Below are 288,358 nucleotides of genomic sequence, written 5' to 3' on the forward strand. Positions count from 1 at the left end.
AAAGTGTGGCAAGCTCACGGTTCCCTCGAGTTAGGGATCCACCAGAACTGAGAGCTGAGCGCTCCAAGTGCTTCCTGCACAGAACCTCGACAGACCCTTACTGACCCACTCTGTAGCCGGGAAAACTGAGACGCGGGGTTTTCTCAATGGCCGGCTGGAGTGCGCGCCCGCGGTCCCACCGCTGGTGACGGCCAAGGCTCTGCTAGAATCCCCCAGAACTTTCCCTGGAGAAAGCTACGAGGGCCACTGGCAAAGAAAAACACGGACACGCGGGCTTGCAACCCAGACCTCCAAAGAGGGACTGGGCCTCTACATGGTTTCGTGTTTCTCAAATGTCTCCATTTGGAGGGGGTCCAGGGTGGGCGTAAGACCTGTCAGCCCCGTCCGCACCTGCGGGGCTGTCTTCTCAGCAGCAGAGGGCGCGCCTGGACACAGTGCCAGGTGACCCCTCTTGACCCAAGGCCCACCAAAGGGGCACGGCCCCCTCTCTGGGGGGATCTCTGCAAAACCTTCCAGCAATCACTTGCACTCGGCGCTGCCCTGGAGCGCGGGGCCGGCACGGGGTCCCGGGCGCGAGAAGCCGTCAGGGTTCCAGGGGCGTCCCAGGCCCGGCAGCCCCCTTACTTGGCATAGTACACCCAGCCGTCCTTGGTGGTTCTCTCCTCCCAGCCCGGGGGCAGCTCGTCCTCGCTGTCCGTGTCGTCCAGGCCCGCGTAGCGCAGAGCTGCCATGGCCGACACAGAGAGGGCAGGTGCTCGCTGGCCTGAACGCCCGCCGCCCGGTCTCCTCCTCACCCAGGAACTCTCCCGCTCCAACCGAGCGCCGCGCGCGTCGGGAGCCCGGCCGCACGCGCCTGCGCCCTGCGCCGCCCGGCACAGCGCCCCGACTCCGCGCCTGCGATCCGCTCTCCGGGCTTTGGCGGCTGCCGGCCGCAAAGGGGCGGAGCCTGGAGGGGCCGGCCGAGAGAGCACGCAGAGAAGGTGGCGGCGCAGCGCGGCTGGAAGGAAAAGCCGGAGACACGACGTGCGCGAGGGGGCGGAGCGGAGCTGCTTCGCCCTCCTGTCAGCGGAGAAGGGGCGTGCGCATCCAGGCAAGGGCCAGGACTCCGCCCGTTGCTGGGCGACCCGTAATCACTTCCGCGTTGTTCTGTCCAATCCTGGGGGAGCCCGGGCAATTATGCATTCTGGGAAATGTAGTCCAAGCCCAACAGGACTAGAAACCCTAAACTGTCTTCCACAGACCCACCTGTCTGTGACGTGACAGCACTCTGCAAGGGCAGACAACCGCCCCAGGAGACACAGCAAAACATACAGAGGTATGTAGTTAGACATATATAAGAAGTTGCTTCCCAGGCCTGTGTTAGGGGAGCTCTACCTGTAACTATGGCTTCTCTGGCCTAAGTTTCAGTCAGAACGTCCTGTAGGAACCGAGTGGGTTGCTATCGTTCTTTCAGCCCTCAAGCGGATTATTGCGCTGGGATTCCCACTCGGCACGCTCTGAGAGACAGACCAGCTTTCCTCAGCTTGCCCAAAGGAAGCCGAGCTAATGAAGCACTCTTGCCTTCTGACAGGCCCGCCGGCCCTTGGTCCCATGCCGGGCCTCTCCTCAGAGCTGCTGGCGGGGCGGCCCTGCGCGCTCCCCTCGGCGGCCCTGCACGCTCTTACTCCACAGCCCACCTGGAAGGAGCGGGCCGCGCGTCCCCAGCGCCCGAGGCCTCGTTGCTGGCCTCCCTCAGCTGCTGCCTCGGCTGCCCTGGCGCCAGCTTCATTCCCATGCGGAGCCGGAGAATTCCCTGTAACCCTGGGCCTGCTGTGATTGTCCGTTACCCGTGCATTGCAGAGCCTTGGACAGGCAGCTCTGGCTTCTGGCACCGAAGGCTGGTGGCGTTGCCTTCTGCCACGCAGAGGTACCGCTGAGAACCACTGGGCGCCACTGACTGTGGTCAGGGAAGCCAAGAGAGGGCTGCTGAGAAGCGCCCGTGTGTCCAGGAGAGTCCCACGGGCCCATCCGGGCACTGCGGGCAGCCAGGAGGCCCTGGTGGCTGAGGTCTGCACCTTGGTCTGGGTGCACCTGCCTTCCAGAGTTTTATCCCATGTGCAGATCAAACAACAAATGGCAGAAACTGGCAGATCTGGGCACCAAGAGCAGTCCCGAGTGGGTGCCACGATCTCATTATTCACCCTCTTCCCACATCTTAGTTGCTAGGCTGTTCCAGATGACGAAAATGACATTAGAAGCAGCAGGAGCTTTCTGGGGGTTGCTTGCCAAAGTGCAGTTTACAGCCTTTTGGCTTCACTGAATCTCACACTTGAGTTTGTTTGATGATGAAGACAGGGGTTTGTTGAAGAGCTGGAGAGCAGGAGCAGAGCGCCAGAGGGAACTGGCACGTGCTCAGGTCGTGTCCGGAGGCGCCAAGGGCGGCTCTCCCATTGCTCCCCCTCCACCAACAGGAGCTGCTGTGTTCGCTGTTTCCCCTTCCAGCTCCCACTGTGCCCTCGGGACCCCTGCCCCTGCCCCTTAGCTTGCTCAGGACTTTAACTTGGCTCTTGTAAGGATCTTTCGGTCGGCAAATCCTGTCCACCTCATTCGGAAAATTGGAGTGGGTTTGAAGAGACATAAGGTTGAGAAGAAGGCAATGTCCGTCCGATGAAAGCCTCAAAAGTGGTTTGTTCAATAAATCAGCAGAATCCGTTGATGTTAGGTGAGGACATTTAAAAACCCACTCTGAGTATGTGTTTCTACAACTGCACACCAGATGGCCCCGTGTGCCCACGGTGCTCATCGCCAAAGCCCAGCTCTCAGCAAGGATTCCGGGCCGGACCTTCAGGTCCTTTTCGGTTACTTACACTCACTGACAGCCTCTGGGTACCAGATGAATCAGTTTTGAGCAAATGCACTTTGACATTTCTCAAAAGAACTGTTTGCAATGGACGCAAGTTCAGTGGAACATTCCTGAAACCACATTTCTTCTCTTACCATAAAGATATCTATTGCCCTTCCCTGCCACCCTCGCACCCACAAACACCCCAAGAATTCTATGAACTCCACCTTGAATCGGAGGGAGCTGAGCCTGGTGTGTTTGTGCAGAACTCAATATGCTAAGGAAGTCTGCAGACATTTCTGGCACTTCTGCTAGGCTTCTCACTGTGAGGTTACACCAGGAAAAATATTGAGCAGGATTGATAGGACAAATCCTATTAATGTGACCTCATGAATGTGCTTGTATTTTACTTCACACACACACGCACACGCGCACACACGCACACACTGGGAGGGGGAACTTAAGCTGTGCTTCAGAGGAGGGAAACTCCCCACATGGGACCAGATTGGCTGGTACCCAAGTCATTAGAGTGTGAGGGTGCTAAGTTCAAGCCCAGCCCTATTGGCAGACAATAAAAGGGAGATAGGCTTGGTGTTTTAGGGTTTCCTGTCATTTTTTTCCCCTTGGGAATGCAGTGGGTGTCACCTACATGCTGTGTGACAGTAGCCAAGTTCCTGAACCTCCCTTCATTGCATCACCTGAAATATAAAAGTAAGAGATGCTTACTTCAAAGCGGTGCTGTCCACAGATGTCAGGGTAGAATCAGGAAAATAAACTAAAATTTTGATGTGTAGAATTTACTAGAGGGAATTCATCACATGGGGTGTGGAAGAGCTGAGGAGACACTTGCTGGCTGTTGATGCAAGCAGGGGACAGGGAGAGCAGGGAAGCCGTTTGCACAGCTCAAGGCCCCTCATTTCCTATTCCAGTAACCTCAGGAGAGGGACAAGAGTGACTGAGACTCACCCCGGGTCAGGCTGTCTTGGCCTGGTGAAAGGTTTGCTCTTGAGACTCAAAGCCATGACCGCTGGGGAATGACACAATCAAATGTACAATTTTTTAAAAAGGTTTGCTGTTTTGAAAGGCTGAGTGACAGGCCCTGCCCACTCCCTGCATTGATCCCACCCCTTTACTCAGCAAAATGTTCTAGAAATCCTCCTTCCCAAAGAAGTAGGTCCTGGCACATTAGCCCAGCGGCTAAAGTTCTCCCCTCACACACACCGGGATCCCATATGGAGCCAGTTCTAACCCCAGGGGCCCCACTTCCCACCCAGCTCCCTGCTTGTAGCCTGGGAAAGCAGTGGAAGATGGCCCAAAGCCTTGGGATCCTGTACCCGGGTGGGGGACCCAGAAGAGACTCCTGGCTCCTGACTCCTGGCTTTGAATTAGCTCAACTCCGGCCATTGCAGCTGCTTGGGGAGTGAATCAATGAACAGAAGATCTTCCTCTCTGTCTCTCTTCCTCTCTATGTGTCTGACTTTCCAATAAAAATAATAATATAAATCTTAAAAAGAAGAAGAAGTGGGCCAGTTGCAAGGGAGTTGTGGCTGAGTGCACCTCGCAAGCTTCTCTTGATGCTTGTCTTTTGACAAGTACCTGGGGCAGGACTGCATTTGCCAGCTCATTTGAACTTCCATTGATGTGTTCATTTGGTTGTTAAACAACCACCGAAAGTTGAGAGCCAAAGCCAACCTGCACTTTCAACAGGTGAAAGGGGCAGGTGCTGGTAACAGTGACAAAGCTGTAACCAGCCCAAGGCCTGCCAGGCCGAGTGAAAATGGCCAAGTGGGGAGAGCAACCCATTTTAGGAAGACAATGGAAGAAGTGATCTCCTTATTGTGCTTTGAAGTGCCAGTATCCCGTATGGGCAGTGGTTCAAGTCCTGGGAGCTTCATTTCTGAACCAGCTGGCTGCTTTTGGCCTGGGACAGTGGAGAAGGCTAGCCCACGGCCTTGGGACCCCGGAGCACCGGAAGAAGCTCCTTCTGTGTCTGTGACTCTACTGATGCGATAAAAATAAATAAATCATTTTTTTTAAATGCTAAAATAGGAAAGTGAAAGGCTGACACTCTGGGAACATGGGCATAATGCGCTTTTTCAAAAGCCCTTGCTAAAGCCCCTCGGGTGTTTATTCTGTGCGAGTCACTTCTCTGAGAACTTTCCTCCTTCCCAGCTTTACAAGGACCTGTTTACCTAGGAGCGTGCATTTCTATTGCTTTTCTTTTTAACAGGAAATGGAGTCACAGAAGGAATTAGGCATTTGCCCAGGGTTCCCCAAAGCTGGTGTTTGCACCTGTGTCTTAAACAGCAGAGCAGCCTTTTCTACCTTCAACATTCACTCTACCTGTCATCACCCCAGCTGCTCGTCCGCAGACCCAGCGCTCCATGTCTCAGTGTTGTCAGTACAAAGGGAACGAGGCTGACCTTACTGTAAATGAAGCTAGCACATGAGACACATACAATGTAAATCATAAAAGCTGGACTTTCGTTTCACCAGTAAGCCAAAACTGATTAAGCAGAAAATGCTCAAATCTGATTCAAGAGGTGGGCAGGATAATGGACTGCAAATGTTTCCTTCAGTGTGTCTGGCTGTGAGTGTCTAGGCTTGCACCGAAGGGGGCCTGAAGGCGCTCCGATTGTTTTGGTTGAGCTGTCGGTAGAGTGGGAGAACCCTGGCCGGGGAGATCGGTTCATCTCCATGCAGCCACCAGCATCATTAAACACCAGTCAGCTAGGTGCCAGGACTGCCAAAGATTGACTTCCAGTGTCTTCCACAGCCCTCTCCTGCTGCCACTGCTATTTCTGCTATTACTTCATGAACCTAGAAGCCTGTCCTTTCTTAATTTCTGTACCCTACGTCATAAGGTCCAGCTTTTACATATCCAGCTTGTTCCAGATACTCTTCATGTTCCACTTCCTGTCAAGTTGCAAGCCTTATTCTCTGCAGTATTAATGCAACAGGGAAGTGCTACATTTGAGGACATGAGTTCTTGGTCTGGTCTTGTAGTTACTGTCTATCATTGGCCAGAAGTTTTTGCAGACCAACGCAAGTGCCCACCCCTTGTTCCCGAGTTCCTGAATGTGTCGTTCCATAGCATGAGGGTTTTAGGGTGGTGGGTGGAATAAAGCTTGCTCATGAGCAGACCTCAAGAAAAGGAGAGTGAGCTGGGTTATTTCAAGGGGGCCAGGAAAAGCACAGGAGTCTTTACCATGAAAGCCAAAGGCAGAGGCGGAGGTCAGTGTGATATGACATGAGAAGGACTTGACCCACCACTCGGAAGACAAAGAGGGGAGGTCTTGAGCCCAACAACGTATGTAACCACTAGCAGGCAGAAATGGCGACACGGGATGCTCTGCTGGAGCCTCCAGAAAGGCACACATGTCCCCTAACTCCTTGTCAGCCTCAGACTCTTGACGGACACATTGTAAGACCATGGGTTTCGTCTAACCCACCCAGTTTGTAATTTATCACAGCAGTGAGATGAAGTGAATATACATATCTACAAGAGGTGGGACTTTAAGGATAGGTGTGTGGCACAGTGAGTTAAGTTGTTGCTGGGGCTGCTGGCATCCCAGAATGCTGGTGCAAGTCCCAGCTGTTCTGCTTCCAGTCTAGCTTCCTGCTAATGCATCCGGAAGGCAGCAGCTGATGGCTTGATTATTTGGACCAGGATGAAGCTCCTAGCTCCTGGCTTTAGCCTAGTCTTCACTGTTGTGGATATTTGAGGAACAAACCGAGGGAAGTAAGATTCTTCTGTCTCTCTCCGTCCTCTGTGTCTCCTTCTCTCTCCCTTTCACTCTGCCTTGCAAATACAGAAGTATTTTCTTTACAAAGTGATGGGATTTTATTGCTTAAAAAACCCTTTTGTATCATTACACAAATATTAATGAAAATTCTTCAGTACCAACGAGTCTGCAGCCAGTTTTCCCATTCCATGGTTCAACAAGGCAAATAATAACAAATTATTGTTATCACTGTTACCAGAGCCACTGTGTGCTCTTTGATCCTCAGGGGTTCTATCTAATGGACTAATAACAGCTCCTGTTGAGTGAGAAGAACTGGGCTGCAAGCATTGTGCCAAACACTTACCAGGATTTATGTAAATCTGTGGACCGTGATAGGAGGAAGATACAGTTCTTATCCTGTCCCTATTCTGCAGTTGTGCCTGACAGAGGTAAAACTTGCCTCTGAGTCACAGACATGCCACCACTGCCCCAGCTTTGCACCACAGCATCTTACACATCCCAGGCTCCAAAAGACACAGTGTGTGTGTGTGTGTGTGTGTGTGTGTGTGTGTATGTGCATGCGCGCACTGTAAATGGTAAAATACTGTTCCCAAATGAAGGGTCCTTCCTGCTCTTTGCTGATGTACCAAGCCTAGAGGAACCCTCAGAAGAGTGAGGCGTGAAAGGAGCTTGACAAAGGAGACACCTTCTGCTACCTTCGGTGCGGAAACCCTGTCTTTATACCCCAGCTAAAGATGACAGAAGGGCTTTTGGCCTCTCTTAGGCTGATGTGAACATCAAGACTAAAGAAAGTAAAGTTGGATGGCTGTGATGTTTTTTCACAGCTGGTCCTGGAGCCAGGGTTCCCCCTGAGTGCTTGGCACAGTGTTAGATGTTTCAAACGCCAAAGCTAATGGAATTCCAACCACAACATTGATTTAATAAATGCCAGTTTGTTAGACTCTGTTTCCTCTTAGAGACAGATATCAAAATGGTTTAGTAAGCCCAGAAAGCATGTATGATAGCAGAATTGTATCTTGGGACAAAGGCATGCGATTGTAATAATCTAGAAGCAGAATCAAGTGTGCACTTCCAACCAGGGGGATGAATGTGACACTCAAAGTCCGTGCAGCTTTCCTGGACTCTGAGATGAGAGCCACACCCCAAGGGAAGCCAAGAAAACTAGAAAGAACTTGAGCGACCCCCAAGCCATCTCTGTACTCCTCAAGTTCATATTTACAAAAGATCAGACATCTCAGGTGTTTAAATGACTCTGAAGTTGAGCTCTCTGCCACTTGAGCCAAACCTAGCCCAGGAAGTTACAGCGTACACGCTTCTTCCTATTTTCAGATGCTGGGATGTTCTTGCTGTACATCCTTATGTATGCATTTACCAAAATGAAATGCAAACTACTGCTTTGAAACTTTAATACAGAGAAAATCGAGGTTTGGAGTTTTGTGGGGGGATTGTTTTGTTTTTACCTGATTTTTACTCTATGAAGTGTGTGCTGCCATCCTGGTCCTCAGAGAGCTAAGTTGAGACCCAGAGAGGTTAAGTAACTTCCCAGAGACCACACAGTGCACAGAGAACTTGCCTTTGCAATCAGTTCCCATGGTGGTGTTAGACTTCCTCTCCCAGGGTGGCCCCAGCCTTCTAGGAATGCAGAACCTGCTGAGCGAGGCAGACCCTAGGTGCCAGCTTTACCTGGGCGCCAGCTTCCCTGCCCGGGAGCCACAGCTCCACTGCTGTGCTTAGTCTCGTCCCAGAGACATTTGTACACCTGCTGCCGCACAGCCTCTTCCACTAAAGTAGGTGGATTTTAATGAAATTCACATGGTATATTGGGACGCGCTTAATCCAGCTAACACTTGGCAGACCTAGAGGAAGAGGGCAGCTCTTTCCTGACACACACACACACACACACACACATACAGATTGCCTTGGCACAGAATTCAAAAGGCTGTCTGGATTACCAAGGCGTGTGTAGCACATACTCAGTTTTTCAGATGATTGGTTTGAGGCATTTTCTCCTAAAGGCATCAGCAGGCATTTTTCCAGGAGACAAAGTTAACCCCACCGGTAGAGAACACAGCTCTGTGGTGGATTGTCAGGCAGAAAATGTGGCACATTTTGCAAAGGATATTTGTATCTTTAGGAAATAAAGACTGTTCGTAAAAAATAATCATTTTTGTGTTTTAAGATTTGTTTTCTTTTTATTTGAAAGATGAAGTTACAGAGAGGAGAAGGGAGGGGACGGAGAGAGAGAGAGAGAGAGAATTCTTTTTTCTGGTTCACTCCCCAAATGGCTGTAACTGCTGGAGCTAAGCTGATCCGAAGCCAAGAGCCAGGAGCCTCCTCCAATCTCCCACTGGGGTGTAGGGGCCAAGGACTGGAGCCATCCTCCACTGCCTTCCCAGGCGAGAAGGAAGCTGTATCAGAAATGGAGCAACTGGAAATCAAACCATCATCCATATGGGATGCCAGTGCAGCAGGTGGAGGCTTAGCTTACTGTGTCACTACGCCAGCCCACAGAGTCTTCTGTTGGCAAATGTAGCAACTGTCAGGTACATCCGAGATAACGTCTGCACTGGTGAATAAGGTAAGGCTAATTCAGACCCACGGGAACACCGATGGGCGGCTGAGTTGAGTTTTCCTGCTAAGGGCAGCTTTGAATTCCTCTGACAATGCTGTACACTGCCCGGAGACTTGCTGCACACGGAGTCTGAGGTCAGTCCAGGCAATCTAGTCCCTTTACTGATTCGCCGGTGACCAGGCCTGCGATCCAGTTCTGGTTAGCGAAATGTTGGAAAAGTCTTCTGGGAGCTTCTGGAAAGAAAGACGCTTTGGGAAAGGAGAGTTTCCATTCTACTTGGAACTCTTATGTAAACCGGTGCTGCAGAAATAAGAAAGGCATTCTGGGAATGGGATGGGGACATCGCAGATATACTAATCAATAGTCAGCACAAATCAGCGGAAGCCATAATCATTGGCATTAGTGCTGTGGCGTAGCATGCTAATCTTCCATCTGTCAGTGTCAGTGTCCCATATGGGTGCTGGTTCAGAAGTACCTGAATGTGCCGCATGCCATTCCAGGTGCTGAGATTTCCCGGCAAACAATGTCAGTGGAGACTTACCATTGTTCAGTGCCAGAGATGGATCTGAGCCAAGCAGGCGTGATGTGGATTTGAAAGGCAGACAGCACACCACTAGCAGCACGGTGCGACCTGTGCCGTGAAGGAAGCACACATTTTGGCAGTGAGGGCTTGGTTGAGCCTTGGCAGGTCAGCAGGACGCTGAAGGGACGCAGGAATGAGTGAGTGATGGCTTTATTCCTGCCGACATTTCCACTTACCTCTTCCAGAACTTTACTTCACCTTTATCTGGTTGCTGAGAATCACAGGGTAATTGTGTTCCTGCTGCAGCCGCTGTAGTGCAGAACTCGGTCTGCTTCCCTGAAACGGCAGGTCATTGCCCAGAATTGCTTGTTCGGAGGGTGACTCACCACTTTGATGGCTGCTTGCTGCAGACACGCACAACACGCACCCAACACATAGAATGTTACAGAAAGGAAAAATATGGAATTGTTTTGATTGATTTAAAAAATGCTTCACAAAGGGCTTTTGCTTCTATTTCCCTACAACCTGTGCCATTTCAATGGAACACTTTTGGGGGGCCAGGTGCCCTGAGTGTTATGTAGTGGAAATGGCCACTTTCCCGTTCTGTTGTCCCAGGAGGTACTCTGGACCTAACAGTAGGCAGTGCTCCAGTATTAGCCTACCTGGCTACATCTCTGAACTGCCAGTTAACAGCATGGTGGCTGTGGCAATGCAACCTTGCAATGCCTAATCTCACCACCTATAGGATACTACCTGCTGCCCAGGGTAATGGAGGTTGCAAATGCCGGGCACTCTGAAGTTTTCTAGGGGTGAGTTCCCTTGTACCTCTCCAACTGCTCCTCCTGGCTTCTGCTCTCCCTGGGGCAATCAGGGCAACCAGTGGCCACGATGGCTCCCTAAACCAGTCTTATCAAAGGATGTAGGTCAGACTGAGCTGCCTTTGTTCCACAGCTGGCTGCTCCTCTGAGAGCCTGAGCCCAAGTAGTTGGGGTGAAAAAATGCTTGGCCCCAAGGAGACCATGGGGAATTGGAGTGCCTTCGGAGGCTGAGAACTCTGAGGTCACCCACCCCATGTGGATCTGCCACATGGGATGGAAGAAGTCCAAATCCTTCCTTGTAGGATCCAAGGTCATCAGAACAACAGCCAGGAGCCCTGAGCAGTCCGCAGAAACAGAAGAACAGTAAACTTCCTTCAGGACTAGGGAGGGGAGCTTTCTCTGGTCCTCGCTTGGTTCCAACTTTGGGTCCCCACCCTCTCTGGCAATGACCATCAAGATCACTCCTGAAACCATCAAAACAAACAAACAAACAAACAAACAAAAATCTAGAATAGATTGACAGAGAACAACAAGGAAAGCTTAGAATCAGATAGGAAACGGTCAGCTTGGATTCACTTAGACCTTACTAGATGGGACACAAAGATTAGTTACTCCTCACTAGGGTATTGAAGATTTCTCTGCACACCCCTCCTAAAACTGTTCTGCACCTGAACTGTTGACATATGTCTTGTTAGAGTTATAAGCCAGTCTAGACTACCCAAAAAACAGCCAGGTTCAGCAAAATTATGCTTCAACACTATAAACTGCTAAATACTAAAATGAAAATAGACATGAGACAGCTGGATAGTAATCTATAGCCATTTTAAGGTATATAGAACCCAGTTGTATATAAACTAAAATTGAAATGTCAATGAAGAAGTCACAGGATGTGGTTAAGAACTTGCATTTTTTTTAACGTATCGGTTACTCAATACCATGTCAATTAATTCTATAATGTTGTAAATTGTTCTTGATGTTATGTTGGGGCTTTTAATTGATCGGGATGATACTCTGCCGGCTCTACCTTCAGACCAGAGATGGTCTCCCCAAGAAGCCGCTGAATTTAACTGGACAATAAGATGCTGGACTCTATGCTTGGTAGATGCTTGCAATGAAAGAATCTCAACTGAACTTGAACTGTGGTAATGCAACAAGGTGGAAGAATCCACCATGGGGGGAGGGTTTAGGGAGGAGTGGGGGGAATCCCAGTGCCTATAAAACTGTGTCGCATAATGCAATGTAATTAATAAATAAAATAAAATAAAATGCTTGGCCAAAAGGCCCTGCCCATGACTACCCATTTCTGGGAAGGCCGTAGGATTCTGCTGGCCTCCAAGAAGCCCAGTGCCTCTAGTTTTAATGACAACCTACAGTATCAAATCATGAGATTTTTCTCATTCTTTTTTCTTGATTAAACTCCTTTTGAAAATCTCTCTTTTGGCTCTTTAGCTGAAACTAGCAAAGGGCTGCAGTTGTCCAGTACTGCTATCGCATTTGCATATGACTTCACATTATACCATGTGAGCAGGAGGAGGGGCCCAGACCTGAGGCAGTTTATCTCTCTGGGCCTTCTGCTCCCATTGGATGAATTTGCACTGTGTTCTAGATTCATTTTGATTTTCTTCTTGCAAGATTTCAACAGCTTGAAGTTTCCTCCTTGATAGTTTTTTTTCCCGCAAAATGCCTTTTCCTTTTTCCAAGTCACTGATTTGTTACATTCTTTTTGAACACTCAAGCCCTGATACCTACAATGCATGATATAGTTACCTATGATCCAAAGGATCCCATGCCGGGCACATAGTCTTTGCACTGGCATTTAATATCCAAGTCCCCAGAGTCACCATACTACGTTCAGGAGACAGGAGTCATGAGAGGAAAGTATCTATCAATTGTTCAACTGCTAACCTGTTTCCTACTGAGAGGACTTTCTGGTTTATTTCCAACCATCATCATTTTGTTTTGTTTGATAGCCAACATCTATCAGTATAACGCAAATATAATCAGGATCCATTGTTTACAAGGCAGAATTACAAATCTTCTCCAAAGTGTAGGCTTTTGTAAAATCAAAGCAGGTGCTTTAGAAAACTGTTTCAGTGACAAGCAAAGGAATTCACAGGAGCAATCCAGTAAATCACTTGAGCCAGGAAAAGAATGATCACGGTCTTTGAAAGACTGTTTCCCTTCGCTTACAACCCCTTCCCTATCACCACAGCTCTCCGGGAATAAAATGTGTCTGCCTGCGACAAGCAGCATGAACGCTTCTGCTTTAACAAAAGTAAAAGGGAATTTGCAGGTGTGAATAAATTAAGGGTCCTGTGATGGGGGGATTTTCCTGGGTTTCCCAAGGTAATGACAAAGGCTCCATCAATACCCAGGGATGGGGAAGAGTCCTTTGGAGATGCTTAGAAGCATCAATGTGGGACCCTGTGCCGTGGCCTAGCAGCTAAAGCCCTTGCCTTGAACGCACCAGGATCCCATACGGACGCCTGTTCTAATCCCGGCAACCCTGCTTCCCATCCAGCTCCCTGCTTGTGGCCTGGAACCCCGCACCCGGTGGGACACCTGGAAGAGGCACCTGCATGGGAGACAAGCAGGGAGCTGGAAGGGAGTCATATGGGATCCTGGCGCTTGCAAGGCGAGAACTCCAGCCACTAGGCCATTGCACTTGGGCTCTGGGCTGCATCTTTTAAAGGCTGCACGCCACCTCCCAGTACAGCTTCAGTGGAGACCAAGGCTCCAACACAAAAACCCTTAGAGAACAAATTACATCCAAAACCAGAGAAAGTTGGAGATCACATAACTGCTTCTTCGATTTGATTGTAACTAGAGTTGTTAATTAGTAATAATAAATTGACATGGCATAGGTTGCAAATTGAAACACTAATCCAGTCGAGGCAGCAAAGTAAGTGAAGCCAGCTCGTGGGAGTGGCTACAGGTCAAACACAGGGGTGACGAACAGATAATGTTCAGACTCCCATTGGGAAGAAAACAGGGGTTGTGGGTTTTGTAGAGAACCGGGAGCTGATATTCTGCTTTGGAGCTCCTGTTTCTCCGTTCTGGCTAGCCGTCAGGAAAGGGGCCAGTATCAGACCTTCCAGGAATTTCCATGCTCCAAATTGGCTAGAACATACAGTTAAAGAGAACCAAGCTGTTTTCCCAATGAGGCTGAGATCAGGAAGGGACAAGCAGACATTGAAGTACCAGTCCCCCAGGCAATCTGATTTACTCCCTGGGAGAAGCATCAGTGATTCCTACCCAGCACAATTGTGCAATTCCTTTCTAGTCAATAACGGAGAAGGAATAAAAGCAGAGAAGCCAATTGCATGTCCCTCCTCTAAAGGTTCTAATATAAGTGATCTGGACTACGATTCACTGGTATTTTTAGACAGCAGTGTTCTAAATTGAAGCAGTATGTGTGTGTGTATTATATATATAATATATATATATCTCACAAATCAAATACACAGCTTTTTGAGCTGTCCTAAAGCGAACACCTCAGCACAATTATGACTCAGGTTAAAAAGCAACAACAATAAACAGCATGCCAGAAGCCCTGCATGGGGCATCTACAGTTTTTCAAAGCTCTCCAAGCAATGATAAACTTCAACTGGGATTGAGATCTACGACTTCAGGGGCTGGAAGACAAAGCCCAGAATGATGCCTAGAAAATGAAGGTTCAGCAAGGGTTCAGGGAGTGAATGAGTAGATGGTTATAAATGCCCATAAAATAATAACGCAGCTTGTTGGGTAACGATCAACCACTTCTGTGTTTCTAGACTGTACATGGATTATTTTAATGCTTGTTTTCACAGTATGAAAATGGAGCAGAGTGCTGCTCTTGCCCCTATTGTATCAAATATTGCGTCTCTGGCAATTTTTAAAAATCATTTGTGGGTGTATAGCCTACCAGTTAGCAATGAGTGATGAATCAACTCGGGAATCATTCGACACCTTCTCTGGAGGAAAATCAACCTTTAGTGAGAGCACCAGATTGAATGTGAGATGTGAGGACACAGTCCTTCAATCAGATTGGTCAGCGGACTTTTCCATGACATGAGCAAACCCTGGAGAGTTGTTGCATCCCCCACAGAGCTTGGAAGACTCACAGGGCTGGACACTCCACAGAAGGCCTCACCCTGGGCTCTGGAATAGGCCCTGGGAACTTTGATCTCATACATTTCTGGGCCATCCTCTTCCCTTTGGACTATGTCATCTCCTGTGATTCCTACAGAGCTTGTGGAATTGCGAAAACGAAGCTTTGAAAGGGAGTCTTTTCAGCTAGAGTGAGTGGACCCAAGTAATTTGTTTTTACATCACATGGGTTTTGGCTCTCATTTTATCCTTTTTGCAAATGACTGATGTGCACACCATCTGCCAGTGTGGATTGTTCGAATTATTGCCTAATGTGGGTAAGAGAATCAACCAGAGAGGATAATGGATCCTTCAGTTTTATTTAAGATGACCAATGTTTCACCCAAATTTGAGCATTTCCGGTTTGGTACCAAAGCATGTTCTTGCATTAGCACATATTGATTGGAGAAGTCACAGCCTCCCACACTCCCTATGCTGATGACCCACCTGCCTAGATGTCATTGTGCAGTTAGGTGGAAAGGTTACCTCGGAGTGTGATGGCCACTGGGTCAGAGGTGGTGGTGTGACTACTGGGGACTCTTAGGGGTCAGAGGTGGCGGTGGGACTACTGGGGACTCTCAAGAGTCTGCTTTCCACTCCTGCTACTGATTGAACTCAAGAAAAAGAAACATTAAAGGACGGGAAAATGGCTCTTAACTGATTGTGCGCGTATATGTGGTCTGAGAGCAGGATCCAAGCCTTCCTTCATGGACTTTGTAACAACCCCCACAGAAGTTGAAATTATTAGTTAAAAAAAAAAAGTTTCTCAGTGGGTGTTGGGTACAGGGGTTAAGATCCTGCTTGGCAACTGCATCCGGAATAGGAATTCCCTGGCCTCTGAGGTTCTGGCTCCTTTCCTGTGCAGCTTTCTTTGAAGATGCCCCCTGGTGGGCAGTAGGTGATGCTGCAAGTTATTGGGTCTCTGCCACCTGTTTGGGAGACCTCGGTTGAATGCCAGGCGCGTCCTCTCTCTCTGTGTTTATGTGTATGTTATGTGACACTCCTTCTCTCTCTCCCTTTCAAATACATGGAGAACATAGAAAATCAAGATAAACTTTAAAAGTTGTAAGCCACTGTATCTTTTTCGTTTTGTCTTGGTTTTGCCCAAACGTGGTCCTGGGTTGACATTGTGTCAGGGCACTAATGTGACATGTCCAAGGCGAGAAGTCCTGAGCGTTCACAGGACTGTGAGTTCCCAGGCTATTGCATCATAGCCTGGTGCCCAAAACTCTGTTTATCTGAAAATTGGGTGTTGTGCTAAGAACTTTTTTCTTGAATTAAAATAGCTGTTTGTGTTTTAATCTGCCCTGAAGACATTTATATATTATACCAGATTACGTGAAAGCTTCATGGGGTATACAACACCAAAAAACCATGTCTGTGTTTAGGAGGCCTACAGTTTCTTTAAGGCTTAAATCAAAGGAAGGGGAAGTAAGCATTTATTGAACATTTTAATTGACTTTTTTAATAAAAAATGGGGCCAGTGTTGTGGCATTGTAAAGTAAGTCTCTACCTGCAGTGTCAATATCTCAAATGGATGTTGGGATGTTGGTTCATGTCCCAGTCCAGCTCTCTGCTTATGGCTTGGGAAAGCAGTAGAGGATCGCTTAAGACCTTGGGACCATGCACCTACTTAGGAGACCTGACAGAAGCTCCTGGCTCCTGGTTTTGGCCTGCCCCAGCTCCAGTCCCATTCATTGCAGCCATTTGGAGAAAGACCAGGAAATGGAATAGCTCTTTGTCTCTCTCTGTCTCTTCTTCTCTTTGTAGATATTCCTCTCAAATAAAAATAAATGAATTTTTTAAAGATTTTTTTTTTCCAAAAGATTTGTTTATTTTTATCTGAAAGGCTGGTTTTACAAAGAGACAGAAGAGAAGAGATAGAGAGAAGGGTTGCCATCTGCTGGGTCACTCCTCAAAATGATCGCAACAGAGCTGAGCTGAGCCGAAGCCAGGAGACAGAAGCAGAGACAGCCATCCCCGTCCTTGGCTGGTTCACTCACAGAATGCCTGGTGGGGTGGTCCAGGCCAGAGCCAGCAGCTGGGCCACAGTCTGCATTTCCTGTCTGGGTCGCAGGATCCAAGTCCTCGCTGCCTCCCCAGGGGTGTGCAGCAGCAGGAAACGGAAATTGAAAGTAGATCCCTGACTCAAATGCAGAAATGCTGATACAGGGGGCCGGCCTTGGAGGCAGTTCCTTTACTGTCATCCCAAAAGCCCAACCACATCGAGAGAGTCTGAAGAATTCAGCCTTGGTCACATGGAAAGTCAGGGTGAAGTGTATTTGAAAATTTCACACCCGTGCCTGTTGTCACTGGGGCTCATCCTATAAGGCATTCATGGTCAATGATGAAGGAAAACGCTGGAAATTGTTGTCACATGTGGGAGAGAGGACTGTTCCTGTCTCACGGATGGATATATCCAAGGTGGATGGGGGCCAAGACAATGAAGTGGAAGCAGAGACACTGGCCCTTCCCCACATGCCGTTCCCTCACCTTGGAAGGGAAGGCTAGCTCTTCCTCACAAGGTGGACTTGTTAGAGTTGAGAAGCCTGGGGCAGAGGCAGAGTTTGATTCTGAAGACGCAATTGGGGGACTGTTAAAGCCACCCCGATCATCTCGGAACCCTCTTTCCCATTTCTGTCTCCTCTGCATCTCCTTATGGGAGCGCCTGAGAATAAAACATTCATTCTGCACAAGGTTCTGCCTAGCACGCTTTCCTGTCCTGGCACTCCAGAAGAAAGAGTGTGTGGCGGGGGAAGGGCTCAGAAAAGGTAGCCTCAACACTAAGTTTCAGGGCAGAAGGCAAGGCTAACGCAAGATCTATAGTGCTGAGCACTGTGCTAGATACCAGGTATACTTCTCCCTCCATTTAACTTTCAATAACAGTCCTGTGAGGATGGCAAAGATACGCCCAATTTTTAGATGCGCATACTAAGTGGTGTTCCAGTTAGGAAATTTGCCTAATTTCATGTGAAGACACTGTGAGCTCTGGTCGCCTAATTCCCGCTTTCCTCCTCTGCCTCAGGTGGTCTTCCAGTGTTTTCCATGGCAAGGGAGTGTAAAGGACTTTGGATCTGAGAACCTAGTCTTCAAGGACCTGGCTCTTCTTCACCCCCAACTTGGAGAATTCAGCAGATGGCCAAAGTAAAGGATGGAGCAGGAGAGCCTCTTCCTAGTTGAGAAAAGGAGCACACAGCAGGATGACGCTAGCCCAGAAGGTAAACAAAACCAAACAAACCAGCTGGTACCCTCTGCTTACATCTGTACTTCTACTAAGAAGCCTGCAGATCCTGTTGTAATCAGTACTCGTAGTAACCTAGAGAGGTAGGTACTGTGGTAGTTCCTGCCTAGAGAGGAGACGAGCCTTGGAGAAGTCAGCTTGCCCAGCTTGTCTTAGAAAAGTTTCCTCGTTAGCAGGTAAGTACAGGATGCTGGCTCTGTCTGAGCTTGGAGCTTTAATGACTTTTCTGCATTGCACCGGATGCTGACAGTGAGTCTTCTCTGTCTCTAAGAACTCAACAACTGCTAAGCCATGGGGACCCTTTATTTATGGGGAGCCAGGACTAGTGAATTGTATTGTCTAATGACAAAGCTGTTTTATTTAGAGAGCTGCCTGCCAACCTGAGATAACCTCTCTCTTCATTTTGTGGCTGTTATTTATTCGTTTAGAGGCTGCTGTTAATTAATTGTTCAGCCTTTGGCTATCGTAAAACTAATCTGGTTTGAAAAAAAAACCCGGTACTTTCTTAATACAGGTGATTGCTAACAAATATAAAAAACTCCTAATCAAACCAAGCTGGACATGCTTGAATAAATGCCCCAAGTTTATAGGGTTCAGAGTGTCCACAGTAGCTTTGTAGAGACACTTAGGTCTCCAGCACAGTCTTGGTTATTGCTAACATGTCAAGGTCAACTTGACTATCTCCTTGCACGTTTCCCCTATTTGGCAAAATAAAAAAATTAGTGGTTTTATTTTGGTTTTGATATTTTTCATTACTGCTACTATACAGAACTCATTCCATTTGTGACACACACATACACACACACCCCAAACATTTTCAGTAAAGCAAGATTTTTGAAAGACAAAATAACGTGCAATACATAAAGCAGTAGAAGCCTTCCACAGAGAACAGGGAAAGGGAGGGGCTGAAAGATGCACTTTGCATCTGAAAGGCAATTTCCTACTTCTGACTTTGGAGATCTTGGAGGGGATGCCTGTGCAAAAGGACCCTTTCTCTTCCGTGCGGATTTCTGGATTTAGGAGATGAGTCCTTTGGATTTTTAAAGTTTTCTCCCCACATCATCTTTACTTGAATCTTATGGCTGAGCTCTAATTGTTTTGTGGTTTTGTGTGGCCGATGTAACTCGGTGGAAAATATCTGAAATTACCAGAAGGACAAAATGAGTAAGTATGAAGTTGGTTTTTTTTTTTTTTTTTTTTTTGCTTCTGGTCAGTATGCCTAACGAAATGTGTCCATGTGAAAATTGTTTATTTTTCCTCTGATGTTCTGAGAATGAATGTGCATAGTCCTAGATAACCCACTTCTTGAAGTATAACTTGGGAATAGTTCCCTGGGAAAGGGATCCAGTGAGAAGGGTTTTTAAGGCTTGATCTCTACTGCACATGACTTCTGCAAACTTCCATTCTTAGAATTGTGGAGGGTGTACCATAGTGGTTAAAAATGTCCTTGTTTTTCCTTAAAGTAGACTGAAGCTTAAGGAATAGAAATCCTGGTTACTGAAGTACTCAGCTCTCAAATGAGTCACTGGATTTAACTGTGGATGTGTCTGACAAATACTCAAATGTTGAAATATGTTTGGTCCATTAATATCCACTTATACAAGTAAACATTTTTTAAAATACAGAAGTAATGTATCTTCATTAGAGAAAGTGTGTCAGGAAAACCAAACCAAAAAACCCAGAATTTACCAGTAAAATCTTATTATCTAGAATCAACAGCTATTAATGACTTACTACATTTCCTTTAAATCATGGTGTTAGTTAAGAGTTAGTTAAGATCTAAACTAGTGCTTGATATTTTGTCGACTTAATAAATAGTTGCGCTGTGCGGCCGGAAAATTTGTGCATTCCATTTGACCAGAGTTTGCTTTCCTCTTGATTATGGCTGGGAAAGTGTTCATTTGCTTTGCAAGTTACTCCTGCCTGGGACTAGCTTTCCTCTGATTGTCTAGACTCTTGTTTTTGGAGAGGTTTGTCTCAAGACTTAGCAACATAAATGGCATAGTTTGTATTAATAACACAGTAAGTTAATTAGTGAATATTGCCCAAGGTTTGGCCCCTGCACTGGCATGGAAACATAGCTGGAAGGTCTGTCGCAATTTCTAGAAGACACCCCAGGTGTATCAGACCTGGGGAGCTGGTGACCTCAAGCAGGCGGGAGTGGCCTCAGGATGTGCTCAAAGGCTGAGAGAGGTCCCTTCCTACAGCATCCCTCGGTACTGGGCTCGGTGGCTGCTATAACGTGGCTATGGGCCAGGACTGCACAGTAGATTAGTGAGGCCTGCTGTGGGTGAAGCTGGGGAGACTGGAGGATACTATAGTTTGAATGTTTGTCCCCTCCAAATATCACACAGAAACATACTTTCCATCCTGACAGTCTTGAAAGGTGGGGCTTCTAACCTGGGCAGTGGGGTTAGCATGCCACTCTAAAAGGTTGAGTCCAGCCCCTTCACTCACCCTTGCTGCACACTCTTTTACCTCTTGCCTAAGGGATGATCTTTCTAGATGCCTTGAACCTTCCAGCTCCAGAGCTGTGACTGTTCATTTGTTTCTTGTACATCGCCCCAGCCGGGACGCTCTCTTACGACAGCACAGATCAGACCAGGAGGCACAGGGGCCATGTATCTGCGATTCCTGATGTGATCCCTCAGTGCATTGACTTGGTTCTTGACCACCTGCACAGTTGAGAGTCTAAGCAATTGTGATGAAACTAACAGCTTTTTAAAAGAATAATGTTGATAGTTTTGGGCAGCAATCTTTGAAAAATGTTCTGTGGGATGTTATATCGTAAAGTCTCATCCATGTACTTGATTGAGCGGTGGCCTGGGTAACACAGGATTAGATGGAGAAACGTGAAAACCACTTCTGTGAAATCCAGGGACTACAACAGGACTCCAAAGGAGTGTGGGAAAATAGAGTTAAAACATAAGCTGATTCTGGTACAAAATTTAAGAAATCCATGCATAGTTTTTTCTTTTCACGATAGGCTTTTTCCCATGAGGTTTTGAGGACACCTTGTGTGGTTCTGCAAGTTTTCACTCTCTGTAAATCTCTGCACAAAACACTATTTTGTCTTGCAATGTTTTCACTATTCATCAGCAAGAATGTGTCCCAGGATAAGGCATCAGCTTTGGGCTTTCATGGATAAAGTTTTGAGCAGTTTTGTGATTCTCATTTAAAAATTTTTTTTGGTGATTCTCATTAAAAAAATAAACTTTTTGGGCATGCAAAGAGCTGGAGGTAAGTAATACATCTATTTGAGAGAAAACAGAAAAGTCACTTTTGAAGCTTTAGGTTCCTTGATAAGATTATTTACTGAAAGTATTTGACTCATTTGTTGATTTAGTAATATTAGTCTCTGAACCTAAGATACAGAGAATATACTTTTTACTGTACTTTTGAAAAGAGGAAATACTTGATTTTTCTTCACTCATGAATGCTTGAATTCATTTATTCAGTCAATAATTTCTCATGGAGTCCCTGCGAAATGTCAAACATTCCTGTGGACATAAAATAATAAGCAAAACCAAATTCTCCAATTCCTAGCCTCTGGGACAACACAGATAAATACAGAATTGCATCTGTGAAAAAAAGTGCTCAGACGAGAGTGGCAGTTCACCAGAGGTCAGTCAGACACAGCAGTCCGGCATGGCCGCTCTGCCCCGGTGGTGAGTGTGTGAGTGTGCCGTCTGCAGCCACATCAGACACTTCTCGCGACGATGAAGAGGGGCCGCGGAATTGCACACGTGTCAATCCTGAGTTGAAGGAGCTGCAAAGCAATGCTGAGAATTGGCCACATTCAGAATTCTTAGTTCGTAGTTAGTAAAAACAAAAACACAAAACACCTTGCGGTGTATTTAATCCGTACCAGGTCCCAGTCACTTGGAGTCCAGCGCTCCCCGACCTGCTGTCCTAGGAGATCGGAGACAAGGTTGCCCGAAGCAAGTTTTCACTCACTAACTGATCCCTGGAGAGTGAACAAGATTTACTGAAATGGAGAAGACTTTTTCAGCACAGATAAAAATGTGCTGTTGTAGGAGGCAGATTTATGCCTACAAAGGTTGAAAATGACTCTAGAGTCCCCAGATGAAGGGAAGAGCGAGAGGAAGGGCAAGACCCTCTGGCCTTTGCAGGTCACGTTAGGGTTTGGTTTTCTAAGTTCCTTGGAAAGCCGCTGAAAGGTCTGAGGCGGAATGGGAGATGTGAGCACGTCTGTCCATTGTTAGACAAACGTCGGAAGCGCTGTAAAGGCACAGGGGAACACATATCCTCCGGAAAGTGTGTAGAATCTGAGAGAATGAGGAAAAGCTCGCCAGACATGCAAAATTCATCATTGCTGAATAAAAATAGTTGTACACACAGTAAGGTAAAGTATGGCCAGAATGTGGCTGGTGTGAATTCATGCTACATCTAGGTCCTCATGCATAGCTTGGATGACAAATCAGAGGTAGAAATTTTAAATGCAGGCGGTGGTAAAAAGCCTCAGATTTCCGAAGCAAGGCCAGTCCGGCTGGATGAGGATGGCCACATATAATTTTGTCTCCAGACTAGGAAACTTTCAGAGGGGAGAAAGTTTGTTAAAAATTCCAGAACAATTCTCAGTCCCCGGCAGTCCTCAGGGCCAATTGGAACGTAACATAAGGCTGTTCTATTTGGTGGATGAAATATATTGGGCAACTGGAAAAGCTGGCTTTTAATAAAACACAATTTGCATATACCATTTCCCTAGATAGTTAAAAATGCATGTCCCACTTCTATAGAAAACTATCACATATGCCAAGAGCCTGCCTTTGAAATTGTGCAGAATAGTTCCAATTCGTACCATTGAAAGGAGTTAAATTGACTCCAGTTTTTGAAGGTATGGACTCTGTGTTTCCATTTTTTTTAATAACAGGCTTCTCCTTGTCTGTTACTCTCAGCTTCTTATGTCTTTGAATCCACTTTCTCCTTCCATTGGATTGCAGATCTTTCCGGTCCCACCTTTCTTCATAGCTGTGTTAATCAGAATTGTTTTGATAACGAGGGGCAGAAACCCAGCCGTGGGAGGCAGGAGGCCGCTTGCCAGCCGAGCGCGCCACCTCTCGGACACCTGGTAGAACTGCACTTGCAGGTCTCCTCATTGGAGATCATCAGTGGGTGTTGAGCTCTCTTCCCTGTGGTGTACAAGTTAATGGCATGCTGCGCAGGTGCCTTTCCACTCTGCCTTCCAGAGTGGGCACAACACAGAACAGTATTCTTTCTTCATGCACAATAGACTGGAAAGTGGATGAGTGAGATAAACCTTTGCCGCTGTCCGCCACTCAGGATTTGAGAATGTTTTCTGCATGGTAACCTAGCCCATTCTGACTGTTAGGCCATCTGAAGCTTGCATCACTTGGAGCAACTGCTGGCTAGCTCATGGAATCCACAGAAATAAAAATCTGGGTGTCAGGAGCCCTAGGGGATTGGAGTGATAGACTAGCAGTGTATGAACTAGCACCACCCACCTTTTCCCCTTTCTTTGTTTCTCGTTTGTCATTATACTGTCATTTGTTTTGGTTGCATCATCTAAGAGGAAGAATTCTACCAAGAGCCCTCAGTTCGCTTTGTCTTGTTTGTCGTGTTCCGTGGAAAGTGTCTCGGTGTTCAGATGCTAACACTGGAGATTCAGATGGGTTGTGCGTGGGCGCAGGTGCCTCCTGGAGCCAGCCACGGGGAAACACGGGTGTCCGCCCTGCTCACTCGAGTGTGTCCACACGCTGTGGACTACTGGTGTCCATTCAGTCTGCAGGTTTTTGAGGAAATTTGTCTAAATCAGTGCCTATTTTGTGGACTTCCTTTTAGGAAAAAAAAAACTAGATGGAAACAATGTGTAAATCCCCTTCACTCTGGCATGTAGCTAGGGCTACTAATATTATCTTAATAGGCCCTGTAGATTGTTCTCTCTTTCCGAGTTGGTCTCCCCTTGTGATCTGGCATAGTCCTTTACAGTTAGTGTAATCCAACAGATTAAGTAACTTATTTAGCTAACATTTGGCCATGCGATTTACTACAGGCTCCAAGGACTAAATTGTGTAGGTTTCATTGAGAGCACAAAAATCTTTTTCTTTTTAGATGAGAAATATCATTCAGCAATGCCAGTTAAGAGAAAGGAATTATGGAGCCTTGAAAGTTCTCGTTCAAATCACTAAATTGAATCTCTATAATTGGTATTTCATTGAATTGGCTTTTTTTTTTTACTTCAAGCCGCGCTTAATTATGTGGCTGGAAGCACTGGCAGTAGGCTAGGCAGTGCTATACTGTTGTTTTTCACACAGACGGACTGTAGATCCTACTAGAGCCTACCCGTGACTTTTGTGTTAAAGGGAAGCGACATTGCTGGAATCCATCAAAACCACAGCTGAAGATTTAGAGCTTTGCTGCCCACACTTGAGTCTGTGGCTGAAAATGTCCATGGCCACCTGGGGTTTCCTGGAAATGCACACCCTCTCCCCTCTGTCCAGACCTATGGGAGCTGCAGTGAGATCTCTAGGTGATTGGTGGGTTTGTAAACTGAAGAGGAGAATCTGCCTTCTGCTGAGGACTGAGGACTGATTGTAAGTGACACCTGTCTGCAGAAAGCCAGGCCAGCACCTTAAGGAGGACACTCATGTGAGAGTATTTCCATCCTCCTCCCAGGAACTCAGGAAGAAAGTGACTCTCCCCCAGGTTTCAGGATCCTCCTCCATAGAAGAGTCCAGCAACTTTCTTGGAGAAATAAAAAGTCTGAGTTCAAACTGCTTTACTCTTTCATGGTGAGTGCTCACTAGGCAAAGGAGCCCAAGTCTGGGTAAACAAGTCCATGGCTGAGTCATGAAGTCTAAGGAATAAAGTCCAAGTCATGAGTTTGACCCGGGGCAAGCCAGTTAACATCTCAATCTGACCATCTTAGTCTTGCTGACTTTGATAATCTTTCTTTGATCTTGTGGAATACTCTTAATTTTTTCCTCACTTACATACATTTCTCCAAATGAACTTCATAATCTGCATATTGGGAAGGAAGACCAGGTCTAACCTCATCTTTAGGGATGCAAACTGTGACTCCAGGCCTCTGAACCTTGTTTTTATTCAGCCCTTAACAAGGGAGGAGGGACAGACACCTGTCTCCATGAAGCAGTTAATGTCTACTCATTTCGGTCTCGTTCAAAGATGTACTTCTTTCTTTGAAAGGCAGAACCAGAGGAAGGAAGAGAGAGAGAGAGAGAGAGAGAGAGAGAGAGAGAGAGAGAGAGCGCCATCTCCAGATGGCTGCGACAATTGAGGCTGCATTGGTCCATAGCTAGGATCTGGGAGCTGCTTCTGGGTCTCCCACACCGGTGCAGGGAGCCAAGCACTCTGGCTGTCTTCTGCTGCTTTTCCAGGTACACTAGCGGGGACTCAGAAAGAAAGTGGAGCAGCAGGGACTCGAACCAACACCCATTTGGGATACTGGCTACTACAGGCTGCAGCTTAGTTTGATGTGCAGCAGTGCCAGCTCCTACTCACTTCGTTACTGTTATCTTTTTTCTTTAAAGATTTATTTTTTTCTTATTTGAAAAGCAGGGTTTTATTTACAGAGAAAGGAGACTGAAAGAAAGAGGTCTTCTAAACACTGGCTCACTCCTCAAATGGCCGCAGTGGTGAAGCTGAGCCGATCCAAAGCCAAGAACTTCCTTCTGGGTCTCCCACATGGGTGCAGAGGCCCAAGGACTCAGGCAGTCTTCGGCTGCTTTCCCAGGTCATATCCAGGGAGTTTGAGGGGATGAGGAGCAGCCAAGACACAAAATGACACCCCTATGGGATGCCAGTCACTTCAGCCTGAGGATTAGTAGGCTGTGCCACTGTGCCAGCCCCCTGTAGTTCTTATCTTTAAGAAGACTGATGATTACGCTGGAGTAGAAAGTTACTCGGTATCAACCAAGTACAAGTGCAGCTACAATGTTTTTACTTGTAAATGAAATTAATTTGTTTGTTTGAAAGAGAGAGAGAAGGAGAAAGAACATTGCCATTTACTGATGGGAGCCCGAGCTCTCAGACCATCTTCTGCTGCCTTCAAGGCATATTAGCCAAGAGCTGGGTTGGAAGTGGAGCCGCCAAGATTTGAATGTGAACTCTAGTAGAGGATGTTGACATCCCAGACAACACTTTAACTCACTGCACCACACCAGCTTCACATTTTCAAACAGGTGTCCCCTTGACTCTGAATCGCACCTCATTGTCCAAGGGGATCTCCCCCCGTCAAATCCTACAAGCATTCACAAAGATCAACATAACATTCACCATATAATCAGTATGCAAACACATCCGTCTTGATCGGGACCCAGATTTTATTACTGTACACTGAAAATAAATGTTAAAACTTAATTCCAAGCACGTGCAGTTAATGTTTGCAGAATAGGATATATTTCACAAAACACATTCAGGATTTAAAGGAAAAAATATATTTATTGAAAGAACACAATATATTTAAAATACTTCTAGAAAGCCTATTTTCTTTAGTTCTAAAAACTTTGTAATTTTGTCTTACGCAGTAAAGTTATTTTATTCAATCTAGTTAAATAGCTAATGGCAATAGGATTTGGCAGAATAAAAAATGCTTAGGTGTGTAATTCCAAAACAGTATGATTCACATCTATTTTTTTTTAATCTAATTTTTAACTTAAAAAAGATAGATTGTTGTGAAGAGACTTAAATATATGGTGATGGTTGGAAAGCACATATGCATAAAAAGAATGTTGAAAAGGAAAGTAATATATAATCTACAAGTATAATGTTCACACTCTCAATTTTGTATAGGGAGAGAGTAAGGGAAGTTAAACCAAAAGAAAACTAGGGTTTTTTTGTTTGTTTGTTTTCCTTTTCTTGTACTGTTGGCTGCCTGGGCTTTGCCGTGTAGTAACCCATTTGGATCAGAAGTTATAATGTTGGGTGTAGAACTTGGTCAAAAAATGCCTCCTTGTTATTTTCTGCTGGACCTTGATTGAGAACTTCCAAAGAAGTTGGGAGGATGGTTTTCAAGAACACAGAGTTCGATCAGCACCTCTTCAGACACCTTTGTTCTGACAGGCCAATGAGACACACATCTCATCTGGAGAAGATCAGGGAAAGCTGTGGACAGGCAGGTGTTGTTGCCCGGCGGGCGCAGGTGAGCCATCAGGTGGAAAGGCCTTTGGATGGTGTTGCACAGAGAATCTCTGATTTAAGAAGTTCTTACCAACCAGATATTTGCTGCACTTACAAAAGGAAATCTCTTAGGTATTCGTAAGTTTGCTTTTGGATTGATCATAGGTATAGCTGTTATGTCTTTGTAAAATAGTCTATGCAAATGAACGGGATGAGGAAAGTGAAAGGAGATTTGTTAGCATGTGCTGCAGAAGCCACTAAACAGTGTGCAAGGGATCATTATTTTCTGATCCTGTATGACCCAAAGAGGGCAAAATGACAATGCAATATGATGGGAAAATCAGCTGACTCTGTTATATGGCTACAGATGTTGACTTCTGGGTTGCAATTTTGGCAATTGATGATTACGTTGCTAACTTATTCTTGGGTCCCACAAGACCATCGATCATGACCAATCTTGCTTGGAAGATTCCCTTGACAAGAGTCTCTTAAGGGATGGTAAACTCACATATGTACCTCTTACTGCTGCGACAGACCTCGTCGCTCCATTTCCCTTGAGCTGACTGGGAGAAGAGGACACAGTTTTCCCGCTTACCACCATTAGGTTGTGCACGGTCCCAGTTGAGGAAGGAGACCGCGGCTCCATTGACATCAACAAACTTGCCATCTGTGACCATGTCGTTGATGCCCAGCCAGAAGTCGTTGACACCTGGCATGCTCTTTTTACCGTAGTCTCGGAGGGCGTTGGTTTCGTCAGAGTTCCTGGGGATAACCAGGGTCCCTCCTTTGGAAATACAGTCTTCATTGGCTTCATGGTAATGTTTCAAGCCTTCTGAAGCCAGGTAGCATTTCTTATAAAATTTCGTGCCTCGGAGGCAGACTGTGAGGATGAAAAAAAATGTGACACATTAAGATGCTATTGAAATGTAATAAGGGATGGACTTGGTCAATAGCAATAAATATCTGTGTAATGAATAATGCATGGTGATCGTTATGAATATTTATTGAAGAGTTTGCATTGACAGACATCGTGCAAACACTTCACCTGAATGAACACATAATAATCACAACCAGATCATGAAGGGATGCTTCATTACTCCCATTTTATAAGCTAAAAAATGTTTTTCCTCTGTCCCTCACTCTCTTTCTTTTTTATATTCTTAGTCTTGCAGCTGTGCGTTGATTGTTTTCTGATAATAGCACGTTAGCATGCCTAACTCTCAGATGGTGAGACAACTTAAGATTTTTTTTTAATAAAAATAAGTGTAACTTCAATAATCCGATCCATACTGTTTTTTGTTTGTTTGCTTGCTTTTTGGCTGTATCTCATGTATTTTGATGTTTTTTATTTCAGTTTTGTTTATTCCAAATAATTCCTTTTCTGTTGTCGAATTCATCACTCACTGGCTCATGGATTATACCATGGCATAATTTTTCCCAAGAGACTTTTGTGTTTCCTTTTTGTCACTCATGTGTTGGTTACTCAGTGGCACGTTTTTTCATGGTGCTGTAATTTGTTGTTGATGTTGTTGTGGCTGTTCTAACTCTTACCAGTTGACCTGGTTTTGTGGCTTCTCAATTATGCAAATGTATAGTGATGGAGTACTGGGGTCTATCATATACAGATGTGGGGAATAATGGAACATGCATCCCTGCGTTCAGATGAAAGATGGATTCCCAATGAAACTGGTGGACACGTGTGGACAATGGGATGCTGGACTGGCTGACATTGTCTGTACCAACAGTGTCAGGGTACACTTAAATAGGAGACTGACAGAATTATGATTCCTTATGAACGACTACACTATTGTAGTAAAATGGGGAAAATCTGTTGGGAGGTGGAAGTTTGTGGGGGAATCCCAGCCTATACGAAATTGTACCACATAATTCAAAATTCAAAATAAAAAAATAAAATGTATGTATTTAAGAGGCAAGCAAGGAGGAGAGCTACGACAGCTCGGACTGGGCAGGGTCAAAGCCAGGATCTGGGAACTGAATTCAGGTCTCCCATGTGAGTGACAGGGACCTAGCTGTTGGAGCATTCACCTGCCGCCCCCAGGGCCTGTATGGACAGAAAACTGGAGTCAGGAGTGGGCTTGGGAACTGAACTCAGGTATCCTGATGTGGGTACCTAATGACATGGCCAAATACTCTCCCTGCTATCCTTCTCCCTGGACAGGACATTGTGATTTACAACACGGTAGTATGTCAAAATATCACTTGCGTAACACGTATAGTCTACCCTAACCTCAGCTGAGGACCTGCACCCCATGATGTTTGTATATTCATGTTTGGCAATATGTGTAGCTCCAAACGTGCTGGATATTCTTGGGATTTTAGAACTGGATGATGACTATTTTTAAAATTAGGTGAAAAAAATCTCCACAAATCTGACTCTGTGGTGAGAGGTTTTCTTAGGCAGGTAAGTGAGTCCTAGTAATATTGTTTAGATTGGGAGACCCAGTCAGTCACAAAGGTAGCTCCAGGGGGACAGCCACAGGGCCAGGGCTTGGGCTCCTCAGAGAGGCTGGCTAGCTGTGCAAGTCTTGGATAAATCACATCGTTTTTCTGGGCTTCTGTCTCCTCATCTACAAGTGAGGACAGAAGTAACAGCACACGCTGTTGGGGCAGTCAGGATAAGTCGGATATGTTGGAGGATTAAGTATTATACTAATAAGATATTTATAGGTACGGGGTTAAGAAAACTTTTCTGCTTCTGTATGAGTATTGCATTTCCCTTTAATTTTCTCTGTCCCGGGACCTGATGGGAAGAGCATGTCACCTGTGTTAGAACGCAGCGTTGTTCATGATCAACATGACAACAGGTTGGCAATATACATCTGACCTTGGAGTTAGAGTTACCAGAGGCTATAACTTCCCTCAAGAACAGGCACTTCCGTCTTTACAGTTGGAGTTGCTGCAAGAGAGGCTGACTCTTGTGTTTCCAAACCTGAGTGAGGCAGCTCTCATCTCCTCAACTCTCGGAGAAAGCTCCCAGACCAGAGTCCAACGCCATATAAGCTGCAGGGAGCTCTTCTCTCATGGAAAAGGAGTATAGCGTGTAGCTGTGCCAACAGGCTGTGGCTCTAGCTGCTACTCTTCCACAAGCACCTGGTGCCACATGAGCCTAGTGCATCCAGCAAATGCTAGTGACTTTGGTCACCCAACAGTCCTCTCATTGCTAATTAGAGAATAACTTCTGACTGCTGTTTCAGATACATTCCAGAAATATCTATACGATATGAGGAAACTTCAAACATTGTGCCAAAAAAGTGACTAATACATTTTTTTGAAATATACATTTTCCATAAGCTTTTAATAAGATTCTCATGTATCTTGGATGGATCTCAAGATAGTTTTGCACCAAAATAATCTTAGCTTTTAATTCCATTTTCCATGAACTTTTCAAAGTGTCCTCATATAGAACAGGTGACAAAACTAGCTCATTTTACAAAATTGTCATCTTCCAGATATTGGGTCCTCCCCTTTTAGATTTGTGTCTTGTTTGCCAACATTTTTTCTTTCTTTCTTTTTAAAATGTCTTTATTTTTTAGTTTGTTTGTTTAGCACAATTGTGGTGGGGGGGTTGGTGAGAGCAAGCTTTCATGTACTAGTTAATTCTCCAAATGTCTGCAACAGCTGGGGCTGGACCACGCTGAAGACAGCAGCCTGGGCCTGCAGCAACCTCTCTCACATGAGTGGCAAGAACTGCAGTCCTTAGGCTGTCCTCTACTGCCATCCAGGTGCATCTACAGGAAGCTAGATCAGAAGTGAAGCAGCCAGGACTCAGACTGGCACTCAAATATGGGATGTGTGTGTCCCACATATGGGATGTAGGCACCCAAGCTGTTGCTTCATTCACTGCACCCTGACACCGGCCCTGGCAGTATTTCCTTCAAAAAGATGTCATCTAGACTTTTTCGTATGGCCTTGATGAATTAAGCCACTGGGACGACCAGCTCCCTCATCGTCTCCTTTGGGAAGACACTGTTGAAGTGGAGTCTTACCTGTCTGCAGGGCCTGCATTTCCTTCAGCGCATTGACTTCTCTCCAGAGCTTTTCAACTTGAGTTTTCAGGTCTCCATCTTTCTCTGTAAGAGTGGGGTTAGGGGTGAATTTTAGGATAGGCAAAATCAAGTGCATATGATTAATGTAAAGATAAAGGAAACAATAATAACTCTTTGGGATGCAGAATTGAAGGCAATGGTGGTTTTGATGGACCTGAATTGAATGTGCCTGAAAATATGTAAATAAATAAGGCATAAAAATAAGTTGGCCAAAGAAAATAAGGACTTGGTGAGAATCCTTCGGCCAGGGTGTCCTGCCTCCACAACGGGGTCCTGTCTGTCTTTGGGTCCCATGCTATGGCATGAGGCTCCCTGACTTCCTGGGGCCCAGGGTGTCCTGCCTCAACAACAGGGCCCCTGTCTGTCTTTGGGCCCCATGCTATGGTGTGAGGCTCCCTGACTTTCAGGGGCCCAGGGTGTCCTTCCTCGACAACAGGGCCCCTGTCTGTCTTTGGGCCCCATGCTATGGTGTGAGGCTCCCTGACTTTCAGGGGCCCAGGGTGTCCTTCCTCGACAACAGGGCCCCTGTCTGTCTTTGGGCCCCATGCTATGGTGTGAGGCTCCCTGACTTTCAGGGGCCCAGGGTGTCCTGCCTCGACAACAGGGCCCCTGTCTGTCTTTGGGCCCCATGCTATGGTGTGAGGCTCCCTGACTTTCAGGGGCACCTAGAGGAAGCTCTTTTCTCACTTCTTCTCATCCTTTGCCTAAGTGACATTTACCCTGCCTCTTTATTGAGTTTAGCTATCTCCTTTTCTGAGAAAACTGCCTGTTATCCTCTAAATTAGAATCCCTTCCGCCAGCCTCTGTCTGAAACTTGCTCAGCTTCCTTCGGATTTCTTCTTCCATTTACTCCCATTTGCCTGGCTGCCCTGACACTGCTGGTGATTCACACAACACTGGGTACCTGCTAGTGTGAGCTCAATACTTCTATGTTATTGTAATTTTCTCTTTAAAAATAGTGGTGAATTGAGGAAATTAAGATTCCCATCACAGAATGAGGACCCATTGTAGAATCCATTGTAAAATGAGGGTGAACTCAGTGAAAACTAGCAGACATGTGGCAAAACTTGGGCTTCAGTTTCTCTGGGGTCCCTGTACCTAGAGCACTCAAACACATGATGCATCAGGATTTGTAGCAGGATTAAGAGATAAAGCACTGAGATGGATGTTGTTGTGTAGAGAGTAAAGCTGCCTCCTAAGATATCTGATATTCCATGTGGGTGCCAGTTTGAGACCCATCTGCTCTGCTTCTGATCCAGCTCTATGCCAGTGTGCCTGGGGAAGCTGCAGGAAATGGCCCAGGTCATTAGACCCTGGAACCAATGTGGGAGATGCAGAAGGAGCTCCTGCTTTTCAAACAGTCTCAGCTCCAGCTGGGAAGGAACTGGCAGATGAAAAAATCTGTCCCTCCCTCTGTAGCTCTGCCTTTCACGTGAGTAAGCAAATCTTTAAAAGAGAAAGATTCGGATCATGTAAAAGCACACCTGTATTAGGAACTGGCCACTGATTTAATCCTGGAAGCCCTGAAGATCATTCCAGCTGTTCATGGCCAATCTTGGCTCTCAGTAAGTGGAAGACAATGAGCAACACGGGCACTCAGAAATGGATAGCTTCAAAGTTAGGGCTTACACTAAATCACCATGGCTCATTGATGTTAAAGGCATGGATTTCGACCGCACACCTATGCCTGCAGACTCTCTCTGTATTCCTTTGTCGTGGACGCCCCCATGGTCTCTGTTTCACAGAACAGGAGAAAGAGGCACAGAGAGCTCAGTGAACCTGTGAGAGTCCCCAGCTACAAACCTGAGGAGTTGGTATTCAGAGTCCCTGAATCCAGGCGTGTTCTTTCCATTTCTCCCAATCTGTTTTGACCTCTGTGGTCCCTTCAGACAGAGAAGGTACTTAAATCTTGTGAACTGTCCCCAGCTGCCTCTGTGGGGGTCTCCATATAGAGAATCTGTATTCTAGCCTAGCGTCCCCAGGACAGTCTGAAATCCAAATAAGTTAGTGCTCTGTTTCCTCAAGCCAGATATTTCCTACACTCAGGTTAGGAGAGTGCCCTCGGAGATCTCTGAGGTGACCTGCACCACTGCTCTTCCTAATGCTATGCATCAACACGCAAAGCACCCAGCAACTCAGCTCAGAATTAAAGAATCCCAGGGATGTGCTCATGGGGTAATCCAATCTAAAATAAACACAAGGGTTCATTTAGAGTACAAAAGCATCAGCTTGTGGGAGCCAAGCTTGCAAAGCTGCTGGAGACTTGCCCCCAAGTTGCACAGATGTCATCACCCTCCCCCTTAGGTCCTTGTTCTGTTTTATTTGTATTTTATTTGAGAGGGAGGGGGAGCAACTTCCATCCTTTGGCTCACTCTCCACAAGCTGGGCTAGACTGGGTTGGATTTGGGAACATGGCACTCATTCTAGGTCCCATGTGGGTAGCAGGGACCAATTACTTGAGCTAACACCTGCTGCCTCCCAGTGTGCACACTGGCAGGAAGCTCAGACTGGGAACTGGGATCCTGGACTCAAACCCAGACTCTTCAACAGGGGATACCTGCATCTTAACCACTAGGCTAAAAGCCTACCCACATTGAGTGGCCTCTACTGGGAGGCCACAAACATTGTAATTAGCCTCGAGGCAAATTAATTAGTACCAGGCTCCTGGGAGGGTCATTATGAAATCATTATCAAGGTGACTTGTCTTCAGCATTCTAAGTGATGTTTTTTGCCTACAATGAAGAAAAGTAATGCACAAAACAACTATTCAAACTGTAAAAGTTACTTTGTATTTATCGATGCAACATATAATTTGTTGAGACCTGTGAAGTGAGTGCCAGGGAAGTTTTGGTTTGGAGCTGAATTGCCCAATTGCCAATTGGAGTCCCTTAAAAGGCTCTTTTTTCATTTTATTGTTGTCAGGAGTATGTACAGTGTACAAATGCAAAATAAAATCCCCAAAAGGAACAACTAATAAAACCATGATATAATGTTGAGTTGTCACTTGCACTCAGAAAACAGTGCATGGATTAGTGTTGTCATCGGAAGAGGCCATTAGAAAGCATTATTAACCTGCAGTTTTCCTTCTAGGAATGTCATCTTATCCTAAAAGAGGCATCAGTCAATGTGTACAAAGCAGCACACTGAGGGCATTCCAAAAAGAAAAATATACTGGAAACTACAGAAAATTTTCTTAAAATATATTTAAGTCATTATCCAACCAAAGAATGAAATGTTACATAACTAGTAAAGAGTGAGAGAGAAGGTATTTGGCACAGAAGTCGGGGTGCAGCTTGGGATCCCTGCGTTCTGTATTGGAGTTCTGGGATTCATGTCCTGACTCTGCTCCCAATCCCAACTTCTTTATGATGCACACCCTGGAAGCGGCAAGCGGCAAGGGCTGGACCCCGGCCACCCATGTGGGAGGTGGGTGGACTTCCTGGCTCCCGACTTCAGCTTGGCTCAGCTCAGCTGTGGCGAGGCACTTGGGGAGTGAACCAGTGGGTGGAAGATTTCTGTCTCCACCTTCCAAGTAAATACAAATAAAACCAGTGAAAAAAAGATTCCAGTTGGAACCTAAGGGAAGCCAGGTCCTCCCTTGAGAAAAAGAAAAAATGAAAAATGTCTCACATGGACAGCTGGCCAGGATTTAATAATGAAATGTATTTATAGGCATTTTACCCAGCCAAATTCTTATTTTTGTTAAAAGCATGAGTTTTGCAGAGCCAATTCTATTTGCATTTATGAAAGTAAAAATGTTAATGGAGTATTAAAAATATCTGGGCATGTCTTCGTGTAGCAGTTATGTGCAGTTATGGTGAGAACCAGGAGTAAAGATGGCATTCACTTTTGAGTTCATAAACTTTAGGTTTATTTCAAGGCACTTAGAAATACTAAAAGGCCCAAAGATAGGGAAGAAACCTCTTGGCACACATAGATTTTCTTCTTTACTTCCCACAGAATCTGCTTTCTTGGGCCCTCATGACAAGAATCAGCAAAAATGGTTTTGGGGTAGATAATGTTTAAGATGTACACCCAGTGGGCTAAAGACAAAAACATGTGCAGTCATATGTGTATGTGGAGAGAGAACACGCACTCATGTGTCCATTCCCTTCCTTGTTTCCTTCTGTGTCCCAAGAAGAAATGTGGTCATAATGACATGCCACGCACATTTCCTCCTATCCCTGCCTCCAGCATCAGTATATACTTCATCCACCCATATTCATCTCCTCATGGTAGATACTGCCTTCATTAAAATAAGAAGGTATAGTATTCATAAGGAAAAGCAATGCTCTACCTAGGAAGCCTTGCCATCACACCTAAACTTCATAAATGCCCCATAGAAATCACCAGAACAATACACAAAAGAAGCTCTCCATTTTACCTACCCAACTTTGTACCACAGCAAATCAAGACTTGCACTTTGTTGGGGATTTTTCTATGTTTTCTTACTAGGGAAGTACATCTGATTCGGATATAATTCCATAATATTTGCCTTGAGGCATCTTGACATGAAAATCAGGCAGCACATGAAATCAGACAGAACCCTGTGTCTTGATACTTCTTTCATTTGCTTCAGTTACAGCAGATTGCAAATAAACCACCATCATCTTCATTCTTTGCACTGTATTTTAAAGCTCCCTAACCCAGTTGAAACTGTTCAGAACTTGGAATTGGCTTAGAGATTCAGTTTTGTTCCCAAATGCTTTCAAACACTATTGACATAGTTTTCACTTAAAGGAAGATTTAGTTTCTCTATTGCATAGCAGGTTCAAAATATATTCTTATAGGATCAATCCTTGACACATTTATAAAACTATGCCTGTCTTAGAAATAAATTCGAATAGAGATACTCAAAGGCTACGTTGAAATAGTGCATTCTGCTCCAACACCCATAATACCAGATGTCCACATACCCAGGTATACTCCTGGACAGTGTCTGCATCTTGAAGCCCATCTGGCAATGGATATACAACGTAAACCTTTTTTTTTAATATGCATATATTATGATATACCCTTCTGTGTTTAAAAAAAATTACAACACAAAAAACTCTTTCACCTGCTTCCTTTCAATATCAGACTGTCCCAGGGAAGTGGAAGGCCACCTACCCCCTGACATGCCACATGCATCTGGTGGCTGGTGCTGCTTCCAACCACAGTCTGCTGGGGGAGACTGGATGAGAACATAGCTCAGCCTCCCCCTTACCCCGGCCACCAACACTGAGTAAGCCGAGAGTTTGCCTCAGCTGAGAAGTCCCCTTACCTTTCACTCGGCGTTTGCTGTGCTTCCTGGCTTTCAGTCTGGACGTGTGGCTGCTGGTCTGGTCCAGGAGTAAGGTAATCACCAGGATGCAGATCACAAGTCCAATCTTTGCCATGGCTCTCGGACAAGCCTGCTAGCGCTCTAAAGCTGCAAGGGGCAAGTAGGTGGCACAGCCACATGTCACTCTGGAGTGCCCGGGCCAGCTTTATAAAAGTGAGCTGCGAAGGTTGGCTGGAGTCCTGCTGACGAAATGTTTGAATGGGCCCTGCTGGCCACAGCATAAGGCGGCTCCTTGTTCTCAACCCTCGTGTTGGGATTTTTATTTGTTTTTCTATTTCTTCAACATTTCCTAGTTGATCCGCCTTTTTGGAGTGCCCTTAGAATTAACTAAGGGTTTTTGCCTTCTTTTTTTTTTTTCATTTAAAGTCTGAGGAGCTTAGGGTCTCAAGTGCATTCAGGGGATGGATTGTTCAGTGGAATTTACAGACACCTAAAGTGGATATTCCATTCTAAAGTCTAAGGCCCCATTTATTCAGATTTTACGAACACACCAAGAATTATGATCTTGGGAAAACAACCTTACAGTGAAAGGAAAGTTAAGACAGTGAATTATTTCCATAATAATGAATATGTCAGGAATAGTAAGTTACTCCTGACATACTATGTTTCACTTCCAAGTAAATGATTAAACCAACCACAGTGGACCGAAAGATTCTGTATTATCGTTATTCAGACCTTAACTGTGCACTTGAAGGCTGAGTGCCAGAGACCAGGCAGGTTTTTGCATTGAAAGCTGTAGACTTTCATGCAGGTGAGCCCGGGGCCGGATGAGCTCACCCCAAGGCAAAGCATTAGTGGACCCCAGCTAGTTGCGGGATGAGCAGAGGTGAGATGGGGACCAGCAATTGCAGAGATGAGAAATCTGAAGGGCCACGCTTATTTCATTTTCATTTTTCTTTAATAAGTGAATCAAAGTCTGGGAGCCATTTTCCCCTTCTGAATCTTAATCAACAAAATTGTCTTTATTTTCTCTTTTGAAGATTTATTTATTTTTATTGGAAAGGCAGAGTTACAGCGAGAGGGGAGACAGAAATATTCGATCTGCTGATTCACTCCCCAACTAGCCGTAATGGCCAGAGCTGGACCTGTCTGATGCCAGGAGCTTGGAGCTTTTTCTGGATCTCCTACATAGGTAGGGGACTTGTGCCTTTTCAAAGACTTGGGACATCCTCTGCCAATTTCTGAGGCCAGTAGCAGGGAGCACATGAAGTGGAACAGCAGACATTTGAACAGGTGCCCATATGGGATGCTGACTCAGCAGGCAGAAGATTAATGTGCTATATACCATGGCACTGACCCCCAACAAAAGCACATTCTAATCCATCTTTATTTCCTCAGCTCATACCACTTTGTCATCTACCTGTGTATCAATATGAAGAGAGGGCTAGTGAGGTAGAAAACTGACGATATTGAGCAATGTGAATATGAAGTATAAGATAAAAGGTTTTACCTATTATTCTTACCCTTCTCTTATAAGGGCAGCTTGCACACAGGAATTTGAGAGCATTGTGCAAATTAATCGATTTCAGTTCGCATGCTAGTGTGCCTCATTTGTGTGGTGTTGGAACAGTTAGCTCAATGAGTCTTTTGTCTTTAACAGTGGGACTGGGAATGCTCGGTTTACAAAATTGCTGGGGAGATGACATAAAATAATGACTGATAAAGCACTTAGCGCAGTATGGACTACTTAATAAGGCTCCTAATATTAATAATAATAGTATATGCCATGCATGGTATGTCAAGTCATTTCGGTCTTTGTAGCAAGCCTGTGGAATAGGCATTCTCAGCTTCTTATAGGTGATTAAAAGTGAGCCTCAGGGCCCAGCATGGTGGCCTAGAGGCTAAAGTCCTCGCCTTGAAAATGCCAGGATGGGTGCTGGTTCTAATCCCTGCAGTCCTACTTCCCATCCAGCTCCCTGCTTAAGGCCTGGGAAAGCAGTAAAGGATGACCCACTGCCTTGGGACCCTGCACCCACATGGGAGACCTGGTGGAAGTTCCTGCTCCTGGCTTCGAATTGGCTCAGAACCAGCTGTTGTGGTCACTTGGGGAGTGAATCATCAGACGGAAGATCTTTCTATCTCTCCTCCTCTTTGTATACCTGACTTTCCAATAAAAATAAAAATAAATCCTTAAAAAAATTATGAATCTTTTTAAAAAAAAAGTGAGTCAGAAAAGTTAAGTGGTTTTATCTGGTGATGGCAAGATCTCAAGGGCCTTAGATATTTCAACCCAGTTTTTTTTTTTAAGATTCATTTTTATTGGAAAGGCGGATCAGATTTATGGGGAGAAGGAAAGACAGATCTTCTATCTGCTGGCTCATTCCCCAAACGACTGCAATGGCTGGAACTGAGCCGATTTGAAGTCAGGAGTCAGGAAATTCTTCCAGGTCTCTCATGCTAATGCAGGGTTTCAAGGCTTTGGGTCATCCCCTATTGCTTTTCCAGGCCACAAGCAGGGAGCTGCATGGGAAATGGAGTAGCCAGGGCACGAACAGGCACCTATATGGGATCCCAGTGCATGCAAGATGAGGATTTAGCCATTGAGCCTTCATGCTGGGCCCTCCAATCCAGTTTTGATTGACTCCAGAAGACCTGGGCTCTGAAAATGTGCTTTGGTTTAAGTAGGTAACAAAATCAATGCTTTCCAACTAATCTCATGATTGACACAGAATGTTCTTTACCACTTTAATGATATCAGGTAGAAAGCTAAGAGTTTTTCCTGGCTCTTTGATCTGTATTGTGCTCAAGCCAAGCTTACAAGGTCAAGGTGTCTTTTTTTTTTTTCAAAGTAAGTCTATATTCTTCTTATGCTCTTTCTACTTTATAGTAAAGTCGCTGGCACATTTTGACTTGTTTTACTGCAAGCCATATACTAAAGCCCATGTCGCCTTTTAAATTGATAGACTTGAGTTTTCACAGCACTTCTAAGTTTATAGAGAAATTGAGTAGGAAGTACAGAGAGTTCTCTTATATTCCCCTTTCCTTCCTGCCACCTCCTACTCTTTGCCCTGTAACTAACATCTTGAATTCATGTGGTATATTTATTACAGCCAATGAGCAAGAGTTGCTGTGTTGGTATCAATGTGAGTCTGCAGTTTGCAATGCTGTTCACTCGTGGTGGTGTCCATTTTGTGAGTCTGGCCTGTATCTACCATTACAGCAGCCTACAGAGCAGCTCCATGGATGCCTGTATTTATCTCCTATGACCTATTCAACAATTCGTCTCTTTGTCTCTGGCTGGGTGCTGCTCCTCCTCTAATCCTCCACACTCTCACTGGATGAGCCTATTTCTTCCCATGGCTTCAAGTTTTCTAGGGCTGCTACACTCACCTCCCTAGCTGGGGTCTCCTCCCTTCCCATGTGACACTTGGAGCTGGACATATCAGAGACAATGGCCAACAATTAAACTCTGGATTCTTACCCCACCGATGTCCAATGAATTGAAATACAAGTCCCATTTCTCTTGAATTGCCCACGTCACAACTCATGTTTCCATCATCTCAGGGACCCAGTTCAGAAACCTGTGAGTCATCTTTGAGTGCTTGCCCTCAGCAGCCCTTTCCACAACCTTGTCAGTAGCAAGGGCTGTAGTTTCTACCTCACATACAGGTCAACTGACCACCTTTCTTCTGTCTGGTTATCCCATCCCATGTCACCAAGAGCTCTTGTCCCATCCTATCTCACCTTCACTCTGTCCAAGACAAATCAATGTTCCTTGTATCAGCAGTGTGAGTTGCCTCTCTTCCCCTTAAAACCCTTCAAATTGCCTCATTGTGCTTAAAATGAAACTGAGACTTCTTACAGTTTATGAGGCCTATTTACCTGAGGAGACTGTACCTGGCTTTTCTTGGTGATTTTCTCTGGTCACTTACACTCTGTCTTTTTTTTTTTTTTTTTTTTTTTTGCTTTGTAGCCAAATCTCTGTTTCTGCCCCAACTGGGCCTATGCATGCTTTGTTCTGCCATTTTGCACCCATTCTCTCCCAAACTTGAACTTTATACGCGTATCATCTAGCATATAACTGACTCCTCCTTGTCCTTCAGGTCTGATTTGATACGGGCCCTCTACCTGTATAATCTAGGTTGATCCTACTATGCTATTTGCTATCCAAGTGCCTTGCTTTCTTATCACAACTTGATACTTATTTAAAACTTTGTTTTCTTAATCCATATATGTGCTGGATTGACAATCTATGGGCTTCGGAGGGTGGAGGCTGGGTCAGGCTAGCTGAAATCTGCATGTAGTTCTGGTACTTGGCACATAATATTTGCTCAACAAATATTTGCTAATGTGTAACAGGGAAGCTTTGATTTGCTTCCTTCCGTTTCTACCTTCTCCTGGAGGCTCAAGCAGTAAGACCAACCGAGGGAAGCAGTGACTCCAAGCTATGAGAGAGTGAAAGGACTCCTCGTTTGGTGCAGTGACACTTGGAGTCATGCTAAGAAACAGCACAGGGGACTCACTGACGGTTGTCTAGGTGATTGACTTCGAGGCTAGACAGGGACAGAAACTTACCCTTAACTGCAATCTACAGGAATTCCAAGGTCTGTAAATCCTCCTTCATGGAAGAACAACAGCAACAACAAAAAGTCCTCAAAACCAAGCAAACTAAATGGCTGCCACGCTTGTTGGGAGTGGCGGACAGTGTGGTTCTTTGTAGAGGCAGATATGGGAACATTATCAGTCCTCAAGGACTGCCGTGCTTGTCACAAGCATTGAAACACGGCTGTGGCCTGCTCCTGTTAAGTGAAACCCTTTCCTCAGTGAACAGCAAAAGCCTAGAGAGTAGCAGGGGGCTGAGCAAAACCTTATCAAGAACTACACGCTACCAAAGATGATGGCGTGGAGTGGTTCCTTCCCCACCTTGCCCCTGGGCCTGCAGCCTTTATTTTAGTTTCTTGGAGGCTAAACAATTCCTTTTCTGTGGAGCAGGATGATGTCACAAGCTTGTCTCCTGGGCTGGATCTGAGTTTCTGAAAGAGCTATTTAAGAAGAGGCGACGTGTTCATAGCCAGGGAATAGGAACTATAAAAATATTGCTTTTAGAAAAAAAAGTTTTGATGAGGATTTTAAAGCTGTCCCCAGGGTTTTCTTTTCTTTCCTAAATTGCTGTTTGCAGCACAAGTCCTGACCACCCTCTGTAACTGCTGTGTTTATTCCACTGTTGCTATTTTAAAGTTGCTCTAAGCTGTTTTCCAGAGTCTCGAATTCAACCAACAAATCCATCCGGCCTCATTGCTACTTGTCTATTAATATTCTAGGCTGAACACGTTTGTAGGCTTTGCTCAGAGGTTCAAGGACAAAATTTAGGGGAGGTGATAGGACTGAACTTGACTATAGCACAAGTGAGACCAACATGCTAGAAGGAAAGAACAACTTACTAGTTATAAGACAGTTGTCAGACTTCGTCATCTCTCTGAGCTTCAGTTCATCTGCCTTGGAGAGTGGTTGAGACAACTAAAGCTTATGTATGAAATGTGCAAGGAGCCATGTCTTGTTATAAATGTGGGCAAGAAATGCTTGGGCTGCCTTCAGTGCTATCATATAGATACAGGAGGCATTGCACCTGCAGGGGTTTCAGGTTCATGACTCCAGGCCCACCGAATGGGTCTCATTTGCACGCACACTAAGCATATATCCATCATACAACTTTAAAAACATGTAATTCTTTTATTCCTAACCCATATTTGACTTTGTATACGGACTTACCTTCTTCTCTTCTGGTTGCTAGCTCAGCGCTGTCCTATTGAAGTGCTCAGTGACCACATGTGACTGTCTAGTTAGTGACCTCTGTGTTGGTAGCATAGTTCCATGTCTAACAGAACAGCCGATGCTTAGCAGGGTTCTCACAGATGGTTCAACCACGAAGTTGAGATGAACAACTTGAATTCAGTTGATCTTGTTCCAGGCCCTGTGCAAGAACTGTTTAGGGTCCAGTAAGAAGACTGTTACCATGCAGCCTTGTAGGAGGGAGTAGAATGTCTACATTTCTCAACTTTCAGTGGTGGTCACACTTGGCTCTCTCACATCAGTGCTTGTCTGGAGGACATGTACCGATTAGGGAAGGGTCTTTATGGGCTTACTCAGGAGACTAACATAAACATTTCTGGTAAATCCAGGGCCAGGGGTTTAGAACAGTGGAATCTCAAGTAAAAGAAGATAGGTGGTCATGAAATTTTAGCTTAATCTTTGAATCCCTGATGCAATATGCCCAGAAAACTTCTGCTCTGAACACGCTATGGTGAAGAATTCACTACGCAGCAAGACAGCCAGATCTGTTCTAGAAAGTTCTGTCATACATAGAAAGCATTACTCTTTTCCCTTCCCCTCTTGTTATGACCAACGTTGTTTCTTGGCAGTATCTGAGGGAGGAGTGCAGTGCCCTGGTTAACTGACGAAGGTCCCCGGACAGTTTCATGCCTGAGTTGCCTCTTTGGCACCATGTCTGCCTCCGCTCCAGGTTCTTTGGGTTCTCACTGATGCATTACAGGAGCCTCTGCCTGGGTTGCAGTGGTCCCTCTTGGGTCTGGGCAGCTGCTTCTCTGAGCTCATTTCCACCATGTGATCTCATCTTGAGCCAGTTTCCGTCTCTTTTCAGGACCCAGGGTTTCTCTGGCTCCCTTCTGTCCTGCCTGCTTGTGGAGCCTCTCAGACATGATGATGAGGCCTCTGTATTCTTGGCCACAGGACAGCCAGACTCCTTACTTATTTCCATACTTTCTACAGCCACTTGCAGCAGTGGAAAGTACACAAATGATGTCACCTAGACCTGAAGTTGAATCACAGTCCTCTCCTTTGCCGGCCCTGGAACCTGAGCAGCCTCAGTAAGCTCTGTGGTTCCCGCACTCCTGTAAATTAGGGATCATAATGACTGTTCACCAGCAGTAAGATGAACGTGAGGCTCTGGGGCTGGTGCCATGGTGTAGTAGGCTAAGCCTCCACCCACATCACCAGCATCCCATATGGGTTCCGGCTCATGTCCCCATTGCTCCACCTCCAATCCAGCTTCCTGTTTATGGCCTGAGAAAGCAGCAGCGTATAGCTTTAGGTCTCGGCCCCTGCATCCACTCGGGAGACTGGGAAAAGCTCCTGGCTCCTGATTTCAGATCTGCCCAGCTCTGGCTGTGGCAATCATTTGGACAGTGAACCAGCACATGAAAGATCACTGTGTCTCTTCTTCTCTCGGTACCTCTGCCTTTCAAATAAAAATAAATCTTAAAATAAGATACTCTGAAAATAAACATCCATGTAGTGACTTCTACCCATCAGATATTTGATGTAGATTTACTTTAACAATTTCTGCATCATCACCACCACCATCATATCCAACTACGTACCAACTTCATTAGGAAATCTGATTGTTTCTAAGCACCCAACTTCCCCCCATATGATTGCATCTTCTGCCACCTTCTCTAGTCGCAAACTGTAGCAAACAGTCCTTTTTTTTTTTTTTTTTTAACAAGAAAGCAAACATTTGATCTGTTTTTTTCCTAGGTGTACTGACATTTCAAATTTATTGTGAGTTTGGCCTGACTGTGCTGCCAAGATTGTCCAAGAATACAAGCAAGTCAGTGTTCCCCTGCCTCCCCCCCAGAGCTAGGGCAGCCCACAGTGGAAAACTTGTCACAAGTTCTCTCTGCGGGCCTCCCAGGATTGCGCTTGTGGGAACAGCTTTCGACTTTCAGGTGACAACAACAGGGACCCTGTTCTTCCTCCAAACTCAGAGATGTACTGACTTGGCCTGTGCTTGGACCAGGGAGAGTACAAGTTATAGAGAATCATTGCAAAGGGTTGCCTTTCTCAGGGCTAACTGATTTTGTAACCATTTTGCTGGTAGAAAGTCAGTGCTGGAACTAAAGCTCGCTTGTGTCTTCTGTGAGTTGGTTCCTTTGGTTTAAATGGCATATACATGTATATAAGCTTTCTGTCCTTAAAAGTTAAACCAAGTGATGTGCTGCCAGGATCTTTGTTTCTCGTAAATAAAAGGACAAGGAACCGGGTAGGTGAATATTTTTGTAGCAGGAAGTATGCATGCAGCTTTTAAATGATCAGTAAAGAGGAAGGGTGGAGAAATAGCAGGTAAGGCTGTAGAAGAAGGTTAGTCTTGTACACTTAGGTGGCCTTAGGTTTTTGTGAGACTCTCAGATGGATTTGCGGAGCTGGTAATTGGAAATCAAGGTTGGACCTGCGAGTGAGGTAGAAAAACAGTTGCATAAGGGAAGCAATAAGCCATGAAGAGGCAATCAAAAATGTGTTCACGGTAGGAAACTCCAGTGATGGGGTGAAGGCAGGACACTTACATGGAGAAAAGAGGGGGGTGAGAGGCAAAGCTTTAGAAACCTGGATGTTTAAGGGGTGGGGAGAGAGTCAAAGGAAAGAATCAGTGGTCAGAAAAGCTGGAGAAAAACTTCCATTTCCTTTGTCAACTCAAGAACCATTGTTTGAAGCCGAGATACATACGTACATGTTAATAAAAAGAGGAGTGTTGCCGTTTGACCATCTAAAAAGCTGACTTGCACTTTCTGCCATTCCTTGGGGAGGCCAAGTCCCTCGGAGCAGTAAAGAGTGGTGCTAGCTGCTGGGAGCACTGCTCCCCTCGTTGGAGGCAGAAGCTTCGAGGGGTTTCAAACGAGAGCCAACAGTGCCTTCCTTTCAGGAAACCAGCAGCACGTCCATCCCTGCCGACGTCTGGCCAACAGCGAGCAAGTCAGTGTTTTCCTAGCGTCTCGCTTTCGTCCAGGACTCCTATCCAGCTTCTGTTGTCGCTGGTCAGCAGAGGAGCCATCCAGTGTGCTTTGGAGGCTGCCCTCTGCTCAAAGGTTTATTCCAGGGGGAAACAGACAGGAAGCACTCCCGGAGCCCAGCTGTTTGGGTGTGGAGACACAAGTCCAGGAGCCGGCTGACGTCCCCGAAAGACCCACGTCCAGCACGTCTGTCTGCTGCTTTTTGGAGTCCATTTGTGTGCGAGCAGGCTAGGCCACTTCCAAAATACATACTCGCAGATAGCTGGGATTGCACTGGAAAGATCCAGCGCTTACCTTGAGTGCCCTTCATGGGAGTTAAGGAGCAAACACAGTGTTGGACTTGAGCTGATCGAGTACAGTTGAGAAGGATTCAGTAAAAGGATTATTCCTCACAAAGGAAAGTAGAAAAGGGCTTTTTCTCTGAAGGACTGACAGATGGGATTCCCCCCCCCCCACTTCCTTTCATTTTGTAAAAAAAAAAAAATAAGTTGATTTAGAAGGTTAGGAGATTACAGATACATGTGGGGCTTGTTTTAGGGTGGAGTGGGTCAGAAGAGGAAAGGTGGTGGGGGAAATGTTCCTGCGTTACTTCCTGCTTTTCTTTCTGCACCCACAGAGAGAGAGTCCACATTGCCAGTCTCCATACAACCTTGGGAAAGGGACCCCAGGTCTTTGTCTCTAGTAAGGGAAAATGCGTCTTGGAAAAGGAATCATTTGATAGAGAGATGGGTGAAATTTAGAAAGAGCTGGGAGTGTGGCTGGCTTCCAGCTGTGGCCCTAACCCAGCTACTTCTCTTTATGTTTGGGACTTTTAAACCATCACTAAAATTCTGCTGGAAAAGATTATGGATCGACAAGAAAAATATCCCTGTCATATCTGAAAAGGAGCAAAAGGAATAGCCACCGGCTAGGGATAGGCTGGAATGGGAATAAGGCAATACTGAGGTTGTACCATCCCCCTCTTTGGTTATTTCCTCTGTTTGATTAAATTTCCTGCTACAACACATATATCGCTGTTTAAATATGAATGTAACTCTGATTGGGACATTAGTCTGGGTAGTGAATGCTGAGCAACGGCCGGCGTGTTGAGGACTTGGCTCCCAGAGCCTTGTGTCTAGGGTGGAAATGTCATCGTTCTGGTGTTCAGGAGGCAGGCATAGCGGTGGGCACGTGAGCTGGGAAGGGGGTCCTCACAAAGGGTTAGGTACAGAAACCCAACTTGGAAATGACTTCACTAATGATGAGTGGAGTTCCTTTCGCCTCCGTCAGACAGTCTTGTTTACCTCCTGGACCAACTTTACTGGATGGAAGACTAAGTGGGAAGTGAAGGTTAAGACCAGTTAGCAGTTTGGCCACTAGGTGGCAGGCAGTTCCCGCCAAGTCCAAGATCAGGTGCGCTCCTTCCCTGCTGAGCCCCGAAAATCCTCCTGGGCCAGGCCTTGCCACCCTCAGGGCAGGAAGAAGCCAACAATCTCCTCTAACGGGCTTAGATTTTTCCATTTATCTTCGAGTTTAGATATATAGGACTGAGACAAACTTTTTCATGCAACACTCAATGATATTGGTAAATATATTACATTTAGGATTTAGTTTTTAAAATGTATGGGCAGGGCCTGGTAGGGTAGCCTAGTGGTTAAGAAGTCCTCACCTTGTGCCAGGATCCCATATGGGCACCGACTCTAATCTGGCAGCTCCACTTCCCATCCAGCTCCCTGCTTGTGGCCTGGGAAAGCAGTCGAGGATGGCCCAAAGCCTTGGGACTCTGTGCCCGCGTGGGAGACCCAGAAGAAGCTTCTGGCTTTAGATTGGCTCAGCTCCGGCCATTGCGACCACTTGGGGAGTACATCAGCTGACAGAAGATCCTCCTCTCTGTCTTGTCTCCTCTTTGCAAATCTGACTTTCCAATAAAAATAAAGTCTTTAAAAAAATATATGGGCAATTTCAGGACAGAATTGGCAAGCTGCACCCTCACTCATTCAGCCTGCAACAGGAGCCTTCTCCATGGGAAGTGACACCACACTGCTCGGTGTTGCAACTTGTTTTTAACCCAAGGCAAACCTGGCTTTTGTTCCAATGACAGAATGCCCAGGGGCTGTGGTGTATGCCAGGTGCAGACTCCTGCCAGTTGCCAGGCCTCCAAGTCAGATCCTTGGAAATACTGCGGTCAGTAACTGTACTGACTGTGCAGAAGCTCCATGTCATTTTCAGACACAGTTCAAGCTTGAGGGCCATTCCCTCAGCTGTCCCAGCAACCTAGGTGGGGCTCTCAGGAGCTCTCAGAGGTCCAGAGGCCCAACCAGCCACCTTCAGCTTCACACATACACAGGCACACAAATACGTGTGCCTGCACACAAATGTGGATTATGATTGCATGTTCATGGTAAAAATCCACAGACTGTGAAAGTCAGTGACGTAGGAGGTAGAAATCCTCTGTCGTATTGTGAATCGGAAGGTGCTGCTATTAGAAATTGATGTTCTGATGCCTCCCAAACCCAATGTGTACTAAAATACTGCAGCTCCCTCCCCAGAGGTGCTGCATAAAGTTCATCCTCACCTAACAGGGGCCTCCCTCTTCCTGGAGAAGTGTGAGTCCATCCAAGTGTGGACCTGCAGCTGGGAGGCTTCCTGCTCTAAACCCCGAGGCAGCAGGGTAGGGCTCTAAACCCCAAGGTCACAGAGTAGGGCTCTAAACTCCGAGGTCACAGAGTAGGGCCCGAACCCCCCCCCCCAGGTTGCAGGGTAGGGCTCTAAACCCCGAGGTCACAGAGTAGGGCCCTAAACCCCGAGATTGCAGGGTAGGGCCCAAAACCCCTGAGGTCACAGAGTAGGGCTCTAAACCCTGAGGTTGCAGTGTAGGGCTCCTGGATTCATTTCAGGGCTTCTAAAGAGGTGAGTGAGATAGAATCCACACTGTAAGCCCAGTGCCCCAGTTGCCCCATCAGCATCTGCTATAGAGAGTTCAGAGTTCAAGAGTTTTGCAGCACAATTCTTTTGTTTTATAATGAAATTTCTAAGCTTTTGAAATATATACTTGTCATGATGGTCTTTTGAGATTTGCTCGTCTTAGTGATGTCGACATTGTCCGGTTGATGGTTGACAGTTGAGCTCCTTCTGTGGGCCACATGCTAAGCTTAGTGCTTGGTGTAGTACATGTTCACAATCAGCTCTCATGGCAGCCCTGCTGGCTGGCGGGTGTTACTATCTCCATCCTCCATGTGAAAGTAGTGTGGTTACAGGAGGGGATGATACTTCTGCCCAAGCACCCACGGATTGTAAATCAATGGTTACACCAACATTTACGAAATCTGTGCTGTTTGACTCGGGAGCCATGCTTTAAATGAAAGCAATACGTTAGCCATTCACTTGTCCCATTGCATGCCCATAAGAAATCACAGTTGGTATTTGCTGTTCTTCCTAACGGAGAGTTAACATTGCTTTGTTCGTTAGGAAGGATGTATCACTTCATTCTCTCAACACTATTGCAAAGTGGGGAATTCTTCCTATTTTTTCAGTTAAAGGAACTAATAGTTTTATGGGAGAAACCCAATTACAGGCAAAGAAATTTTCAGGATATACAGACATGGTTCTAAATTGATTCTTCCAGCCCTGCCCTTCATGGTTCCACTCCCTTAGGACTCATAACCTTGTGTAGTCTTCCTCTGAGTTAGAATGGAGCCTGTGATTTGCTTCAACCCAAAAAAACCATGCCAAAGGCACAGGGATTTTGTGGATACAATTAAAACCCCTGCCCCCAGGTGAGTGTATGTTAATAAGGAGATTCTTCTATGTGGCCTTTTCAAAGCAGGGCCCGGGGCCTCCACATAAGGAGAAATGTGCCGCTGTGTTGTGAAATGGCCTGCAGGCGCATGCTCGTGACAGAGATCCCTGAGCTCCAGAATGGCCAGTGGGCATGCTGCTGATGCCTTGCAGGGAGACCCCACACAAGGAACCCCACCATGCTGTGTCCAGATCCCTGACCCATGGAATTATGCAGTGTGTGCTGTTTGAAGTCTCTACATTTGTAGCAATCTCTTGTGCAGCAATAGAAGAGGAACACAGATCATTTTTGGCAATTACTGAAGATTCACATCACACAGCCATGTTTTAAGGCTCCAGACTGTACGCCCACAGATCCAGAGTTGAAGCTTATGCCCAACCATACCCCATACTTTATTTGGTACCTGGCACATAGCTGGGATATGCTTACAACATGAGTCCTGAATGGAGCCAGTATTTAAAATCAAGTCTGTGTGTCTCCAAGGAGTTAACACCTCCACAAGCTCTACCTTCTTCTCACCTAATGTCCTGTCTTGTGTTTACATCAGAGCTGTTTGTCTGTGATGCAGCCGTATGTTGCCTTCGATCTGAATCTTCCATTAGTCAGTAACTCTGAGAATATTTATTGCGTGTAGTTAGAGTCTCTCTCTCTCTCTCTCTCTCTCTCTCTCTCTTTTAGAGATTTATTTTATTTTTATCACAAGGTCAGATTTACAGAGAGGAGGAGAGACAGAGAGGAAGATCTTTCGTCCTCAACGGCCGGAGCTGCGCTGATCTGAAGCCAGGAACCAGGAACTTCCTCCAGATCTCCCATGCGGGTGCAGGGTCCTAAGGCTTTGGGCTGTCCTCGACTGCTTTCCCAGGTCATAAGCAGGGAGCTGAATGGGAAGTGGAGCTGCCAGGATTAGAACCGATGCCCATATGGGATCCTGGCACTTTCAAGGTGAGGACTTTAGCCACTAGGCCACGGTGCTGGGCCCAAGAGTCTCTTGCTGATTTGAAAACCAAACCAAACCAAACCAAAACAGGAAAAATGTGTAACCTTTGCCATGAAGTAAATTGGTTTTGTTTGAAAAAGAGGAAACAGTGCTCATTAAGCAGTTATGATGGGGGTAAGTTCAGTGATGCGGTGTGCGTGTGGACTGTGTGCTAAGCTGGAAGCCTTAACAAAGGGTGCTCTACCCCCTGAACCGCTGGATACCCTGACTGTAAACTGAGGAAATGAGGTTCATGTGTTTACACATCCACACAGAGCCAGTTCAAGGATGCTTGGTTCAGTGTTCCTGGGGATGGAGGTGAATTGCTTGGCAAAGATTCCAGGCCTTTGCTCTCTGAAAGCTTCCCTGTGACCCCCTGGGAGGAGTTTACATTCTCAGCTCCCATGAAAGTTATTACTGGAGGATTCTGGGTACACATCCTGGGGAATCCTGTTTTAGGGTTATCAGGTCCACTTATTTTCATTTCTTTATTATTTAAACTTTGTTATATTTTGAAATGAGAATATAATTCACTACCATCAAATTCATCTTTTTTAAATGAAAGGATTTATTCATTTGTTAATTTGAAAGAGAGCGGAAAGGAGAAGGAAGAGAGAAAGACTTATTATTTTTTTAAAAGTTATATTTTTAAAAGACATTTTATTTTTATTAGAAAGTCAGATTTACAGAGAGAAGGAGAGAGAGAAAAAGCTATTGCATCTGCTGGTTCACTCCTTAAGTGGCCACAATGGCCAGAGTTGAGCCGATCTGAAGCCAGGAGCCAGGAGTTTCTTCTGGGCCTTCCATATGGGTACAAAGTCCCAAGGCTTTGATTCATCCTCTACTGCTTCCCCAGGCCACAAGCAGGGAGCTAGATGGGAAGTAGAGCAGCTAGGACATGAACTGGTGCCCATATGGGATCTGCGCGCATGCAAGTTCAGGATTTAGCCACTAGGCTATTGCACTGGATCCAAGAGAGACTGACTTTTATCCACTGGTTCATCCTTCAAATGACCTTGAAGGCTGGGGCCTGCCCAGGCCAGTGGCCAGAAACTCCATGCTGGTTTCCCATACATATTGTAGGAATTCAAGCACTTGAGCCATCAACTACTGCTTTCTATGCACTTGAACTCCGTAGCACAACCTAGTATGAGATGATGGTGTGGCAAATGGCTGCTTAACCTGCTGTGTTGTAACACTTGGCCTAAGTTCACTATTTTAGCGTGAATAGATCTATGATTTTAATACAGTCAAAAAGCTATGCTACCATGATCACTATAGAATGTCCCAGAGTGAAACCCATGTTTATTTGATGGGCTTCTTCCATTCTCTAGGTATCCCCTGGTCTGTCTATATTTCTATAGATCTCTTTGTTCTGGGCATTCCATTTGAATGCAATTGAACATTGAATGGCTTTTGTGTTTTGTCTTTCAAGTAGCATCAAGTTTTCAGGGCTCATTGATTGGCCCAGTTGCTTTTAGACTGATGATTTAATTGAGTCCTATAGCCTAATAGCTAAGCCACAGATACTGAGAGCTTGGGTTCTGCTAGGAATAGAGTTTCCAAGTCTAGTGAATACAAGATAGAGACCCAATTAATAAGAATTTTAGATCAACAACAAATAAATGTTTTGGAATAAGCCTGTCCTGCACAATATTTGAGACATTCTTACACTAAAAAATCACTTGTTTGAAATTCAAATGTTAACTCTCATTATTACAGCTGATAACCTATCAACAAGGTTGCTCCTTCAAGCTTCTGTGGGGAAGCTTTGCCAAACTAAGTATGACAAACCCCACCAACAGTCACTATAGAAATGGCAGAGATTTGGAAAAGACTTCTCTGGGAATATGTTGGCTCTTTCCTAACCCCTTCCTTTGGATACTCCAAATATTAGCCATGGTTAGCATCCGGACACTGGAGCCTGGCTTCTGGTACCATGTAACTGGTTGCAGAACCAGACCAAGTTTCTTCTCTTAAGCACAGGTGTCTTCATCTACCAAATGAGACTATAATCCTAGGGAATGAGAGGATTAAACGCAATAATCCTTGCAGGTTGCTCAACCGATAAATAATGTCATTGGGCATCCCTAAGATCCTGGCAGCACAAGTGAAAATTCAGTGGGTGTGATTATGGGACCAGTAACGTGGAATTTTTGAGTTCCTGGAAGCATCCTGGGGCACCACGGGAGGGATTCTATCTTATTTTGGCGACTTCAGGTATTTGGCAGCTCAGAGTGGTGGGCAGATGGTTTCTCTTTCCATCTGAGTCTCCTGGTGTGGCGGGAAATAAAACTTGTGTCCTGATGATTCATTGCGGAAGTTGGGTCTTGCCAGCATTTAAATAGAAACAGCTGGCTGGAGAAAATATCGTCACCACCCAAGGAGCGAGACCTGATTCAAAACCGTTGGTCTTACAGACGAATGCTGGCTATTTAGTTTTATGCACTGGCACGTCTTCTTAGCCAGGAGACACATAGGAACGTCAGGTGCTGGGGTCTCCTACCTTTCCCTGCTTCCAGCTACTCAGCAGATCAAAGTTCTGCAAGCCCAAGAGCAGCTTTCCACCGAGCGTGGAACTCATCTCACGGGGCATGTGCGTTCAAGAGGGTTCATCGCCCTAGGGAGCGTGCCCGGCCTTCCCAACACTCCTTTCAGTCTCAGTTATGCTGTCAAGGAGGCACTTGTGACTTGGTGTTGGCGTGCTTTTTCAACTCTTTCTCAAGCTTGCTGATCTCTTTTTTATTAACAAGAAACTGACCTCAAACTCTGACGCTTCAACAGGCAACCATTCTTGAACTAGATTTAAGCACAAGTTTTGTTGCTGTTCTCTGGGTGATTTTTAAATTTTATTTTATTTTATATAAATATAATTTTATATTTACAATAATGACAATAACTCCTTTAGGCTCTATTCCCAGACGCTCCTCTTTCTTGTGCTTTCCTCCATTGGCTTTATAATTTTCTTCTCTCTCCACGGACAGAGCCGGTAGCCAGGAGCTTCTCCCAGGTCTCCTACATGGGTGCCAGGGGCCCAACAGCATGGCCACCTGTTACTGCTTTCCCAGAGCATTAGTAAGGAATAGGGCCAATAGTGGACCAGTCGAGACTCAAACCAATGCTCATTGGGATGTTGGCACCACAGGGGAATGCTTAACTTGTTCCACCACGGCACTGGCCTCAAAATATTATCTTGATTTAGATTCCACCAGTACTTCTCAAGAAAAGCACTTTGGTGGAAGTGGTTTATTTGGAAGGTGATCTCAGGAAGCATTTTTTAAAAAAGATTTATTTATTTTTACTTAAAAAGGCAGATACACAAAGAGAAGAAGAGACAGAAAGAATGATCTTCTCTCTGCTGGTTTACTCCCCAAATGGCCGCAACAGTTGGAGCTGAACCAGTCTGAAACCAGAAGCCAGGAGCTTCCTCAGGGTCTCCTGTGCAGGCATAGGGTCCCAAGGCTTTGGGCTGCTCTCCATTGTTTTCCCAGGCCACAAGCAGGGAGCTGAAGGGAAATGTAGCAGCTGGGATATGAACCAGCTCCCATATGGGATCCCAGCACATGAAAGGCAAGGAACCTAGGCACTAGGCTACCATTCCAGGCCCAGGAAGCAAGTTTAAATTGGGAGAATGGGATAAGGGGCAGGAAAACCACTAACAGTAACCATTGTGGGCAACTCAAGCTCAGTGCCACCAGGAGCTGTTGAGATAATATGTGCAAGTATGCCTCAAACTCATGACACCGTAGGACAGGAGTCAGGGCGTTGGCCTGCAGGCCCTGTCCCCTGTTGGCTGAGAATACCCTTGGTGGTGTTATTTCTCAACTCCATAGTGAAGTAATGATGATTGCTCTTATGTACTCATATCCTGTGGTACTGAGATAAACCCTCAAGCATAGGAGAAGAAATGCCAGTACCTGAGAAGGAAAAAATTAATGTGAAAAATTGAATGTAAATTAACTCATTAATACTCTTGATTTTATGTTAAGAAGACAAGATTCGTGATTGTCCAGGTCAAATACAATGTGCTAAAATTAAATTTGTTTCCCTTGTTAATGTGCTACTAGAAAAGTTACCTAGAAAAATGCCTGATACTAGATTTCTCTTGGAAAGAGTAGCTCTATCCTGTGAATTTCTGGGAGTATGGAAAAAGAATTTTCTTTCTGTTTCTAGCACCTGGAAAAGGCTTCTGTATACAGTATACACTCATTTGAAATGTGATGAACAAATACACTGAGAACTCAGATTTTTCTGGTCTCGATGAAAAAATGACCTGAAATTTGGCAGGACAGTGCCAATGAAGTGTTATGGCCCTGGTGGTGATGAGGAATCTTGTCCATCTCTTCTGAGCACAAAGTCTAATCTCTCAGCAAAGAGACCAATTAGCCCGAGATAAACGTAGGAGCGATGTGGTGGTGTGAGGTAAACGGATGGCTGGAGTAGGCAGTGGTGACCAGGGCCAGAGTGTAACCTGTAGAAACCTCAGGAGCCTTCCGCTCCAGCTTAAGGAGGAAAAGCAAGTTTTCTAGACAACTTACACTGGGGGCTTTGGGCCCCCCATTCCACATCCCTCCTCCCCAGAGACACTACATGCAGCAAATGGCTCCTTGTGGCTCTGATATGTCTGGTGCTTGGTTCACACAGGGGCAGGACAAGAGGGGGCAGGCAGTCAATGCCCTTGCTGTAGGAGTCTGCCTCACCCACGGTGCACAGGTACTGATGTGTGCACATGGCAGCTTCCCCGTCCTCCAAGCAGGATCCTTCCAGAACACCCTGACTACTTCAGTAGACACTTCAGTCTACTACAGACACAGCCTGCTCATCAGCACACGTGCAACTGGCTTCCTCCACCTCCTCTCCCTTTTCCACTTCATCTGTGCCACTTGGATCAGCTTCTCAGCCCTGCCGACATCCAAGTCCTGGTTTCAGTGTTGGTGCTGAAGGAACCAAAACAGGCAAGGAGTGTCACAGCTCTTGAAGTCTGACACCTCACAGCCCTTGAGCTCATTCCCCCTCCTCCCCTTGCACCCTACATTCTGTGTCCATCATCATCACCACACACCAAGGCTGCATGCCACAGCACTGCAAGTTGTCGCTTTTACTCCCTGGTCATGCAGACACGATCAGGTTAATGTTAAAAGCCCCCATCCCCTTCCTCACCTCAAACCTGGTACCAATTTCCCTTCATGTCTTTTGCCTACTTCTGGACACTTGTGGTTCAGTTATTCTGTTCTACCCTCTAGTCCTCAAATATGCCTTTGAAAATTTCTCAACTCCTTGCTCTTATTTTTTTTTAATTTTTTAAAAGATTTAATTAATTTACTTGAGAGGAAGAAAGAGATCTTTCATCCTCTGGATCATACCCCAAAAGGCCTCAGCTGGGATGGGTGGACACCGTGAGCCCGGAGCTTCTTCCAGGTCTCCCACAGGGCGCAGGGTCCCAAGGCCTTGGGCCATCCTTTGCTGCTTCACTAGGCCTTTGGCTGGGAGCTGGATTGGAAGAGGAACAGTCAGGACTCAAACTGGCACCCAAATGGGATGCCAGGGTCACCAGCGGAGGGTTAGCATGCTACACCACGGTGCCAGTCCCACCTACTTCCTCTATACAAGTGTTTCCTATAGCAAGAGCAGCTTTTGGAATGTTCACTTTGATCACTGTCCTTCCCTCATCCAAAGCGCTGACAAGAATTATTTCCTGCTGTGACTAGCCCTTCTTCCCATTCCCAGAGTTGTATGTGAAGCTGTGGATTTGAGTTTAGATTCCAGTTTTTGTTGCTGGCCTGTGTTTGAATGTACCAGAACACCCTTGTTAACCATGAGATTTTGCTAGTAGATACGGGAACATCCTTTAGTGCAGTGACCTCCTAAAAAATGTCAACGACACCGTGATGGGCTTCTTTACTTCGTAAATTCAGGTTTGGCTGTGCGGTGTCTTCCTAACCTGGGGCCCGGCTCCCATGCGTTAACTTCCTGCTGAGAAACAAGATAAAACACAGTGCAGCCTCTCCGAGCCAGAATTTTTCTCTCAGGAAATCCTTGCACTTGTAAATTTATGTTCCTGTATCTCTTTGATAACCTTGGGGACTTTACATCACGGAAATGAAAACCTTTGAGATGTGTGAGTTTTCGAATCAGCACTTCACAGAATGTTTGGATGGAGGGACAGGAAGAAGAAAAATTGCTGCCTGACACGCATATTAGTTGCTACAAAGCAAAACGAATTTACGAGAACAGCCTTGAAATTGGAGGGAAGCCCCTAAAGGGTTTCTAGCGCTAAAGGGATGATCACTTGAAAAGCATCCCACTTGATGGAAGGCAGCCTGCTGGCTGGGCTAGTTAGGAACATGGATGCCAATGGCTGAGGTCTGGCTTGACCTTGGCGCGTCCTGGCTCCATCGCCCACACCCTGTGTGAGCTTGGGTGAGTGTCTACGCTCCGCAGTGCGTCAGTCTTGTCACAGTATCTGTGTATAATGGTAAATTTTGCCTCCGGGAGCAGTTACAAGGGCAGGTGAGATAGTCCACATCTTTTTGCAGGATGAAGTAAGTGTGTGATATATTTTGGCCATTAAAATTATTTTTAATCATGATTATCTATTTTATCATCATCAATACATGATGTTTGAATAGTTCCTTTATCTAGTCAGTATGCTTTCTCTATTGAGGGAAACTGGATGTCTTTGAGCATTTCTTGAACTGACAAAAAACTGCACTGATAACACATGACATGTCGATTTGAAGCAGGGATACACGGGAATAGCTAAATCGAACCAGACACATACACCTTACCTCACGTATCCATCCCCCTGAAGCTGTTTTTGAAGGCTGGTGTATTTCAGCTTCGATTTTCCCCGTGGGATCTTTTGTGTCTCATGTAGAAATGTTTACCACGTTTTCATTTCCCTTTTTCAGTCCCCCATCCTTGGCAATTCTCACTCAGAGGTGCTGCTTGTCCAACAGGTATTCCTCGCACAGTGAATGATGCCAGACAAAGTTATGCTATGCTGAATACTTTATTATTTTTTGTAAACATAATTTGCTTTATAGGCACAATAGAACAAAAGCTCTAAAGCCACAAATACATTAGACAATGTTTCAGTTCACCCCAACAAAGCTGAAATGACAAGAAGCCTTCCCAGTCCTTTTAAGGCAAACTGAGACGTTCTTCGCACTTCCGTGAGGAAAGCCACCATGAGGCAGGAAAGAAGGTGCTTCCCGTGGGGGGACATGAAATGACCTGTTTCCACCTTGCTTCTCCCCGTCCCTCACCAAGGCAGACACTGACCCTGCAGACCAAACTCCAGCTTTCTCGTTCCACGTTGTGAGAGGGTCAGGGTTGGCTTGTCTGCTTACCCCCTGGCATGACGCCTGTCTGCTGAAGCAGACCAGGGAGAACGACTCCCCACGTTTACACTGTGCACCTCCCGGGCTTATGTTTTCACTCCCTGGAGGAGAGAATGCAAGGGTGATGGTGTCCCCCCCCTGCAGCCCAGCACCCTAGCAATGTCCCCGGATGTCTCTTTATGAAAAACTCTCCTTTGGCACAGATGTGGGAGAAACACAACCAATAATACAGCATTTGGCAAAGCTGCTGGGGAGGATAAACAGCCCTGCTCTCTCTGGGGGTCTGGCACTGGAATGGCAGGGGTCCTGGGGTAGAGGAGAGAGGGTGTTGTTGGTGGGTTTCAGTTCCGAGGCTGTCTCGTGCCTCCCCTCCCAGAGGGCAGCACCCTTTGCTGTTCTTGTATGTTACTTGGACATCACAATGAGGAGAAACTCCCTTTAGATAAATATTTGGCATAAATCAGTCATCATCACAAGCTTACAGAGGAGAAAGGAACATGATGAATGAGGTGCTGTTGGCTACAAAAGGGTCTGAGAACCAAACAGGTGATTGTTGAATACATTCATTCCCATCTCCCGGGGCAAGAGGTGGTGGCTTCACCCTAAAGCTTGTTGGAGGAGAAATTAGGCAATGCAGGAGCCCCCTCGCATCTTCTGGAATGCAGAGAGATCTGGGATACTCATTGCATGGGCTCATAGTGTCTCCAACTGTGTTTGTGAGTGGTGGAGGTAAGCTTGGAACGGCTTGCAAGGAGGGCAACAGGAGTCCCCTTTGTAGACACTTTAAGCCTGGCCAGATAGGGCAGGGCATTTCTTAACGGTCCAGGAGCTGGGCAATTGAACAAGAGTTTGCAGTCTAGTAACCTGGCCCCTGATTTCCAAGGTGCGGGGACCCTGGGTGGCTGCAGGTGGTAGTATCTATCAGAGGGAAGGACAAGCACGTTTGCACATTTGTCACTGGACAGCATCCCTTTATGTCACAAGAGTTTGTACGCTGTCGGAATACACTTTGGTAATAAAACTCACTGTTTTTTTCTTCCCAAGTCAGCGTTCAAGGGAGCTCTTTTGGTGGTGGTGGGGAAGGGGCATGTGTACTAAAGATGGGTTTTAGTGCCGGGGCTTGCGAGATAGCATAACTGGTGATACTGACGACAAGTGCACAGCGCAGGAGGACCTCAGGAGTGCCACGTAGTCCCACCTGGGGTGGGTTTTCTTAAAACATGAACATTCACCAGGGGGATTCTGCTCACGAGACATGGTTCCCAAGGAGAAATCTCTGTGGCTGGTCCTGAAACGCACTCCCTTCGGCCTATCTGCCACCCTGAACAACCCACGCCCTCCTCTCTGTGCTTGAAAGTGAAAGCCAGGGAAAGAATCAAGCACCACAGGGACAGGGGAGAAGGACTCCGACCTCTGATGGTGACATGAGGAAACCGCCTCACACAGAGAGCTGGGCACTGCCTGGACAGCTGCAGAACGTATGGAAACATCTCCTAGCCTAACCCTCTTCTGCTGGCCAAATTGGCAAGTGTGCCCATCAGAGGCACGAGTGGCCGACAGCTGAGAGCGTCACTGGCCTGAACAGCTCCAGGCCCTGGACGGAACTTCGTGACCACACCTTCCTACACACACTCCTCTTTGCCCTTCTCTGCCCCCGCAGACTTGTAAATGACTTTGCAAGACTGTTCTAGAACTGTCAAGAAGGACCTAAAGATGGGTGGCCTTGAGAAGAGGGGAGAAGAGAATGTAACACGCAGATTGAGGCAGGACGTAATACTGCATGGAATGGGGTTGGCACTTAATTTCAAAAACAACAGTGAACAACAGCTTTTTAGCTCAGCTGACTGCAGACAAACACGACACACACTGGACTAGAGCATCAATTCACCGAGCACGGAAGAGCTTTCTCAGCCAGGTCCTCTTCCTCCCCCAGCCTTTCTCGTTCTCCTGCCTGAGTCCCAGGCTACTGGATGAAGGGCGTCCGCTCCTTGTTCTCACTGTCGCCCTCGTGGTCTTCCTCCTCCTCCCCTGCCTCGCTGGTCTCTGTGCTGTCGTTGGCCATCTGTAATCCAACAGGACTCGTCAGAGCACCACCCACCCCGCCTGCACCTGCCCTGAGCACCTGACTTGGACAGTTGTCATTCCCAGAGGACAAAGGGCCTCAATGGACCCGCTTCAGTCCCCTTCGCTAGCACCTGCTGAGCAGGACAGGGAGCAGTGGAATCCTCTAGAAGCCGGGCCTTGTGCCGCCGGCTTCTTCCCGTTGGGTGCCAGCTCCAGGACTGCTCTGGGTTCATCCCGGATGTGGGATGCTCTTACATTGTGTGCTGATACGCTCACAGTTGTCCTCAACCTGGTACTTGTTCTCACTCTGGCTTTCCTTCAAGTCCATCAGATGGATCATGTTCCCTATTGCACAAAAGCTCCAAAGATCCATTCCTTACTGTCTTTTTGTTTTATTAGGTGCCAGGGATATGCTGGGGCAGGCCCTGAGGTGGTGGCAAAAGGGTTCTCTTAGGTGCCGTTCTGATGAAAATCCCTCCCTCCGCCCACCACAAGGACCCAGCAGGCTCCGTCCAGGAGTGTCTCAGGGGAGGAAGTCAGTGCCAGCTATTTTGCTCAAAAGCAGTAAGCTGCCAAGGACAGCTCCAGTGCCCATCTCTGTCCTCATGGTGCTGAAACAGACTTGGTCCCGTGTCTAAAGGCCGGATCTCGGGAGCAGAGGACACCCAGCACCCTGCCCCCTCTCCTCCCTAGCCTCATACTCTCATCTGCCCTCACGGAGTCCTGGCACCTAGTAGACCATATCCATATGGTTGCTGGCCACACAACACTGGAAAACACCCTCTTGTTAAACTGTCCTTCATCAAGTGGACCGGGTAGCCTGCCTCTGGCTAAACAAGCCGGAGAAAGGTTTGCAGTGACGCACACGTCAGTCTGAAGTAAGCAGGACATCTCTGCTCAGGAGTGCTGCAGCTGCAAGAGCCATGCACATGAGCTAAGAAAGCCGAGACTCTCCGTGTTAAGCCTTACCTAGGCCTTGGGTATCATTCTCACTGACCTAAGGGAACATCCCCACCTCCAAGTCACACGCAGGACGTCACAGCTGGATAGCAAAGTAACTTGTCCCTGCTAGAACCCGGGGTTCAGAGCTGGGCTGGGAACCCAGGCAGTGAGGCAGTCTTGCATGGACACCTCAGTGGAATCACAGGAGGCAGCCGGCATCATTCATGCGGCATACGTGCCACCATTCATGGCAGCACATGCATATGAGGCTGCCAGACGTCACCAGGAAATCCTCCCACCTGGGGCAGCCAAGTGCCAGCACCTGTAACAGGCAGGTCTAGTTCTGCTGTGCTCTGCTGAAGACACTGTCAGCAAGCATCTGCTGGTCCTCCTTGGCGCTGACCTCCAGGACTGACAGCCCCTGTCATCTGCAAAGTCCTTGGAGCCTGTCTCCTCCTGTCTCACCGGGGCCCTCGCTGACTGAAGGGGCTCCTGTGACTTCACTCACCAGTGGCGTCGGGGTCTTTTCCACATCCAGAATCAGCTTGCCGATGTTCCCTCGGTCATGGATCCGCTGCATGGCCTCCTTCACCTGCGAGACAAGGGCAGAAGCAACGGGCAGGCTGGTTAGGCCAGGTGACCAGCGGGAGGTGGGGGTAGCCTGAATGCACACCGTCACGTGTCCGCCAGAGGGCGCTGCGACCCAAGGCGAGAGTGGCTAAGCTGGTAGATTAGGTCCCGCAGGCGCCGCTCACACCCCTTGGTTCAGTGCCAGCCAGTGAGAGGCAGGGAGGGTGGCCGTCTGGGGTCCCGACGATCGCCTGCTGCGAGGTGGCAGGCCCTTGTCAGTCAGACTGAATTTCACCCAGAGTCAGGGACAGGGCTGCAGAGCCCGTGGTGAAAACAAGGACTCCCAGCAGATCTAGCCTATGTAATTTCTCCTAAAACCTCCATTTAAAAAATAACTTTTATTCATTTACCCGGTCTGCGAATATTCGATGTTGCTTCTAGGCTGGATGTCAGGATTTTTAAAAATCCATGAGGAAGGCACAATGCCCACCTTAGTGAGAGAACCCCAACCTGTGGCTGATGGGCAGCATTTGCCAAGGGCAACCTCACTGGAGAGAGTTAGAGCATGTTTCTGTTCTAACTGCCCTCCTGGGGGCTTCATTCCGAAGGCTTAGTTCTTCAGTGGTAGCAGAAACAGAAAAACCACACAGAAGATACACAATCTTAGTAGTCCTTGGAGCCATTCCTACTGGAGGGTCAGGCCACCAGTGTGTCTGTGTGTCTGCTCTGTGGAGATGCTATACAACTGTGCAAAGATGTAAAGCTGGAGACGGCCAGTCATACAGAGCACACAGCATGCTCACGCGCCTGCGGTCCTGCCGCATGAGAAAACTAAGCCATGCATGTTTCTAGCAACATCTCTCTAAAAGCATGGGTTTCCTGCCAGAATTAGGAAGGGAAACGGCCGTAGGATAAAACATCCTATAGGGGAAATGGATACCTTTAGACTCCAAGCACCCAAGTACCTTATTTGGGAACATGCCATAAACTCCAGTATTTGAAATAAATTAGATGCATCGGACATATTTTTATTTATTTCTTTATCTTACTGTAATCGGGCACTGGCTAGAACCCAGCTCTGCCTTGAAGATAGATAGCAATAGCAGCTGCCAGTGCTAGCACACAGCCCAGCCGGTCCCTTTTCTCTGTGCAGTGACAGTGGTGAGAAGGGTTTCTACCCTCCGACCTTACGGCTGCTACTGTGGTCATCCATGGCCGTGCATGTCCCCGGACCTGAATCGTTTACGTAAAAATGACACAGTACGCACAGATGTATGGCTTCAGCAAGTTCCTGGAACTCGTACATGTTCTTCCAAGTCCGCTTGTCTGTTTTCTATTTTGGAAGACCCCTCAATTTGTATCCAAACTGCCTACATCTTCCTGTAGGCTTTTAGTCATGTTCAGCTTACTTGTAACACCTTGCTAGGGCATAGCTCCTGTGTAAATGATTGCTGTATAGTACGGTGTAGGGAACCCCGACAAGCAAAACCGCTGCCATGCTCAGTGCAGATGCAAATCGTGTTTATGAACATTTAAAAATATTTATTTATTTCTATTAGAAAGACAGATATACAGAGAGGAGAAGAGACAGAGAGGAAGATCTTCCTTCTGATGGTTCACTCCCCAAGTGGCTGCAATAGCCAGAGCTGAGCCAATCTGAAGCCAGGAACTTCTTTCCAGGTCTCCCACACGGGTGCAGGATCCCAAGGCCCTGGGCCATCCTCAACTGCTTTCCCGGGTCACAAGCAGGGAGCTAGATGGGAAGCGGTGCCACTGGAATTAGAAGTGGCACCCATATGGGAACCCGGCGCATGCAAGTCGAGGACTTTAGCCACTAGGCTACCACGCTGGGCCCTGTGAACATTTTAATGGGCAGTTGTTTGAAAGTACGGATACAGGGCCCGCAGATGCAGAAGGCAGACTGAAAATCCTCCGTGCATGGCAGGTGGTGTCTGTGGTGGCTCTCAGTGGGTGCAGTCCCCTCTCCCTGGGTGGAGGCTACACCTAGGGACTTGGAACCACTCAAACACAGCTCAAGGGATGGACAGGCAGCCATCACTCCCAAGAGCAGGTTCTTAAAGATGGCAACCTTCATCTTCCTCTGACTTGTTTTGTGTCCTCCCTTGAAGGATGCAGGCAGTTGTGTGAGTTGCTCCATGGAGAGGCCACAGGGCTCGACTCTGAGGGCAGTCTCGAGCCAACCAGAAGTGACAGCATCAGCTTGGAAGCCTCGAGGCACGCAACTTGGTAACCACTGCAGACAAACTCTTTTAAAGCCATACCTTTTCATTTTCTCTAGAGATTTATCTTGAAAGATCAGAGTGACAGAGAAACAGAAAGAATCTTCATACTGCTGCTTCCAACTGGCCGCAACAGCCAGGCCAAAGCCAGAAGCCTGGAACTCCATTTGGGTCTCCCAGGGAGGTGACAAGGGGCCAAGCGCTTGGGCCATCACCTGCCACCTTTCCAGGAAGCTGTATTAGGAGTAAAGCAGCCTGGGATTTGTAAGCTACACATGGTGGAGCGAGCCAGTGGATAGAAGATCTTTCTGTTGCTCTGCCTTTCAAATAAATATATACAAATTAAAACAAAAACACACATGGGACTTCAGAGATGTGATCATCACACCCATGCCCCCCCCCACAAGAATGATAAATGTCTAAGAATGACTGACACTTATTACATGTTGAAATAACATTTTAAGCAGGACAGGCAGGAGACTGTAACAGGCCTGGCAACAGGAGAGTCAGGGCTGAGGAGCAAGATGGCCCCTGATGCTGGATATAGTCATTACGGTAAAACCAGACAAGTGCTGGGGACGGTGCTCCAAGGGACACCCCATTTCCAGCCTTCCAGAACCCCTGTCTCTGTGAATAGGACACAGTGAACAAAGATTCTTATGCTCCAATGCACTCTCAAGGTTAAAGACAGCATCCCAATTAAGAATTTATTGAAAAACGTTTCAGTTTGTATTACCGGGCTCTTTTTAATGCAGAATTCTTGACTTGCTTAGTTAGTCCCCATCAGTTAGAGCTGATATTGTGCCACTGATAGCTGCTCTAAGCAAAGTCTGTGGACTTCCAAGATCGCAGCACGACCTACAGGGACATTTTAACTGGTTCACAGCGTGTTAGTTGAGGAGCAGCAGTTAGAATATTGTTAATCTCCACCAGCTGAGAAACTAGGAAATTCTGGAAGACTCAGTCAGGCTGAGGGCTGCAATCTTGAGGGGTTCCAGTTATTCTCAGGGAGTGCTCCCTTCATCCATTCTCTGGCCCTCTCCGTTTATTTCCCTGTTAACTACACCAGCGGGGCCTCTTGTCCCCTGGCATTCAGCTGTGTGTCACTCCCGTGAGCTCCTGGCAGGAGGCCAGGGGCAGGAGGCCAGGGGCAGGAGGAGGGAGAGCTCAAGGGTTCCCTCTGTCATTCCTGTCTGAGGCTCAAGTCCTGCCCCTTCACCATGACAGTGCCTGTTCCTGCTGGCCGGTGCCCTCACCACCACCTCCGCCATTAGCGTCTGCACGTCTCAACATCCCTGCTGTTTCTGGAAACCTCCTAGCCAATGCTCCTCTTATTGGCATGTTTGCAAAGCCCTACCAAAGTGTGCTGCTTATTTCCTGGAGGAAATTGATACATACATACAAATGCATTTCATTCAGCAAACATATTGAGCCTATGTTTGGCATTGCAAGAAGATGATGAGAAAACAAAATAAGGAAAAGATCCCTATACTTCTGTCTCACGGAGACCCAGACTTCATGAAACAGGGACTCGACCACTTGGTAATCATTTCTGTGGTGCTGTGAGAATGTGGCTGGGGCTTTGATCTTGCTAAGAAGACCAAGGAGAGCGTCTCTGAAGAAATAGGTTGGGATGGAAGGGGTGAAGAGAACTGAGCCTCGTTGAAGGAGGGAGAGGTCATGCCAACCAGAGGGAGCGGAATCCAAAGGAGAAATTTAAAAAGGCCAGTGGCCTTGGGATCGAAGAGCAGAAGTGAATGTGGAGCAGGGTGCTGCGCAGGTGGGCTGGGGCCTCGCTGCTGCCGTCTGAGTCTGCGAGCTGTGGTCGCCCACACTGGCTCGTAGCAAGCAGGACACCCTTCAAACTCCTTCCTGCTCCTACGTGAGTGCTTGGCACGTACCTTGGGGTTTGCAATGCTCAGTCTTTGTTTGGGGTCTTGTTAAATGCTTCATAATATTCAATTTCCTTTTGAACAGTGTGAAAGGCACAAAGTCATTAGGATACAAATGATACCACTTAATAACTGTAGCACTTGGCTTGTGCCGTGAATAGCAATAAGCCTCACCACCTAAAATAGGAAAAAGTAAAGATAGATAATTCCACAGATCACTGTGCCTATTAGATGATAAATTAAAAGCTTTGAGAAAGAAGAAATGAGTAACACTTTAATTAAGATGTACATTGAACAAAGTCATCTGTGGAATATTACTCATTAACAACGTCCATCTTTGGGAAGGATCGATGATGACTTAAAATATAAAATTAGTGTTTAGCACATTTGGAGTAGGTGTCTGGCATAATGAAAAAGACAACATTTGAAATGCCAGCATTTAAGTACTGGGATACTTCAATTCCTGGTCCTTTTCCAATCCAGCTTACCACTGATGCAAATGCTTGGAAGGCAGTAGGTGATGGTTCAAGTAGCTCAGTACTCTAGTTGACAGTGGGAGAGTTTTATAGACAGAGACACTTTTAATGTTTATTTTTAGTTTGAAAAGCAGGGATATCTTCCATCTGCTACTCCACTTCCCAAATGCCCACAACCGCTTGGACTGGGACAGGCCAAGGCTGGGAGCCGAAGACATAGTTAGACACGCCGTGGGGCTCAAGCCACCACCTGCTGCTTCCCAGGATGCATCTTGGTAGGGAGCTATATTCCAGTATGGGATACGGGCACCACAAACACTGGTTTACCTAATGCATGACAATGCCTGCCCCTACAGCTTAGATCATTTGATTCTTAATCATTCAGTGAAATCATCCATTTAGAGAGTGAGGCTGTTTCTCCTTGGAAGATCCCAATTCCTTCGTAATGAGGTAGCTGCCTTATTTCCCAATGACATGGATCTTATTTATCCACAGATAAGCATGGCATCCCTTGATGCCTGAATGTTCGTCTGGAACTGGTCAAATAAATGTAAGAACATGTCGAAAAGGATTATAGCTGTAAGGAATGCTAACATACATCAAAGCCTTGAAAGTTCTTCCATGGGCAGTCATCACTGAAAGGGACAAAAACACATACCTTAAGACGTTGTGGGAAGTACAATTGAGAAGGCTTGCAGACCAAGGGCTGGTTTGCATGGATTTCAGGCATCTTGGTACTTAAGGGAATTAAGATACGTTGGTCATGTCATCCAGACAAACGCTAAGTTTAGAATGGCTAGCATGCAAAACTAAGGGTGTGCAACAGAGACTGAGCACGGTGGACGTGAGTGTGAGAAGCAATGAGAATGCCTCTGTAGAGAGCTGGCTCTCCCCTACTTTGACCAAAGAGGATCTCTGTTGGATCCTCCCACTCACAGAGGATGAATGGGAAGTGGTGAAGGCTCTCCAACTAAGAATGCAGTAGTAAAAGAGTCACACGCACCCGTGGGTGAGAGGAGAAGGTGAGAGTCTAACCTCAAACCCAGTAAATACAAAGGACAAAGCAGAGGTGGTGACTCCATGGGATGCTGGAGGAGGCTGCCCACTAGCATCCCAGCAGATGCTGCCACGATGCACCTGGCAGACATGCTCTCATTTCTTTGCATCAGCCCTATAAGTTAAGTGGGAGTCTGTCAGGCCGTCAATCAGGGGTACATACAAATATTCCGCCCCTCTTCTGCTGGCACCTCTGTTCTCTTAGAGGGGAGCTGGGAAGAGAATGAGGCTTAGGAACACCAAGAGAAGAGGAGTAGGAAGAGGACAGGCTTCAACCCCAGCTGGGTCCAACCACAGAGCGTGACGCACTGCTGGTAGGTGTGAGGTGAGATACAAATAGGAGAGAGTGACAAAGTGGGAGAGAGGAAGGAAGGCTCTGTGTGTGTGTGTGTGTGTGTGTGTGTGTGTGTGTGTGTGTGTGTAGCATGGCAGGGGCTTGCGAGGGAACTGTATAGAACGTTGTTTCCTCTGCACTTGTGTGTGCACCTGCCTCTCTTGTTCATGGGTCATGACACTCCATTCGGTCCTAAAGGGTCTCTGTATTTGGGTTCAGATAATTCCTTGCTGGGAGAGTGGCAGCATCCTTGGCTTCCGCCCACTGGCCAGTTGTGCATCCCAGCTGTAATGAACAGAAATGTTTCCAGGGATTGCCAACAAAATCCTTGCAGGCAAAATTGATCCCCATCGAGAAGGATGATTTTATGAGAATTGTTTTTTCCATCTCCCTCCCTCTTCTTGGCCAAGGGACTCTACAGGGCAGGCACCTGCCTCAGCTCAGTGCACATAACACCTCGGCTAGGGCCTTAACCCAGGAGGTTTGCTTCTGCTTTCTGCTCAATCCTGGGAGGAATGTGCAGGGCACAGCTCAGAGATGCTCAGCAACAGAAGTGCACAGTTTGGCCTCTGACTTCAAGAGAGTGAGGCTACCCTCCAGCACCTGCCATAGTAAGTGAGGACTGGGCAGAGGCAGAAGCTGAGAGCAGGGAGTTCCATCCAGGCCTCCTGCATGGGTGGCAGGATTCCAAATACTTGAGTTGTTACTCTTCCTCCTAGGAGCTGGACTCAGTCCAGGATCCAAATCCAGGACTGGAACTCAGGCTCTCTGACATGGAATGCAGGTGTCCTCACTGGTAGGCAAATGCCTGCCTCATATGTGCTGTTTTTAACATGTGACAGGTTGCTCTCATTCTAGACTATTATGTTGACAGTGGGGGTCATGGGAGAAACAAGAAAAGAACCCCCCTGTTTGGCTAAGATGCTCCTGAGAGAGCTGAACTGTATTTACCATTTTATATGCAACAGGGCACTGTTGGCATCTAGGAAAGCAGTGAGCCACAGTGCTTCATGGCAGGGCAAAAGTGAAGTCATCGCATCTCAGCACTGGTTCTGCCCAAGCATCCCATGACTTCAGTTCTGCTCGGTGCATGAAGCCACTTTCAGGATATTGTTTTCCTGTTAATTAAATCCACCCACCATCTCTCTGTGGCCCCTTAAGTGACCAAGCCGCTGAGCTGTATTTGCTGATGGCAGGAGGAGCTGATCTCTCTGGCACTCGGGTCACAGGACGTGCGTGACAAGTTGGAATCATCAGGTCAGCAGAGTCACCCAGAGCCTGGGGCATCTTGAGTCAGATCTCACTCGGATATGACTAGAAATCTCACAAGCAGTTGCATGCTGCGGTTGAGCAGCTGATCCTGTCTCATTAGAATAGCAGAATCTGATGTGAACCAACGGCCAGCACCCACATCCTTGACTTGAGAAATGCAAATCAGTGCTCCGCCAAGTGGAGCGCACATCTAGAAACACAAGCCACACTTGACTATAACTACAACCAAGTAAATAGTTATTTGCATATGAATGAGGGCCCAGATATAATGCCGTGAACAATTTATACCCAGTCCACAGCAAAGCCAAGCAGGCTTTATCTTAGAATAAACACAAGCACACACTAACATTGGGCAATTATTTTCACCTCTCAGGACTGATGTTCCAAAGTGCCATAGACTGGATGACTTACAGCAAAGTATTTTCTCTGCGACAGTTCTGGAGGCAAAAAGTCTGAAATGAAGATGTCAGCATGGCTGGTTCCTGCTGGAAACCCTTTGCTATGCCTCTCCTACTTTCTGTTGATTTCCAGCAGTCCTCATGGACCTCGACAGACACATCACTGCAGTCCCCACCTCCACCCCGATCTGGTGTCTCTGCCTCTAGTTTCCCTTGGTCATAGCAGACCAAGGGTCCTTTCTACTCCAACAGGAGCTCATCTTCACCTGTTTCTCTCTCTCTGTAATGTTGCAACACACCTTCTGAGCTTCAGGGAAGGATATAGCCTTAGGTGAAATATATGCAACTCAATAGATTTCAGTATAAAATAAAACTGATACAGAAAGCTACACATGGAAAGGCAGAAGGGTGGAGGGAAGTGTTTGCCATGGTTGAAGGAAGTGACAAGATCACCCTGTGAGATTACTTTCCCATTTCTTACTGAAATCATAAATGGAAGAGGTAACTGCATGGTCAGCGTGATCACATCTATACAACGCACACAACAAATAACAGGTTTTGTCAACCTAAAGAACCTGGCTCTCAGAGGGACCGGCAGGACCAGCTTACATTTGCTTCACTGTAACTTTTTGTGTTTTAAAAAGTATCTGCAGTGAGTAACAGTATTGAAAATGAACACAAAGAAAGTGCTAACCTCACTGCGATCGCAACCACAGGGAGGGGAGGCTGCAAGAGCCAGGACTGAGGGATGGCTTATGGGGCAGGGTGGTCTGCAGATGTCTAAATAACAAGACCAACAAGAAGCACCGTGCTACACAGAGGCCATAACAAACACTACCTCATCATAGCCAGCAGTCATACACATAAAGTCTAAGATCCCCCTCATGGGCGGCCCCACAGTCTTTCTTGTTTCCTTCTCTTAAGTCACCTTCTCCCCGACTCCCTCAATCATACAAGGACTTTGCCTGCAGAAAGATGCCCCCTGCTGCAGCCCACTGGAAGCCACCTCATTGCCCCCACAGGATTCTTCATCTGGCCTCCTACTGGGCACCCGGGGTTCTAGCTCTTCCATTTGCCAATCTGCCCAATTCTGCTGCCAGAATCTTGGTGATCGATAGACAAGGTCTTACATCTTGCATTTCCCAAATGTGGGGACTGTGCTGTGAATGCAGTGGTGGTGCTAACGACCAGCACTGAACGCTTCCATATAAGCTAGACTTTGTGCTCTCTGTCAAGTCTTTCCACTGAACAATCTGCTCTTCATTCTAACCCTGTAATGGATGAAGCTTATTGAATCTCATCTCATGTAAGGAGGGTTAAGGAGGCCAATGAACCTGTCTTCCACCACACACTTAGAAGGCAGCAGTGCTACGATTTCGACCTATACTGTTGGCAGAATATTTACAGATAAAATGTCGTTAGATCAACTTAACACATACCAGAATGGGGAAGGGAAGGCTGCATGTTAATCAGTGTAGGGTAACAGGTACATGGTGTGAAGGCAGAATTAGGGAGAATGGTGTCATGGTATTCTAATATTGCTGCTTTTGATTATACTTTGAATTTTCCAAGAAATGCGTCTACAATGTGAATTGGACCCTTTCTTCCTCAAATAACTATGACAATAGTTCCAGCACCCAAATGCTGAACTGTTTTACTATGTTGTCAGGACCTAGCATTTGTGTTTTCTGACATTTTTTAAGCCCAAGGCGTTTGGGTTTCTTAGAAGCTGGATGCTGAAGAGGTTCAGAGTGCTACTACAGTCTCCCAAGATGGGAGAAGGTATCCTTTCAACTGAATGGGCTATCTTTGCACCGGTGAAAACTCCTACCTCCTACAGGCCAGGCAGTATGCGTGGGTGCTCATGCGGAGGCCCTGCCCTGGAGACATCTGCCCTCCCACAGGGCAGGACAAGAGTGAGGAGAGGCTGCAGACAGAGGCATGAATGAAGAGGCGGTGGGCTCAGGGCAGGACAGGACTCAGCTTAGGAAAGTGACATTTGCATGCGGAGGCACTGGAGAGCTGTGGTCCCTTGTAGCTTGTAAAGGGTGTAGAGTGGTCTCTGCATGGACATAAGCAGAGTGGGGTCCCAGGCAAGTATCCCCAAGAGAAGGGCCTGCAGATGGGAAGTGGGTGAGAAGAAGCTGGGACCCAAAGTTGTTGACAAGGGGGAATGACTGGGTTGGAGGGGGGACAGTGAGGCATTGCTGTTGCATCCCACTTCGTCTTTAGGATATTTGGGACTCCTAATTCCCTAAGCAATTACAAGGATTTTCTCAAATGACCTATGTTTTGAGAGATTCTCCAGATTTGATTACCTTCATCCGCTCTAATTAGCAGTGGAAACAGATTGTCTCGCTAGCCTCAGAACCTTCATTATGTTCCCTCTGGCCCTGCCTGTGTGACGCTCAAGTCTCATTTTCTTTGTTCATTGGCTGAGGCCTGAGTGGATAGAGAAAGGGGCTCCCTTTGGCTTTCCTGCACCTTCTCTACTTGCCTGTTAGCTGAATTTTTCCCTCTAAGCAACAAGGAATATTTATTAGCCTTGAGGTTGTGCTGCCATGGCAACGGGACAGAAGCAGTCTCAGTGCATTAAGGAATAGAAGCAGCCAAGGGGGGCATCGTCTTCCGGTAACTTCCGTTCCTGCTTGGAAGCTGACCGGCTGGTGTGTTGTGGAAGGGGGTGAGCAGATTTCATTACGTTTGTTCCACACGGGGGCTCACTGAGGGTCAGACTGGGCTGGGGTTCACTGAGGGTCAGACTGGGCTCATCTCTGAGGTTGTCGGGAGGACTTTGGTGTGACAGCTGGATCTTCTGGAATCATGGGAAGGGGTAGGGATGGGAAGGTCCCTGTAGCACACAAGCAGCTTAGAAGAAATTGGGAAGTGGTAGCCACTTACCCACACTAAAGAAATCATGTCCACACCAAATAGCATAGGAAATTTTTACAGAGTCTTTAAAAGATCTTTTTAAAAACTTTTTTGAAAGGCAGAATTAGAGAAAGAACTACAGAGGTCTTTTTTGAGACTTGGCTGTGAGAACTGGCGGGCGTGTCAGGCTAAAGCCAGGGACCTAGGACTCAGTCCCAGTCTCCCACATGGGTGGGAGTGACTTGAGTACTCGAGGCATCACCAGGGTGTGCAGTAGCAGAAGGCCAGATTGGATATGGAGCAAAGAGTCCAGCCCAAGCATTTTTATATGGGATGTGGTGTCACAAGTGATAGCTTTAAAACAGTTCGAGGGTACGGCACAGTGGCATTTCAAGATAATCCTCTGCTTATGTCATCAGCATCCCACGTGGATGCCAGTTCATGTCCCAGCTGCTCCACTACTGATTCAACTCCCTGCTTTTAAGCAGCAGGAGCTTGCTCAAGTCCTCGGGTCTCTGCACCAACATGGGACCTGGAGGGAGCTCCTGGCTTCATATTGCCCGGTTTAAGATATCTGTAAGTGTTTAAGAGGAAAAGCAGCCCTCAAAAGTTTTACATTGAGCAGTTATGATTTCTAAAAGCCATCAAACTTCAAAACAAAAGCAAAAGCAAACACCTAAGTCTACAAGAAGAAAAGGTAAGACAACAAAATACAAAGATTATCAGAGATTGTTAGAGTGTTCTTCCTTTGAAGGGCTATATTTCTATTTTTAAGATCTCCTATATTTGGTGGGCCTGTGTTATAGTGTATTAGGTAAATCTGCTGCCTTGGATGGCGGCATCTCCTGCAGGTGCCAGTTCAAGTGCTGACTGTTCCACTTCTGACTTGGCTCCCATCAATGTCCTGGCTCCCTGTCACCCACGTGGAAGACCTCAGTGAAGCTCCTGGCTTTAACCTGGACATTCTGACTGATCTGACCATTTCTGGAATGAACTCTCCGCAGCTCTGACTTTCAAATAAATAAATCTTAATAAATAAATAAATATGAAATCTTATATATTTGCAAGGCAGAGAGAGAGAGACATCCTCCCATCTGCTGGTTCATTCCCCAGATATCTACAACACCCCAGAAGAGGCCAAATCCAGGAGCCAGGAACCCAAGCTAGGTCTCTCCAAATAGTGGTAAGGGCCCAAACACTTGAAACTATCCCTGCTGCCTCCCAGGGCACACATCAGCAAGAAGCTGGAAATTGGAGCACAGCTGGGGACACCCGCTCGGCTCTTTGCCCTATGTGTGGCACAGGCATCCCAGGCAAGTGTCTGATGGTTACATCAGGCCAAACACTTGTCCCCAGCCACACTGTCTGGCTTTTCAGTGTGCCAGAGCAGTTTTAAGCCTTGTGTAAACAGTAGAGGTAGGGATGTGGCATTTCCCTCCGTGGATTAGAGCTTCTGGATGGCCCTGAAATTGAACACTGTGAATGGTCCTTGGTGCAAGCCGGGTAGTCCGTAGGCACACCCATCAGGCAGGCCAGTGTACAACCTGAGTCTATAAGTAGCCCCCTCATTCTCTGTGACCTGGGATTCCACCCAGGCTTTAGAGAAATTCTTCCACAGTAAAGGGAAGCTCAGGAGAGTTGATTGCGTGTGTGTGTGTGTGTGTGTGTGTGTGTGTGTGTGTGTGGGTCTGTGTTGTGTGATGTGTGCATGGTGTACGTGTGATGTGTATATGTGGTGTTTGTGTGTGTGTGGTATGTGTGTATATATGTGTGTGTGGGTCTGATGTGTGTGGTGTGTGTAGGGTGTGCGTGTGTGTGTAGGGTGTGTGTGTGGGAGGCATTAGTTGGGACCTGCCTCTGTCCAGGGCCCATCTGCTGGCTGCCACCCGCCACTCTGTAGAAAGTCTCGGTACAAAGAAGCAGCACATCCTTTCAGCCACCAGCTGTACTGGAGAGGCTGAATGATAACCTTGGCGGAAATAGCTGGGCTCTGCCTCCCGGAAGTGACAGGGAGAGTAATGACGCTAATGATCGTGTTTATTGAGCTCTGAGAAGGAGCCAGCAGCGACCAGCTAATTGGTGTAAAGGCATCTTTTCCCTTAATCTTTGCAAGTTTTGTGCAGGTGCATACTTTGCAGATGAGGAAATCAAGGCTGCTAGAATTTAATCTGAACCTAAACTTAATATGATCAAGGTCAAACAGCTGAAAGAACCGGGAGTGCTAGCCTTTAAAGATGAGCTTCAGACCCTTAAACCACTCTCTGCCATGAGAACATTCAGTGTTTCCAAGAGGCCTGCGAAACTTTGCTCTGACTGGAGGGGGTGAGATGTAGCTAGGGTATCTCCAGCAGCGCCAGACGCTCCTTTTCAGAATGGCGAGAACTGCTCTAGGATCCCAGGAACATAAATGAACTTTCCAGGAGGTCTCAGCTCACTAGGTTCTGAGATCAGGGTTTCTATTGTTTTTGTAGGATTTGCAGTTGGATGATCCTTTGTTGTGGGGTGTCCCTGCACATCATGGGATGTTTGGCACCATCGTGGCCTCAATTCACTAGATGCCAGTAGTCCTCCAGCTGTGAGAGCCAAAAATGCTGCTGGACACTGCCAGCCATTCCCTGGCAGACAGAATTGCTCCCAGTCGACAGCTGTTACCTCTTAGGTTAAACAATCCAGTGGAGGCCGCACAGTCAGAGGGACCAGCGGGGCTGTGATAGGAACACATGATGGTCCCGAGACGAAAACTTGTCCAGGCATTCTCTGCACATTACTGACCCTGGGGCCTCTGGAAACTTCATCTTGCTAAGCTGCCAGTCATTAATTAGAGAAGGGCAGAGACAGGGATGTGATGCAAGGTTCTTGTTTATTTATGCAAAGGATTTCTTTGAAGATTTTACAACACTGCAGACACTTAGCACTCTGATGCATGGGGGCTGTGGCTATCTTCACTGTCCGCAGGGTGGAAGGGCAGGATTTTACTTAATTACTGAATGTGTGGAGAGTTGATTATAACATGTAAATATGACTTAGCTAAAGGCTCAGATAGAACCTGAAGTACTAAGTCAGTCACCTTTCTGTGAATAAGACTGGCTTCATCTCAGTCTCATGACAGCCCTGCAGTGATGGATGATAAAGAATAAAAAGGAGGAAGCGAACAGTGAGAGGCGAGAAAGTCGCCAAAGGACACACAGCTAAGTCACAAAGCTTGGCCAGGAACCTCGGTTTAATTTTTTCAGCCTGGAAAGCCTGGCTCAGTCGATGTAGACGTTTGAAATACAAGCTGGCTGACTTTAATGATTTCAGAGCAAGCTTTGTTGGCCCATCTCGTGTTGGTAGCCGCTGTTCAGAGGAGGGAGAGGCCACTGGGACCAGCTCTCAGGGGACCTTAAGTAGAGATAGGATTTTGACCCTGAAGTGGACTTTTCACTTTTGCAAATGACTTCACTGTCATGTTATTTCACTGGAAATATCACGAAGGGTCCGCCTGACATCCAGGTTAAGCTAAGACTGGCTGTCTCCTGAGCTGAGAACACTTTCTACAGTGGCTTTGCTGGAAATGATCGTCTTTGAAGAAGCTTGGCCAAGCAGCCAGCTGCACACAGCATCAATGCTGGATCCCAGACTTGGCCTACAGACCACATTCTTCTTCTTCCTCTGTGTAGGACTAAGAAAACCACTGACTCATCCCCATAACATGAACAGAAGTGTACTTCCTCCCCCACCTCCCCAGCCCCGCCTTTGAGCAAGGGAAGGACTGGACAGGGCAGAACAATGGACACTCCTGGAAAGAGATGACAACCACTGGTACCATCCCGAGAAGAGAGCCCTCTGCTTTATATGGAGAGAGTGGGACTAACCTATAATTCCCAGGGGTTGGGCCATTCCCTTCCCAGAATTTGAATTCAAGGCCTCTGTCTAGTATCTCAGTGCAGTAAGTGTAAATTCTTGGGTGACCTAGCTCAATAATTTCTGGGAGTACTGGAGATACTGCTTAGGAATGCCACAAATGACTTTCTCTCCACTGCCCATCCACCCTGCACCTTGACAGAGATTAAAAAAAAAAAAAAAAAGAAAACAGTATTTGTCAAATTTGGGCTGTGCTAAGACATGGGACTGATTGAGTTTAGTGGGAACAGTGTGGGCTTTGGAGCGCTTAGCGCCACCTTCTGACATGTAAGCAAGGGAATCTTCACAATACCATGCAAGTGCTCAGCCTCCGTTTTCTCATCTGTACACAGCACAGCAATGCCTAATTTACGGGTAAAAAGAGATGACAGGCCCTTTTCTCTTTACAACATGAGAGTAGGGTGCTCAAGGTCATGACCAAGGTGAAAGTGAACTTTAACAGCAGAGATGTCTGGACCTTTCCAGAGGATGAACATGAAACTTACAAAAAGACCTGCGGGACAAAAGGTCTTTGTTTCCCCTTTTCCCGTTGAGTGCTACATGGAAGAGTTTGGGTGCAGAAAGTGTTCATAGAGAGAGAAAAAAGGCAACACAGCTCAAGCTTCTAATGCTTCAAGAGATGTTTCAGGCCTCAGATAGTGAGAGGAGACCCGCTGCATTCCTTCAGCTGAGCGGTGGCATACCTGCAGAGGGGTGTGCCGAAGGCCTGGGAGGGGAGTGATGCCAGCTCGACAGTGGACTTACACCTAGAGTTAAGTCTCATCCTCATCACTTAATAACTGTACAGTCTCCTAAGGTCACTTAGCTGCAAAACTGTGGTGGCCAGGCTCAGCAAGTGTAATGTCTGGACTTGCATGAGCCTCACGTTATCCTAAAGAAGCGATGGCTGAATCTGGCGGTCAACCAGAGCTTCTGCTGGTTCATGAAAGCTAACTGTACATGCTTCTTTGCATTTCTGAGCTCAGTGATGCCAGCTTGGTAGCTTGACATTAGCCACGTTGGAAATCTTTACACTACGAAAACTGGCAATGGTCAAAGTGGCAGGTGCAGGTCAGCACATTGATGCCACTGCTTGAATCTAAGCATGTTTGCTAATGCAACCAAGCTGTCTCCAGGGCCTCCTGCCCCGACTGTGCCCACAAGCAGCAGCACCACCACTCCACCCCCACAAGAGAACAAGCCTCATCTTCTGAGGACTCCAACTGCAAGGACATCTGGCTCACCTAGCACCTTAGTAGAAGCATTGCATTAAGTAAAATACTAGTAACACATTTAAAAGAAAATCTAACACTGTCTTTCCAGGTGAAAAGGGCTATAATTCATCATAAACAGCTGAATATAACAAGTAAAATAAAAAGAAATGATTCTATTTCATTCCAGGTTGATATGTTTGCCTGCTGGCAGACTCCGGTCCTGGGCCCTGCTCCTTGTTTGTTCAAATGAGAGACGGTTAAGGCAGATTAACACCCCACTGAGATTTTACTACTCAGGAAGACTGGATCAGGAAGGCAAAGGAAATAACTTTCTCACCAGGTGATTCAATGTGAGGCTCTTCCATGTCCCAGCCTCTCCCCAGGGATCTCAGATGAGAGTGGAGCTGCCTTGGAAAACACATTAGGTGATGCTGGATGGTTTAGAGGTAAAAACTATTATTGCTGTGTTTTACTTATCATGGGTGTATGAACTAAACACAAGATACCGATGAGAGGTATGTTGGGATTGGCTTGGACTAGCAAGAATCAGTAGTCAGAATTAGAGTGAGCGAGAGATGGAGAGCTCTTCCACCCATTGGCTCACTCCCCACATGGCCACAGTGGGCATAAGTTGGCTAGCCTTAAACAATGGCCACAGTGGGCAGAACTGGGATCCAGGAGCCTCTTCCAAGTTTCCCATGTGGGTGCAGGGTCTCAAGGACTTGGGACATCCTGGCTACTTTCCCAAGCCATCAGCAGGGAGCTGGATTGCAAGTGGAGTAGCCGGGACTTGAACACGCATCTTATGGGATGCCAGCACTGCAGGCAGAGGATTGGCTTGTTCAGGCCCCATGCCCATTCTCTTTATCCTGCCTTGGAGAATTTGTGTGGAAACATTAAAGAAGCACTGAACAACTTTCTAAAGCCTAATGATCTCATTCTTATAATTGCATCTTAAAAAAGAGTGATAGTAACTGATGCTGAGCAATGTGCCGTAATTGATTATTGCATATAAAGTGGACTCGCGAGCCTTCCTTCCAGCCCACACTCTTTAATGAGCTATTTTAGCACTGGCCCTGCTAAATGTTTGAAATTTAAAATGCCCTGGAAACCCATCATTTTCTGGGGAGGGGAGTGTAATAACTATCAAGAGATAAAACCCAAACAAACCAAGATATAAGACAACAAATAGAATGCAGAAGCTTTTTATCCTTTGTATTTCCTCAAGGCATTATTCTAAACTTTTTTGTGAATTTTGGAGCAAAGGGTGTGGGGAGGAGGGTCCAGAATCTCAAATCCTTTGATCTTGACTGCACAGGAAATAAGAGAAGGACCAAATCCAGTTGATAGATGCAGGGTGAAGGGTACACTGTAGAATTGTATTCCGGTGTGACTGTCTTTTTAGCATATAAAAATGCCACCAGTGGTGTGATGGTAAATATGCAGCATCAAGATGTTGGAGGGAGGTCTGATGTATAGCAGTCATTAGCGGAACTACTTCCAAGCTTGCTGATTTCAGGCTACGAGATCACATTACTGATGCATAGCTGAAAAGAGATATGGGCCATTGGCTCTCAGGACCTGGTGTATATATTCCAGCGCCAGCACACAACTGAGTGTTGCTCAAACAAATCTCCTCCGTGAATCCAGGAATTGGCACATGCTCAGTCCTACAGAGAGGTACAGACAGGTGTTCCCTGCAAGGCACCACGCAGAGGCAGCGGCAAATGCCTGCTAGCAATGAAAGGTTACCCTGCTGCACACTGCAGGAGAATACAGGGGCAGGAAGCAGCCAGTGGGTGCAGGGCGTCCAGAGCTGGGGAAGAGATTCCTGAATGCACAAACCAGCCAACCCATGCCTCTCCTCCATCCTCACATTCAGTTTCCCTTCCAATTTCCTCGGATTTCCTTAGCATTGACCACTTTTAACATAAAATATAAAACAATTCACTTATTCTTCATATTTAATAATTTTCCCCACTCATGCACACCCCCCCAATAGAATGTAGGTTCTAGAACACAAAGAGGAATTTTTGGGGGGGGGGTGTTTTTGGATATAACCCCAAATGCCTAAAATGAGTCTGGCACACAGCTGGAATTCAGTAACTATCTGCTGAGTCAGGATCTGATAGGCAAGAGAGACAGAAACAGTTCTAACTGCAGTATAACCAGGGACACTGGGCCTTCTCCAGTAACTCTGATCCATCAGGGCAAGGTGGAACTCAGGCATCACCCATAGAAACACCCAGTCTCTAAACAGAGGATGTGAGCAACAGAAGACAGTGAAAGATAGACTCACCCTCAGCCTTTTAGGACCATCTTTTCTGGGCGATAGCGGTTGTTGAGTGTATATGCTAGGCTAACGGGTACAGGAGATATGGGTCAAGCTGTATCTTCTCCCTGGGTGAGTTCAGACCCATTTCAGTGAAAGGTGGTTTTTCTGGTTCTGCCACCAGCACCAAGTGGACTTGGTTGTTGAAATCGGTGACCATCTTACCTATGTAGAGGGATGTCTTTCATTTTTAGAAGTGTCCCTTTTCCCAATTCTCAAATCTCCAGTGGGTTGACATCTTATGTCAGAACTCTATGGTTCTGTCTCAAATAAGAGATCCTTTATAATGGTTTTTGAAAGTCTTTAATGTCCTCAACTCATGAGTTGCGCTGTTAGTTAAAGGCTCAGGTGGGATTTTCCCTTCATATAGCCCCGGGGATCCCACTTCCTTTTCAACAAGGTCCTTTTCTTGGTTTCAGAACTTGGGTCCTTCTCTTTGCTGCTGGCTTTTACATGAAGGTGGGTGGCAGGTGAAGTGTGAAAGAAAGGGCTTTCTGCATGGTAATCTGAGAAAGGTCAAGCTCCACTTACTAAAGTTAGTAGTCCTGGGCACATTATGAAGATACTGTACGTCGCTGCTTCATCAGCTTTAAATTGGACATACACTGAGAGTTTTGGTGAGAATATGGCTATGTAAGTACAAACATTCTATACTGAAATCTCAATATAGTGAGAGTATACAAGCATTAGAGCATAGGGCAGAATGATAAGACACCCAGGAATGTCCAATTTCCTATGGGTTTAGAAGCTCCCATTGTACCCACCAGTGCCCAACCAGTGCAGGAAGTTTCTAAGACAAATCACCGGTGCTATGATCTCTCTCCAGGAAAATATCATTACTTCTCGGAAGATGACAATCAAGAGGTGTCAGAAAGGGATAGAGGCAGGATGCTCTGGAGAATGAAGTGCATGGGCTTCAGGTATCCGCTGTGCAGACAGTGTCAGGTGGATTATCCATGATATCACACCACAATGCGCAGCAGCCCCGTGAGCACGTGTTATTACTCCAACTGGATCACTGACAAGACTGAGCATCAGAAGGCTCAGATGTTAGGTCTGCAGTCACCCAGGTACTTAATGTCACGAGTGGGCTTCATGTTCCAGGACTGGATTCTGAGCCAGGTTTCCACCAGCAATGACCCTCAGTAGAATCCAATGGATCGAGTCTCTCCCACATTTCTCACTTGCCCTTCTCCTCTTGGTTTTTCTTCTCTCTCCCTGCACCTTTCTAGGTATATGCGAGATTGGAGATAAGAGTAGGCTTTTCTTTTTTCCTAAACATGGGGGAGCAAAGACATTACTGTGCATACTCCCCCATGTGCACCCATGCGGGACCCAGGCACTTGCAAGGTGAAGATTTAGCCATCGAGCCATTGCGCCGGGCCAAGGGTCTCCTGCTTTTCTGAACGACGATCTTGAGGTTTCTCTTCATCCCCTCCACTTGTTTATACCTTCCACCAGTGAGTCTGACTGGTTGAATATCCGAGACAATCTGAATCTAACCGCTCTAAACCTCCCTTCTGACCACAGTTATCTGGGCAACCATCAGCTTTTACCTGAAAGACTTGAGCAGCTTGCTACTTACTCCCCCTGCTGCTGCTCTATTCCTCATCCCAGGAACAGTCCACCGGCACAGAGGAACATTAGATCAAACCGGGCCCCTCAAGCCATGTGAATTCATTGCTGCAAGAGCTCCTATGGCTTTCCTCACTCCACGACTGGAGAATTCCCCTGCTTCTCTGACCTCATCTACTGCTGCATTCCTTATATACTTCCTGATTCCAGCCATGGTTACCTCATTATTGCGTTTCCAAGGTACTCAGTCCACTTCCACCCCAGGACCTCGATACCTCCTCTTTCCCTGGCTCTCTTCACAATAGTGTCTCACTTCCTTCCACTTCCTGCCCACATACCACTTCTTCAAGCTTTCCTCATCTCTCTGTGCCTCAAATCCTTGAAATCACTGCATGGTCTTGTGTGGACTCTTAACTCTCAGGAGGCCTCTCCTAAGAGCTGTCTTAGTACTTCCTGTTGAACAAAGACCCTCTTTGTCATTTCCCTTTGGATTTCTGTGACTCCATGGAGACCAGCAGGAATGCAGGTTGGTAGGCAGAGGAGGGAGAAGGGGAACCTGGGTGTGCTGTGGCCAGCGTGAATGAGTGGCCACATCACAAAGATAGCACCACCGGTAGAAAACAGCGCTTGCTTGTTCGCGTCTCTGGATCCTCTGTTTCTACTGCACATTACAAAAGGCCTAGAACTGTCCCACTCTTTTCACAAGTCCGAGTACTGCGGAGACAGTGATATGTTTGTAAGGAAATTATTTTCCCAAGCTGTGTTTCCCTGGGCCCCTGGTGCTTTTTGAAATCCTATTAAATAAGGTACAAAGAGTTTTTACAGTCAACTCAGTGGGAAATACACATACCCCCTGGACAAGAAATCCTGCTGTTTCACTTGGTTTAACTTAGTGTTTCTTAAATTATTCTGTATTTCAAATACATAGAATTAATTTTTCTGCATTACTCTTCCTACTTCACAACAACAGAATGAGAATATGAACATTAGCCTGGACTAAGTGCTCAGGTTTGAATCAATGAATGAAAACCCAAAGAAATTAATGCAGGGTTACTCCCTAGTCAACTGGCTACCACAGACATGCCCCCAAAATGTTACAGTAAAGATACAGTTTCTTCACGTTAAGTACAGTGTTGTTTTTTTTTTCTTTTGAAATGTATCAAGTTTACAAAATTGCATGGATATAAATTATGGGCTTCCCCACCTGATATTTTGGACTTCAGTGTCTGGGTTTTAACCCTACCGGGTGCCAGAACTCACTTGAGGCCAGCACTGTTTCTTTTCTGTGTGGTTTTCATATCCCATTGGGCAGTGATAAAGTATTACTACACTTGTAGACTTCATAATTTCCTTCTGAAGTTTTACTCTAACAATCTGCATTTACATTACTAGATTTTCTCCCACTACAAAATCACTTTAAAAATTGATGGGACATGCTCTCCTGTATGGAATTTCTTTATAAAATAGGGTTACATCAAGTTTTACACATCAGCAAATATGGCATTTCACCCCAGAATCCTTCCTTCCCTTTTCCTACAATATCTTTGAACATCCCTTGGCCTCCTGCTCCATAGAGCACACAATGCAGAACCTAATCTAGGCTACCATCATTGGCTTCCCAGAGATAAAGTGTCTGATCTGGGGACAAGTTATTTCCTGTGTTTGGACCTCAGTTTCCTTATTTTGCAAAGAGTTTTTGAAACCGTTCAATCTCAGAATTGTTTACTTCTGACACTGTACCATCTGGTGTGGGCTGGTGCCCTTTTATAGGAAGCTGAACTCTGTCAGTCGCTGCTACCCCCTCAAGCAAAGACGAGTCATCAGAGGCAGTAATTCTGACATGAGAGGCAATCTGAAAAAGCACATTATTCTCTGGAGGAGAATATTGTGGAGTTGAAGCGCAGCTGCCCCACAGAAGGGCTGTGTGCCCTCCCTGGGCAACTGGCCACTAGCACCATGTGTGTGTTGGGTCTGACATCAAGAGCACCCTCTGGGGTGTTGAGATTTAAAAGGAGATTAAATTCAAAATTTGTATCATGAATATTCCATAAAAGATATTGGCAGCCATACATAAGGGATGTTGGGCCTTGGTCAAGCAGTCAGGAGACCAGCCCAACTTCACCCACTCTCTGGATTTGGAAGGAAACAAGGAAAGATTGTCATTTGCATGCTCCCTTGGGCACCTCTGCAATAGTGGGCAGGCCAACGGGAGATGTGAATTTTTTCGGGAACAAGAGAAGGGCTTTCTTAACAGTGGAGGGTTTTCTTTAAACGTTGGAGGATTAGGTTGGTCTAAATACTGAAGGGTGATCCTTGCTTTCTAGAGGGTTTTGGTGGGGGGAGGGTGCCAGGGAATTTACAATGAGAAGCAAGTGAAGCCAGAACCCTGAGACCCCTTTTCAATGCTGTTGTTGGGTTTGATTTTCAAAGTGTCATCTACAATCCATGAAAGAGCATCATTCAAAAGACATAAAGATGGGAGACAGGGCCAAGAGATAGAGTAGGCAGTGATGGCCAACGTGTGCTAAACACTGAAAGTAGTAATGGTGGGAAAACCTAATGGCTGCTATGGATGCTGTACACAGGCTGGGAGTTCACTTCCAGAATGATCAGGAATACACACAGGGGTGGGTGTTGGTGGGTCACCCCAGTAGGATAGGTAGAACAAGTGGAGTTGTTGGTGACTTATCAAAAGAAAGGTAAAACACTGGGGCTAGCAGGTGGTTCATTCATCATGGGTTCATTCATAGGCAGTGAATGTCGGTTGCAGGATCACTAGCAAACAGTGTGCCAGAAGCAGCGTCTATAGGCTGGATATGGAGGGTGACGTGAAGGGCAGTTTTGGAATCATTCTGTCAAGTTCAGACTTAACCAGCTGGGTCTTCTCAGGCGCTCAGCTTAACTGCTAAGTGCTTGCTGCACTCTAAAATGGAGATCAGTACAGCTCCTCCCTCATATCATCTTGTGATTAAGCACTTAGTAAGAGTAAGGTGGCTTTTGTTTCCTTCCCCGAGGCATCCCTGCCTCAGCAGGATCCTCATCAGCATCCCTCTCTGGTTTGAGAGATGCTGATTCTTTGAGGGAAATGGGACTCTTTTCTCCCACTTGAAATTTATTTTCATCTTTTAAATGTTCTGCGGCACACATCCATGATGTGCAGTAGCTGAGAATTGCTACAAAGAGTTTATGTATGAAGTATGAAAGGCTTGGGGGGAATTTAGCATGTCTTGAAAGTCCTGAAGGCGTAACACACCCACCAAGAGCTCACGTAACTCCTGTTTGTACCAATGTTGAGAAAAATGTGGCTGATCTTTATCTCACTAATGATCCCTGCCCAGAGAAAGAGCCTGCCATTACTCAGATGGCACTGAGTCAAGGAACTAATTATTGACGAAGAGGGAGGAGAATTTCTGGAAACAGAGATGTCACATTCCATCTATCTGCAGAAGGCGGAACACAAAACGCAAACAAAGAGCATTCAAACTGCGTCAGCATCGTGCAGGAGCAACCCAGAAGACATCAACTTATATTTAAAAAAAAAACCCAAACAAAAAAACCACCTCTTACCTTCCCACATGCCTCATCAATTGGAGACATTTTGCACCATCGTGTTTATAATTCACCTTGGTGACTTGGATGAAACACGTCATTGAAGAGGGGCTTGATGTCAAATCCGATTTCCTTGATCGTGATTGTTTCCTTTGAGACAAGGGGTCCTTTCCAGGTCACAGGTGGAGGGGGGTAGCCCACCAAGGGAGACAGCGAGAGGACTGAGGTTCAGCCCCGTCTCTGGGCTGACACTGAAGGCTTAGTTAGATCTCTGCGAGGGGAGCCAGTGGACGTGTGGAAGGGCTGGGGAAGACTGTGGGCTCAAACTTACCTTTTGTCTTGAAATATATTGTAGAAAATCTGGCCACATTTTACCTACTTACTAAATAAAGCATTTGTTCAGTTTCACGGTCAAGGTCATTCCAAGCAAAAAAGGGGGCAATGTGCCCACTAAAGAAAGATGATGCCTTGAGCTTTGCAGGTTGTTTTAAAGATTTCTGGAAAGGCACCCCTCTGTGACCCAGCAACAACTCCACAGCCCCACAGATCTTTTTTATTCTTTCTGTTGCCTTTACTCTCTCCTCCAGACTTGACGTCATCCGCGGGGCCCATAAAAAAAAAAGCAAAATTGATTTTAGCAAGGGGAACTGTGAAAAATGGTTCTGGGCCAGTCCCATCTCCTGCCGAGTTCATTTATTAACCGAAGCAGAGAAAACACTAAAGCCTGGAAAGCTGAAATGGTGCCTTTTTCTCTGATATTGACTCAGGGCAGAGAAAAGCAGCTTTCAGGGAGCGAAGTGCTATGCATACATGGGCACACACTGTTAATCACCGCCACAATCCTTTCCATTAAGCAGTATTAATGGCCTGATTTTATAAATAGGAGACTGAAGCACAGGCGACTTGATCAAGGTCAAACTGCTATTTGGTAAAAAGGGAGACTAGATTCAAATGCTTAGAAGGATTAGGTAGTTGTAGTCACAACTGTAGGCCAGGATTAGGGTAGGGTCAGGGAGGGGCTGAGGGTCACAAAGTTAAAAGGTTCTTACATAGGCATCAGTGCCTTCAATGTTGTACCTAAGCCACCTGGTTTGCCTTACCCTGGTTGTTGCTGATCATAACTGTTGGTGGTAGAGAATGACAAGTTAACTATTTATTTTGAGAACCTTCTCTGAGACACACTGCGGGACCACCCAAGTTGCCAGCAGAGTAGGTAGCCACTACCAGGCTACACATGAATAGTCGGACATGTTTTATGAATCAGAATTCCTCTTATGAGGAAGGTCAGTGGGTTGGAATGAAGTCCTTGCAGTAAAGCAAAATTGGGCAGAGACCGACTGAGGCAGCCTTTCCCTGCCTGGAACTTGGGCGTTTGCCAATGCCAGATCTTGAGGGAAAAGAAGAAATTTCTCTGCTCGATAGAGAGAACGGGACTTGAGGTCTTGGAGGCTAGGCTGAGGGGATATGAAGAGTGGAAGGGGAAGGAAGCTTAGGGAAAGCTGAGGGTAGATGTTCAAAGTGCTTGACATATGGGTCGGGGCGGTGCATCTCATAGGATCCTGTGCAGAAGCTGTTCTTGGTGCCGGAGGGGTCCTGGCTGAAGCAGAGACCCTGACCGTGGTCAGGAGGAAGAGATCAGATCAAAGCCGCAGGGCCTAGCAGGGAGAGAGTCAGACACCTGCAGACCACAGGCTCGGTTAATGGGCCTGAGTCAGCACAGCTCCCGGGGATCGGAGGATCCCAGCTGACCACTGGAGACAATGAGGTTCCCAGAAGTTGAGTCAGCTGCCTGCTCTCCCTCAGCTGGCAAGGGACAGCAGGATGTCTGGTTTCAGAGGTACAGTTGCAGATGTCCTCCGCCACCAGCAGGTGAGCCACTCAGCTTACATTAGCTGCCCCAGGGCAGCTTTCAAACCAGCCATCTTTGTTGTTGTGGTTGTTGTTTAAACTGCTGGCAACTTGGTTGCAAAAGCTGCAATTGCCAAGCCAAAATGGACACTCTGAGCAGCAAGGGAACACATTGGTGTGTCTTGTACCTGGTCCATTCACACTAGGGACACAGAGGTTGCTTCTTGGAGTGGATGCTGCAGTCCCTTCCCAATCCTCATGCCCAGCTACTGTTGGCCCACAAGCTCACAAATGCCCCTTTCCCAGGATTGAGGTTCAAGAGGCTGTTGAGACTTCAGGGCCTGCTGCTGGGGAGGCTCTGTGAGTTGGGGAACTTGTCATAGCCCACCACTGCGGCCAGAACAGCTGACTTTGAGAGGCCATCAGTAGCAGTGTGTGATGGCTCTCAAGACCACATGCATGGAAAAAAAAAATCAACCTAGATCCTGCGGATCTAGGCCTGGCTGGGATGAAGCTGCCCAGCCATGGCAGCCCAAGTGGTTCACAGATCTCGCTCTGAGAGTCACTGTGCAGTGAGCAGCTGAGGGCTTAGGGAGCCCAGCTGAGCTCCACGGGGAAGGACTGGCCCTGCTCTGCATCAGTTGCTTCAACTTTTCAAGGGGGAAATGATTGGGGTGAGCAAGTTTAAGGAAAGTCTCTAAAGAATGCCCAGAACAGTGTGAGTGCCATCACCTTTGATGCACTCAGCCCCTGTCTGGGGGGCTGCTTTCCTCCTTCTCCCCTCCTATACCCTATCCTGGCTGTCACATGCCATGTCACCCCTCCGCATCAGTTCCTAAGCTGTGACAAGCTCCTGGCAGCTGCTTATCTTTTCATCATAAAGAATTCATTTTCTTTCACTCTGAGGCCAAGGCAAGAAAAGAACACTCTGTGGCAGTCATTAAGAAATAGCACGTTTCTCACAATGGTGCAGGCTCCCTCTGTCTGCTCAACTGAGACGTCGCCAACTCTGCTTTCTGAATGGGGCCAGCCTTGGCAATCATTGCAATTCTGTGACTCTGAGTAGCTGAGCCTGAACATGGTGCCTTTAAAATTCCAAAACCCAATGAGAGACATGTGGATTTTATACATGCATGGTATGCATGGGCTTAGATAAAGATGCAAACCCAGAGATACACAGATACATAAAGGTGCAGACACACACAAATACATACAAAAGACATACAAACAGTCACTGCATAGATACACAAAGGTATAGATACACAGAAACACAAAAAGACAGAGTCACATAGAGACATGGACATGCATAGACATAGGTACTGAGACACAATGCACACACAGATCATCTTCATCAACTGCAGTACTGCAAAAGCTTAACTTGACCACCTAATAACAACTGAGGCTCTTAGGTGCTCATTGGAAAACTTTTCTCCCCCCCAAAACTATACACAGTTTCTGCTTGTGATTTTAGTAGGATTTGAAGTGATCTAGGAAAAACACAAATGCCTGAAAGTCTCAAAGAAAATGTCGGAGTTAGGATAAAGGGAAAACATCGGAAGAGACATAAAGCTAGGTCGGGAGTCAGATGAGCACAGGCCCCTGGAGAAGCTCATGTTTGTCTCTTACAGCCCAGGCCAAGGAGGGGGACAAAAGTCAGGAGAGAATGTTTGGTCCCCAGATCAGAGCAAATCAGTGTCTCGAGCAAAAAGCAGCTCTTGTCTGCTGAATGTTCTTCACCCATGGGGGCTCCTAAAAGGGAATCTCAGAATGAACATCTCCAGATACCTTTATGAGCTACACAGTGGAGACTTTTCTCACCATAAAACCTCTCAGTGCAAAGGAGGGTGGGGGTCGGTGGCAAGATCAACTGCATGCCAGGAAAGCAGCTCCATGTGCGTTCTATGCGAGAGCGTCTTCGGGTTCCAGCTTGCTCCAATTAGGAAAGACAGGACCCCGACAGCCAGCATGACATGGTACCCACATCCCTCTTAATAATAATAGCCTGGTTACATTTAAGGTAAAGATGTGGTCTCAGAATCCTTCCTAACACACATTTCCATATAACCACTATCAACCCACCAAAACTGATTTGTCCTTACCAATCTAGAGCAATGGATATTTGTTGTTAACCTCTGATGAATTTATTCCATGGTATAGATGCATTTATGCACAAATGCAAGCACATTACATTCAGATATGCATTAAATGCACGTGATAGCACTTCAGAATGTTTGTGGTAAAAAGGAATTTAAACATTCCTGCACTTTTCCAAGTCCCCTCGTCTATACACAGAGTAGGCCTTTTATCCTGACACACATGCCTTGATGGCCTCCATCACCTCTGTTCAGTCACGGTGGGTTTTATTTATTTATTTTTTTTAAGATTTATTTATTTTATTGGTAAGGCAGATGTAGAGAGAGGAGGAGAGACAGAGAGGAACATCTTCCGTCCGATGATTCACTCCCCAAGTGGCCGCAACGGCCAGAGCTGCGCCGATCCAAAGCCAGGAGCCAGGAACTTTTTTTTTTCCGGGTCTCCCACACGTGTGCAGGGTCCCAAAGCTTTGGGCCATCCTCAACTGCTTTCCCAGGCCACAAGCAGGGAGCTGGATGGGAAGTGGAGCTACCGGGATTAGAACCGGAGCCCCACATGGGATCCTGGCGCATTCAAGGTGAGGACCTTAACCATTATGCTATTGTGCTGGACCCAGTCACTGTGGGTTTTCACATGCAGAGAAGGTTTAAGAAGCGCCTGCTTCCCCTAGCAATGGCAGCTGTATTTTGGAGAGTTCCTCAGATGGGACTTTGTCATCTGCTTCTCCCTCTTTTTGCTGCTCCCTCTTTCTGCTTCTCCCTATCAGGTGTCAGTGTCCATGCCTTATCTTTGGGACCTTAAAACCCATCCCAGGTCAGATGAGAAGCTGTCAACGTCTGCAGTGCAAGGCAGACTCCCCAAGAGCACAGGAGGATCAGTGGGGTCCCATGCTGTGGGAGGGTGGAGCAGTCCCCGTCTCGCTTGCTCTACTGTTCCTTCGGGAGCTTGAGCTGTGTCTGGACGTGGATTATGTTTCACATGAAGGAGCTGAACTGAATCCATCTTCATAGTCCTAGATACCCTTGCCTTTTCAGCTTATCCTTTCTGAGCATGACAACACGTTTTCTTCCACCCTCTGTCTCACAAGCAGAATCCTTCAGCTCATGAGCACCACCCCACCAGGAAACAGGGCCTCCGAAGGCAGCTGGAGCTCACTTGCAAACACTTGCACGTTCTCACAGCCTCCCTAGCTCAGCAGCTTACCATGGCCCTGTTTGGAAGAAGGAAGTGGTGTGCGGGCAGGGAGGCGGGGGTTGTTCTTCAGGCCGGCATTTCCAATTAATCTTAAATAAGCTGCCTGGCGACACTGTCGCAGAGCACTTGGCTGTTCAGTGCCAGCTTGTTGCTGTTAATTGGAGAATGTTTGGTTCCAGCTCATCAGCACAGCACACTTCCCAATCAAAACACCCTCCAAATCTAGGTACAACACCCATTCCTGGACAGCCCGATCTGATTTACAAGTTAGCAATCACAAAGGGGCTTCCTGTTTTCCTCCCTAGCATGCAGGCAGAGTATCCTAACACACACACACCCCAGTCAAAACTGCAGAGGGACTCCTAGCCATTTATCAGCAGCTAGTAGGCTTCAGTGCCTTCCCTTCTGCCTATCCACACAGCCTCTGCTGGGAAAAGTCAGATGGATACCTTGGTGTGATCCAGCAGAGACTCTTGAATAAATAGAGGCTAGATAGCAAGGAGTGATGGATGATTCCTGCTTCCTGAGCAGCTTAATTTTAAATAATAACTGAGCTGAGGTACAGAGAGGAGAGAGTGTACGTGTGCACACACGAGATTGAGTAATTCCAGCGAACGTGCGTTTCCTGGGAATCTGCATGGGCCAGGTATCATGGCACACATTCTCCACCCTGAGATGAAGAAGGATGGTTCTGACTTTCAGGGAGCTCAGAGTTGGAAGCAACAGAAGCATAAACAAAGTAAAAATTTGGGAAGGCAAGTGCATTCCCTCCCTATTTTAAAGTCATATTTTCAGGAATGGAGCTGGATGCTGAGAAATCACTGGAAGGAGGAGATTTTCTATCTGCCTTACAGCACAATCAGCCAAGTGCACCATGGATAGCACCTATGCTCCTGGCAGGCCATTCTGTTGTGAGTCACAGAGAGATAATGACAGCAGGGGTCAAGAGAGGGGACAGATGGCTGGAGACAAATGGTCAGTGACGGAGTCTAGCTGGGGGAAATGGCAGGTGACTATGGCAGGAAGAAAAAGGCCTGCATCGAGGAGACAGAGGGAAGAATGGACAGAATCTGATGTTGAACCCGTGTCTACAGTGAATGAGAGGTCACTGCCTTGGCTGCCTACATGGCTAGTAGTTTCATTAATTGGGTTGTAATGAGAAGAATATTTCTAAAAGCCTGTTTCAGTCCTTTGCTTTCTTGGCTCAGTGCATCACCTCTTCCTGGCCTCTGAGACACCCACAGAACAAACAGCTTGCTTGGCCAGCTGGGGTGGGGGTGAGTGAGGCAGTCTTGTAATTTCTTGAGCTAATTAGTAAGTTCCTGAATACCCACAGCTCTCCATTCACACATTTACTGGACGTGAGATTCTTCCAAGTGTGTATTTTAGATAGGAAAGATTCAGGCATATGCCTCCCCTCTTTATCTGCCTACTTCCTGCCTGGCAGGGTGCTATTAATAGTTGGTTTCCTAGGGTGATGGGGCCAAACATCCTAGATTTTTAGAGTCTTGGGTATCTCAAGTCTCAGGGTCTGGCTTCCAAGGAGTCCCCTAAGCATAAAACTGGGGGCCATCAGGGGTCCTGAGTCCTTGTAGTCCTGCATGGCAGCACACATCAACACACGGACTTTCTTACTCGGTTTGGTCATAGTTGCTCCTTCCTTCCCAGGGGTTTAGCAGAACCAGAAAGTCAGGGAAACTTAGTGAAGGGATTCTTGGCTTAATAGCATCAAATCTCTGCACCATCCTATAACAGTTCTTCTCATCTGTAACTCTACAACCTCTCTATTAACAGTCACTCCAACAAATCAAAATGCAATGAAACCGTGGTGACTTCGAGCTGGACTGAAAGTCGCTTCCTTAATTGCAGTGTTGAGCAGGGATCTCTGGAAGTGAATCAGGGTGGATTTGATTATTTTTGTTAAATTTGCAGTGGGACCTTGGTTCCCTTAGCAATTTCTATTTGCCAGTATCAAAGGTGGTATGATTAAAGGCACTGCTTTAATAAAAAACAAAAACAAAAACAAAACCCTCCCCTCTTCCTCTTTTTCTTCCCTCTTCCGGTTTGGTTTTACCTTTTGGGTCTTGCCTCCTATCATCTTACTACTAACTAGGAAGAGTTTAAATTTCCCCTGGCTTTTCCTGCTCATTCTTGATTCTTAATCAGTGCAATAGGCTTCCATGATAACTATGAGGGTTCAGTTTTCAGTTTAGAGGTTTCATGAAGCCACTGAGACAAATTACTCAACCCTATCTTTTGTCTGAATCCTTCCAGTGCTGCTGGATGAATAATAAACTTTGGTTCATTGGACTAATGTACAAAGATGATTTTTCTTTAAAAAAAAAAATCAAAGCAGTGTTTGTTAGAACTTCTGCCCTGCATGGCTATTACTGTGAAAATGACTATTGTCACCATCAGCACAAACAGAACTAATCACAAGACGCTCTTTGCCCAGGACGCCAACCATAAAGCAGAGAAGTGGTGAAGGTCACTCTGAAAATGGGCCTGGCTTAGAAAGGAGCAGAACTCAATGTGGCAGAAGACTCCCTTTAGGAGAAGATTATAAAATAAGTAAATAAAGCAAACTTGCCATAGGTTCTTTTGGAAACCTCACTTTCTTTGTAGACCTTGTGATTACAATTAAAAAATAATAGTTTACAGAGCTTTCTTCGCTATACTCTCAGAACCTTAAGGGGGAAAATAACACGATTCCTACATAATAGGCGACGAGTGCTTTCTCAGCTTCATATCCATTCAGTGACTAAATGGTATACACAGACTCAAACTCCAATCTTTCAGTGTCTCCCTAGGCTTTCTGCTGGGCCACACGGTAGGGATCTAGCACAAAGGAAGTTGCCAGGGACACTGCTCAACAGCATGTAATAAATTCCTATTGTTGAGTACAGTAAACTGACCCATGGGTGTAGTAGCTGCTTTCAGGGGTCTGCCTTAACTCTTCATTCTTACTGAAAGTAAGATCTCACAGAATACACAGCACATTTCTAAGACTGTCTCTTGCTCATGTTGCCTGTAGTGTAAGCTGCATGTGTCAGAAAATTAATGTTCCCCACCTTGGAACAGCTCATTTTTAGAAAAGATTATTTTATTTGAAAGGCATATTTACAGAAAGAAGAAGAAGAAAGAGAGATATCTTCCTTCTCTGGTTCACTGTTTAAAGTGCCGTGATAGCCAGAGATGAGCTGATCCAAAGTCAGGAACCAGGAGCCAGAAGTTTCTTCTGGGTCTTCCCTGTGGGTACAGGGGCTCATGGGCTTGAGGCATCCTCTGCTGCTTTCCCAGATCATAGGTAGGAAGCTGGACAGAAAATGGAAGAGCTGGGACAGGAACCAGCACCCATATGCGATGCTGACAGTGCGGCAGGAGGATCAGCTTGCTACGCCACTGCGTCCCACTCTGGGATAGCTTTGAACCAGTGAGTGCTGGGAGCTGGGAGCTGAGGAATGCCAATACTGTGGTGCCATGGGCAGGATTTCCATCTCTCTTGATGGCTCAAGTGGGATTAACGTCCTGCTGGTGGAAGGAGGGGCTGGATTCATAATGTAACTTGGAGAGGTCACTTCCCTTCCAGACATTCCCTGCTGGTGTGCTCAAAAGCACCAAATGCACATCTTGCACTTGATCTTGCAGTCTCTCAGGACGCCTTTGTGGGACTCCATCTCTTTTGCACCTCACTTGTCACTAGTTCTCCCAGTCACTGATTCATTCCCACAGGGTGGGTCTTACAATTTACATTTCGATGGTTCATCAATGACTCATCAACAAGGCCTGCTCCTGCCCCTGAGCCTCGGCTGTTTTCACTCGCACTCTACACTGCCACGCTTCCTTCATGGTCTGATTCCGAACCAGCTCCTCCATGGGCCCTTCTCTGATGACTCCCCTGCAGACCCACTCACCAGTCCTTTCAAGGCATCACTCACAAAGAAACAAGGGGGACATCAGCTCTTCTTTTCCTCCTGTTGTTTGTTTTTCCCCAAGTAGACTTTATGTCTGCATGTGTCAGGTAAGAGCCAGTCATGGCATAGCAAGTGTCTGACAACTGACTGGGGAAGGAAAACTGTCATATGTATGCATCCCTAAGTTTATCAAAAACTGTGGCATTATAGAGAATGTGTAGTAACCAATGGGCAAACGAGCAAAAGTTTTGCAATTCTCTTGTTGAAATTTTTTAATATAAAAAGACTTCATGTATTTCATAGAGAAAACTCTTTTTTAATATTTATTTATTTTTATTGGAAAGGTAGATATACATAGCGAGGAGGAGAGACAGAGAGGAAGATCTTCTGTCTGATGATTCACTCCCCAAGTGACCGCAATGACCGGTGTTAAGTCAATCTGAAGCCAGGAGCCAGGAGCTCTTCCGAGTCTCCCACGCGGGTGCAGGGTCCCAAGGATTTGGGCTGTCCTCCTCTGCTTTCCCAGGCCACAAGCAGGGAGCTTGATGGGAAGCAGGGCTGCCAAGATTAGAACCGGTGCCCCTATGGAATCCCAGCGCGTTCAGGGCAAGGACTTTAGCTGCTAGGCCATGGTGCAGGGCCCCATAGAGAGAATTCTAAAAAGATAACTATGTTTCCCTCTTTCCCTCACTGTCTCCTCCTTTCTAGTCCATATAATCAATTTATTCCCAGAGATTGCTTTTGTTGATTGTGTCTAACTCTTATCCATACCCAACCTAGGGTAGAGTTTAATCATGACCTGACAAATTTAGTTGCTGTCCAGTCTAGCTCCTCTTCGTGCAATAAATTTGGTGTCATTCAAGCTCATGTACGATTGAAACAATTTCTCATCCACACAGACATTCTGTTCACTAAGCTGTAGTCTCTTTGAGCTTCAGTCCTAGACAAGACACATATTAAAGTTTAATTTGCATTATTCATATTTTTCCCATTATTTTCTTAAGTCTAGACAGTAAACAAAATGATGAGTCAATTCCTGATTATAGTGTCTGCCAGTTTCTTTGCTGTAAATCCTCCTATCACAGCTGATCGGTGAGAGATGTCATTGAACGTGGCATCGCGATGCAGTTCGTGGCAGTATACTGTTACGCAGCACTTCCAGCCAATAGCTACAATACATGCAAATAACCCCAGGAGCATAGAGTCAAATACGGTAGATTAATTAAGGAATAATGAGGTTCAAATGTATATCACATTTGTTCTTATTAAAAATTTTAAGTAAGCCTGCGTAGTTCAATATAGAATAGCTTCAGCTTATTACTGGCTCGTGAAATTGCTGAACACTAAACAAGTGGATCCTGTGAGCCGGTTTGGACCACTTTGGTATAGCACTGTGTCAGTTTCGTAACTCTGACTCCAACATGGTTCTCGGCTAGCAGCCAAAGCTCTCTGAACGCTCACTGTGTGAGTGGCTTTAGTTTCAAAGAGCTTGAGAAAATAAGGCAGCCTTCAAACATTTTCCTAGTTAATGTTGTCACTGAACAGTGAGCAGCCTCTCTGCCAAGGGGAAGCCTTCAGCATTCACAGAGTAGATCTGGACCTTTTGCCATATTTTCTCTATATTCCAAACCCCACACCCTCACATTCCTCACCTGCTGACTCTGACAAGGGTCTCAACTGTCCCTACAGCTCTGGTGTCCAGGATGTTAGTGGGCAGCTCAGGGCTTATTTCCTTTGCTAGGAAACAAATGTACTGAGGTCCACATCTCTGGCCAGCCAAGTCAGGGAACAGCACTGCCAGACTATAGCAATCCCATTGGGGCCATACTCAGGAGGAAACAGGAAGGCAGAGCTTAGTTGAGGGACACACACATGCAGCTGTGGGAAGGAACTCAGGGATGTAGCACACACACCCAAGACTCCTCCACTGAGCAGACGGTGGTCTTAGACAAACTACGGAGGCTGTGTGAGCCTTTGCCTCCTTACCCACCACTGTCAGATTGGCCACGGAAAGATCGACGGAGAACAACCTGGAAGAGCTCCAAGCTCTTAGTAGTTCCACTGTCTGTAGGACTCTCACTGCAGAGAACCAAGAAGAAGTGCGGAAGAGGGTCAAGTTCAGAAAAATCTACAGCTGATTGACAAAGAACTGTCATCACCTGATTTAAACAGAATTGTTTGAATCAAATCTACTTTCTTAGCTTCCCTATCTCACTGTGTGATTTTGAACACGTTAATTTACTCCATGCTGCCTTATCTTCTTTGTGCAGTAGGGATAAATGATACCATCTGCTTCTCAGGAATTTTAGGGGAAGCACAGACTGCGTAGAACATGGTCCAGCGGCCGGTGTTGTGGCATAGTAGGCAAAGCTGCTGCTTGCGATGCTGGTATCTCATATGGGTACTGGTTCATGTCCCTGGATGCTCAGCTTCGTGATAACGACCTAGAAAAGCCATGCATGTGAGAAACCAGGGTGAAGCTCCTGGCTCCTGGCTTTGGCCCGACCACGCTGACACTATAGCCATCTGGGCAGTGAAGCAGTGCATGGAAGATTTCTCTCCCTCTCTCTCTTTCTTTCCCCCCTCCTCCCCTCTCTCAATCTGACTTTCAAAAAGAAACCATAAATCTTTTCTTTAAAAAAATAAAGAGCAAGCTCCAGCTCACGTCAGTGCATGACGAACATCATCACGTATTTTTGCTATTAGTAGCATCTGTGGCTCACGGTTCTCCTCTCCGAGTTCCCCTCTCCTTTTCATGTATTAAAGCCACAGAAAGGTCATGGCTGTCAGAGGACAGATTGCCTGCCCTACTGCAGGTGCGTTACGTGTTCTCAGCTGGCTTTTCTTGAACCCTGCAGCTTCTATTATCTAGGCTTTTCACTTGACAATTAATTATGGAGAGCCTTGCCATGGCTTTGCTATTGTTGTCTGAAGCTGTTATTTCAACTTTTCATTGCTACTCCATGCTTTTATTGCCACTCTCTTTAAATAGACACTAAAAATCACTGATGGTGAGAAACATAGCCATGGGCTTTTGCTTTTCATAGACTTAAATGGCCCAGCTCAGGGACAGACACAGCACTTGGCACCCTCTCCTAGGATCCCTCTCCTAGGTGAGGGGGGGAGGAGGAAGAGCCAATATTTACAAAGTTTTGGGCACTGAGCTAGTAAATTAAGTTCTGGGGACAGAAAAACTGAACATGTGTGCCCCTGCATGTAGGAAGCATACTGTTTGATAAGGAATATGACAATGAAAAGTCAGATCTATTTGCATGTTGGAAGGACTTGGTGCTGGGAGCATACCGGGGAGACCTGAGCTGGGGGGTGGATGTTGCGCTATAAAAGAGAGCTGAACTGAGATCTGAAAAATGATGGTGTAGTAGCCCTATGAAGTCTGGAGCACCTGAGGGATGTTTTGCCTGCATATTTTGAAAAGTCTCTCTGTAAACATTCCCACACGTTCTGAAATTGCTTCTCCAGTTATATTGTATTGGCTAGGTAAGCATACACTGAAGATGAGCAAAGATGAGCTCTGTGCTTGGTAGAATTCATCACCCATATGGCAGCTACTCCCTATGGAACTTGGGTCTAGACATGTATACTGGGGCAATTTTGTATTTCCAATGATGTCTGATTGGTAATGTGATACTGCTCAGAGTGGAAGTATTCATACCACAGAAGTCATAAGTTAACACATGTCAGGCCTTTCTGTTGTAGGGCTGGCTATTAAATGTGTCTCTCCATTTGGGAGATTTCTCCGCTGTATTCTATAAGATACAGCCATCCTCATAGGTCTGTCTACCTTATTCCACAGAAGAAACAATATCAGTTAAAGTCTTCAGAGCCCCCTTCGCATTCCAGCTCCTGCTGCTGGGACCATTTCCATACAGACTGCCGACTGCATGGTGTCCTGAGCCCTGCCTGCATCTTTGCTTCTCCCCGACCTGTCTCTCACGCATGCACAATTCAGGAATGGTGGGACAGTTATCAGTCTGCCGATGAGGATGGAGGCTAATAGCCATTCCCTGGAAGACAGCACGGAGCTGCGTTTCCAAGTCCCCCCGGGCCCTGGGATCAACCAGCACTTGCAGCAGCAGAGAGCTTTCATCAGCACTTCTTCTTTTCCTTTCCTGAATACCCTCCTCCTCACTATTTCCCTCAGAGATCACCACCCAGATGCATTCCTGCACACAAGCCTGTGTCCCAGGAACTACTTAGAGGGACTCATAGGCTAAGTCAAATTCTGATGTTGAGTCAGTCACTTGGCTTTCCTGTTGGACTAACCACAGTGGTAAGAAGGCATCAGTCCAAGATGCAGAACTAGGTCAAAGGCAACCTCCTCCTTTAAGGCCTGCCTGGCTCCCCCAGACCTGGAAGCTCCAGCACACAGTATGTCTCAGTAACAATGTGATGAGTGAATGAAGGAAGTACTTTAAAGAACTCACAAGCAGGGTCCCAACATGGTAGCCTAGTGGCTAAAGTCCTTGCCTTGCATGCACTGGGATCCCATATGGGTGCCGGTTCATATCCTGGCTGCTCCACTTCCCATCCAGCTCCCTGCTTGTGGCCTGCGAAAGCAGGCGAGGATGGTCCAGAGCCTTGGGATCCTGCATCTGCGTGGGAGACCCAGAAGAAGCTCCTGCCTCCTGATCAACTCAGCTCCAGCCGTTGCGGTCACTTGGAGAGTGAACCAGTGGAAGGAAGATTTCTTTGTATCTCCTTCTCTCTGTATGTCTTACTTTCAAAAATAATATTTAAAAAGAAAAGAACTCATAAAGCATTTCCGCAGAGTTATCCCTATAACATTCCTTGTTGGGTAAATAATGGCGCAGTGAATTTCTGATGTGAAGCAAGCCATCCCATATTCACCCAGAATGATACTGAGGGGGAAATCAAACAACCCAGGCAAGGAAACGTTTAAAAAAATATTAAACCTATAATGAATTCAAGCTCAGAGCTCCTCAATGTTGGAATGTCAAGGAGAGTAGCAGCAGCCATTGCTGGAGACTACTTTGGATGGCTGTTTCTGAAGAGCCATGTTTCTCCACACTGTGGGCCTGTGGTAAACTGCCAGCTACAGAGAGTGAATCACGTTTGAGAAGCACTGAGGGATTGGACGTTCCACACAGCCAACCTCCTTCACATCTAATGATATACACAGAATGACAACACAGAGAGCCTGCCACCCTGGGAAACTGAACCAACAGAGGCAACCTGTGAATAACCAGGCAACAGTAGGACCTCAGACTAGTAGTCAATGGAAATCAGAAGCAGGAAAACAGATGTGCACAGCCAACGAGGCTCCAGAGGGCCGGCAGGACTCCAGCTTTGCTCTTGGAAGTTTCCTCCAAGGAGCCTGTGAGGATGCCTCCTTGCCAAGTTTTGAAGATTCTTTTCTTCTGTAAAGACAATGAAGTCATCCCAACCAAAGTTTACTTCTGTTAAGACTGAAGAGGCGTTTCAAACCTTGTAGCACTTAAAATACTCAATTGTTTTCCTAAGTTGCTAACAAGAAGCTTACAAAGAAAGTATAACCCACTGGCAAGTAGGAGAGAGTTTAGAAGGGTCTTTCATAACCATGCAGAGTTGAATTTCTCTCATTTTCCATCAACATTCCCTAGAAACCACTCTTTATGGAGCTCGCAACACCATACTTCAATCACCTATTTCCATTGCTACTTTACCATGAGTGCCTATCCTCCACAAAGATGCATTGATTTTCTTTCTCTAGGTCCTTGCCCAAGCTAGGTAAATAGTAGGTTGACAATAGAGAATTTACAAGTGAATGAAAAAGTAAGAGCAACCATATGTACATTATAATAAAAGGACATTTACAGAAGGAAGAGTGGGTGAAGCACGGGATGTCTGCATCTCTAGTCACAGTCCCTGGTTCCAGTCCCCCTCTCTGCTCTTCTGATCCAGTTGTCTGCATTGCACCACTGGGAAGCAGTGAGTGTGTTCATACCACTGATGGACGTGACCCAGATTGGCTTCCTGGCTCCTAGCTTCAACCTGGCCTAACCCTGGCTATCCGGGGCATTTGTGCAATGAGCCAGTAGATGAAAGATTCCCCCCGCCCCCGCCTCTCTTTTTTTCCCTCTCTTTTCTCCCTCTGGTTCTTCCTCCCTTTTGTTACTCTGTCTTTCAAATAAATATATATATATATATTTTAAAGTCAAGGAACCATATGCCAGCAAAACTACATCTAAAGTGCATTATGTCTTTCCTCAAGATTCTTACATTGTTTACGAAAAAAAAAGAAGAAAAGAAAGAAAGATCGACCCAAGTCTCCAGCTAGGCAATTTAGAAAGTCTTTAAGATTGAGTGATCACATTCCCCAGGATCAGATGTTAAAGCCTTAACTCCTATGCACATGCAACAGCATTGGCAGATGAGGCCTTTGAGATGCATGATAGGTATTTAGGGTTATATTCAGTCATAAGAACTCAGCATGCAATTAGAAGTGGAGACATCTGGGACCTGCGCAGTGGCCTGGCGGCTAAAGTCCTTGCCTTGAACGCACTGGGATCCCATATGGGCGCTGGTTCTAATCCTGGCAGCTGCACTTCCCATCCAGCTCCCTGCTTGTGGCCTGGGAAAGCAGGCGAGGATGGTCCAAATCCTTGGGACCCTGCAGCCATGTGGAAGACCCGGAAGAGGCTCCAGGCTCTGGCTTTGGTTTGGTGCAGCACCAGCTGTTGAGGCCACTTGGGGAGTGAGTCATCGGACGGAGGATCTTCCTCTCTGTATATCTGCCTTTCCAATAAAAATAAATAAACCTTAAAAAGAAAGTAGAGACATCAGACAGCTTCCTCTCTGACCCAACCATGCAGGATACTGCCAGAAGGCTGTCATCTATAAGGCAGAAAGAGACTCCTCACCAGGAACCAAATTATCTGACACTTTGATCACGGATGCCTTAGCCCCCAGAACTGCAGGAAATAAAATCCGCTTTATTTCAACCACACAGCTACAGCACATAGTTACAGAGGAAGTCCAAGAATGCCAATAAAGGAAGGAAATAAAACAGTAAGTCCAAACTGAAAACTGTTAGAAATAAAGCAGGATATCCTGGTATATGAATCAAAGCTCAGAATAGAGAAACCAATGGTTCCATTAATGAAAAAGGAGAAGAAATCAATAACACCAGGAATCAAAGAGATAATACACATAGAAGCATTTGTCTTCAGATGAGGAATATAGTTGTAATGTGATGTATTACTATCTTTTAAATTGAGTGGTATTGTGTAATTGCTTCTAAAAATAAAATAACCAAGCTAACTCGCCAGGGATGAGAATAGCCAGGACCACAGAGTAGCTGTCAGCAATTTTTCCGGGAGACATCTTGGTCTGTATTTCTCTTCTTATCGTTTTTCTGTGCCTCTATCCAATCCAATGTTTGGCTTAGAACTGGTCTTCATCCCGGATCCTCACCAAGGATTAATCAGTATGGATGCCAAGGACTACATCCCAACTGCCAAAGAGATCACAGAGAATTGGAGTGCCTTTGGAGGCCAAGATCTCTGAGGTCATCCACCCCTGCTTGGATCTACCACACGGGATGGAGGAAGCCCAATTCCTTCCTCGCAGGATCCAAGGTCATCGGAACAACAGCCAGGAACCCTGAGCGGTCCACAGAAACAGAACAGTAAACTTCCTTCGGGACTAGGGAGAGGCGCTTTCTCTGGTCCTTACTTAGTTCCAACTTTGGATCCCCATCCTCTCTTGCAATGACCATCAGGGTGGCTCCGGAGCCCCCCCACCCCAAACACACACACACACACACACACACACACACACACACACACACACAACACACACACACATTAGAATAGCTAGACAGAGAACAACGAGGAAAGCTTAGAATCAGACAGGAAATGGTCAGTGTGGACTCACCATACCTTACTAGGTAGGACATAAAGATTAGTTACTCCTCACTAGGGTATTGAAGATTTCTCTGCACACCCCTCCTAAAACTGTTCTGCACCTAAACTGTTGACATATGTCTTGTTAGAGTTATAAACCAGTTTAGACTATCCTAAAATCTGCCAAGTTCAGCAAAAGTATGCTTCAACACTATAAACTGCTAAATACTAAAATGAAAATAGACACGAGGCAGCTAAATAGTACCCTATAGCCATTTTAAGGTGTATAGAAGCCGGTAGTATGTGAACTAAAATTGAAATGTCAATGAAGTAGTCACAGGATGTGGTTAAGAACTTGCATTTTTTTTAACGTATCGGTTACTCAATACCATGTCAATTAATTCCATAATGTTGTAAATTGTTGTTGATGTTATGTTGGGGCTTTTAATTGATTGGGATGATATCCTGCCAGCTCTGCCTTCAGACCAGAGATGGTCTCCCCAAGAAACCGTTGAATTTAACTGGACAATAAGATGCTGGACCCTATGCTTGCAATGAAAGAATCTTGACTGAATCTGAATTGTAATACAGCAACAAGGTGGAGGAATCCACCATGGGGAGGGAATGGGGAGGGGTGGGGGGAATCCCAGAGCCTATGAAGCTGTGTCACATAATGCAATGTAATTAATAATAAATATATATATATATATATATATATTAAAAAAAGGAACTGGTCTTCAGTAAACAGTATATATATAGATGTATATATGTATATGTTTATATATATATATAAACAACGGGTCTTCAGTAAACAGTGATGCTCTTACATGTAGTTTCTGTTACTCGTTCTACAAATTGAGTTTTTCATCACTGTGACTGAGCACCTGACACACGCTACTTAGGAAACAAGGGGGCTGATTTGCCTCACAGTTTTGGAGGTCTGTGGTTCAAGATCAGGCAGGTTTCACTGGGTCAACTTTCTCATGAGACTGGAGGATAGCAGTGCTGCAGTGAGGGACAGGCAGGGTCACATGGTGACCAGGCCAAGAAGCAGAGAGAGCCACCAGGCCTGAGGAAGGCTTTTCCAACCAACCCTTTCTTGAGAGCTACCTTCTGAAAACATGCCCCCAGTGACCTGAGGACCTTCGAGTAGCCCCACCTCCTAGACAGCATAACTGCATTAAATCTTTCCCCATTATCACCATCAGTCCATGCCTTTAGAACTTCATCTGCATCATTTCAAGGCTACATTCCATTCAACCCCTAGCAACAGAATATGTTAATTATCCAGTATCACAGAAAAGCAAGTTCTGGCAGACTGTATTATATATGCTAAATACCCATTACGAAGTATACTTTCAGACTTAAAATCTTTAAAAATTAACTAACTTTATTTGAGAGCGAGTGTGTGTGTGTGAGAGAGAGAGAGAGAGAGAGAGAGAGAGAGAGAGAAGCAGATAAAGAGAGGGACAGGAAGCAAGAGAGAGATCTCCCATCTGTAAGTTCACTCCCCAAACGCATGCAACAGCCAGGACGGGGCCAGACTGAAGCCAGGAGCGAAGAATCAGTACAGATATCCCGTTTGTGTGGCAGGGTGCCAACGCCTGGGGACATTCCCTGGTGTCTCACAGGTTGCACTATAGCAGGAAGCTGGATTTTATACTTGTTATGATTCACCCAAGATTCACAGGTATGCGAACTCCAATTCAGTGAGAGTACATATTTCAACAAACTCTCATTTATTAATAGGCAGCACTGAGACTAAATCCAGGGGCTATCGATTAACAACAAAGATCCATCATTCTTAAATAATTTCTAATAAAGTGAATGCCATGTATTAAAAGCATCATAGGGCCCAGTGTGGTAACCTAGTAGCTAAAGTCCTCGCCTTGCATGAACCAGGATTTTAAGATTTATTTTATTTTTATACGAAAGTCAGATGTACAGAGAGGAAAAGAGATGGAGAGGAAGATCCTCTGTCTGATGATTCACTCCCCAAGTGGCTGCAATGGCCAAAGCTGCGCCAATCCGAAGCCAGGAGCCAGAAGCCTCCTCCAGGTCTCCCATGAGGGTGCAGGGTCCCAAGGCTTTGGGCCGTCCTCGACTGCTTTCCCAGGCCACAAGCACAGAGCTGGAATGGGAAGCAGGGCTACTGGGATTAGAACCGGAGACCATACGGGATCCCAGCACGTGCAAGGTGAAGACGTTAGCTGCTAGGCTACTGTGCTGAGCTCAGTAAATTTTTTTTTTAAAAAATTATTATAAACTATGGGAATATAAGGCATACTCTTTTTATACTTTTGATGTGTTATTTTCATTTGTTTCCATTTTTTATTATATTTTTTTCAATCTTTACATAGTTAATTAGGGTAAAAAGGTTCAAGCGCTACAGGAAAGTGGGTAAGACTATTACTTTTACATTGTTTCCTTCATGTATCTGAGGTGAAGGGGGATTTTAAGGGAGAGGCCCCACCCAATCTCCCACCCACCCCAGGTCCCTGATGTGGGACATGCTCCAAGGGTCTTGCTCAAGTGGTTTTGATAGTTCACCAGTTATGAATCGCTGCCAATCTTGCCACTCCAAGCACGATGAGGTCTTTGAAGAATCCACTGATTGACTTAGTCCATCATAGAGTCTCCATTTGTCCCATATTTCGCTGCCAACATATAGCTGAGATGGTTGATTGACCTGTTCTGTCTTCTGTCTTTTCTTGGCTAGGGTTCTGAGTCCTGCAGTTCGATTGGGGAGATCCCCAAAGAGACTTTGAGGTGTTCCCAGACCAGATTTTTGTATGTACTAGCAAGTACAGGGTCCGGCACAGTCCATTGCCCTGATCAGCTGGTGGTTGCAATTGCTGGGTTGGTTCTGTTTCCAGCACTGTCTTCCACGTGAACCAGTGGGTGTTGCAGTCCGTTCTGGTTCTGCCCAGTACACACTGATGTGTTATTTTCACTTCTTTTTTTTTTTTTTGCCAGTGTTTTTTCAGACTATGTTATCACTATGTTATATATTTTGTTGAGGACCTTACACTTTGCCAGTAAACATAATGCTGTTTAGCATTTATTTTTAGTTACATTTGAAAACATTTATCAGGTTAAGAAAAAAATCCAGTGATTGAAAAGAGCAAAAAAAAAAAAAAATAGCCATTGAACTTCACCAAACCTTGCTATTTATTGTGATAATTATGCAGTTTTATGTAAATGTGATAAATCATATAAATAACCTGATTCACTATTGTCTGATGACATGCATAGGTGAAGTTAATGACTAAGAAATGAATATTATGTGCATTTTTATTTCATCCATGGGCCCTGCTCCTTTTGAGCTGACCAGAATGCAAAGGGAAAAAATGAGATAAACCCATCAGCTGGCAATTTGATAGTTGTGCATGATGCATTTTTACTTTGCAGTTAAGCGAATTTCACTAAGTGAAATTCAGCCCTCCATTTCTGCACACCCTGAATCAGTGAATTCAACCAAACATGGATCAAAAATGTGTTTGAGAAAATTGTATGTCTGTCCTGAATACATAGAGATGTATTTTCCTGGCATTATTATCTAATCATTATAGTGTAAGAACTGTTTGATATTTTCCATTTGTGTACTTCATTGGGTTTTGCACATATGATATAAATAACCTGAAGTATATTAGAGTTATGTATGGGTTATAATTAAATACTACACTTTTTTTAATATTTGATATGTGTGGGGTCCTTGAACCAATCTCCTATGAATTCTGGTATATGACTCTACGCATAAGAAACTTGGATGTTTTCAGTGGTTGAAAGACCGCAAAGTAACCAGGCTTATATGAAATGAAAACACAGTGATGCATACATCAGAGCCAAGAAAACTTTGAAGGCATCTGGATTGAAAACTGTACCTGATAGTTTCCAAAGTGCCTGTTAAGATACGCACTTCCTTGGCAAACCATGAAAGAAGTATATCCTAGGGAATGCCCAAGACAAGAGGACCAGTAAGAACCGTTCTTTTTAATTTTTATTTATTTATTTTTATTTTATTTTTAAGTTTTTAATAATCTTACTTAGGTTGATAGGGTACAAAGGGTCAAGGGATAAAGAGTGAAAGTGGGTAATACCATTGTTTCCACACTAATATTATCATTTCTTCCCTGTATCTGGGGTCAGGGGAGAAACAAAGGGAAAAGCCCCACCCAGCCTCCCACCCATCCCAGATCCCCAACATGAGGCACGCTCTGAGGGTCCTGCTCAAGCAGTTTTGATAGTTCAACAGTTCTGAACTGCTGCCAATCTCGCCGTTCCAATCACGATGAAACCTATTCAGAATCCACTGGCTGACATAGTCTCTTCATGGATGGGGTTCTGTGATCAGCAGTTCAGTTGGAGGGATCTCCAAAGAAACTTCATCTGAGATGATCCCAGACCTGATTCTTGCGTGAGTTTCCTAGTACAGGGTCCAACACCGTCCGTCGCTCCAATCAGCTTTTGTACATGCTGGTCGTTGCGATTGCTAGGTCATTTCTGTTTCCAGCCCTGTCTTCCTCGTGAACCAACAGGTGTTGTAGTCCAGCTCCATCCTACCCACTTCATACTCAGTCCTCATGCAAACCAGTGGGACCTGCAGCCTAGCTGGGGCGACTCCCCATTACCCCCACCAGGCCTGCCCCCTACCCGGGTTCCCATGCTTGTCAGTATGTACCGCAGGCTTGTCCAGTCTGTCACACATCCCACTTAGCTCTTGTACATGTCAATGGGCATTGAAGCCTAGTTCAACCCAACCAGCTCCACTGCTAGTATGTGTGTGGGCTGGATAGTGGAGAACTGTTCTTAAATCCAGTAGCTCTCTTACTTCAATTGCTTAAGTGAGCTGGACACAGGTTAAGTGATTGACAGGTTAGCAGGGATAGCTAATGTGACTCATGTACTGTAGCCTCTTGGAGTGGACAGGGTTGCCTAGACTGCTGAGTTGGAAGAGACAGGTTTAGTGGATTTGTGGAAAAGGCTGAGGTTGATAAGTGCTGTCTGCCATGGGCTTGGGAGAATGCTCTGATGACATAAGCCATGCAGCTTGCCACACTTTGTCTCAAGGGAGGAATATTCTGTGACACGCAAGCAGATTCTGGCACAGGCATTTGATAGAACTCTGGCAACAATTCTTCTAAATGACCCTGAGTATGGAAGAACAGAGCAGAAAATGCGTCAAGTGCTGAATACCAGATAAGTTACAGGACAAATACCCAACTTTCATAGTCTTGTTTCCATATTTCAGTGTCACATCAGCTCCATTACTAACACTTGTGGTTGTTTCTTGCTGAATGTTTCTGATTCTAGCCCACACTTCACCATTAAATTTGACGCTTCCATAGCTATAAACTTAGAAATAAATCTATTGCCTCCACAATGTCCTGTTGACAAGTCCAAAGCAAATACCGCCTCCGTTTGTGACTCTGTGCCCCACCCCCTTAAATAAGCATGATAATAAACTCTTAATTTGCACACAGAGGCTCAGAAGCAGACTTGGGGCACTTTCAGTGACAACTGTGGGAGGAAAAAGGAGATGTAGGAACAAAGCCAGGACGAGAGCATATTAAAACGCTAACAGTGGTGATACAATTATGGGTGATTTTCCCCCTTTATTTCTATATTCTGAATGATGAATACTGTGGTTGTACACTATTTGCATAGTTAACAATTTTCAAGAGGAAAAATTATGCTGGATTTTTTAAAAAAAGGATGCAAAGTAACACACAGTTACACACACACACACACACACACACACACACACACACGAGTACACACAAACTCTCTAGAATATAATCCTGGCTTGGAATCCTGTTTCTGCTACCTCATGCAAACTATCTTGCTTAGTCTATCAAAGTAAAAATCGATTTAATGTATGAATACTTGCCCTGTCTATCTCAGGTAGACTGGGGGGCTTGATCCCCACAAAGGCAGCATAAAGCTGTGTACTGTGCTACAATCCCTTTGAACTGTCAATTCTGCCCTTCCCAGCACGACTGTGGATATAGTGGCTTGTAAGTTAAGAGTTTATTTGGAGTAGGTCCAGGTGCCAATTTGATGGACCACTATAAAAATGCAGTAAGAACTGGGCATTTGGCTTAGCAATTTCAATACCAGGGAGGCGCTCACATCACATATTGATGTGCCTGAGTTCCATTGCAGCCTCCCATCAGTGCAGACCCCAGGAGGAGCATGGTAATTGTTTAGACAGCTGGGTGTCTCCACCTCCACAGGAGACCTGCATTGGGTTTCCAGATCCCAGCTTCAATCTAGTTCTAGTTCCAGCCATTGGGGGCACTTGGAGAGTGAACCAGTGGATGGGAGGTCTGCTGACCATGCAATGAAATTAGAGCCCAAATAGTAACTTGGGCTTTGTGAGGCTTTGGGGGTGATGCCAAAACAGTGGCCCTGGAATCAAGGGGTTTTGTGCTCTCCTTCCCCCCGCCCCCCAGAGACAGGTGTCTTTGGATAGCCTCAGCTACTTGTGGCCATTTGGGGAGTGAACTGTCTTCCTCTTTGCTTCCTTTCTTTTCCAATAAAAATAAATAAATCATTTTAAAATGTGGAGAAGAAATGGAGAGTAAATAAACTATGGTCATATCAAGCACACCCCTTGATAGCACTTATATTCATCATGCAGTTTGCAGCCTACACATTGCATGTGGCAATCTTTGGAACAGGCAGGAAAAGCCAAAGTTATCACTTCCATTTTACAGATGTTGGTAACGGAGGCTTGAGGTTCAGTGTCTCCCATCTATAATCACTGAAGTCTTCTGCCCCTGAGCCAGGAGGTCTCCAATTGGACAGGAGACAGTCAGGGGGATGGAGGGGTTCAAGACAAAACCATCCCCACCGCTGGGAGTGGGAGGAAGCCTTGGTTATGGGCACAGCCTCAAGAAAGAGCCCACATGAGCCCTGTGATTTGACTTTGCCAATTTCTGGCTGTGTGGGTTCACCCAGGTCACTTAATTCTGTTCAAGCCTCAGTGTCCTCATCTGTAAGATGGGAGAAATAACACTTCCTTCCTTGCAGGATTGTCCTGAGTCGGGTGAACTCATGCACAGAACGCTGAGTACACAGTGCCTAACTCAGGACAAACACTGGGCTTCAGGCCTCTTCAGGGCTCTGGAAGCAGCTGCTCCCTTCCAGTTTATGAAGTGACTAGCGGGAGCGCAGCACTTTCCTGGCAGCCTCTCCGCAAACAAGCAAACAGTTTAGTCATGAGGAAGGAGGTGGCTGGAAGACTGGCAGGATCCAAATGCCAGCATGTGTTTATCATTTGTGTTGTGAAGAGCTTCTGTTCCATAAAGTGGCAAATGCCTTTGAAACGAGTAAAAGCATAAGGAAAGAGCACCAGTGGGTCTGTTCATGTCACGGCAGCAGCAAATCAGAGAGGAAACTGATGGATGACAGAGAGGCAGGGCCCCACCACTGCTTGTCTTCTGAGATGAGTCCTGAGGCTGCAGTGCCCCTAGAGCCTTCAACCTGCGGTCTTGTGATGTCTGCCTAAGCACCCGCCCCACAGAGGAAGCCCTGCTACTATCCTCAAGTTAGATGTTGAAAGTGAAACCTAGGAAAGAAATACACAGACTTTCACCAGGATTCACAGCTGTAGCTGGAGAAGCAAGGAGTTACTTGGCAGCTTACTCTGCCCTTTCAACAATCATGCTAAATTTTGTCTCTTTAGCCCTTTTTCAAAACATCTTCCACCTTCTGATTGAAGCTGTGTCCTTCACGTCTTGCAAAAATTCACACAGGACCTCAGACTGTGACCTGTTCTGCAAACAGGTCTTTGCAGAAGAAGTTTGTTAAGATGAGGTCATGCAGGAGTAGAGCAGACTCTAATTCAATATGACTGGAGTCTCATGAAAGGGGGACTGGGGAGACATGTGTACATAGAGAGGACACTGTGTGAAGATGAGGGCATTGCTGGATAACGCCTCTACAAGCCAAAGGCCACAGGAGGTTAAGAGAGAGGCCAGGCATAGATTCTTCTGGTAGGTTCCAGAAGGAAGAAACCTGCAGACACCTTGACCTTGCCATCTCCATTTCCAGGACTTGGAGGCAACCCATCTCTGTTGTTGAAACCACTCAGCTTGTGTCACAGCATCCCTAGGAAAGCAACCCACTACAGTTTGAGAAATAGGGTCAACATTACAGAAGAATGAGGCCATCAGGGCCAGACAGAATATCTCAATCCTTCCAAGAAAAAACCATATATGTTATCAGTCCCTCCAGGTTTGCCGCAACTCTCACAGCTCCAGGCCAACACTAGTCTATTTCCAAACATCCCTCCTCCAGACGCTGCTCCTCCTGGCTGTTTTCCAGGCATTTGTTCTCTTCAGGACCCAATGGGAGGCTTATGCTGGCAGTCAGCCTGTCCTACCCACACAGCCCCTTCCTTACCCTCCGCATTCAGACTTCTGTCATCATCCTACTGCAATGTCATTCAGAAAGTCAACCCCAACCCTGGCCCGATCCAAAGGCTTTTATATCATGTTGTTTCTGTCTTTCCTTAGCAGCAGCCAACAGCAATGACCTGTCAGGTGGCCACAGTGATCCCTTTAGCACTCGCTCATCTCTGGACCCCTGGTCTTCTGCCTGTTGTGTGAGTGGTAGGGAGGTTAGGGTTCTGGCCCCTTCTTTCACAGTGGAGAAGTTCATGTCCATGTCAAGTACTCTAGAGCCTGCCTGTCCAGGTCTCAATGCAGGTTTTGCCACATACTAGGTGCATGACTTTGGTCAACCCATTCATCTCCATAGTCCTCCATTTCCTCATTTGTATCAGTAGTCATCACTCAACATCATTGTGGAAATGAAGTGAGTTAATGAATGGCAGGAATTTGGCAAAGTACTTGGATCTTAGAACATACTGTACTGAGTGTTTCCTGAAAGGATCATTTTGCTGTTTTCTTTATGAGTTTATTCATTGACATTTTAAAAACTTTTATGCATGAGATTTCTGTAGGTTCATATTTTCATTAAATTATATGCAGCAGCAGTGTTGGACCAGTATAAGCTCTCCAAAGACGAGGGTTTCAGCAGGTGGGTCTTTAGCTCTTGGAAAGTATAAATGAATCGATACATAAAAGCACTGAAAACAATGTTTGGCAAGCTAGGAAGCCTCCAGCACTATGGTCAGCAGCAGTGTTTCTCCAGCATTCCTCTCCCACTTCCACGTGGCTGCAGGCTTGGGTGGCCTGTGGGCATCTACACCGGCGTCTTCTGCACCACTTTAAATGAAACTCACAGCTCCACCCATCCACTTCGTCCCATTCACTTCTGCCACTGCTAGATTCATGCATCTGCTCTGGGGACTCTCAGATTAAAAAAAACCCTCGGTCATCTCTGACTCTGGCTTCTCTTTTGTCTCTTATTTCTGGTCGCCTTTCTTTTCTAATAATTCATTTTCATTTTTCCTCCATCCCCCTACTTTCTCAGCCCTTGTCATGGGCTTTCCACTCATGCCTTGAAAACTGTACTGATCTGGATAGCCTGGCTGCTCCCAGTCCATCCTGCAAACCATTGTGCACCTGACACAACTCACACTGTCTGCTTTGGGGTAATGCTTTAAACATACTAGCCCCACCTTCAGTTGTACGCCAGAAGGAGCTTCCAAATCGTCAAGGGAGGTCCTGCCAGCTTCCTATCATCTTCCATGGGTCAGCTGGCCTTTCCAGCCTGTGAGTTTGGGTTGGACCAGCTGTGTCAGATGCCCGATGTTATCCTCTCTAACTCCCCAGTCTAGTGTTGGCGTGCTAGCTTTTGGTGTGTTTGTACCTGACACATTCCCATTCAGTCTTGTCTCTCAAGTCATTCATCTCCCCGGCACTGGTGTTCCACACTGATCTTCCTTGTCATTATGGAGTTCTCTCAAACTCAGCAGCCCATTTCCCACTTCGTGCAGCCCTGTCTCTGTGTAAATGTTGTGATGGCTTAGAATAAGTTCCTGCTGTTTGGCTGACAAATGGAAGTGCAGTTTTCCCCTTCCCCATGTGTAGAGACTGTGTGGAGATGTTATTTTGTTTCCAACCTAATGTGAAACTGCACATTGGGTATTGGGGGCAAACCTAAAACTGCAATATTTCCACTGTGTTGTGTGTATCAAACTTACAGTAAGGTCAAAGACAGATGGCTAGAAAGAAACCCTAATTATCTTGATATTATTAAATCTTCTAGTTTGAGGGCTTGGAGACTCCCAGGTAATTTTTTTTTTTTAATCTCGATGGGCTTTATATTCCATGGATGAAATTACAGAGATGGCCGTGGAGCAGTTTTGTGTAATCATTACCAAAGGGAAGAGAGAAAATCATCATGGTCCTCCTCCTTAGGTTTGTCAGCAGTAATAAGCACATGAGACTCTCCTCAAACCTACAGCAGTGGTGTGGGCATCAGAGATAGTTTTATCTGCTCAATAGCAACTCTAAACAGATGGCTGTAAATACTGCAGGAACACTGAAACACTTTCAGAAAGTTGGAGGGTGTTACTGAGCAATGTCCGTGAGTATTTTTGCTGGCAAACAAACAGATAGGTCCATTTCCTACTCTGTGGAGGATTAGGCTACAAAAAGGATCTGTGTTATTGGTTACGGGGCCATGGCTTTAGGTGTTACTTGCCTGTTGATCTATCTGTCCTTTGAGTGCTCCCTTCAGTATTGTGCCTCTGTCATGTTCCAACTCAGGTCACACCCACCTGAGACACCTTTGTTCTTTAAATCACCCCACAGTATACATTCCCAAAGAGTGGACACTCATGCAGCATACCTCAAAAAACCATGGAAAATAGAAAGAAAAGTAAGTTTATTTTGATGTCAAGATTTGAAATCCATGCTTAGTTTTTTCATAATAATACCTTTTGAAGAGCTCTCATGCATCGATTTCATTTTATCTTTTCGTCAAAATAAACCCACCTTTTAATTCCATTTTACATGAACTTTCAGAAACCTTACTCTTATTCTCCTGCTCTCTAGTGCTCTTAAAAATTTTCATGGGAAAGCTGATAAGATAAAAAGATATGTATAAAGCTCTTTGCAGAAGCCATGAGGCTGAGAAGCTCCGTTCTGTAGAAAGTAAATTTCTCCACTCCAACTACTCCCCACCATACACTCTAGTTTATCTGCTTCCAAGGACTCAACTGCAATTTGTAATTACCCTGTGGATTGTTGCATTTACATTGATATTTTCTGTTTCTTACAACTCTCCTGCCTTTAAGCTCCTTGGTACCTAGGGATCTTGACCATCTTTCCATCACTCTTTATCTCCAGCATCTACCCAGCCTTAGGCACACGCCATTCATTCCATCAATAGTTCGTGATTCCTTTACCACTGTGACAAAGGGATGACTTCCATTATTAGGACAAGAATCCCCTGGGCCAACTGGATCCCTCTTGGATTTCAGTTCTCTCTCAAATGCTTCCAGATTTATTGGTCCTTGTTGTGGGTACTGAGTTTTTAAGTATATGTTCCTGGACCCATGAACAGAATTCTCTTAACCCTAGTCTTGCCTATTCCTAGTTTCTTCTCTTCCCTGACTATCAAGAATCTAGTTTCCATGGAGCCCAGTTTTAGCTTGTTCCTCTAAGATGCCACAATGAGTACAATGTAGATACCACAATTCATAAAATTAAAAAGAATTCAAGAAATCATATTGACTGTTACACAGAAGAAAGCATGCAAGATTGGTGTGATTTGATTTAGCAAAAAAAAAAAAATTAAATCAGAGTGAACAATATGCAATAGAGAAGAAAAGACTGGAAGGAAGTAAACCAAGATGTTAACAATGTTACCCATCTCTGGGATATATAGAATGGCTCACTCTTTTTTTCCTTATGTTTTTGGTTAGTTTATGAACTTCCTGTAATGAGTATTACTTATTTTGTCAAAAGAAACAAGACATTCTGGTAGTTGGGTTTTGGTAATATTAAAATAGGCAGGTTCTTGGATCATAGATGTAGGTCAAGTTGTATTGATTGCACATGGAGTCCCCCAGAGAAAGCCTGGTGGGGAGGATTTCTGCGTGTGCAGAAGCCATTGGATTTGAGCCAACCATGTCTAGCAGGCAAACAGCATCAGTCTTCTTGCCAGAAGCAGGCCCACCATCTGCTCCATGGAACTCAACATTTGTTAGCGTTTAAAAAATATGTCTGTGATCCTCCAAACACACCATAAGGCAACTCATCCATGCATATTGCACAACAAACAAACAAAACTGCATTTCTATATCTCTTGAAATTTTTTAGGGTCTTCAAGGCTTCCTAAAGTCAAGGTTACAAAATCACAGCTTGCAAAGATTTTCTAAGGAGTTGCCTCATGAACTCCAAGCTACCTCTCATTATTTCTCCTTACAAGTAGTTGCTGTGGTTGACATTCCAAATGCCTAAGCCTCCTTCCATCCCGAAAGATATTCTAGACCCAACCTCCTCTTAGTGAGCTTCATACAAACCAGTACAGTGTGTTCATGTTTCAATGTCCTTCAGGTATTCTTCATTCGTTTGTGATCAAGGAATGCTTTCAAATAAAACTTTGATCAGATCCCTTAATAAGAAAAACTCAGACCAACACTAGACCCAACAACTCAGCAATAATTTAGTGTCCATCATGATGGCTTAACAAGGTTTCCCGGGAGCTCAAAGCAGCTGGGCTCAGCACACAAATCATTTCAGCTCTGAGGCATCATTTGCTGTGACCTTGGTCTCTTCTATACCCGCAAGACAACAACACACATGATGCTGCAGCCACATAACCAAGGTGAATGGTGTACATCATCAGTTTTCAGTGGCCCACCTGGGAAAGAATCATGCCCTAAATGCTGTAGTAAGGCACCCAGTCTGGCAACCACCAAGACCTAAAGTAGTTTTTATAGCCAAGGCCCTTTATTAAGGGGCGATGACTTTTAGAACCCTCATGGAAAACAAATGTAGACAATAATCATGTAGTAAAATATTATACAAGAGTGCTTCAAAATGTTCACAGGAAAAAATGGGATTAAAGCATGCTTATTTTCTGCAAAAGCAGTTAGTAATCATACCTAGTCTTTAATATATATCTTCTATAAATTTTTAAAGACCCTTGATATGGGTTTCAACATTAATTTTTTCTGCACTAAAATTAACTTATGTTTTAATTCTATTTTCCATGAACTTTTGAAGCACCCTTGAATCTGGCTACCCATACCTTCCTTGACTGAAAAAAAAATGGGTGGGTATTTGCTGAGGCAAAGCCCCATCCTGACCTCCTCCAGGGCCCAGAGGGAGTCCACGACAGGCTTAATCTTCTTCTGGTTGTACAGCGCTAGGAGCTTGTCCACCACTGCTCGGATGAGGCCCGCTCGGCCCTGTTTGAAGAGCAGATTTAACAGGGAAAACCCCGCGATGACTTTGTTCTCTTCGTACAGCTTGATGGGGTTCACCTTCTCCACCTGCCACCACTGGAAAGAGAGATGGTGCTAGGTTACAAAAGGGGAAGCCACAGGGGAAGCTGGCACTGCAGTGGGGGAGGACTTCAACTGACCAGGAGGTGGCTCTTATGATGGGCTTTTTTTTGTGTTTGTTTGTTTTAAACTTTTGTTTGTTACTCTAGGACTACTGTAAGTACAAGGTAGACAATAGACAGCAATGCTGGTGAGACACAACTGCAGGCTGAGAATCTCAACCCCCAGTGCTCTCAAGTCCAAGCGTATTGGAGCACCAACTCAATGCCACAAGTGTAACATTTTACATTTGGCCTCATGAGACAGGTTACAGTCCAAAGCCATTCTGTATGTATGGTAAAGCATAAATAAAATATCAATACATTTATCCTCAGGATATCCCGTTATTTCAAAACATAAAACATGCCTTGCTCTGAAACCCTTCTGGTTTGACTCAGTTTGGATAAAGGACTCTCAGGCAGCTCTGATTATGAAGGATATGCTGTGCATTGTGAGTCCTGGAGTTGGATCCTGGCTCTGAAACTTACTCCCTGTTATTCTGTCAGCTGAGCACAGCAGCAGGGTGTGGCCTCCAGTGACTGTTGTCATTGCATTTTGAATTACAGTGTAAAGCACATGGCTCAGTGAATGATGGTGATATGTTCATGTTGGATTGGTGAAGAAAACCAGGGTGACACAAAAGTTGACAGAAAGAGTTGATGCATAAGATAGAGGCCCCACGTTGGGGCAACATTCTGCTTGTAGGTGCAGCTGTCTTAAAGGGGAATAATGTGAAGACAAACTTTAGGGTGGGAAGGAATTCATCAGATACAGTTGACTCAGGGGATGGGTGATGAAAAAGGAGGAAGGAATGGCAGAAGAGCTGGCACTAAATATGTAGGTCACAGTGCAGACAGGTCAGTCTCATGGGGACATCTGATAATGTTTGGGGACATTTCTCATGGCCATCATGGGGAAAGGAGTTATTTACTGTCCAAATGCCAAGGATGCTACTGAGTATCCGATCATGCTCACAGCAGACCTTAAAACAAACGACCCACCCCAAAGATGAATAACAGTGAAACTGAGAAGACCTGGACTTTAGTCCTGCGGGGAAACATACAAGTAACAGAGTGTGCCCATCTCAGTCCAATCTCGTCTCCTCCCTTCAGGCACGAAAAGAAGTAAATCAACCCTGAACTGACTACAGAAATGGTTTTCCGCCTTCTAAAGAAAAGTAAGGAGGTTCTTGTGAAGCAAAAGGCTTATTTTATTATGTTTTTAACTAGGCAGCTCATGATGCTAGGCAAATACACAAAGGAAAGATTGGTCAGAAACCAGGCTGATTCATACAGGTCATTCTTTATCAAGGTTCTTCTGCAAGGGTCTGGGGCTGGCTCCGGAGGAGCTGTGCATTTTCCTAAGGGTTTTTGTGCAGAGAAAATACAGACAAATGATCAAAAACCAGGTTCACAGTGTCTCTGCAGTAGAATCTGTATGATTGTTGTTACCAACTTCCTAGAGCTGAATACTCACTTTTAAATCTCAACTGTGCACTTATTAGTTATGTGATTTTCAATGGCTCCCTTGGGCTCTCTGCACCAGTTTCCCCACTGCACATCTCGTGATCCCAGTGTGGAGTCAGTGTGCCAGTACCTGCCATGAGCCAGGCACTTGAGCAACATGAACAATTTTTAGTATGAGTGTCATATGAAAGGACGTTTTTGATTTAGAGAGTAAGAGTGCTGGGCCTGTTAGTCAGACTGCTCTTCACGTGTGGATTTTATAATGTTAATATCACACTAAGGCCTGAAAGCAAATGGTGCAAGTTGACAAAGCGCAAGCTCCGTGGCCCTTTTAGGGCAGAACACGATTCAGACTGAGAATGAGACCAAATGTTTGTTTTTATTGCATGAGTAGAGAAAGGTTTTTAGAACCTTCTAGAGCAAGACCCCATCCTACTGCTTAGCATGCCCTATCTCCAATCTACTTTCCATTGGCCAGAGACTCTGAAAGGGTGCAGTGGTCACTCTTGCCCCACCATCCAGCCACTGAGCATGCTGGTAACAGGCATTTGTGTTTTGAGCAGAAGAGACTCAGTCTCATCCTGGTTGTGTTGTGCACAAGCGCACTGCAATCACCGCGATTACCATCAGGAGTCGTGATTGTACATTTAGGGGAGAGGGAAAAATGCTTCTTAAGCAATTGCATGTAATTTGGGAGCTGTGTGGCTACCCAGAGCAGTCTTTCAGCAGCCCAATAATTACAGACACTGCTACAAAACAGCTGCCAGTGGGACAGTACTGACTTCAGGGGACAGGCCACGTACAGCAGCTTTCCTTGCACCTTATTCTCACACTGCACGGATATGCTGGAGCCCACGAGAGCCTTGACCCAGACCTCAAAGCTCAAATCAGAATTGAGCCCCTTTAGTTCTAACTTCGAGAATAAAGTTTCTGGCAGCTAGTGTTGGCACTTAAGGGGCACATAAGTGCCCCCATAGAATGGACATGTAGAGTGAATTCTGCACTCTGGTCCATGACTTTCTCTGAACATCCCACTGAAAATGCCTCTACACCATCTTGCCATTTTCCATTTCAGCCCCCTGTTTTCACCCCTTTTCTGATCTGCGAGCTGCTGGTAATCATGTTAATAAAATGTCCTGCCCATTCTGGGGTTGCTTCCCTGCTTAGAATGCAGGCGTCACAGGGCCTGAAGCTTGTCCATCTCATCCACCACAATGTCTGTTGCCTGGCTCAGTGTCACTTGTATCAGAAGCTCAGAAAATGCTCGTAAGTAAGCAAATCAACCCACACTGCATGAACTTCATAATTAGGAGGCTGGAGCAGAGGGCAGAGACAAGACCCTGTGAGAAGCAGAAGTCCTGGGTAGGGTAAAACTCAAAGTTCAAACTCAAATGAGTTTAGTTCCCGCAAATAAAGATCAAGTTGGGGATATACACATGCACATGTGCATGGTAAGGTAATTGCCCAGGGATGTGGCTTCTCAGTGGAAGACAAAGTAACTGCTGTATTCAGGATAGTGCTGTATTCACAAGCTTGTCCATGCAAAAAAATCATCCCAGGAGCTTGTTAAAATTGTAGGATCCCAATTTTTATATCTAACTTGGTAGGCTAGGGACCCAGAGAACTTCCTGCATGTGTAAATCAGAAACTTGGAAAGAATGTGAACAAACTGAAACACTGGCTTCTCTAAGAAACAAATACATGCAAAGGCTAAATTAATTTTCTTTTTTTTTTAATTGTTAAAATAGCTTTATTTTCTTAAATTCAAAAATTGTTACCCCAATTCAGTCTTTTTTTTTATTATTATTAATTCTTTTGCATTATGTGACATTTTCATAGGCTCTGGGGTTCCCCCCGCCCAGCTAAATTAATTTTCAACTAAAATGATTGCAAACACCAAAAACTAAAGCCATCTCCATTGAAATGGCAGTGCAGCTTTTTTTTGAGTTTCACTGACACCATACCTTAGCTTCATCTAGGCCACAGTAGGCCAAGTTTTGGTCCTGCCCACATGCACAGGGTGGGGAAGGGATGCAGACCTTACTGAAAATGAATGACGCAAATGAAGACCAAACAAGATGAGGTCAATGTCTGAAGATGAAGGAAATTATAGCATGCACACCACCCGTAAATCACCATAGTACATTTGACCTTCATGGATACTTACTGATTTTGCGAAGCTAAAGAAGCTCTTGGTCTCTCCAGTTACCATGTTGGATGAACCTGTAAATGGAAGAGCCCAAAATCAAGGTATTACAAATGAAAATCAACACCTTTCTTGATGTGGGTGGACAAATGGCAATTTTGTCCCAAACTGGCAAAAGCTTGAAAGCAGGTTTAATTCAGCCCTGTAAAAATGAGGGAAGTAAGAAAGGAGCACCTAGTTGATGAGAGTGAGGTGTCCCTGAGTCAAAGAGAAAGTGACATCCCCCGTGGTGTCTATTTCATTGCATAGCAAAAGTATGATAAAGGCCAACATTTTAATTTAATGATGTCCCGTGTGGGACAAATGGTGTGAGAAGCTCAGTTTCAGTAACTAGGACCAGCAAGATGAAGAGGGCAGATGGCAGGGAGAGTTAGGAAAGATTCCCTGGGATTCTGTCTCAGAAAATCCCTTTGTGGGTTGCTGGGAATGTTCTGGGAATGTTCTGGGAATGTTCTGGGAATGTTCTGGGAATGTTCAGATGCCACATAGTGCCACTGCAACACATTGCAAACTTTGAGTGCCTTGCCTCAAAGTTTGGAGGTGAGATTTTCTTACAAACTAGGTATTTAATGAAAACAACATAATTTAAACTTAATTTGTTGACCTTACTAAGCTAGTAGCCAGTGAGTTAATTGCAGCTTCTGCTTTTTTGAGTGTCGTTAGCACCTAGTGATATCAGATTTTGATGACAACAATAATTAATTAACAAAGTTACTAGGTAATTGTGATGAAACCACATTAAATTTCACCAAGGTGATATCATTGACCTGAGGTAAAAATGGAAGTCCTGTGAAGTGACAAGTGACAAGTGAAGATGAATCCATTTTCTGTCTGCATTTGACACACAAGCTAGTCATAGCCGATCTCCCTACATTGTGTATTGAGTCTCGTAAGTTCTTTCATTCATAGTGAGATTAGACTGTGCATTCACTTTTAAGGAAATGCATGGCCAGCACTGAAATGATCAGAACACTCCAACAATGGAATGTTAGTCTGTCTCTGGTGAGCTCGACTCTGAATATAATGATCAGATGATGACAAAAAGATGCTTGAAAGTTTATACCTCACAAACATTTCTTTTACAAACTCTTCAGCCAACAGCAGAGAAATGAGTAAATTTTTGCCAAGGTAACCAGCATTTGGGGTTAACTCTATCCGGCTAATAGCAAGAAAATTAGTTTGTCTTTTTAAATAAAAGCTACCCACACAGTAAAGCTCCATTTCTATGACACCCATGAATTTCCAATGTCAGACAACTCCCCTATCACTTTGATTTGGAGTTTCACTCCTGACTTTGGTTGGTCCTGTGGAGACTAATGTTTAGTGTGGTTTACATGCTTAAGACAGAAGAGAAGAGGAGGAGGAAGGGGAAGTCTCTAAGGACTCTTTGTTTCTGAGGAATTTTCAGGTGCAGGCTTTCCATAAATCTCTGTGCACTTAACAGCACAGAAGTGGATATGGAATCATGTGTGATTGGTCATGTGCTCCACTCATTTCGGACGTAAGGAGAATTGGGAGGAAGGACAGCCTGTATTTTGCAACTTCATCTTTAATAGTGAAGAATCCTGCTCGAAACTACCATATTCCACCCCGTCTTATTCATCCCACTGCAGGTCCATTGTACCTTTATCATTGGGCTTCCTTTGAAGCCATCACAGTTTCCATCTGTGACAGCTTTCATGGACCAAGTACTTTAATGGCTCTGCTCATCTCAGTAACTCGTTTGCCTAATCTCTCTGTACCCCTTTTGAAATAATAGCATAGAAAGCACTGGGCACCCACATGAGCTTTATAACTGAAAACAACTGTAGTGATATAGTAGAGCACCCACTGACCCACTATCCCAGCATATCAGCATGCTTCATTTTTCAGAGCCCTTTGCCTCTAAGTACAAATGCAGTGCCTATTGTTGTTGACCTGTCCTTGCTTCTTGGCAGCACTCACCATATAAGATGTAGGTTCCCAGGGGTTTGAGAAGGCTGAGACCTTTCCCAGTGTTGTCTCCACATAGACAATCCAAAACAATGTCCACACCATCAGGAGAGATTCTAAATGACAAAAGGATAAGACAAAGTTGCTGTAATGCATCAGCAAGCAAACTGCCCTTTTCCCTTTTGGGTTCCATCATTTCATTCACACAGACAGGAACAGTGAGAGTGCCAGGAGTTGCAATTAATAAGGCAGAAGTCCAGGGAGTGGGTTTATCTTACTGGTCCCACCCATACATACTCCACAACTTTGTATGTCCAAGTACATTCATTGTAAGATGAAAATATCTTAAGGATCAAATGCATTTATTACATTTCCTCTGCTCAAATCCTAGGCTGGCAACACAGACCACTACATGTATCTCTCATGTCCTTGTGCTCCCAGGGATGGCTCAGAGATGCAGCTGACTGCCACAACCCAATGTCACAAAAGAGTTATACCTCAACTCCCCAACCCAGAGAAAGATGCAAGGTCAAAATCCGGCCTGGTTCTACCAAATAAGCATTGCTTCCACACCAGCTTAACGTTAAGAAAACAACCAATCAATCAATCAATCACAAATCAACCCATGACAAGTCAGAGAGCTCTATGTCAGAATTCCACAAAGCAGCTAAGATCTGACTGGTAGCTAATAGTAAGAGCAAAGGGAGGTAGAAGAGTTAATATGGGCATCAGAATCAGAGGGTATGGGTTTGTATATGTAGCTGCCTCCCTCAAGGTTTCTGAGACTTGGCTTTCTGTTTTGCAAAGCAGAAGTACTGTATTTATTTATAGTAATCATGAAACAAGAGGAAAGGGCTTGGCTTGGGGTTGTCATCTGACAACCAGTCAGTATGTATTTTCTTCTTGTGGAGCTAAGGCTATGGGACAGGCTCTGTCCAAGGTGCTAAATCTGGAATTAGGAACAAAATCAACATATTCCTTGTATTCTCAGAGCTACCGATGTAGCATAGATGGGATTTTCCCCTCAGAGAGAGACTTGCTAATTTCTGTTCATCTCATCTTCAGGTCAAACCTACAACTGATTCTTAGAGAAAGAGGTTTAATTGAGAGGATCTTTCTAGAACAATGGAAAGTGGCAGAGTATGGAAAACCCACATATTCACTCTATTAAACAGGAAAAAATTTGCTGACCTCTTGCTCTAACTTTTTATTTATCCATTCATTGATTCTCTTACTCAGCAAACATCTGCTGAGCTCCCCCCATTAGAAGACAAGACATTGGAAAGAGCCAGAGCCTGTGTGCGGGATATTCATATACACAGAAATTCCTATAATGGCTAAGCCCCATCCTGTTCAGAGAAGAACAGCTCTCTTCAGGTGTGCGAGCCTGCGGGATTATCCTGTTTGAATAAAGATCTCACTTTTTCTACCCCCATTCTCACATCAGCAAAGTTCAGACATTGTCAACAGCTAGGTCCTGGGTCCCTCATCACTAGAAACTGCATGTGAGTTTCTCAGGATGAGAACTAAGCTAGCTAGCTACCTCATACCCAGTGACAACTGAATCTTGTGAATGTGCCCTTCCAAAGCCTTCAAGTCACATTAAAAATCCAGTCTATCACCAAAGTTCATCCAAAGTGATTAACTTAGATTTCCTGTCTAGTAAAACTCTCATCTGCACAGTTGGGTCTTCATTAATCTCACCCAGAAGTTCAGAAGCAGGGAATGAGGACAGTGGATCTCACACCTACGTGAGCATGGGAGCTGCGTGAAGGAACCGTTAAACACAGATGGCAATCCTCCCCCTTGTCTGTGAGGTTCTGATTTAGCTGGTCTGAGGGGGATGCTCAAGATGTGCGTTTCTAACAGATGCCCATGCATGCTGTGAGAGCCACTGGTCTAAGGCAGCCACTCAGGAACTGTGCCAGCATATCTTACTAATGATGAGGTTCATTCCATGTTCATTAAACTGACCAAAGTGTTGGTCCTGGAGGACGTAGCAGCAAAGTCAAACAGACTTGATTTCTCCTCTTCTTAGAGATTAGTTGGGCATGCCCATTCATCAGTAATCACACACACACACACACACACACACCCTATAAAATGGGATATAGTACCTCAAAGGCACTATGCAATTGTAAACAGTTTTCTCACTAAGGGTTGCTAGAGAAGGCATCTCTGGATACCTGAGGGAATTAACTAGGGAAAGAGTACAAAGGACAGGACTGCAGCAGTAAGAAAAGCATGTGCAAAGACCCTGTAGTGAAGCAATACTGGAGATCAGCCAGTGTGGCTAGAGGGGAGACAACAAAGGGAACTTGTTGCAGATGGACCACACGGACACAGTGGTGTGTCCTATCCTGTTGTCTTCCACCAGCCGAGAAGGTTTACCACCTGGCATGCAGTATGCCTCCTGTCTCCTTCATGCCAAACACAGGAGCCTGCTCTGCTTCTGCCAGCCTGCCCTCCTAGGGGATCCAGTCCTCTCCAACTCTCCCTGGTCTGCACGATGTCCTCCTGAAGTCAAGACACCTTGCCCATTTGAAACTGTGCGTGTCTTCCAGAATCCCTCATACCTCTGCCTAGTCTTGATCTGTCACTTCTCCCAACACGTTTCACCTCTCTATTTTGCTGATGGGTTCACATTCTCTCCTTGTGTTAATACACTTCCTTGCGTTAGCTGAACCACATTGGTCTCTGAAGCTATACTCCGGACATCGGTTCAAGGTCTGCCCACAACAAAGGCAGGCCTACACGTCCCTGCCCACCCCCTCATCCAGTAACTGCTCAAGGCATTTCAGCTTTCTGGCAGATCTATGGCATTCCTACCGCAAGTGTTGTTCACCTGCTGTGATAGCTGCCTGCAAAGGTTTCCTCAGCTCTCCTTGGAGTGGTCCTCCTCACCTATAGGCTCCCCAGGGAACAATGTGAGTCAGCAGGCCCCACCTTTACGCTTTGATGTCCGCACAGAAGATACTTCCTTAGGATCTATCTTGGGCTATAATTATGTTACCTATTTGTTTACTTCTATACTGTCTCCTCCATCAAAATATAAGAGCTGTAAGTCATGGCCCAGGTGTGTGATGCTTTTTGTTTTAGCTGTGGATTCTCTCTTCCTGCTGGACATAGTGTTGGTGTTCCAGGAATGAGATGTTAGCATATGAATGATGCAATGAATGGATGAAACATTTAGGAGAGGTATGCGACATCTCTACACCTGTGCTTCTTTGAACTCTCTGCTGTACACTGGCTATTTAATAATTCATCTCCAAAGCAAGCCTACGAGGCAGGCATTTCAGCTCCACTTTTCTGATGAACCAATGAGGGTAACAGAGGCAGGAGCCTCACGCAAGCTTGACACTACACAGCTGGAACTCAGATCTAAGTTTAGCTGGGCGTCAAAGCTGATGGATATTTCACCACTCTGAATCTAAGACTTAATAAGCATTCAAGCAATCTAGTTATTGGAGCATAACTCTAGCAGACAGCTCTGGGAAACCAACAGTTAAATGTAGAATTTGGAGAATTCAATGTTAAATTTTATTTGAATGTTTATTTATTTTCAGTTCTTGAAAGTCAGTGTGATACAGAGAGAGAGAACTATTGAGCTCTTCCACCCACTGGGTCACTCTTCAAGTTGCATATGGGAGCCCAGGTCTCCATCCAGGTCTCTCATGAGGATGGCAGGGATGCCCAAGCACTTGAACCATCATTTGCTGTTTCCTGGGACAGAAGCGCAGGAAGCTGGTTCAGAGTAGCTGGGACTTGAACCAGGCATTCCTGTGAGGGATGCAAGCATCCTCCGTGGCAGCTTAACCGGTTGCACCTCGTTGCTCTTCCAAACAACTAGTCCAAGATACCTCTATTTTCAATCAAGTTTTCCTCCAGATTATGGGAGAGATCTTATGGCAGGGTCACAAACACTTGGCCTAGATTTCCAGTAACTGGACAACCTTTGTTGAATACTTCAAGGGAGGCAGTGGGTGTGCAGAGCTAGGAATATGTGTATGAAGTCCACTTGTCCTCACACCCAGGAGTTGGTAAGCCCCTGGGAATGATGTGTTGGGAACTTCATTGTATTGTAAATGTAGGGTCTTTGAGAAATAACTAATTACGGAATGTGTTTGCTATCCAGGGAGTAAACTCCTGGAAAAAGGATGCACTCTGCCCCTCTAACCCTCCCACCTCTCCAGCATTCCTGCAGCTGAACCGCAAATGATTAGGATTGCACATATAAAAGTGCAACATAAGCCATGAATATCCCTCCAGGTGTCATAGCATCTTTTCGGAGGCTGGGGTAGCCTGGGGGTGGGTGGGCAGGAGAAGGAGGGGAGATAGACTCTGAGAGGGAAAAGTAAAGTTGAGGCAGATGTCTGCTCCAGAGGGAGAGTGACCGTTCTTGGGCCACTGCTGCAAAAACCCTCTAGCAGACACTGCTTCTTTTGAAGCGCTCCATCTGCACCCCACCCTCCCGTGCTGAATCAATGGATCCAACTGAAGTGGACTCAGCTGGGGCTGTGGATGATGGCCCAGGGCCCAACAGCAGCCTGTCTAAGGCCGGCTCCATGATGGAACGTTGCTGAGCTAGGGAAGAAATGAAAATCACAGGAGGAAAACTGCCATCCTCCATCCTCATATCTACGCCCCAGTTTCTGGCAGTGTCCACCCTGTCAGCACATGTATAACAATTACATAAAGCAGAGAAGGCTGGGGCCCAGGCCCAATCTCGGTGGCGTCCATGCCAGCTTTCTCTTGCTGTCATAAATCTCTGTGGATTTTAAAAGCAAACACATATAGTCCCAGCTCAGAGATCCTTCGGGCCAAATTAAGCAGCAAGATATTTTGGAGTTGCTGAGCTCAGACCTTCCTGTGTGTCCTTCCTTTGTCCATAGCCCTCAGCCCCAGAACTGTACTGTGAATAGGGCCTCTCTGCTTCCCCACCCACATGAACCATGAAGGAATTTTTCCTCAGGGGTGGTGGGTACTGATAAAGCCATTACCAACATGGGAGTAGGGAGGGCAGAAACGCTTGACCTTGCATGACGCTGACTCCCTTTTTTGTGAGTCTGACTTCTGGTTGGATCCTTGGCTCCCCCACTCGGTCCCCACTCTCTGAGCCCCCAGAACCATTTCCACCACACGTGCTGGCCCTCCACCTGCCTCCGCAGTCCAATTCTGGGCTTTTTGCTACGCCTGCCCACGCTCATTGTCACATGACTGTTTGGAGTGCAGCTTGCCTCTGGGCTCCTGAGGAGCCAGTCTGCCTGCCTGCAAGTACAGGGCAGGCAGTGGGATGCCCTGGCCTTGCAGGAAAGACCTTCTCAGGTGCAGCGCTGTGGCATCTGCTTGGTCAAATGCAGAAGCCCAAAGCAAGTTTGTTTGACTTCTACTTAGAGGCTGCTCATTTGTGTTCTCCTGTACATACCCCTGCAACTACCTATGAGTGGTGGTGGTCTGTTAGTCTATACATCTCAAGTCCCAGGGACATGCTTGTCTTGCATATCCACAGCCCATTGGCTGGCATTAATAGCTGGATGAATGATTGAGCTTAAGGTCTGAAACAATGCTATGTACCCATTTCCTACCAAAGAAACTCTAAACATGCTTCCCTGAGATAGCAACTTACCTGCATTAAATTGCTTGTGGTGATTAATGCTCTCATCAATGTATTAAACATATCCTTTCTATTCCAAAGTTTCAAGTTCTTGTCAACCAACAGGAGTTTTGCAAAACAGAAAGTCTATAGACTCACACGGCTTTGAGAGCAAATCTGGTGCTCCTAGGAGTCAGCTTCTTTATCTGTGAAGTGGGGACGTCTCAGCTTGTGGGACTGTCTGAGGGACACACACAATGATTTCATCAGCAGCAGGTGTTTAGCCTAGTGGCTAGGGTCCTGGGTGAGATACCCATATCCTGGGACCAGCGCAAAAGTTCAACTGGCTAATCCTCCCCCACCAAGCACCAGGACCCCCAACGGCATTGGTTCGTGTCCTGGCTGCTCCACTTCCCTTCCGGCTCCCTGCTTGTGGACTAGGAGGGCAATGGAGAATGGCCCAAAGCCTTGTAATCTGCATCCATGTAAGAGGCCCAAGGGAAGCTCCTGATTCCTGATTCCTGGCTCCTGGCTTCAGGTCAGCTCAGCTCCAGCCGTTGCTGCCATTTGGGCAGTGATATACTGGTTCACTAGCGAATGGAAGATCTTTCTGTTTCTCCTTCTCTCTGTGGATCTGCCTTCCAAGTGAAAATAAATCTGTTTTTTTTTTTAAAAAATGATACCCACATCCCAACTTGGAGTTTCTGGGTTTGATTCCTGGCTCTGGCTCTGGATTTTAGCTTCCTGCTAGTGCAGACCCTGGGAGGCAGTAAGTAACTGGATCCCTGCCACTCACTTGACTCCTGACATCATCCTGTGCCAGGTTCAGTTGTTGTGGGCATCTGGGGTGAGATCCAGCAGATGGGAGCTCACTTTCTCCCTCCCTAATCAATTTATTTTAAGTGATCTGATCTGTCCATATTGACTTGTCTTGGCTCCCCTTACTGAGAGCCTGTCCCTTCTGCCAGTACCTCAGGCCCTCTCTGACCCTTTTCTCCTTACTTCCAAAATCCCAACCAGCAGGTGCACACAACCCGAGGCTTCTAACTCTTGTTTTGTTTTTCCCAGAACCCCCACTCTTCTCCAAAAGGGGGAGAAGGTGAAGGCTGTATCATAAATACTTTTCTTCTATTCCCTTTACAATGCCTGACTCAAGGCTGGGATGACACTCAAAAGAGGCTTCCTGACTGATGGGTTCATAAAAGAGTTTTCATCTCAAAAATATTACGTTTTTCTAGTTCGCCGTACATATAGAAGTGTAACAATAATCATGATCAAAAAAATAAAGGAAAGTCACCCTTCATTCTCTTCACATCCTATGGCATGTGACCGGTTGGATATTTTCCCTTTCCTTTCATCTGATGCCCACATGAGCTAATAATTTGTACAAAGCTGTGATCACAGCAAAGATGGAATTTGGCATTCTGCTTTTCTCCCTCAATATGCTGTGCTACCATAAGCATCTTTTCATTGTGTGAGAGAGTCTTCATGACTGTCATTCTTTATGGGGCTGCATCATACTGAAACCTGTAGGTGCAGCATAAGCTGATCCATTTCCCTTCTGTGCCTGGTGGAGGTTGTCTGGGAGTTATCACCGTTGCAGACAATGCCAGAACTCACTCTGTTGACACATGCCAGGCCCTAACAGTGAAGCAGAACCAGTGCCCAGCCTTGTGACAGGCAGCTTTGAACTTACAGCGTTATCTCCTCCTTGATTATTTCCTGAAGGTAGACTTGCTGGGAAAGAAGGCATAAATGTATCTGTGGCTTCCCAGCATTTGCGTAATCCTGGGGTCATATCAGAGAAGCACAATGAAGTGTTGGACACCCCACTTGAAGAAAGGTGGCAGTGAGTGGACCTCAGGCCTGGTAACCCTCTGCTCTTCTCACATCAGGGAAATTGCTGATTTCACATGGGTGAAAAGAGCAGATCAAGGATGGGTATGAATGGTGGATGGGGCATCTGCCTGGGAAACGGACATGGTGAAGTTGCCTAGGCATGGCCGTCCCTCGTCCCCAGCTACACTGGCCTATTTTCTGGTCCCTGAACAAATTCAATCTAAATCTCTCCCTTCAGTTAACCCATTCTCCAATCCTCTCTGGTCTTTAATTTTTCCAACTAAATATGTGCTCTAGAGAAAGTTATTTTTTGAAGCCAGCTGGGCAACTTAACTGGAGCTGCGATTTAGTGCCAGGGAAGGAGCAACCATAGTTCTGGGTCATCTCTGAGTACCCCCAGGAGCTGTGACTAGAGCAGGCTCAGAGTGAGTAGGGAGCCCTGAAGAGCAGCTGCAGGGAGATACACAAACCATCTGAAACCTTGTTGGAAGCTGGATTTTCCACCTAACTCCATGATCACAAACACACACACAATCAGGATCACATGTGAAACATGCATCAGTTGTAAGCTACAACCCTCCCAGGCAGCCGTAACAGCCAGTTGATGGACCTCCCAGTCTTGCACTTCCTCAGGGACTATTGAATGCACTGAGGCTGGGGTCCATACATCCCAGCTTGGCATAGGAGGGCTTCATGTGCCTCACCACATTCCTTTCCACCCCTCACTTCCCCCACACCAGGTGTCCCTTTACCAATAACTCTCATTTGACCAGACAACTAGACATCCCTGGACTTGAAGTCCATTAAGCTTTCTTACAGTTTTCTCAGTTTCAGGGATTCTTCCACTCCTCAATCTACATGCAGATGACGTCATCTTTCTAGAACAGCCCCCACCCTGAACTCTGTTATTCTACAGATAGCCTTTCTACTTGAGCTCCACCCTTTGGAGAAGCACTGATTAGACAACAGGTACATGAGGGACAAAGTCAGAATTGACAGGTTTAAATCCAGTTTTCATCATTTATCCCCTGTGCCAGCCTGCCTGGGGCGCAGCTATGCAGTGTTTCCCCATTTGATTTTAGAAAGGTGTGGTTAATGACCCAAGAGCCAACAGTAGAGTATGAGCAATACATGTGTTCCTCCTGGGACTGACTCCACAAAGCTCCCATTCATCACATTGCAGTGCTATTTCCCCCACTTACCCGCAGGAAGCAAAGGATCCTAAGGCTTAAGACAATGGGAGAAAAAAAATTCAGGACCCCCGACTCTTCCCAGAAGAGTATCCACCAATTACCCACTCAAGAAATAAACCTCTGAATGTGGAGACAAGACAGTGGCATCTAGCACTACTGTAATGCATTAGCTTTGTAAGTCACTCCATTGCTTTGTTCCTTGCAACAATAATAAAGTTCCTGAGAGGATTAAATAAATTAAGATATGTGCATTGCTGAGCTAGGGATGCTAAGCTCCTCAAAAGATGTGTTCCATCACTATCATTGCTGCCCTTTGAACAGGTGCAACTGGAGGCAGCCAGGGGCCAACCTGGTGCCCTCCGGAACAAACACCTTACCGTTTCACTTCTTGCACATAGTCTGCATTTCTGTCAAAGAGGTGGGTCACAGAGTCTTTGATTGCTTCATGCTTGAAGGTAGAAGCTGTTCCAAAGACAGTCACATTGGGGATGGTGGAGCACAGCTGAGCCACAGCTTGGCCCTGCAAATGAAAGACATTAGGCAAATCAGACACCAGAATCACCACTGAGGACAAGTTCCTGACTGGCACTACTGACAGTTTTTAGGCTGAATTATTCTTGGAGGTGGCTGATCTGTGCACTGTAAGATATTTAACAGCATCCCTAGCATCTACCTGCTAGATTTCAGTGTCCCTACCCTCCTAACTAGTGACAGCCCATGTGGTGTGCAGCCATTTTATAATGTCCTTTCCCTCCCACTTTTGAAAGAAAGACTATGGGAGTCATCCAAACTCCAGGAACTAGAATTAAGCATTAACTTGGCCACGTTGAACTATACAGTGACAGTAATGCTACCTTCTCCATAGACACTTAGGAGATATCTTGGAGCTCTAGAAACATACATTTCAATTTAATTGATTTATTTGTAAGATGGTCTCACAGAACAATAATGGGATTAGAATGGATGAGGAAGGCAGTCGCAGAAAGACAGTGCCTTCAGGACTACATGCACCACCACGGACTACTGAAGTTCATTTCTGCTGGAGAACTCTGTGAACAAGTAGAGAAACTTCAGGTTATCACAGCTTAGGGATGGGGAGGTTGGAGTACTGATCCAATGAATTTCCATGTGATGTTGGTTGAGGGATGCTTCTCCAGCAGTAACTCTCCTATCCATTTGACTCATCCCCACAGGAATAGAGGGTGCTCCCCAGGCCAGATGAGATTCCCCTGTAAACAACCTTCAGCATATTGAGTTGAGCACAGAAAAGACAAGTATGAGTGACAGCATGTTCTACGGGGAAGTATTCCTGAGGGAGGGATTAACTAACACTGACCAAGGACCTGGCACAAAATGTTAACACTTAGCAGATACTTTATAAATCTTAATTAACTTTTCCCCAAAAGGGTTTATTATAATCAGGGCTGAAATACCCAGGCATATAAAGGAAAGGTCACGATGAGTCTTAAATATGTAACAGTCCAGGACAGCATACCAAATACAATAAAGAATAGGTGATTTTTTCCTTATCTTTCTCAATGCAGTCAAAATTTAAGTTTTTGGGCAAAATACAGTGATCTTGTGCAATCAAAAAATCTTTCTGAGAAATGCAATTTGCTGGTAATTAAGGTGCATTTTCAAGCCAAGCACTGGATCTTTCCAGCAGTCTATCCACCATATTGAGAGAAATTATTCTACCAATGTCATCTGTGATATTAATTTCTGCCATCATCTTATTTTCATGTCTTCAAGTTGGTGGACTAATTTAGGTTGGCAGGTCAATTTATGGAAATGTTATCTCCAGTTGCAATTAAAGGTGGCATTGAGAAGATTATACAAGGCCAGAATTGGAACATCCTCCTAGTTCTTCTTTCCCATCACTGCTTTATAGATGCGGGAAAGGACACTCAAAAGGGTAAGGTCACTCAGTTTTTCAGAGGCGCACGTGGGATCCCAAACAAAGGTCTCTTAATCTGCAGTCATTGCCATTTTCCATTATGTCATGCTGTCTCCTTATTTTGACATTTTAAGCTAAGCAGACTTTTAAATTGCTGCCTAAAATAGACATGTCACAGTCATGCTCATTTGGGGGTCATCATTTCAGAATATGTGCATGAACCTAACACTCTAGACAGACCACAATTCTCTGTTCTAAGAATAGCTTCGGGATCTGTTTAATTTTTTTTAACCCCAGATTTTATAAAACAAAGATACTATGTTTGCTTACAAGCATAATCTGCAGCCAAGCAGAATGCCTCTGAAAACCACTGGTATCTCACAGTTACAGTTGATAGAGTTTAGAATAACCTTGCTAGTACAATTGTGAGAAACTAGAATTTGCACCCATTGTATTTATCCTTGCAGTTTCCTCTGTCTAAACGTGTCCACTAGTCATTTAACTCCATTTCAAATTCCCATTGTGTTGTATTTCTCACTGCTCTAGATGCCAACGCGGCAGAGCTGAGTAACACAACATCATCGCTGGCTGCAAGTCGCCTTTGGTGTTTTTTCATATCTCACTGTGACTTTTGACATTTGTTTCTACCTGGCTGTCCCCCAAGCCATACATCAAACTCATGGTCACCTCCAAATACATTATTCATTGCACTGCTATTAGTCTGTGAGGGTTGCTGTGACACAGTTCCACACTGCAGGGGCCCTAAGTAGAAATCTCTTCTCTAGTCTGGAGACTCAGTGCCCTAATTCAAGGTGCAGCAGAGTTGATCCATTCTGAAGGCTGATCTGTCCCAGGCCTTTCTCCTTGGCTTGCAGTGGCGCCATCTTTTCTCTACATCTCTTTGCATCGTCCTCTTCCATCTCTACCAAATGCCCCATCTTTACAAAGATACAAGTCATATTGAATGAGAGCCCAGCCAAATGACCCCAGTTTAACTCAGTTACTTCTGTGAAGCCCTTATCTCCAAATAAGATCATATTCTGAGATCGCATGAATTAGGCCTTCAACTTATGGGCTTGGAGGGGCCAAGTTCAGGCCATATCACTCCTCTCACTGCCTTCCCTGCTTTGGTGGATTGCACTCACCCGTTTGTCCATCCCTGAAGCCTGGTACCTGGCATCATCTGGGAATCTTAGTCTCTCAACCCCACAACCAGTTGTTAGCCAGTGTCTGCTTGCTTTCTCCCAGATGTCCTTCCCTGTGCTGGTCCCCTCCTAGTTCAGGTCTTCACATCTACTCCCCTGGATGATAACAACACTGTCTGCCTGGCCTGGCTGCATTCATGTGACCTTCTGGGCTGAGAAGGACCCTTCCCGAGGATAGCACCGAGCATTTCACTGTTGCAGAATTCCCCAGTGCCTGTCACATGATTTTCAGAATAAAATGCACACCCTCGAGTTATCTGTAACCTGACCATCTGCTTCATTAGCATATCTCTTTCCACCTCCCTCACATTTAGTCCCTATGACACATTGGACTTCAGCCATTGCTGATCCTGGTGCTGTGCAAGCAGCCTGAGAATGAGCCTTTAACATTTTCATTTTTGTTTGTTTTTACTAAGGAAAAAGGTGAAGTTGACAGAGCTGCCTCCTCTAGAATCTTGCTCTGCCTCTCTTCTGACTGCTGAGCTCACTAAAGGAGCGGTATCTTGGAAGCTCTGGTTGCTCACCTCAAATGTGTGAGCAGTAATACCATATATAGTCTAGGATCCTCCTGGAATTATATGATGCAATGCATCAAAGAGTTAGAACAGTGAATGCGCAGTAAAAACTGCAATTACTACCATAAAGATTCCTCCTAGCATTTTTCTTGGCATTATTATTATATTGCTACTAGTAACGTATCCACTACCATCCATCAACTCCTGAACAGGCCATGCTGGCTTAGCATCACTGCAGTTCTCTTCCACGCTTTCACCCTGCCTGTCTCTTTCCTCTTCAAATAGAGCTGCTCCTTCTTGGGCGTCTCCTCTACCCAGAATTCTCTCTGGCCTTCCCCGTAGAGTTGGTTTAGTGCCCCCACAAATACTCCTTGAGGTAGAGACTCAACCAGAGTCACTGACTATGTCTTAACTGGCTCTATACCCTAGGACTCAGGGCAAGGCATGGCACACAGCAGGTAAAATGATAACACCTGTTGAATGGGTGAGTGCGAAACAGCATCAGGGCAGCCGTCTTCATCCCTCATGTGCTGTAGTATTGTGGAGTTGAAATAAGGCACAGGTTCAACTGAAATGTGCATGCTCTGACTGGAGCAAAAGTTTACCACTTCCATTTTAAAGACAGAGGGGTTTGTGTAAAAAAAAAAAAGATGATATGAAGAATCTGGGTTGCTAATACATTTATATTGTCATGTATAATATGTCAGTATCATATAGTAAATAATGTTACATGTGAACAGTATGTAACTGGTATTAAATGTGTTATATATGGTTTGTGTTTACATATTCAGTAATATGGCTAGAATTATATATGATGAATGCACTATATAAATATTACATAAATATATAAATTAATAATGTATTGAAAACACAAATTCAAGACACATCTGTGTGGAAGTTTTTGGTTCATCACCAACTCTCTCAGGCAATGAAAGTCTCATACAAGATCCTCAATTACTGGTTTTTAAGATTTATTTATTTTTCTTGGAAAGGCAGATTTACAGAGAGGACATAATAGAGAAGAAGATCTTCTGTTGCCTAGTTCACTCCCCAAATGGCCACAATGGCCAGAGCTGAGCCAATCTGGAGCCAGGAGACAGAAGCTTTTTGGTCTCCCACGTGGATGCAGTTGGGCCATCATCAACTGCTTTCCCAGGCCACAGCAGGGAGCTGGATGGGAAATGCAGCAGCCGGGACACTAACTGGCACCCATATGAGATCCCAGTGCATGCAAGGCAAGGATGTAGTCACTGAGCCACCATGCCAGGCCTAATGATACTTTTTAAAAGATGTGCGTATTTATTTAAAAGTCAGAGTTAAAGAGAAAGATGTAGAAAGATATTCCATTTTCTGGTGTACTACCTAAACAGCCACAATGACCAGGGCTGGGGCAGGTGGAACCAGGAGCCAGGAGTTTCTTCCAGGGCTCCCGTGTGGGTGCAGGGGTCCAAGTATTTGGGTCATCTTCCACTGCTTTCCCAGGTACGTTAGCAGGGAGCTGAATTGGATGTGAAGCATCTGGGATTTCAACTGGCATCCATATGGGAAGTTGGTGTTATAGGCAGTACTTTATCTGCTACACCACAATGCAAGGCCCCTCAGTGATTTGTTTTTTTTTAAAGTAAATAATAGTCAGCATTCTGTAGCTAAAAGGACAAATACTCTTTGTTACATGTTTGAAAAATGGTTAGCTCCCCTCTTCTCTGGCTCCCACAACAAGTCAGGAACAGCCCCTTATTTACTTCTCTCCTGCCCTGTCTAGCAAATAGCATGGACTCAAGAAACATCTGGGGAAGACGGAGTGAAATTTCAATAAAGAGGGATTTTCCGTCTACTTCCAGAGCAAGCACATAACAAGATAATCACTTTTCCTAGCAACATCAGTAAATAAAGGGTTGCATGACCTGTTCTTAATTGATTTTTTTTCCCCTGTTTTGAGCATAAAGATTGTGCTCCAGGCCTCTTGTTTCCTCTCCGTGGCTAACAATACAGCAGTAATAGCAGTAACAGTTCCTTTTGTCCCACCTACACACCAGGTCCTACACAAAGCACTTCACTAAATCCTTAATCCATCTTTAAAGAGTGAGTTATTTTGTTTTCCTTTTACACCTAAAAGGGGGGGATTTAGAGACAGGAAAGGAAGTCCAAAACTGCATGGCTTGCTGGTGATGAAGCTGGAGTTGAACCCAGGTATTGAGGACTCCAAACCACACTGCTGTCTTTCCATCCACTCTTCCTGCCCATCTAGTTAAGTACACAGGTTGTTAACCCAGGGATGCCTGGCACCAGTCTGGAAGGCCTCGCTGATCCGCTCTCAGATCTTTGACTTAGGTCTACACGGACACATAGTTTTTCAAACAGCTTTCCAACAGGCCTATCTTCGTCCTGGAGCAACCGGTCTGTTTAAGCAGGGCAAAGGTAGCAGAAAACCCCAGGGATGGTTGTTGCAAGGGTGCTGTTTTATGACAACATACTAGCAATTCTGAGCAAGAGGCTGTTCTAGAAAAGCTTGGCACAGTACACAAGTGACCAGGGAAGTGAAGGCATCCCTGTACAAGACTTAATATGCTTCCTGATGCATAGGAAGTACTAAGAAGGTGGAAGTTTTTACCTGTAAGAGAATTGCAATTGGGATGCAGTCTGGCTAAAATTCTGGTTATTTCCTAAGGAGGAATTTACAATAGGGAAGTCTATTAGTGTAGAGAGATTCAAGCGTCAGCACGAGGGATGCAGTTCAGCAAGAGAAAAGGCATGGATGATTGAGAGGTCTCGGTCAGGCAGACACCTCCACAGCCTTGTTTCCCATACTATTCCAGAACGCTACCTTTAACCACAGGGAAGGACACTGTTTCTCCCAGAACGCCACTTTCTCCCCACAGGATCCTTGCACGTGCAGCTTGCCCTGTCTGCAATCCCTGTCTTGCTGGCTGTGTCTTGGCGAGCCCATCTTTCTGCTGGTTGATCCCTCATCATCCTTTGATTCTCAGCCTCTGTTACTTCCCTGAGTCATTTCTTCCATCACGAGCGCCGCTAACACCCCAAGTGTTGAAATGGTCTTTTTTTTTTTGAAAATACACAATAATGCATTAAAGTGGAGTGTGGATCATACAGGGCGAACAGCAGATGAAGGAAAGGAAAGTGCTTTCCTGTGATCAGAACCCTGATTCTTGAATGTATCATGTGACTGTGCATCAGATACATCCATTTTGTATTTGTTTCTGTTGAGATTTATTTTAAAAGCAGAGTGAACAGAGAGGGTTGGGCATACACACAGAGAGAAAGAAACAGATCTCCCATCCATCAGGTGGGCCAAATGACTTCCCAAATGACTGCACTGACCAAAGTTGGGCCAGGCTGAAGCCAGGAGCCTAGAACTCCACTTGGGTCTCTCATGTGGATGTCAGGGGCCAAAGCTCCTGGGACATCTTTGGCTGTTTTCCCAGACCCAATGGCAGGAAGCTGGATCAAAAGAAGAACATTTGGGGCTTGGGACTGGAATTGGCACTGGTATATTGGATTCCAGATCTGCAGGCGGCATCACACCATAAACATTTTCAAATGAGAACATGGTCTTAATGATCCCTATCATCTTTCCAGTTACACTGACAGGCTCTTGAAATGAACCACACAAAGTGTGTTTGAGAAAGCCTCCTGAAGAGAATGAAATTTGATTCACTACCCTAAGTCTGATGAAAATGGGAACTTTCCACTTCTCTCTGCTTTCACTTTGAAGCAGTTAAGTCACCAATCACTGACACAATCCAAGAATGGAGAGGAATTAGCAGAATGAGCTTGTGAATATACCAAGATGGGTGGAAAAATTGGTGAGAAAAGATTTTCCTCTTCCAAAGAGTTGTCATCTATTTTTCCATCTTCACAGATGCACAGAGACACTCGAATTGGCAAAGATAACCAAATGTTATCACAAAATCTAATACACTGGATACTCAAGTCATCTTTGTATTTTTCCTATGACAACACAAACTCCCACACTTGAATTTGGACACAGGGTCACAAACATTTTTCAGATCAATGCTGTCATTTGCCTGCCTAACAATTCAGTCGGCTTAATTGTTGAAAGCGGAGATTCAAATCCCACTGTGTGGGCTGATCCATGTGACCCACAATCAAAAGCAGCAGAAGCTATTTCACATTCTCACCTACTCTGCTCTAAGAATCAATCAGCTTTCCTTTTTCTTGTCTTGTCTGTGACTGCAAAGATGTTGACCTTTACATGGCACTCACTTATAACACGCAGAAGCTGACAGTATCAACAGCAGGAAGCTAGAGGGATTGCATAGCCAACACAGAAGAGAGGCGAAAAAGGGAGAGAGAGAGAGAGAGAGAGGCATTTTTTTTTAAGTTGCTCAAACTTTAAGTACGAAACTATTTTTTAAAGATAAGTTTATTTTTATTGTAAAGACATTTACAGAAAGGAGACACACAGAGAAAGATCTTCCATTCATTGGTTCACTCCCCAAACAGGTTCAATAACCAGAGCTAAGTCAATCCAAAGCAGGAGCCAGGAGCTTTTTCTGGGTCTCCCACATGAGTGCAGGGTCCGAACGTTTTGCACCATCCTCTGCTGCTTTTCCAGGCCACAAACAGGGATCTGGATGGGAAATGGAGCAGCTGAGACATGAACTGGCAACCATATGGGATCCTGGCACTTGCAAGGTGAGGATTAACCTATTGAGCTACTGCACTGGCCCCAATTAGTTGAGTTCTTGCCACCAATGTGACAGAAAGGGACTGAGTCCTCAGCTCCTTGGTTAGAAGCATATATACAGGGATGGTGATTATAGGTGAAATAGGATTCAGGATCAATCATACATATGTATCTATCTCAGACACACAAATGTTTTTAAACACCTGAGAGTGTAAGACTCTCCCTTTGAAGTTTTTGATTCCATAGGTGGAGGTTGGGGTGGTAGTGATGGTGGGAAGGCCTGAGAAGCTGCATTTCAGCACACCCAAGACGATGTTAATGTTACTGATTGTGACACTTATTATGGAAGAAGCTCCTGGCTCCTGGCTTCAGATCAGCTCAGTTCAGGCTAGTGTGGCCATTTGGGGAGTGAACCAGTGGATGGGAGATCTTTATCATTCTTTTCTCTCTGTAAATCTACCTTTCCAATAAAAATAAATACCTCCCAGCATCTAAAATGATGGCACTAGAATTAGGAGCAAGTGTGAATTTGAGCCCAGACACTCTGGCATGGAATACTAGCATCTCACCACTGGGCTCAATGCCTACCTTACCTCTGAGGTTTCTGAGGCAGTTCTGAGGAAACCCTAATTGTTGATCATTCTTGATGGTGTGCTCTGGGACTTACATGACAAGGCCCTGTAATACTCTGAATATCACAATGCAGGTATTTTATTAAACACCTAAATGAGGCCTTATTATTACCACACCATTAGAAAGTTCCCTGGGGGAATTTTGCTGGTCAGCCAGGGCTGAGCTCCAACACTCTGTAGGGGCTTCCTTCCTTGAATTTTCTCTGTTGTGGCACTGTAACAATCTACAAACTCTCTGGGTTTAATGTATGGGATCCTGAGCTCAGGACATGATTAACACAGTCCCCTAAGACTCAAATACAAAGAGAGAAGCAAGTTTTGCTGCCCCACCATCGTGTCTGACGTTTGGACACTCTCAGCTTTCCCAGCTGCAGCCTCAGCTGCTGCTTGCCAGGCTTGCCCAGTCAGGTCATATAGCTCTGCTATGTCACACGGCGGCCAAGGTGACGAGGCAGCCTTTCTATCTTCTCAGTCCACTCTGAGCTCATTGCAAAGGCAATGAGGAGAAGCAGCCAGATGAACTAAGGGGGGAGCAGAGTCAGTTGCTTTAGTGAACCTCATGTGCCCAGAGCTAGCTGAGTGCCAGGAAGAAAGTTCCATGAGCTTGGCAAGTGCTGGGCTGATGTGCCTGTGATGGGTCCTCCTAGTCCAGGGACACTCAAGGTCAATCTGTCTTCATTTCGTATTATATTTGATGGTCAGTCCAGCATGGAGTGCTTTTGTTTGAGAAATAAAGGAAGGCAACCCTCAGTTGTGCGAAAGAATAGCTGTAACCTTAAGCAGGTATACTTCTTTCAAAACAAGGGCCCAGAGCAGGCTGTCTCTGATTAGGAGTCTTGAAACAGAGTCCTGATCTCATTTCCAGTTTTGTTGTGCTCTGTGCTTTGAGTCTCTTGAAAGAACAGGAGCACAGGCCCTACCTCAGAACAGCTGCACATTTGGGGTCAACATGGACTTTGGAGTCAGGCACACCTGAATGTAAATCCCAGCTACATCACTGGCGGACCGTGTGCCTTTGGAAAGCTACTTCCTCTGAGCTTCAGTAATCCCATGTACAAACCACAGGGAGCATTGTCACAAAGGGTTGTTGGTATATGTCCTTAGCAGCAGGCTAGTGTGCTTTACATGAGGACAGGCACAAAGAAGAGGCTAGGATAAAATTTTATCGCCACATCATTCTGTGTTGCTATCTGCAGTCTACTAACTTCAGGTCTTTTTCTCAGTCCCTCTGGGATTCATGATTGTCAACAGCAGTGCCGGTAGCTGGGATGGAAGGGTGCCATCTGCAACTACAGCCACCACGACCCACTACTCTACTGTAGTTTTGTGTGACTTGTAATGATGGGTCTGTACCCACTGGTAGACAGAGCTGTGAACCCCAGCCACCAGAGTGAGGCAATTCCTGCCTAGCCTCATCATTGAGTATTTTTGTGAAGTGTTCAACCTGTCCCATTGTACAGTGTAACAATCCTAAATAACCCTTGTTGAGATCCTGCCCAGTCTTGTATCCCGTATTAGCAGTTCTCTCTAAGCAGCAGAGGCCATGCAGGACCATTGGACAACCTGTACTGCCTGAGTGTCTCTGCAGCAGCCTTGTGGCTGGACTCCTGGCCAGGGAGCAATCCAGCTCACCAGATGGCAGAGCCCCCTTCACTCTAAATCACAGAGGGTTAGAGTCACTTCCAAGCAGGCTGTCTTCCATGAAGCACATCTGGATAGATTTCCTAGATGATTGCATTTGCATAGTGGGATGCTGGATTCACATTTCCAGCCAAATTACAATTTGTACCCACAGTTTGGAGCTGTGGTTTTGATAAATGCATCAACAACAAAAACAAAAAATCAAATTACTGCTAGGAGGGGACCCACATAATGTATGATCTAAGTTAACACTGTTTTTCAGAATGAAAGGGGATGCTTTTATTTGTCCTTGATCAACAGGTTTGAACTCAAAGTGTCCTGGAAAAAGATCACGTAGTAAGGTAAATAAATGCTAGAAAAGAATCAGTGGGACCTGGCTACTGATCCTTCAGTCTATCTATTATTCATCACCAGAGAGAACTTGACCTAGCTATTCTGAACTGATAGCCTTATCTATAAAGGTAGGCTATCCCCTGCTTCCTCCGGTCACCGTGGTGTTACACTGACATGCAAGTACAGAGCCTTGCACAAGATCAGGAACAAAGTGATGCTTAGAAAATAAAAGCTTACTTTCCCTACTCCTGTCTTCACACATCTACTACAATGCTTGGGTCCTCAACTCAGGAATCTGCAAACAAGTGTACAACAGTGCCCAGCAGGAGGCTAGTGACCTTCATTGGATGATGGCTTTCGCAGCTCAGCAGTCTGCCTTTGTGCCTTGTTCTGAATGTCTGTGCTCATCCAAGGTGCCTCACTAACTAGGTTTCTCAACAGGAGCAGGATCCTGACCTAGGTTCCAACACTTTCTGATGTGATCAACAATATCCTTTGAAAGCGCCTACCCTGGGCATGAATGACAGCAAGTCTCACATCATTGCTCTGCTCCTGCCAACTCTCAGAGTTCAGACATCAAGACACTTAGTGCAACTTTAAATCCTGAAGCTGAGGTTCTGATCCAGGCAGGACAGAGCCTCCCACAGCTGAAAGGTCACTTCAGAACTTCTGTATCAGAGGATGTTTCACTGCAGTCTCGCTGCACACGGAGATGCAGAGAACAGGTGTCCAGCTAGGGGGTCCCATTCACTTCATCCTTCCTCCATCTTCATGCTGGGACATGTCCTCTTCAAAGGGCGGTCACCTTTCTTAGCCTCTGTCCTGCGTTTTCACCTTAATGGTAGACTGTCAAGTTAACTCTTTGTGAGTGCGCTATGAGTTAAATGATTTGACTCTTAATGTTCATAAGCCAGCTCTCTTACTTAACCAGGAATACAAATGCCATGTCTATATAGTTGTTCTTTACTGGGAGCTCCTGGCATGGTGCCAGGCACACAGAAGTCATACAGATGAATGAACAAATGAATCAATGAATGAATGATAATCTCTGTGCATTCTTTTCTCTTCCTTGGTGTCTTGGCAAGGCAACATTATGTTTTTTTCTTGGTATCCTTTTCACGGTCTGGCAAATTTCACATGCTGATTTATAGCTTCATTCAATCAGTTTTGATGTGCCAAGCACCCAAGTCAAACTTCTGTGCACCTGCTTTTTGCCACACAGTGTGTGCAGTTCCAGGAACCCTAAGGAAAATGTTCTATAGACAGACCTCCTGCAGAAGTACTCCTGATTGTGACCAGCAGGTGCAACAGCGTGTGTCACATAAGCACTCAGAACCATTTCTGTACACACACACACGGTGATGGTACTCTCCTCAAAATGGGCGTCAATGTGAAGCAGGTGGACACAGACATTCTGATCAGTGACGAAGATGCTGATCGGGACATCTGCCTCCTATGTCAGGGTTTGAGTCTTGGCTCTATTCCCAATTCCAACTTCCTGCTCATACACTTCCTAGAAGACATCAGGCTATAGCTCTGGTGATTGGGTTTCTGCCACCCGTAGGGGAGATCTGGATTGAGTTCCTGCCTCTCAGCCTGAGCCATCCCAGCCCTTCCTATTTCGGGGGATTTGCAGAGTAACAGATGGGACTCTGCATACACATTTGTTTTAAAAAGGAAGAAAGGCAACGGCCATGGAATCGGCTTCACAGCCAGCTAGTGCACATAACATCAATGCAAAGAACTCTGATTTCCTCCCTTTCTCGCCTGCACGACCTCGGGCCACATGGAGGTCTAAATAGCAAAAGCCATAAGGAGTGCTGAAAACATAGATTTGGAGACTCTTACAACGTACAAATGTTCCGCTAAATCTTTACTGTGCAATACATGCAACTGGTTCACCTTATATAAATAAAGTATAAAACAATACAAATAAGAAAGACTAAAATTAGATCAAGTTACAAACATGGTTCTTGGCTCATTCACTCAACCTCTCACCTGGTACAGCAGGAGGTCCCCAACAGCTTTTTCCAGTGCTATTTCTGGGATGCAAACTAATGAGATGGAAAGAGAGCTAATTGCCTCCCAAGTTAGCCCATTCTATTTTGAGGTTACTCTAGCTGTGTGGAAAGCCTTGTTTATATTGTGCGATCGAGAGCCTCCCTGTTAATTTCGCTCCAGGAAAATATGGTACAAAAATCAGCCAAGTTGTGCACCTCCTTCCTTGTTTGAACACAGATGATATCTCCAACATTATACCCCCATTGGTTCCTCTTATTCAGAGTAAGCATGTGCAATGCCTTCAACTCTTTTCTTCAATAAATGGAACTGTGTCCAGTGGGCAATGGCCTGGAGGATGGCAATCCTCTTAGATGTGGCACAGTGAGATCACCTCCCTTTCCCTGGGCATTGGAAGTTCTAGGTCTTTCTTTCTCTGTCCAGAGACTAGTTTTGTTCATTGCATTTGCAGCAGCACATTTAAATGAATCAAAAAGATCAGAATAATACTTTAAAAGGAGGTATTATGTTGCCTTTCACAATAACAGTTTAAAGTATCTTATAGGGCCTGGTGCAAAAGCCTAGTGGCTAAAGTCTTCGCCTTGCATGTGTCGGCATCCCAAATGGGCACTAGTTCGCATCCCGGATGCTCCACTTCCTTTCCAGCTCCCTGCTTGTGGCCTGGGAAATCAGAGGAGGATGGCCCAAAGCCTTGGGACTCTGCACCTGCGTGGGAGACCTGGAAGAGGCTCTTGGGTCTTTGAATACATAGGAGCAGAAACAGAGTCCTGATCCCATTTCCAGTTTTGCTGTGCTCTGTGTTTTGAGTCTCTTGAAAGAACAGGAGCTTTGGACTGGCTCAATACCTGCCATTGCGGCTACTTGGGCGGTGAACCAAAGGATGGAAGATCTTCCTCTCTGCCTCTCCTCTCTGTAAATCTGGCTTTTCAAGAAAAAATAATAAATCTTTTTTTAAAGTATCTTATAATTTCTATAAAGGCCTCTCAAGACCGAGCTCCATGTTGCAACAAGTATCCTAAGCTGCACTCTAAGTCAGGTGGCGCATGTGAAATGTGATGCTCCACCTTGCCATGGTTTGGGGTTCACTGTCAGTATAGCATGAAGGCAACACAATTCAGGGATCCTGAATGTGTATACCAGAAGCATGGGGGATGAAAGGAAAAGGTTGCTTTCATTTCCTTCCACCTACTCAATGTTTGACCACTAGGTGTTCATAAGTTGTAATCAACAAAATGACTACAGGTAACCAAAGGTAAACACTTGCCCTCTGAGAGTTTCTAGTCTACTTTCTCAGGCTCTGAGAGTGTTTAGCATGACTAAAAGTGGCTGCTTTTCCATGCATAGTATAAGCACTGCACATGTTAGTAAGCTCTGCTGATACACTTAAACATCAGAGGATGAATGGCCTCATTTTGGAGTGGAACAATCTACTATGAGTTCTACTGAACACTTCTTAAAAACTAGGATTAGGAAACAGCATATGTTCATGCTTATTTAAAGAACAATATTTAGGAAATACAAAAACTATAAAAATTCTGTAACTACAACGTCACATCTCAAAGATAAATACATAATTTGGTTTATTTTGTCTTGTTAGTTTTCTAGTATGTATTGTCAATATTTGACTGCTCTCAGAGTTGGAATCACACTGATTAGACCACTGTATACTGTAGTATTTTTTTCTTCCTAAGCTTATTTTGTGAATATTTTTGTGGGTCATTGAAATCTTTTTTACATAATCATTTTTAATAGATGCAAAATATTCTATTGTGTGGATATGTCATTATTACTCTTAACCTATCCTACCTTATGGGAAATTATAATGTTACACTACTCTAAATTGCAGTTCAAAGAACATCTTTATCCATGAATCTTTTGCCATAAGTTTCAAAAGGTAGAGTTTCAATTTCATCTAGTGCTATAAATCCAAGTGTAGCACAGTGTTGGAAAAACTGGATGCTCAGTATTTGAAAGAGAGGAGGAAAGACAGAGAGGAAGATCTTCCATTTGTTGATTCATATCCCAAGCAGCTGCAATGGCCGGAGTTGTGCCGATCTGAAGCCAGGAGCCCTGAGCCTCTTCCAGGTCTCCCACATGGGTGCAGGGTCCCAAGGCTTTGGGCTATCCTTCGACTGCCTTCCCAGGCTACAAACAGGGAGCTGGATGGGAAGCAGGGCCGCTGGGATTAGAAGTGACACCCATATGGGATCCCGGTGCGTGGAAGGGAAAGACTTTAGCCACTAGGCTACCTACCATGCTGGGGCCACTAGGTAACATTTGAATGTTGCAAAAAAAAAAATTGGCCATAAGATGTTGTGGTTCAGTAAGTTAACGTGCTACTAGTAGGTTTACACCCCATAGTGGAGTTCTACTTGCTGTGCTTCAGATACAGCTTCTCACAAATGCACCTGAGAAGCAAATCAAATACTTGAGTCCCAGTTATTCTTATGGGAGGCCAGAATGGAGTACCAAACCAGTGCTTTCTGCTGGGCACAAGTCTCATTTGCTGCAGTCATTTGGGAGAGAAACAGGAGATGCAAGTTGTGTGTGTTTGTGTGTGTGAGAGAGAGTAATAGACCTCTCTCCCTTCTGTCCTTTTCCCCCCTCTGTCATTCTGCTTTTCAAATAAGTTAATATTTTAAAAAGCAATGTTCCATAAGTACAAAGAGTGCACGTTCAGGGGAAAAAACTGCAGTTAGATATGTTACCCAGTAACAGCTACTCATTATCAATTGTTAGATACTGGATATAATAGTAAATGCTTTACTTCCACATGATTGGTGGTAAAGTAGCCTTGTCTACACCAGCATCACCACAGACATGACTACTCTGTTGCTGTGTGACTTTACAACAATAGTGTTTCTAGAGGAGAGGCACTTCTCAGCTTCACTGAGACATTTGCAGTCCATTGTTAAGTGCAGTGTCATTCTGCAGCAACCGACTCCTCACATTTGCACATGGCTGTGTGCATGCATCACCCCCACCCACACACAGTCTCTACTCTCTCTCTGTATGTACAGAGCTCTGTTTGCATGTGGCTATGCCCCTCTCTTTTGCAGAAGGTCTGTGAAGACACAGCCCTCTCTGCCACTGCACTCCAGATGCCTGACTGCTGCTCAGAACTCCAGAAAGGTCCCAGGGTAGCCGTGTGAGGTCCACCACTGGCCACCTGTATTGTCTGGCAGAACAAGGCAGAAGGTGGCTGGCACCCTCTCTACCTGCTCCACACACCTCTTCCTCCAGCTGTAGTTATCCGTCCAGGCTGAGAGGCCATGTGACTGAGGAGGGACAAGGAGGAAGAATGGCCTCTGCTTGTCCCATGTTTTGGCATGGGACTTACAGCACAGGATGGGCCCTGGAGACTAGAGCTCATTGCAGTCGCTGTTCTGGAGGCTTAAAATATTTGCCCTCCTTAGTGCATTCCTGAACGGACATATCTCCTAATCGCCTCAAATCTGGGCTTTCAGCCTCACTGCTGTAATGAATTCCCTAAAAGATTTGAAACTTTCTGTGGGAGAATTCTTCAGTCCTTGGTCAACATTTTGGAATTGATCATCTGTGGGAACTCTACAGATAAGGGGTTACAGCCCTCTCTGCTGGTGTGCTCTGCACCCTCCCTGCCCCCACAAGCTTGACACTTACTCTCTCACTGCCCTACTGGCTTCCCGGTGGCTGACACAACCCCTATCAGAAAAGGCTGCTTATAGCAAGGTCACCCTGACGGTCCAGAAATAGGTGAGTAGTCAGAAGCTACAAGCAGATGGGTAGACTCTGCCTGCTGCCTGCTCCCCATTTCCTGATCTAGCTTCATGGTTTCCAACACAGGCTTTGAGAAAGATCCATTCTGGTGTGAGCACCCCCTCTTCCTCTCTGCCAACCACATGCCATTGCACCACTGCTTCCCTCCAGTAAGTCTTAATTCTCAAAATCTCAAAATGAGTTGACAGTAATAGTCTATACCTCATGGAGCTATTGTGAACATCAATAAAATAATGAATGCAAAGCTTTCACCAGCACACTTGGGAAAAAATTGAGCGTGGAAAAAAATACATCCTGTACCTAATTTTGCATGTGTTTTATGTAATACACATTAACTTGGTGAAATGTTAAAATTACCACTTGGTAAGGAATTCATCCATCCATCAATTTTTTCTTTCAAGGAATTATGAATCAATATCAGCAGGTTTTGGAGAACAGGAAGCTGATAACACCGGGGGAAATCAGGGCCTTGTGATTTGCTCCTGGCCACCCTTTTGTCTCCGCCATCAGTTCCTTGGCATCAGCCAGATGTAGTGCTTGGAGATCTCCTGGGCTTCTGTGCCATGGCTCCTGCCAACTGGAAAACTCCCCTGTAGCCTTGAGGAGTCAGCTAGTATATTATTCCCCCCACCTAATAATTTGATTGCATTTAGGGATGTTTGACTTGGTCATTAACTTCTACCTCCAGATTCACCTAAAGTTTAGAGCTAGATTTAATATAAATCAATTCAAACTGGAAAGGATAAAAAAAGGTTTCATAAAATAAGCACACTTCTGTAATTTGGACATTTGCATCTTCAAGTCCATGCTGACCAGCCTAGCAATATCAGCTACAGGGAAAAGTAGCTTAGGGGACATTAAGGGCAAGACCTTTTGTTGACTACTTCAGATAAACCACACGAATTATGTCAAGTAAGCTTGGGAGGGTGCAGAGCACACATAAGCTGCACCAGCAAAGAGGGCTGTTAACCCCTTATCTGTAGAGTTCCCACAGATGATCAGTCCAAGCTTCAAAAGTGAAGAAATAAGCACCAGGCTTTACCATCAGCAGCTGAAGGGCCAGAAATCAAACCTCCAAACGGTGTCCTCTACCCACAGCCTTCTACCAGCACCTGAGCAAACAAAACCATTGCACATTCATACATATGGATAGGACTGAGGTATATTATTTCTCCTGCCACGCAAAACTCAGCAGGAGAATGGATATGAATGCCAGACAAGTGAAACTGAAGGAGATAAATGCCCTCCACACACCCCCTAAGGGGGTTATTCTCCTGTTGCTTTATACAAAGAGGTGTGACTGATGGGTCCTAAATACTGATTTCATACTGCAACAGGAAGTTGGCTCTTCTACCTGCTGGGCCCTCAGCCAGGGATGCCGGGCATCCAGAATGCTTGAAAGAGAAAGGTGTTGGGCATAGGTCTGGTTTTGAGAGACTGAAATAACCATTCAAGTGTAGAGTGGATGGGCACCATTTTGTGAGCGCCATCCTATCTATCCCTCTTCCCACTTAACAAACAAGGTTGTCCATCTGCTTTTTATTACCAAGCAATGAAACCTGTACAATGTAATTATGCTGTTGCATGTTGTCTCTGAAACAGGCCATCATTTGGACATAATCGCAGGCATCATTCATGGTAATGATTCTGTGTATTATTTCATCAAACTCACCAGCAACCTGGGAGCCAAGTGTTTTGTGCCACATTCATACCACAGAGGCTGAGTCTTAGGGATGTGATAGGATTGGAGTATGATCATCTAGTAAGATACAAAAACCAATCTACTCTAAAGTCTCTTGATGCCTATAGTATAATAAATGCTCACTAATTCAGAGGGTGCTTTCTATCATGTGTTTTGCCCACTACATGACAACACTATCTTATTGTGAACTGAGTGTTCAGTTCTGTTCCCAGGGCTCAATATCAGAGATCCTCAAACTTGAGCATGGGCCATGGCACAAGTGGGGAACATCTGACCCATGGAATGTAGAAGACCAGATAAATCATCTGGTCTCAGGCAATCACAGGTAGGCCTCAAAACTCAGTAAGTCTATAGCAGATTTAATTTTTAGGCTGATAATTTTGTATGGGCCACAAGTCATGTTTCAAACATCCAAATGACCCTTGGTAAAAGAAAGGGTCCCCACTTCTGATTCAGTCTCCAGAAAGATACAGTGAAACCTAGACTTCTGGTCTTGCTTTGGAATTTCATGCTTGGAAGATATAGTGTATCTGCTTCTGATAGTGTTCCTGTATTTCCATTGGGATGCTGAAACTCTCTGTTTCTGATTAAAAACTTAATTATCTCTACCAAGTGACCAGGCAGATTTGCATTGGCTTTCAACACCATGCCAGACAACTACAGTGATTATCATAATTAGTGTAGGCTGGGTTTACTGGGAAACGACTCTAAAGGGAGATTTGTCTGATGGGGGATTGCTGGGAGCTGTGCTTCAGCCCTGGAGAACTCCAAAGTGGGACTGGACCTCCAAACTTGTTGCTGAGCCAAGGACCTGCCTTCATGGACATTCATCTGGCAATGACTAGAGAGGCCCTGCATTATAAAACTTCAGTGAGGCAGTTCTTTCCTGGAACGCCAATTTCCAGGAAGTTAGCAGCAGCGACAATCTTCATAGCTGGGGAAACCTATACCTTGGTCCTCAACCATGTTCCAGACGGTGCATTGCAACATCCATTACCTTTTTTTAAAAAAAATCATTTCCCAGGGATGGTTCTCATTTAGATTTTGTTTCACAGTGCTAAGAACACTTAGTACACAAAGTTCAGCTTCTCCTGTCTAAGAACGGGCTGTGCTGTCCCATCCTGAGTGCCCAGAGGAAGCTGATCAATGTTAACAGGCTGAAGAAGTGGCTGGCCAAGGGAGCTGATGAGCACCTGTTTCTTCCTAGACCATCTGGGTTCCTCTAGATGCTAATAAACCCAGGTTCAACACAGGGCAAGCATCAGAATAGCTTCATAATGCTGCCCTCAGTAACTGAGGCCTTGACTTTCACCCTCTGTGGTTGGGTTTGAGGCAATCTCAAGGAGAGAGAGAATTGTGGGCTTAGCTCAAAGAAAATGAGCATCAGTAAAAGATTAGCAGGGAGTTTCTCTTTATTTAGACAGGTTGCTTAGCTTACATGGACCTGAGTCCACATTAGGAGGATTGACCTGTTGATGTGATTATTAAATGAGTTAATAGAGATTTCAAAAATAAATTCTGTACTATCAGCATCACCTATGAACTTATTAGAAGTGCAAGTTCCCAAGGGCCAGCATTGTGGTACCTCTGCTCCTAATACCAGCAACCCATACTGGAGTACTGGTTTGAGCTCTGGCTACTCTGCTTTGATCCAGCTCCTCACTAACGTGCCTGGGAACATAGCAGGAACTGACCCAAGTACTTGAGCCTCCGCCATACATACAGAAGAGATAGATGGAGTTCCAGGCCCCTAGCTTCAACCTGTTCAATCACTAACTGTTGCAGTCACTTGGGAAGTAAACTGGCAGATGGAAAATCGATCTCTGTGTGTGTTGTTTTCCTCCTCACCCTATCTCTTTGACACACTCTTTCAAAATAAATAAATACATAAAAATAACTCCTTAAGACACATGCCATTTCTTGAGGTTCCTACCCAGTCCTACTTCTGAGTCAGAAACTCCAAGGTGGGACTAACAATCCATGTTTTCTTGAACCTTCCTGAAGACTGTGTCAGGGAAGGCTTACTTGGATGTTCAGAACAAGAATGGCGGGAAAAATTCTCCGTGTACATGACCAGGAGATGCATGTCTGTAACTCAGGGTCATTCAGGTTCATGTACCAGCTGATCACTGACACTTCTCTTTCAACTCCCCTCCTTTCTTGCCACACCTTGGTCGTTTTGTCAAGCATGTCCCAGTCCATTTGTGTGCTACTGTGTCTGCTCTCCTTCACTCCTCGTCCTCTCTCCCTCCCCATCGTTTTAACGCCAGTTCTAAGTTTACTTCCTAAGCTCAATCATCTCTGATCCCCTAGAGTAGTGCTTAGGATCTCCTATATTTTTAAAATATATTCAATTTTTATTTGAAGGGTGGAGTTACAGAGAGAAGTAGAGACAGAGAGAGATCTTCTCTCCCCTGGCTCATCCCCCAAATGACTGCAACTACTGGAGATGAGTCAATCCAAAGCCAGAAACCAGACACTTCTTCTGTGTCTCCCACAGGGGTATGGGAGCCTTGGGTTAGCCTCTTCCTTTCCCAGGCCATAAGCAGGGAGCTGGGACTTGAATCAGAGCCCATATGGGATTCCAGTACTGTCGGCGGAAGCTTGGCATGCTACACTACAATGCCAGGGCCTCCTATTCTACAGCAAAAGCCTCCTTTATAGCCAGGCCTTTGCTGGTCTGTGTGTCTCATTGGCAGATCTATACCCTGTCGATGAGGTTTCAGAATTTGGGAGAGTGGTACCAGACCTGAGAATGCTCTCCGTGGAATAACCAGAAACAAACACTGTTATCCCCACAGATGAACAATAAAGTGGGGCAGCGAGAAAGGGAAGGAAAAAGGAGGCAGACCGAAAGAGGAGAAGAAAAAGAAGAAGAAGAAGAAAAGGGGAAGAGAGAAGGAATAAATAAAATGAGAGAAATGAGATGTGAAAGAGGGAGAAAACACGAAAGATAAAGATGGAGAGAAAAAGAGACAGAAATGAACTGAAAGGCCAACAGACAGCAGAAAGAGAGGAGTGCAGGAGGGCGGGAGAGGCAGACCAGAAGTAAGACTGTGTTTGAGTGCTGGGAACGGGCAGGGAAAGATGGAGGCAGGCAGAAGGTTCCAGCTTGTGTGACAAAAAGGTGGGACTCCAGTGCCATGCCCCAGTGCCACTGTATACTGAACAACAGGAGAGCATGTGGAGGCAGAAGAGGGAAACCTGAATTCAGTGAGTGGCCAGTCTGGGGGTGGGATCTCCAGCGACAGGGACTTAACATGAGCTTGGAGGGGAGGTGGGGACAGTCGGGGACCTCAGACCACACACCTCACTTTCACAGAGGCTGCTTCTGGCTGTGCAGCTTCCTCCCTCACAGCTGAACTGCTGCTGATGCTTAATAAGGGCAACTAATATTCCACAAAGCAACTGCGGCCTTTCGAGTGTATCACCGGGAAAGCGGACGGGTCCCCAGGGCCAGGTAAACTCACAAGACTAGTCTGTGTGTCTGGACTTTTCAACATGTATCCCTGAGACCGGAAACCATGGAGCTCAATTTTCCTTGAAGTCTAATTAATTCTGTATTTAAGGAAAATGTTTGGCAGGGGCTTGTGAGACAATCTCCCTTAATTCGTGGAAGCATTGAGCAGCTAACTGCCAGGGAAGAGACACAGGGGGAGACAAGATTGCTTTATCTGCCCTCACTCCAGGCCCGGCCACCAGCTGACTGTCCTATTTGCTGCTCTCTTGCTTCTGAATATAAATGCAGAAGTAACGCTGAGGAATGTCTTATAATTGGATCACCATCATAGTAATGCGATGGTAATAATAACAGTAATAATAGCAGCTTACATTTGAATTTTGAATGTTCCAGAGAGCAGGATAAGCTTACTTGACGCCCTTTAAACATGCCATGTAGAGGGGTGGTGTTGTGGCAAAGTGGGTTAGAATGCCACTTGGGACACCCATATTCCATATCGGAGTGCCTGGTGTGAGTCCCAGCTTCCCAATGCTTGCCATCCAGCCTCCTAATGATGTGCCTGGATGCCAGAGGCTGATGGCCCAAGTGCTTTTCAAAAGCATCCTTAACATTTAGGAAGGTGAGGACCCGTTCCCAGGTCAGTTGTCAGAGCAGGTGGGACTCGGGCATCCAGGTGAGTCCTCCAGCCTTTCTTGCTGCTGGAAAGATTCAGAGAACTCTTCTCATCTCGATTGTTCATGAAGGATATGACAGAACACTTTGTGCTCTTTAAATTTTCAAGAACTGCAGTGCCTGCCATGGCAGCCCTAGGAAGTGAGTGTCTTGCTCCAGGGAGATCTCCCTTATCAGGAGTACAGGGCGGGGCAGGCAGAAGAAATGATGGAATGTGCTGACGTCTCTGAGGCCACTGCCATGATGAAATTCCAGGAGCAACAGATTGGGAGTCTCCAAGCCTGGGTACTTGCATTCAAACTTGGGTCTCTGACTAATTAACCGTGTGGCCTGAGAAACACACAGAAACTCTGAGGAAGTTACTGTAGCTAAATTTTGGTGGGCAGAACCAGCATTGGGGTGCAGAGGATTGAGCCACGTAGGTGGAACAGGTTGGAGCCCCAGGAGACTCCACTTCTGATCCAGCTCCCTTCTAACGTGCCTGGGAAGACAGTGCAGCATGTTCCAGGCCCTTGGGCCCTGGCCACCCACACAGGAGACCTGGAGGGAGTTTCTGACTTCCTGGTTTCACCCAGGCCTACCCTACATGATGTAGGCATTTGGCTAGTGGACGGAAAATCTCTCTATCTCTGTCTCTGTTTCTCTGCTCCTCCTCTCCCCTATTCTCTCTCTCTCTCTCTCTCTCTCTCTCTCTCTCTCTCTTATCTTCCCTCTTGCTCTCTCTACTTATCAGATAAATAATCTTAAAAACAAAAAAACCTTTGGGAGATGTCTAAGGTATGAACCTGCCCCATGTTCACGAGCAGCACCCAAGGCTGGCACTAACATCATTCCCCTTTACAGAGGAGGAAATTGAATCTCGGAGTGCTTCGCAAGGTGGAACTGGGATTAAGCCCAGAGAATCTGCCTGCAGCACTCCTACTCAGCTCCCTCCACTGTAACACAGTGTCCAACACACAGAGCTTCTTGGCACCAAGCGCCTGAGTCCTTGCCACTCAGGTAGGAAACCCAGGTCAAGTGGTAGGCTCCTGACTTCAGCCTGGCTCAGCTCCAGCTCCTGTGGTCACTTAGGGAGTAAACCAGCAAATGAAAGCTCTGTCTCTCTGTCTGTCTCTCCCTCTCTCTGTATATAGCTCTGCCTTGCAAATAAATTAGATCGTTTCTTAAACGTGTAGGAAGAATATTTAGAATGTTGGACAACAGGAACAAGAGGCCTCAAGGACCATTAATAGATTTGACTTCACAAGATCCCTGGGAATAATTTTTTTTCTTTCCACTTTGAGGTTAACTCAATGGCAGGACTCTCCTTAGCTCAGCATATTACTCTTCCAAAATATAGAAAAAGGTGACTTGCAACAGTTTTTTGATGTACAGACGCTTATTACATTTATTATGTGACAGGGACCAGTCACAAAAAAACAGACCCTGTGCTCTGGTGGAGAAGCTGAAGGCTGGGAGGAGGGGATAAAACAAGCAAATAAACATGTGATAATACTAGCAGCTAACACTTCCTTGCACTGGATCCCAAGTGCAGCCTCGGTGTCAGGCCGGCTGCTAATGTGTGCAGGGACCTTCGTGGATGGGATGCTGTTCTTCCCTTGTGTGACTGGGAACCAGCTTATCCAAGGCTGGGGACCTGGGCATAAACTATCTGGCTGCCTCTTCTCATACCTGGACATGCGCTGCCATTGCCTTTAGCAGAGCAGAGGGGGACAAAGAATCATGAATCCCACGACGCAGAAAAACCAGACCCATGGTTTGGGAAGTAGAGAAAAGGTGTTCATCTCTCAGCGGTCAGGTCCCAGGGCCTCCGTGGAGCTCAGATGCCTTATAAAAAGCAGTGTAATCTTTGCATAGGACCTATGTGTACCCTGCCATTTATCTCTAGCTGAACGGGACTGACCAAGCTAATACAATATAAAAGCTATGTAAACAATTGCAATACTGTTTTCTTTAGGGAATAACATGAAAAATTTCTGTGTGTTCAGTACAGCTATGACTTTTCTTTCTTTCTTTCTTTCTTTTTTTTTTTTTTTGAGAGTATTTTTGATCTGCAGTTGGCTAAATCCAAGAATGTATACCCCATAGAGGGCTTACTATACTAGCTCCTGACATAGGTAAGCCTAACAGGAATTTCCCTTCCTTCCCTCTTTGCTCACATAAAGTGCAAATGGCACCAGGGCAGGGACTGGAAGAAAGTGAGGAAGAAAGTGCAATTATCCAGGCGTTGAGGCTGGTGGAGTCTCTTCCCAGGTCAACCTCTGCTGCTTCAGGAGAACGGGCAGAGGGACCACAGAAGACGTCACAGGAAGGGGCAGAAACTCAGCAGCAAAATCATGCAGCAGGCTGACTGGTTTAAAAATGCAATCCCAGGCTGGAAAGCTGCTTCCCAGCAACAAAGCTGTCTCTAGAAGCGAAGCATGGAGCTTGTGGCTCGGCTGGCACTCTCAGTCACACACAGGACAGGATGGTTTCCTGTATGTCCTCTTGCATGACTGAAGTAAGGAGACCCGGGGAAGCATAGCCAGGGGCAGGAGGCAGAGGGTGAGGCCCAGATGGCAAGGGCCCTGTGTGCCAGGAAGCAAAGGAGATTGGATTTACCCAAGCATAGCGGGAGATGCTGCTGCTTATAAGCCAATATAGAGTGTAGGGAGAAACATTCTGGCTGCAGGTGAAGAGTTGAAAGAGCAGAGAGGAACTAAGGGCAGAAGTTAGTTCCATGCCTGCTCCAGCCTGAGTGGCTGGGTGTAAAAAATGCCCTGCTTTCTGGAACTCTCTGTGAAGATCTACCCACCACTGTATTTCTTGCAAAGATTCCCCTATCTCTTGTGAACGACCACCCTGGCCTCTTTACGAAGACCTTCAGCTCTAGTCTGGCCCCGTGCATCTGCTCATCCATCTCAAACCAGAATGCAAATGCCACTTTGGTAGGGAAGCCTTCCCTGACTGCAGTCTTCATTCTGCCCCAGGTCACTTCTTAGGCATAAATACTTGTTTCCATTTATATCTCCCTCTTGTAGCACATGGCAAAGTTATACATGCAGTTACTGTATCTATATGTCCAGTTTTTATTTAGAGTGTTTCTTTTTTATAATTTTTTGTGTTTTTATTTATTTGAAAGGCAGATTTGCAGAGAAAGAGGGAGAGAAAAAGAGAGAGAGAGAGAAAGAAAGAAAGAGTAATATTCTGTGTTTAAACCCTTCACTGCACAGGCTCTTTACCCCTCATTCTCACGTTGAATGTTGAAATTCTTTGTGGTTCATCAGTGGTTCCAGGGTACCGCAAGCACATGGCTCATGAATGATACGCAGAAGCCTCACAATGTACCTTCTATATGCTGCATCTACTCCCCACCATGCAGTTTCTCCTTTTAAGTGGTTTGGATGACACTGGGAATTGCCACATTCAGAATGAATAAATTTAACCATTGAGTGGTAGTCATCTAATGTGATCTGAAAGTGAAGGTCTGCTTTCCTGTCTCAGATCTGCAGCTCCAACAGGCTGCTGTGAGCTCAGCTTCTCCCCACCTGTGTGTCACTTCCTCCGATGGCACAGTTGAGTGCCTGTGGAGAGAACCTCGTCCGAGCCCAGGGGAGACTCAGGGATGCTTCATCCAGTCCTTCCTGAGACTCGCCATGGCAACTGGCCTGGAAGAAGAACCAGCTCTTTTTCTAAAGTCTCTGAAATATCCTCTTGATTAGAAAACTAGAAGGAGCTAGGCAAGGTGAAGAAATATGCTCAGGCAGAAGGCTTTGGCTGAAATATTGTGTCTCTCTTTTTTCCCAATGACTGCTTCAAAAATTTTACTGTAATGGAGAAATTGAAAAGTTGGGAAAAAATGAAGGCCGGCATTGTGGCACAGTGAGTTAAGCCGCCACTTACCATGCTGGCATCTGGTATCAGAGTGTAGTCCAAGTGCTGGCTGCTCACAGCCATTGCAGCTCCTTGCTAATGACCCAGGTGCTTGCATCCCTGCCACTGACACGGGAGAACCAGATGGAGTTCCATGCTCCTGGCTTCAGCCTGGCCCAGCCTCAATCACTGTGGGCTTTTTAGGGAGTTATTCAACAGATGAAAGAACTCCCCCCGTTCCTCTTTCTTTCCCTCTCCCTCTCTCCCTTCCTCCCTCCTAGTCCCACCTTTCCTCCTCCCAGCTCTTTGCTTATTACTTGCTCTCCAGTTGCATCATTTCCATGGTTCCCAACTACTGAATGGTAGAGCTGAGGTTTCCATTTCATTTTGCCTGCCTGCTTCCTATCACACAGGGGTGCCTGCAGTACAGACTATCTGCCCAGGAATCGTGGCTTAGAGGATGAATGCAACCACACACACATGAAAGGCTTAATGGTTCTCCTGTAACTTTCACAAAAGGGCTAAGGTTACCTGGGAAAGGAAGGACAGTACAGTTCTTTGAAGAAGGTGATATCTGGATTGGAAAAGAACAGTCTGGAAAGAAGGAGAGGTATGCAAAAGGGTACAGATGCTCAAGACATTGATGTGTGCTAAGCTCACTGTGACTGGAGAGCAGGTGGAGGAAGACGCTTGCCTGTCTCCCCTGAGACATTTCCCAGAGAGGTGTGTTCAGCTCTGTGTCTGCCTGATGTTTAAGGGCTGCAGGTGGAGTGTGGAGGCATCAGACAAAGGTCAGGCAGCCTGAGAGGTGCCTGGGACCTTCGTTCATAATGATCTCAACTCGTCTGCCTGTTGGCGTTCAGTTCTGTGAAGCAAGAACGGTGTGCTCTGCCTACAGGGATCTCTGCTCGGATGACATGATGATGAAGGGAAAAGAACTCTGAAAACGGGCAAGAATCAGATGCCAGGCATAGATATCACAGCCTCCTAGAACAGTAATGCCATCATAGAGAAACTGAAGACGTGGGAGTTTCGTTGACAAGGCATGCTCCATGTGATTCAAAGCCAAATCTTCAGCCTTCCTGATGTGAATCCTCTTCTGTTGCTTACTTTGTTACTTTGCCTTTAAGGGATTGGGAGTCCATTTTCAACCAGGCTCTGAAGATTTGATTATGGGCATTACTGTCGCAGGCCATCTGGTGGTGCCGTCATCAGAGACAAGCAACGTCTTTTTAGATCTGACGGAGGAGGGGAGGCCCTTGTGCAATTCCAGTGACAGCGCAGTCTGCAAAGAATTGGATTATTTTTCTGTGCTGAATCAAAGTTCCCTTAAAATTGGCTAAATGTGGTGCTCTCACATGCTGTCTGCAAATTCCCCATTCCAGCCTTTGATGAAAATCAGAAGTCTTGATGCCAATTAGAACTGCAAACTTTACATAAATCCAATTTAGGTAAATTTCTCCTAATTAGACTTAATCTTCTTTGTCATCTCATCCACATCAATTAGGAATCATGAGCCTCCGTCTTCAGGGTTCTTTAAACTTTCTATATTTAGCGTTGGGTAGAAGTTGAAAAAATAGTTGTTAAGTGAAAAACTAAATAAAAGGATGAGTGATCTGGATTTGCTCAACCTTCTGGGTTGTTGAATGGAGACAGAATATGTTTTTTGAGTCCACTGATTCAAGGTGCAAATCCTCGTGCTGCCATTTGCTAAGCTGCATTTTCTTGAGATCTCTTTCTTGGGGCGGGGGACAGCCCAGGGGAATCTGTGTTCATTTCCTTCTGCTATTGAGACAAAGTACCACAAACCTACTGCCTCAAAACTGCATGGGTTTATTACATAGCAATTCATGAGGTCTTGAGTCCAGAGTGGGCTAAATTCAAAATATCAGCAGGCCTGTGTTCCTTTAACAAACTCTCCCATCTATAAAGTTCCTTTTGCTATGTAAGGAAACAAACTCAGAAAGTCCTCTGTGGACCTCAGGGGCGGGAGGTGGCACTCCCATGCTTGCACAGTAATTTTGCAGTCAGAGATTGAACTTCACAGATCTACAGAAGGATGAAAGGAACCGCTTTTCCCTCCCTCTGTAGGATATCACACATAATGTACACAACATCGGCCATTCCTCTTTTCGGTTTTAGACTACAGTAAGGTGGGGAGACTCGCTGGTCCTTCCCCTGTGCAGGTGCTATACCTGAGAACACCCTAGTTTTTGGAGAACAGTGTCAACTGCACCTTAGCCAGCTGAGTGTTCACATACTAGAAGTCTTCAAAAGATTTAAAGTAAATGCATATCGTTTTTAAAAAGCTACAAAAAGTGTTTGTACAAAACCAAGTGTATCTTTGAATTCTATTTTCTGTGAGCCTTCTGATGTGCCCTTACATTTGGATCTGTGCGTACCTAGAAATCTTTCTGTAATGGTGACCTTGAACTGCTGCAGATCTCCCATCTATTGAGTCTTGTTTGGGAGACATGCTCTGTAAGGAGATCTGCCCGTCTGAGAGAGTTCACTCCACCCACACCTCATCATGTGGAAACTGAAGGAATTGTTGCCCATCTGGATTGGGGCTTTACATCCCCTGTATTCCATCCATTAACTTGTTTTTCTAACTCCACTGTTCCTTATTTGTAGTGTCTCTGCCCATTTTACATTTTAGTCATCTATGTTCAAGGGATCTTTAAACCCAGAATAAGGCATAAAATTTCTTGTTATTTCCGGAGACTTTTGTTGTTGTTGTTGTTGTTGTTGTTGTTGAGACACAGGCCCATGAACCCAAACATCTTTGCTCCAGGAACAAACTCAAGTGAAAAAAAAAAAAAAAAGCAAACTCGAGATATCCTCAGATGGTGCCAGTGTATACACACCAACTCTGGGAGGAAGCGAGTCCAACATCCTTGGCAAGACTGGAGTGGTGCTGTTCATGTAAAACAAGTCTCTTACACTGTGTATGCTGAGCACACACAGATCATAAATGCCAGCATTCCAAACAGCTTGTTTGTTATCAGCAGAGCACTGGAAACAAAATCCGCTCCTTTGCTGAGGAATGTTTAGCTTTTATTATATCTTTATGCATGGTTAAAAGACATTAGCAGATTTGCTACAGTGATTGAAGATATTCTTCCGAAGGCACTGTTTAATGTGCATGACTTGGGTTGTGAGCTAGTTTTCTTGGAAAGGAAAAGAAAAGCAGACTTGTACTTTACACTGCGTGGGATTTTGATAGTGGAAAGCCAAGACTTTAAAAAGCCTCAGTGTTAACAGGCTTCTACTTTAATTATCTTGATATGTAGCAAATCATCAGAGTGAATCTGGCTTGTCAGGACCTTCTCTTAATCTCTACATCTGTGAGTCTAAAACATGCAGGTTCTCATGATCATTCTGAGTTGGCAATGGCTGCTAGCTACTCTCAACAAAACTGGGGTTCCATCCTAACCGCAGCAACAAGCTGAAAGCATGAAAACAGGAGCTGAATGAATGGCCCAGAGATGAGACACATCTAAAGAAGAAACTTCCATCACTGTTAATGTCCACAGCAGAAATTCCTATTTCGATCATCTGCCCTCTTGCCAAAAATGACCAGAGAGATGACACACAAAGAATACCCAAGGACAAGCAGTCTTCTAAGAGTTCCCAGGTTTCTGTACATAAACCGTCCTTTGCAGCCTATGTTGATTTTTTTTTCTAGAATCACCTTGTGGATACCAAAGTCTCGGAACTTTCAAGTCCTATACAAACTGACATAGTATTTGCATATCATCTACACACATCATCCTGAAAACGTTAAATCATCTTTAGATTATGTAGAATATCTAACAGAATGCATGCAACTGCTATGTAAATAAGCAGTCTACTATGTATATATAGTATATATATATATATACTTCTACTATATGTATAGCATATATATATTTCTACTACATATATATTTTAGGACATAATGACAAGAAAAGGTTTGCATCTTCAGGACTGATGCAATTTATCCTAATATTTTTGATTCATGGTTGGTTGGATTGATGGATGAGAATGCCACAAATATGAGGGATAACTGTCATTCCCAGTGTGCTGGCACACTCTCTGTCCACCTTTCTCCTACTCAAGAAAATGCATTCATATCAGAATCATCTTAAATGTTCTTCAAGGTACCAAACAAGTAAGCCATCCACCTGCTTCGGCATCTCACATCCTCTGACTTGTGTGTGCCCTGTGAGGCACCTCATGGTTGACACATGACATGATCAGGGTACTGAGACGGAGAGTGCCCCTCCACAGAAGCCATCTCTGAACCCCCCGCCCTTGCCCTCACTACAGTCATGTAGATGGGCTCCACCAAAATCACACGGATCGTCCCTGCTCATGGGAATTGCCCATGTGATCGGAATATCACTCCAGTCCCACTAGCATGACTTCAAGGAAGCAGAGTTACAAGCCACCAACTTACCACGCCACCACCAGCTGAGTGCACAAGCACCGACATCCCTTCCCGGAGGTTGGCAACTTCAAAGAGCATCACGTAGGCTGTGACGAAGTTCATGGGGAACGCGGCAGCCTCAGAGAAGCTCATGTCATCTGGGATCTTGTAGACAAACTCCACCGGTGTGCAGACCACCTCGGCCCAGGCATTGTAATTGACAAATGCCATGACACGGTCCCCAATCTGGGCATGGGGAAATGCAGGATTAGTGGAGGCAGTTTCAGGACAAGAGTCTTGAGGAGGGGCTAAAATTATTGGGAGCTGTCCATGGTACAAAATATCATTATTCCTAACACATGCATGGGTCAGTCAAAACTCTTCTGCATTCCAGTCTTTCATGATTCAATAAAATAAATTACATTACAACATAAGTTTTCAGCAGAATTCAAATTGTTACGCAAGGCTCATACATCATACAACTGATTTGATGAGCCATTGACAACTCTGTTTCCTACCCATATGTCTTCACCATTACTCCCTCCTCCCAGAAGCAGAGATGTCTGCTGGAGGATCCATTCCCCTCTCAAAACTCCTGGAGTCTTTTATGCAATGGCAAGAGAATTGGGCAGTATGCACAGACCTAATGAAGATAGAAAATCTGCATCATATGTCAGTTACGCTCACCGTAACAGCCATACATGAAATTATTCTTCTTAGACACAGGAAGAGACCAGAGCTAAGAAAGTTTCCTGTCTAAGGACTGACAGGTTGAAGCCTGTCTGGACTCATATATCTTCCCATGATGACACAACAGTTCTCTGCCCAGACTGTTTATGGTACCTTTTCCTGGTCTCAATTTCTGGGTGCTGACGGTATAACTGCAAATGAAGTGTGACTCATACTTTGCAATTGCTCATGTTGCCTGAAAATTTCATGTGGTGAGCACTATGAGTAACAGGACTTAGAAGGTGAGGCCATTTGGAAGTGGTATTTTTGTACAGACTGAAAACATAATGATTTTTCAGACGCTGGTCTGGTGACAACAGCAATCCATTTTTGTGCAGGGAAACCTGAGCTTGGGGGAGGCGTGTGACAGCAGCTTGGAGAGGAGATCCCCAGAGCCCTGGCCACTTCTGAATGCTTGGAAATGGAGCTATCACAGCTTCAGCGTGGCTAGCACAATGTTTCCAGGGTCAGGGGATAATGTGGCAGAAAAAGAACCAACCACTCCTGACACCTCTTGGTCTGGGTGATGAATTCAGGAGATGGGATCATTGAGGACATCAGCAACAGGGTTTCGAGTGACCTGAGTAACTCTGTTCCAGCTGTTGGGGCATCCTTGTAAGAGGCTGGGTTAGCCTGACACCAAAGAGACACCTGAAGACACAGGGCAAACTGCTCTGCCCCAGTACGTCTTCCATGATTGCCTTGCTGGCAACAGGGGCAATACAATACTTGGGAAAAGCCACAAACCAGCATGACAGTCAACTGTCTGGGCTCGGAGGCCTTTCTGACAGTGTTCTCAACTCTCCTCACCCCATATTTGGGAGGAATAGGCAGCTCTTCCCCTCCCCTGAATGCTCTGGAGCCTCTAGTATGGGAGAAGTCTTGCCTAGATTTTTCTGCATATTATCTGTGACTCTAGATTTCACCTAATGTCTTCTGTCCCTTCAAAATCCCTACATGACTCTGGACTGCTTGGGCATTAAAAGAGAGATTTTCTATCTTGTTAGTAGTGGCCACAGCTGGTCACAGGGAAAAGACAATTAAGAATAAAACATCAAAGACACAGAGGATTAAGCTCCTGCTTGTGACACCAGCATTCTGTGACAGAGTGCTGGTTTGAGTTCAGGCTGCTCCACTTCTGATCCAGCTTCTTGCTTATGCTCCTGGGAAAGTGCTGGATTGATGGCACAAATACTTGGATTAGGCCACTCATGTGAGAGACCTGGATGAAGCTCCTACTCCTAGTTTCAGCCTGGTCCAACCCCTCACTGTTGAAGGCATTTTGGTGACTGAATCAGCAGATGAATGAATATCTTTTGCTCTCTGCCTTACCCATTCTCTCTACCTTTCAAATAATAAATTGTCTTTTAGGAAAGGACAAACATCATCCAGGGATAATAACATGCCAGCACGTGTGCGGGTTAATACAGTGCAAAACAAGAAGTGAAGGCTCAGCCTCTGTGCCTGGCAAGTCGCAGCTCCTGAGCCTCCCCTGTGACAGTCTCAGGAAACCAACAGGCAAAGCTGTGGAGCTCCATCGGAGCGTTCTTTCCTCACAGACTCTTCCATCTTTCATAACCGTGTGTTCTCCTTGATTTTAGGGAGATTCTACAGCCTCACTTGCTCTTCCAGCTGCAGCTCAACCAAGGCCACGTGAGTTTTCTTACTGTTGCTTTTTGTATAGGGAGAGGTGCCGTACCTCCTGGCTATAGGTGAAAATTCAGTCTGACCATATTGGGAAGCCTACCTCACCCCCACAAACAGTGAACGAAGTGGTTGCAGTACCCTCATTTGGATTCTCTTCTAGTTCTACTGCTCATAGCAGAGTGAACACACACAGGGTGCTGAACCTGTGCAGTGGGACTGTACCTCCCCACCTCTCCCAGGGCTCATCAGGAAGGTTGAGGATCGCCGTATGCATGAATTTGGCACTAGCATCACATCAAAAAGACCGGTCCAACTTGGGAAGCCTTCCTTCCCTTCCATGCTATTCTATCACATGACTCATTTCTATTTTCTTCAAAGAATTCTCCCCTTTCCACGTCACCTCATTCATTCATTCACATGGCACAGCTTTCCTGCCCACTCCTTGCTACACATTCACACTCAGCCTATGGGACCCCCAACGGCTGGAGCAGTGCAGGTGCTCCTTTAGCCCTGGCTGAATGAATGAATGAGTGAACGAAGACACTTGGAATACTAGCAAGGGCAGAAAGAGGTCACAGGAGTCGGACTCCCTTTCAGATTTGAGAATCAAATATCAGCTTATGTGTTTCTTTGTTTTTGTTGAGAGGGATTTCTCTAGTGCTCTTGAGAACGTGGTAAAAACTACAGATCGTGTCTCAGAATACAAAACAAAGTCAAAATATCTTCAAGTCTGCACAGTCTTGTGCATTCTTCCCAATGCCAAAGCATTTCATTATTCCTTGAAACCCACCTACAAAAACCTGCCGTGTGGCCAGAAAAGCCAGGTTCCTTCTGCTTTCTCTCAAGCATAAGCTCTTATGTGCCAACACACACCAAGGAGCTTTTGTGTCAAAGGTTATCCTAGAGGTACAACTTCTCATTCAGCCTCTCTTGCTTACTGATGAGGGGAAACTGAGGCATAGGCACGCTAAGTCTCTGCTGAAAGCTGGGCGAATCACTCAGGGCACAGCCAGGAGAAATCATCCTCTCTTGTTTGTTTTCCATCACCGTAACGGATCCACTGCCAGTTGAGCACGCTGTAGTATTTGTGCCAAGGCTTAGTATTGGATCATTACCACAGAGGATGTGGAGCTTGTTGCATCGGAGAGCCATGCATATCTAAGTGGGAGCCTGAATGGTGCAGATAGGAGAGGATGCCACCAGGCGTGATGGACAAGTATTATGTGGCAGGCATTTTCTGAAGGTGTCACATGTTTGAGCCCATCTAATCTTTACAAAACCATTACTAAGGCATGTCTGGATGCTATTTTCTTTTTATCAGGAGTTTACCAAGCCAGACACGAAGCAAAATAGAAAAACAAGGGCAATTTTCCCTTCAAAATGCTAAGCATTCTTTCCATAGCATATTATTATTAAAAGAGTATAAAGAAGTAACTTCACACTAAAAATTTGTACGAGCTGCTGAGTTGAATTGTGTCGTTAGTTGGACTGGATCATTCTCCTCATTCTGCTATTTGGTATAATAGTTGCTTTTATTAAAGCCTTCATAGGCAATATTCAAATTGGTCCAAGTAAGTTCTCAACAAATTCATGGCTTCCATACATGAGTGCTTTGGTTTATAGCTATTTTGTGTGATGATTGAGTCTACTGTCTTACATTCCTTGAACCTTAGCATTTCTCTTCTACTTCTCCCTGACGACAACAACAACAACAACAACCTCTTCTGCGATGAGTTGTGTAATGCTCCAAGTCAGAGGTGAAGGTTCACAGATTTTGCATTTAAATTGAGGTTAAAAATAGTTTAGATCACATGCCTATAGTCCTGTAGGTAAAAAAGCACCAGGACCAGGATTTAAATCCAGGCAGCCTCACTCAGACACAGATGATTGGTTCATCACACCCAGAATAAGTAAATCGATGTAAAGGTATAAACAGAGCAGCCAATGAAATCTGGTCATGTGAACTGAACTCCTTAGGTCAGCTATGAAATGAGTATAGTATTAGTAAGGAGTCTGACATTTGCATGTAATGTATCCCATGGAGCTTGGACGATGAGGAAAGAGCAACACCCATCAGCTCTTATAAACAGCAGATTGCTTCTTGACCTAATGCACGATTTAACTATCAAAAGCTTAGCACAGAATAGATACATTTCATGAAGCAGAGGAAAAAGCTTTGTGATTAAAAAAAAATCAAGGGATGTAAAAGAGCTGTCCCATCGACAATGAGGAACGAAGTCCTGGAGGGCTGAGCCCAAGTGATGCATATTGGAAAATTATCTTTAATGCAAGAGTTTGGACCGCAGAATAACCATGGCCAGGCAGTGACATCTCTTTCCTGCAGAATCATGAAAATCTAAAGACATATAGATGCAATACTGTGGAATAGCTATTGGCCTTACATATCCATACTGAGTGTAATTTCATTGACAGTGGTGGCACAGCCATCACAGCAGGGCAGACCACTCCTGACTGTCTCATTCAATTTTCATCCCTCATTTCCATTTCATAATCGGAATGGCAAATGGTAGCCAAGCCATGGGATTGGCCCCAGCTTCAGTCTAGAGGCAGGCACCTGTAATACGTATCCTGTTCACATCATTACTTGGTTCTGCTAAGAAAAAGAAATCGGTCCTGAGTGAATGAGCCCAAATTACTCCTTTACTACTGGGCCTCTGGCTACAACTTTTCAATTCCCTTGCAATTGATCAAACTGGAAAAGCTATTCAGTGTGCTGCTCATGAAATTTCATCTCCAACATGATTGAAAATTCGAAGTAAAAATTATAGGAGGAATATTAGTATTGGTTTGATCCCTTATTATACCCTGACTGCAAATGTGTAGGTGGCTTCTTTTATTTGCTCATGCAGCTGAAAGTCATTGGAAAGGAAGGGCTTGAAGGGTGGATTGACAGTAACCTGCAGGGCTAACTAAGAGAAATCAAATTGAAAGGAAAATATACCTACTCAGTATAGGATGATCTCTCTCCAAAGCAACGTCAACAGCATCCCTGTTACTGCTGTATTCTACATAAGGCTATCTATTCATTGCTCAGAGTTAAAGAGTGAGTAGTATAATCTTTTCTTTTGGGGCCATGTGCAGGTATGAAGGGCAGACATTCTTATCAACTTTCAGAGAGAGATTAAGAGAGACAGAGAGAGATGGTGTGTGGCTGGTTAAGTTTCCTACCTGAGGACAGAAAATGCAAATATAAAGGGAAAGAAAGAGCTAGTTTACTTCTTCTTTCTCAGCATTTTTCTGCAGTACTATCTGCAGACCGTTCACCAAAAGCACTGATAGGAGGAATAAGATCTGCAAACAGTCATAGTGAATTTGGAGCCTATCAGTATTTCCAGAGCACGTGGAGGCCTAGACCCATCGAGAAGCAGGCCCCAATTCAATGCCAGGGGCACTATGGCATCACAGTACACAGGATTCTTCTTGAGTGGTCCTTTCCTCCATTTAATATTGCAGCATCTATTGTTTTGGGTGCAGATTGGGAGCAGATATAAAGATTGTAGGAAGAGTACAAAGGCTAAGGTGTCAGGAGTCAGGTTCTACTGCTAACTACGTTTCAGAACTCACAGAAAACTGGACATCTCTGAAGATCATCTGCAGGAGCCCTTGCATGGTTATGGCGAGGCTGAGTAATGCTGATTTCTGCATGGTGGCTTACGGCAGGTCCAAAGCCAGACACTCTTATTCTCCAGCTGTGTAATATGAATAAGGGGGAACGCCAGGATCTGCCCATTTCTTTTCATCAGATTCTTATCAGGGACAGCAACATGAGAAAGGCATGAGACTTTGGCAAGTCCTATCATCACAAACTTTATTAGTAACGCAAATAACAAGAGAAAGAATAATTCAGGACCTAGGTTATTTCAAACACAGTTTTGCATAACCAATTGCTATCTTCAGGGATTCCAAATGAACATGACTTTTTAAGTCAGAGTCAGAATATTACCTCGTATCCCTTCACGCTGTCCCCCAAAGCTTCAACAATCCCAGAACACTCAAATCCTGGCACCAGGGGAGTCTTGGGAGGGTTGTCAATATTCCCTTGTCGCACCATCAAGTCAATGAAGTTTAAACCACTGTGAACAGAAAATATGAAACAGAAATTCAAAATGTAATTTTAAAAAATAGCTGCACACTGAACTTTCTTCCCTTCCCAACCCTTTCTCTCCTCTTTCCTTCCTTGCCTCCTTTTCCTTTTTAACAGGGTCTCTATTAGTAACATCACTTAGCTAAATATCAGTATAAAGCAAAATTCAGTGATCTCTGCAGATAAGGAATATTTTTCTGGCAATGAAAATAGCAGTTTCTGATTTTACACCTGAATTCAAACTGTAAGTCCCTTTGCCCTTTCTTGGAGTCGATTGACTCCTATTTTATTTTATTTTTTATTTTTTTTTTTTTAATTTTATTTTAAATTCATTAATTACATTGTATTATGTGACACAGTTTCATAGGTACTGGGATTCTCCCCACCCCTCCCCAAACCCTCCCACCATGGTGGATTCCTCCACCTTGTTGCATAACCACAGTTCAAGTTCAGTTGAGATTCCCCCATTGCAAGCATATACCAAACATAGAGTCCAGCATCTTATTGTCCAGATAAGTTCAACGGCTTCTTAGGTATACACTCTCTGGTCTGAAGACAGAGCCAGCAGACTATCATCCCGATCAATTAAAAGCTCCAACATACCATCAGCAAAAATTTACATCACCATGGAATTAATTGACATAGTAACGAGTAACCAATATGGTAAGACTCCTATTTTAAAAATGCAGTTTGATGAGCCTGCATATTAGACATTGTAGCACTTATCAAGGGTGGAAAATAAACTAGGCAGTGGTTACAAGCAGCCAGATGCAATGGCCACCAGCCGTTGTGTGGAAACGAGAACGGAGTCCTAAAGTAGAAAGTCTCAGAACACACAATCATGACTTCCCCATGAACTAGCACCTAGACCAGCCCTGTGCTGACAACAGTGAGCAGGAAGCATGGAGCGTCTCCACCGTCTTCCCTGGAGAAGGCGCGCAAAGAAGAGACAGCAAAGGCACGGCCCTATAGACGTGGGGATACTGAAGCGTTTGTCTCCAAAACCTCACACTTGTGTTTTCCAGTTACACGTTATTTTTAAAATATGGAAATTATCATTGACATTTGTCAAAGTCACCTGCAAGAAAAATCACACGCTTGATTTCGGTGACGCTACTAATACTCTAGTTTTGTGTTTTTAGAACTACCCTTAGGCATTGCAACTAAAACCCGCTCCTAATCACATGGGAAAATGTATCTCTTACAGTTTTCATTTATTTATTGACTTATTTATTTATTTAATTGGAAAGTCAGATATATACAGAGAGGGGTAGAAACAGAGAGAAAGATCTTTCATCTGTTGATTCATTCCCCAAGTGGCTGCAACGGCCGGTGCTGCGCCGATCCGAAGCTAGGAGGCCAGAGCCTCTTCTGGGTCTCCCACGCGGGTGCAGAGTCCCAAGGCTTTGGGCCGTCCTTGACTGCTTTCCCAGGCCACAAGCAGGGAGCTGGATGGGAAGAGGGGCTACCAGGATTAGAATCGGCACCCATATTGGCTCCTGGCACATTCAAAGCAAGGACTTCAGCCACTAGGCTACTGTGCTGGGCCCAAAATGCATCTTTTTAAACATGCATGTTTTCCAAAACACGTACTGCCTGTCTTCACAAGCTGTCATCTAAGGCAGACTCAGGTTAGAGAAACCAAACTCCTCAGGCTGACCCATGGTCCATCAGCATCTGGCCACAGCATCTTTTCCAAGATGACTTGAAGCCAGTCTTAAGCACATCTTATCTACCTTCCTTGGCCTCTTTTGAGCCAAGCAAGAGTCTGAACTCCACTGACACCCTCTGTGGAATGAGTGCGGGCGAACGGGGGCGGCCCTTGAACCACCTGCTCCCTGCCTTCCGTAGGCCCAAGTTGGTGCACACTGATGCACTCCCTGATGGCAGTGGTAGCCTCACCTCTTTGCTTCCAGAATATCTAACTTTTGGGGTGCCAAAATAATAGAGTAGATATTCAAGTTACAGCTAGAAAAAATAACAGTTACAGGTTTTCTAAAAAAAAAAAAAATACATACTTCCAGTTTCAACAGTTAGGGATTTTTCAAAAAACATATGCTACTAAATCCTTCGGGAAGGTGGCCAACAAATTAATATAATTTCTGAAACATACATGTAGACTCCCAGAAGCCTAATTTTGACGTTTAATAGGTATTTGGGTCATTTATTAACCAAAACATTCCCCTGATAATATAGCCAATTTCTTAAAAGCTTGGAGAGAACTGATCCAAGCCAAATTGCAGCACTTGTGCTTATATAACCCCTGTGCCTCAACCTCCTCACCTGTAAGGTGGCATTGTAATAGCACCTACTCATAGGGTTATTTTGGAAAGTAATAAGGAAAGCACTCCTTAAGAATGGTGTGAGGTATCTAGTATGTACTTAAGAACTATTAGCTTTTAAATTCTTGTTAAGAAAGCAGAAATGTGTTTTCAAAAGACTTCCATTAAAGAAGCTTAAAAATAGCCTCAGAGCTGACATAGGAAAACTCTACCTGTCTGTGAACTTAGCTTCTTGTAAAATGGTCCATTTTCTGACACTGTCAAATAAATAAAGCATCCATGCATAACAATACCAACACTCCACACCAAGCACTCCCTCTCATTCCGTGCATATTATAACTCACTGGGTTTTCCTCAGTGTGAAAAATTGTGACTTCCCAATCCCCCGATGGAGAAATGCCAGAAGCAATTACTTGATGTTCTGCAAACATGGCAGGCCCTGGAGAGGCTTTCTTCTAGACACGCATTATGCTGTTCGGTAAGGCGGCGTTTCAGTCATCTGGCAGCAGGAACTGGGCCTGACGATTGTGAGCTGAGCGCCAACTACTTAGGTCTCAGCGAGAAGGACTAAGACTGACTTTATATATATATAAAAAAAAAACCAAACACTCACATCCTAGCTCCTCCATAAGGCAGTCATGGAGTCTGTCAGGTCATCAACAATCCCACCTCATTACACAAAGCAGGTAGATCCAGAGAGAAAATAGACAGATTGTTGATTTCAACACAAAGAAGATGAACAATTGTTCTTGGGCCTGTTTGACAGTGCCTGACTGCATCCTTCATTTTGATGTCAATGCCTAGGGGTTGTTGGCAGGCTACTGTGCAAAGTACTTCACCTTTGCTAGTAAAGACCCAGTGATGTTCCTATGAGGCATAGCCTATCAATCACATTCATTTTTCAGATGAAGACACTGAGACTGGGGCAAATTAAGCAGTGGGTTTAATGTAACATCTTTAGAAAATGTCAAAGTTGGGATTTTAATTTAAGCCAAGTCTAGTATTCGAACCCTTCCCCAACATACTGTACCACCTCTTTATGAGAACTGCCCTTCCCATCAGCTGCGCTAGAAGTCATGCTCAAAGGCCATATTCCGAACTCTTCATCTCTCTTTTCCCTTGTCAACAGCTGATTTGGTCAGTCCTGAGCCCAGTGTTAAGGGAAGAGCCATTCACGATCTAGGAATGAAGCGGATGGTCTCAGAAACGTGCAGTAGGTGAACAGTTTTAGCAACAGGAAGCATGTCAGAAGACAGAACTGAGCTGGGCTGACCTGAGCTTTGGGAATGTGTAACTGACCAAGTGAACAAAGAGAAGACTTACAAAAAAAAAAAAAGCATAAAGAGCAGCAGAACCGACCCTGAAGCCTGCCGGGGGTGAGGACTTACCAACGTCCATTGCCGAGTTACCCGGAACGAGGGAATCCAGGCTCTAGACAGGCCTGTGCTTTCTGCTTTCCATGCGGTCCTTGTTTGCTCCACTCGTGTGTCTACTCTTGCCTCTTTGCTTGCCTAACCTGTGTATCGCATAAAACCAAACATATAAACTAAAACCAGTGCCTTTAGCAGTCACTCCCAATCATCTGTAAGGACACATATTATTGATTCAACTTTTTTTTTTTTTTCAGACAAAACAGGCAGCATTGTTTAGAGGCATTAAGTTACCTGCCCCGGGTCACCAAGAGAGTGGTAAAATCCTAGAGTTAAACTTGGATTTAATTGTTTTATTTTTTTCCACTGCAGCAGAAAAAAACCAGCAGTATATTAAGCTATCTGTATATTCCCAAATCAATTTGCCAGGATTCACTAAGACTATGTGATTTTTACCTGGAGTTTTATGTGAGGGTGGCAACAGCTCTACCTGATGACTCAAATGATGTTAGTAATCTGCAGATGTCTCTTGATTTTTATGTAACTTTAAAACATTAAGATCACTGCAAAAAAGCATGGTTTGAAAGTACATGACATGATGTTCTGCTAGGTATTCTTATTTTCTCTCAGGTTGGTATAATTTGAAATAAACAACATAAGACTTTCATTTACCATCCCATACAGAATTATTAGTCAGAACCTGGGTTTAAAGGGTTATTATGAAGACTGAGTGTTTTGTAACAAGGAAGACAGAGGTCTGAGGATGGGATTGTGAAAAGCTCCACACATTGAATAAGGTATCTGAAGATTTGTGACAGAAGATAGTGAAATTGGTAGACAGTTCCTTTGCTATTTTTCTTAAACTCCCACAGCATAACACTTACAGTTGCCCTTAAAGTATCAAGGTAACTGGGTTGTCCTGTTTTTGTTTTTGATATTTCTTACCTTTGCATAGCATGGCAGAGGTTACAGTGTGCTTTCATACAAATCTCACTTGTGCCAATTCCAGAAAAATATTTAGTATCGATATCATTATTCCCATTAAGTACACATGATATTATGACTCACATAATCCAACTGACTTGCCGAAGACTACACAATTAGTACATGACAAAGCTGAGACTTGAGTCCAAATCCATGACATCATGAGATGCCAAATGCAGGTGCATCAAATGTTGCTAAAGCCAGTCATTCCAAGATTGGTCAAGAGACTGAAACACGTATGTAAAAGACATATAACACATACATGTAAAGCACATGTATTTGTGTGTGTGTACCTCCATAAAGGAAGTGGAGGTAGATGTTTGACTTTTCAGTCCATGCACTTCCAGCAGTAGCTATGTACCTTGCTGAATCTCTAAACCAGTAGCTCATGCTCTGGTCACATGATGGTCCTTTATCTTATGGGCTATGCTGAAAGTATTATCTAAAATCGGAGTTGACATAGATATGGAGAAACGCTTTTTGGTCTTGAGAAAAGACAAAGGCTGGAATGCTTTGCTTCAGTGTGGAAGCTAAAAGTTAGCCAAGCTCCCTGGTATCTGTACTTTCTTTCTTGTCATCTATTAAGTTATGAATGACACTCTATAAAGTCTCATGAGAGATGTTTGGCTGTCTTCATTTCATATGCTACCAAACTGAGCAAACTCTGCTCTCCTGATGATGATGTTACATGCTAAGCATTAAAGAATGAAGCATTTTAACCTCCGTCCTGTGCGAAAGGAGGACTCAGCAGGTGACAGAAGTGGGATTCCGGGCCCTTGTTACACGCCTTGCATACCTGAGCTTTCCACCACAAGGGTGTCATTCTGTCGTCTAGAAACCATGCCAGCCTGCTGGGTATTCTTGTCGCAAAGTTTGTTATCTGGATATGTTAGCTTTTGATATGCTAACAATGAAGCCGCAAATGATTTCTTAAAAGATATCACTAAGTGGATGGGAAAACAATAACCATGACTACAGCTGATTAATTTTCCAATTTGAGATGAAAATTGGCCCAAAGGAGTTCAGCAAAGAAAGGAGTAGCCATGGAGAAAGCCCCTTGGTTTTATTCTCTGACTGAAAGCTCTGCTCATCTGAAAGCATTTTCGGCCCCTTGCCATCTTGTCCTTCCTCAGCTTGTCAGTATCCTTAGCACTGACCATTGAAATACAAACATTGCTAATCCATCAGAAAAAGGACATGGTGAATGAAAAGCTCCCTCTAGGATCCAGTGGGTTAAGCCACCACCTGTGACAACACTAGCATGCTAGACGGGTGAGAGTTCACGGCTTGGCTGTTCCATGTCCAATCCAGCTCCCTGCTAATGTGCCTAGGAAAGCAGCAGAAGATGGCCCAAGGGCTTGGGACCCTGCACCCTCGTGGGAGACCCAAAAGAAGCCCCTGGCTTTTGGCTTCGGCCTGGCACAGGTCAGGCCATTGCAGCTTTTTGGAGAGTGAAACAGTGGATACATCTCTCTCTCTCTCTCTCTCTCTCTCCTTCTCCTCATCCTCCTCCTCCCTCCCTCCCATTCTCTCTCTGTATAACTTTGCCTTTATAGTGTTACTAAACAAGTTATTTGTTATATATTCATTTTGCTTCTTTATGAAGAAAAAATATTCCTCCTCCAATCTCATCACAGGGATTGGTTATATGAATCTTATAAGTCCAGCACACTATGCAAACTAGTAGGGTTGTTTATTTTGGCATGGGCTGATATGAAACTCTGAGCCAAATTTGGGCCATTTGCCCGCTGTATGTCTTTAGTGCTCTGCTTCATTTTAAGTTCTGAATGTTTAAGGATTTCCATTTTAAAACATCTTATCAAAGAAGGAAAATGGGACTTCGGGCCTGGCTCAGTAGTCTAAGCAGCAACAGTCCTCTCCTTGCACGCAACAGGATCCCATATGGATGCCGGTTCTAATCCTGGTAGCCCCTCTTCCCATCCAGCTCCCTGCTTGTGGCCTGGGAAAGCAGTCGAGGACGGCCCAAAGCCTTGGGACCCTGCACCCTCATGGGACACCCGGAAGAGGCTCTGGGCTCCCAACTTCAGATTGGCGCAACTCCAGCCGTTGTGACCACTTGAGAGTGACTCAACGGATGGAAGATCTTAACTCTCTGTCTCTCCTCCTGTCTGCATATCTGATTTTCCAATAAAAATAAAATAAACCTTAAAAAAAGGCAGACTTCTCCTACCCCAGCAACCATGGTGAAAAACAGAGGGGAAATGACCATGAGCACCTTATTTAAAAATAAGTAAACTGGGACTCTACCCAGGTCTCCCACAAGGGTGGCAGGGACCCAAGGGCTGAGGCCAACTTCTGCTGCTTTCCCAGATGTATTAGCAGAAAGCTGACACTGAAATGCAGCCGTTGGGACTCCAGCGCTCCCATGGATGGCAGCCTCGCAAGCGGCAGTCTGATCCTCTGCACCACAAAGCCAGCTTCTGCATGTAACAGTTCCAGAAGGGCTTGATAAACACATACATTTTGACTCCCATATGTGAATTCCTGACCATTCTTACAGAATCACTAATGTATCATTTCTTTTGAAACTAATTCAAGTTCCTTCCAGAATGAAGCAGGATAAAAAAATTAATAGATGATTAGATAGAAATGAAAATGAGAAGTCCTCTCTTTGTCCTCCAGAACAGTCCAACATTTTGATCCTAGTCCAGGGGATTTTGCTTAGCCCTGTTAGAGGCAGTCTTTATTAGATCAGGTTCATCATTCTGATTCATCTGTCTTTTTCTTAGATCCCAATACCTTCCTCCAAACACTGGCACTCCTTCCTGGGGTTTTATCCTCTGAAAATCATGGTTATCATGCCACTAAATCCTATATCAAGGCTGCTGATAAAAATATTGGATAGGTCATCAAATTCCTTTTTACTAAGGGTATTTGCGAAAATGGTGAAACATGTCATGGAGGGAATTTAAAACCGAAGGGTAGCTGGGATAAGAAGCTTCTTCAACACGTGAGCTCTTTGAAACATCTTCCAAGCACTTTGAGCTCATGTGGAAAAAAAAAGGGGGCTCCATAGAGAAAGTAAAGCCTCTTTGTGTGAGCAGTGACATTCAACACCCCATCAATAACAACACCAGGAGCTGCTGGGCATTGGGCTGGCCTGATTGAGCCTTAAATGCCATCATGTTTTGCATACCTGTCAGGGTCATCATGACATATATATATTCATTATTGGCTTTATAGGCATGATTATCATTTAATTTTCACAAAACGAAAAGCAATCTCTTTGGACTTCAATTTTTTCATCTCGAAAATGGGAAAGTAACAATCACTCAGTGGGGTACGGCTGTGGATTAATGGTGAAATATCTCACTCAGTCTAAGTGCTCTACAAACTGCTTCCACAAGGAAAGTGTCATATGTCTGATTCCTAGAGTATCATGCCATGAGTTCTAACAGGGAATGTTTTAGGAATCATTACTAGGATGGCGGGGATGGGGAGCGGGAAATGTATGCAAGGGATGCTCGTGGGCACAGGGAGAAGTTGAGCTCCAATATACAAGAAAAGATATTTCGGTTCATCCATGGAAAGTTCCAGAGGCAACATGGTCCCCTGAATAATTTTGAATTCAGGAAAAGGGACTGGGATGGGGCAAAGAAGCTTCCTTCAGGTGACGGCCACTCCTCAGGAGGCCCTGGCTGTGAGCTCTCAGCAGCCTCTACACCCAGCAGCTGGAAGCTTGACCAGAGTCCTCCAAGGACACCCTGACTAGCATATCCCAGAATCCACTGCTAGTGGTATAATGTGATCGCCCCATCCAAGTTCTATTTCCTCATGGTCATCAGTGATTATTAATACATATGTGTTGGGTCCCTTTGCATGGTGGTCCCTGGGGAGAAAAGGTCTGTCTATTCTGTCACAAGACGATGAGCTCTTCAGATAGGTAACTGAGGAAATCAAGAGGTCAGAGACCAGGAAGGGCCAGAAAAGAAAACAGAAGTTATCAGACACAAGAATTAACCAAATGACAGGCAAGATTGGTAAACTACCAGGCAAAGTCTATGAAAAGAAATAGAAGTTCTGGGCTTTTCCTGAGTTTGATGGAAGTGGAGGATCATAGTATCCTAGAAGAGATGCAGGTGCCTAGTGAAACACCACCAAACTGAAAAGAGAAGGTACTCTGCAGCCCTCTGCCTGCTGAGCATTGAATGCTCTCTGCTCCTCGGCTGCTTCTGCCACCTTGGAAAAAGACATCAAGCTTTGCATAGAGCTAGAGCAGCGAGAGAAGGGACACCCTCTTCAGTCTGGTCTGGTCTTCCGGTAGTACATCCATGAGAGCACTTCACTGCAACCCATGAAGCAGATGTTTGACTCATTGCCTTGCTTCCTGAGAATTCCAGTTTTTGTTTTTGTTTCTTAATCTCAACTGATAATATGAAGATACCTAGGAAAACAGGCATTGACTCAGAACATCTTGCTCACGACTCTCTTTTCTTTCGATTTTTGGTTTGTTTGCTCAAAACTGTGAGAATCAATGGACACAAATCTACCAAAGAAGAGGCAAACAGTATCTAAAACAAACACACCTTTTATGCAAATCTTAAAGTGCACGTCTTATTTCAGAGTAGCCGGAAATGTGCAGGAGGGGTTTTAGGAGAAGCCAGCTGGCTCCATCACAGGGCATGAAACAGATGTGTCGGATGCCTCAGACACCCCTGTCCTCATTGCTGTCTCCAAGTTCTCAACACTGGTGCCCTGGGGGTTCATCTCTAGCTAACCCTGCCATCCTTTTGAACTGCCATTTCTATTTTTCGAAGTATTTATTTAATTGAGAGATTGGATAGGAGGAGGAGAGACAGGGAGGGAAGGAAGGAGAGCAAACACTGAAATGCACAATCTCTCATCCACTGGTTCATCCCCAAATGGCTGCAATGCCCCTGGAGCAGTGCGGGCTGAAACTGGGAGTCAGGAACTCAATGCGTGTCTTACACATGGGTGGCAAGAACCAGGTTACCAGAGTCACCACCAGTGTCTCCCAGTGTCTGAATCAGCAGGCAGCCATGGCCAGGAATCAAGTGCAGGCACTCTTATGTGGAATATGGGCACCTTGGCTGGCACCTTAACTTCTAGGCTAAAAATCTACTCCTAGCCACAATTTCCAAAGAAAACAAGCCCCTGCGGCCCTGTAGGATGTATGAAATTGTTTGATCCATTTTCCTTCTTTTTCATAATTAATTTACTTATTAAGCAAATAATACTATTGCCGCACAGCATACCTTTCTCCATAGTTTACACAGTGGCAGTGAGAGCAGTATAGTTGTGATTAGTTGTTCAAGTCCAAATAAGTATGCAGTATGATAATTTCTCAAGAGGAGGCAGGTACCAGGGTCATGGGTAGCACAGAGGGTAGTGGTTAAAACCTACCTTATTGGAGTCAGTTGCATCACACAGAAAAACATTATTCAGGAATGGGTATGTCCTTTTTCCCCTTCTCCCAATTATTGCAGCCCTATCCTGACTCTGCATGGAGGGTACAAAGTGGCCATGGCTTGATTTCATCTCCGTACAGCCAGAGAGCTAAGGTCTCCAAGGTGAAACTGTCTATTTTTGCTATAACATGACAGGTATTTCCAAAGATACAGGTGCCTAAAAACAATGTGTAGAAAGCAGTCATTTCAGTAGGAAAAAAAAGGGGGGGGGATTTGAAAACTGAAACGTCAATGTCAGTACAACATTTCTGTAATCACAGAAATATACTGTGTTTACAGTGTCTACTATGGGAGCTCCTGGTAACATGCGGTCACTCAACATGTGCCAGTGTGGCTAGTGTGACTGGGGAGCTGAACATTTAATTTTGGCTAGTTGATATTTAAATTGAATCAGTATGCAAAGGAAACAGTAGCCAAATTGCTACTCCATACTCTTTCCTTGCAGACTAGGAGCAACTCTGGAATTCTTTGAGTGGTCAAAGAATAGCACAGGATGCAGCAAAGGCCAGCAGATAATGGTTCTCCCACAGAAGGTACAAGTAGGAAAATACCAAGGAGTGAGTCAAGCGCTTCCTTATTGTTAAGGGAATTACCTCTAAGCCATGCTTGATTGAGTGTTTTGTCATGTATGCTGGCATGACGGTGAGGGGGAAAAGAGAGAAGAGCAAAGACCCCCTGAACCAGCAACCCGCTTTGGGAAGAGCCAAGGTTTACTCTTAGAAGGCCAAAGAATAGATGTGAAAAGTGAGCAAAGTGGGATGCAAAGACAAGAGATAGCAAGGACAAGGTGTGAACCTCTGGGAGAATTGCAGCGAGGAAGAGAGAGTTTGGAGGGTCTAGGAACACCTGGTGGAGAGGAGGGAAACAGCGATGGGAAAACAGAAGTTTCTGGAAGGTTTTCTCTGTAGCTTGAAAGGATACAGTTTTGGTATTTTCTAGAGGACTAAATGGTTTCATAGTGCTTTACAGTTATTTTAATTAGAGCAAGGCAGGCCCAGCTATCCTAAGGATATGAATGAAGATTAGGAAAAGATAACTGTTTAATGGTCCAAAGGAAGGAAGGCAAGCTCCCAGAAGTGCTCTTGGCTGAGGACGGGAGGGTCTTTCGCTCTGTTTCCTATGACGTCTCAGACCCAGCGGCCTCTCTCTGAGGCCAAAGAAGGTCCTTGAACCTGCAGATGTGTTCAGGAAGGTGGGCATGTCAATGACCAGGTTATACATCCCCAGTTCTGACAGCAAATCACGGAGTCAAGAGTTCATTAAGAGATCCCCAAGTGGAACAATTTTAGTGAGCTTAGTTGGAAGGATGAAGAGAATCCAATTGCAAAATCATTCAGACCAGTCATAGGAACAGCGGGCTTATTAGTTCCCCATTAGCTGATTGAACTAGGCATAGCACTGATAAATGAAAAGCGATTTTTTTTTTCTGATCCTAGACAAGGGATGCTTATTTTGTTTTATTTATTTATTTTTAAGAAAGTCTGCAACTTGATGGATGGCCTGTTCAAAGATGCAAATGTGTCTGGGTTAGGAGGCAGCGGACCCTATGGCTGAGTGGTGTGCAAGTCTCATCCAAGTTCAATGGAGTCTAGCATTCAAGTGGGACGAGAGGGCTGCTTTCTAGTGTCTCTGTTTGCAAAGAAAGCATTAGGTCTCCTGAGAATGGATGCAAAGCCTTTTACCCTAGGGGGAGGAAATGGAGGTTGTGGTGATGGACAAAACAGCCTGCAGAGGCACAGGGAGACTGCACCTCTCTGCTCCATGCCTGCTGTCTGGGCAGGGCTGTGAAAGCGGAGTACCAGAGAGAAAGTCTGGAACAGACAAAGCCCAGCTCAGAAGTCCAGCACTCTTTACTTTGCTAATTGTGTGTGCCTATGAAACTTCCTCCACCTCTTTCGATCTTGTTTTGTTTTGAAGATTGATTTATTTGAAAGTCAGAATTACAGGGCCCAATGTGGTAGCCTAGTTGCTAAAGTCCTTGCCTTGCATGCACCGGGATCCCATTTGGGCAACAGTTCTAATCCTGGCTGTTTCCCTTCCAGTTCCCTGCATGTGGCCTGGGAAACCAGTAGAGAATGGCCCAAAGCCTTGGAACCCTGCACCCACGAGGGAAACCCAGAAAAGGCTCCTGGCTTCAGATCAGCTCATCTCCAGCTGTTATGCCCACTTGGGGAGTGAACCAACAGATGGAGGATCTTTGTCTCTCCTTCTCTCTGTAGATCTGACATTCCAATAAAAATAAATAAACTTTTGGTGGGGAGAGAGAACCTTCTGCTGATTCACTCCCCAGATGGCTGCAACCACCAGGGTTGGACCAGACCAGAGCCAGAAGCCAGGAGCTACTTCTAGGGCTCCCAAGTAGGTAGCAAGGGCCATTTTCTGTTGCTTTCCTCAAGCCATGAGAAGGACGCTGGTTGACTCTGTTTTTTGTTTTGTTTTGTTTTGTTTTTTTCACCTACAAAATACGATCTCTATGCACAGATCCTTATCTGGCACTGCAAACAACAGCTTTTATGTGCTACACCTCAGCGCTGACCCCAGAAAGCCTGTCCTTGATATTTAAAAATTGGGAGACTGATTTTTTTCTTTGTGATAGGTCTTGGTAAACCTGTATAAGACAGCTGGAGCTAAGGGCTTCCACTATTCTCAGTCTCAACAAGTAAATTCATTGGCATAGGAACACAAAACTCTAACTTTTAGATGACCAAAGCTGGGAGGTAAATGGGTATGGGAAGGGATGTGGGTGGGAGAGAACACCTGGAAGTCTAGGACAGATTCATCATGAGGGCTGAAATTAGGAAGAGGAGTCAGGAAGAAAGTCACCGGTCTTCCTCGGAGAACTCTAGGCTTACTCCGTTTTTTGGCACACAGCGGAAACGCAATGCGTTTTTGTTTCATTTCTCCAGCTTGTCCCACTTAGAACTAACTTTGATCTTCTTCTGTATGTTGTGACATCGTGGCATATCCTCCTGTATGGGATACTTTGGTTGCTAAGGTATTGTACCCTTTATGGCAGACACCTGAAGTCTGAGTTGGGTTGAGGGGAATTCATTCAGAAAATTGGATTTAGTGTAGATAAACTTGTTAATAATGTCCTATTGCTTTGCATCTCGGATCAGATGCAGTCAATGCATTTAACAAATGCATTTGTTACTGCCAAGATGTTGCAAGTGGAGGGCAAGGTGGGTGTGACAGGTGATTACTGTCATCCATTGCCACCTGTTGTTGGTTGGTTTCTGCTAGTACCTGTAAAGGGTGTGTCAAAAATGCCTGTGGAAAAAAATCTGAGTTGAAAGATAAGCTTATTTTGGTGCACACATTTTGGGTTTCATCAGCTTAATTTTTTTGATGAAAACCTTGTTGAAGACCCCTATGGGCATGAATTTTTTTTAAATCCACCAAAAATAAACGTATCTTTTCAATTTCAGTTTCCATCAACTTTCTGAAGCACCCTTATGTAATTAAGACTTGGTTGCCATTTAGAGGAACCTACTCTAATGTCAGAGGTTCTGGCAAGCTTTTATCTTCATTTGATAAGTTAAACAATTAAGGCTTAAAGAGCTAAGCAACTTGCTCAAACACACAAGGTTGATAGAGAACAAAGCAAAATGCTAACCCATTCTGTCAGAAACCAAAGCCCAAGCACTTTTGGAAGGACAGACTTCCTACCCTCCTCCACTGCCCAAGGGCTGAATGAATGAACCTTTTCCAAATGTATTCAGAACCTTCATTCCATTCCTGCTATTCCTAGAGGGGTTTCCTCCTGACTCCAGGTTATCTGTAATTTCCTAATTTTACTCCTCCCTGAGCATTTTCATTATGAGGACATAACTACTACAAAAAGGCAATCAGAGTTGTGACAAGGCTGATGATTTTCAGTGAATTAAAATGCTCCAAATGGCATTGTTAAGCTATTCGCAATTTATTTCACTCCTATTTTTCTGAAATTATTTCTTCTTGGGTGACTCCTATTCTGCGTAAGATAGTACTACATCCTTTCATTTCTGGATCTTGCCTTCTGCCGTATGGTTTTTGCCAATTTTCTCCTATGATTGTGGTTATTCTTTGGTAGGCTTCGTGTTTGATGAGGTGGGTGGGGGGAGGGAGGAAGAGAGAAATACACAGAGCTGCAGGTGAGGGACAGTGGATGCAGCAGGCAGAGAAAGGACAGAGGGCATCAGCAGGAGTGATGAGCTCACAATATTCTCAGGCGGTGAGATGAGTGAACGTCACTAGGGGATTCAGGTGGGGGCAGCAAAATGACTTCTCCGTTTGCCCCATGAGACAGAAGGAAGGGTTAGTGACTGTGTTTCCTTCCCTCCTCACCACTGGGCAAGCAACAAGCCCATACCACTACTGGATGGACAGCTGACTCTGTCACATCCCTAGCCCTCATTAGCAAGGATCCAATTAAGGGAAAAAAAATGAAAACTTCAAGAAATACGAAAGACCCCTGAGCTGCCAGCTGTGCCTGCTCACCACCAAGTGAGACTCAAATATGACTCAGCATAGTCTCAAGCCTTCCTGTCAAGCCCCGATGCCCCCAAGCAACACGGTGTGACTCAGTGCACTTTACCCCAGCCTCCGGTCACAGTGGCCCCTGGCGTGGGTATTAGAGATTCTCTGAGCGATGTTCTCCACTTGGCAAACATCTTTGTCACTTAACCTTCTGGACTCCATTGGCCTATTTGAATAAACACAGGCACATCATGTTGTCCCTGTTTCATTGCATCAGCCTTATTAGTGGCCTTTAAACGCTGTGTTGTTTGGGGACATCTTCCACTCAAATCACCAGGAGAGCAAAGTCCTGCTCAAGGCAACGGAAACAGAGGAAAGTGGACAAGGATTTAGCTTCTATTCCAGGAGTGATGACTGCGTTCAATCAGCATGAGCAGTCCAACTCTGCAGTCCTAACAGCATGTTCCTAGGTGCCTCCCCAAAGCATCCCATTGCCCAGAATTTTAGGGATAAAATGGATATGCTGCAGAAATGCAATGGCCACCTGGCCACAATGGATGGCCACCTGCCTCAGGGAGGCAGGCAGGATGGCTCTATGGACTCTTCAGGCTTACCAATTGCATTCCAAATCAAATGTATCTGTGGCTGTTTCTCCACATTCATGTCTCTATGTCTGTCTGCTTCTCTGTGTCTCTTGGTCTCTCTGTCTCTCTTTTTTCTTTTGACCCTTTGCCACAGTGTCCCTCTGATTCCGATCCCCAGTATAAGAGTCCGGGAACAGGCAGACCCAGATTGGCACATGATTTTTCTATGTAGCAGTCGGTGATCCTGACATGTCCCTGGATGTCAGTTTCCTCAGCTGTAAAATCGAATGATGCTGATCTCATTGAGTTTCCATTAGGATGAAATGACACAGAGAGTAGGGAGCCAGCAACCCAGTGCCTGGCTCCTCACCAGTGCTCAGTAAAGGCTACGTCCTTCCTTGCTGGTTCAAATTCCATACACCCTCATGACTTCCTAGAATCTTGCTCATCTTGGCTTCCCTCTAGTGTGTTTTGCCCTCAGCCCACTTTCAGTTCAGCCAATGGAGCCATGACTTGCTGGAACCATTTTTCATCCAATTGGTCTCCTTCCAGCAGTTTCATATGGTCTCTTGCTGTAAATCACTCCGGGAAAATAAATGTCCCCAATCCATTAGTGCCTTTCTACCACAAGCCAATCTGAGCCACAAACCAGACAAGGCTTGTTAATGGCCACTTAAATATATTCCTGCAGTGCAATCTAGAGACCCTGAGCCAGCCTCAAATTTTAACCATCCCCTCTGCATGACACAAGCCCTTGTGACAAGACTGACAGCAGCAAAGGCATGCTCTGACGCTCATCGGTTAGGAAGGACACACATGCTAGTTTGCTAGGACAGTTCCAGTCTCCCCCTCTATCCCAGAGTAATTATCGATAATGCCCCCTTTTTACTTTCAAAGGAGTTCCAGTTTGAATGATAAACTACACCGGGTCTCCATGGCAACCAGGAATAAGCATTTAGATGATAATAACTATCATTTATTAGTCGCTTGCCATGAGGAAGGCGTCATCACCAAGGTCTTTACGCCCTGAATCTCATTTAAACTTCATCACAGCATTATGAAAGGAAGTGCTATTATTGTCTCCATGGTATGGACTGGTTTGCACAATATGGCCAGAATCAAGCACTTGAGAAGGTGGTGTATGCTCAATCCCCAACTGCTCTGGGTGCTGGCAGCTTCTGGCTGGGAGCTGTCCCTTTCTCTGGAGAGCAGCCCTCAGCAGAAGCCTCCTCTACCCAAAACCTTCCACTTACCCACGTGGGAAGCAGGCCACGGCCAGTGACAGGAAGGGCTCCCCCTCTCTGTTCATTTAGGTCTACTGGAAGACCCACAGAGACCATGTCTTTGCCTGGCTTCTCCTCAGCCCTGTCTGCTTCCCTTGCTTCTGCTGACCCAATAGTGCCATGTCAGTACACCACCTAATACAGGGTCCTCATGTCAGGCTCTGGCTCCAAGGAGCTTGATGGAAGGCATCCATTTAGCAAGTGGCAGAGCTGGAGCTCACGGCTACGAAGGTCTGACTCGTCCACTAAGCAAAAGTGGCATCATCTTGCCTATGTGACACACATGGTTAGAAGCATTGCCTCCAGGTCATCTGGCCATCAAGAAGCATAGGGCAGGGCCCGGCACTGTAGCCTAGTGGCTAAAGTCCTCACCTTGCTTGCACCAGGAACCCATATGGGTGCCAGTTCTAATCCTGACTGCTCCACTTTCCATCCAGGTTCCTGATGTGGCCTGGGAAGGCAGTTGAGGATGGCTAAAGCCTTGGAACCATAAGGTTCTCTGCTTGGGAGACCCCCAAAAAAACTCCTGGCTCCTAGCTTTAAATTGACACAGCTCTGGCCATTGCAGTCACTTGGGGAGTGAATCGTCAGACGGAAGATCTTCCTCTCTATCTCTCTTTTTCTCTTTATCTTTGCCTTTCCAATAAAAATAAATAAATCTTAAAAAAAAAAAAAGCGTAAGGGAAGCCCAGACGTGACAGCAGCAATGATGACAGCAGTCATAATAACAGTAACGACTACTTTTCGAACGCTGACAAGTGGCAAGCCTCTTCGCCACCTCCGATCCTGTCACCAGTCACAAGCTGAGGTTGTCACTCACTGCCCCCATTCCACATAAGAAGCACAGAGACACTAAGGCTCACACAGGAGTCACACGTCCAAGGAGAAGCAACATGGGAATTGACGTCAAAGACCGCATGCTTTCTCCTCGAGGTGTGTAAACTGTTCAATGATTATCAAAAACCCCCGTTGAAGTCGATGCTTTTATAACATTTTAGACAGAAGATTAATTTCCTTCCAACACCCTGTTTTTTGCATACATAGTTCTACTTTGCACAGGAAGCCATATTATAACTTGGGAATAGCCAAAAAATGTTCCCTGAAGACAGAAAAGGAGCAAAGGAATCATATTTATTCAAGGAAGAGGGGGAAGAAAAAAATCCATGCCAAGGGTTCAGAGATGTAGATCGTTTTTCCTGAGGTTTTTCTACCGAGAGTCAACAAGAGATAAAAATTCAAATGCTAACTCCACTATTTATTTTGGAGATTTCGGGTCAAATTATTTCATATCCACAAGCCCCAATTTGTTGTTCTATGATATAAGAAAAATACTGATCTGTTCACAAATGAGAGAAAGTAAACGAGACAGCATTCGTATTTCTCGTTGCCACTTCTTTTCGATTTTTGTAAAGTGTATGGAGCAGCCAGGTTGACTCTATTTCTGTTCTGACACTAGCTCATATCAACCAACAGAAAGCATATCCTATTTGTTGAGAAAAGATTTCCATTAAAAATAGCGGATAAAAGGGGGACCTTCATCCCTGAGACCAACAGGCTGATTTATAAAAATGCAACATGAGTCATCCTAGAGCCCAAGACTAAAACTTATACTTGGTGGGCATCCTGGGCCAGCCAATCTGAGCACAGGAGGAAGGGCCCAGCCAGCTGTCTTCACAAGAGTGTTTCAATCTTCCCTTGCAAAACCGATGAACGCTGCTTCCAGCTTGGCAAAACAAAAATCAATCGGGGCACTTTGCAGTCCGGTATCCTGTATGCAGCCCCATGCTTGCTTGGCTTTCTGAGCAACTGGGGTGTGGAATCTGCAGTGATGTGTGTGTGTGTGTGTGTGTGTGTGTGTGTGTGTGTGTGTGTCTGCACATATACACAGCTCCACTGAACAACAGATTTTTGTGCCTGGATTTGAAAACCAATCTCCTTGCCTGCATCTTGACATTTATGATTTCAAAATACTTTGGCTCTGATCAGCATTTATGTAGTTAGCATGAGGTTAGAGACCATAGACCTGTTTGCATTAACGATGATGTCTTTTTCTTTACCAAGTAGCTGCAGAATTTCCAGTCTCTGAACATACACATTCTGAAATAGGAGTCCTGTCACCCAATCCTCAACTTCATAAATCCTCCCTCTTTCTCTCCCTCCCCCCCTCTCACATGCACACACACAATTGTGTGTATTCGTGTGTATATCTTACATCTATGCGCATGTATATGCATGTACACGCATATATCATTTTTGTGGGGGTTTTAGGGACTGTTTTAATTGGGCTAAGTAGAAACTCTTCCACCAACAGTTAAGAAAAAGCATGACTCCACAACCCTCCATCTCTGTCCTCAATCTATTCTTCCAGCAATAATTTACTCAGGATGCACAGTCGCAGCAGGCATTGGGGATTTATTGGCAACAAGGGCAAGTCTAAGATCTACCCTCTGAATTCAATCAGCTTGGATCCCGGAGTTCACAAGACCTGTGTAAGGAGTGCCACCCCTCCCCTCTCCAATCCGGTTTGTAAAAACCTTCTCCCTCCCCCCCAAATTCCTCCCCTGCGCCCCGAATTCCCCAGAAAGCGCTGCAAACGGTGCTAGCAGTCAAACAGCACCTGCTGCTTTACAGGAGTGAAACCAACCAGAGATCCGTGCCCACTGCCTTGTCACCTGGCAAATGAAGTCTGCGTCTGCTGGCAGGATGACAAACGGAGGGACAATCCCCTAGGCAGTTTTCTTGCCTGGGGTCCGGTTTTAGCCCGAACCCCTGATCGCGAGTTGCGGCTGCTCCCGCCGCCCAAGGGAGCAGTGTGTGTGGGAAAGCTTTAGAGAGCTTCGCGGAGACAGACGCTCCCTCTGGAGCACAAAACGAGCTCCCGGTAGAAGCCTCTCATGATGCCGCAGGGAGTGACCAGTACAGGACAGTCTCCAGGCAAGCCCTTCCCGGAACTTCGGGGAAGCGCGAAAATCACGCTGTGCCTGCGCTCACAGGGGTTTAAACACGCCTGGCAATCTCCGATGGGCGTGGGTGTGGAGTTCTCCCAGGCCGAGCGGGAGCCACAGGGCATCTTAGAACCGGACTCCTTCTGAAAGGAGAAAACGAGTTCCGAAGAGGCTGATCCTGGATTCCTCTGCCCCTCCTCTACCACCACAGCTGCCCTGGGAGAAACACCGCGGACGCTCCTGGTGGAGAGCGAGGGTCAGGCTGCAGTCCTTGGCCTCACCGCTCCTCTGGCTTAGGTGCTCCTTGCTAGCCGGCTTTTCCCCGGGTCCTCTCCCCGTACCAGGCCACAAGGAGGCAAGTGTGCAGGTGGAAGGGGGGGGGCACCCAGCCCCGCCTCCAGCACCCAAAGCTATCAGGACAAGACACATAAGGTTTGAAAGATCGAATGTAGAATCCTGGGGAGGCCACCAAATGGCAGCTGAGTGGTCCTGGGCAAATCCCTCATTCTCTGAGCGCTCCTTTCTCAACCTGGAACAGACACTGGAACAGACGGCCACAAACTCATGGGGTCCCAGGAAGTGTGAAATACGATCGCGCAAGAAAAACTCGTTAGCGGGCGCTCAGCTAGCCGACTGTTAGTCTCACTTATTTAATCGTGTGAACGCCCACCCTACCCGCGCCGGCGCCCGAGCTGTCCGCCCGCTGGGATCGCCGCAGCGCAATCGCCTAGCCCGGCTGCAGGGCGTCACTGGACCTGCAAGTAGGGCCACCCCTCTGTCCCAGCTTGGAGATGGCTAAGGGAACTGTCAGCACCTCCCCAGTCTCGGCCCGCTGCGGGCCACAGTCAGCTCCGAGAGGCGGGTGGGGCGCGAAGGAGACCCCGGCGGCAGCAGCTCGGACCCGGCTCCCACCCTCCCGGAGCGCGCAACGCGCAACGGAGCCGAAAGCAAGAAAGGCACGGATACTGGACCAGGCTTTGACGCGAATCTTGAGCTCGCCGTCCTGCGGCTCCGGCATGGCCTTCCTGGAGAGCCTCAGCTTGTTCAGCCCCCCGAAGCCGGCCAGCACCACGGCGCGCATCTCCTGGGCGTCCCCAAGGCGGTGCGAGCCGTCGCCGCCGCCCTCCACCGGCTCCTTGCTTGCTTCCTTCTCGATCATCTGCTCGGTCTCCTCTGCCTTCTCCACACCTTCCTTGGCCATGGCGCGCTGGGGGACGCGGGGCGCACGGGCTGCGGCGGCTGCGGTTCTGGGGGTTCGGGATCAGCTCGCGCAGGTTCCTCCTGTTGAATGTGGGATGCTCGGAGGCGCAATGGCTGCAGCCTCAGCGAGCGGTGCCGCGGTCCACAGCCTGCGCCGTAATCCTTAGACGAGCCACGCCTACGCCTGCTCCACCCTCTGTCCTACCCAAATCAAGCCTGGACTCCAAACCGTTAACCAGTCACAGAAGAGGCCTGTTGACCGCTTTCCTAAATCTCGGATTTGTCCAAGACTCGCGGGTAAGACACGCCCAGAGACGCCGCCTTGTCCGGACCCTATGGGCCCCATACTTGGTTATATACGGCGCGGGCTCGAGTGCCGCGAAAGGGACGGAGAGGAACGTCTGGGCCTGGAGGACGCCTTCCCGCGACGAGGTTGCCTTGTCTCCCTACCCCGAGCTGCGGGGGCGGGCGAGCTGGCCAGGAAAGTGGGCTGTTTCCCAGAGCGCCGGTTCCGGGAGAAAAGATCCAGAGGTTCCCAGAGTGGAAACCCTAACGACCTCCCCCTGCGCCCGAAAGAGTCCGCGTCTGCAGGGTCTGTCAGCAGGCTCATTCCTAGGCAGCGCCTGGGTCGCCTGAGGATGAGCCATTCTCACCTCCCACCCCATTTCTGGCCATTCTGCAGGCTCCACAAAGAACCCTGGGCCGAAAACCGGCCCTGTTCTGAGTCCCAGAAGACCGAGGTGTTCTAGCTACTCACAAAGTAGCTGACTTTTTTGTTCTGTGCTATCTAGACCTTTGAGGGGGAGGAAATTTCTAAAAAATAATAATAATAAATTTAAAAAAATTATAAAGATGGGAAATTCTATGTCCCTTCCAGCACTGGGACGTTCATTCCACAGTCCTTGGCCTCAACACCCCCATCCATTAACTAGACAGGTAAATTTTGCTTACTACCCTGTGTTAAATGAGGCAGATGTGATTTCAAAGATGGTAGTCCTTCCCTGTGAACAGTCGGAGCTCGGAGCCTGAGGCTAAAAGGACACAGTTGACCGTAGGCTGGACACGAGGAGTGCCAGGGTACTTCTTAGTACTCTGCTTCTCTGCTTTTAAAAAAATTATTTATCATTATTGGAAAAGCAGATTTATCGAAAGAAGGAGAGACACAGATCTTCCATCTGCTGGTTCATGCTGCAAAGTGGTCACAATGCCTGGAGCTGAGCTGATCCAAAGCCATGACCCAGGAGCTTCTTCAGGGTCTTCCACATGAGTGCAGAGGATGGCCTTGGGCCATCCTCTACTGCTTTCCCAGGCCACAAGTAAGGAGCTGGAAGGGAAGTGGAGCAACTGGGATACGAACCAGTGTCTATTTGTGATCCCGGTGCATGTAAGGCAAGGACTTTAGCCATTAGACTATTGTGCTGGGCCCTGCTTCTCTGCTTTAAATGCCCTGGCCCTCCAGTTGTCCAAATCAGCATCGCCTCCCTGCCTACCACAGAGTTCTGCATCTAAGGTTCCCCTTGGACCAGAAGACATATTCCATCGCTGTTAACTGGTGTGAACTCCTGCTTCTATATCAAGGCTCTCCAAACTCCAAGCTGAATTTGTATCCTATACGATAACCTCTGGTTAGCTTACCTATCATTATCCTGATCATGTCGTTTTCTTTAGCCAACTGTGAATTTCATGCAGATAACTTCAGGAAGTTCTGGTGGGGATCAGGGAAGTGAGAGACTGAGTGACAGCAGGTAGTACAGGGGCATGGATGAGTGGATCTCCAAGGAAGACAGTACAAGGACCTGTTTCTGCTGTTCACCCAGCAGGGTCTCCCTGGGGCTGAGCATAGGATTGCCATCCAGTAGAATATACCTCAGAAAACACTGGGTGAATGACTAATGGAGCCAACAAAGGCAGATGCCTCCTGGAAGTCCAGAGGAAGGAGCCACAAGCTTGTCCAGGGAGTTGGAGAAATCCTAGCAGAGGAGACCCTGGAGGGTGAGACAGCTCTTCAGGCAGAAAAGATGACAGGCACATTCAAACACACAGAGGTAGCTGGTCAAAGTACCTTTGAGGAGAGACTGTTTTTCATATTAGCAATCACTGGAAGTGAGGCTGAGGATCTGTTTAGAACCAACTTTGGAAGGGACATCTCTACCAACTTGAAAAATGTAACATGTGACCATGGAGGCAATGGTACCGCAGAAGGCTTAGGAAACAGAAGCAGTGGGCTGGAATTATGGCACATTGGGTTAAGCTGCTGCTGGGATGCCCTCATCCCAATCAGAATGCCAGTTTGAGTCCTGGCTACCCCACTCCTGGCCCAGATTTCTGCTTAATGCACCTGACAAGCAGTGTATGGTGGTTCAAGTTCTGCCTCCTACATGGGAGAGCCAGGGGGAGTTTCTGGTTCTTGGCTTCAGCCTGGACCAGCCTTAACTGTGGCAGCCATTTGGGAAGAGAACCAGCAGATGGAAACTCATTCTCTGTGTCTGAGTGTGTGTGTATGTGTGTGAGTCTTTTAAATAAATCAAATAAATGTTCTAAAAGTTTATGGATACAAGCTTGGACAGAAAAAGGGGGGTTTATATCACCAGAACTGAAGTTTAGGGTAGGAATTTCAGCACTAAACAGGAGATAGAGTAGAAAACAGAGCTACGGAGAGCATGGCCATCAGTTACAGATGATGGGGGCAGGCTGTGTAAATCAGCGAGGCAGTGAGAATGGCATCAGCGAGGCAGTGGCTGCAGGATGGAAGGGGAGGATCAGCAATGCCGAGTACACAGGGCTTGCTCAGGGGAGTGCACATCGTACTATAAATCCAAGTGTCCAATGTGAGACAGAGTGTTTAGGATGGAATCTCTCCTGAAGCAAAAATCTAAGTACCAATGGGTTTGTTTGTTTTGGGAGGTAATTCCTGGAAACTCCACTTGGAAAGCAGGTGAAATAGGGAAGTAAGAAGCTGTTAATGAGCAGGTTAGCACTAAGGACAAATGGAGCTTGAACACACAGGAGACCCCAACAGGCAGGCTGAGGAGTAAGAATATATGTATGTGTTCACTGAATTCTGTATACGATTGGCCAAGAGCGGTTCCTTGGCCTGATAGCTCCCCGCACTTCCAGGCTGTTCCCATGTAGCTGGACAGAGAGGATCCTGAGGCAGAGAACCTGGGATGTTGCCTGTAGGAAACCATCATTTTGCATACAGGGTTATATATAGCCCGTCATTGACAACGTGGGCAATCACATGTGGTTGTTTTTGAAGTCTGCCATTCCAGACGCTTGATAGATTTTTATAATTGGGTTCTCAGGATAACCACATAAGATAAAAATTAAAATCCCTACTTTAGAGAAGAGGGACCCAAGTCTTTACTTGAAAGGAACCAAGAGCTTGTGGTGAGGTACAAAACTGACTCCAAAGCTATTCCGTCAGCATCACACCATGTGTGTTTATTTGAGTGGGCCAAGCCAGTTCTGCCCCTCGTTGATAACACTTTAAGGCATTTTGGGATATTCTCTGCTTTGGGCCAAGCCTCCTGATACTCCTTTTCCCCCCAGGGTCACTTGTCTTATATATTTGTCTGATATATATATACATATATATGTAACATAATGTCTGAAACTGGGCAGCGGTACGAACAGGGTGGCTCTCCAGCTCACGGTTGTGGAGGTTCAAAGGCATGGAGGTATCTTCGTGGCTCTGGTGATGCCCTCCTGGCCTATAGCATCACAATAATGGGAGCACTACAGCACTGAGAAATCCCATCACCAGAGGGGAGGCCAGACGGCGACTCAGTGTTACAAAAACCCACTGTCCACTAACCCTAATCCTTTCTGAAGGTGACCTAAGGACTTCACATTAGGTCCCCACTTCTCCACATTGCTGCACCAAGGATGGAACTTGCAACTCAGGAACCCTTGAGAAGAAAATGCGAACCATGGCTGCTTGATTTGGAGTGTTTTCCTTCAGCATTAGTAAAGTAAATCTACTTTGCAGTCAGCACACAGCATGTTTAAGAGAAAATATTTGTCTTATAGTATGTTAAAGGGAATGTAATTACTCTCTCCAAGGGAATCTTGTGGCTGTTTACAAACCCCAGATTGTAACTGGTAGGCAGCTAGCTGATTGTCAAGGAGCCTAGCAGGATCACACCACTGTCCTTGCTGCTTAGGGAGGAACACTGCCTGTTATTGCTGAATAATTCCCAACTCAGCTCCTTTCTGCGGAATATGGCAAGAGTCATGCTCCGTGGCTTGTCTCCAAATAAACACCATAAATCAATTTTTAATTTATAAAATTAAACTATGAGATGGATTCCTTGGGCATCCACTCAGAGCCTCATCAGGAACTTTCTTCCATGGTAGATCAATGTCAAACAGCAACTGTTGGTGGTGGGACAGAGTAGTAACAGCTCACTCCTGGTGATCTGCCAAAGACCTGACAAGGGGTGTGTGTGTGTGTGTGTGTGTGTGTGTGTATGAGAGAGAGAGAGAGAGACAGAGGCAGAGAGAAAGAGACAGACACACACGCAGAGATTGAGAGAGAGACTAGAGTCCAGGGCTACACCTTGGAACTCCTCCAGATATTGACCACCGGAGAATCAGACAACAGAGGTGAAGTCTTTGAGCAAGAAATGGGAAACTACCTTCATCTGATTTTAGGGATAATTTTCTAAATAATTTTGAGAGGTTAGGTAATTTTCTAGAGAAATGCATCTGCATCTTCAACTAGAACTAAATAATTATTACTGGTTTTGTTGGGTTTAATCCAATTGGAGTCCTTTTCTGTACACCCATTATATTATTTAGTCTGTGAAATACTATTTTTTAATTAGAAAGTTGTTAAACTTGCCATTTTAAAATTTGCTTTTCCCTATAGCATGTCCTATTTTTTTATTAAATTTTTTTATTTTATTTATGAAAGGCAAAGTTACAAAGAGAAGGAGAGACAGAGAGAAGAATCTTCCATCTGCTTGCTCATGCCCAAAGTGGCCACAGAGGCCAGAGCTGAGCCCATCCACAGCTCCTTTTCTAGCTGCAAGAATTGAGTGCAAATAGCTGGTCTGACAGGTGATCCCAGGAAGCAGCAGGAGGGATCTGTAAAAGTGAGACAGGAGAAAGAAACAGGTAAATACAAAGTTCAAAACCCAATAGACTGTCACTTTTACAACCAGGCTAAATCCTGCCTAGGATCTGTGGAGAAACAGCATAGAACACTCCAGAGGCTCACTGTCAAGATGCCAGGTGAATAGAGCGTTCATCACCTCCGGTCAACTGTTGGTTTGAGAACTTCTTGCAGGTGCTTAACATCTGCCACTTCTCCCCTGCCCTGTACATGGATTGCTGGGGAAATGAAAAGTAAACAAAGAAAGACTGGCAGGGCTTTGCAATTGGAAGCCTTGTGGACAGCAATGGTGAGCTCCAAGAGAGTTTGGGTGAGGGCAGCAGCAATCTCTACTGTTGATACTAAACCAAAAGGCATCATATAAGTGACTGGCCAGTGATTGACAGATTCAGTGAAAACTGTAGAGGAAAAACTCAAGTTCTTATCGGAAAGGTCTGAGAAGGCTTCACTATGAAAGTGATGGTGATGTACTAGCCTCAGCCACAGTAGCCATCATTCAATAAATGAGATTTGGAGAAGATATATTACTTCACATTGGTCTAGAAGCTTCACAAAGTCATCAGGGACCAAAGTTGCTTCCACGTCTGTGTTTCATCTTGTGAAAAGAATTGTCCCCACTCTTGTGATTCACGACACTGCCATCAGGCAGGTCTTGTCCTCACAGTCTGAGATGCCCACATCTTACACCATCAGAGTCTTGTGTAGAGTTGTGGGTCCCTTGCTTCTGATACAGCAGATGGTGGCTTGTGTGCTTGACCCCCAGTCACCCATGTGGGAGATGAAGATGGAGTTCCTGGCTCCTGGCTTTGACCTGGCCCAGCTCTAACTGTTGCAGCCGTTTCGGGGAGTGATCCAGCACTCTATCAATCTTTCAAGTCAGTGAAAAAATAAAAATAAACTTAAAGAAGGGCCTGGGCATTGTGGTGCATCAGGTGAAGTCTGCTGCTTCAAGCTTTCAGCTACTCCACTTCTGTCCAGGCTTACGCTCCTGCACCCACAGGGAGCAGGTGATGGCTCAAGTATGTGGAGTCCGACCAGCCACATGAGAGTCCAGGATTGAGTTCTTGGTTCTTGATGTTGGTCTGACCCAGCCATTTGGGGAGTGAAAAAGTGGATGGAAGTGCTCTACTCTTTCTTCCCCTCTCTGTATCACTCTAGCTTTCAACTAAATAAATCCATTTTAAAATAAAATAATGAAAGGAAAGCTATGTGTGGGAAAAGGGAGGCAGAATGATGCCCAACCTTCCTCTTAAAAAAATATATGGGTAGCATTTTCATGTTTCAGGTTAAAGTATGGAGATGAGTGGAGGAGACAAAGTGCCTATACCTTTCTTTTTAAGGAAACTTCAAGACTACAACCTAATGAATTTACTTTCCACTGGTTTAGCCAGAGCTAAGTCACAAAGTCATTTCTACTGTGAAGGTGGCTGGGGGAATATAGTCTTTCCTTGGTTAACTGGCAGCATCCCAGGTAAAAGTCTGTAATTGACAGGGTAAGGAAGAGATAACATTGAATTTCCCATCTTCCTGCAGTGTGTTCCTGAGATTCCGCTGAAAAGCTTTCACAGATGACAAATAGAATGGGTGGAGCATGAAGGGGAGACCTCATTCCTTCTTTCCCCAAAGCACCTCCCTATCCCAGGATTCCAATCGCTAGGGCAAATGTTGCCCTCTCAATGACTTTTCTAGGACATATTTTCACCCTATTGGACTTCTTTTTCCTCTGTGGAAACTCAGTTGAACTTTCATAAAGGAAGTTGATGGAAAGCCCAGTCTCTTTTCCACTCATTAAAGATGCTAATCACAAGATTCTGCGAACTGTATTAGCTGTTTGTTAATCTGATCATGTATGAACAGAATTCACATGTCACTTTCTCTAACTCCTTCATCCATAAGTGGCTTTTACTCTTGGGGAGGTGATGTTATGGATTGTTTAGTCTCATTTGGTAAATGTGGCTGGCCAAGAGAAGAGGAGAATAGATTACATTGGGCTGAATAAGGAATTTAAACCAAGGTAGTTATGTTTTTGATGGCTGTTTCATGTTAAGAGATCATTTCTGAGTGATTTTTTACCCCCCCACCTGATTATTACCGAAGCTTTCCACCTAGTGTGACACTGTGTGGTTTCGTGTAGGAACCGTTACATGCTAATGCTTTCTGCTCCTTCCACATGCTGCGGAACTGTGTTTTTCCTTAGGTACTTTGATAGGTAACTATGAATGATGGTAATGGGATATGGATGTAAAATCCAGGTTCAGAAGTAAACAAAGCATTTACTCCTGTTCTAGGGACTAAGGGAACCCAGAGGATTCTTGCCTGAACTTTTTTTTCTCTCTTACAAATTGAGAGCATCATACCATAAATCAGGATGAGCCAGCCCTCCAGCTAATTCAGTCTCTTATTTCCCTGATGACTGTGGTGTAGGCTAAGAGCTGATTTCCCTGAGAGTTTTGTTTCTTTTATTATTGCCTTGGCTCATATCCAGTTGGTTGGGTTTTTCTCCGAGTAATGACTGTGCAAAGCTGTGAGACCTCAATGTAACTGAAAATGCTCAACTTTAAAAGGGCACATTTTGTCTTTCTTGTTCTGAGGTTAAAAGCGTTAAGTCCCAGGAGATGGGAAAGCATTTTTCAGGGAAAGATTCTTTATTTATTATTATTAATATTTCCCTCCTTTTCACAGAATTCAGTGGGGGTGTTTTACAGGAAGTAATCAGTGAGAAATACTGTCTGTCTCCATCCATCCTTCTATCTGCGTATGCATCAGTCCACCCATCCACTAAGCAAAGTGGAAGGAATGCCTATCTTCTTCCAAAATTTGTTCAGACCTCAATTTTTCCACTTCCTTTCTTATCTATGTAAATTTTATGTTCCAAGATGTTGAAATAGCTCCCCAAATTAGATGAGAATATGATTATCTAATTTTATGGCATGATATGAAAAACTGCAATGGCAAAATGTTTCCAGAATCCCTGTGCAGTGGGTGATAATTTCCTTTCTGCTTTGTTCATACTTAAGTCCTGATATATGGCCCTAGTGAGAAACAGATAAATAATAAGATGGTTCAATGTCCCAGACAGGTATGACAAAGTAAAAGCAGACGAAATGCATGGGTCTTGGGGTCACATAGGCTGTTTTCCAATCCAGACCTGACCTCTTCCTAGCTGTGTAATTATGGACATGTTCCTTAATCTTTCTATTGTTTCATTTTCTAGTCTGTAAAACATGGGTATTGATCCAAATATGTGAAAAAATCTAAAAGAAACAGTCCAAATAAATGCTCATATTTGGAATAAAATCACTCTTTACATGCTATTACTTTGTCATATCATATAATATTTTAGTAACTTTTAAAAGGTTAGACTCCTAAGACATTCAGCCTTTTTCTATGTCTATTCAATGGAATAGTGGTTCATTAGGAAGCTGATTGATGACTAGGGCAAAATGAGGTTATGTGGTTCGATTAGCTTGGGGCACCGGATCAAGTGCAGGTCAGCAGCTTTCATTAACAAAGATTTGGAGCCTCAAGCTGACATGACCTTTGGATCTACAGAGATCCTGAGTACAACTTCATACAAACTTACTTGACCTCCAGCTCTTTTCCCTTCAAGCTCACAAGACCAACACTCTTCTGTATGCTTCTTGGGACAAGTTGCTCCAGATCAATTGGTGATGCTTAAGCTTAGGCACTATAGACAAAACAATGGAGTAAAATGCATGACACCTTGTTCTTGAGGAGCTGAGAGCTATACTTCAGAGCAAATAAACCCACCATCTTGAGTAGGCTTAGATTTTAAGTTGGAGTCCTAAAAGATTACAGAACAAACGGAGTGGATCCAGTATGGGGCACAACAGGGAGAGGCAGAGACTGTCATAAATAGGAGTGCAGATGGCATTCAACATGGATGGTACTGACTTAACTTTGATCCATCTTTGCTGTATGAGACCATGAGCTTAGCACTGCAATCTTTGACAAGTTCACAGGAAGCCAATAGTCTGTATTTTCATGTGAAATATACTAAACATTAAGTCCTGACAGATAATACACAGGATAAGCAAAATACATCTGTGAGCCAAATTTAGTTCATGCAGCTCTGGCCTACAATCCTTGCTGTAGACCAGTGGTTCTGAGAGGGAGGATGGTTTGGGAACTTTCCTTAATGCCAGAGGACATGTTTGCTTGCAACATTAGTGCTTCAGGCACCTAGTAATAAGAGAGCAAGCAAAGTCCCACAACTCACAGGACAGCCCCTTACAACAATTATCTAGCCCAAGGTGTCAATAGTGCCAGGCTTGAAAACTCTCGCTCTAAGACATAGATCCTAGCAAAGAAGCCTGCAGTTTTGACTTAAAATTGCCTCTATGAATTTGGAGAAAAGAAGGTACTTGCACTAATTAATGCTCCAGGGACTTCCCAGCCCAGGGGCAGGGCTCACAGTCCTCTGTGTTGCCAGTGGCCTGGCAAGGCTCTGCTGAGGCGACATTGATGAGAAATGTTGACTGCCTATGTGACAGCACACGCCAGAGAAATGGCTCCAACCTGCAGTCCTGTTTGTTCTGGTGAGTTCAGAGGGCTGCTCCATGCTGATGTCATTCCAGATACTGGAATGCATTTGAAGCTAATGTTAGAAGGCTACTAAATCGTCCCGGACAGTTTTGTTCCAGACTATTCATATTTTGTTATAGGAAAAATCAAAGGACACACTTTAATATGCCTCTTGCTTTCAGAATAGAGACAGTCTCAATATTGATTTTGAGTTTGGGCATTGCATGTGCCTGTTTACCTAATAGGCTGTCAGGAGCAAAGTTATTTTTGCTTCTTGGAGATTTAATTCCATCATGTCTGCAGTGGGATTGAAACAAGTTGCAAGATGCAATATGTAGGGGAGAGATGATGTTTTGACCAGGATAAGCAGTGATATGGGTCCTGTCCTTGAGGCCTAATCGTCATTCAACAACCCCGTCTCCTACTACCAGTACCTCAACAGTGAGGATTTTAACAAATGAATGAGGCAGGGAACACAGTTATCCAGTCTGTTGCACTTGTATGGGTTTATTACTTCCTTCCTCAACGTGCTACATGGTCTGTCAAACTACAGTGTATCCTTGGAGCGGGCAGGCTTCCTACCATCTGAGAGAGGTAGGCACAGGAAAGTTGTTGAGAGATTTCTGGGTACTCTCACCCTCCTCTCCTTCCCACACAGCTTAGCCTGGGTGATGCTAAGTTACATTCAGGCACTAGGGAGCTAGGAGTTTGCAACACTTACTTTAAGCAGAAGGTGCAAATTGTTACAATAAGTCTGCAGTGGGGATGCACACTTGAACTGCAACAACTCAAAACTCCATTTTGGGTGGTCAGCAGCTTCTGCACCTGTGCCCCTCTCTGGGGCACCGAGGCCCTGAAGAATCACTCCAGAACATGTGACATCTGCCCCTTCTCTGATTCAAATGGGAGATCAATCAACTTAGATGGCAGCTATGTGAACACAGGCAGTAAACCCCTGACAATCCCTAATGCATTTGAAATGTCGCACACAAAGATTCACTTTACAGGTGAGGGTTCAATTCTGATGACTGTGCAGCTATCTTAGTTCAGGTTTTCCTTAAAGCAGATCCTGTGACCAGCATTTGAACCCAGGTGTTGACTTAGCAGAAGTTTCCAGTAAGTACGGTTGGTGGAGTGATACAGGGAATAAGAGGAAACCAGAAAAAGGATGCATTTTCCAGCAAGAGGACTCCTGGGCCTCTTCCTGCTGGGAAAAGCCAGAAGACAAGGTGGAGCATGTTTCTGATTTAACCCAAATGGGCTCTGATGAGGCTGTGATATTTATGCCCCAATAATTCCACCTCTATCCTGTGCTGAGGACTGCTTTCAGGAGTGTTAATTCCTCAGAATTTCTAGCTTGCCCAGCTTTGAGGCTAAGCAGGAGACTGACAAGAGCCCCCAAGCTAAGTGCAGCAGGCACACACACACAGAGCAGCTCTAGGAGTGTCAGTTGCGTGCTAAGGGAGTAGAGGTTGGAGAGAGATGACACAGCCATAGTATATTGATTTAAATTGTTATTATCATTTCACTATTTGTTTGAATGCAAGCCAACAACAGTATCTTTATGCTTATAGCTCTTATAAATAACTCTAAAAAGCAAGGCGTGCTTACATAGTACCTTTTGAAAGCAGTAAAAAAAAATGCAAATAAAAATAACAGCAATAACTCAGTGTGATGCCTGATATCGTTTGGTCAAGCAAAACCAAGATCTGCAACACCATATGACACTTAGTACAAGTGTCAGGTTCCTTCGAGTCTGACAAGCCTGTGATACTCTGTGAAAACTTGACTCTACCTTACTCTTTCTATCTTCCAACGGCTGCAAAATGTCAATCCTGCAGCTACAGATGACATCGTTTGGCCATGATTTGACATACTAGGGAAGCAATTAGAAGGATGTTGGGGAGCTCACAGTGTCCCTGGGAAGTCTGCAGAGTTTAGACCTGGCCAGACAGCAGAGGCTGAGTGCCAGCAGAAAGCATGGCTGTCTGCTAAGGACCCTGCTCTCAGTGTTTCTGGTGAACGCTGGGTCCTAGGGCTGCTTGTGCCACTACCATGACTGGCACCAGTTGCCAGTGCTGCTGAACTGTCCTGGTTCAATCTCAAAGTCTTGACATTGAGATTGGGAGTCGATGATGTGATTATCTCCCCAAGAACAGTATTGGAAACCGAGGAGCTGCAATAGTCTATTTGAGATCATTTTCTATCTGTATTTTTGGACATCTAAGCATTAACTAGGGATTTTATGGACAGTCACATACCTGCTCAGACATGAAAGTTGTTCTGAGATAGGTACGGCCTTAGTGAGAAGACCATCCTCATGGAGCAAAAAAGCCCAACATAGGCAATCAAGGCCAGGCAGGGATTTAAGATGTGTTCTAGCTGGTGAGCAGAACACATTTCAAAAAGTTATTTTACACATATGAACATTCAAATTCTGACCCCTCTTCTTTGGCCAGTGAGTTCTAAAAGTGTGTGAGTGGGTGTTTGTGTGTATTTGTGTCCTTAGATGCTAACATACAACATGGCTATTCAGAGTGGTCAGGGCACTCCTGTGGAATGGTGCTAGAGACATAGCCATTGGTGTAAACGTTGGAGAGGGCAATTCAGGAATATGAAACAACAGGTTTGATTTTAAAATGTAATATGTGATAGGTTGATGTAGTAATTCCTTTTTCAGAAAGTTATTCTCAGGAAATAATGAAAGATTTGTGAAAATATTTCAGCCCCAAGCAAATTCATTGCAGTATTAGCTAAAACAGGCCCAATTGGAAATCTGTAGTTTTAACAAAGGGAGTTGAAAAAGATTTGTTTTTCATATCCATACAACTGAAGGCCGGGGGTCTTTGAAATTGTTATCAACAGAAGAATATTTAAGCCAACTTAGGAAGCCCCCAAGGAACAGTCTAATCTTTGACTCACCTACCCATGTACATGTATGGCTGAGTGTTAAAGATTTGAAAAGATCAAGGTCAATGTACTAATTATCTCCAGTTGATGTTCTCAAGATTTTTTTTTTCCTTCCTACAATTTTGTATGGTCTGTTTCTGCCACAATTAACATGCATTTCATTTTAATGAGACATTTTAAATGGCCACATTTTCAGAACAAAACTTCAGCATCCTTCTTCCTTTTCAGTTTATTGACAAGACAGGCAGGGAGCCAATTTTTAGAAGTGTGAACATAGCTATGGGGTTCACGATGTATTTGTATTCATCATCCCATGCATCACCACAAGATCCTGTGAAGTAGAAAGTGCTTTAATCTGAATTTTGCTGCTGTTTACAATAAACAGAGGTTCAGGGAAGTGTGCTGAGTGGAGAGGCTGCCTGGCTGGCTGGTTCCCAAAGCTTTATTAACTTCACCACGTCAGCTCTCATCCAGGTCCCAGAGGATCTTCCCAAGGATTTGCCTACCCTCATCTTCACTCTCCAGACTTTTGTCCCCCAGTTGGCATAGAGAAAGAAGGCTGCTTTGCAGGAAGTAGGAAGCAAGAGCTTAGTCCTTCTGATAAATACTCCAAGAGTAGCACAGTCACATGGAGTCACAGGATGCAAGGGGAAGGAGAACATAGAGAGAACACGGCCAGTGGGTGAACATAGCCTTGCTGCTCTTGGCGTGCCCCACTGATAGGCTCTGGTGTGACCCTGCATCCCTATTCCCAGAGGAACGCAGGAGAAAAGACCAAAAAAAAAAAAAAGAAAAGAAAAGAAATGGATGAGTGAGAAGTGGCTCTGCCTTTCACTCAGAGACACCAAGAATTAGATGCCAAGGACAGTGGAGGGATGAAACTGGAAAAATTTCCAGACAAGTAAAGCATTTTTTTTCTAACCTATAAACTATAAAACAGGTAGTACTATGGGATGACTTCAAGTGTTTGGGTAGTTAGTGCCAAACTGCAGATATAGGTGAGCCATTAGCCCTTGGTGGGAGTTTGGTACAATTCCAGCTCCAAGTATAGAACTGGGAAGCACATGTCAGACATGATCTCACATTGCCCATGAATCTGTATGTGAGTGATGTTAAGTTACCAGTGAGCTGCACCATTCCTCTCATTTTTTTCTGTTTGTTAGACTTTGTTATTATTTAATCTTCTTGTCCTTGTTGCTTTACATTTTAAATATATATATGTGTGTGTGTGTGCGTGTGTGTGTGTATACATATATATATTTGTTTGTTTGAAAGACAGAGTTACAGAGAGAGAAGGAGAGACAGGAAGACAAATTTTCCTTATACTGTTTCATTCTCCAAATGGTCACGACACCCATACCTGGGCCGGGTCTCCCACGTGGGTGCAGGGCCCAAGCTCTTGGGTTGTCCTCCACTGCTTTCCCAAACCATTAGCAGGGAGGGGGACCAAAAGTAGAGCACCTAGGACTTGAACCAAAACCCATATGGGATGCTAGGTCCACAACGGGGGATTAACATGCTACCCTATGGCACCAGCCCCTACTTTTTAAATCTGTGCAACCTAAATGCTATAAACACAAGCGCTACTCCCTGCCTCCCCCCTTGCACTTGCTTTCTTCCTCTCAACCCTTGCAAGTAACTGGCTTTATTCTTTTCTTCCTTCTCCTTTGTGTTTCCGTTTGAAAAAAATTAGTGCATCTATGTTTTCTTTTTCCCTTCTAGCTCAAAGTAGAGTTCTATGTACACCTTTTTGCACTTTACTCTTTGTGCTTAACAGTATCAACTGGAAATTGCTCTATGATTATTTCATAAAGCCTTTCTTTCCTTTAGTGCTACCTAGTAATCCCCTGTGTGTGTGCCAAAGTTTATTCTTACCCAGCTTTTAACTCTTGACAACTCATCTGATTTTTAACAGAGAATAAGGCATGCCTGTGAGTCAGTGAGTTTATGATCTTGGCTTTGGCATGCACATGGAGCTGAAGGTGTCCCTGTAAAGAAGGCTGTGGAGTTGGTAGGGTGAAAGCAGAATCAGTCAGTTCATGGCTGGGTGCTGAGGACCAATCCCAGTACTGAGACAGTGTTGTGGACTTCATGAATGACTAGAACCCATATTCCACTCCTTCCCTGGACACCAGGGAGGTGACAGGTGTCACAGGGAATGACAATGGGTGAAGACTGTAAGATGGAAGGGCCCTGAGAACCAGGCCCCTTAGCCTTAGTAAAGCCATTTATAGAAGCAACAGAGTAATGTTTCGTCAAGCAGTGTATCAGTAAGGACCATGGGCTCCAGGGTGACTAAAGCCAAGTCTGTTAATTTTATTTTCTGCCAGCCTAGTGAAATGTGGAATTGGCACATATTTTTCTTTAAAAAAAACCACGAATTATAGTAATACATAAGATTTATTTGTTTAGAGCTGAGAGAGGGCCAGTGTTATGTCACTGTGAACTAAGTCTAACACTGGCATCCTGTGTCAAAGGGCTGCTTTAGGTCCCGACTGCTCCAATTCTGGTCCAGTCTCCTGCTAATGGCCTTGGAAGTCAGGGGAAGATGGTTCAAACACGTGGGTTCCAGTCATCCAAGTAGGAGAGCTGAAGGGACCTCTGGGCTCCTGGCCATCTGGAACGGAAACCAGCAGATGGAAGATCTCTCTCTGTCACACAGCCTTTCAAATAAATAGTCTTTATAACTGAGATCTAAAAGATGGCTAATTTTCTTTCAGAGAGACAAATGTGACATAGCCTACCCCCTTGCCAATGGGGTTAACTTCATGTCCACCTCCTATCTACTCTCTCACTGATTATCACAGAGCTCCTGCCAGGAAGATGTCACTCCAGCCTTATGAGCTTAGAAGTCCAGACGACTAAGGCTACACAGAAAATAAAGATCAAAACTGGAGTTTCCGCCCTGTTTCTGACTGCACATCCTCAGTCCACATTTTCCAAAGAGCAGTGTTTCTCAAAATAATAATATGCAATCTGTTTAGTGTCACAGAAATCATGCTTTGGCAGACAGCTTTTGAGAAAATCATTTTGTTGTGTTTCATAGTCAAAGCATTTTATGATTTAGGGTCTGTGCTAATAAATCAGTAACTGTCCAGGAGTGTTTGGAATGAAGTCATGGTGGGTGTTTGCTATATTTTGTGAATTACACAATCCAGTTTCACTTGTTGGTTGGGAGAGAATGAAGGAGGCAGGTCAGGCTGGGTTATGCAAATATATGGGTGGGTCGTGACTTGATTGACAATATTAATAGTCCTGTCACTGTGGATTTTGGGCATCAAAATTTCAATTTTTAGAAATAGTGTATCTGACTGTTACCTATCTTGGTGATTGATTTCTGTGGCTCCCTAAGTTTTGCATCCAAGAGATTGACTCACTCCCCTGGCTGTGACCCTGACCTATAGTGGCCAGGACCCCTTACACTAAAGGTTTCCAAAGCAAGGAACATATATAGCCATTTTTGGCCAAGAGAATTTTGGATTGTACATGACCCTGACATTAAATTGCACTCTATGAGCAGGTTATTTTCTCATTTTTCCATTCATTTCCTCGCCATCCAACCGAGTGAAGGAGAAAATATCAGGTTGGGTGCTAACAAATACATGACAGCTCTGTGACACTTGCTAATCTACCCTGGGTACAGTAAAAGAGTAGACCCGAGGCTCAGCGCTCAGGAGGTATGCCAACATCTTCTGTTTGCCCTCCAGGCCCAGCCTCTTCCCTTCTCCAAATCCTGCTCTGTGCCCTAGGAGGCAGTCTCCATGGAAACCATTGAACTGGGTCAGCAGACTGACTTGCCCTCTTCTTTCTGAATTGCTCTAATAATTGGACATACCCACAGCAATTGACAGATGGGAGGAACAGAGACAGTTGAACATCGTCATTCTCCCAGCTTCCCAAAGTCTGGTTTGGTTGTGTTTCTCTAAGGAAAGCAGTGTTTGGTCTCCATATAGAGCTCCACCTGACTTCCAATAATCACTACCTCTAATGGTCTTTCACTGTGAGGATAGCCTTGCCAGAAACCCCAGCATGTGTAGCTAAATTTGAGTTTCAGATAAATGACAAATTATTTTTTTCAGTAAGCTAAGCATCATAGATTTCATGGAACACAACCATACCAAAGATTATTTTTGCTGTTTTCTAAAATTCAGGTGTAACTGATTGGGTTCAATACCCATTTTTGCTTTAGACCCCAGCTTCCTGCTGTTGTAGACCCTGGGGGGCAGCAGATGGTGGCTTAAGTCGCCGAATCCCTTCTACCCTTGTGGAAATCGATTGGATTCTGGGATCTGGCTCCGACCCTGCCAGTTACAGGCATCTGTGGAGGGAACCAATGGCTGGGACTCCGTGTTCATCTCTCCGTGTTTCTCTGTGTCTCAGATAAATTAAAAATCAAATTTAACTATATATCTTGTACTTGTTTTTGGTAAGTCTGACAAGCCTTGCTTCATGGATAATTGCTCCCTATAGTTGCCAGCCCCTTGTTAGCTTCCCGTAGCCCTGCCCCACATGTTTGTTAACATTTTCTCAATTAAGTTCTCTGCTTTCCCATTTGAGATTGTAATCTACCTTCTGCTGAGTCCCAGACTTGTACTGAGAGGCACAGTATCTAACTAGAATTTAATAAGCGTGTTCTACGTCTCCTTTTTCACTTTATCTTCTCTGTGTGGCAAGTGATACTGGTTTTACCTTTCATGGTAGTAAAATATATTTTCCTTTCAAAATGAATGTATTTCATTTTGAAAATAACAGTAGAGGTGGAACACAGCCACGGCCAGATTCAGAGGGACGGCTTACAGTGCGCTGGGAAGACTCAGAGCTGAAAAGCAGAGCCTCTCAAGTCCCGTGCTCTCTGCCTCAAGTCGCTGTGGCAGAGACAGAATGAGATGGCAAAGGCAAGGCGCTGGACACGGCGTGGCGGCGCGGGTCCCAGCAGCGTCTCGTTTAGGCAAATACGCATCCGGCGGATGTGGAAAAGCAACTGAGCCCAAACACGTGGCAACTGTGAGAAGAGCGGAGGCTAGACGGCAGCGGCTTGGCCCTCAGCCCAAGGTTTGTCCACCAGAACACAGGCCCTACAGCCCAGCGTTCCGTCAGCTCTGGCTCTGACCTTCTCCCCACAAGCTGAGTCCCCACGACACGGGTGTTTGGAAGGCTGAGGGAAGCCCTTCAGGTCCAACCCTGTAGTGCTTCAGAAAGAGGTGTGGATGATTCTAGCTACCTCGTAGGCCTCGTAAGATCACAGGAGAAGCCACACTCTGGCTTCATTGCGCACCTCCACCTTTACTAGCCGCTCCTCCCCAGCTGCAGGCTGACTTCCTGTGCTCCTGGCTCCTCCTGAGAGTCGCCCTGGTGGATTCAGTCCTGCCTGGGTCCTAAGCCCTCTGGGATCTTGGCTTACCTGCTACTGAAGTGATGTCCTTATTGTCATCAACGCTAACAGAATCTCCCGTGTGCCAAGCCCTTCACTGAGAGGACCCAGGAATGAACCAGAAGGACTGTTTTTCTTCTAGGCAAGTACAGCAAGAGGACATTTAGGGGACCACGTGTACTGCCACAAGCAGTCCAGGAGACCTCATCCACGGCCTTTCCTTTGGTCCCTAGATGGCAGGCAAGCATGTTAGGATGCCCACAGTGTTATCACCCAGTGTGTCTCTCCTATTAACCCTTCGATCTTCACCACTTCTTTGGGCACAAGGCTCCATTGTTTCCTCAACTTCCTAAGGTGAAAGTCATAATTCAGTACACTCCAAACCACACATCTGTTATGTGCAGGGGTCAGAATTAGAACCAGACACCCTGTCCATACAAACCCAGCCTCTTAAATCAAGTGGATTAAGGAATTTGAGCTCACACTTGCTAGATGCAGAACAGGATTTAAATCCATACCCTTTCCTCTGTGCCTCTATTCCTCATTGTGCATCTCAAGGAATTTCACGTCGTTATCTTGGGACCTACCTGCCTAGTGAGCTGGGATATGATACCAGAGAAGTGCCAAGTTTCAAAAGGAAAGTAGGGGAGAGAAGGATAAAGGGAGAAGGCAAAATGACCACAGGTTTGCATGATAGGACATTCCAGAAAAGGCAGCATTGAAGCACACCAGGATTTTTATGAGATGCTCATGGAGTGGCCATTGCAGGGGTGAGCAGAGATGACATGTGAGGAGGACTGTGTGGTGATGTAACTGAAGAATAATCTAGATAGATGAGTTTGCTGCATTGCTGACCTGGCACCTCTAGTCAACACAGAACTTCCGGCATGAGTGCTTCTGGTCCCAATCTCTGGAACTCCCTCTTCTTCTATTGGTTCTGTACTTCTGGGTCCATAACTACCCACCACGTGAATCTCCTTTCTCCTGAAGTTTTCATGAGCCAACGCTTGCTGGGATAGCTTTTAACAGGCACAAGTTGACATGAATAGAAATTCAAGCTTTCCCAGCCAAAAGGGCTTTCTGTCAAGAATTCCTTTCTTTCCTAGGGCATGGTGGCAGGAATGGACCTCCAGTGCCTGACGCTAACATCATTAAGTGTCCTTGGAAAGTATAAATCCCTGCTTGAAAGTGACTGTCAGATGCCCAGAGATTTGCACTGGCTTTTTCGGAAAGAAATATTTTTTCTTTTACTTTTTTTTTTTTTTTTTTTTTTTTGGCACAATGCCCTGTTCCATCAAGTCCTTTTATTCTGAAGCAAGGAACCTCATGACTTTGATAGTTCCTCCTTTGATGAAAGGACTTTGGCTTACTCCAGATTCTTTGCTAAGTAGGCCTTTCAAGAGTGGTAAACAAGCAAAGAAATGTTTGCGAAGGGCTTCAGCACTTCTGATCCTTAATCTATCTGTTAGGAGGGACAGATGTTGTTAGCCAGTTTCCAGCAACTCATTGATCTCTGTAGACAGCGGAGTAAACTAAGACTGGAATGGGTCATCAGGAGGCATGAGAACTAAGCAAATTCCAAGCTTTTTGTATTGGATTCAGTACATGTGTGATTGTATTACACTGCCTCTTGGGCACCATTTCTCCATGATTTAAATTTGGTGGCATATTACACTCCTGCTGAGCATGATGACATTCGTGTAGCGAAGGGTTTAAACACCGTTAGCTACAAAGACAACAAGCATTAGCCAGGATGCAGAGACATTGGAATCTTTATACATCATCTGTGGGATCAAAAAAATGGTACAGCTGCTGTGGAAAACGCAGTGGAGGTTCCTCAAAGATGGAAAAATGGGACAGCAATATGACTGAGCAATCCAGCCTCTGGTACTTATACAAAAGCAGCAGAAGCGGAGTCTTGAGGGGATGCCAGCACTTCATGCCTGTCATGACCATATTCCTGTCGGTCATGGTGCAGGAACCACCCAGATGGATGGAAAACGAAAATGTGGAATAGTTGTCTGAGACAATATTCTTCATCCACAAAAAAGAAGGAAATTCTGTAATATGTGGTAATACAAGTGACCCTGGGGAACACTAAATGAAATGACCTAGGTACGCTGAGACATACCCTGCCTAGTTCCACGTGCAGGTCATATCAAAACTAGTGAAATTCACAGAAGAAAGAGTGGAGTGATGATTGCCAGGTGGGAGGAAGATCGAGGGAGTTGCTAAGAAATGGGCACAACGTTTCTGGAGTAAGTTCCACAGATCTGCTCTTTTCAACTGACCCTAATACCATAAAATAAAGTACAGATTAATAGAGGAATGTGAGATTTTAGCTTCCATTAAAATTATTTGGAATGTGGGAAAAAATGAACTATCATGATTTCTTATGTCAGTGCTGTGATTATTATCACCACTTCTCTGTGGTTCTGTAACACTCGCTCCAACACTGTGCTGAGAGCTGTCTTGCCATTTCACACTGGGCATCCTGTCCCTACTTGAAAGGCCCAAACAGGGACTGGTGTGTTGATGACTACTGAGCAGCTGCACCCCCAGCTCAGATCAGAGTGGCATCTGCTTGGAACAGAACATCTTGTTATGTGAGTCCCTTTTTCTCTGGCAGTTCAAGCGTGATGGTGCATATGAGAGACATTGAACAGATATTTATTCAAACACCTACCATGAGCTGAAAGGTTAATTTAATTGTGCTGAGCTTTCGCAAACCTGCTTCTGCACTGTCACCAGAGTGACCCCTCTTCCACGTTGTTCTGGCTTTGTCAACTCCCTGGATTTTAACTCTCTCATGATTGCCTGTTACCAGTTTCCTTGGTGCAAAATCCAAAGCTCTTCTTAATGTGATTCTTTTCTTTTTTAATTTTTTTGTTATTACAAAGTCAGATATAAGAGAGGAGGAGAGACAGAGAGGAAGATCTTCCATCAGATGACTTGCTCCCCAAGTGAGCACAACGGCCGGTGCTGTGCCAGTCCAAAGCCGGGATCCAGGAACTTCTTCCAGGTCTCCCACGTGGGTGCAGGGTCCCAAAGCCTTGGCCGTCCTCCACTGCTTTCCCAGGCCACAAGCAGGGAGCTGGATGGGAAGTGGAGCTGCTGGGATTAGAACCAGCACCCATATGGGATCCCGGGGCGTTCAAGGCGAGGACTTTAGCCGCTAGGCCGTGGCGCCAGACCTTTTAATGTGATTCTTAGTGAGTCTGTTTGCTTCCTCCCTTGATCTTCTATGATGCTCTGCTTTCTCTAACTCCTACAGATTGGTAAATGGGCTATGCTGTTCTCATGTTTTCTTCCACGCTTTTCCAAATGCTGTCTTCACTGCTTGGAATGGCTCACCCTGTCTGGGCCACCTGCTGCATTTCTAAGCTTTTTTGTTTCAGGTCTCAGCTCACCTCTTCTGTGCACTCCTGAAGGTTAATTACTTCCTTCCTTTGGAAACATATGAACCTATGGGAGATGTTCATTAATATTGGATTATGATGGATTATAGTCAGTTTATTTATTTGCCTTTCTCCATTGAAGGCATATCCAGGTGGCACGTATGAGCTGTGGCATCCATTAATGAATAAAAATCCCAACCAGTTGCCTATTAAGGCTCTGCTAGGTGCCAAATTAAAGACCCAATGGAAGCTGGGGATGTTACTTTAAAAGGAGCTTTGCAGATGTGATTAAGGAGCTTCAGACACCTCATCCTGAGTCATGCAGACAAGCTCTAAGTGCAGTCACAGGTGTCTTTGAAGGAAGCAATGGAAGGAGAAACAAATGTCAGTGTGAACTCCAAAACAAGGTAACTGCCCTATTGCCTTTGAAGACAGAGAAAGGAATCATGAGCTCAGGAATGTATTTCTAGAAACTGAAACAGCTAGAGGAACACTATTGGCTTCACCAACACTTTGGTTTCATTCAGGAAGTAGATTTCAGACTCAGAAGTTTAAGAGAACAACCTTGTGTTGTCTTCTGCTGCTAAGCTCTTGGTGATTTGATGGAGCAGCGATAGGGATCCAATACACCAGATAATGTGAGTAATTGGATAAAAATTATAGGTGGCTATTTCAGGAGAAGAATAAAATAGAACAATGCTTAAACCTTGCTGGGGGGTGTTGATAAAATGCAGTCTCATTCATCAGGGCTGGGCAAGAATCTGGGACTCTGCGTTCTGTACAAGCCCCCTAGAGAGGACAGCGCTGCTTGCCCAGGAACCACATTTTGAATAGCTAAGAATAGAGAAAGGAGAGGTTGAAGGTCCACTTCACTGATCAGAGTGAATAGTTCTGGAGGGACAGCTATGTGCACACTTGTAGCAGTGAACATCTAATGCAGTCATGGACTTGCAGTGGGCTGGCGGCAGCTCAGCAGGCCTCTGGGCTGGCATCTGGAGGCCTTTCCCCTTTGTTCAATCTCCCATTCCCAACAACCCTCAAGAAGATTTCCTGGGCAGGTTAACGTCAGATTAAGCACAGTAGCCCTGTGCTGTGTGTTTGGATATATCACTCCAAAGATTATGTGTTGGAAACCCCCACATTGACACATTTGTGGTATTTGTGGTGCAAGAGATAGATGAAGTCATGAATGTGCGGTGTTATTAGTTTTATAAGAAGAGAGACCCAAATAGCATACTTGTTCTGTGTCACTATGAGGTGCCCTCCAGCCTGTATGATGCAGCAAGTCCTTGCCAGGTGCCATGAACTCATACTTACCAGACCTCTAAACTACAAGCTAAGTAAGCAAAGCTCTACACTCTGTAAATTTCCCAGTGACAGATAGTGACAGAAATCTGATTAAAGGCCAAGTCATGTATCTGCAAAGTCATTTTAGTGGTGTTTGGTGTTGTAGTGCCTCATGACATAAAAAGTACAGGACGTTTCTTCCATTTTCATTAAGTTGCTAAAGATCATCAGAAGTGAGGAGAAGTGACATAAACTTTCAATTTCGTGGTGACATCACTGACTGCTGGCTGGTATTTATATATGATCCATGAAACAGACAACCTTTCTTCTCACTGCTGTGACATCCTCCAGGCCTCTAATCCACCTTGTGGGGGCTCCTGTTCTAGTTTTCAAAGCTAGAGCTCTATCAATGGTAGGGCAAAGACAGTCAAAGACAACATGTAAGTGGATGAGCATGGCTGTGTGCTAATGAAATCATTTACAAAAGCAGGGTGTAGGCCATACTATGCTTCTTGGTTGGAGCAACAGAAATAAACCTCCAACAACAACAGTGGTTGTACTATTATTGTTGGAACATTGCTAGGTACAGCTAGTAGGCTAATCCTTACTCTTATTTGACTTTCAAAGATTGGGGCTGATGCCCTTCTAGAATCCTCCTTGCAAAATTGTTTGGGTCAAAGAGATGGAGTGAGGCCTGATTCAGTATCCTAGTGGCTAAAGTCCTTACCTTGCATGCACTGGGATCTCAAATGGGCACCAGTTCATATCCTGGCTGCTCCACTGCCCTTCCAGCTCCCTGTTTGTAGCCTGGGAAAGCATTAGAGAATGGCCCAAGGCCTTGGGATCGTGCACCCATGTGGGCAACCTAAAAGAAGCTCCTGGCTCCTGTCTTCAGATCAGCTCAGCTCTGGCCATTCCAGTCACTTGGGGAGTGAACCAGCAGATGGAAGTATTGCAGGGTATGAGTGAGATTACGCCAGACTAGTCTAGGGTGTATTAAGGAGGCTTTATTAACCAAGCTTGGTGATAACAGGGCCCACTAAAAATTAGCAGATCACTAGTCCATACAGCAATCGGCAGAATCAAAACCCCGAGAGGAACAAATGGTCATTACCCGGAAGTCCATCCATTACACTAAAGACCTATGTCCCAGATTCCCCAGCAACATAAGTTATTCTGTGAGACATACAGCAAATAAGCTGGGCACACTTACAAAGCTGCAGATCTTCACCTTTCCCTGACTTCTCTGCCCACATTCCATTACTGCTAGGCCTCACCTCTCCTGGAACCCTTGAAAGTACGCACATTAGATATAAAAACATCTTAGCATAAATATCTTCATTGTCCCGCCCAAGCAGTAAACAGAGGGTAAGGCATACAGACATGCAGGGACCATGTTCAGGGGCTACTTGTCCTCGTAGTCTGCGGGAAGCCAGAGAGCAAGCAGGTACTGGGGAGGCTAAGAGTCAGAGTACAAGAACAACAGAGGCACGCTACCAAGAGAGCAAGCCCCTCCCTATCATGGGTCTTTATAAGGGCTTGTGAGGGGCGTGGTTCCAGGTGATGATAGGTGAGTGTCACGGGTGAGCAGGAGGGACCACATAGATGGTGGAGGAAGTGGCTTCCAAGTTGGTGACCCTGAACTAGCTACCTACCCCCACAACAGATGATCTTTTTCTCTCTCTCTCTCCTTTCTAAATCTGACTTTCCAATAAAAATAGATACATCTTTAAAAAATAGATTCAAAAAAGAGAGAAGCAGAGTGGATTCTGTTCTTTGGACTTTAAGGCTGCCAATAAAATGTATAATCCAAGTGCTTCTTTAAACATTGGCCCCATAATGGTGTAATTTTTATTGATCCAACTTTTACATTATGGAAGATACCCGTGAAATAAGTAATAGCTTGATTCATTTCTCATTAACTCAGCCCAAATCAACTGCAGAACAAGAGAGCAATAATTATTTATATGGGAACAATTATTTACAAAATGTGAGTAGACCAAGCTAATCTATTTATTTCCTTTTGGCTATCCCTGAAGTCCAAGTACTTAAAGCCAAAGGAATTTATTTGATAAGGATGGTCCAAGAAACACTTTATTTTTTCCCTCTAGTAGGAAAGCATAAATGTCAATTTAACAGTGTCGCCTGCCCTGCAAACATGAATGGCCTCAAGTTCTAAATGAAGTTCATTAGTGAGCTTATCTCATGATGGGTTATTAGCTAGAAGCCAAAATTAATGAATTTTGTCACATTGCCTGGAGTAGAGATAGGAAAGAATAGGATTCTTTGCCAGTCAATTTCCATTCTGTTTGCTTAATGTTTTGCTCGTTTTTTTTTTCATGCCACTCCTGAGGGTCTTCTGAGGGTCTTCTCCTCTGGATCTCAGAGCACAATGGGTGACTAACATCACTTTTCCCTGTCTCTGTACTGCCCTTTAACAGATCTGTACACCTCCTGCTCCAGTAGAGTAACACTGGGTTCTATGACATCAAAGACGTGATTGGGGAAGTCATAGAAATTGGTCATATTGGATTTAAGGTCCCTTTTTCTGAAAGAGATAGAGAGCTAATTCAGGCCAGCAGAAGCGAAAAATTTTATTGACACATGTAATTAGGAGGGTCACTGGTGACTGATGGCCAAGGTCAATACAAAAATGTACTGTAAAGATTTTTCTTTTTAAACTTAGCTTCCACACAGCATTTGAGAAAAGCACTCAATGGCTCTTTTTCTGATTTTCCATGGGAATTTGGCATCTGTGGGTCCAACTGACAGAGGATTGAAAACTCTACAAACGCTGTGCCTATACTGAGTGTGTGCAAACTTTTTATCCTTGTCGTTGCTGCCTCCACATTATAGCACAACAGCTACCTGCATAGCGTTTATATTTTATTTGGTAGTATAGGAATCTAGATTTGATTTCATGTGTATGGGAGGATTTGACTAGGTTACACTTGTGTGAAAACATGATTCTATTTTACTACTAAGAGACTTTCAGCATCCATGAGCTTCCCAACCAAACGGGTTCTGCAACAGCAATCCTCCCTTGAGCAGCCTCATCTCCTTTATGCTATGCAACAGGGTTAACATTCCACTTCTACCACAGGAACATCAGGCTGACTCTGTCAGAAGCAGGGTGAAAACACTTTATAAATACGCAAATCTGTTCATTTTATTTGTTCTTTGAGTCCTTTTAGAACCAACACTTACTAGTGGGAGTGGGTGGAAAAGGAAGCCACTAGGAAAAAGATGCTTCATCAGTATGGGTGGTTGCTCAAGCACTGTGGTAGGGTTGAGCTCAGCCTGTTTCAGGAATATCAGTTTGAGTGAAACTATGACACAAGGATGAGAGCATGCCTGTTTTTCCTAAGAAAAAGCTTAACTTTTTATAGACACAACTGGAAGGCACCAGAAGGCCTTAAGCCACAAAGTGCCATGCGGTTAGTAGTATTTCAGAAGCTCACTCTGGATATTGAATGAAGAAGGGGCTGTGGTGGGTAAGAACACGTGTAAGGAGGAGGAAGGAAACTATTGCAGGTTCAGGTGGAGGTGACAGAAGCTGGGAACAGGTTTCATAAGAAGAGTGGGGAGAACAGGATGATCTCAGGTGCAAATGAGACAAAATGAACAAATTTGCCGATGGAGTACAAGTGGAAGATGTGGGAGAAAAACAGAATCAAAGATAACACCTCTGAAAGTACCAGGAAGGAGAATCATTTTTCCTTTGAGCACCTTTGGACTCATTAGGATGATGTTTGAGAAACTCGTGTAGTATGAGGCACAGAATCGAAGCTTTTCTTTATAGAAGTACCCATCATGAACTTCATGTTGGTCCTCCTTTCCTTATTTGTGTGTTGGGAAATAAAAAGATAGATGTTGACTTAAATTCTGTCTTTTCACCTTACCTTCTAAATTACCAAATAACCCTTGTTTTCCATACGGCCTTTGCCCATTTGAGGATTGCCTTTGTAAGGAAACAGATTGTGCAGCAGAGCTGCTGTAGCTAAATCCTATTAAATGTGCAATAACTCAAACAAAATGCACAAAGCCAACCAGCCCTGGGTTTATAACATTGGCCTACAAGTGCCCCCTTTCCTAATGCTTAACTATACACTTAATAAGTTTCAATGTTTAGATGCCTGTCTAATTCTACTCAGGATCCTGGACTTGTACATTCTTGCCCCAAATCCCTGCTCTGAATGTCAGCATTTTTAATTAACCTCCCAGAATGGTATTTTTCACATAATAAACACTCTGCATGCTGCTGACTTCAAACAATAGGCCAAGAAATTAGTTCTTTTTTTTCCCCTCAGTCAAACTTTCATTTTGTCACACATTCAGCAAAACTGCTTGAATACCAGGATATGCTAAATATGACTGGAGAATATCCAGATTCAGAGCTTTCAGAAACAGGAGGAATTGAGACACGCACAAGTTCAAATGCACTTTAGAAGGAAGGAAGCTAAGGTGCAGCAAGACAGATTCACATCTCCAAGGCCACGGTTTATTAATGGGTGGTACCATGGGCAATGCACCCTTGCCCTGGCTGGTGACCCAATATTGCATTTCCTTGTCACAAGGTCATTTCTCCTTCCACCCCTGCTCAAAGTCACCCTCTCTATTCCTGCAGTATAAATTCTGCACTTCTACTCTCATCTCCTTTCTTCCCACCCTATTTTTCTCACTCCCCCTCATCACCATAGCCCAATCCTCCCCCTGCCCACTTCTCTCTTCAATAACCCTAGCTCACTCCTCAATGCAGTCACTGTTCGAACCTCCCTCTACTCATCCCTCCCTCTTATCGCCATTTCTCAGGCCCATCTATCTCCTGGTAAGATTAATGAATTGACACATCCAAAGTGTTTTCACACAAATCTCTTTCTTCTGTCCAGGGCCCCTGAGTGCTGCTCTGAGACCCTCCTCACTTGACCCTTGTTGTTTCATTAAACAACTAGTAATGTTTAATTGGAACTAATGTACTGTAGATAAACTTTTCTTGTGGGATGACCAAGGTGAGCCCTTCCTAGTCAGCATGCTATGCAAGGAACTGAATGCATAAAATCCGTGTGCAAAAGAAATGAGATCCTCTTTAGTGATGAGGACAGAGAGAGAAGGGAAATGAGCAGGCAAGAGTGTCTGCTTCCTTTTGCTGTGGTCTCAGCTAGCCTTGATGTTCCATGTCTCCACGTAGGAAAAGAACATCCTGCATTTTGGTTGATGCTGAGGTCAAAGGGGGATTGAAGACCTCCACCTGCCGAATGCAGAGCTGGGGATGTACTGAAACAGGAAATTCACTGAAGTTGGAGGTGATTAGAAAAAATACAAAGATGTGGGCCCAGGGCTGTGGCCTAAAGACTAAGGTCTTCACCTTGAAGGCGCCGAGATCCCTTATGGGTGCTGATTCTAATCTTGGCGGCTCCACTTCCCATCCAGCTCCCTGCTTATGGCCTGGGAAATCAGTTGAGGACGGCCCAAAGCCTTGGGACCCTACACCCGCGTAGGAGACCTGGAGGAATTGGATTGGCGCAGCATTGGCCGTTGCGGTCACTTGAGGAGTGAATCATCGGACAGAAGATCTTCCTCTCTGTCTCTCCTCCTCTCTGTATATCTGACTTTGCAATAAAATAAATAAGTATTTAAAATAATACAAGGATGTGCATAAATCTTAGGAACAACAGAATTTTGTACTGGAATGGTACTTGGCATTCAAATCATATTTATCAGATCTGAAGGGACAGAGCGTTAAATATATTGTAGACAATGGCGCTGGAAAGAGTGAAGAGATCTTCTGTCTACTGTTTTATAGTACATCAAGACAGTGAATTTGTCACTCATGTCCACTCTTGGTAGAGAGCTTCATGCACTCTGATAGTAGATTATGGTGTGGTGATTTATCAATTTCTCCCTCCCCCATTGCCAGACAGTTTATTCGGAAGACACTAATTTTACCTTAGATCACCTGTTTAATTGGAAATAGCTACTTTTGTTTATAGATGCTCCCCAACCTACAACAAAGTTATAGTCTGCTAAAACCTATTGCAAGTTGAAAATATCATAAGTTGAAAATGCATTTAATACACTTAATGTGCTAAATTAGCTTAGCCTGCCTTAGTTATGTTCAGAACACTCAGCTTTAGTCTGTAGCTAGACAAAATCATCTACAACAAAGCATATGTTGTACTGAAGTATAAAATGTTTTGTGTAATTTTTACTGAAAAATCTCATATAATGCATTTAATACTGTAGTTAGAGCAAAAAAAAATCAGAGTGTGTGGGTATGCTTTTGCAGTACCACAAAGTACAGAAAAATAAAACAAACAAACAAACAAAAAAACTTCAGTGGAATACCATCTGTCTTTGTTTTCCTTCATTTAACAAATGCCCACTGAGCATCTGTTTGCCAATCCCGCTGCCAGATGTTTGAGCACAGTCATGCACCAAAGCTGAGTCGCACTCCTGCAGTTGTGGATTTAGGGGTCTGAGGAAGTGAGGAGTGTCAGTCAACTAAGTCAGATAGAGGCATGTCATCTTGAACTGTCATAGGGTCATGTAGGAGAGGTTCATCAAGAGAACTGAACTAGTTTAAGTCTCAGAGAAGGCTTTCATGAACCACGGGAAATGACTAACTAGGCGGACAGAGAAGTTAAATAATTTCAGATTCAAGTTTGTGTAAGAGTCCTGTGGCATTGATGAGCTGACCCAAGGTCCAGGTTTGCAGAATGGGAAGAGGAAGGAAAGTGTACACAACGGATAACTCAGCTGGGAAGGCAGACAAGAGTCAAAATAAGCTTTGTAATCTTAACAGGTTTTTCTTGTGCCATGTGGGAAAGCCAATGAGGATCTATCTTGAGTGTCTCAAGCAAACTATGACCAAATTTAAACGTTATCAACCCAACTCTGGCTAATGAGGAAAGACGGTACATTGCAGTAGTTACCAAATACATATTTCCAAGAGTTCATGATGGCTTAAGCCAAGCTGATGTCAATGGAATGAGAGCCCCTTCTGGCAGACACTCAGAAGATAAATTCAGCAGAATTCAGAGACAGATTGGATATAAAATATGCTCAATGCCATAAACAAGGAACTTGGGAGTAGATGTTGAGACAGGGTAGGGAAGGAAGTCAATAAAACAGGTGTTAAGTCAGTTCCCTGGCAGACAAATGGAGCTCAGTGCATCTTGGGAACGGAACATTTCGCTCGCACAAAGATGAAGCTGTACTATTGATAAACCCAATCCCATCAGATAATGGTGGGAGGCCAACAGCAGTGTAGGAGGAACATTAATTCCCTGGCACTGCCAGTTTTCTACTCCAAATTTAATATAAAGAAAAAAATACCTGTAGGAACAAGCACTGGCTGTTGGAGGTGGTCTGGAGTGCAATGCCATGGTAGAGCTGGAGGGAGGTGGGTGGTGCACTGACCATGTCTGGCTAAGGCAACCCACATCAAGGACAATTCAGATGTTTTACTTGATCTTTTGAGATAGCAAATATTGGGAAGTGTTACATGAAAGACATTACCAAGTGGAGGAAGTACTAATGAAGTGCATGCCCTGCCTTCACAGAACTTAGAGTCTAGCAACTAGGCTCATCAGTGAGAACAACACCCAAGGAGGTACCAATAAAAAGAGGTGGCCAGAGCAGACAGGAGAGAAGAAAGGTTGTGTTGGTATGCACATGTGGAATGATTTGGGTTCTGAGGGAGCTGGCCATGAATTTTCTTGTGTACTATTTATAAATGACTCATACAGAAATGAATTGCAGACTGTGTAGCATAAGTAATTTAATTTGGGAGTCAATGCTGCACTGCTTTCCCAGGCCACAAGCAGGGAGCTGGATGGAAAGTAGAGCAGCCGGAACACAAACCAGTGCCATACTGAGTGCTGATGTAAGCAGAGACTTAGCCTCTAACACTAAGGCACCAGTGCTGTTGCTGAGTGTTTTTAAGTTGCTATAAATTCTAGACACTAATCCTTTGTTGATTAGATAACTCTCAAATGATTTTTTTCTGTTCTTCTAGATCTCTTCACTCTAATGATTCTTTCATTTTCTGTGTAGAAGCTGCTGCATTTGCTGTAATCCCATTTATTTGGTCTTGTTTTTGTTACTCATGCTTTGGGGATCTTGTCCAAGAAGCTGTCACTTACAACAGTATCTTGGAATGGTTCCCCTATATTTCCTTCCAGAAATTCTGTAGGCTTAGGTCTTAAATGTAGCTCTTTGATCCACCTTCAGTTGATCTCTATATTTGCAAGAGGTATGGATCTAATTTCCTCATATATATGTATAAATACAATTTTGTTCAATCAACACTTAATGCCAAGATTTCAGCATTTTAAATAGCTGCATGGCTTTCGGTAAGACAAATTCTACTCAACCAGTGTTAGAGACTGAGAAATACCCACTTTCCCCCCCTAAATTTACAGGGTTGCAGAATTCACTAGATAACTCCTCAAATGGCTGCAGTAGCCAGAGCTGAGCCAGGCTAAAGTCAGGAGCCTGGAACTCTAACCAGTTTCCCCAAGTGCCAGGGCCCCAGTATGTTGGCCATCTTCTGCTGCTTTCCCAGGTACATTAGCAGGCATCTAGATTGGAACTAGAGCAACTGGGACTTGAACTGACTAGTGTTGCAGGTGGCAGCCCAACCCGTTGTGCCACAATGCCAGAGCCCAAGGAATGTTTGTTGAGATGTTGATATCTTTGCTTTGGCTTCACTTTACTGAAGTAGCAAAAAAACAGATGTAAATGACAAATAGAAGGAACTTAGTTGGGTTCCCCATGTACCCTTTTGTTACTTAGAGAACCTAAAGTCTGTCCATGGATAAGTCCCAGGGCAGACTGCTGGGGAGCAGGTGGACATCTCTTCCTATTCCCGCATCCTCTCAGAGAAGCCCCACTTCCACATGGCGCAGACTCTGGGTTTTCCACAACCCCTTCCTCCTCCTAGTTGAGTCTGCCTTTCCTGTAACACGAGTCAAAGTGTCAGGTGCTCACCTTCCCTGCTCTTTTTCTCTCTTTTTTAAAAATTTATTTTATTTTTTAATTTGCAAGGCAGATTTACAGAGAGAAAAGGAAGGACAAAGAGAGAAAGAGACAGAGAGCCAGAGAGAAAGAGAGAGAGAGAGAGAGAGAGAGAGAGAGAGATCTTCAATCCACTGGTTCTCTCCCCAAATGACTGCCATTGCTACACCTGAGTCAATCTGAAGCTAAGAGCCTGGATCTTTTACCAGGGCTCCCTGTGTGCAAGGGCATGAGGACTTGATCCATCCTTCACTACTTTCCCAGTCCCTCAGCAGGGAGCTGGATCAGAAGTGCAACAGTACCCATGTGGGATGCCAGCACTGCAGGCTGAGGCTTAATCTACTGTGCCACAACAGTGGTCCATCCTGTTTCCTTAAGATTAGTGATGGACCTAATCTGCCCAATGGTGAGTGATGAGCAATGAAGCCTAACCCTGGGTTCGACTTCTTCAAAGTCTTTTCATATCACACTGTTGCCAGAAGATTCTACAAATCTTCACTATTCTGCACTATTACCAGAACTAAAGGCTCTCAGAGTGTGAACGGATGTAAGAAAAGAGAAGCAGGGAGAGGTAGACATGTGTTTTTGAGGCATGAGGATATTTTCATAGAAAAGTTGTGAAATCTCTTCCAGCTGGCTAGCGCATAGAAACATTTAGGCTTCCAGAACAAACTTCCAGCCAGGCATTCCAAAGCCCTTGGGATTCACTGTTGATTTTCAGTTCCCTCAATGGCTGTTCCATTCTGCCCTTGACTTTCTTCTCCTCTCTCTTATTGCAGACAAGCTGTCTCTGCTTTTCAGGACAGATAGTGACCCATGCGCGTACCCCCAAACCTTCCTTCCCTTCTGGAAAGCTGAGAGGCAGACGGAGCTGCCACTTGGTCATCAACCCATGGAAGTCACCAAGTGGGTGACTGATGAAGGGCCTCTGCGTTGGTTTCCAGCTCCCAGCCAGTCAACACAGAGAGGCCTGGCTGTGTGCTAATCCTGAAAGAGACACCAGCTATTATTCCCCTGGGTGAGGAGCTATTTCCCTAAGACTGTCCTAACAAATTACCTTGAGCTTGCAGGCTTGAAACAATTGATCTGTTTTCAGTTGTGGAGGCCAGAAATCTGCATTGTTCTTGCTGGCACAGCTACGCTTGTTTGAACGCTGCAGGGGCGGAACTTTCCTCTCTCAGCTCCTGTTTGTTCTTGGGGATCCTTAATTTGTAACAGTCAGAGTAACTGTAACCCTCTCTGCATTTGTGTGACTGCTTCCCAGTGTGTCTGCATCTCAGTGTCCCAAATCTCTCTTTCTCATTAGCCAAGACACCTGGGTGGGCCTTATATCCAGGATGAGCTTCCCTGGACATCCTTAGCTTAATCATATTTGTAAAGACTGCATTTCCAAACAAGGTCACCCTGGCAAAAACTGGGATTAGGAGCTGGGCCTTTTTGGGGAATCACTATTCAGCTCAGCACAGGGGCTAACATGCACTGATTCCTCTTTTGACAGCAGGTTAGCCTGCTAGCCAGAAAGTTTTCACTCTCTTCAATTTATCTTTTAATTTGGCTTTAGGTCAGATTTACAGTAAGAAGAAAAAAGTTTTAGATAACTTCTCAGAATGCTTCTTAGGGTTCATAGAAAGCAGTACATTTAGAAAAGAAAATCAGGGCTGGTGGAAGATGAACTGAGCCCAGAGTGAAAAGAAAAGAAGAAAAGGAAAAAGCAAATGAGTATGAGAAAATCAGAAGGCAAACTTCAAGCTTCACACGGGTGACATTGGAAAAAGGAAGAGCAGCTGACACGGAAAGTCTGTTGGCCGCCATGATGAAGTAGGAAATCAAGCTTGTGGATAAAGTGAAAAAGGGAGAAAGTTATATTGGAGGAAGTATCAGACCAAGTCTGTGTATATGAAATAAAAATTTAAGGTCTTGAGTATGAGACATTAAAAAAGACCTTGAAGAAATATTTACCTCAAGAAATACTTCTTATTCTTGCAGTTACAGCTGATGGAATTCCTGGCCTGGCAACAGCAAAAACACAGCTCCACCAAGTAAGTACTGCCCAATTAAGCTTTAGACTCTGACTCCTTGGGTTTGTTCCAAGATTTCTCAGGTCATGAGAGTATATAAAATGTTCATGGAAAAATGGAATTAAAAGATAAACATCTTGATGCAAAATTTTTAAACATTCATGATTCCTTTTTTCCCTTAGTCCTTTTCCATGAACTTTTTGAAGACACTTTATAAATTCTGGTAACTTTAAAGTCTCTGCAAAATTTTGTAAACTTAGGCAAGTTATTGAGATAGACCACACACATTGCAGAATACTGGTCATCAAATTTAGGGCTACTTTGGGTTTCCCATTGGTCCTGATCTATTCACCTGCGGCAAGCTAATGAGTCTTGTAGTATGCGGGTCTGTGCTTTCTGGATCAGGCTGGGATAAGCACAAATAAAGTACGTATTATACAGCTCTGCAGATAAGAGCAATAAAGTAGCATCATGCTAAGAGGTTTTGGAAGCAGTTGTAGAAGCAGGCATAGAAGAATTGTCGCCTACTGACCGAGCTGTGCTGTATTCAACAACGGAATGGTACAGAGATGTGGCTTGGGTGGGAACGGCAAGACAGAGTTCTTACTGGAACACACAGAGAGCTCATTGGCCCTGTGCGTGCCGCGTCTGGGATAAATGGACCCCCACTTGAACAATCTCATTCCAGCAACTTTATGAAAGCCTGCACTGTTCTCAAATCAGAAGCCAACTGGAAACTCGAAAGCAACAACTTGAATTGTGTTTAATCATCTTGTCTAAGGGGTGGAGATATGTTTCTCTTCTCAGTTATTTAACTGGAAAGCTGGTGCCATGAATGAATTGTTGAATTAGCAACTATGCCAGCACTTTCATTTATTAATTGCTATGTTCCATTTAATTAAAATAATCCTAGCTAATTACTCATTTTGCTATGTGCAGAACCAGCAGAATAAGTCAGAGGACATGATTAAAGCCAAAACAGACTGCGCTCTCTTCAACCTATTAACTTTGTACTGCTTTCCATCTCATATGTGGTGGGTGATTCAAGGGCAATGTAAACTTAACCTTCTATTCTTGCCTCACAGCAGGTGGGTGTAGTGGAAAGAGTATGGACTTTGGAAATGATAGATATGAGTTTGGATGTTGGCTCTCTGCCATTTGTGAACTGTGAGACTATGAGCAAATATTTAACCTCTCTGACCTTTTAAGTTTTTATTTCTAAAAACAGGAATAATAATAGTACTACTATAAGAATCAGTGTGAGAGGTCCAGCATGGTAGCCTAGTAGTTAAAGTCCTCGCCTTGCATGCACCAAGATCCCATATGGGCACCGGGTTTGTGTTCCAGCGGCTCCACTTCCCATCAAGTTCCCTGCTTGTGGCCTGGAAAAGCAATGGAGGATGGCCCAAGGGATCTTGGGACCCTGCACCCAGGTGGAAGACCCAGAAGAGAAGCTTCTGGTTCCTGGCTTTGGATTGGCTTGGCTCTTGGGAAGTGAACCAGCAGACAGATCTTTCTGTGTCTCCTTCTCTCTGTAAATCTGACTTTTCAATAAAAACAAGTAAATCTTGTCACAATAAGAATTTGTATGAGGATTAAAACAAAAATAAGCAGATTAAAGAATCATATATCTAATTTTGCTTTAAAAATGTTAGTCCCCATCATCATTACCCCACCCAACCTGGGTAGCATCTCTTCTGCTACCAGGCTTGACTTGGTCACCTCCCCTGGGTAGGTTTCCTTGAGCCCCGAGTCTGAGCTAAGTGCCCTCACCACACAAAGGCATGTGCATCTTCTGTTTAGCTATGCATCTAACAGGTGCACGCACCCCAGTAGTAAATAATGATAGCTTTTAAAGGACAAACTGAAAATGCTTTTTGTTGCTTTTAGTGTGTGTACACTAAGCAGGTTGAACATACCTAATACAGAAATCTGAAATGCTCCAAGTTCTGAAACTTGAGTGTGGAAACTTACACACTTTATCTCATGAGACAGGCACACTAAAAATGTATGAAATTATCTTCTGGCTATTTACATAAGATATGTATATGTAAAACATAAATGAATTTTGCATTTAGACTTGGGCCCCAGTCCCAAGATATCTCATATATGTATATGTAAATATTTCAAAATCCAAAAAATATCTGAAATTTTAAATATTTCTGGTCCCATGCGTTTTGGATAAGGGACACTCATTTTTTTTAAAGAAAATTTTATTTGTTTTTATTGGAAGGGCAGATTTTATAGAGAGAAGGATTGATAGAAATGGTCTTTCATTTTCTGGTTCACCCTCCAAATGGCTGCCAGGGTCGGAGCTGAACTGATACAAAGCCAGGGACCAGAAGCTTCTTCCAGGTCTCCCTCGTGACTGCAAGGTCCCAAGGACTTAAGCTGTCCTCTACTACTTTCCCAGGCCATAGGTAGAGTGTTAAATCAGAAGTAGAGCACCTGGGCCATGCTTGCACCACTGGATAAGGGTTAGCCTGTTATGCCATCATGCTGCCCCCAGTTTTTATTTTCAAATGGCTACCCAGTCAGTAGGACATAAACATGCATTGTGTTGTTAGTATATAACTACAGTATAAACAAGAGTGTTAGCTTTTTTTTTTTTTTAAATCTAGATATATATTGTAAAAGTTACTTAGATAAGGAGAACTGTTCTGGCTAGGGCCACCTGGATCCCACCTGCTCTGCAGGAGAAGCTGGGCAGCCTCAGAGGCCCTGCTAAAGGATCCTTTTGCTCCCTCCCAGTTGGCAGCGGCGGCAGGGGTGGCACTGGCCTGGGCCTGGCTGGGGCCACCTGGATCCTGCATACTATGCAGGAGCCATGGCGGCCTCAGAGACCCTGCTAAGGGTTCTTTTTGCCCCCGGGAACTTGGGGTTGAGAATTTACAGGGAGATTGGGGGATCACACAGGTGAGGGAGAGCAATGACCTATGGATTCATGCCTAGATGAGGAATTACTGCTGAGGGACATCCCTGGAAAAAGTCACCATAAATGTAGGTGAGGAGTGACCCCAAAAGGACTCCTAATGACAAGTCCACTGTACTTGCAGCTAAGTGAGAGGACTGAGACCTGGTGGTCTGAAGGGGAGACACTGGAACACATTTATGAATCAGACCAATGCTCCAGCCAACATGGGAGTACTGAGCTGGCATGTTAGCATGGAACATTGCTGACCACCACATGCCAGCCCACATGAAAGCTAGCACTGGGGGCCTGGCTGGCAGGGCTAGATCCCAGTACATGACAGTGAGTGTTGAACAGTGCACAGGTCACATTATGCTGGGCCATGACACCAACCAGCATTCAAGAGAACCAGATCTGGGGGTAGATTCTGTAGGGGAAATGTGGGCCTAACTCTGTGGAAATACAAGTCCTGCTGGTTAGCTTAACCGTTGGGGTGGTAAGGGACTGAGCTAAGCATGACCATGGAATCTGCCAACACTCACGGGTATAGGAACCGAGAATAGTTTGGGCAGATCCAGGCTGCAGCACCACATATGCACCATAAAACAGGGTGTGGAGTGGGCTGGGTCGCATCATGTACCAACTCATACATAGGCTGGGATGGAGAGGCAGGCTGTGCCAGGTGGGAGCCTGGCACCCACTGGCATGTGTGAGATCTGGGTCTGGGAGTAAGTCAAGAGGGGGAACCTGGGTAACTCTCCCATTAGGTCATAGCTCCCCCTGGCGAACACATGGTCCAGGCCTGGGTGTTGGGCAGACTGGGCAAGTGTGTGGCTGGTTTGGGAAGGGGGCAGCCCGGGTAGGGCCAAGCAAACCATAGCTCACGGGCAAGTGCAGAAACCAGACTGGAGTACAGGTCATGCCAGGCTAGGTTACCACACCTGCAGGTTTGCAAGAGCAGGTCCAGGTTGCAGCACCCACCAGCAAGAATTGAAACTGAGGGATGGCTGGGTCAAGCCAGGCAGCAGCATCTGAAGGCAAAGGCTAAGACAGGTGGGGGGCTATGCCAAGCTGTGGGGGGTCAGAGCAACCACTGGCATGTGCGAGATCTGAGGCTGGGAACAGGTCTGGTTGGCGAGCTAAGGGGGATGCCCTGGCTGGGTTATGGTTCCCACTGGTGAACGCAAGGGCTGGAGTGGGAGCTGTGGTCTGATTTGGACATGGCTGTAGTTTCCCTTGGCATGAGTGTGGACTGGGCCTGGGGTGTGCAAGACTGGGCTAGACTCCAGAACCCACTGGAGCTCATGAGAACCAGGATAGGTGTAGCATGGGCTGAGCAAAGTCTCTCCCTGCTGAGTCATTTGTGAGCTGTATCTGGGTATGGATCAGGCTTGTGTGGGCTATAGCACCCAGCAGTAAGAACCAGAAAGGGTAACAGCTACTCAGGAAGGGCCATTGTTCCTGATAGGACAGAAGGTGGACTAAGTAGGCTGGCCCGTGGACCCACTGGTTGTGTGAGAGATCTGGCATTGGGAGAGGTTCTGATGGAGGAGCTTGGCAACTTCTCTGTTAGGACACAGTCCCTGCAGGTGAATGCAAGAACCAAGCAGGATGTAGCCCAGACCAGGCCAGGTAATGGTACTCATTGGCATACATTTGGCTCAGGTGTGGGGCAAGCCGGGCTAGGCCATTCATATCACCCACTAATATATCTGAGAGCCAGAATGGTGTGTGGGTCAGGCCAGGTCGGATTGTAATACCAGCCAGTTTACATTATGGCTGGGACTGTGGGCTGCTTGGGCTGGGCTGGGCTGGGCTGTAGCCCCCACCAGTGTGAGCTAGAATTGGGGGTGAGCCAGGCTCGACCGGGCTACAGCACCCACTGGCAAATGCCGAGATGAGGTGGGCCATGCCACACTGGGCCACAGCGCTCAACCAGCACATGTGAGAACCTGGAGGCAGGGAGAAAACACAGCAGGGAGACTGCATGGGGCTCCCCTGCTGGACCACTACTCCCACTGGTGAGTGTGAAAGCTAGGAATGGGTCAGACCAGTTTGGGCAGGGCTACAACATCTACTGGCCTCATGTGAGCTGGATCAGGGGAAAGCCAGGTTGTGCTGAATGTTCTTACTGGTGCATACATAAGCCAGAGTGGGTGTGGGTTGGTTAGGTTTTGCCGCAAACATCAGCTGGCAGATGCTGGCAAGGGTGGCAAATTATGTCAAACTAAACTGCAGAACCACCTGGAGAGTGCAAGATCTGGGAGTGGGAGTGGGCCCATTAGGGAAATAGTGGGCACCTCCCTTTTGGGTTGCTACTTCGACTGGTGAGCATGAGAACCAGGATGGGGGCAGGCATAGGTAGATGGAGAGTGGCACATGCTAGCATGTGTGTGGGTTGAATAGTGGGACTGGTTGGGTTGAACTAGGTTTCAGTACCCACTGACATGCATAAGAACTGAACTAGTCTGCTGTACATATTGGCAAGCATGAGAACCAGGGCAGGGGTGGGCCTGGTGGGGGTTATTGTGGGTTACCCCAACTAGGCTGCAGCTCCCACTGGTTTATGTGGCCAAGCGTGTGGTGGGTGAGACTGGGCTAAGCTGCAATACCCATTGGCCTGAGGAGAGGAGAGGGCTGGAGACAAAACTGACCCAGCAATTGCAATCACCAGTGTGCATGTAAGCTGACTGGGGACAGACTGTGCCAGACCCTGTAGTGGCAAGCACACACAAGAATCAGGTCTGGGATCACCTCAGATGAAGTTTCTTTGGGGACTCCCCAAATGAACTGCTGGACTCAGAACTCTAACCACAGAGAACATTGCAGAGTCCTTGGTCCAACCACGGAGTGCTTTTGTCAGAGCTGGGTCTCTTCAGTGGCTTAAACAAAATAGTAGACAGCATGGCCAATTGCACATGGAGGATACCATGGTACGTTAGAACCTGCAGAGGACACCTGGTGCCAGAACAGAGAATGGACAACAGAACAAATTAATCAACTACCCCAGCCAAGTGCTGGCAGTGAAAATCTAGGCAAACGGAGAATCTAAGGTAGACTATGTCAGCCAGTGGATTCTGGAGAGATTTCATCATGCTTGGAGTGGCGAGATCAGCAGCAATTCAAAACTTTTGAACTATCAAAACCACTTGAGTAGTGCCTTTGGAGCATGCCCCATATCGAGGAACCTGGGATGGTAGGGAGGTTTGTGTGACCTCTCCTTTTCTCTGTCCCCTTTCCCCAGCTATAGGAAGGGAATAAAAGAGAATATGAAACAATGGTCTTGTCTCCTCTTCTCCAGCCCTTGACCCTTTGTGCCCTAATCAACTATGTAAAGATCATCAAAAAAAAATTTTAAAAAGGACTGTAAACCAAGAACCTACTGAAAACTGTGGTATAGTAAAATGATAAAACTCCGAATTAGAGAAATAACAATGTTTATTATGATGATGATACTATTTAGAGTTATAATAATACCATACTTATTAGTGAACAAGTATCTGAGTGCTTGCTACTTCCCAGGCAGTTTTGAACACTTTGGTATATCTTTAGGTAAAAGGATCCTTTGTGGTCACTCATTTAATCCCTCGGCAGTTCTAGAGTGGAAAGCCTGTCTTCATGTTACAGAGAGGAAATAGAGGATTATAGGCAACACACCATGTATGGAAGGTCACAGGATAGACTGCTGCCAGAGCTGGTGCTCATGCCCCAGGGCTCAGCATCGCTTCCTATAGTCCTATAGGGCTGCAGAGGAGACTATGCTAGAATGCATAAAGTTTACAGAATTTAGAGACTGAAGCAGTAAGTATCTCAGGCATGCTGATCTACACTCAGGGCTCTTGGTGACTTCGTATCAACATTGCAGCATTGCAAAGAAGTTAGAGCTGAGCTGTCTGGAAGGTTGAATCCACAGCATGTATGGAACATGGACAGAGTACATGTTTTGTGATGTGCGTGTAGGTCACGTAGAACCCTGCCCTTGAACATGCTAATGGGCTACTGGTGACCTGCTTGGTGATCCACGTTAGACCAGATGCCTCTTTCTCCAGGCAATCACGAGTTGCTTTTCTATATATTTATCAAAGCAATCCAGGTTATTTGTACCCAAACAGGACGCACAAAGGAGGCTGACAGCCTCAGGGTGTTGGAGACTCAGCTGTGTTCGACCTTCTTTGGGGTTAGTTTGTTCTATGCTTATGTACATTCCTTGTGATCTGCATTTTGTTGGATCCTTCGGTTTGAGGCAGAATTGAAATTTAATCAGAACCTCCTCCAAGATGTCATAAAATCTACCAGTAGAAAGAAATTATGGAGATGCGGAAGGCACCGCCTCTGTTACTAAGTACCAGCAACTGAACTCCCACAGCCATGAGTGTCACTCTGACTGTAGTCCTCCCAGAAGCCAGGTTGGTGTCTGTGGAGTGTACAGAGAATTCTGATGCGAGGCTATGTGCATTGCCAGAGAGGTCAGCCTTGCACCCAGCAATTATACCACTGTCAGATGATAAATACACATTTACAAATCCTCTGTAATTGTTCAGAAACAGCGTAGGCCTGCTCATGCAGGGCTAGTTACAGAATGTTAATGGGGATGCTTAACCAACATCTGCTTTCATAGCTGGAGCCAGATTGGTGCCATTTAGACATTCACGGCTGCAAAGCAGCAGATTGAGTATTTGCCTCTGCCAACCCTCGGCAAATAAAAGTCAGCAGCAAAGGGCAGTTGCAGGGCTGATCGATTGGTTCCGTGTGGGCATCCTATTTTGTAAAAATCGAGCAACACTCTGTAAAATGTGAAGCAGCCATCAATTCATTGTGGTTGTTGCTTCACTTGCTGGCCTCTTTGGCCTTGGGCAGGATGCTTCATGTCCTCATTAAATGAAGCCATCTCTGTTAATCCTAAAGCAGGATATATGGTGGAGATGTCGCCAGGAGCAGTAGTGGATGTCAAGGTACCAGTTCAGGAGAGTAGTCTTTCTGACTTTTGGCAGGAAGCTTGTTTGAGGTCAGACCTTCTCAGCCTTGGCCACCTGGGGGCATCTTTCTGACTCCCACTTGTTAGCCTTGGAGCCACTCAGTTCCCACAAATTTCAGCTCCTTATGGCTGCTCAACCTCACACTGCACAAGGACACTTCTGTGAAAATCACAGGACCTGCACAGGCAGTGTCAGATCATCATCTCACAGCCATGTTCAAGTGTCCTGGTGCACTGTTTAGGGTTATAGTGATATGGCAACACAATGACCTGAAATTACAGGGGCAAAGAAATGACAGAATTGTCTCCATTCTCTCATGGAATGATCCAAAGGGAACAACCCAAGTTTGTCGGTTGCTCTGTTCTACAGTCTTCCAGAGAGCCAAGGTCTGACTGTCTCTTGCTTCTGCCACACCCTCCCAGGAATTAACCTCTTGTGCCTGGTCAAGGCAGCTAAGTCCATGTTATAGCTCATGGAACTTCTGGGAAAATGGTTTATTTGGTATATTGGAGATGACCTGCAAGGTTAATCTTTCACTCACATCCTACTGTCCTAAATTAGGAATCAGGGCTTCTGGGTATTACTGTGCCTACGTGGGATGCTATACATCCATCCTATATTCCTCTGGCATGGAAGAAAGTATAGTAGGTTTGGATGAGTGGCCAGAAGTTTCTGCTGCATCTAACAACAGATTACCAAAAAGGTAGTTCCCATAACAAGATAAATACTACATGAGTAAATTGAACAAATATTTATTAAGTGCCTATTATATGCCAGATACTCATTCTTATAAGATAGGAAAAATATTATTAACATAGGGTGGATGAAATTATGCAGCAATATAGTTATCTGCATTTGAAAGATTTTATTGTCTCAGATAACAGAAGGCAATTGGGAAAAAAGATAAGGTGTTTTGTTTTTCTTATTTTTTTCCCACCTTCATATCAGGAAGAATAGTCACAACTGACAGCTTCTGGTAGCCAGAATGACTGTGGTTTGCGAAGCTCATTGCAGACCTTTTGGACAGATTTCTGCATACTGGTCTCACAAATCATAACTTGCTGATGCCCTCCTTAGGAAGGGCTAGGATTAGATTCTTGAGATCAATGCTCAAGTCAAAGGTGGGTTTCTTTTCCAAAATAATTATGGCAGCCAGCAAGGCAAGGTGCGAGGTTAGTCCCTTGATTATGTAAGTCACACCATTCTCAGGGTTTGTGTACTCAAAGAAATGACTGATGAAATGACAGCCAGCAAATGTCACTTGCTTCCAGTAGTAGACGCGTGGATGCAGGAAGTAGTCCAGAGGCACCAGGAACACATCTTGGACTTCACTGGGATTAGGCTGGGCTTGGAAGTTGTGGCCTATAAAGCCCACCACTGGGGTTACCCATATGTTATTCTGCAAGCAGAAAACAAAGAATATACAGTGAAATCTTGAAAGCCTGTGCCAGCTAGCTCGGCTAAGACACCAAATACATGTCAAAGCTGTCCGTGTCAGGTGTGCCGACCACCAGGGAAATAAAAAAGCCTCACCGACTATTGACAGAGGCCTTTATTGGGGACAAGTCCATTCTCAGGCCTTTTCTCTGCACAACAGAGAGGCAGAGAGAAAGCGGGGAGTCACAGGGACGAAAAGGCACACAAAGAAGCATGCAGGTGGCTTTTACACCCCTCCTGATGTGGAAACCGGAGCGCGTGCCGCTCTGGTCCTTACTAGGAGAGGAAATGCCGGGTGCAGCACGTCATTGGTCCACCAGGACTCCACTGCTCTGGTGATGTGCCAAATCTACACTGCCTCTTCCTGGTCCGGCAGGAGGAGTGACAAGTCATGTCCCATACAAACTCTGCCCACCTCCGTAGCTGCGGTATCCATCAGTCAGCTACCCAAGATTGTAGTCAAAAGGGAACAACTTGCTCCAGAATTAAACATACACCCCTGGGAGATGCGGGGAGTACCTGCCCTTCACAAGGTGGCAAGTGCGAGATGACTTGGTGAAAATAAACACCTGGGATGGCAGTCTGAAATGGCGATTTGACAATATTATATAATCCCTTGACCTAGCCATTGAATTTGTATATGTGTTTCGTAAATTCCTGCCAGCAAGAAATAATGCACCATGTATAAGGCTGAAACATATCTGGAGCTGCCCAAAGCTGTAGTTACCACCCTTCAGCTGGTGGATGTCTAAGCTGAGGTGAATTATTATTATATCCATAAAATAAAAAAACTATACAAGTCAAGCTGATACATCCAGATCTTATTTCATATGAATTCGCTGCAACAGTCTCATTATTGCACTAACTAGAGAAGGGATAAATATTGTGAATTTAAAATTGGATGACAGTCTTACTCTCACAGTCTAAACATTTGGATGTAATCTTACAATGTGACAGACCCCTTTATCTCTCAGAAAGACAAGGGCAAAACTTGTAATATTATCATTTATTTCCATGTATGGGAACATTAATGCACAGATCTGTCACACATACATAAGCTATATCTAAAGTACTTTATATGGCACTATACAAGTTCATGGGACAACAGAATTGCAACATTTAAGTGTATCTCAATGCTAAGACTTCTGAAATCAGCACATAGCTTAGGCCTAATATATATCTTCTACCAATTTTTTGAACTACTCTCCTGTAGTTCACATTATATGATTATATGATTCACATTATATGGTGTGTATGCATGTGTGTGTTGGAGGAAGGATTTCATTTAACATGGGACCTGTTAAATGAACGACTTCCTGATCTAATGGAAATACTGAGAGAGATGCCTGAGGCTAGCGTGAGCAGATATCTGATCAGAGTTATGTGACACTGAAATGGAAAGTGTAAGGAATCTGCAGCTCCAGGTGCATCTCAAGAGTAGATGGGTGGAGAAAGCCAGCCAGGCACCTGGTAAGCCTGGGAGGCAGAGAAGGTGACACAGATCCACAGGAAACTCTCAAAGGAGGGGCAGCTACCACATGTTTAAGAACAGAGACAACGCAGACCATTAACTGAATTAATGGTGTGCTCCAACATTTGCACCAGGAAGTGACAAGGGGAACCTACACAATTAAGACAGATGTTGTTTCAGCGCCACTGATCTTCACAACACTGTACCATCAAGACTTAAAACCAAATGGAATATAGTAGATGACCTAAGCCACTGGCGTTCCAGTTGTTACACAACATTAAAAAGTTGATCCCTACTTGTGATGCAGGTCCTTCACCTTTGTGGTATTCTTCACCCAAATCATGACCACCACCACCCTGCCAGTTTAACCAAGAGAAAACTATTAGATCAACCCAATTGGAAGGACATTCTACAAAATACCTGACTGGGCCACATCACAACTGCCAGGCTCACAAGGATAAGGGGAATCTTGAGAACCTGTCACTGACCAGAGAAGCCTCAGGAGGCATCCTGGATGGGTCAGGCTAGAAGGCAGGGGAAGGAAAATGCAGTACGGTCCCCTAACATGCCACAGTGATGGAAGATCCAGCCATCCCGGAAAATGGGCACAGGGCTCACAAGAACTCTCTGGTATTCTGGCAACGTCTCTGTAAATCTGTAAGACTCAAATGAAAGGTTTACATCCAAATGTTTAGACTGGGAAAATAGTATTGTCATCCAACCTAAAAAACAATATTTATCCCTTCTCAAGTCAGTGTAATAATGAGACTGCAGTGGTGAATTCATAGGAAATAATCAGGATATACCAGCTTGGGAATATTTTGTTTTTTGGGGGGAGCGGGGGTAGAGTAGGCTTTTTTTGTCAGATACTGTCAAGTGAATCTTGACTCACGGAAATGCAGTTATGAACAGCCATGGTTATTAAGCAGCCTGCCTAGTGACCTCGGCAGAATGCTCCATTAACATCCCGTGGAGAAGCTTTATTTCATGGGTTGGACAGAAATGAAGGACTTTAAGGCAAAGGTAATGCACTGGTGGCCTCCAAGGGGATAAAATTTGGTCCACAGCACCCTGGAGCATGTGTTACTTTTGACGTATTGAATTTTTAAAATAAATGTCTACTGTAGGAAAGTCAATGTGAATGAGCACCAATGAGACATCAGAAGCATCTGGAGGGTTCCATGGAGCCCAACGCATGGAGCGCAACCTGTTTCCTTCTGGGGGCAGGGCAGGAAACACAGTGCGGAAAAGGGGCTTGCCCACAGCCTCTTAGCTATCCAGGGACTCAGTTCATCCAAGGAGCTGGTCTGTCGGCTTTGTGGACAGTCCTCTCTGGGGTCAAGTGCGGACAAGCACTAAAACCGGAGGACCATGGACGCTCAGGAGAGGCTGGACGGGCCTTACTTGAAGCGGTTGTGGCAGCAGACAGCAGATAACCTCCACCTGGTGGGGCTGCAGCCCCACTTCCTCCTGGGCCTCCCGCAGAGCTGTGGCCGCGTCATTGGTGTCTGTAGGCTCCCACCGTCCTCCAGGAAAACAAACCTCACCAGGCGACCTTCTGAGCTGGATGTGAAGGAACAGAGCAGCACATGTGTTTCCAGTTTGGGAACCGTTCATTTTCCCCACAAACGCTTACTGAATGGAAGCATCTTGCTCAGGGACCATCCCTATCTTGATGGAATTAAGTAGTAAACAAGGTTAAGACAGATTTTTTTTCCCTTTTAAAAGTTTTCCTTGTAAGAAAATTTGGAACATTTCCTCACTCTTCATTCTCTTCTACTTAAGCCTGAAAGATACCACAAACGCATTAACACTGGTTGTAGGAAAGAGCTGAAACATGTATTAGGATAATGGACGAGTCTTACTAATCAGTTTCTTGAGCCTTTTAGTGTGTGCTTACCATGTTCCAGGAGTGCTACTTTATAAGAATTTTTGTTTTCACTGAATCCTAGGAATAGTTCTATAAGCTACTCTTTTTCTTAATGAAGTGAAATTTACATAATATTTGCAACATGAAAACTTCACTGACTTTGAATATATTCACAGTGCTAAACCACTACCCCCATTATATATTTCTGGAATATTTTATCTCCCTCAAAACGACACCTGTTCTCCTTCCCCTGTTTCCGCTTCTGTCTCTGTGGATTAATGCAGTTTAGGTAATGTCATGTAGAAGGGAACCCCATGATATGTGACCTTTGAGGCCTGGCTTCTTCCATTCTACGTGTTTTTGAGGTTCTCCCCCTCCTACCTTGTATCCCATATCAGCCCTTCATCCCTCCTGTGGCTGAACAGCATTCTGCTACATATATGAAAATATGTTACCATGTGTGTATCCATCTATTCACGGATGGACACATGTCCTACACTTACATCTCTTTATTTCTACTTTTGGACAAGGGAAGCAAGGTTCAAAGAAGTGAAACAACCTGACCAGGTTTGTGCAATGAACTGGGAAATAAACAACTGTTTAATTTTAGAAGCTGTGCTCTTAACCAGCACATCACAAGTTTAGTAGGAGTTCAACAAAGCACAGAAATGATCTGTGGTCTCTGGAGTTGTGAGCACGGACCCCAGCGGCATCTCCTTTTATCTCTGCATACCTGCCTGAAGGAACAGTTTCTGCTTGGGATGCCCACATCCTATGTCAGGGCTTAAGTCTCAGATCTCCTTCTGATCCAGCTTCCTGCCAATGCACACCCAGGGAGGCAGTACTGGCAGTCCAAGTTCCTGTGTCCCTGTCCCCATGTGGAAGATCCACATTTAGTTCCAGGCTCCTGGATTTAACCTGGCCCAGCTCTGGCTGGTGTGATCATTTTGCTAATAGTGGATGGAAGATTTTCTCTGTTTCTCTTTTTCTTTCCCTGTCTTTATAAAATAAAATGAAAGTAAGAATCCTGAGCAAGGGGCAGAGAGGCAACAATCTCCACACTTCTGTCTTCTGCAGGACCAACCTTAGCAAGCAGACCCAAGTGGGTTTCTGCACACCTGGGAACTGTCTGCTGTCCCCTCCCTGCTGATCAGTGTAGGAGGCTGCACGCACTTCTCACCACCGAGGCAATGACAGGGTGCAGGTGCATCCCGCAGAGCGACAGAAGTGGTGACATCAGCTATGGCGGGACCACGTGGACAGCCTGGCTCAGGTTAAGGATTTCACAACAGGAAGGAACTCAGAAGGCCAGTTCTTGATGTTGAGAAACTAAACCAAGAGATCATCCTGGCATTTTTTTTAGCCCCTGGACTGCCTTATAGATTTAAGGACAAACTAGAAGCGATGGTGTGACTGAGTCTCTGACAAATTAATGTGCTGGCATCGTCACACCCAGGGGACGATACCAGGAGATTGGGGCTTTGAGAGGTGACCAGGTCATGGGGGAAGATCCCTTCTTAGCATTCCTACCTGTTATTTATTTATTTATAGTAGAGAAAGGGAAGCATTGCTACCTACTGATCACACCCCAAATCCCTGCAATGGCCAGAATTAAAGAGGAGCCATCCCCACTGATTCCCAGGGTGAGGATTAGCAGGTAGGATTGAGAGTGTAGCCAGAATCCAGGCTGCCCAGTGTGGGATATGGACATCACTGTGGCATCTTCAACACTGACCCAAAAGCCCATTCCCAGGTACTTCTGTCACTCTGTAAAATCCTCAGAAGGGTCCTATGAAACAGGGGTTAATATTTTTTCTTCCCTTGGAACTGACATGGTGGCTCAACAGACTAATCCTCCACCGGCATCCCATATGGACACCAGTTTGTGTTCCCATCCAGCTCCTGGTTTATGGTCTGGGAGGACAGTGGAGGGTGGCCCAAAGCCTTGGGAACTTATACTCATGTGGGAGACTGAGAAGTAACTTCTGGCTGCTGGCTTCAGAATGGCTCAGCTCCCACCATTGTGGCCATTTAGAGAGTGAACTAGCAGATGGAATATCTGTTACTCCTTCTTGGCCTCTCTCTGTAAATCTGCCTTTTGAATAAAATAATAATAATAATAATAATAAATCTTTTTAAGAAATATTTTGTCTTCCCATTACAAATGAAGACATTAAGGCACAGAGAGGGTGAGCAGCTAAGACAACATCACACAGCGGGCAGGGATACAGCCTGCATTCAACAGGGACCTCAGCTGCTACAATCTGTGCTGCAGTGGGATCCAGTGGGGGATGAATCTCACACAGTGGTTGTTAGAAGAGGCAATATGTCCTTTTCTGCAAGGCCAGTCCCAGAGAGGGCAGGACTCAATGTCTGGAGACATGCAGGTCACAGAGGTCGTGTGTGTGTGTGTGTGTGTGTGTGTGTTACTGCCATCTGGCAGGTAGAAGCCAGATATAGCTAAACATCCTACAATGCACAGGACAGAACTCCTTAATGAGGAATTACCCAGGCAGGCTCAACTGCTAACAGGAGCAGGGTTAAGTGACCTTGCTCTAAAGGCATCCTAGCTTGCTAGCTAGATTCCTTCTTTTTCCTTCTGAAAACATCTCTTGAGAATGCTGCGTCATCCAACACCTTCTTGTACCCCTTCAACATCACAGTTTTGAGGTGTATCACCATGACCTCGGACTGTATCACAGTGACCGTTCTCCAGGGCTTCTGAAGGGCCTGACGCCATGCCAGGAGCCTTTGGGTCCACTTACCTTCTCTGAGCGAAGGGTGAACAACAGGTGGAATTTTCCTTCTTTCCACAACAACGGTATGAGGACAGCATATTTGTCAGGGGATGAGCAAGAGTATCTGGCCCCAACATCATGCTTTTTCAAGCGAACCTTAGCAATCTCTATCAGATTGTTTCTAAAATGGAAACATGCCATTTTAGTAACCAGAACAGCAGTAAACAACAACAACAACAAAACAAAAAGCCTCCCAGTCCTGCCCATGTTGAATACCTGCCTCGTTGAATATGGGGCTTCCTATCTCATAGTTTTCAATAACATACAAGAAATAGCAACTCCTAACTCACATGACTGCTGGAGAGAGTAAATGAGACAGAAAAAAATAAAGTCCTGAGCACACAATTTAGGCCATGAGTTCACTATAAGTCTTCAGTTAAATTTAAAAATCAACGAGTGGTAAAATGCCAATTTTCAATAATGGAAGTTGAACTTTCCATTCTGTTACATTCAGACAAGCCAGGTTCACCGAAGAAGGCCCTGTAAGGTTAGCCCACCTCGTACCATGACCCTCACATCCTGTCACGAAGCCCTCATGCCGTCACGGCTCTAGCACCATGGTTTCGAGTCTCAGTGGCAAGAGGCTCCTGGGCTCAGGCCTCAACTGTGACTTGGTGGAGGGCCTGAGATTTCATATTTGATTCCAGCTCCTTGTATGGACCCAGGGAACTGTCTGAATTCATAAGTGCCCACGGTGTCTTGTTCACGTGTACTGGTACACTTCTAACAGGTGCATTTCCGGTTTCTGGTGTATATGGTGACTGGCGTGGGGTACATTTCTTCCCTCTCCCCAACTTTCTATACATGTAGAATCACGGAATGTGGATTTTACTCAGAAATAGGCCCTTTGTTGATGACATCAGTTAAGTCTCATTCAAATGAGATCTAGAGTTTGGGTATTCCCTAAATCCCATGACTGGTGTCCTCGTAAGATGACACAGAGAGGGGGTGGGGTTGTGGCTCAGCAGGTTAAGCCCTGCTTGTCACAGTGTCCCACATCAGCGTGCCGGCTGGAGGTCACCTGCTCCATTCCTGTCTGTCCCAGCCCTGGCCACAGCAGCCACTCAGGGATATGCTTCATGGGCAATCTCTCTGTCAATCCACTTTTGAAAATAAATGAATTAAGAAAAAATACACACACAAAAAAGAAGGTGCTGAAAGAATGGGAGGCTGAAGTGATACTGCCATAGGCCACGTGGGGCCAGAGGTCACCAGGAAATTGTAAGGGGCAGGGGCAGGGTCCCCCACCCAGGGGTGACTGGAGCACGGCTTTCCAGACGCCTGGAGTTTGGACTTCCGTCCTTAGAACCATGCCAGGATTCAGGGTCTGTTGCTCTGGGTCACCCAGTCTGTGGCATGCTGTCACAACAACCCAGGAAATGGACCCTTGCTCTAGGAGGACTCTGCTGCCGTCTGAACTCCAGGATTCCAGGTGCTCGCGCAGCGTGACTGAGTGACCGCAGTGGGTTTCAAAAACGACCTAAATGACCTACAAAGAGACCTCGAATTCCGGCACCTGGGTTTCACACTTTACAGGCCACATCGACTGGCACACCCCACATCCAGAAAAGGCAAATGGACGGACAGCCTGGTGAGTGGACTGAGCTGCCAGGCTTTCTCTTAGGGAGAAGCCAGAACCGGAGACCCGTGCCGGGAGCGGAGTGACTGGCAGAGGGACTGCCCGGAGCACTGGACGCCCCGCGGGAGGCCGGAGGTCCCCGCGCCCACAGTGGAGCGTGCGTGCTCAAGAGCGAGAGCGCTGCCAAGGGGGCCAGACCCTCGCGTGTGCACACCTTGTGGGTCGCAGCCAGCTCGGGTATGAAGGTCCAGGACCGGAGCCCGCCTGGCGGGTGAGCTTGGCGGGATCCAAAGGCCTCTACGGCTCTCGCCGAGATCAATGCCGGGAAAGCTTTACCTGTCAAGTTCCTGAGGGGAACAGGATCGCGACATGGTGCAGGAGGTGGCGGGTTTGCAATCCCAAACTCGGCCGAAGTGCTCCCGGGACGGGCATGCGCAGAACAGTGCTGGCCTCGGGCGGGGCTGCGGAGCGAAGCGTAAGGGGGCGTGGCCTGCGGCGAGAGGCGGGGCTAGACGCGGACCCAGAGGTGGGACGGGGCGGAGCCTGCGGCCGGGGCGGGGCCTGCGCCTGGGGGCGGAGCCTGGCGCAGTACAGTGCAGTTCCCAGCTCTTGGGGCTTCCGTGGTTACACCACCCACTCTGTAGAGGAGAACCGGGCTGGCTGACCTGACTGCTGGGCAGGCACTGAAGGCCCCGAGTTCGGGACCCATGAGAACTATTTGCGTTTACCTTTCAAAAGAGGAAAATAAATGCAGCCCCAAGTAACATTATAATCTTGTCTCCTGGGTGGGACTCAAGAGGCCAAGGTGAACAGAGCAGCACTTGGGGCTACAGGAACAGGAGGCCGGAGCCTGGGCAGGAAGTCCTGTCTGGGGGAGGGCAGGTTGTACAGCATGGCTGGGAGCAGAGGGGGAAGGTTTTGGGAGCCATAGCAGCATGGAGATTGGTTTTCTTTCTGAAAAGGGAGCAATAGTAAGTCGGGGTTAGGCACAGCCTCTGTGGTAGCAGAGTAAACGGTGGGGAGAGCCTGAAGGCTTATTAACTGAAATAAGTTTCAGCTCTTTGGTGTGTGAGGGTGGTACCAAACTCTCCGTATTGCTAACTCTGGAAGTCAGAATGTAGCAGGTGTTCGCATAGCCTCAACATCAAAAACAGCATCCTGAGATAGTTTGGGGGAACACCAAGGCTGTGTAGCCCAGCCTCTTCTTTCAAGTTCAGCAGTGCTGTCATGAAAAGTAGGAGGGTTTTGTGAAGTCTGGAGGCCACAGCACAGGGAGCATCACAGTGTCCTGTGTGTTGTGTGCACTTGTGAAACAATAGAGCTGCAAGGTGAATTGGCAGTGTCGATGGGGGGAAATGATTCATTTCCATAGCTTATGCTCACCAGTGGGCAGGTAGCAAAACAGTTCTGGAAACTGTTGCAGAGGAGCCCAGCTACAGAAAGGTTATTCTAACACTGTGCTTATAGGTCCCTCCGCAAAGCACAGCCCAGGGTAAAGGCTGAGTGTCACTGGCTGGCCAGCAGACCACACACCTGGCCACCCTGTGGCCTGGCTTGAGTGGTACAAAGATAAAGCAAACTACCAGCACCCAGCGGGTGCACAGGCTGTCTGGGAAAGAGACCTACAACAAACAATTAGCTCTAATGCTAGCACCAGTCAAGGAGCTGGGGAATGAGAAGCAGTGGGGAAGGCAATTAATTTTGCTTGGGAGCAGGCATGGGGTCTGTGTAGGTTTTGCAGAGAACAGAAAAGAATAAGGAGTTCCTGGGAAAACAATGCCCAAGCAATGTGAATTTTGTGCACTTTTGAACTGCCCGAGGGAGACCTCAGGAGAAGACCATTGTTTTCAGAAACCGCAGGATGTCAAAATGTTCAGGTGGGCAAGTCCCTGTATGGAGTGGCATTGTGTCGGCATGAGCACTTCCTCCCATCTGCTTTATGACCACTCTGATGGCAGGTGCTTACAATATTGTTGCAGGGAATGAGAGATGACAGCACAGACGAAGAATTTTCACGTGGACAATTTCAGTGTGCAAAGCAAGATTTATTTAAGAGAGAGTGAGAGAGGTCTCCTGCCGTAGTGACAGGAGGAACCTCCAAGGAAGGAATCAGCCCAGAAAATGGTGGAGGTGTGTCTTCTCTGCACCTTCTCAGGGAGGGGGACAAAGGAGTCAAAGGGGAGAGAGGGGAGCTCATTCACAATGGGCAGTTTAGTGCCTAGTCTGAAGGGTGTGACTGACTGTCCCCTCTTCCCGTGTTCATGGCAAGCTGAAATCTCTGGCCCCATCACTTTGCTTCCTCAGGATAAAAATTCAGGGAGATGCAAGGTGACACTTCACTTTGATGTGGTCAAACATCAATGGGACTTCCTGGCCCTTTAAAAATTTCAGGTAAAAAAGGTACACTGAGAAGCAGAATTCACATCCCAGCAGAGGCTCTACCTAGCAGCCCAGTCGCTATTCTTTTTTTTTTTTTTTTTTTAATATATTTTTATTTTGAATTTTGAATTATGTGGTACAATTTCATACAGACTGGGATTCCCCCCGCAACCTCCCCCCCGACAGATTTTCCCATGTTACTACAGTGGTCCTCCATAAGGAATCATAATTCTATCCAGTCGCTATTCTTATGTTAAAGTCACAAGTCTGGAGGAACTCCTCTTTCCAAGGGAAGCAAAAATAGGAGGCAAGCAAGACTATATTTTCAAAAAGTAACTTCACAGGGAACAGAGGCTCTAACTACTTGTTAGCCCATGTGACTCCTCACAACACCAGGCATAATGCCTAATACCATGCATGCTTGTCATGCTGTATTGTCTGGGAATAATGAACAGGAACAAAAAGGCCTGCACGCCTGTAGCACCGAGGCAAGTGTTTCATGCAGTATTTCCGACCTGGGCTTGGTGGGATCTGCAGACGGGGAGCCATCATGTCATGCTTGCCTCTGCTGGCTGGATCACTTCATGGAGCAGGTATTTCCCCTCTTACCCTTTCCCAGTGACCTCTCTCCTCCAACGTCTTCACCCCCGTCCTGCCCCCTTCTCCTAAGATGGGACAAGTTTAGGAGGCACAGCTGTGCCCCCTTAAACAGGAAGTTGAGGCAGTTCTTCAGGGGTCCTTGGTATGGAAATCACCTAAGGATGGGATGTTACCTAGGTAACTTAAAGGCCCAGATCCCACCCAGCAGGTTCTATCTCTGGGTCACAACTCACCCAGGATCATGTGTTTCTAAGCAAGCTTCTAGATGATTCTGATGTAAAGGTTGAAGATACTGGCTTAAGGGCTTCCAAGGGAGATAGTTAATGTGGAGTAGTTAAAGCTCCCTCCTTTTAACACTCAACAATATGGCAGCTTCAGAAAGAGAGAGGGGAGAATTCACAGCCAGCCAGGGCTGAAAAGCAACATTACAGCTGAGACCATCCAGGCATGTTGAGATCCTGGCCACATCTTCAGGTGGGCGGCACCAGAATTGCCCACCCATTTCCTAACTGATTAAGAGACCACCAATGGGGAACATCTTACCTGTAGGTTCCCCAGCCAACAACGAGGGGTCAGGAAATGCTCAAAATCTCAAGACCCTTCCTGGAACCTTTGGTGTCTCTGTCTCCCTCAGAGGCACCCCACCTCCTGGCCTTCTCTCGGGAGGTGCTTCCCTTCCCTCTCCCTTCCCTGCTGACCTGGTACCTTCGCAAATAAACTTTTCCATCAGTGACAGATTCCTGGCTTTTTATTTCTATACTAAGCTGAGGAAAGAACCCACCAGGCATTTCTGGTAACACAGCCACCTTCCTTGGTGCCCTTCGGGGCTGACCTTGAGTCTGTCTCAGGAGAAACTCCGGTGATGCCAAATGTGGGTTCTGTTTGTATAAAGTGGGCTGGACTAGACAGATTCCTTTCTAGGACGATCTTTTCTTTGATTCTTTTAGAGAGACCCATTGAAAAGGAAGGTGTTTGTTACTTTTCTAACCAGAATTTAAGAAAAAAGAACTTAAGCAAAAAGATGTCCCTGGGACACAGGGCACAGGCTCTGAAACAATTTGCAGAGAATGTTCTGGGAAACTTACCTCATACCATCGCACTCAGAATGATGCTGTATCACACCCCAAGGACAGCAAATGGGAACTGGACAGCCCTGAGGTTGGACAGCACAGGGTTTTTATGCACTTCAGGCCAATTTCACAGTCATGATTGGTCAGTTTAACTGTTAACCTTTAAAAAGGGTAAGTTGGCAGGTTTCTATTGGCACAGCAAACAGATTTTAAACAAATTCGTGGGCTAAGCCAAATGGCAGGAAGCTACAGGGCAACAGCTATGGGGGCATACTCTGAGTGAGCAAGTCTTATCTAAAAGGCGCCTCTGTCCTGAGAAATGCTCTGTCAGAGGCAGCTGGGGACCTTTGCCTTGAGGAATGCTCCGTCATCATGACTTGTAGCGTGTAGGCTGCTAGGCCTGTGAGCTCACCATTACAGAGGCAGAAAATATTGCAGGTAGCAATGAGCAAAGGGCAGATGGCTGGGAGTATGATTCTGAGGTTTCTCAAATGCACTTACAGTTTGTAAAATTCTTACGTTGTTACGCATAGCTAATTCTCGCAGCCAAGTCCTCTTTTCATGATTAGTTTACCACAAGCCAAAATCCCCAACACAGCAAGGTGCTTAGTAGGTCCTTTATTCCAGCAGGGTAGGAGTGGGAGTGGGGGCGGTGAAGGGGAGGAGAACAGGAAGGGACTCGTCTCCTGCCATGGTGGCAGGATGAGGGCCGCCAGAGCAAGGAAAAGGGGCAGGATGGAGGGGATGGGGCAGAGTAGGTGGGTGGGGATTAGGGGAGGGGATTCTCAGGTGAGGCGCCAGGTTACATCTGATTGGTGGATAATCTGTAAGGTGCGGATTGGGGAGGGGAAGGGTAAGCAGGAAATGCTGCAGGGTCCAATATGGGATGTTGGAATCACTCCTCATGGTTATATCTCACTGCCCCCACCTCCCAGGCCACACGCAGAGAGCCGGATGGGAAGTGGAGCAGCTGGGACACAAACCGATGCCCATGAGATCCCAGTGTTTGTAAGGAGAGGAGTAGCCAATTGAGCCATCGCACTGGGCCCTGGGATTTTCTTAAAACAGACCAAATAGGCCGAGGCAGGCACCATGCGTTACAGATCACTTGCAACTGTGAACTGAGGAGCTGCTGCCTTGTATCCTCTGTGCCTAAGATGTATAAAAGCCCAGTGCCGTATGTCCTGGGTGTCCAATGCCCTCACGTGGTCATCCTGTCAGGTGGGAGTGGTGCTGGGCCATCTCCAGCCAGGGAGCAGTCTGTCAGACTCGCTTCCCCCAACTAATGAAACACTGGCTGAACTAAAAGCCTCTGTCTCTCACTCGCCATCACCTCTGAACCTAACAATTAGATCTTGAAAACATAGAGACTCAAGAAAGCTGGACTTTGGCCTTGAGGGGTTTGGTGTCGAATAGTCTGCCCAAGAATCCTTGTTGGGGCTGATTAAGTGGTGAGGTACTGCAACCACAGGAATCCTGACTCAGGTGAGGCCCAGGCCTCAGAGCTGGCCATCGGCCCCTTGGGTGATTCTAATGTAAGTCCACATTAAAGAGTAGGAAATGGGATTTGGATATGAAAGCATTTTTAAATTAGCAATGTTTTAATTTAATATTTTAATTAATGCATTAGACACAGGGAGCCTGAGTGGACACTTCAGCCAGGAAGTCAGTGATTTGGTTTCTAGCAGCAGATGTTGCTTGAAAGCAAAATTGTGTGAGATGATACGAAGCTCCTTCAAGACCTGCCCTGGGTTACAGCAAAATATAGATGCTAGGGTTTTATTTCCAGTTGGTACAATTGTGATTTTGTAAATAGTGGCTTTTCATCCATGCTTAATTTTCATAGTGTGACAATAAAATAGATCCGTTTTCTTACATGTTGAGATGCCTTAAATCTGAGTTTCCATGAGGCAACCTACCCAAAAAGCTGACATTACAGGAAAGCATTATTCGTGTACTTTATGTCATTGTCGTTCTTTCCTTTCTGCAAGCCTTTAGAAGTGATACAAAGATCAGTTGTGTTCCAATTCTTTTACTGCCGTGTAATCTTTGTGTAATGGAACAATCAAGACGGTTTAATTACCAGTGACAACTAGGCTTGGAAGTTTGTGATCTTAATGGAAGGCTCCTCCAAGGAGATGCAGCCTGCTCTCAATTAGCATGATAATTAGTTGTGACTTAAAATTTCCTGGTGCACGTGGATGGCCCTGTGTCAGTGGAAGAAACTGACTGGGTGCTGCAAGGACTTCACTCCCAGCAGCCTCCCTCACCTCAGCCTGGAGTCTGCACTCACACACTCAGTTTCACCTCATTCAACTCTGTGGTCCTCCCCAGCTGGTTGGGGAATGCAGCAGCCCCTGGTGCAGCCCTTCACTGCAGCCCTCACCCCTTGGCAAACATCCTGTGGAGTTCCTGTTGCCCTGCCAGCTCTGCTGGGATAAGACCATCCGCTGGCTGCTGGCTTCTGGTCTTCCGACTGTCTTCTAGCTGTCTCAGAATAACTGTCAGGTAGTCTTGTGGGGGCAGAGGGAGTGGGTCATTGCCAGAAGTCCTCAGAGGAAGCCAGATGAGGTGTGTTGTCCTGGTGTATTTCCAAGGCTCAGATGACAAAAGGTTGCGTCTCTAACGTTGCCAGCCGCACTGTTCCATAGAACTTTCTCCACATTCTCCAATGGTGCTCCAGTGGTGGAAATGACCTATATTGTGCACTTACAGCAATCCACCTCATGTGGTCACGAACTGGAAATGTGGCCAATGAGACTGAGGAGCTGAACTTTTTATTTTGGTTCCATGTTTGGACAGCCCCAGGTGGCTAATGACTACCCTAATAGCACTTGTCGCTTTCAGTCTTCCCCCTGTCTTGCAATCCTTTGGGAAATGATGGCTCAAGTCTTCCACAAAGGACCCCAAGCCATGCTTGCTAAATTGTGCTGTAGCAAAAATTCCTTAATTAAAAAAAGTGTGTTAATTTGTGAGGCAGAGAGATAGGGCTCCCACCCACTGGGAGCTCCCAGATGCTCACATTGGCTCCAGGAAGCCAGAGCGCATTCCCTGAGCCCAATGATTTGACACATTGCTGCTGCTTCATTTCCAGGAAGCTGGGGTCAGAAGCAGAACTGGGATTGAGCCCAGCTCCTCTAAGATGGGATGCACACATATTAACTAACAGGTGTCGAATTGCTGGGCTAAGCGCCCACCCAGAAAAATTCTTACAGGTGTTTTCCAAAAGTAGTTTTGGGAACTGGAGACTGGAAGGGGAAAAAGCCTCACTGATTTTTCTTTTACAAAAACGGATTCAAGCTCAGACACTTCACCCATCTTGACCACTAGGCACTTACTCCATTCTAACTTCTTCTTCTTCATCTTCTTCTTCTTCCTCCTCTTCCTCTTCCTCCTCCTTCTTCTTCTTCAAGATTTATATATTTTTGTTGGAAAGGCAGATTTACAGAGAGAAGAAGAAGCAAAAAGAAAGATCTTTTGTCTGCTGGTTCACTTCCCAAGTGGCTGCAATGGCCAGAGCTGAGCAATCAAAAGCCAGGAGCTTCTTCCAAGTCTCCCATGCCAGGCCATCCTTTACTGCTTTCCCAGGCCACAAGTAGGGAGCTGGATGGAAGTGGAGCAGCTGGGACAAGAACTGGTGCCCATATGGGATCCCTGCACATACAAGGTGAGAACTTAGCCACTAGCCATCATACAGGGCTCATCTATTCTATCCTCTATCCAATCAGCAAGGAATTGAATTTGGAAAGTCTTTACATTTGCCCAAAATAATAGGCTTTTGAAAACAAGACCACAAACAGGGAGCTGGATGGGAAGTGGAACAGCCCAGATACAAACGGCACCCATATGGGATCCCGGTGGATGCAAGGCAAAGATTTAGTCACTAGATAATCATACCTCACACTGGGCCCAAGTATACTCCTTTTTTTTAGGCCTACTACTACACTGTGTGAAGGCACTGACTACTGTTAAATGTTGTGCTAGCTAGAACAATCAGCTGTAATGTCTACCTGAAGCAAGTTCATGTTCTGGAAGAGAAAATTCTTTCTGAAAGTGTGTTCTAAGCAGAGTAAGGCTTGTGGAGTGCCCTGTGAGGCCTCTGTGGTCAAATTGCATTGTCTAATCACACTATACATTTTCAGAAAGTTCCTGTTGCTCAACTTTGTTTAGACCAATTTTGCCCCATGCTCTTTTCATTGCCTGAGATCCACTGCATGTTCTTGAACCGGTGTGTTGCTGCAGGCCCTTTGCGTGGTGCTACCGAGAGAGGGAGAATCACTTTTTCACAGAGAAACCTGGTGCTGCTACTCAGACTGCATCTAAAACAGACAATCCCCAACTTATGTTTTTCCACCTGATGATGGGTGTGTAAAACTGTATGCCTTTATTAAAAACTAGACTTCAATTTTTGAATTTGTATCTTTCCCCAGGGCAGGGAGCAGCCGCAGCTCCAAGGTAGCAGGGCAGTTGCAAGGACAAGCAACCAATACTCTCTGGTGCACTGTGCTGCATGCCCGGGGCTTCAGTAGGCTGCGTGTGTTAAGTGCATTTTCAACTTAATTCTATTTCAATTCGTAATGGGTTTATTGGGCTATAACCTCATCAGAAGTTGGGAGACATCTGTACTGTCATTTCTGATTTATTTTTCTTCATAGCCCTCATCAGTACTAGATTGGTACATTATTCGGCTTCCTTAGGCTTTCTGCCTTTCTCCATCTAAGCCACGGGCCAGAGGGAGCGATGCCTAGACTCAGCAATCAGTAGTGACTGTATTTGTCAACTGAAGGCAGAAGTGAGGGGACATTTCAGATGGACTCAGAAGAAGACAAAGGGTTTTGAGGGACTAGGAGAAGCAAGGAGAAGCTTTGATTGAAGAAAAGATGGGAACCCAGTTATAGGAAACAGTACTTTTAGGAGCAGTGGAAGCCAGAGTGAGGACAAAGACAGTGTCAGGAGTTAGCGTGAAATACAGGAGCAACTTCTAAGAGGAGCAGTAGGTGAGGGCGGGGTTTCCAGATGGTGCTGCCTTCTGCCCTGGGGGAGGAGGCTGTGTGCGAAGGGGCCACCGTCTCTTTGCAGGAGTTCTGACCACACGAGCAGCCCATAGATGTATATTGGTGCGCACATACATGTGCCTCTGTACACACACGTACATACATATGCATTTGCTTTTACAAATTTCTACCCAGTTGTGCATGTGAAATGAAGCTGCTTCAGCATTACGTATACAGAAGCAAAATGTGTTGCATCAAAGCTGTGTCCAAGCAGAACTATCAAGGCTGCTGTTCCCAGGAACAGATCTGAGCGGGGCTTTCATCAAGATGAGTCACGCGTCCAGGAAAGCGCATGGGCTGTCAGGCTGGGCTTCCTCTGTGCTCTGTCACTCGGCATACACTTGCGTGGTAGAGGCAAGTGGGGGCTGGAGGAAAGCAGGACATATTTCCTTTAATATTATTTGCCCTCCCGGTTAAAAGTAACATTTTGTATCCCAAATAGATGCGTGGTGACTAACTGCACTAGTTGGCTTATCCTCCTAGGTAATGTGGATTCATGGTCCTCTGACCTTATGTGGGGGTGAAGTCACAAGTTCTTGGTTAGTGTAGGGAAACAATGCATCCTGCTCCAGCATCACAGCCTACAGCTGTGTGGTTTCCTGCAGTCAGCTGAGTTTCAGAACCCCCGCTGCATCGTGGGCACCAAGATGTGTGTGTGTGTGTGTGTGTGTGTGTGTGTGTGTGTGAGCCCTTGTGGGAGATGCTTTTATACGGACGGGCTGATTTAGCCCACAACCTCCCTTCTCCATTCCCACTTGCAGACAAGTGTGGTGTGGCAGACGGCAGATAAACAAGCTAGTATCAAACAGCAGGAGTAGGAGGAGCAGGGATTTGAATAAAAACCATTGCACTCCAGCATCCATATCCATTCTGTGACGTTTTGATCATTATTCAACATGTATGGATTTTAAAGATTTGTATGAACTTTTTTTTCCTTAGTACAGTTTTGAATGGAGACACGGTATGCCTGTTTACAGAGTACACTGATCTTTTGATCAACATATCCCATGGATGCCGATCAAATGAGGATATGGAGCTTTTCCATTTTCTCAAACGTGTATTATTTTTGTGTGTGTTGGGAAGCTTTGAGCTGCAGTATTGACATCATTTGGAAATATGTCATGAGTTGTGAGCTGGAGTCACTCTACAGCGCTACAGAACCAGAGTTCTCTCCTTATTTGGTGCTGGTTATGCAGTTGCTTCCTATTTCCCTAACCTTTGACCTTTCCCATCTGCTAACGGCTTTGGCTCTACTCTGTGCTTCTAGTTTACATTTTTAGCCTCCACATGTGAGCTGGAATCTGCAGTATTTGTCTTGCTTTGATTTATTTTACTTAATATAATATCATCTAAGTCATCTATTTTTTTAAAAAAAGATTTATTTTTATTAGAAATTCAGATTTACAGAGATAAAGAGAGAAAGGTATTCCATCCGCTGGTTCACTCCCCAAGTGGCCGCAATGGCCAGACCTAAGCTGATCCGAAGCCAGGAGCTAGGAGCTTCTTCCAGGTCTCCCACACAGGGTGCAGGGTCCCAAAGCTTTGGGCCATCCTTTACTGCTTTCCCAGGCCACAAGCAGGGAGCTGGAAGGGAAGTAGAGCAGCCGGGACACTGTATATGGATTATTCTGGATGAAACTGGGTCCAAATCCCATCTCAGATTTTTGCCTACAGGCGTGCTTAAACAGGCTAATTAAGTCATGGGAATCTTTCCTAGAGCTATTTTAGCAGCACTTGAGATGATCGGGGTAAAGTGGGATAAACAGCATCTGGTACATAGTAGATGCCCCAGAAATGGTGGTATAACATGCAGTGTACAGAGAGCCTATTGAACTGGCTGTCATTCATGTCACACCATATTATGCTTAGGGACATTCAAATCTGACATATTTCAACTACACTTGGAGACATTACTCTTGGTTCTTTTTCTTCCTGGATACATAGCTGATAATTCTTTATGAGTTCTGACCAATGATATGTGAGTGGAAGTGCTGTGCATGTCACTTCTGCATGAGAGAATGAAGACATATTTGTAGGAATATCCAGTTTCTGTAGGGAGTTATTCGAATATCCCACCCTGGACCCCGCGCCATTTCTTCTTCCTCACAGCTCAGCGTGGGCCTAGCCATCCACCAATCAGATGTAACCCCGCATTCCACCTGAGAACCCCATCACCAATCTTCCAGCCCCTTCCCCAATCCCACCCACTCACCAATCATCCCTAGGCATTCACCTGCAGGCACCAATCCCCTGGGGCCTTCCCTCAATCCCTCCCAATCCTCACCCACCACACCTGGCAGACAAAAAGGGCCCCAGGTGTGGCTCACTCTCTCTTCTTCCGGCCTCACTTCCCCTCCTCCCCTTCCCCTTCCCCTTTTTCCTCTCCACCACCTCCACCCGGTTCCTGTCCAGCTGGAATAAACCTCCCAAGATACCTCATTGCATCTGGTGTTTTCAGCTCACGGTAAGGGACCAGGTTGCGGAATTAGCTGCGCGGTGGAGGCTACAGTTCCTTCAGTTCCGTCGGTCCAGGCCTCACTGCTTCCATTGCTTTGTGCTTCCTGTGATGCCTAATGGTAAGATCTTCCTCACAGCACTGGTGTGGATTATTACTGTGTGTGAATTTCTCAGCAGCAGGTAAGAAGTCCTTAAAAGATAGTCATTATTATGCCCACCTGTGTGCTTCTCAAGTCTCACCATCTGTCATGATTTCTCGTCTCTGCATCAAAGCACACGCCACTAACGGTGTTGCTGGCTGCCCTGGTGCTGGAGTGTCTCATTCATCTGTCTTCATAGCCTTTCCCGTGCTGGATGCTCGGTGTCTGTTGGCTGAATCACTGAACTTGCCTAGGTTTGTGCATTGACTCTGCGCTCACTCTACCGCTCAAGTGGAAACTGAGTTTCTTAGGAACATCAAACCAAGGCAAGGCTAAGATACCATATAATCAAGCAGGAAATGCTGTCCCTAATCTCCTCACTCTTGAGAGCAACCTTTAGGTGCTGCTCAAATCTCAGTGGCACGCAAAAGTTAGAAAGCTAGAAGAAGATAGGCTAGGAGAAAGGGCAGACACTAAGGGACGTGAGGGAGCCAAACCAAAACTCAGTCCCGGTCAGCTGCCTCCAGCTCCCTCTGGAATCAGGTCCAGGAACTTCCCTGCTCACCAGCCTGCTACACTGTCCCCCATCACTCTCTTTTCCCAACATGGTCAAAATAGGAGGGCCATTGGCCCACTGTGGGCTGCTGAGATATCAAAGACAGATTGAACCTTAGATTCAATGAAGTGCCTTCTGGTTCACTCCAGTACATGCAAGAGACTTTATCCTTGACTCTATCCTTGACCTTGAACCCTCCTCTTCACTAGGCAACAGCCTTGGCCCTGGTCATTGCTTTGGCCTGTTTGGTCTTCTTTCAGAAAGAATGCTGTTAGTCAGTTTAGAGAGGGTCCCAGGCCTTTGATATTTGAACACCCTCAGCGTCTGGTCAAGTTCCTTGTTCCCCCTCCTGTGAGGTCTTTGCAGTGTCTCCACCTGAGACCCATCTCACACCACTGCTACAGTAGGCTCAGCGATGTTGCAGTGCACCCTACAGAGGCCTTCCTTGCCATTTCATAGATATTCCTTGATGATCCCCACATCAAAGCAGACTATGTGGCCTAGATAAATTAATGTGAGATAGTCGCTGTCTTGGCATCCATTTTTTAAGCCTAACAGAAGTCATTTGAAGCCCTGCTGTCTATGATAACCTTTTAAAACTTAACCTCCCTGTGTGGTGGCTTGTGTTATACCCCATGTATTCCTCATCCCACTGACTCAGAACTCCACGCAGCCTATGGCCACTGACCACAGCTAATGAAACCTAATGGTCAACACCTGAGTCATGGAAATACTTCCCAGGCCTCCCACCACTCCACCTCCCAGGAAAAAGTCCAGAGGGTAATGCCCTGTGGGCATTAATAAAAGCCCAGCCCCAGGTTGTAGCATCTGTTGTGCTCCTCCGCTGCTTCTAGAACTCTTCTGTGCCTCTGGTCTTACCAGCACCTTCAGTCTCTCTCAAAACTGTGAATTCTAGGATCCTTTGTTTTGTGTGTTTTGGTTTCACCCTGTTAGATGTAGCCCTCTACAACCGTCCCTGTCGTCAGGGTCCTGCTGGAGAGTGCCTGTGTTAGCTTGTGGCCATCCTCCAGAGATATCTCAAAACTGGTTTGGAGGAAAGCACCCTGGCGGTCCGTGACAGCATGGTCCATGAGCGTGGGGGCAACGTGGAGCTCCGTGGTGTATGTGTGCACAGAGCTCTGCCTGTCTAGCTGCAGGACCCTGGGCAGAGGACCTGACCTCTCTGAAATGCAGATTCCTCATCTGAAAAATGGGGCCATTTGTGGTGCCCAGCTCCATGGATTGTTTTGAGGGTTAAATAAATTAATGCATGGAACATATTTAGTTCCATGGCACCAAACAAGTGTTAAGGAATGGTAGAAAATCTTGGATTTCTTCAGTCAGATTTCAGATCATATTTCTTTCCATTTACTTAGCCACATGATCTTGGGCAAACTGTGTTACTTTTTTTTTTTTAACCTGTTCAGCTTTTTGTTTTTTTGCAAAAATGAGATCATTATCTTCGGAGACTCCAGAGATGTGAGGATTAGCTGGGTCATCCACACCATGGAAAACTGTATATTTCTGCTCAGTAGATCTAAGATGAATGCAGCTCATAGTGTGTGAGACATGAGATGGTCAGAGTTGAACAGCATGCTCTCACAGGAACAAATATATAACCTTAAGTTTCAGTAAGTGTTCAGAGAATGCTGGTTCACCTCCCAAAGGCCTGAGAGAGTTTGGGAGGCCAAGGCTGCGAGCTGGAGTCTCCACTGAGGGCTTTCTCAAGGGTGACACGACTGTAAGTACTGGAGCCATTTGCCTACTGCCCTTTAGGGTCTGCATTAGCAGGGAACTGGAATCAAGAGCGAAGTCAAGACTGGAACCCACACATTTCACCATGGAACACAGGCATCGTTACCCTAAGGCCAAACTTGCAACTGGAAAGCCAGATTCGAGTTGATTCCTGCTTCCAGTACAAAAAGAAGGTGTTGGCGGTTAAAAGGAGCTTGGCTCATTGGAGGACACACAGGAAGACCAGGTGGCTACAGGCAGGAGAAGGGCCTGGGAGGAGAAATCTCACAGGGCCTGTTCAACCATATTAAGGAGTTGAGACTTTGAGCTTCTGCAAACTAAGCATTTTGAGTCTTGAACTGCCTGGTTGTGAAATCTGTGTTTATGTGGCAGCCACTGCCATGCAGCCCTGGGTTTTGTGATTGCTCATCTTGCTAACAGTTGTCCTTCCTGTTAAAACTCTGTTCACCTCATTTGGTTAGGCTGGTGTGCAGGCACATGGGCTTTGATATGATAAATAGGCCATGAAAGTGAAAGGAGTGGGCATTCCACACTCATTTCCATTCTATCTCGGAAGAAAGAGAAGAGGTTGCCAGCTGTGAAAAACCACCTGATGAGAGGCTGGGCTTGACAGTCTGCTAGGAGATAATTTTGTCAGCACGATCTGCACAAGGGATAATCATTTGCGATTATGGACCAGCCTCTCTTAGGACACACCAATGCAGGCTACGTATTTCCCTAAACTCAGTGAGGCAGAGACGCTGGGTTGTTACTGTTTTGCAATTTAAAAGTCACCTTGGAACTGCTTGTTCCTGAGAGCGTCTGAGACTGGTGGGTCACGCCACCCCCTCACGTTACTGCACACTGAGGCTGAGTGCTGGCGTGGACTTCTCTGCATTGTTTAAAAAGCAGTGCATTTTTTTTTTTGATACTTAAAGTTCATGCAAAGTGGCATGAAAAGATGAAGTTATTTCAGTACAAAAATTTCTAGAAATTTGCGCCTCTGAAAGAACATGGAAAATGCAGATTGAAGAGAAAAATTATGCATGCATTTCAAAAATGTCTGGATTGAAACAAACTTGGCTATTCATTTTTCCATAAACGCTTTGAATTAAAAAAAAAACTTTGGAAGGCCTTTTGTGTGTGTGTATGGCTTAATAGGTTAAGCTACTACTGCAAAACTAGCACCCATGTGAATGCCAGTTTGTTTGAATTGGGGGTGCTCCACTTCCAATCCAGCCTCCTGCCAATGGCCTTGAACAGCACCTGAAGGTGGCCCAAGTTCTTAGATCTCTGCACCTTTGTGGAAGACCTGGATGAAGGTCAGCCCAGTAACAGCCGTTGCAACAATTTGAGGAGTGAATTGGCAGTTGGGAACTCTGTCTCTCCTTTTCTCTATGTAATTCTGCCTTTTGGATTTTCTTAGGCCTTCCCATAAACCTCTGTACTGCATCATGGCATGCACTTCCTCTATAGCCAGCAACAAGTATGCCCTCAAGGTCACGAGAAATCTGGTGGTGGGTACCTTGTTTAAGTTACTCTGAGAACTCTGCGTTCTCCACCGAGAGTGCATCTTACTGGTGTCTTAATTTTGGAAATCCTTCCAGAGTTGAGGTCAGCTTTGTTAGTCCCCTAAGATCACCTAAGCTATTTCGTTAGGGCTGATCGTGGGGACCCTACCAGAAGCCCCGGGAAATGTAGGCTCTTTTTCTTGGCTTTGAAAGTCACAAGGGTAGTGTAACTTGGTCAAAACAGTTTGGCTGCTGTGAAAAAAATTGTTTTTACCCCCTTTCTTTGAAACAGATGACTTTTCTTTTCACTTAAATAAGAGACAGATGGCTTTTAAGAATGTTGAGAATATCAAAAGCAATAAAAGCTCTATTAGAACCTTAAAGGGATATACATTGTAAGGGTGCTTGAGATAGTTTGTGGAAAAGTAGAGAGAAACCTATTCTGGTGTTGAAATGCGTTCCTATAAGCATTTTCAAGACTTCCTGTGTCTGGGAAGGGATTTTTGTCATTTTTATCATAGCATTGTGGTTGAAATCAGGCCTGCAGACCCGGAAGTAAGCCTTGCCCACCTTGTCCTTTCCTGTGTCCGCTGCAACGTCGAGGGACAAGTCCAGGGCACACCTTCTTTCGTCCTCATTGTCTCATCACACTGGATAGCGCTCTGTCATCCCGGCACTCCTTCAGAACTGAGCCTGCCAGTCACAGTGTAACCTGGCTGTGGGAGTCAGTGTGCACGTGACCAGGGCTTGAGCTCACCACAGCTCCCACTGGGTGATTCTGGCTGTATTGTGACTTGATGATGCCTTGAATCACATATGATTTTTAAAATTTATAACTTTAAAATAGTCGTTTCAGAGTCAGAAAGACAGAGACAGCCTCAGGTCTCTCACCTGCTGGTGTATTTCCTAAAGGCTTGCTCAGAGCCGGGACGGAGCCAGTTTAAAGTAAGGAGCTAGAAACTCAAGCCAGGTCTTTCATGTGGGTGCCAGGGACCCAAGTACTCGAGCCATCACTTGTTGCATTCTAGGGTACACCATAACAGGAAACTTGGATTGGGCAAAGAACTGGGATTCATACTCCGCTATTTTGATTTGGGATAGAAGAGTCTGATGCAGTGGTTTAACCAGTGCACACTGCCCTCTTAGAGTTTCAACTATCCTTTTAGTTAGACTTGAAGTTGTCTTAAAGATGGCCTTTTTTTATTACAAGTCAGATCTACATAGAGGAGGAGAGACAAAGAGGAAGATCTTCCATCCGATGATTCACTTCCCCAAGTGACCGCAACGGCCAGTGCTGTGCCAATCCGAAGCCGGGAACCAGGAACCTCTTCCAGGTCTCCCATGCGGGTGCAGGATCCCAAAGCTTTGGGCTGTGCTTGACTGCTTTCCCAGGCCACAAGCAGGGAGCTGGATGGGAAGTGGAGTCGCCGGGATTAGAACCGGTGGCCATATGGGATCCTGGCACTTTCAAGGCAAGACTTTAGCTGCTGGGCCACGCCACCGGGTCCAATATTCTACTTTTAATAGAAAAGTTAAATGAGTAAATTTTAACTTTTTTTTAAAAAGGCTTATTTTGTTTATTTGAAATTCAGAGTTACAGAGAGAGGAGAGGGAGAGGAAGAGAGAGAGAGAGAAAGAGAGAGAGAGAAAGAGAGATCTTTTCATTTGTTGTTTCATTCCCAAAACTGCCAGGGATGGGACAGGCCAAAACTAGGAGCCAGGAGTCTCCTCAGGTTCTCCCATGCGGAATGCAGAGGCCCCCAGACTTGAATTTGTGTTTGCTGCATTGACAGGCACATTAGCCTGAAGCTGTATTGGAACTGGAGCAACTGGGGCTCCAACCAGAACCCATATGGGAAGCTGGCATTGCAATTGGCAGATTAAGCTGTTATACCACAATGCTGGGCCATAACTTTTAGCTTTTTAAATAACAATTACTTTGTATTATATTTACAAACTTGACTATGTATCTGAGTGCTCTATTAGCAGATTGAGGACAGAACAATCCATTTCATATGTTAGATTTCAGCATGCCTTTGATCCTCAAATATTACTTATCATTATCATTTTGGAAGAGGTCCCTGGAAAAATCCTTTCATTGGGAGGTGGAAAATTTCTAGGAAATATTCCACTATTTTTTAAGCCTCTGGATTGTCCTCAATGTCCCAGGAGCCTTGGATATGAAACAGGCAATGTGGTTTGATTGTAACACAGATGATAGACTCCATATTTCATGCTGTTTTTGAGGTGTTGAGAATGTGTATTCATTTTCTATGGCTGTGTAAGAAATTGCCACACATTTGAGGGTTTGATGTGACATGCTTTATGTCCTCATTTCTGAGGTCAAGTTGCCTGGGCAAGGCTTAGCCAAGGCCTGTTGGGTACCCACAAGGCTATAACCACACTCTCTTGGTCCATCAAATCCTTGTCCAAAGCTTACTTCAGCCCCAATATTATAGGTCCCCATTTTCCTGGGGTTGTTTTCAGCTACCGGAGCTGACCATGTCATAATACAGCTACTTAACTCTCTTCAAGTTGGCAGGATCGCTTATCTCTGAATTTTGACCTCACAAAGCTTGACCTAATTTGGTTAGACAACATGCAGGATCATCTCCCTTTTGATGTGCTAGGAGTCGGCTGACTCGTGAGCCCCCACAGGTGTGGTGTGCCAGGGAAAGGGGATATGAATGGGACACATCAACCTGATTCGGTCCTCTGGCCACCAATAATTTATTTCCATCCTGTAATGCCCTGTAAGTCCGAGATATCACTTAACTCACATTCATCATTTTATCTGGCCTTACTTATACCCACTAGAGGTGGGGGGAATTACACAGCTGTGTGTACAAGGAAATAAAAATCCTGGGTGCTACCATCAGAATGTCTACAGTGGCAGAGCATGCAGGTATGGCTTTAAATGAATAAGATGGTATTTTGCCAGCAGTGCCCCTGTCATGGAGTAGCAGGCCATTCCTAATATTGCTTGGGTAGCCAAGCCCTTAATAGCTTTCTTTTGTGTGATTGGATTTCCTACTGCCTGCTTGCCAAGCCGTTCCTCAAAGTCAGAATTACACACTACTGGCCTCCAAGGAAGGACATCTCCCAGTCATGACTGAAGTGATGGTACACACACCTGCCCAAGTTGTGTCTGTTGAGCCTGCTAGATTTGATGGAACATTCTGCTTTCTCTGAGCAGATGAGAGAGGACCATGGTTTTGCAGGTGGTGCTGAGTTGGGGGTGCAAGGCTGATGAGTGGCAGGGATTTACTCTTAATAACAGTAGTGTTAAAAGATTATTAGGGATAAATAGTAAATTGGCATCTAGAAGTGAGACTAGTTAAACATATAATAGTAGTAGAAATAAAAGTGCTAAGCAGTGATAAGGGATTCATCCTGGAGCTCTTCTGACAGAGCAAGAGGGAGCTGCCTCAGGGCTCCTGACAACTCCTGTTTGCAGTAATTACTCATCATCTTAACCACACAATTAACATCTCTATTTCCTGTGTCCTAATTAGGCTAGATAAGGAGCTCAGGGGTTTCCACAAGTTAGCCACAATTTTCATCCTATCTGAAATTTTATTTTATTAAAAATTTTTTTCCTCATAGCTTAAAGCTATCTGAAATATTGTTTAAGTTTTTCTGTTTGGTTATTTTTAATCTAACCCACTAAAATATAAACACGGAAGGATCAATAGTGTCTGGTTTATAGTTAGTGCTCAGCTCTTTTTTGAATGTTAAAGAAGAATTTATTTGACAGGCAGAGGGTCAGAGGGAGAAGACAAGGAGAGAGAGGTTTTCTATTCACTGCTTTACCCCTCAAGTGGTAGCAATGGTTGGAACAGGCTCAAGTCTATAACAGGAGCTAGGAATTCTAGCTTGTTGCCTCATGTAGATGACAGGCCCCAAGTACTTGGGCTATTCACTGATGCCTTCTTAGGCACACGAGGGAGGGGAATCCAAAGGGTGGGTGCAGGGGTGCACAGCAACACTGAATTGGGATGCTGGCTTCATGAGTGGCTTGATTTGCTGATTTATAATGCGGGCCCAGAGCTTAGAGTCTTGTTGAAAGAATGAATATACATGAAGTTGCCCCTTGCTATCAGTTCCTGGGCCACCCCCGCTGCCACCCCAGACAGACACAAAATCTGCAGGTCCTTCATAGAAAACAGTATTTGCATATAATCTATGCATGTCCCATCGCTTAATTTAGATCTTCTATACAGTACTTAAGCCTTATGCAGTATTAGTGCAATGTAAATATTTGTTTTGTTTTTTAAGATTTATTTATTTTTATTGCAAAGTCAGATATACATAGAGGAGGAGAGACAGAGAGGAAGATGTTCCATCCGATGATTCACTCCCCAAGTGGCTGCAACAGCCGGTGCTGCACCAATCCGGAGCCAGGAGCCAGGAACCAGGAACTTCCTCCAGGTTTCCCATGCGGGTGCAGGATCCCAAAGCTTTGGGCTGTGCTTGACTGCTTTCCCAGGCCACAAGCAGGGAGCTGGATGGGAAGTGGGGCTGCCAGGATTAGAACCAGCACCCTCGTGGGATCCCGGCACATGCAAGACGAGGACTTTAGCCGCTAGGCCATGGCTCCGGGCCCTGAGATATAAATATTTGTTAAAATGTTTTGTTCAGGCAATAATAATACATGTTCAGTGCAGAGAAGACATTTTTGTGGAATATTTTCCATCATTGGGTGACTGAATCCTCCCAGGTGGAACACACAGATACAGGAGCCTATTTTTACGAGCAAGAATTGATCGACATACATCCCTGTCCATGTGTATCTGTTCTCTCATCTCTCTACTAATTAAGAAAATCATCTTGCTCCCTTCCTGCCTCTGTTGCTGCCATGGTGCCTAAGAAAAAGCTTGTGGCAAAGGGGAGCAAAAACAAGAGGCAGATCCTGAAGTTCACCCGCCTTGGAAGACGGCCTCATGAACGCTGGCAGTTTGGAGCAGATCCCAAGGGACCGGGAAGGGTGGGAAGGTCGGCGGCGCCTCTCGTGAGCATCGAGACACGCAAGAGCAAGATCACTGTGACCGCGGAGGGACCTTTCTCCCAAAGGTGTTGGAAGTAACTCACCAAAAGTTACTCAAAGAAGAATAAGCTATGTGATTGGCAGCATGTGCTTGCTAACGGCAAAGAGAGCTACGAGTTAGGATACTTCCAGATCAATCAGGATGAAGAAAAGGAGGACGATGACTCATTTATTCATCTGGAATGATTTGTACGCGTTCTTGAATAAAACTTAGAAAATCCCCCCAAAATCATCTCAGTGACAATAAAACCAAACACAAAACCTAATTACCTCATAATATATATATGTATACACGGACACACACACACACACACACACACACACACGTATCTATGTCTCCTCACAGTAACTCTTCCTTTCAACAACAACAATAATGTTTTTTTTTTAATAGAGGTTTACTTGGGTCCATAAACTTTGAAGTCCATGCGTAAGTTTTTCATAATTCACTTTCCAGAAATTTTCTGCACATTATCCTGATGTGCATGCAGCCTGTCAGCAGGTCTGCTAGTTCTGTTCTCAGAATACTGCCTCATTTGACCCTCTCTCTAATGCTCAAATCTAAGCCGCCGTCCTCTCTCCAACACTCTGCTGGCATTGCTGCCTCTCCTTATTCCACTCAGTGCTGACATTTGACAGCGATAGGGATCTTCAAAAATTTGAATCCTTCCAGTCCAGAACTTTCTGTCGCTGAGCCAGCCTGACCTGTGGCCTTTGCAGCCCCACAGAGCTGGCCCCTTCCTTGCTTCTCTATGTAGCTTTGTGCTTCTCTGTCTTTGGTCAGCTCTGCTCAAATCACTTGCATCTTTCCTTAGCACCTTGCAATGTGTCCCTGCATGCTGGAATTCTCTTCCCCATCCAGCTCCTTCCTTGGGGCTAACATGTCACCTCAGCAGAGATTCAACCCAGCTCACCCATACCAGTGACCTTCTGCTAGCCTCCCTGTCCACTCCTCTTTGGTTTTCCTTGGTTATCTGGGTTAGAGCCTGTGATGATTTGCTGTCCCCTCTGGTCTATGCCACTTGAATGTGAGCCTCATGCCAAGACAGGAGTGCTGTCTTTGCTGTGTAGTAACCAAAGCTGGACTGACAGTTGTTAATTGAGCGGTAAGTAGGTGCTGCTTTGCCCTTGCTCTGAGAAGCCAGGTTGAACGTGTGGCTTGAACTGATGGAGGTCGGTCATCCACAAGAGGTCTCCACGGGTTGGAGTGCAGGTGTTGGCAGGTGTGAGAGGCTCCGGATACTTCAAGGCATAGCCTGTTACTTGGCTCTTTGAATGTTTCATAGGCTGGCCTCATTCCTGGGCTCCTTGTCCTCCTTTGCAGTCTTCAGAGCTAGCTAGCTGTATTGCATCTTCTTTGCCTCATAATCACATTCTTCCTTTTTCCTCTTCCTCCGTGGCCCACTTTAAGGACACTTCTGATCACACTGGATCCACTTGGAAAATTCAGGCAAATCTCTATCTTATTACCATTGAGTGAGTACTCATAATTCCATCTGCAACCCGAATTTCCCCTTCTGCCATGTAGTTAAACATATCCACAAGTTCTGGGGAATTAGGACTGGAGGTCTGTAGGGATCACTGTCTTAGTAAATATTTATGGCACATTTGAATAAGTGGCCAACTAGCTTGGAAATTTTTTGTAAGCAAATGGCTATGTTTGCATTTCCACTCGTTGCTTTTGTTGTGCTTGCTGGAGCCAGGCCAATATGCAGTCTCAGTGATTATCCTGCTGGGTCCTTCCTGCTTGCTGGAGGAACACAGAAGACTCAGGGCTGTGTGTCCCCTTTAACTATCAGCCTCTGAAGAGGACCTGGAGAACCCTGAGGTTTTCAAGATCTAATTAAATATCTAATATTCTTAGGAAGGCACGAGATTTATCGATGGTGCCACTGTAACTGACATGACCTCTCCCAGAGTGACAAATGTGAGCATTATGAACCTTTGCACCTGAAGGGACTCCCAACCAAGGTGATTAATTTCTGGGAGATTAATGTTAGTGAGCTCAAGGCCACATTTTTGCAATCAAGCAGAGAGCATTGGCTTCCACCGGGATTGTCATTCCTGCAATGGAGTGGAAAACAGTGGAGATTTCCCTCCAGAATTCTGTGACTGGTGTTCCCCTCCCCCAGCGGTGGAAGGAAGCAGAGTTCGCTGAGAAGAGAGAGTGGCAGGCATCCAGTATCCACTAACGTCCCAAGTCTCCCCAAGGATGGCACAGCTAAGGTTTTTTTTTTTCCCCAGAGGAGACCTCACATTTGCATGTTGTATCTCGGGCTATTTTTAGTGATGGCACCTTACAGACTTAAGCAGCCTGTCTCTGCTCCCTAGGTGCAACACAAGGTTGCTAGGCAACGGGACCATCTCCCTGGTGGATCTCATCCCGATTCTCTCCATTACTCTATGAACAGAGGTGAAGCTGCTAAGGGCAGATGTGAGAATGTCACCTCCCAGAGGCCTCACTTCTGCTCCCATCTGTGTGACAAAGCATTTTCTCTTCCCAGGCCTCAGTTTTATACTGTAAAATGGGGATGTTATTGGCAACTCATTCATACAGGAACTGTGTGAAGCAAATGTGACTTGGAAGGCTTTCGCTGGGAGAAAAGTTGAAGGAATTCTAACACATAGGTACCATTCTACTTTTTTAAAAGATTTATTTATTATTTTTATTGAAATTAGATTTACAGAGAGGAGAGATAATGATCTTCCATCTAATGGTTCACTCCCCAAATGGCTGCCATGGCTAGAGATAAGCCAATCTGAAGCCAGGAATCTGGAGTTTCTTCTGGGTCTCCTATGTGGGTACAGGGTCCCAAGGTTTTGGGCCATCCTCTACTGCTTTTTCAGGCTGTAAGCAGCAAAATGCATGCAGTTCTCAAGTGAAGCAACTGGGAGACGAAATGATGAAATGATGCCCGCAAAGGATCCTGGTGTTTTCAAGGGGATGATTAGCCAATTGAGCCATCACCCTGTACCTGGGGATTTTCTTAAAGCAATCCTAATAGGCTGAGGATGGTAACAGTCTGCTCCATATCATAGGAAGCTGAGCTGCAGAGAAATAAAGTGATCTGAAGTTGCTTTGCCAAGTAGACATTAGAAATCTGGTTTGAGGTTTTGAGAACAGTGCCTCTACACTTCCATCATGGCCCATGGCCCATAAAAAAAGGGACTGTCTAAGACTCTTGATAACCCAGCAATGGAGTTCACGGTTTGTACGTTTCTTTTTTAAATTATATTTTTATTTGAAAGGCAGTGTTAGAAGGAGAGCCTGATGGTCCTTCCTACCCAAATGGCTGCAACAGCTGCAGCTGGGCTAAACAGAAGTCAGGAGCCAGGAGCTTCTTTTGGGTCTCCCAAGTGGGTGCAAGAACCCAAGCATTTGAGCCATCCTTTGCTGCTTTCCCATGCCATTAGCAGGGATTGGATCGGAAGTGGAGCAGTGAGGATTTGAACCTGTCCCCATATGGGACGTTGGCACTAGAAATGGAGGCTTAATGTGCTACAGTGCCAGCCCTATGACTTAAGAGCAATGCATTGTATATTTAAAATGTTAAGACTTTGTTTCCAGCACAGAAATATTGTAGGTGAGATTGGCATGATGGCTCAATTTGCTAATCCTCTGCCTGTAAGCACAGGGATTCCATACGGGTGCCAGTTTGTGTCCTGGCTGCTCCACTTCCTATCCAGCTCCCTGCTTGTGGCCTGGAAAAGCAGTAGAGGATGGCCCAAAACCTTGGGACCCTGCACCTACATGGGAGATGCAGAGGAAGCTCCTGGCTCCTGACCTGAGATCAGCTCAGCTCCTGTCATTGTGGCCACTTGGGGGAGTGAACCAGAGCATGTAAGATATTTCTCTCCCTGTCTCTCTCCCTGTCAGGAAAATATCCTCTTACATTAAAAATGAGTGTTTTTTTAATTTTACAAAGATGTATTTATTTTTATTGGAAAGACAGATTTACAGAGAGAAGAGAGACAGCTCCTCTACCTGCTGGTTCATTCCGCAAGTGGGCACAATGGCCAGAAACAAGCTACTCTGAAGCCAGAAACCTTAAGAAAGTGCTGTAGAAAATGCATGTGTAAAATTGATTGACTCAGTTATTCGACAAAAAGTTCATGGAAAATATATTATGAAAATACATGCATAGACTTTAAAAGTGCTCATAAAATTGCATTCTTGATGACCTTTTTGAAACCCCTTTGTATATTAAAACATTATCTAATGTACAGTACAGTACAAAACTTTGTTAACCATTGTTAACAAATGAGGAGTAAGCATGGTCAGTTTCTGATTTTTCAGCAAAGCTGAAAATATTTAACTTAATGAAAGACTCTTCAAAAATCTTGGTTCTTTTGGGTCTTTTTGTTTTTTGTGTTTTTTTGAAACTGCAGCTCAAAGAAGAGGGTCTGCAAGCCAAATCCCACCAGTTGGCCACAAAACTGGGATTTCTGCTGGAGTCCGGCCACCTCATGTTGCAGACAGGATGCTGTGTGTTCTAGGGGAAGCTGCCCGTGTGTAGACAGCAGGTGGAGGAACGGAGGGAAGTGCTGCCAGGCCTGCAGACTTGTGTTGATTCCTATTCGTCTTCCACTTGAGTTTTTTTTTGTTTCTCATCATTTTGACTTTGCATTGAAAGCAAACAAAATCCTGAACTTGAAGTTGCATGCAGAAAAATGTGATTCCTTGGTGACGTTCTTCAGTCAAGTGCCAGGGGTTCAAGGAGCTGCTAGTAGGTGATATTTAAGTGCTTGCCAATCACACTATTTCTGGTAATAGGAACAGGCACTGAGAATCCTCGCCACAGCTTACTTTCATATTCAACCATGACATGCTGTTCTTTGCAGATAATTTGTCTTAGAGCACACTGTGTTGGGAAAGCCATTAAGTCATAAATCAATTACTCTGTCAAGCATCCTATACTGGATTTATTCAAATAAGAGTTTGAGTTGTCTGGACCCAGAAGCTCTTGAAGGCTGCAAAATTTCAGAATTCTATTATAGTGGAGAGCTTACAAAATAGATCTTTGTCTTGATTTAAATCCATGGCAATGTTTAAGAATTTGTCAGTACTTCGATTTAGGGCTTTAATGTGGTCCAGTGAATTGATGGAGAGAGAATAACTCCCTTTGAGGACACTTAGAAAAATAGTGTATTGATTTTTTTCCATATTCTGTATGACATCTCTAGCCAGGCATGAAGTCCTAAAGGGATAAGCATAAGAATGAGGGTTGTAAAGAACACTCCTTTGCAATGTCAGGATGGCCAAGAGGAATTCATGCAGGAACTGAGTTAAAAGTGGGTGGGAGGGAGACCTATAGCTGCTGTTCTCAGGAGATAAATAGTAGAAGGCTGATGGGATCTTGACTCCTAGAAACAATGGGAACCTTTCCCAGTTGGAAAAGTTTGTGAAGCTGTTTGGCTCATGATCAGAAAAGTCCTCAACTGAAAGGCTTCTGGAACAAGCACAACACCTGTCTTTTTCACCAGTCTACTCTTAGCACTTGATGTAGAATCAGGTATTTAGGAAATACCCAAGAAAGATCAGTTTGCTTTTTTTTTTTTTTCTTTTGAATTAAGTCAACAGCATCTGTTAGGTACAGTTGTAAGACTAAGAAAAAGAGCATACTCCAAATAAATTATCCTGCAGTGTAGATACAGTTACTGCCTTGGTGTTGCAGTTGAGAAAACTGAGATTGGTGATCCGGAAGATCATTAGAATCCCACACAAAGAAGCAGCAGGAATGGGAGGCCAGCCTGGTGCTGAGGCCCGGTGGTTGTCACTGTGCCTGCCCCTCTGGAAGGAAGGAATGCCGGCATATGCAAATGGACAAGCTTTGCGTAATTTAGACCTCTGTGGAATCCGGGTTGAGTTTTCCTTATGTGGTGACCTGGCAGGTGTGAGAATTCAAATCTGGGAGAATCAAGTTTGCTGAAGTCAATTGCCAGGGTTTGGGAATGGAAAGCTGTTCACAGGCTGGGCAGGATCTGGAGTGACCTGCTAAGGAAGACATTCACTTGGGAGAGCTTAGCTCGCTTTGTGTGACTCAGCTCTGCTCAGTGTTCACCTGAGTGTCTTCAGCAGGTTGCTTACAAGCTCCTATGCTGGAACTCCTTTTCTGAACAAAACAAGATTTTCCATAGCAGTTGTTACTATTAAAGGAGATGATTATGACAGGGTTCTTAGTATGGTCTCATACATAATTATCCCACATCTCTGATACGGCTTTCTGATGTGTCTGGTAGCTCAAAGCTTACCAGAAGGATGGAGAAGGGAGGAAGCAGAGTGACCTGGGGAAACATGCCTGTCCAGTCATGGGATAATTGAGATGTTCAAGCTATTATGTTCCTGCCCTGGAATTCCAGATTCTTCACTTTTCCAATTGGAGTTTTCTGATGTTCTTCCCAAATTCTGGATTCCTTGACATGGAAAATACAGGATTGCTGCAGAGTGTCCCGAGTGAAAGGTGGGTCCTGGGAAGCAGTTGTGGTTGCCTTCACTGATGCCTCTTTGGCAACAATCGGGTTCTGTATGATTCTCTACACCACACTGCACCCCAGGATGATGGAGTGGTTGTAATGATGATGAAATATGTGGGTAGCACTCTTGTTCCCTCTGGCTCCTACAAATTAGTCTGTCCATTAGGCAGCCCTATACTAGGAGTTGGGTGGAGAGGGAAGGCAGAAAGAAAGCACAGTGCAACTAGTTTTCATTTTTTAGGTTGATGGTATACCACAAGTGTATTACTGAATGAATTTTCACAGCAAACACACATGTGCCTACTGTGTTCCAAAGCAAAGAGTAGAGATGATCACACCCCATAACTTCAGTTCCTGTCTCTGTCACCACTACCGCCGCACACCAGGTTATGCATTCCCTGCAGGCTGTAAACTGCAGTGACCAGTCCTTGCAAACTGGCCAGTTCCACATCACTCTTTACTCTGTTGGTTCTGGAAACCTTTCCTTCTTCCTGTTCTTTCTAGCTTGGAGTTTGGCTGTAACTAAATGTGAGTTTTTGCACTACTTTTTGTCTGTGCTACATACATTTATATCTTTGTCAAACAGCCCCATATAGCAGACCCAACCATTCTGTTTTGAATGAGCCATCTGTTTTCTTTGGAGACACCAACAAATAATCCTTTCTCTGGCTGGATTAGGGCTCTGCCAATGACCAAGTTGGGCAGTCTGCTCAGAAGAAGATCAGAACTGGACATGGTGCTTGTATATTCAATCAAATATTGCCTTCTGTCTTTCTGTAAATCGGTATAACAATTTTAAGTGATGCCTTCTGAAGAATTGTGAAATATGATAGATGCCTTATTTGATAGAATATACTGATTAAAAACCTCCTCCAGCCCATCCTGCTTGTACGGCAATAAGCAGTGTGCATCTGTGCAGTGGAATCTTCTTTTCTGGCAGAATACTCAGTTTCCTCATCCCTAGCCATTTCCCGGGCAAGTAGGTGATTGGCAAAGACAAATTCCAGACATGGCCAGGCACCTTTTTCAATTTCATCTTTATAGGCTGCAGCTTCCAAGGTCACCCCATTGTTGGCTGATCGTCATTGTTGAGACGATCCAGAGAGCAAGTTTAGACAGGAAAGGGGACAAGGCTGCCCAAGTCACATGAACAAATAGATGATTAGGATAATCCAAGTAAGAAATAACAAGACTGACTTTGGGAGTCAGATAAGAAGCGATCACAGTGGAAGGTGTTGTAGGGGTGAGGCAATGGTGCTGGGTGGCTGGGGATACCAAAGAGCACTGCTAGCTTGTAGCCCAGAGGTCTGGGTGCAAATCCTTCCAATGAATGCACTTTATGGTAGCTCCAGCATTAGTCTTCACTTGCAAAATGTTGCTAGGTTGATCATGACGGTATCTATTACAGATATCTGATGAGCCCAGGAGGGTAGCAAGGTAAAACACAATGCTGATTCTCTTAGAGAGCCGCTGTAAGATTGACCAGAGATGAGAATGTCCAAGAGCAGGGGCAGCTGGGACTGTGACGAAGTAGTGCTAGACTCCACAAGGTGTTCTTCCCAGGGCAGAGAGCCAGTCTGTGCTTTGGTTTTTATTTATTTTTATTATTACTTTTTAATAATGATTACATGGTTGATCAAGGTAGCAAGGATCAAGGGTTAGGGAAAATTGGGTGAACTCATTGTTTCCAAATTTGTTATTTGTTCTTGTTATTCCTGGGGAAGGGGAGAGGCGTCCCAGTACCCAGGGATGAGGGACCACCACCTCATATCAACCCAGAGTCTCGATGTGTACACATTCCAGGGGTTCTGTCCAGGTGATTTGGATAGTTCTGAAATGCTGCCGATTTCACTGATCCGAGGATGATGTCACCCTCCCAATGTCCATTGGCTCCAGTCACCAAGATGTTTTGCTGTCATCATTTGTTTGTGGTTGTCGTCCAGTTAGTTCTGTTGTTCTTCTGCTACGGCACCAAATGTGCTGCCTTATTCTTTTACAACAGGGCCTGTGTTCATTGCTTCACCCTCTTCACTAAGTAGGGCATGTTCTTGCAGGCGAGTCCAAGCACCCGGGCCAGGTGTCCCAAGCATTGCCGGATCCTCCACCCCTGGGGTTCAGGAACCCCACATCCACGTAGTAGGTGGGCCCCAGGGCCTGGGACAGGAGACATGAGCCCTACTGGAGTCCCCCACCCCTGGGGCTCACAAACCCGGCACCTACCTAGTAGGTGGGCCCTAGGACCTGAGCCAAGACACCCAACCCCTGCCTGATTCCCTACCCCGGGGTGTTCACAAAACCAACACCCAGCTAGGAGGTGGGCCAAGCTACCTGAGCCCTGTCAGATTCCCTGTCCCTGGGGCTCATGTACCCTGCCCCTGCTGGGTCCAGGCTGACAACTAGTCTCACCTCAGTATCTGTAATCTTATTCCGCAGCCTGGCCTGGCTTGGTCTAGTCTGCCCCCTGTTTCAGCTCCTGCTGGTGGGTGCTTTAGCCCATTCCAGCCCAGCCTGATTGCTGTCCTGGTTCTAATGTGAACTCACTAATGTTGCAGCCCAATCTGGCTCCTCCTGCCCCCTACCCTGGTTCTCAGATCTGCCACTGGGTGTTATGTGCTGGCCCAGACTGGTCTGTCCCCAGACCTCACTCACATGTATGCCGGCGGGTACTGTAACCTGACATGGTCTGGGCAGCTGCTTGCCTTGCTTCTTGTGCTCACCTGCAGAAGCTGCATCCCAATGAAGGAGTTTCCCAAACTTCTCCGTCGAGCCTCCTCCCAGTGGCAGCTCTCGCACACACCAGTGGGTTGTTGGCCCAGCTTGACTTTGTCTACCTCCTGTCCTGATAAGAATGGAGGCCCTCGCTCAACTGGCCACATCCATTCTGGTTGTTGTTGTTGGTTGTTGCAGCCCAGCGCTACCTGGTCCACTCCCAGACACAGCTTTCATGTAGTTCAGCGGGAGCCAAGATCTAGTCTGGCCTGTTTAACACCCAAACTGGCTCTCATGAGTATCACTGGGGGCTGAAGTTAAGCCCAATCTATCACTCCACCGTCCCAGTGCACACCCGCACCAGTGCAGTCTGTATCCATGTACAACTATACCTGCTACCCTCAGTCCTACTCTTGTTCTCACCAGTGAGAACTCCAACCCAGCTGGGGCACCCCTTTAGCTCCCCAGCAAGGCCTGACCCCATCTGCAGTTCTTGGGTGAGCCAGCAGATTGCAGTTTCACAAGGGTGGCCCCATATTGCCCCCACAGATTCTGCTATCAGACCCACTTCTCTCACTCTTGTTCTCCCTCCAAACCACTGTGGTGTCAGTCCCCTGCATTCATACGCATGTCATGGATTTATCAATGGAAGTCCCTCAGATGTAATTCCTAACCTGAGCATAAAAACCACAGGTCATCTCCCACTGTCACTTGTGCGATCCCATCATCCACCTATAAATCAAGACCCTCTAATTGTGAGGGTGTGCCCCTGGGTGGCCCAAAGGCACCTTTGGCGCCTGGGCTACCTGGCTACAGGTACCCAGCGGGTCAAAACAACCTAACCTCCAGGATGGGCTGGTCCTGGAGGCCACTAAGCTTCCCTCCCCCCAGGGAGCTAGTGTGCTCAGCTGGACATACCTGTGCCAGTGAGCTTTGTTTCTATTTATTTTACATAAGTGATGTTTGAAGGACAAAGGAAGCAGATGATCCGTGTAATAGGATTTGAGCAAGGTAGATACAAGCATAGGATCTACAGCTCTGTTTATTTCCCTTGAACTTCATGGACCATGGGCCAGGGATGGTTGTTTCTGCCTAATAGCCAGAAGCTGGAGTGAGAAGAATCTACCTACTGGTTCACTCCCCAGATGATTACAATAGCCCTGACTGAGCCAGGTCAAGACTAAGAACCAGGAGCCTCATCCAGATCTCCCAGTATATGTGACTGGGACACAAACACTTGGACCAACTTTGGCTTTCCTTCCTAGGCCTTTTGCAGGGAGCTGGATCAGGAGTGGAGCAGCTGGGACATGAACTGGTGCCCTCATGGGATGCTGGTGTGGCAGGTGGTGGCTTTACCCACTTCATCACAATGCCAGCCCCGAGGACTGCTCTTCACAGCCACATGGGACTGGACCACAGGGCCTGATCTCAGCCAAGATTGCTTCTTCCTGTCAGTTTGCGCTGCAGCATTTTCTTTGGGAGCAGACACACCAGGGCCATGTGACCCTTTTGCTGAGAGAATGCATGGTAGCACTGGGGATGACACAGGCACTTGGACATTTTGCAAAGCATCTTTTGGGGGTAATCCCAAATTGTATCACTTTGCTCTTCAGTGGGGAGACATCTTTGTTTCCATAAAGCCAGAAACGAGAGCTTGATGGTATTCTGGTGCTTAACAATTCACCTCTGGTAAACTCAAGGCCTTTGGACACCCAGTTGGTGACTGCCCACCTCCTTTGAGGGTATGCTGACCTCTGCAAACACCTGAAAAGCTGGGTGTCTGAGGCTGGGGAGGGATTGGGGTCAACAAGCCCTTTAAAAGGGAAGGAGAACCTTTGGGAATGGGAAGAAAAGGTATTGAATGCAGAGATTGCCCAGAGAGCAGCAGACCGTATTTCCCCATTAGATGCATTTCCTGTAATTAGGTGAAAATGGATTTTAGCTCTATTAGGGGAGAATGAGATGAAAAAATTGACAGAAATCTCCAAGCAAGGGAAAGAAATGCACTTCAAGTGCTCTCATTAGAGCGCAAATTATCTTAGACAGGTTCAGTTTAGATGAAGTTGAGAGGAAGGAGATACCTACCGGCAGGAATCACCACCTATCTTTTTCCCAGTGGCTCACACCTGCCCACACCTATAGATGGAAGGACAATGCTGGGGTAGTCCAGAAGCAGCCCCACACTCAGCCCTGTCCATGATGCTGCAGTCCTCTCATGAGCCTGGACAAGACACTGGCCACCTGTATCCTCGCCTTCCCCACACAAGGAGCTGCCCCCTCCGCGCTTTGTGAATCCAGGATCTTTTGGGGAGATGGACCTATGTGCAAAGAAACAGAACACGTGATTGCATTGCATGTAAGATCCATGTGAGAACATGTTAGCAGGAAGAGGAGAAATTAAAGAAGCAATAGTGAATGGAGCGTGGCTGAAACAGGAACGACAGTCATGAATGGCATAGATTTGCAAACAGTCATTCCAAGATTAAACCCCAGCTCTTCCACCAATGGACAAATTCTGGAACCTCCCGAGTTGCAGTTATCTCGACTGTAAAGTAAGGTGATAGGGAAACTTTGCAGATGTAACTGAGAGGGTGTGTATGTGCAAAAGTTAGGCTAGTTAACAGTGTGGCCAACTAACACCTGCACTGTTTTCTTTTTTAAAATTCTTATTTCGGAGGCAGAGGGGAGAATTCTGATTCACCTCCCAAATACCGCAATGGCCAGAACTGGCTCAAACTGCAGCTGGGAGCTTGCCCCTCATCCTAGGCCTGCAACTTGGGTGATAGAGACCTAAGTGCATGCACTGCTCCTGCTGTCTTCCAGGGTCTGTAGTATTAGGAAGCTGAAGTTAGGGGCCTGATACCGAGCCTGGGTACTGTCATATGTGTGGCAGACATCTTAACTGTTAGCCCCAAACATCTTTCTATGTTGCTATTTGAGCTGCTAGACACAGTTAACAAGTTTTTGCCACTCTTCTCATTGAGAGACACAGCTAAATACCTTGGCCTTTGTTTTCTTCTTTAAAATTTTTATTTTTTATTTGAAAGGTAGAGTTATAGAGATAAGAGAGGCAGAGAAATCTTCCATCTGCTGGTTCACTCCCTGTATGACTGCAATAGTCAGGGATGGGCTAATCTGCAACTAGGACCCTGGGTCTCCCAGGTGGGTGCAGGGGTCTAGGGACTTGGGCCATCTTAGCTGCTTTCTCAGGCACATAAGCAGGGAGCTAAATCAGAAGTGCAGCTGGGACTTGGACTGGAGTCTTTATGGGAGTCTGACACTGTGGGCAGAGACCTGATTTACTGCACTGTAGTACCAGCCCCAGCCTTTGTCTTTCCATGTGGGCTGGCCCCGGGGTTTTGCTTGACCACTAAACTTTTTGTTCTGTGACAGGTGAAGCTAGGTCCTAAGGAGTCTTGGAGCTTGTGCCTCTGCTTTTAATGTGCTTTTGAGCCTGAGCCTCCAGGGTGGTTTACTTGGTCAATAAAGTAGACAGAGCCGAGACTGTCATGCTGGGAGAACATGAGGGAGCATGGTGGGAGGTTCCAAGGCTACATGGAGATGGTGGAGTTCTCCACCACCCAGCCCTTGGCCTCTAGTCAAGCCAGCAGCACAGCCAGGCATCGTGGGAGCAGAGTGGAGCTATCTCCTCTGTATCCCAGAACTGCGGACAACAGTAAGAAAGAGGTGATTTTAATCCTTTCTGTTTAGGGATGGTGTGTTATACATCCTACATGGCTGCTCAAATATTTAGGCTTATATTGTTGAAAGATACCGAAGATGAGCTGTTTCCTGAGGTTGAGATGGTAGAGCCCTTCCTAAATCCACTTTCAGGTTTGCTTCCATTCTGTCTGCATTTTGTCTGATTCTGAACGCTTTGGACTCCATGTTCTAGTTGCAGTCTAAACAACCACCATGAAATCATAGGCCCGTAAAATACATTGTGTTGAGGAATTCACCTGATACACAGTAAGCAGTTACACAAGAGCAAATCAAATATAAACCTCATTCTCACAAGAATCCGTCAAATAAGTGACTTTGTTGGATAAAATAATTTAGAGAAGTCTGTAGCAGGCAGTTTGATATAACTTAATATGCCAGTGTGTGTTAGTTTATGTGCTTATTTAGGTTTTAGCTTTTAAAAAAAAATTAGAGGGACAGAGAAAGATGAAGAGAGAGATTGAGAAAAGTGAGCTTGCCCTTGATGGGTCAGTACCGCACATGCCTGCAGGAGTCCTGTAGCAGGAGTCAGGAGTGGCAGGAACCCGGTGACTGCGGCCACTGCTGCTCACTCCCACAGTCACCGCTGCTCACTCCCAGGGTCTGCGTTAGCATGCAGCTGCAGTTGGGTGCTGCAGCTGGAAATAGGACCCAAGTTCTCTGATATGGGACACAGGTGTCTAACGCTCTAGACAGTATTCCATCAGATGAAGAATTCGAAGCATATCACCCAGAATTGTAGCTGGGTGTAGAATGAATTAGGGGTGATGTCCCTGCTGCCAAATCCCCACCTTCGGTTTTATGATTATATATGATGGAGGCATTAACAAGCTTTGTGAGAGAGACTCGGGATATTTTTTACTAAATGGAAATGAATCAGTGGTCACTTTTCTTGTTTTACCTGATGCTTTCCTCAGTTTATGATAGAAGTAGTAGATTCTTTTTCTGGAAACAGGGATACACACACATACCACGCACACAATGTTGTTCATAGACCAAATGAAATGTGACTCTGGGGTCACAGAAGCCCGTTCTTGGGTTGAGAAGCCCTTTCCAGTAGAGGGATCTTACAAGTTGATAGCACCTTCTTCTTAGATACGACCACAATGTATCTCTGAAATGTGCTTTCTGGGGCAGGCAGTGAGAACCCCACACTCTGTATTGGATCCTCTGTATCTGGATCCCCATCGGATTCAGACTCTTGCTAATGTCCACTGTGAGGGGTAGTTGGTGATGACTGAGGTGCACAGGCCCTACCACCTGTGTGAGAGACCTGGCCTGACCCAGACCTGGATACTACAGGTATTTGGAGCTAAACCCTCGCTTTATCTGTCTTACTCTCTTTCTGTGGCTCTGACTTTCAGCTATATAAAAACACATTTAAAAGGCTTTCTTTGTTTGATTTGCTTGCTTACATTATATGGTAAAGACAAATCTTTTCTCTTCCCCAGGCTGGGAGAGTCTTTTACTATGAAGCTAAGTGTGTTGATAAAGATTTTGAAAGCTCTTCTACAGCTAGGTTATCAGAAATAATTAGGCTGATTCCTTCCCTTTTCGTTTGGTTGCTTTTCCCCTTGGAGGCTTCAGGACTTGTCTTCATTTATTAAAATCACACCAAACAAGCTTTTGAAAGCATCATTTGTGAAAAACCCATCTTTAGCCTAAAATCAGCTAGGCAAACTCTCCTTGAAGCACACTGATTGTCAAAAGCAACACATAATTAAGTGTTTACTGAAAAAGCCAGCAAACAGGTCTTGGGGGAATATGTCAGAGCAGCTCTCATCCCCATAGCAACCTCAACGAGACTTCCAGAAAAATGAACGAGTTCTCAGGATCACTGACATCAAATGATAAAACTGCAACTACCAAGAAACACTGCACCATCATGGTGAGAGCATAAAATATTTAATACCCCGGCTTTGAGGCATTCAATAATCCTGCCATGATTTTGGTCATTTCGAAATTGCTTAACTGGAGGATGACTGACGTCTGTTGAGGACATTCATGACTGCACATCTCAGCATTGGTCACACAGGGCTATGGAATACATTTGTTGCTCATTAGGAAAACTCAGTGTTATATGATGCATTAGGGCTCTATTAGCCATGATGCCAGCATGTTCTTTCTCATTGGTTTTGTAGTATCCCTGGAAATGAAAAATGCCACTGCACACTGGACTGTTTTCTTTCCTCCCACAGAAGCCTCTTTTGTAATTTAGTGGTCCTGGGAGGGGACAGGTAGGGTTGAGACTCTGCCTGTGTTCCCAGGGTATGTGTAATATTGAGAGTTTTAGAGCCTGCCCTTGCCTCAGGAGCTTGAAGCTGTGGAAGTTGCAGGTGCCACTGCAGGGCCATCATCCCCTCCCCTTGTACCTCTTTTCAGGGTGGCTTGGACCCAGGGAGATAGGGTAGTCACCCGTTCCCACAAAGCTGATTTGCTCCATCTGATGTAGTGACAGTACCATCACAGGACAGGCCATCAGAATGTGCACGTGAAAGAACCGTTAGTGCAGTGGTCATGAGAGGGTACAAACCATGGAGATGACGTCCCGAGAAGGGGTTCCTGTTGCTGCCCCTCCTCTCTGTTTAGGAGACTGGGGCAATGGGATTCATGCCTTGTGTATGTCTTGCAAATGCATGAGTCATTGTTCTAGCATAGGCCATGTGGCTATGTGACAGGGTAGAGCCCTACACATTCCCCAGCAGTAACCATTGTCACCTATGGAGTGACTAGGCTGGCCAAGCACTTTGCTGTGCTATTTCACATTGATCATGTTTGGTTATAACAGTCCAACAATGTGTTGCAACCACATTCTCACAGGATGAAACTCAAATGATCCAGATGATTCACTGAATACTTACAGGCTATGAGAAGAGTCTTGTCAGATTTTGCATACCTCAGGGTACAGGATTAAGCATGTTACATGGCTGGGTGAGGGTGATGCTAGCCCACCCGACACACTCCACCCTGAATACTATGCTTTCTTTTCTTTGTCCTTAAGAAAGAAAGATTTATTTATTTTTATTGGAAAGTCAGATACACACAAATAAGAAGACAAAGGTTTTCTATCCACTGGTTCACTCCCCAAGTGGCCACAATGGCTGGAGCTGAGCTGATCTAAAGCCAGGAGCCAGGAACTTCTTCTGGGTCTTCCATGTGGGTATAGGATCCCAAGGCTTTGGGCCGTCCTCAACTGCTTTCCCAGGCCACAAGCAGGGAGCCTGATGGAAAACAGGGCTGCTGGGATTAGAACTGGTGCCCACATGGGATCCCAATGTGTACAAGGCAAGGACTTTAGCAACTAGGCCGCCATGCCGGGCCCCTCTTTCTTTTAGAGATGGAGTATTGGGATTGGCTGAGGGTGGGTATAATGAGTGCTTGCAAATTAATATGAGGAATCCCTCCAGGTTGATGGGAATTTTTAAAAACTGAATTATGGTAATGATCGCACAGTTCTGAAAACATATTCAGCATTATTTACTCATGCAATTAAAACAACTGTATTTTATGGTTGTACAGCTCAGAACTTAGAAGTTTTGTAAAAGCAGCTAATGATGTAACTGAAATTTCTGGTTTTGATTAGGTGGAGTATCTGAAGTGTCATTTTAAACTTCAACGGTGACAGTTGCCTTGGCTCTATGCTCTGCTAAAGTCAGCTTGCAAAAGCTGTTTCATTCTTTGGCTTAGGAAAGTGGTGAGCACACAACTTTTAGATGGCTCAGGGACTTTGCGAGTGATGGGAGCCAAAACCTCTCCTGCTGTTAGTTGACACGAGATCCGTCATTTACAGATGTTTCCCGGAAGATGGGGACTTCTGTCACCAGTACAGATTCTGCAGGGCTCTGGGAATGTGTGTTGGGGTGATCAGTGCTAACAATTTCCCTCCATAATTGTGCTTGCCCTGGAGATATGATGTTGTTCAAGTAACAGTTAGGGATGAGCCAAGTTAGTTTTGGGGGAGGCATGTATCAAATTAGCACTCACATCATTTTCCCTCTCTTCTGGAGAGCCCTGGACCAAAAGCTGCGGGAAGCATTGGAAGGAATCTACTTTGCTTGGTTTCCAGTCTTGTGTATATAGCCAAGTTGTCTGGCTACAAAGGCTAGAAAGTCAGTGGAAAAACAAATTCTAGGGCGAGGATTTATAATATCAACATATATCATTCTCAAGAACTTAAGCAAGCATCACCTGCATTTCCTGATTTGAGCCTTTTACCTCCAGGAGAGATAATGTCTCCCATTCTCATGTCCTGAAGGGTTAGGAAGAATGGCTCAGCCGGGCCTGTATGTGAGTTCGGATCCTCCTGCCTCTCATGACCAGTGTGACTTTGGGTGAGTAATGGAACCTTTCAAACTCCCAGCTTTCTCATCGGGAGAATGGACCTAAGAATTACATCTGTTTCAGAGGGTTCTGGTGAAGGGTTACAAAAATAATTCAGTTACAGAGCTTGACTCAAATTAGGTGTCCGAACATAACAGTGGTTATAGGAACTTTCAGAATCTTTTCTCAGTGATAGCCAGAAAAGATTTGCAATTTAACTTTTCGAACAGATTTATTTATTTGAAAGGCAGTTATAGGGGGAGACAGAGTGAGAGAAATCTAGTTACTGGTTCACTCCGCAAGTGACCCCAATGATTGGGGCTTGGGAACAGGAGCTTCATTCAAGTCTCCCACTTGGGTGGGAGTGGCCCAGCCACTTGGGACATCCTCTGCTCATTTCTGGCACATTAGAAGGGAGGCGGATTGGAATAGAGCAGCCAGGAAGAAGTGGGAGGGTCACATCGCATGTCACAATGCCGGTTCCTATAAATTACTTGAGAAGCAGAGGTCAGGGCAGTGCCAGGCAGAAGCTCAAAGTCAGGAATGTGATCCAGTCCTCTTATAGGTCAGATGAGCCCAATTACTTGACCTGCCACCTGCTGCCTCCCTGGGTGCTCGTTAGGAAAATGCAAGAATCTGGAACTTGAACCAGGGCATTCCAATATGGGATTCAGGTTTAACCACTGGGCTAAAGGCTCACCTGTTTTGGTAATTATAACATTCTAGACTGCTCTGAGGGGAGAGAAATTGTTCTCTGCATGTACAGCATGAAGTTTGGGGCCAGGCCTGGTGAGTATTTTTCTGTGAACTGAGTTGAGAGACGCTCTCTGTGGTAGATAGGGAACCATGCTCAGTGGGGCATGGCTCTTCCAAGTTGCACAGGTGGTCAGGATGCTAGGACCAGTGCTCCTGGCTCTTAGTCTTAGCATTGGCCCATTTAGCAACACAGAGGGAGGATCCAGCTGGACAAAAAGCTAGAAAGGGACGCAGACTCAAAGTAATGGCCAAGACATGCTGCTGTGCCACGTGGGTCAAGCTGCTGCTTCTGAAGATTGCATCCCAGCTTGAGTTTGAACATGGCACCCCTTTTGCTTCAGATCCAGCTCCCCTCTAATGCACCTGGGAGGGCAGCAGACAATGGCCATGTGTTTGGGTGCCAGCTGCCCACACTCACCCAGAGTTCTTGGCCCATTCCCGGACGTTGTGTTATTTGAGGAATGAACCAACCAGTGGAAGATGTTTCCCCCATCCCTGTCATTATGCTTTTTAAATAAATACACAAATACTAAATATAAGTTCACAGAACATGGGAAAGTTAAATTTAAAAAATGAAATAAAAGAATAAAAATCACACCCAGGCTGCCATGAAGGGAGGAACCCCTTGTTTTAGCTGGTCTTGGGGTTGCCTGGCTGGATCTTGGTCTCTGTGGCACCTTGTACACCCCTGTGCCTACACAGCAAACCCTTAGCGTGTGCCACAGTGGAGTCTGCCTTTCCGTTCTTAGCCCAGGCAGACCAAGTTGCAGATTCTAGTGTTTACTTTATTTTTTTAAAGATTTATTTATTTTTATTACAAAGTCAGATTATACAGAGGAGGAGAAACAGAGAGGAAGATCTTCCATCCAATGATTCATTCCCCAAGTGAGCATAACGGCCAGTGCTGCACGCATCTGGAGCCAGGAGTCAGGAACTTCTTCCAGGTCTCCCATACAGGTGCAGGGTCCCAAGGCTTTGGGCTGTCCTTGACTTCTTTCCCAGGCCACAAACAGGGAGCTGGATGGGAAGTGGAGCTGCCAGGATTAGAACCGACGCCCATATGGGATCCCGGCATGCTCAAAGCGAGGACTTTAGCCACTAGGCCACCATGCTGGGCCCAGGTTCTAGTGTTTAATGGAATGCCTGGCATGTGGTAGGCAGCCAGTGTACCCTTTCTGAGAGCCTGTGCAAGTGAATTAAGGAACAAATCTGCCTTACTATAAATTAGGACCAATAACTGTTGGTGGGTCAGCTTCCTGTCTACTCCTACAGACCCTGCACGTGACACAGGGCATAGCTGTCAGTCCATTCTCAGGAGTTCAAATCCCAGCTCCATCACTGCCCATTAGTGTACTCTTGAGCAATCGATTTTATATCTCTGTGGCATTGAGAATAAGATAATGAGAGTTTCTTTCATTGGACTAGCAGGGAGTACTAAATAAATGCTTCAAAAGTGCTTTGCACATTGCCTGGTACATCCATGAGTATCAGTCAATTATTACCATAGCCCTAACCCAGTACAACCTCTGACCCCAAACTTTTGGAGGAAGTTCTGACCTTTGACTCCAAAGTTCTGACCTTTGAAGCCAAAGGTATGATTGATGCCACTTCTAAGTTCCTACCTCCAGAGTCTGAATGGGGGGTACGTACAGTCTAGATTTGCATTCTAGCAAGATGATAGCTGCAGTAGAAGCCAAAAGTGTCCATCAACAGAATTAAGGAGGGAAGACATGTTTGCAGGGGCAGGGTCATGTAGCTTAGTATCTTCACCATCCCACTGGGACACGGAGAGCTATAGTGGATAAAAGATGACTACTGGACCAACAGTAGGGCCCAGCCTGGCCCGGCGTGCTGTCTGCCAGCTCCCGGCCTTTCTCACGTTGCCTTTTCTAAGCACACAGGTGATCATTTGCAAGCCCCTCCGCCTTCACCCCCTAACATTTTACTCTACTGAGATTCAGGCAAATCTTCCATCTTTTTCCCTAATAGGAGAATGTGCCTCCAGTGTGTTGTGTAATCCTGCCCTCAGCTGGTGAGCATGTGAATTGCAGCCAAGGGAAGCCCAGGAGGAGTCCATCTGTAAAGCAAGCCCGACTCCACCGTGACACATTCCCTAAGGACACACGGCATTTTCTGGCTGCACTGGAGTGCGTCGGTTAATGTGTGTGTTGGGTGGGGGTGGAGGAACATTATTTCATGAATTCTTGTACTAGGATGGAAAGCACAGTCTAATTAAAGGAGTGAGGGCTGAGAGTGGGAAGTGTTGCTGTTGTTTGAAGTGGCCCTTTGGGGACACTGCTACTTTGACCTCCTGGCTAACAGTGTCTCGGAACAGGTTTGAAATGCTTGTAAGACCAAAAAAACCCCAGGTATTTTGCAGGACTCTTCCTCTTCTCTGGTTTCTAAATCTGTGAATGCTTAGAAATTGTTTCATTGAGACCCAGAGAGCAGATGGGAAGAATAGAGAGAGATGTTTTTAAAAAAGATTTATTTATTTTTATTACGAAGTCACATATACACAGAGGAAGAGAGACAGAGGAAGATCTTCCGTCCGATGATTCACTCCCCAAGTGAGTGCAACAGCTGGTGTTGCGCCCATCCGGAGCCAGGAGCCAGGAACTTCCTCCAGGTCTCCCACCTCCCACCTCCCATGGGTGCAGGATCCCAAGGCATTGGGCTGTCCTCGACTTCTTTCCCAGGCCACAAGCAGGGAGCTGGATGAGAAGTGGAGCTGCCGGGATTAGAACTGGTGCCCGTATGGGATCCTGGCATGCTCAAGGCGAGGACTTTAACCACTAGGCCACGACGCCAGGCCCCAGAGAGATTTTTTAAAATGTTGGCTAAGCATGAGCCGTCTTACAAAAAGGCTGCTGACAGCAGGCTGGGACGCAGTGTAGCGATGAGGGTGCCCAGCATTGCTCTTGCTTATCTAGTTGCTCAGTGTCTTGTAAGGTTGCGAAGTTCCCTGAGGACAGGGACTGGGCTTATCTTGCTTGCTGTCTGCATCCCCAAGCTGTGTAATGGTGCCTGGTGGACATGACGTACTAAATATTTTGTTCTTGCACAACCACTCAAAAGCTGTATTGTCAGTCTCTGTGCCATGTTGATAGCTGATAGGTGGGGACTCCTTCGTGTGTCTGAGTACATGCTGGTGATGTGGTGTTTACACCTCCCGAAGCATGTTGTACACCACGGCCTAAGGGAGCGGAGGGATTGCAACTATGAGCTGAGCTCCATGACGTGAGGGCCGAGCCTACGGTTTCCTGAGAGATGTGACTCTGAGCGTACCACAGAGCTTAATTGAACAACTTTTCTGCTTTTCCTCAGTAGAGTTTGTGTTTGGGCCTGGAAAGGACTGGCTGGGAGGATCTAGGTGTCTCTAAGCATCGTCTGGTTTTTGCATTTCAAAACATTTATTCGGCAGGCAGAGTTAAGAGAGGGAGGGAGAGACGGAGCTTAAACCTTAAAAATGGTGTATCTTTTTTTCTATTTCAAAAAGTATCTTGTTCTCACCCCCAGAGAAATTGGAAAATGAGGGAAAAGTACCTATGGAAAAAATTACCATTAGCCTTCCTTTACTAGTTACTCTACTATACTTCTATTGTATAACCGCCACAGCTTCTTATATCCTGTCCAACTCTGATGATTAGAATTACTCCGTTGTCATTTCTTTTTTTCTCAGCTTTTAACATGATTTTTTTTGAAGATTTGTTATTTTTATCAGAAGGCATATTCACAGAGAGAAGGAGAGACAAAGAAAGGTCCTCTGTCCACTGGTTCACTCCCCAAGTGGCCATGATGGCCAGAGCTCAGCCGATCTGAACCCAGGAGCCAGGAGCCTCCTTTGGGCTTCCCATGTGGGTGCAGGGTCCCAATACATTGGGCTGTCCTCAACTGCTTTCCCAGGCCACAAGCAGGGAGCTGGAAGGGAAGTGGAGCAGCTGGGAAACGAACTAGTGCTCATATGGGATCCCGGCAGTTGCAAGGCGAGGATTTAGCCACTAGGCTACCATGCTGGGCCCTTAGCATGATTCATCTTCCAAGACACTCTAAGTCAAGGTTTTGAAGAGTATCTACTGGCTGGATCATATTCCCTCGTTCAGGGTCACCATGTCAGAGTTACATAGAATTTACAGGATATTGGGCAACTATAGCACATACTCCATAGTCGTGAACATGTGCGGCATGCTTATGAAATCTCTGCATGCACTCTTAGTGCTTGTCTGGGATCTGACTGCTGTGGTCATAGCAGCACAGGATGGCCCACGTTCTTAGACCCTGGCACCCGTCTGGCTTCAGCTTGACCCTGTGGCCACTGGTGGAATGAACTAGCAGATGGGAGATTCTGTTCCTGTGAGTCTACCGTTCAAACACCTAAGACATAAAATCTTCAAATAAAACAGATTTGCTCTCCAGTGCTGTGATGAGCTAGCCCACCGCCTTGGATATGCACAGATGGCCATTGTACCTCCAGCCCACCACTGTAGGTGCCCACAGTGGCCAGCGCCTTCTGCTCTGGGTGCCTGTGGACTGCCAGCCCAGCTGTCTGTTTCCTGTCCCCTCCTGGGGAGCCATGAAGCCTGAAAGGCAGCCCGTTGTTTCTGTGCCTCTTGATCCCTGCTCCTCATTCGCTTTTCATTCTTCAAGTAGAATGAGTTCTGATTTCAGGAGCAGAAAGGAAAATAATTCATTGTCTCTTCTCAAAATCTTTTCTATTTGATTGTAAGGACTTGAAGCTTCCAAATGCTAGAGGACGCAACTCAGGGCATACTCTAATATGCCTTTTTTTTTCCTTTGAACAGCTTAAAAAATATTTTGGGAGCATAGATGAGGGTAATTGAAAAAAGCTGGTTGAAAATGAAATCAAAAGAAATTGTTTGGGTGCAGAAAAATCTTTGAAATCTATGTCATCTATTTATAGATTTTAGACTTGACAATGGCCACTGGAACTCAGTAATCTGCATTCACAGTCTGTCATCCCACAGTGCTTAAACTGTTAATAAGCTTGGTGAGCTTTTAATAAACATGAATAGTCATCAACACAAAATAGGAGCAATTGTACAGATTTCCACACCAAGTTGAGTGAATCTCAAATGCACGAAATGAAAGAAGGCAGGCTCAAAGACCCAGGAAGCCAGGTGTGAGTCCATGTATGACATTCTGAAAATGACCCAACTATAGGACTGGGAAGCAGTACATGGTTGTTGGCTTTTCTGGAGTTGGGATAGCGGGCCTGAGGCAGGGACTGACTATGAGTGTGAGGGGGATTTGGGCACTGGATGGCCTGTTCTCTATCTTTAGGGTGCCATGGTTACATAGGGTATGGCATTTATCAAACTTGCCAAACTGTGCCCTCAAAGTCTTTTCTTTCTATTTTATGCAGCTCCCATTGAGAGAGTTCCTGGGATCATTGTCATTCAGTGTCACACGAAGTTGGGGCTCACAGTTGTGCTTCATCCCTCTGCCTTTTTGGATGTACTTTAGAGAGGCTGTTCATGTTAAAAAAAAGTTTCATAGTCACGGATTAAAGCATAACTCTTACATTCTCTTTATCTGTGTCTTTATTGATTTCCCTAGGTAGAAAACAGGCTTGCTATTGGGCAATGTCACCTATGCTATCTGGCATTAAACACATAACAATGCTATGACATCAGTATAATTATCCTGATTTTCCTGACAGAGAAACTGGGTTTGTGTTTTCTTCACATGTCTGCCCTGTTTCCGTGTGAGTGGTTGGACTATAGAGCAGGATTTGAATCCCAGAGCACTGAGAACACAGACACACATTCAGTTACAGCTTCACTGCTCTGCCGCTGGGTCTCTAGACCACATAGACCTGTGTAATGCTATCCAGAAATTAGGAAAATGTGAATTGTGGTTTCTACCAAATGTGCGTCACATTTACGCCATTGTCAAATTTAGAAAAATCTTACATTGAACCATTGTTAAGATGAGGAATCTCTGTGCTACTTAACAGAAATCCCAACACAAAATGAGTTCCCTGTGATCTCAAGAGTATGGCCGACATCAACTGATGTTGATCCCCCAAGGTGCCCACCTCCTTACATCTCATTCAAGCACCTGCCCAACTCTAAGATGATTCTTGTGGACACGGGGTGGCATGCCTTCCCCCAGCTTAGAGTCAGTTCTCAGTTTCATGGCAAGGCCAGCAAATACAGTTCTGTTTGGAAACAGAAAGTGAGGTGGGAAACTGGGGCAGTTTCCAACAAATATCTGCTTTAGTCCTCAAACTTGACTGTAAAACCAAGTTACCAGCCAAAAACATGTTTCCTATTATCTGTGTATGTGTTGACAACATCTTTTATGTGTAAGGGCTCAGACGGGAAGGGGAGGTGTCTTGTCCAACACCATGTCTGTGGTGAGTCTTGGAGCAGCACCCCAAGCTTGCTGAAGGGCCACTGCCTTCTTACTTGTGACAGCAGGACAAGGGGCTTAACTGCGGAGCTCTGGAGAGGGGCTGCATTTTGGAGTTGTTGCACCTCCCTCTTGAACTAGAGCAGCATTTACAGTCACGAGATGTTCCTTTTCTTTGTAAGTCCACAAGCATCCAAAGCCTTGTGTGAATATAATTCTAAGGAGAGCGCAATGGAGAGATTTGCGGTTGCTTTTGTACAACAATCAGAATAAACATTTACCGCGTGTTTTATGCAGTATGTATTTATAGGACTTACAAACAAACTGTAGAGATTGTCAGTGCTGAGTTAACACTGTAGCTGTGTGAACCACACTCAGCTGCCCAGAAGACTTCGTCTGGTAGGGATTCCAGATCATGTTGCTCATTGCTAAGAAGGGGGTGTGGACCTTCATTTCAAGTCTGTGATATGATACAGGCAGCCCATTGTCTCTCTCTTTTTTTTTTTCCTTCTAGTACTAATGGAGTAAATAGGAGCAGAATCAAAAAGCTACATTTCCTAGTCTCCTTGGACATAGCCATGAGGTGAGGCTCTGTTCAATGGTACACAAACAGAAATGGAGAATGAGACTTCAGGACGTGGTGTGTGTGTGTGTGTGTGTGTGTGGTGTGTGTGTGTGTGTGTAGGAGGCAGGTTTTCCTCCTCTTTCCTCCTTCCTTGTGGTTGCAATGTGGATGAGTTGGCTGGAGCAAGGGAACACCATCTTGGATTAGAAGGTGAGAGCTAGGTGCTGAGGTTGGTACAGAAACAAGACACAAGGCACTGATGAAGAGAAGGTCAAAATAGGTCTGGACTGCATATGTATTTGTGAAAGGGATATTATCAGCTACAATGCAATTATCAGGTTCTTTGTTGTTTACTTCTTGAAGGTGAACCTCATAATAATAATAGCTAATGGTTTGAACAGTGCCTGGTGTATAGAAGCTTGTAGAAGAAACTGTGTTGACATAACACATAAGGAACTGTGCTGACATAACACACTTCGTTTTAATGGCAAGGGGTCAAGTGTGTAGTAAGTATTTAAGGTGCTGCTTGGCTCATCCATGTCCAATATTGGTTCTGCACCTGTTTCCAGCTTCCTGTTAACACGTACCCTTGGAGACACTGTGATGCTAGAACAAATAGTTCTGTCTCCCACAGTTGAGTTTTCTGCTCCGGGCCTCATCCTTGCCCAGCCACAGCTGTAACAGTCGTTTTGAGAGAGAGTGTGTGTAGCAAATGGATGTAAAATCTCTCTTTCTGTATTTCAATAATATAAATAAACATTTTAAGTCAAAGACATTAAATCCAAAGTCACATAGGGTCCCAAGGCTTTGGGCCGTCCTTAACTGCTTTCCCAGGCCACAAGCAGGGAACTGGAAGGGAAGTGGGGTAGTGGATATGAATCGGCACCCAAATGTGATCCCAGGTGTTAAGATACGAATTTAAATCTGGGCTAGTTAGCTTCAGGACTGCTGTGTTTAATGTCTAGGTAACCTTTAGCCTGTACAAGTGGCAGCACAGATTCTGCTACAGGAAGGCAGACAGAGGCTCAGCTCTAGGATAGCACACAGAGGAAGTGATATAAGTATAGTTTTTCAAAATTTACTACTGATGAAGGCAAATAACCTGAACCCTATGGATCAAATTGCTGTTGAAAATCACATGAGGGTTTAAAAGTTAAGAACAGAGTGTATGCCAATACACAGTGCGTGTTGAACTTGTAAGGTTGAATAATTGCAACAAGATATTACAGGGCTTGAGAACTTGAGATTCACCTTATTCTAATCAACTGGGTTTTATGACACTTCTGAAAAGTCTCTGGCACAATTAGAGATGAACAGGAAGCCACAGGCCAATCATCTTTCAAGTTCTGGAGGACAAGCGTGTGGCTGGGGTTTCCAAATCTAATTTACTGTTGTAACCTGACCAACTTATTCTCTTGTTGACATTTTTCTTGTTTCAGTTTCAGAATTTCATATTTGAAAAAGTCCCTAAGGAACCCTTTTAAACTAGGAGAAGCAATTTTTAGCAATCAGATGAAATTCAAAGATTCATATTTATATCCAAGGCAACAGAAGTCTCAAAAGACCTTGTCTTGACTCATGTTGGGCTTTGGAGGATTTCTTGTTCACTTAGTTATTCCCCAGCAAGCATTCACAAAATACTGTCCACTAATGTGACTAGGCAAGTGACGCTGTCTCTTATTTCTGTAACAAATCTCAAAATAGATTAAAAACACCTTATGATGTGTCATGCCCTTTCTCTTTCGTTCTCGACATATGAGGATAATTACTCATTTATTTAAATATCAAATGTTTATTTAGCTCATATTGATTTTTCAGACACCTTAGGTCCTAAGCATCAAGATGAGTTCTTTAGAGATACAACATAAATCACAGATATACTTGCATTTTCTAGGAGTCACGTTAGCAAGTAAAAAGCAACAGGCAAAATCAACCCATCAGTCTAATAAATAGGATAATATGTTTTGTTTGGTTGTCTTTATTATTTTTTTCCTTATTTTTTTGTTGGAAAGTCCGATTTTTATGGAGTGAAGGAGAGACAGAGAGAAAGATCTTCCATCTGGTGGTTCACTTCCCAAGCAGTTGCAACTACCAGAGCAGAGCCGATCCAGAGTTAGGAGCCAGGAGCTTCTTCCAGGTCCCCCATGCAGATGCAGGGTCCCAAGACTTTGGGCCGTCCTTAACTGCTTTCCCAGGCCACAGCAGGGAGCAGGAAGGGAAGTGGGGTAGTAGATATGAATTGGCACCCATATGTGATCCCAGGTGTGTGAAGTGAGGACTTTAGCCACTAGCCTACCGCACCGGGCCCAACTCCATTATTTGGACCTAAGTATGTTCATGCTGAGTATAAGAATTCAAACAGTTGACATTTTTCTTATTGAATCTTAATAATTAACACACACTCTATATGTAAAAGGCATCAATGAAGATGCCAAATTTTCATTAGAAACATTGGGTTTCACAGTATTTGCAGTCAAGATGTATATTAATGTGCAAGGTTTTACATAACTTAAAAATTCCCATTCAGGAATTCAAGTATGACCTTTGAGTTGACTTCAGTAAAATTAAAAGCTCATTTCTGCAATTACCAGGGGTTACCACACTGAACAGAGCAGGCAAGGGTAGGACAGGGATCATTCAGTAATCATATCATGATCGTGCAGCAACTTGGAAGGCAATGCTGTGATAGTGTGTGGTAGAATCAGCCCCTCGCCTAGGGTACTCTCCTTGACAAAGGGATGCTTTGAGTGAGATCTGAAGAATGATCAGGAATTATTTACATGAATGGGGTCAAGAGAAAGACCATGTACAAAGATGCTGTGGCAGGAGGGAGCATGAAACTGAAAAGAAGGCAGCAATGCGAGTAAAGGTCAAAGAAAACAGAGTGGAGGAGGTCCAGGGCTTTCTGGGGTGAGTGGACTGAACACCAAGTTCTTTACCACAACTACAACACTGGCAAGTTATTGACAGCTTGAATCGTTTCCCCTCCTAACTCTGTGGTCTCTGAGTCCTTCATGGGGCTTCCAGACTCACTGACACAGAGTGGGAAATACAAAGAAACCCACAATTTCTCTCCAGGTTAGGGGGTATCATTTACAATAGAACCCCAATAGCAAATGGGAACTGGATGAGATGAGCTCAGCCCATTTCCCTGCCCATCTTACGGATGATGAATGAGAGTCTTCATTGCTCATGGTTCGCCTTCCATGGAGCTTGTGACCTAGTGGGCAACTAGAGCTGTTTGATTACAGACTTGTATGTCAGAAGCTCAGCAGATCAGAGGGGATCAGACATGGGGCCCTCTCAGCAATGAGGCTTTATGTGAATTGCTGAACCACTTAGTGACTGCGGTTCTCCAGCAGTTGAAGGAGGAAACCAGTGCTGCTCTTGGGAAACTGCTGTGAGAAGTAAAATGAGGAGGCGCAGAGCCTCTGGTGAGTGATGAATTCATGTCAGCTCATTGTTTTTCCCTCACAGAATAGCTGCTGTCCTCATTCCCGTTCTAGCATAATCACATACAACAAACAGGCACAATTTGTTCCTGCTAGCTTTTGCAGGCTTGTAAAGAGAAGGGTCTATGCCTGCGTTTGGCATATGGTAACTTGGAAGGCACATTTAAAGCACAGATAGCTGGTAAGACCTGGCTACATGAAGTAATAACGACATCTGAGGTGGGCAAAAGCTTGGGTTGGACACACTGCCGAGCAAAATCAAGAGCAAAGTTTGTTATCGTTGAGCACATTGCTGCTCTTCCTCCAATGTCGAACGGCACCAGAGACATGTCTTTTCCTCCAAGATTTCTGACAGGTGGAAATCGAGTCATGTATTCTGCATGAGTGCATCTATAACTTTAAGCCACCCAAAGTTCTTGTTCAAATGCAGACTTAGCGGGCCTGTGGTGACACCTGAGACTCTGCATTTAAAAAAATGTTCCTAGGTGATGCTGAAATTACTGTGGCAGACCACACCCGCAAACTCAGGTCCACATAGAAATCCACATAGAGCTCTGTATAGCAGCTTTCTCATAATGGCCAAAAGTTAGAAATGATCAAAATGTCCTTTGGCTGAAAATATCCAAATGGCTCATGGATATGCTGTGGTATGCATAGATGGTGGAATATTAGGAAGTAGTTAGTAGAGTGAGCTCTCCAGCCATTGAAAAACTCAGGAGAATTATAACTGCATACTACTACGTGAAAGAGGCCAACATGAAAAAGCCTCACTACGTTATTCTGGAAAAAGCAGTTTTATGGGAAAAGCAAAAAGATTCCTAACTGCCAGGAATTAGAGCAGAGGGAGGGATGAAGAGGTGTAGGATGTTCAGGGCAAAGCAACTATATTGCGGGATGCTGTATGATACATAGTAAGTATATTTGTCCAAATTCGTGGAATAGATACCAAGAGTGGCCTCCAGGATCAAACTTAGCATCTAAAGGAGTTGCCACTGCAGATCCATCAGTTACAATAATGTCCTACTCTGGTGTGGAAGTTGGTAATGAGTGCGGCCATCCCTGCATCAGGAGGAGGTGCAATATGTCTGGATTATGTTCTCTCTCCGTCTCTCTCATGTGTAAATTTGAAATTGCTTTGAGGAGTTAGTCTCTGACAAACTCTTCTCCACATCCTTGTTACCCATCCCCCAACCTCTGACGGCAACCATGTTTTTAGTCGGCTTAGTTTTACCTGTGCAGGAATTTCATAAGTTGGACTTATGCAGGTGGTAGACTTTTAACGTTGGCTTCTTTCACTTCATATTGCATCTTTCAGGCTTCTCCATGTGTTTTTATGGCTTGATAAAGCATTTGCTTAAAACATAGTCTCTCCGCTGTCCAAGATCAGTTGACTATATTCATTTTTACAGTATTGTTCAAGGGATCTTGAGAAAATACTTTCAATGACAAGCGAGAGGCCATCACCCATGTCTGAGGAGAAAGCCCTAAAGCTGGCCTTGACTCAGATTATATCCTTCCTACTTTCTGTGGTTGAAACAGCATTCTTTTATGAATACCATGTGATTCCAGATGTTACCTGTTTTTTAAATGATGTTTTTAAGCAAATGAAATTATTAAATAAAGCTTGGAACAGTTATACGAGGCAGTTTAGCTTACCAGTTGAAAATGTACCTTTTTTTCTAAGTAAGAAGATACATTTACTTTCACTTCAAAGGCAGAATTCCACAGAGAGGAGAGACAGAGATCGTCCATCTGCCGCTTTACTCCCTAAATGACCGCAGGGCAGAAGCCATGCCGATTCAAAGTCTGGAGCCAGGATCTTCTTTCAGGTCTCCTGTGTGGGTGCAGGGACCCAGTGACTTGAGCCGTCCTCCACAGCTTTCCTAGACCATAAGCAGGAAGCTGGATCAGAAGTAGAGCAGCTAGTATTTGAACTGGCATCCAGGTGGCAGACTGGTATTTGCAGGTGGAGGCTCAACCTATTATGTCATGACACTGCCCCCCAAATTTACCACCACCAGCCACTTTAAAAAGAATTATGCTGGCTTTGACAGTGAAAAATAAAAAAAAACCTGTCAGACAGTGTGGCACCTGGCGCTTGTCTGGGCTTTCAGCCTGGGATATTTTCGAAGTCCCAGTAAGAAGTCCACTAGGGGGAGTAGTTTAGTAGCATTGAAATCCTCCTGGTAAGCTGGAAGTGGAAAGCGCTTGGAAAAAACAAAGATCCCTCGTGAGACAGAACACTCCCGCGCCAGAGGGTCTGATGATTCGCAGAAAGTGGTGGCTGGGAGGGAAAGGCTGAGCAGTGGGAAGCCCAGCCCAGCCCAGTGCACTCAAATGTTGCAGTTGGGAGGGTTTCTGCATAGGGAGTAGAGCAGACTCCTGGGTGAGAATAAGGAGTTGGGTATAGGTGCTGCTGGGCTGGCCGAGGTGCTAACCATGCAG

At 45.5% G+C, this 288,358-nt stretch overlaps 4 protein-coding genes and 1 pseudogene across 6 annotated transcripts in view; 1 reads left to right on the plus strand and 4 right to left on the minus strand.

Annotated features, from left to right (window-relative positions):
- Positions 1 to 1,033, minus strand: part of WWOX (WW domain containing oxidoreductase) — a 906,950-nt gene extending 905,917 nt beyond the window's left edge. For 2 of the 3 annotated variants that reach the window (XM_058674091.1, XM_058674090.1), the window contains exon 1: positions 625 to 1,033. In XM_058674091.1, coding sequence (XP_058530074.1) covers positions 625 to 731 — 107 coding nt within the window. In that variant the 5' untranslated portion in view covers positions 732 to 1,033. The remainder of the gene's footprint in view (positions 1 to 624) is intronic. The other variant, XM_012926620.2, reaches the window with a different exon arrangement.
- A 26,425-nt stretch (positions 1,034 to 27,458) lies between these two features.
- CLEC3A (C-type lectin domain family 3 member A) lies at positions 27,459 to 36,429 on the minus strand. The gene is made up of 3 exons (XM_004584045.3): positions 36,303 to 36,429; positions 30,980 to 31,063; positions 27,459 to 27,852 (listed from the first exon to the last, which is right to left on the minus strand). The coding sequence occupies exons 1-3, from the start codon at positions 36,415 to 36,417 to the stop codon at positions 27,461 to 27,463; spliced, it is 591 nt and encodes a 196-aa protein (XP_004584102.2). The 5' UTR covers positions 36,418 to 36,429; the 3' UTR covers positions 27,459 to 27,460.
- Positions 36,430 to 58,387: 21,958 nt separating this feature from the next.
- Positions 58,388 to 186,503, minus strand: VAT1L (vesicle amine transport 1 like). Its single transcript, XM_004584044.4, has 9 exons — positions 186,061 to 186,503; positions 165,593 to 165,722; positions 159,283 to 159,498; positions 128,863 to 129,005; positions 119,873 to 119,976; positions 117,890 to 117,945; positions 114,020 to 114,214; positions 60,718 to 60,801; positions 58,388 to 59,265 (listed from the first exon to the last, which is right to left on the minus strand). The coding sequence occupies exons 1-9, from the start codon at positions 186,288 to 186,290 to the stop codon at positions 59,167 to 59,169; spliced, it is 1,257 nt and encodes a 418-aa protein (XP_004584101.1). The 5' UTR covers positions 186,291 to 186,503; the 3' UTR covers positions 58,388 to 59,166.
- Positions 186,504 to 228,578: 42,075 nt separating this feature from the next.
- NUDT7 (nudix hydrolase 7) lies at positions 228,579 to 237,455 on the minus strand. Its single transcript, XM_004584204.3, has 4 exons — positions 237,334 to 237,455; positions 235,386 to 235,539; positions 232,155 to 232,313; positions 228,579 to 229,241 (listed from the first exon to the last, which is right to left on the minus strand). The coding sequence occupies exons 1-4, from the start codon at positions 237,366 to 237,368 to the stop codon at positions 228,894 to 228,896; spliced, it is 696 nt and encodes a 231-aa protein (XP_004584261.2). The 5' UTR covers positions 237,369 to 237,455; the 3' UTR covers positions 228,579 to 228,893.
- A 19,901-nt stretch (positions 237,456 to 257,356) lies between these two features.
- LOC101524235 (large ribosomal subunit protein eL22-like) lies at positions 257,357 to 257,731 on the plus strand (annotated as a pseudogene).
- Positions 257,732 to 288,358: the final 30,627 nt, after the last annotated feature.

This window comes from Ochotona princeps, chromosome 16, assembly GCF_030435755.1.
Source record: "Ochotona princeps isolate mOchPri1 chromosome 16, mOchPri1.hap1, whole genome shotgun sequence".
NCBI lineage: Eukaryota > Metazoa > Chordata > Mammalia > Lagomorpha > Ochotonidae > Ochotona > Ochotona princeps.

Coding starts and splice junctions, on each gene's coding strand:
- CLEC3A (XM_004584045.3), bottom strand. CDS start 36,417: ATGGCAAAGATTGGACTTGTGATCTGCATCCTGGTGATTACCTTACTC. Junction 31,064..36,302: donor CAGCAAACGCCGAGTGAAAG/GTAAGGGGACTT, acceptor CCACTCTTACAG/AGAAAGATGGAGACCTGAAA. Junction 27,853..30,979: donor AATGCAGGCCCTGCAGACAG/GTAAGACTCCAC, acceptor TCATCCTCACAG/TCTGCCTCCGAGGCACGAAA.
- NUDT7 (XM_004584204.3), bottom strand. CDS start 237,368: ATGTCGCGATCCTGTTCCCCTCAGGAACTTGACAG. Junction 235,540..237,333: donor TCCCCTCAGGAACTTGACAG/GTAAAGCTTTCC, acceptor TTTCCATTTTAG/AAACAATCTGATAGAGATTG. Junction 229,242..232,154: donor TGCTGCCACAACCGCTTCAA/GTAAGGCCCGTC, acceptor TTCTGCTTGCAG/AATAACATATGGGTAACCCC.
- VAT1L (XM_004584044.4), bottom strand. CDS start 186,290: ATGGCCAAGGAAGGTGTGGAGAAGGCAGAGGAGACCGAGCAGATGATC. Junction 119,977..128,862: donor TATGTGCAAGAAGTGAAACG/GTAAGGTGTTTG, acceptor TTTGTCATTTAG/AATCTCTCCTGATGGTGTGG. Junction 117,946..119,872: donor GGGAACCTACATCTTATATG/GTGAGTGCTGCC, acceptor TTCCATTTACAG/GTTCATCCAACATGGTAACT.